General features: G+C 44.7%; 6 protein-coding genes, 2 long non-coding RNA genes, 2 other non-coding genes and 1 pseudogene across 21 annotated transcripts; 5 read left to right on the top strand and 6 right to left on the bottom strand.

Annotated features, from left to right (window-relative positions):
* Positions 1-12677: 12677 nt before the first annotated feature.
* On the bottom strand, positions 12678-27057 carry LOC103012118 (uncharacterized). The gene is made up of 4 exons (XR_452535.3): positions 26891-27057; positions 24166-24235; positions 15001-15323; positions 12678-12951 (listed from the first exon to the last, which is right to left on the bottom strand). It is a non-coding gene; the product is annotated as an uncharacterized LOC103012118 (long non-coding RNA).
* Positions 27058-46986: 19929 nt separating this feature from the next.
* Positions 46987-74914, top strand: NDRG4 (NDRG family member 4). Of its 4 annotated transcripts, XM_057534337.1 has the most exons (18): positions 46987-47081; positions 52537-52581; positions 56825-56872; positions 60439-60544; positions 60802-60922; positions 61010-61072; positions 61240-61300; positions 62777-62863; positions 62943-62999; positions 63414-63517; positions 64384-64440; positions 64531-64582; positions 65573-65620; positions 65799-65834; positions 65949-66000; positions 67341-67379; positions 68188-71369; positions 74733-74914. In XM_057534337.1, exons 1-17 carry the CDS (start codon positions 47010-47012, stop codon positions 68340-68342), a joined length of 1203 nt encoding a protein of 400 aa, XP_057390320.1. In that variant the 5' UTR covers positions 46987-47009; the 3' UTR covers positions 68343-71369; positions 74733-74914. The 4 variants fall into 4 exon arrangements, with proteins under 4 accessions (XP_057390320.1, XP_028018658.1, XP_028018657.1 ...); XM_028162857.2 differs by lacking the exon at positions 56825-56872; XM_028162856.2 differs by lacking the exon at positions 67341-67379.
* Positions 71283-76351, top strand: SETD6 (SET domain containing 6, protein lysine methyltransferase). The gene is made up of 9 exons (XM_007198046.3): positions 71283-71369; positions 71597-71686; positions 71769-71913; positions 71993-72134; positions 72261-72455; positions 72586-72706; positions 74733-74913; positions 75059-75201; positions 75348-76351. The coding sequence occupies exons 1-9, from the start codon at positions 71343-71345 to the stop codon at positions 75651-75653; spliced, it is 1350 nt and encodes a 449-aa protein (XP_007198108.2). The 5' UTR covers positions 71283-71342; the 3' UTR covers positions 75654-76351.
* A 1024-nt stretch (positions 76352-77375) lies between these two features.
* On the bottom strand, positions 77376-182851 carry CNOT1 (CCR4-NOT transcription complex subunit 1). 7 transcript variants are annotated; one of them, XM_057534330.1, is made up of 49 exons: positions 182699-182851; positions 154308-154580; positions 140521-140628; positions 139849-139947; positions 139423-139491; positions 139280-139334; positions 138575-138778; positions 137477-137645; positions 136316-136442; positions 136057-136167; positions 132039-132209; positions 131485-131612; positions 129418-129658; positions 126633-126752; positions 125744-125866; positions 125424-125575; positions 115083-115233; positions 113665-113866; positions 112795-112941; positions 111533-111657; positions 110700-110986; positions 109711-109789; positions 107114-107344; positions 106649-106789; positions 105063-105242; positions 103209-103325; positions 102781-102891; positions 102365-102442; positions 102015-102192; positions 101052-101182; positions 97915-98211; positions 97056-97196; positions 96858-96962; positions 96141-96260; positions 93582-93773; positions 92873-93015; positions 92329-92437; positions 92060-92229; positions 91151-91403; positions 88488-88736; positions 87347-87510; positions 87019-87136; positions 85760-85861; positions 82827-83000; positions 81726-81875; positions 80861-81041; positions 79160-79292; positions 77898-78032; positions 77376-77718 (listed from the first exon to the last, which is right to left on the bottom strand). In XM_057534330.1, exons 2-49 carry the CDS (start codon positions 154407-154409, stop codon positions 77640-77642), a joined length of 7152 nt encoding a protein of 2383 aa, XP_057390313.1. In that variant the 5' UTR covers positions 154410-154580; positions 182699-182851; the 3' UTR covers positions 77376-77639. The 7 variants fall into 7 exon arrangements, with proteins under 7 accessions (XP_057390313.1, XP_007198100.1, XP_057390316.1 ...); XM_007198038.2 differs by having other exon boundaries at positions 91172-91403; XM_057534333.1 differs by having other exon boundaries at positions 112810-112941.
* Positions 104114-104252, bottom strand: LOC114235991 (small nucleolar RNA SNORA46). Its single transcript, XR_003622049.1, has one exon. It is a non-coding gene; the product is annotated as a small nucleolar RNA SNORA46 (small nucleolar RNA).
* LOC114235993 (small nucleolar RNA SNORA50) lies at positions 114659-114794 on the bottom strand. Its single transcript, XR_003622051.1, has one exon. It is a non-coding gene; the product is annotated as a small nucleolar RNA SNORA50 (small nucleolar RNA).
* LOC114235987 (cytochrome c oxidase subunit 6C-like) lies at positions 120733-121020 on the top strand (annotated as a pseudogene).
* A 684-nt stretch (positions 182852-183535) lies between the features above and the next one.
* On the top strand, positions 183536-228306 carry LOC103011636 (uncharacterized). Of its 2 annotated transcripts, XR_009006129.1 has the most exons (7): positions 183536-183670; positions 192902-192939; positions 197501-197585; positions 201642-201754; positions 222619-223043; positions 225193-225497; positions 228184-228306. It is a non-coding gene; the product is annotated as an uncharacterized LOC103011636 (long non-coding RNA). The 2 variants fall into 2 exon arrangements; XR_452534.2 differs by lacking the exons at positions 201642-201754; positions 222619-223043; positions 225193-225497; positions 228184-228306 and adding an exon at positions 199277-199910.
* Positions 186827-187142, top strand: LOC114235961 (ATP synthase membrane subunit K, mitochondrial-like). The gene has a single exon (XM_057534561.1). The coding sequence runs from the start codon at positions 186827-186829 to the stop codon at positions 187034-187036; it is 210 nt and encodes a 69-aa protein (XP_057390544.1). The 3' UTR covers positions 187037-187142.
* Positions 217259-228467, bottom strand: SLC38A7 (solute carrier family 38 member 7). Of its 2 annotated transcripts, none has more exons than XM_007198035.2 (10): positions 228198-228467; positions 227343-227541; positions 226966-227110; positions 225972-226070; positions 225278-225335; positions 224982-225096; positions 223494-223641; positions 222753-222952; positions 221842-221896; positions 217259-219237 (listed from the first exon to the last, which is right to left on the bottom strand). In XM_007198035.2, the coding sequence occupies exons 1-10, from the start codon at positions 228465-228467 to the stop codon at positions 219135-219137; spliced, it is 1392 nt and encodes a 463-aa protein (XP_007198097.1). In that variant the 3' UTR covers positions 217259-219134. The 2 variants fall into 2 exon arrangements, with proteins under 2 accessions (XP_007198097.1, XP_007198098.1); XM_007198036.2 differs by lacking the exon at positions 217259-219237 and adding an exon at positions 220461-221632.
* Positions 228468-234952: 6485 nt separating this feature from the next.
* GOT2 (glutamic-oxaloacetic transaminase 2) lies at positions 234953-257269 on the bottom strand. The gene is made up of 10 exons (XM_007198031.2): positions 257060-257269; positions 247743-247899; positions 245408-245536; positions 243006-243065; positions 242312-242473; positions 241509-241613; positions 240241-240391; positions 239595-239760; positions 236773-236923; positions 234953-236194 (listed from the first exon to the last, which is right to left on the bottom strand). Exons 1-10 carry the CDS (start codon positions 257146-257148, stop codon positions 236072-236074), a joined length of 1293 nt encoding a protein of 430 aa, XP_007198093.1. The 5' UTR covers positions 257149-257269; the 3' UTR covers positions 234953-236071.
* Between the last annotated feature and the right edge of the window lie 19938 nt (positions 257270-277207).

The following is a 277207-nucleotide window of genomic DNA, read 5'->3' as shown; positions in this document are numbered from 1 at the left end:
TTCATTGTCATTTGTGTCTAGATATTTTTTGATTTTCTCTTTGATTTCTTTAGTGATCTCTTGGTTATTTAGTAACGTATTGTTTAGCCTCATGTGTTTGTGTTTTTTACGTTTTTTTTTCCTGTAATTGATTTCTAATCTCATAGCGTTGTGGTCAGAAAAGATGCTTGATATGATTTCAATTTTCTTAAATTTACTGAGGCTTGATTTGTGACCCAAAACGTGATCCATCCTGGAGAATGTTCCGTGCACACTTGAGAAGAAAGTGTAACCTGCTGTTTTTGGATGGAATGTCCTATAAATATCAATTAAATCTATCTGGTCTCTAGTGTCATTTAAAGCTTCTGTTTCCTTATTTATTTTCATTTTGGATGATCTGTCCATTGGTGTAAGTGAGGTGTTAAAGTCCCCCACTATTATTGTGTTACTGTCGATTTCCTCTTTTAGAGCTGGTAGCAGTTGCCTTATGTATTGAGGTGCTTCTATGTTGGGTGCATATATATTTATAATCGTTATATCTTCTTCTTGGATTGATCCCTTGATCATTACGTAGTGTCCTTCCTTGTCTCTTGTAACATTCTTTATTTTAAAGTCTGTTTTATCTGATATGAGTATTGCTACCCCAGCTTTCTTTTGATTTCCATTTGCATGGAATATCTTTTTCCATCCCCTCACTTTCAGTCTGTATATGTCCCTAGGTCTGAAGTGTGTCTCTTGTAGACAGCATATATATGGGTCTTGTTTTTATATCCATTCAGCAAGCCTGTGTCTTTTGATTGGAGCATTTAATCCATTCACGTTTAAGGTAATTATTGATATGTATGTTCCTATGACCATTTTCTTAATTGTTTTGGGTTTGTTTTTGTAGGTCCTTTTCTTCTCTTGTGTTTCCCACTTAGTAGAAGTTCCTTTAGCATTTGTTGTAGAGCTGGTTTGGTGGTGCTGAATTCTCTTAGCTTTTGCTTGTCTGTAAAGCTTTTGTTTTCTCCATCAAATCTGAATGAGATCCTTGTTGGGTAGAGTAATCTTTGTTGTAGGTTCTTCCCTTTCATCACTTTAAGTATATCATGCCACTCCCTTCTGGCTTGTAGAGTTTCTGCTGAGAAATGAACTGTTAACCTTATGGGAGTTCCCTTGTATGTTATTTGTCGTTTTTCCTTTGCTGCTTTCAGTAATTTTTCTTTGTCTTTAATTTTTGCCAATTTGATTACTATGTGTCTCGGCGTGTTTCTCCTTGAGTTTATCCTGTATGGGACTCTCTGCGCTTCCTGGACTTGGGTGAATATTTCCTTTCTGATGTTAGGGAAATTTTTGACTATAATCTCTTCAAATATTTTCTCTGGTCCTTTCTCTCTCTCTTCTCCTTCTGGGACCCCTATAATGCGAATGGTGTTGCATTTAATGTTGTCCCAGAGGTCTCTTAGGCTGTCTTCATTTCTTTTCATTCTTTTTTCTTTGTTCTGTTCCGCAGCAGTGAATTCCACCGTTCTGTCATCCAGGCCACTTATCTGTTCTTCTGCCTCAGTTATTCTGCTATTGATTCCTTCTAGTGTATTTTTCATTTCAGTTCTTGTATTGTTCATCTCTGTTTGTTTGTTCTTTAATTCTTCTAGATCTTTGTTAAACATTTCCTGTATCTTCTCGATCTTTGCCTCCATTCTTTTTCCGAGGTCCTGGATCATCTTCACTATCGTTATTCTGAGTTCTTTTTCTGGAATTTTGCCTGTCTCTATTTCATTTAGTTGTTTTTCTGGGGTTTTATCTTGTTCCTTCATCTGGTACATAGTCCTCTGCCTTTTCATCTTGTCTGTCTTTCTGTGAATCCAGGGACGGAATTTATGTTGGGAATTTATTTTGTCATCAGTGCCAGAGTGGCCAGGTCATCCAAATGTTGGCCCCAGATGCTGCAGGCCTCCTCCAATGCCAGCAGAGAGGAGAAGCCCCCAGGCTTCACACCTGTGTGACAGGCACCTCCCTTTAGCCCCCTGGGGCCCCACCCAGCACTTGGTCAAGCGAACTCTCAAGGATTGATAATTCTTTGGCACTTTATTGTCTGATAGGGCTGGGTGGGTTTTTTTTATTTGTTTTTGTTTTTAAGGAAGGCGTTCTCTTTTTTTTTAATTAATTAATTTATTTATTTATGGCTGTGTTGGGTCTTCGTTTCTGTGCGAGGGCTTTCTCTAGTTGTGGCAAGCGGGGGCCACTCTTCATCGCGGCGCACAGGCCTCTCACTATCGCGGCCTCTCTCGTTGTGGAGCACAGGCTCCAGACGCACAGGCTCAGTAATTATGGCTCACGGGCCCAGTTGCTCCGCGGCATGTGGGCTCTTCCCAGACCAGGGCTCGAACCTGTGTCCCCTGCATTGGCAGGCAGACTCTCAACCACTGCGCCACCAGGGAAGCCCCCGGGCTGGGTGGTTTTACAAATGTAAAGCAAGTTAGAGTTTGGAGAGAGCCAATTCCATCCCGGTTCCTCTTTTTACAGAGAAAGCCAGGGCTAGTTTGTGTAGACTTCAGAGTTCTCTAAGTTATGCTTTGTGGAATAGCCTCATGGGAAGTCTCTGTGGGGGCTTCCCTGGTGGCACAGTGGTTAAGAATCCGCCTGCCAATGCAGGGGACACGGGTTCGAGCCCTGGTCCGGGAAGATCCTACATGCCACGGAGCAACTAAGCCCGTGTGCCACAACTACTGAGCCTGTGCTCTAGAGCCCGCGAGCCACAACTACTGAAACCCATGTGCCTAGAGCCTGTGCTCTGCAACAAGAGAAGCCACCACAATGAGAAGCCCGCACACCGCGATGAAGAGTAGCCCCCGCTCGCTGTAACTAGAGAAAGCCTGGGCGCAGCAACAAAGACACAATGCAGCCAAAAATAAATAACTAAAATAAATAAATTTAAAAAAAGGAAGTCTCTGTGGGCATTTTTCACTCCAGCCAACGGTGGGTGTGCTGGGCCAGGCCAGGAAAAATGCCTCCAGACAGGGCTCACACATACTTGTATCAGAAGCACTAGATTCGTTTCCTAGGGCTGCTGTAACATAGTACCACAAACTGGGTGGCTTAAAACAATGGAAAGTTCTTTTCTCTCAGTTCTGGAGGCAGGTGGTCTGAAATCAAGGTGTCAGCAGGGCCAAGTTCTCTCTGCAAGCTTTAGGGAAGATCCTTCCCTGCCCCTTCCAGCATCCGGTGGCTCCCAGCGACCCCTGGCATTCCCTGGCTTGCAGGTGCATCACTCCATTCTCTGCCTCTGTCATCACACAGCGTTCTTTCTGTGTCTCTGCATCATCTTCCCTCTGCATGTGTCCATCTCTGTGCCCAAACTTCCCCTCTTATAAGAGCACCAGTCCTGTTGCATCAGGGCCCACTCTATTGGGGGCCCTCTTCTTAACTTGATTACCTCTGCAAAGACCCTGTTTCAAAATAAAGTGACATCCACAGGTACCAAGGGTTAGGACTTCAACATCTCTTCTAGGGACACAATTCAACTGTAATAGGAGCCTTCTACCAGGAGACAGAATGAAGCAAGTAACAAAGGCTCAGGGATGCTGGTTCCATTAGCCATGGCCTAACTGAGATATGAGGGCATCTGGACAGGCAGCCCTCAAAACTAGTATTCCTGGCTGACCCTGATGGTGAATCATTGAAGGAAGGGCTGATACAGGGCCCAGTCTCTGCACTGACTCTTTTTTTAACTTCAAAAAAAATTTTTTGGCCGCACTGCAGCGGCATGCAGTACTTCCCTGACCAGCGATTGAACCCAGTGGAAGTGTGGAGTCTTAACCACTGGACCACCAGGGAAGTCCTCCGTACTGTCTTGAGAGCCTTCCTCAGACCCAAACTTGCTTCCTTGACTTGGCAAAGCAAGCTCCAGAGTCCCTCCGTCACCTGCCTCAGGATCCAGTTAGCAGTTGTTATTTACTTATATCAGTATTACTTATTCCACCCTCGCTCCTTCCCAAAGTGCTCCTTCTACCCCCCACACGGCTTCCCCTGAGAAGAGCTCTGGTTAATTACTACGATCTTCCCTCCGCTTGCTGCATTTCCAACGTGTCCTGGTGGCCCGTACACACTGGCATCCCGGGCAGCCCCCCCGCACACCAGCCCCTCAGCCTCACTCTCCTCGCAGCTCTCGGCCGTGGAGGGTGGGGCTACCCCATTCCCGGGCCTCACTGCCGGGGGAGCCTGTGTGCTTGGGTATCTTCTGGCTCCAAAACATTGCCAGTGACCTGCTCGCTCTGATCCTTGATGAGACTTCTCACTTCAGTAAAGATTTGCAGACGCATCCAAATCCATCACCTGGAAAATACCAAGAACCATTGTGTCCTGTTTGAGTGGGGCCACTCAGGCTAATTATTTCCTCAGGGGCAGTGGAGGGCCTGCATTGCTTCATCCCAGGGTCTTACATCCTTGACTGGAAGCATTTTCCAAGCCCACTGCAGCCTAGATAGAAAACTGCAGCGAGACTTTCCATTAGGTGGTTCTAGAAATGCCACCTTAGAGAACCATGAACTTGCCTGCGAGTGACAGGACTGCAGGTATTAAACTGGGTGGGCCCTGCTGTCCCAGGCCTGCAGGTGAGGGCCCTGGCATCACCCACTCCATTTCCCTCCATACCCTCCCCGGAGGGCACTGCCATTGCCCAACAGGTTCTGGGAGATAGAAAGGAGAAGAACCATCCCGAGGGAACTGAGGTCAGTGGCAGCACATCTGCAGCAAGGGGTACAGGGCTGCTGTGCCGACGCGTCCATTCAGTACACTGTGAGCAGTGCCTTCTGGAATTGGGTTCTGGCTGCAGTGCAGAGGCCTGGCAAGGGTGGGGCAGACATCCGTGAGTGAAGGAGAAGTTTTCTGGAAAGGAAAGTGAACATCTCATGGGAGCTGTATGATATTACGGAGAATGGTCACTAGACTAAAAGTGCCTGTGCCGTCTGTACCTGGACCCCCTTTGCACTCAAAAAGATGTGAACACTTTTTGGAACTTCAGTGGGCTGTGTTTCTTTGAGACCCTGCACCAGGATTGGATCACATGGGTGTCAGAGCCTCAGTGGGGTTCCATGTGCTTTGCCCTCTATAATCCTCACAACAACCCCGAGATGATGGTGGTGGTGTTATTATTCCCATTTTACAGATGAGAAAACCTAGGACCAGGCAGATTAAGTGACTGGTTGAAGATCTCCCATGACTGGTTTGTGCAGAGCTGGGATTTAGAACCTTGGCCTGGACACCTCACCTCTTTCCACCTCCTTGGTGCTGTGTTCCCTGAGTCAGAATGGCCCAGCCCAGACTTGGGAATCCGGTGCTCCAGGGCCTGGAATTGGCCAGAGCTCTCAGAGCCGTTAATAGACCCCATTCCCAGTGGGATGTGCTGTGTGGAGACACCAAGTCTCCTTGCAGCCCAGGAAAAGCATCAGCAATGCCCACGGGGAGAGTCTGCAGGGCTGCTCCCCACCCCCGCCCCCATCCCCCCCCCCCGCTGGGGAGAGCGTGGAGCCGGCTGCAGGTCCCACAGGGAAGGAAAGCCAGCCCAGCCTGCTCCTGGCTTTGTGCCTTTCTCCATTTGGCCTAAGAACGGAGGACACCCTTTGGATACCCCAGGACTTCATGGGCCATGAGGGCCACAATGGCCAAGAGGAGATAAATCTGAGTGGGCCCTTCTCAGTGGGCTGTCAGCGTGAGATTACAAATAAGTGACAGTTTCCATAATTACTGTGCTGTCTATTCTGAAGCAAGGGTGGATGCGGGTCAGGACTCTAGAATCAGCGCCGGGTTCAAGTCCTGGTCCTTCTGTGGTGTTGGCCTCATGACCTCAGGCAAGTGAGCCAGCTGGCAAGACTGACCTTAGACTCGGCTCACCCTCACGGCTGCTTTCCCTTCAGACCAGCACCCACCCAACCCCACCCAGCACCCATCCCCACAACCAGCACACGAGTGGTGCCAAGACTCGCAAGTGGTGTGAACCAGACTACCTAGCACCTCCCATGAAGACATGCCCAGAGTTTGGGGCTCAAGCAGCCTACGGGGAGGAAGACATCCTCCAGATCAAGGGAGCCCAGAGTCTTCTCCAGGGTGGCTGGAGAAGGGCCCACACCAACCCACAGGACTCCCGCCTGCCATTCCAGTGGCCTCTTAGCCCCGCGCGGCCACGCCCACCGAGCGTCCGCTCATCCATCACGTGCTGACAGGGCGCCGCCCAGTCCTATGGCATTTTGTTACGTCATCCTGAGCTAAGACGGTGCAGCTCCAGGCACAGAGTGTGCTTCTGAAGCCTCTGGTTCATTTCCATCATTAGGTTCAGGGCTGGGCACCAGTCAGCCAGGGAGCTGCACCCACCACCGTCAGGTTCTCCAGGGCTGATGACTGACACTGCATTACCTGATTGCTTCCTAGGAACTGAGCTTATCGGCCACTTGGTACCACACTCCCCATGCGCAGCCCTGAGCTGGCAAGGGTCTGTGCCAGCTCACTGTTCCTACATACCCTGCTCCAAGGGAAATCTCTGCATGGCTCCCAGCTCCCCAGGATCTGACATATTAAAGCCTCCAGCCCCTCCCCCAACCCAGGTTGAAGGGTTGCGTCAGGAACTCACCGGGTATGTGAATGTGTATGTGTGTGTTCGTAACACAATAGGCTGGATTCTTCCTGATGTTTCACTTCAGACTGAGGTCTGCTGCAAAAGAAGACACTGGGAGGGGCTCACACGTGAGAATAGGATTCAATTGCTGGAGGGTGAGAGGCCAGGCAATGGATGTCTGTCCAGAGAAACAAGGTGTCCCAACAGGCAGGTGTGCAGAACGCAGCAACGAGAAATTCACTCAATGCACAGGAATTAAGTGCCTGTTGTTTGCCAGGCTCTGTGAGGGGCTCTGGGATACAGACAGCACACAGACCACGGAGGCTTAGAAGTCAAGCTCTAGAACCAACCACCCCTGGTCCAACCCTGGCTCCATTTAGCATCTCTGTGAAGCCAAGAACATCTGCTTTTTTTCTGCCAACATCCATTCTCAGCTCCTCTGGTAACTATACCCCTATTGTTCTCTGGGGAACCATCCCTGTGGTTCACGTTGTCCCAGAGAAGCTGACCTCAGGCCCAGTTCCTGGGGAAGAGTGAGGGATCCCCTCACCCCGAGCCAATCACTGGCTCCCGGGAGCAGGCAGGCACATGACCTAGCCGGGGCCCTGGTCACAACCCTAGACGCCCCTGAGCTCCTGCCAGACCTGAAACCAGAGAGGAGGTAGGGACCACTTCCTGTCTCCATCTGGCCACTAGACAGAGCCCCAAACTGAAGCAAACACAACAGAAGCAAGAACAAGAGATGAGGGGAGACTGAGGCCTGACAGCATGCGAGTCTTGGGTTAGCCGTGCCTGAAATAGCTGCATCCCCACACCTCTCAGTTTAGTAAGTAAATTAATTGCCTCTTTTCTTTTAAATTGTCTTGTATAAGCCAGATTAAATTAGGTTTCTGCCATGTACAACTCTTCTAATACACATACATACCCAAAGCAATTGCAGATCTATGAAAATGGAGAATGAACCAAGACAGCAGTGTCTCCAGGTTGTACTTGGTTACACACGGTTGGTGAGGGGTTACTGATGAGGTGCCGATTTGTGGTTAGCGTTGGCGAATGTCAGATGTAGGCAGAAGGGCTTCTCATCTAAGTGGCTTTGTGGATACCAGATAAAGTCTGACCGTTTCCCCTTCTTTTCTGAGAGTGCCTCACAGGCAGACTGGTTTCTCCTTGGGTACCCCAAGGGGTGAGACCCTCACCCATCACTCTAGGGACCCTGAGGTTAGAGGTTTTCAACTCCCCACCCTGTCAGCCTGCAATGGCCATAGCTCCATGCAGATTCACTGACCCCTGAGTGAACACTTTCAACTCATCCAGGAACGGGATTCTTAGATTAAAAGAGGAGCAAGGAAAGGCACATTTCTGGAGAGGAGGTGACCTGAGCAGGAGATGGAATTCTGCGTGCATGTGGGGAGGGGCAGGGGGCTGTTAGATCTCCGTTGACTTACAGGGTCTGGCACCCAGAGGTGCTTAATAAACTGGTTCTTCCATAGATATGAATGATTTAATGAGCAGACCTCATAGAGGGGCAGAGTACAGAGATGGTTATTATATAGGGAATTTCCTAAGATCTCAAAAGACCTTGGGACATCAGTTGGCAAAATGTGCCTCAAATTTATCAGATTTTTGCCATAATTTCATGCCACCTGACTGTTATCTACTTAATATTTTTATTTAAAGTACCCCCCTTTTTTAACTTAAATATACCACTATGGCAAATACATGTACAATGCAGATGCAATGATTCTAAGCCTGAGGCTGGTCTCTTTGTTAAAAAGGATTAACAAGAGCTAGAGAGGCATTAACAACAGCCAGCACCTAACAGAGACTTCCTCTTTGTATACTCAGCACTGAAAGGAAAGACTTAACATGATATTTACTGCTATTTAATTATATGTTAGGGTATTCACTCAAAATCATCATGTGTATCTTCTGTATCCCAGGAAATACTGGCTTAGCTCGAGGATGTTATGAATTCAGTTCCAAACCACTGCAGTGAAGTGAATATCGCAATAAAGCGAGTCACAAGACTTTTTTTGTTTCCTAGTGCATGTAAAAGTTATGTTTATACTATACTGTGGTGTGTTATTTATTGTAATGTTTAATTTAAATGTTTAAATTATTTAATGTTATAATATTGCAAGAATTACTGAAACATGACAGAAGCATGAGGCAAGCAAATGCTGTTAGAAAAATGGCACCTATAGACTTGCTCAATGCAGGGATGCCACAAACCTTCAATCTGTATAAAATGCGATGTCTGCAAAGTGCAGTAAAGCAATGCACAATAAAACCAGGGGTGCCTGTATGTCCTGAGCTGCCAGGACACTCTGTACAAAAATGCAGGACACTGCCAATCAGTGGCCTGTGGTCTCAAGGCTGTGCCCTTGGCTGGTCTAGTGAACCATCCTGCTGCCCCTCTGGGCTACCTCTGGGGCTGCTCACTTTCTTTAGGTTGAGGTCCTGGGTTTCTCTCCTTGATTCACAGGAGGCCAGCTGGTGCTTGGATCCTAGACTGGGTTGCCCAGAACCCTCCTGTTGAGCTCCCCATCCTGCTGCAGGCTTATTAACTATCATAATTTCAAAGTAGTGACGAACGAAAACAGTGTTTCAAGTTATCTGTAACAATTATCATGATATGAAAATATCTGTGAGGGACTTCCTGGTGGCACAGTGGTTAAGAATCCACGTGCCAATGCAGAGGACACAGGTTCGAGCCCTGGTCTGGGAAGACCCCACGTGTCGCGGGGCAACTAAGCCCATGCACCACAACTACTGAGCCTGCACCCCAGAGCCCGCGAGCCACAACTACTGAGCTCGTGTGCCAGAACTACTGAAGCCCGCACACCTAGAGCCCATGCTCCACGACAAGAGAAGCCACCACAACAAGAGAAGCCCGTGCACAGCAATGAAGAGTAGCCCCTCCTCACTGCAACTAGAGAAAGCCCATGCGCAGCCAAAAATTTTAAAAATAAATAAACACAGCCAAAAATTTTAAAAATAAATTTATTAAAACATCTGTGATTTCTCGTGCAGCAAAGACAGTAATACTGCTGAGATGACTATGGTTTGTTGCCTACAACTATATTTAAGGGAAATGCTAAGTTGAGTTAGAGGTTAGTGAAAAGAAAGATAGAATCTTTTTTGCTCATTGTTTTAAAATGTAGATTTTATTATCATTCAGATATGGTAAGGCCAACAGATCAAGAGATGATTGCCATTGAAAAGATAATTTGTGACTCCCAGATCCCAAGAGGAGGGGTCACACTGCGCCATGCCACACAGGGCCACACGGGGAAGCACCAGGGAGGGAGAAGGAGCAGGAGGAAAGCGTGGGTAAGAGCCTTTACTGTGGTTTCTATGGGAAAGAGCCAGTGATGCAAGGTAAGCAGGCTTAGGATTGGCTAGTTTGAATCATTTCAATGGGCTCTGGGGTGTAGAGGCTATTCTGGTTGGTACCTGCCCTAGGGAGATTGATGTAAAATGGTTCAGACCCACTTAGGAAGAGGGAAGTGTGTTATCTGATAAATCTAATTATACACCTACCCAATGACCCAGAAAGTCCTCCTAGCTCTTTAGCTAGGAGAAATTAAAACATAATGCTCACCAAAAAAAAAAAAAATTGCAAAAAAATGTTCATAGCGGCTTTTTTCATAATAACCAAAAACTAGAAATGGCCCCAATGTCCATCAACAGGAGAATGGATAAACAAACTGTGGTTTATAATGGAATACTACTTGCCAATAAAAAAGGAACAACTACGTGGCAATAAAAAAGGAACAAACAATGATACACAAGATAACATGGATGAAAAAAAAGAATGGATATATGTATATGTATAACTGATTCACTTTGCTGTACACCTGAAGCTAACACAACATTGTAAATCAACTATACTCCAATAAAAATTTAAAAAAAAATCATCGTAAGCCTCAAAAAAAAAAAAAAAGATAATATGGATGAATCTCATAAACATGTTAAGCAGGAAAAGCCAAACAAAAAAGAGTATATTCCATTTATATGAAATTCTAGGACAGGCTAAGTAATGCACAGGACAGCCCCCAAGAACAAAGAATTATTTGGACCAAAATGTCAATAATGCTGAAAATGGTGGGAAAAAAATCAGAACAGTGGTTGTCTCTTGGAGGATGGGGCAAGGATTGCCTGAGGATGGCCATGAAGGAATTTTCTAGGGTAATGGTAATATCTCATATTTTGATTGCAGTTTGGGTTACACAGGTGTATTCATTTGTCAAAATTCAGCAAATGTGTACTTAGGATTTTTGCATTTCATTGTATATAAATTTGATTAAAAACTGAAAAAAAATTGAACATTAATGAATGACATGTACGCTGAAGTATTTAGGGGAGTGCACTGATGCCTGTAGTTTGCTTTGAAATACATTAAAAAATAAGGTGAATTGATGGATGGATAGAGGGATGGATAGATGGATAAATATATCTAGGTAATTATTTTTTCTTTTTTAAAATTTTATTCACTAAACTATAATTGACTTACAATATTGTATTAGTTTTCAGGTGTATGGCTTTAGATTCTTTTCCATTATAGGTTATTACAAGATATTGACTATAGTTCCATGTGCTATACAGTTGTCCTTGTTGTTTATCTATTTTATATATAGTGGTGTGTATCTATTACTCCTAATTTATCCCTCCCCTTTCCCCTTTGGTAACCATAAATATGTTTTCTATGTCTGTGACTCTGTTTCTGTTTTGTAAATGAGTTGATTTGTATTTTTTTAGATCCACATATAAATGATATCATATTTGTCTTTCTCTGTCTGACTTACTTCACTTTGTATGATATTCTCTAGGCCCATCCATGTTGCTGCAAATGGCAATATTTCATTCTTTTTAATGGCTGAGTAATATTCCATTGTATGTGTGTGTGTGTGTGTGTGTGTATATATATATATATATATATATATATATACACACACACACACACACACACACACCACATCTTCTTTATCCATTCATCTGTCAATGGACATTTAGGTTGTTTCCATGTCTTGGCGATTGTGAATAGTGCTGCTTTGAACATTGGTGTGCATGAATCTTTTTGAATTAGAGTTTTCGTCTTTTCCAGATACATGCCCAGGAGTGGGATTGCTGGATCATATGGTAACTCTATTTTTAGTTTTTTGAGGAACCTCCAGACTGTTTTCCATAGTGGTGGCACCGATTTGCATTCCTACCCGCAGTGTAGGAGGGTCCCCTTTTCTCCACACCCTCTCCAGCATTTATTATGTGTGGACTTTTTGATGATGGCCATTCTGACCTAGGTAATTATTTACATTAAATTTTCTCCATTCCTATGGTTAACGTGGCTTCTGTTGCCCACGTGGACCTTCCTGGATACATCCATTGAGCAGCCATTCTAAAAGGCAAATGTGATCATGCCACTTCCCTGTTTAAGACCTTTTAATAGCTCCCCATCGCCAACCAGATAAACTGCTTAGCCCATCATTCAAGGCTCTTCAACATACAACAAATACATACACACTATATACTCTAAATTGTAGTCACAGCCAGCAACTTGCTATTTCACGAACACAATTCTAGCCTTTCTACAACCACTACCCCCAGGAGAATTTGTACCTCCTCTTCTCTTTGGCTGGAATGTCTTCCTTCTCCTCCTGGAATGTCACCTGCTCCTCCTGGTAAACTTCTATGTGTCAGTTACCTCCTCTGAGAAGCCTTCCTTGATTTTTCTCAGGGAGAGAAAAGAACTGCCTCTTCTGGGCTTCCCCAGTGTCCTCCCAGAGCACTTATCCAGCTGTGTGAGTGCTGGCACCACTGCCTTCTCCCAGAGCAGTGGCGCTCAAGGCTGGGGATCCATCCCCGCTCCTTACTGAAGCCTGTGAGCCTAGAACACTGCCTGGCACTGGGCAAAACTCAATTCGTATCTGTTAAGTGAAAACCTATAGAAACAGATCTACCCTACAGTCGATTTGCAAATTTAAGTCAAATCATGCCCAAGGGTAAAGAAAAGTGGTATCTAAGATTTAACAAACAGTAAAGTTAACGTTTTAAAAACTCAGGTTCCATCCCATTTTTTAAAATATTTATTTATTTATTTACTATTTTCGGCTGCGTGGGGTCTCCATTGCTGCACGCGGGCTTTCTTTAGTTGCGGCGAGCGGGGGCTTCTCTTCGTTGCGGTGCACAGGCCTCTCATTGTGGTGGCTTCTCTTGTTGTGGAGCATGGGCTCTAGGCGCGTGGGCTTCAGCAGTTGTGGCACGTGGGCTCAGTAGTTGTGGCTCACGGGCTCCAGAGTGCAGGCTCAGTAGTTGTGGCGCACAGGCTCCGTTGCTCAGTGGCATGTGGGATCCTCCCAGACCAGGGGTTGAACCCGTGTCCCCTGCATTGGCAGGCGGAAACACAAAAATTATTTTATGAATGTAATTGTTAGCCTGGGTCTTGTTTTCCCTCTTTGCACAGAGTTCTACTCATTTTCAGAGAGAGGTCTGCTTCTTGGAGTGGCTTTAATAAATTCATAAAAGGCCATTTGACAAGTTTATAAAAGTTCATTTAACAAATTCGTAAAAGCCAGACTTGCCTTGACACTTTGCCGGAAGGGTCAGTTTCCTCTTATTGCATGCACAGTATTTTAAATTATATTTTATTATTAAAATTATACATGCTGGGCTTCCCTGGTGGCGCAGTGGTTGGGAGTCTGCCTGCCAGCGCAGGGGACACGGGTTCGAGCCCTGGTCTGGGAGGATCCCACATGCCACGGAGCATCTAGGCCCGTGAGCCACAACTACTGAGCCTGCGCGTCTGGAGCCTGTGCTCCGCAACAAGAGAGGCCACGATAGTGAGAGGCCCGCGCATCGCGATGAAGAGTGGCCCCCGCTCGCCGCAACTAGAGAAAGCCCTCGCACAGAAACGAAGACCCAACACAGCCAAAAATAAAGAAATAAATAAATAAATTTATTTAAAAAAAAAATTCTACATGCTTTTGTTAATTAAAAGCAATGGAAAGTAAAACAGATAAGAGATGGGTAAAGAAGAAACTAGAAACTCCCTTAAAATCCACTGCCCAGAAATAACCATTTTAGCATTTGGTGAACAGAATGCTCCAGTAAGAACCCAAGCTGCCTCTTTTAAAAATGATCCAGTACTTTAGATTTTTCATGATTTCAGACTGTCTTTCTGCCTGATTGCTGAGCCTGGGCACACAGACAGTCAAGGCCTTACCTGTGGGGAGCAGACACCCCAGTCACAAACAGGTCTTGGTTCTGAGATCCACAGGGCTGGTGTGAGCATGGGTTCAAAGAGAAAAACAACAATGGGAAGATATCTGGAGGGTAATGAAATGACAGTCCAGTGAACATGTTTCAAAAGCACACTCATTTTTTTAAAAAATTTAATTTAATTTATTTATTTATTTTTGGCTGTGTTGGGTCTTCGTTTCTGTGCGAGGGCTTTCTCTAGTTGTGGCAAGCGGGGGCCACTCTTCATCGCGGTGCGCGGGCCTCTCTCTATCGCGGCCTCTCTTGTTGCGGAGCACAGGCTCCAGACGCGCAGGCTCAGTAATTGTGGCTCACGGGCCCAGTTGCTCCGCGGCATGTGGGATCGTCCCAGACCAGGGCTCGAACCCGTGTCCCCTGCATTGGCAAGCAGATTCTCAACCACTGCGCCACCAGGGAAGCCCCACACACTCATTTTTGAAAGACAGAACTATTAAACTAGCAAAAAGGAACACATTAGACCCAACAGAGCTGAGTTTCCAAATGTCTTTTTGAAATAATTAACTCCAGGCATCAGGGATCAAGTATATTCACTGCAAGTGGGAAGTGGCTGCGGGACTTGAAGCTGGAAGGTGGCCCTGGAGAAGGGTGTGTGGAAGAGGGCTTGGAGAGGGGGCTATGTCAGGAAAATAGGCATTTCCACCAACATGAGGAAGCTCTTGGGAAGAGGGGTGAAGAGCACAGGCTTGGAGATCTGGGCTAGCGTCTTTGTCCACCACTTACCAGCGGTAAGATTGCTAGTAAATTTCCCCAAGCTTTGATCTTCTTATCTATAAAATGGGGATAATCTTAGTTACTAGTTCATAGGATTATGGCGACAAATATATAGAACATTTCAGATGGATTAGCAGTCTGTGGTCAGCAGTCAATGCTTGCAGGTGATTACTATGGTTGCTCCTAGGATGAATGAGATGGAAGAGGTTCATAGCCAGTTCTGGAGTAGGAGGGGACGGAGCACCACCAGGGTCACCAAAATGACTTGGAACCTTAGAACCAGACTTGCTGATTCGCTATAGGCAAGGAATCATACAGCAAGATTAAAGCAGGCAAAGTTAGCCTCAAGAGCCTCTGAAAAAAATAGATTGATCCTGGTGAACTAGTCAGCTATGGCTGCAATAATGCTGTGTAACAAACCATCCACAAATTCAGGGGCTTACCACCACAAGTGTTTGCTTTTCTTGCTCAGGGGTCTGCATGCTGGCTGGGGCAGTTCTGCTGCAGTCCACAGGGCATTGTCAGGCCTGCTTCCTGCATCTCATTCTGTGGCCCAAGGTCTGTACGTGGCAGCTACCCAGTGTGTGTCCTTTTCAATTCAATAGGCAGGAGTTCAAGGGCAGGCTCTTCAAGTTGGGCTCCCAAGTCTGGGGAAGACTTTGCTGTGATCCAGCTTTGTTCACTCCCCTGTGCTTCCAGGGAGGGGCATCCACAGAACAAACATCAGTTGTCCTGGGTCCAAGAATAGTTACGGTGATTAATTAACCTACAGAATTAATTAATTAATTAATTAATTAATTAATCAAGCTACAGAAACCAACAATGCTAAACTGGAGGAAGTGGGAGGTGGTGAGGTTTGGGGAAGCCCACTCGTTCCATTCTCAGGGTCCTAGGATGGAGGACAAGGAGCCTAGGAGACAGGACTCTGAAAGGACTCCTTCCAGGGGCATCTGGAAAAATCCCCAGCCAGTGGATTGGTCTCTAATTTCTCACAGTGGGCCACCTGCTTTGGAATCATCGAGGAAGATTATTAAAGATACAGATTCGTTGGTGCCTCTGGTCCCTCCTAACCAGGGTCCTGGAGTCAAGGCTTAGGGGCTGTGTGAGTCACAGGGTCTCCAGATGATTCTGAGAAACTTCAACTATAATCACTCAGGACCTGGGAGTTTTGAGTTTAAAATCGAGTAGGAGAAACAAATGCCTGCTGTCTGGTTTTGTGTGCTAACATGCACCAAAAGCCTTAAATTCTGAGGAAAAGGGAAAACGTCCAAGGAGCAATTTCTATAATTTCCTGGAGTTTTCATTCTCATCTTCCAGAATTCCATGGTGCCAGCCATGATGTTAAGCAACTATTAACTTCAGCTATTGCCCATTTTACAGACATGGAAACTGAGATGAAGGTGACCCAGCTGCTGCCTAGACACCAACCAGTCGGGTCTGCAAGCCTTTAGCTTCTCCTTCCCCGTCCCCAGGTGCCCTTCCTCCCAGGAGTTTGTGATCCAAACTAATCCTTCCTTGCCTAGAGGAAGGCAGGATAGGGTGCCTGGTCAAAAGATGTGTATCAGCGTTCGCTGTCCCTCAGGCCCTGCGCTGGTTGCGTCACAGGAATTCTCATCTAATCCTCCACTCAGGGAAGTAAAGAAGGAGGCAAATAAGGACAGAGAGATTAAGCAATTTGCTCAATGTCTCACAGCTCCAAGGCTGTGGGCTCCAGGGGCCCTGGGGGTCCTGCTCCCAGCCTTAGCTGTTTTTTTTTTTTTTTAATTTATTAAAAATTAAAAAAAAATTTTTTTGGCTGCGTTGGGTCTTCGTTGCTGCACGTGGGCTTTCTCTAGTAGCGGCGAGCAGGGGCTACTCTTCATTGCGCGTGGCTTCTCTTCTTGCAGAGCACAGGCTCTAGGCTCGGGGGCTTCAGTAGTTGTGGCACGCGGGCTCAGTAGTTGTGGCTCGCAGGCTCTACAGTGCAGGCTCAGTAGTTGTGGCACACGGGCTTAGTTGCTCTGCGGCATGTAGGATCTTCCCGGACCAGGGCTCGAACCCGTGTCCCCTGCATTGGCAGGCAGATTCTTAACCACTTCGCCACCAGGGAAGCCCCCCAGCCTTAGCTCTTGACCTAAGCACAGCTTCCCAGTTGCCACGGTGACTTAGCTTTTGGCTACAAGACCCAGAAGAGGCAACTCAAACGTGTTCAACTGTGAGCTCTTAAATCCACGCCCCTCCCCTGCTCCATATATAACATAAACACATGCCCTCCTCTCATGACACACATGCACACACATGCACATACACACACCATCCTCCCGTGCACACACACACTGGTGACTCGAGCCAGGGCTGTGATAAGGGGATGGTGAGTTTGGACTGTGCAGCTGCCACTGCTTTTCTCAGGAAGCCGGGAGCTCACTGGATGTGTTGACTGGCTCGGCAAAGAGGAAAAGTGCTCACAAGTCAGCAGAGGGGACTGGCTGTGCCACACCCCAGGGGCCTGCCAAGACCCAGAGAGGCTTCAAGGGGGAGGGGAGAGAGGAGAGCGAGGATGAGGGGGAAAAAGCTGCCCTTGGTCCTCTCCAGGGGATGCAGCGAGGTCACAGCTCTGGCAGGCAGCATCTGGGTGCCTGCAGGAGGTAAGTAATGGGCCATAAATAATGCATCAGGGTGAGGCAGGAGCTGGTGGAAGAGACAGACTCTGGATTTGGAGCCAGGAGACCCAGGAAGGAATCCCACCCTTGCTTTGAATTGAGGAAGGCTGGGACCTCCCTCTCATGAGCTGTTTCCCAAAATGTAAGCCAGGGGTACTGATCATAATGACTGGCCACTGTGAGGATGACAAGAGAAAGCAGGATGCAAATGAGTGTGAACAGAAAGGTCTTATCCAAATGTGAGGTGGTCTTATTGCTCTTATAATCATTATTCCATCTAGAGGCAGTAGAGCGCAGTGGGTAAGAACAGAGACCCTGGAGCCCCCCTGCCTTTGTTCAGGCCCAATTACTGGCAGTAACTCTAGCTTTCTAGACCCCAGTTTCCTAATCTGTAAAATGGGAATAACGATGGCACCCATCACATGGAATCGTTATGAGGGCTGAACCAGTTAAGGATGCTTGGTACAGTGCCCAGCACAGTGGAGAAAGACACAAGAGCTGGCTATTCTCTCCTCTGGTGGATTGGTATCATCATGGTACTTACACAGTGGGGCTTGTTATGGACAGAATGTTTGTGTCCCCCAAATTCATGTATTGAAATCCTAATGCCCCCCCGCCAATGTGATGGTATTTGGAGTTGGGGGCCTTTGAGAGGTGATATGGTTATGAGGGTGGGGTGTGCATAAGTGGGATTAGTGCCCTTATAAAAGGATCCCAGAGGGCTCGCTCTGCTCCACCTCCTCCCGCCCCATGTGAGGACACAGTGAGAAAACAGCTGTCTGCAACCTGGGAGAGGGTCCTCCCCAGGACCTGACCATGCTGGCACCCTGATCTCAGACTTGCAGCCTCTAGAACTGTTTATAAGCCACCCAGTTATGGTATTTTGTTATAGCAGCCCGAGCCGACTAACAGCTGTTAGGACCTGCCAGCAGAGGTACAGACTCAGTGCATGGTGTCCCTTCTGCTTATGGAAGCAGCAGGCATGCACCCAAAGGTGGCACCCTCAGGCCTGAGGCCATGGACAGTCCAGGATGCTGACTCAACCTGCCCAGCAGCACTGCTCACTCACACCCTGGGGCTCCCTTTCCCTAGAAGGCCCCTCATGTCATTCTCTGTGACCCCACTCAGCCCAGCCTGCCAAACCAATGGCTTGGTCTCAGGATCAAACTCTAACACATCCTGAGACTTGAGACCTCCCAATTAGGCCTCTGATGCAGTAAATCCAGAATATACAAAAATGCTTTTTTCTCGTATGTCTTTCCTGATAGTAAGTGGGGTACATACAGTAATAATCCAATTCAGCTCAACAATCATTTAATAAGTGACCTAAGGGCTTCCCTGGTGGTGCAGTGGTTGAGAATCTGCCTGCCAATGTAGGGGACATGGGTTTGAGCCCTGGTCTGGGAAGATCCCACATGCCGCAGAGCAACTGGGCCCGTGAGCCACAATTACTGAGCCTGCGCGTCTGGAGCCTGTGCTCCACAACAAGAGAGGCCGCGATAGTGAGAGGCCCGCACACCGCGATGAAGAGTGGCCCCCGCTTGCCACAACTAGAGAAAGCCCTCGCACAGAAATGAAGACCCAACACAGCCATAAATAAAATTAAAAAAAAAAAAAATAAGTGACCTAAGTGTGATCCTCAGCATCAGGCATTGGGCACCATACTAGTTTTTATTGCTGATGTGAAAAATTACCACATTACTGGCTTAAAACAATACAAATAAATTTTCTTATAGATCTGGAGGCCCAAAGTCTCCCTGGGCTAAAATCAAGATGTTGGCAGGGCTGCATTCCTTTTGGAGGTTCTAGAGGAGAATCCATTTCCTTGCTTTTTCCAGCTTCTAGAGACCATCTGCTTTCCCTGGCATATGGCCCTTTCCTCCATCTTCAAAGCTAGCAATGCCATCAAGCCAAGTCCTCATGCTGCCGTCTCTCTGGTTCTCTCCTGCCTCCCTCTCCCACTTTTAAGGATCCATGTGATTACATCGGGCCCACCCAGATAATCCAGGATCATCTCTCTACTTTCAAGTCAGCTGATAAGCAACTTCACTTCATCTGCACCCTTCATTCCCCTCTGCCAAGTAAGGTAACATATTCACGGATTCCAGGGATGAGGACACCGACGTATTTGAGGGGAGGCATTATTCTGCTGACCGCAAATCATTCACGGTGAGCCAAGCGCTGCATTGGTACTTTGCAGTATTCACTCACTCACTCATTTATTCAACAGATATTGGTGGAGGGCTCCCACCTACTGAGCTCATCCTAAGTACCAGGCCCAGTGCTGGATGCTGAGGCTTAACAGCCAACAAGACACAATCCCTGCTCTCAGGAAGCTCATAGTCCAGGGCGGAGACGGACCGGCACACAGACAACCACTGTACAGTTGAGCCAGTTACTTCACTTCTCTGAACCTGTTTCTTCATCTGTAAAATCAGAAAAATATAACTATAGCTCTCTCTCCAAATGTTGGGAGATTCAAATGAGATAACGTATGTAGGTAATGCTCTTAGCACTATGCCTGGCATATAGTAAGGGCTTCTTAAATGGTAGACTATTATTATTGGTATTATTATTATTATTGAGAATATGGTATGATGGAAGCACAGAGGAAGGCAGTCAGGGAATCAGGGAGTCAGGTGAAGTCTAAATTGACACCCCCAGGGATGAGCAGGATTAGCCCAGGGAAGTGTAGGAAGTGGAAGGAAGGGGTCCCTGGGGAGAAAGAATGCATGTGCAAAGGCCCTGCGGTGAACAGGCCTCTCGATCCTCATGATACCCCAATAGCCCACCAGGTCTCTTCCTGCTGTGTACATGAGTTGTACTCCCACTCCCAAAGTCCAGAGGCCAGAAGGACCTCCTGGCTTCTAAACACACAGCTCCAAGGCAGTACTGCGCCCACTGTACTCATCACAAGGATCCCACCTGCCCCCACACCTTGTACCAGGAACCACAAAATTCATTGTCCTAACAGCCACTCATCAGTGGACCCTAACTAGGTGCTGGGCCCTGAGCTGAGGGCTCTTCAGTTAGCAACTCACTAACTCCTCACAGCTATATAATTAGACCTGTTGGAGAGAGGAGGAAATTCTGCAAGTGTGTGAAACTTACCCAAGGTCACCCAGGTAGTAGATGGTGAAACCCAAGGCTGTTCTGACTCCCCATCTCAAGGCCTGCTCAGGCCAACAGCCCAGGCATTTGATGGCTCAGCTCCATGCATGGAGGCTGGACCATGAGGAAACGGGATGAAGTGGGACCTTAGAAGAACATCTGGTCTACCCTAGAGTTTGAACTAGGGGTGCCTGGAGCCTGGGGTAAGGGCCAGGGCAGGGGCCAGGGCATTTGTTTAAAAGAACAGGCTTGTCTCTTTCCCAGGATAAGCTGCAACAGCAGCAAGGCCCAAGAAAAGAAAGGACAAACTGGCTTGGACACTTAAGAAGGGTCCCAGACTGAGCCCTCCCACCCTCAGCAAAGCCTGGTCTTACCCAAGAGCGGGGACACCCAACCCAGAGCTAACGCAGGAGCCAGAGGGAGCTTCTCAGCCTATCTGTTCCTTGACTGGGGACAAAGCTGTGTGGACAAACAAGAAAAGCATATATATCAGAGTCCTGGTGTACACTGGTGGCTCCTGGACCCTTCCCTCATCTTCAAAGCTAACAATGTAGGGCCACCTGTTTTCTCCTGGGGAGCACTAACCCCTATCACATCATGATGTCCAGACTACCTTCTTGGAGTTAAACTTCATTTCTTATATGAAATCATGGTGATAATAGATGACAGTTTGCGTGTGCTTGTGGCAAAATAAATGATTGGTATCTGTGCAGCAAGGGGTTAGCTCAGCAGGCTTGGATTGCTCGAATCCTGGACTTTCCAAAGAAAGGACTAGTCCTTGGTACGCCTGCTGCCTGACGGGAGTGTTTGTGTGTGTTTGAGGCCTTGGGCCACACTGTATGGGTCTGACCAGACAGTTAACACTCACAGTGTGACCTCTGGGGAAAGTCTGTGTTTGGAGGCCCGAGGCCCTGGGCCACACTGTGTCAGTTTGACTTCTGGGGGCCTGGAGACTGAGTAGCTTAGGTCAGTTGCGCAGGTGCTGCATGCCTATGTGACCGACTCTCAGTAAAAACCCTGCACTCCAAGGCTCAGGTGAGCGTCCCCGGTTGGTACTCTGCTCGTGTTATCACACATCAGTGCTGGAAGCATTGACTGTGCCCCTGTGCGACTCCACTGGGAGGGGCACTGGAAGCTTGTGCCTGGTGTCTCCTGGACTCCACTCGTGCACCCTTTCTCTCTACTGATTTGATCCGTGTCCTTTCGCTGCAGTAAATGGCAACCGTGAAGGAAATAGTTTTTCTGAGTTTTATGAGTCCTTCTAGTAAATCATCAAGCTTGAGGGTGGTCTTGGGGACCCTCAACACAGCATCGTATGTCAGTTCCTCAGTTTCTATTATCTGGAAACTTGGTTGGAACCTCTGATTCAACCCAATCCTGTCATTGTGGTGCTGAGGACACTGCAGCCCCCCGAGAGGGAGGCGTGCCCGGGGCAGCCTACCATAGGGTCCACCCTAGGTCTGGGGCATGGGACCCCAACTCTGGGCATGGCTTTAGCTCAGGCCTGGGGTGGGGCTGGGACAATCACCCTGTAGGAAGGGGGCCATTCTCTCCAGAACTTCAGGACAAAGGCTTCTCCAGACATGTGTGTCCTCTTTGGAAGGAGAATGGCTTAGCTCTCCTCCAAAGAGCAAATCTTAGCTTTTCGTCTGCTTTCTGCAAATTCATGTCTATGTAAGAGCTCCCTGGGGCCCAGGGAAAGCTGTGCCTCCTCCCTGACCTCTTGGTTCTCCCTTCCTGCTGAAAGTGGGGTTGATCAGGCCGCTCAGGCTCACGCCTGGGGCCAGCAGCAGAGTTAGGATCGAGGAAAGCCTGGAGGGCCACCCAGCACCCGCCGGGAGAGCTGTCTTTCCCTGGAACATTTCCTGTCCTTCAGGGGAAACTGAGACAGGGAACTCTTAGCTCTGGACCTTGTGACAAAGTGTGGACTTAAAAACATTCGTTCCTGAATCTGGGGCCAAATAGTTCCCTCCAGGACTGCCTTGGGTGTGTTTGTTTTTTTAGCTTTTTATTTGAAATAATTATAGATTTACAGGAAGTTGCAAAATAATAGAGAGAGGTCCTGTGTACCCTTAACTAAGTTTCCTCCAGTAGTAACACCTTACACATACAAGATCAAAAAAACTCAGGCTTTAAAGTGAAATTAGCACAATTGGGAAGGTGGGGCTGGCAACCACTCCACTCCTTCCCCAAGATTCCCCCAAGAACCTGCGTAGGTGTGAAGCCAGTCGGGAGACCACACACAGGTCTCCTTTCAAGGATGGATGGGCTGGCCTTGGCGGAGGTCAGAGACCAAGCACCCAGGCAAAGGGAGGCTGCAGAGTGGCCTTAGGAGGTCATCCAAGAGATGGGGGCAAAGCAGCATCTTGGGGTAAATTGCTAGCAACACTGTTTCCAACAATGCAAAATTGGAAACATCCTAAATGCCCAACACTATGGGATCAGCTAAGAAAATAATGAAGCATCCACACAGTACAGTGCAGCTATTATCATTACATTGCGGAAGAATAGTTTTTATCAGGGTAAATGTTCATGGTATACTGGCAAGTGAAAAAAGATTGAGTGGCAAAAATATGTGCAGTATGATTCCTGGGGGGGAAACACACACACACACACACACACACACACACACACACACACACGTGCTGAAGGACATACCCCTCCCCTCTGCCCCAATGTTAACATGTTAACACTGGTTATCTTTAGGCAATGGAATTTTGAGTGATTTTAATTTTTTCCTCTGCATTGAGTTTTCTGCATTGAACATATATGACTATTGGAATTTCAAAAATATATTATCAGACCTACCCCTTGCCTGGACTCAGCACAGACTGGGGCGCCATGTGTCTGGTAAAGCTTCCAGGGGAGGTGGAAGGGCATTCTCAAAGGGAACTGGAGGGGGTTCTGCTCTCCTCTTGGATCAGGGAGGACAGAGTGGGGTGTCTGGAGTTCCCTGGAGAGCAAAGGGCAGGCACTGAAGGGGGAGGGTCTTAACATGTTATGGGAGAAAGGGGGTGGCAACATAGCCACTGAGTGGTCCAGGGTGGCCCAGGAGCAGGAAGCAGATAATCTGGTGGCTGGTGAAATTCCAGAGGCAGCCTGAGACCAGGCACTCACCGCTGCCTACTTGCTTATTCCAGCTTCCTCACCATCTGCTCACGCACACCCAGCCTTCTCCACCTAAATGCAGGAGCTCCTGGCAGAGGGCAGGGCTGCAACATGCTCAGCTCTGTGCCTCCCTGAGCTTAGCATGGGGCCTAGCTGACCCACTGTAGGATGGATGGATGGATGGATGGATGCTCTCTCCCAAACACCCTCTCTTCTATCTCTGCTGACCTTCCACCTCTCTGCAGGCTCAGATGCCTCTGCCTCCATGAAGCCCTTCCTGACCCCTCCAGGCCCCCTCTGTGCTGCACGGTAACCTCAATTGCACGTCTTAGCAGAGTCTGCCCAGTACCCAGATTATGGGACTCTGAGGTGGTTTCCTCCATCGGTGCACAAACCTGAAAGGCAAGGTCAGTGCCTGGTCTGCTCTGGTTCTCCAGTGCACTCAGCACAGGGCTTGGCACCAAAGAGGCACTCAACCAAGCCTATAAAAGAAGAGAAAGGATCCTCTCTTCTCTCCCTGAGGCCATCTTACTCATCATTAGTGAGTGGGGAGTGTTAGTGGGGACGGGGGCACAGTTCCTGCTCAACCTCCCCCTGCTAACAGAGGGAGCTTCGATGGCCCCAGGCTCCCCTGCACCCCTGACCCCACCTGCTGGTTCTTTTCACTTGCTCCCAGTCATGGTCACAAGGGGACTGGAGAGGAACGGTGACTCAGCCCAATTCATCACCACAGTGGAAAAACCCAGTCACCTGTCCTCCTGGCAAAGGGACCGGAGCTGCCTCTGCATACTGTTCTCAAGGTCCTTTTGTCTTTCACCTGCTGAAAAATCAAAGAGTAAAGCATGTAGGAGCGTCATCACTTGACGCTGTAGACTTGCAGTGGGACATGACTCTCAGTGACCCGAGGTGGTGTGTTCCCTCCATGCCAGCCTCCGAGTTAAGTGCCACGTGTGTCACCTCACAGCAGTTTCACAAGTCCATTATTATCTGAAGTGGGCACTGGCCACTCTTTTGGCCACCAGCATCTGACATGCCCTTCCTACGAGGCAGAGTCCACCTCCTACTAGAGGAACTGAAAACACATTTTTCCCAGCCTCCCTTGAAGCTTTGACAGAGTACCTTTTACAGGCATCTGCCATCAGACATCACATTCCTGACTGTGAATTAGAAACTGGTGACACGAACAAGCCAAGACCACACCAAGTCCATGCTGGTGACAGTGCGGCAGTGGCGGCAGCAGCCCCTCTGGCTTCAGAGGCAGCCATGGTCCTGATGCCAGCATCCCATGTCCCTGCCCAGGGGCGGTGCCGGCTGCAGCATCTGTTCCCGGGGATGGCAGCAGTGGTTTTGACACCAGACCAATGCTACAGGGTTGGGCCTGGCTCCTGAGATCCCGAGGGCTGCCCACCATCCTTTTAACAAAGCCCTGTTTTGCTTAAATCAGACAGAGTAGGTTTCTATTTCCTGCAGTCACCCAGACTGATTCGGTAGCCTGAGTTTACGGATGGGGAAATGAAGGCCCAAAGAGATGTTCGGACAGGCTGGGTCTCGTCTCTAGGTGAGGTACAGGCCAGTCTCCTCTCTGGTTTACAAATGGGAAAAGGGCAGTCCAGAGAGGGCAACAACTTTCGCAGTATCTTTCAGGTAATGAGGAGCAAGGCTTGAGGGATATGTCTTGGAGGCCCCCTGTCCCAGCCAACCGCTTGGCCATCTGCCACACTTGGCTTTCCTCTGTTAAAAACCCTGCCACCCAGCCTGCCCCCAAACACCCTGCCTCCCTCAAAGGGGTGAAGAAGAGCCCCGGAGCAGAAGGAACTGAGAGCTTGTGCTTCTGCTGACTCAGCTGGGACTTCTCTGCCCAGCATGACTGACTCCTCCGGAAGGGGTCAGGGCCTCCCTCCCTGCCTATCCCCTGAGCACCTTTTCTTTCTTCTTTTTTATTTTTTTTAATAAATTTATTCATTTTATTTAATTATTTTTGGCTGTGTTGGGTCTTCGTTGCTGCGCGCGGGCTTTCTCTAGTTGCGGTGAGCGGGAGGCTACTCTTCGTTGCGGTGTGCGGGCTTCTCATTGCGGTGGCTTCTCTTGTTGTGGAGCACAGGCTCTAGGCACGCTGGCTCAGTAGTTGTGGCTCGCGGGCTCTAGAGCGCAGGCTCAGTAGTTGTGGCGCACAGGCTTAGTTGCTCCACGGCATGTGGGATCTTCCCGGGCCAGGGATCGAACCCGTGTCCCCTGCATTGGCAGGCGGATTCTTAACCACTGCGCCACCAGGGAAGTCCTAAGCACCTTTTCTTATTTTTAAAAATAAATTTATTTATTTATTTATTTTTGGCCATGTCGGGTCTTGTTGCTGCACGCGGGCTTTCTCTAGTTGCAGAGAGCGGGGGCTACTCTTCATTGCGGTGCGAGGGCTTCTCATTGCGGTGGCTTCTCTTGTTGCGGAGCACGGGCTCTAGGCACAAGGGCTTCAGTAGTTCTGGCACATGGGCTTAGTTGCTCCGCCGCATGTGGGATATTCCCAGACCAGGGCTCGAACCCGTGTCCCCTGCATTGGCAGGCGGATTCTTAACCACTGCGACACCAGGGAAGTCCCCTAAGCACCTTTTCCTGATGCAGTAGCTCCCTGGTAGGGCAGTGTTCTCACAATCACATTGCTTCATCATCTATTAAAGCTTTACTTTTTAGGGGTTTAAATCCTCAACCTAACCCCCCCCCCCCACAAATGCCCACTTGGGGTTCATGAATTATCTAAACCAGATGGATTTGTCTACATTAGTTCAAGTCTGTGGCAGACACCATTCCACACACAGATCTGTCTGTGTGCAGATGTGTCACAGTGTCAAAGCTCTTATTAGGCAGCCTTTTACGTCCTCCTGGGGCCTGTATTCCTCCAAGGAATTCAGAACAGGCTAGGCCTCATGAATTATGTTACTAGAACATCAACAGTTAGTTTTATTCAATAACCAGGCCTGAAATTATTGGAAAGGGTAGAATTCAGAAAAGCCTGAAAGAATCTGTAATGCAATAATAACAGTTTCATCATCAGTAATCACAAGGACTATTTATTGAGCACTTCAACCATGTGTCTGGCACTATGCTAAGCATTTTATGCCATCATTTAATTCTTAGGAGCCCTCTGAGGTCAGCATCATCCCAATTTTACAGAATATAACATGAAGCCTCAGAGAGAATAAGTCACACAGCCAGGAAATTATAGAACCAGCCGGTGCTCTTAAGGACCGGTTCCAGACTTGTATATGTAGAACCAGTTTCCTGGATGTTTAGCACGTAGAGGTTTACTCTGTCACCACCTCCCCTCATCATCCCTTTACAAAGGAGGAAACTGAGAGGCAAGAATTTCCCCAAGGTGAGCCCCAGAGTTGTAAGGAGAACCCAAGCTTGCTGCCTTCTGTGCAGTTTATATACTGCACCCCAAGCAGGAATGTGCACCCCATCTGGGGCCACCAAATCTTACCAGCTTCCTAAACGTTGCCGAGTCGGTTAATTCAAAGTCATAGTAGCTTCCACGGAAGCCTGGAGCTGAGGGAAAGCTGGGACCTCGTTACAAACCAGCCCAATTAAAGGTCCAGTGAAAGAGGAGAGGCACTGAAGGATCCTCTTGACGTCTCAGCCCGCACCATCCCGGACCTCCCAGATGACCTGGTCCAACACAGTCACTCTGCACCGGAAAGGCCGGAATCGGGAGGGGCAGAGCCTCGCCCAAGGTCAGTGGCAGAGCCTGAATAGAACCCCTGTCTCCAGGAGCCCGCCTCTTGAGCTGTCTTGCCCAAGTATATTTTTTCAGGTCATCACATTTCCATTCTCCCTACAGTAGGACTCCATCCAGGGACTTTGGCGTTCCCTCTTTTGGGGTAACAGGTGAGAGCAACGCCACTGGGCCTGACCAGAGTGAGCCTGAGGACCAAAGGGGTCCCCAGTTCCCTTTCCTGATCGCTCAGATAATGGAGGGTGAATGCAGGAGAGCAGGGACCTCGCCACATTGGGGGGAGGGGGGGCGGGGCGAGGGCCCAGAACACCTCTGCCTGGAGTCACTCCCGCATGAGTTCCCCAAGGAAACCCTAGGGCTCTGAAAACGGGGGACGACGACCCAAATCCACCTCAGCGCCTGACTCTTCCCGACCCCCCAGGGCTTTTCCCCAGCGGTTCCCGGCCGGCGACAGGGGCGGGGGAGAGGGTGCTGTCTCCTCGGGGCTCCTGGGGAATCTAAACAAAGACTGAGGCAGAGACCGCTCCCTCCCGCGGGAGCCCGACGCCACGCGGCGACCAGGGGACTGGCGGCGCGGGCGGGGCCTCCCACCGCCCCCGGCGCACTCCGAGCAGCGGGGGACCCTTCCTCCGGGCGCCTGCAGGAGGTGAGGAGCAGGCCGATCGACCCGGGGTCTCCGCTAGGTTCGGGGGTCCGGGGGTCTAGCTCGCCCGCCCACTGGGCGCTCCAGCCGCAGCGGGAGGCGGAAGCCGAGCGCGCAGGACCGCCTCCCGGGTCCAGCCCCCAGGCCGGGCCCAGCACCGGGCCGAGCGCCCACGCTCCCCGCGCCCACGTGGGCACGCCCCCCGTGGCGCACCACCCCCGGCCGGGCCCCCGCCCCCAGCAGCAGCGGCTCTGCAGAGGGGCCGGGCGCTGCCGGCACCTGCACCCGTGCGTTGGCGGCAGCAGCGCAGAGGCCCGGCTCCCCGCCTGCGCGTCTGTCTTGCTCGCCTCACCCTAGGTGAGTCGGTGGCGCCCCGAGACCCATCTCCCCCCATTTGCCGGCCACTGCGGCCGCGGCCGGCCCCCCGCCCCGGCTCAGCCCCCGCGCGCGACCCAGACCCGCGAGCGGGCCGCCTTGTCGCCGGGCCACACTTCGCCTACGAGGGCGGCACCCCCCCTTCGGCCCACTCCGCCCCACCCGGGCTCTTCCTCCTCGCCTTCCCGGCCAGAGGCGCGGACCCCCAGGGCCACGGCCCCGCGGCCGCCCGCGCCTCCCTGATCGCGACACCGGGGGCGGCCGGGCCTCTTTGTTCGGGCGGCGGGCACAGGGGCCCACTCCCGCCGCCTCCCAGAGTGTCACCCGCACCCACCCCGCGCGCTCTCTCAGCCTCCCGGAGTTCACCCGGACCAGGTGGCGGCGGGCGCCTTTGAGGGGTGCTCGGTCGTGCAATTGGTGGATTTTTTTAAACCTGTTTGGAGGGGGGAGCGCGGCGTGGGGGGCGGCGAGAGCTCTCCCGGCTGCCGGCTGCTCTTCCTGCTTCGCTTCTCGCTCTCCTGCTGTTTCCCTCCTCGCCTCCCGCGCTCCTCTCCCCTGCTCGGCTGAGCGCACTCCCCCGACGCCGCAGCCCCGAGCCGGGCAGCGCGGGGCGCAGACATGAAGGTGCTGGGACACAAGGTCGAGCTGCTGACAGGTACCGCCGGCCTTTCCCCGCCGCCGCCCCTCCGCGCGGCCCTCGCTGCCCGCTACTTTCCGAGTTGGAGCGGGGCTTGGTGGCGGTGGCCGCGGGTTTGGGGTGGCTCGGGTTCGTGCAGGAGGAGGGGGTGCAGATACCAGCTAAGTCCTAGCTTGTGCGCTGCGTGTTCCTGTGCGGAGCCCGGCCCGGGAGAGGACTTGGGGCGGTGCCCTTCTCGGCTTTGCTCTCTGAGGGACCCGGTGTCCGGGTGGGTAGAGCGCTTGCCGCAGGGGCGCGCGTTCGAGGACTGGCGCCCTGGAGTCTCCGACTAGTCAAGCTCTAGGCAGGTCCGCAAAAGGGGAAAGAGAGCTTAGAGCCCCTGCCCTTCAATCAGTGTCACTCAGTCCCCCCAAGAAAGGAGCTTCCTGGGCTCCCAACAGGACCTCTGCCGTGGGCCTCTGAATTCCTGCTCCCTGTGACAATCTCAGCACCTCTCCCTGGGAGGAGAAGTTACTTGCTCGGTGTAGAGGCCAAGTGGCCAGGAAAGTGGGGAGCCAGATTGGGCCCTGATGACTGGGGAACTTCAGCCTTGGGGCCCCTGTGAAGAAATGGCCAGACACCCCACTGGAAACCATATCCTGGGTGCTGTGGCTGGAGATAACAGAGGACACTGGGTCTGCCCAGAAGAGCAGGCGGGACAGGGGCCAGGGCTCTGAAGGGTGGAGACACTCTGCCAGGCATGAAGGGCAAACAGTACAGGTGGCTTCTGTGGTCTCCCCAAGGGAGAGGTGTGGAGAGACCCAGACAGGAGGATGGGGGCTAAGAAAGGGAAACAGTTGGGAAATCCAGATCCCACCAGGTCCTGGGCAGTAGAGGTGCTCAATCAATGTGTACTGGATGGACACATGGATTCCAGAAATCGTCCCCTGGCACCTGGGAGGTTTGATGCCTGACTTGGAGGACCTTACCATCTAGTGCAAGGGAACAGAGCACGGGAGCCCTGGTACAAGAAAGGGAAGGGGGCAGCAGTGTGAGGACACACTCAGGAAACAGCTTGGAGTCTGAGGCGGGGGCAGGAGGAGAGCAGATAGATGTGAGCACGTGGCAGCGTTTGAACTGGACCCTAAAAGACAGAATTTCTATTAGCGGAGTGGGAGGTGGCATTACAGGCTGAAGGATGGACGGACCAGCATACGCAGAGGCCCTGGGATGTGAGAGAGGCTTGAACTGGGAGTGATGTGACGTGAAGCGGAGGCTGGAGGGCCTGGAGTGTGTGGGATGGGGTGGGCTGGGGGTTGGGTGAAGTTTCGGGCTGTGAGTACGTGTTCAAGTAACAGTGGCCACTCCTTGGCTCATGCCAAGCTCAGAGGGAAGAGAAGGTGGGCGCTGCTCCTGGAGCGCTGGAAACACTGGCCAGGTGCTCAGAAGCACGAGATCTGAGCCCAGTTAGCCGTGCGGCCGGCACCCTCCCCAATCCCTTGCCAACTTGCCTTGTAGAGCTCACCTGAGGCAGGCCAGTCCTCCTGACTTCAGAGGGAACTACAACAGCGACTGAACTTGTTAATCCCCCCCGAGGGAAAGTTTTCACCACCCCGTGGGTTTTTAGAGCCCTGCATGCAGGACAGAACTCCTAGATCCTTCCCCTTCTCCTCTTCCAGCCCCAGAAGGGCCTGGAGGAGGAGTGTTCGTGGGAGACATGCGTGAGGGCTGCAACGGGGGTCCAGGCTTTGGGGTCCCAATACAGTGTACCCTCGTCTTCTGGGTACATGGGTCAGGGCCCCTCCTCCCTCATCAGACAGACTTGCCCGGTTCTCGCAGGCTCTCTAGACCCCTGGCCAGGCTGGAACAAGACTCCCTGGGTCACTATCATCAGTCTTGGACCCCCATTGCACCTCTCACCAGGCCCTGGGAGGCAGGGCATCCCTCCCAGTCGCGTCACAGTGGTTTTTCCAGCCTTCCCTCTTTCTCCAGCTCCCTCCCATCCTCTTCCTCATCCCACTGATCTGGGTTCAAATCCCAGCCCCAGTACTGGCCAGCCGTGTGATTTCAGATAAGTTGCTTAACCTCCCTGACTTCAGTTTTCTCATCTTAGAGATGGAAATGTTGACCCTTCCCTCTGAGAGCTGGCGTGAGGCTCACTGAGATAGTACAGGTGACACACCCGGATGGGGCCTGGCCCTGGTGGGCACCTCGTGGGCTGCATCTCCCCTCAGGTTCCTTGGTCTTGGCTGTCCCTGTGATGGAGGAGTCCAGCTGCGCTGGCTGGTTGGCCACGAGGAAGTTTGGATCTATCTCCACCCACTTTATCCGTGTCACGTGCATCTGTGAGATTTTGACCCATCTCCTCTGCTGGATGCAGAGCAGGTCACAAGGTGGTGGCCGGTTTATTGTGGTGGCATACAGCAAGTGCTCAGTAGTTGTTGACTGAGTCCAGGCTCAGCAGCGTCTCCAGGATGATTTCTTAGAGGTCTCCAACTCCCTGCCCCACACCAGCATTAGGAAATTATTTCACTGAACCTTTTGTTAAACTCATGTTTATTTAGCTGTTTGTAGTTTTCACATTCTCCCATTTTATCATCATGATCATTTACCAATGAGGTCAGTCTCTGCCTCATGTCCTGCGGCTGAGAAGAGGTGGAGCTGGGTTTCAAAGCTGAGCCCTGAGCCATCCCATGCATTTCTTTTTTATTTATTTTTTTAATCTTTCATGTTCACTTTCCTGCCTTCCTGCCTTCCTTCCTTCTCCACACAGCATGTGGGATTTTAGTTCCCTGACCCACACCCTGGACACTGGAGGCACGGAGTCTTAACCACTGGACCACCAGGGAAGTCCCTCCATGCGTTTCTAATGGCCTGGCTCCGGGCCAGTCTCATAGCTGCTCTACACTTCACTTTCCTCACCTGTGAAATAGGTTCGTTTTGGTACCTCCCATACAGGTGTGAGACTGTATGTAAAACGTTGAGAGCAGCATCTGGCAGGCAGGCAGCAAATGGCAGGTGTAGGGCTGTTGTCCCCGAGCTGCCTTCTCTGTGTCCTGGAGTCTCCTCCCCTTCCCCCTGTGCTCCAGTCGTCGGATTCCCTTCCTCAGGGAAGTTCCAGTTCCTCCTCTGGGTTCTCCACACAATCCAGGCCTCCCTGAGATGTGCCTCTGGGGGACCCTGCTTCGGCCTCAGGTTCCCATCACCTGGGACAAGGTGAGGCACGACATCTGGGGTTGGGCCCTGCTGGCCGGACATCCACAGCTCTGACACCAGGTGGGCAAAGCCAGGTACCCCTCACTTACAGGGCTGGAAGGATGCCCATGAGTTGTCATGTGCAGCCCGAGCATGTCTTTTTGTTCCAGAGAGAAGAAGGGGCCCTTCCTTCACAGGTGAGCGATGCTTAGGTGGCCGGCACTTAGAATTCCAGACGCCTTTACAGAGTTTTCCGGTGTAGGGAGGGCAGGGATTTGGGAATCAGAGGATGTGAATTTCAGGGTTTCCTCTCCGCTTGTCAGCTCCCGAGCAAATTCTTAATTTCTCTGAGCCTCAGTCTCCTCATCAATAAAATGGGAGTAAAGGCCCTTCCTCATTAGCGTGGTAAGAAGGAGCCCAGGACTCTGTCCTGCCCACACACAAGCTCCCTGTAGTCCCCAGAGGGCAGATTCTCGGTGCCTTTTTTCATTTCTTAGTGAGATGGGGAAAAGTGGGACATTCGTCTATTTGCAAGTAGAAAGGTGATGGTTTTTGTGCATTTATACTCCAACGGTCTGTCTCCAAGATGGTTCAGAGTCAGAGCTCTAAAATGGCAGATTGAGGGCTCTGACATAGTCCCTTGGGAGCCTCGGTATTAGACGTTGGAAATTTTTAAAAATATACTTGATGTGTGATTAGAAAGCAAGACTTTTGCCAGTTCAGTCTGGAATTTTGGTATCATTTTAATGCATGGAATGTGTATTTAAATAGTGTTTGATTGTTGGCAGGTGTGTTGACCCATATATTTATATGTAGGGGAAACAGAGGCATTGATTTACCCCAGGAGGCTGAATATAGGACCCTGAATCCTCATTTCCAGTTCATCCATTTTAGTAAGCTTCACTGCTTCGCTGGGGCACTGCGAGAGATAGGTGTGAGGGGACACGTGGCCTGCAGGAAGAAGGGAGAACGGAGCAGTTCATTAAGCAGGGTGTGGGGAGATGGGCAAGCTGTTCCGCTGGTGCAACTTTTATGAAGGGCAAGTTGGCAACGATGTATCAAAAGCTTAAAAATATGTATGATCTGTGACTCAGCAGTTGAATTTTTAGGAAAAAATAAAGATGTGTTCAGAGGTGTTTGTTCAAGGATGTTATCCCATAGTTGTTTATAGAAGAGAAAAAAAAAAAACTGGAAACAACCTAAATGCCCAGCAGTAGGGGAGGTTAAATAAACAGGAGTGCATTCAAACCAGGGAACCCCAGGCAGCTGTGAATTATGCTACCAAAAGTTATTTACCCACCTGAACAGATGTCTCCTTATATACATGTAATAACGTGATGACAGCTCACACTTACATGGCATTTGTCATGTGCCAGGCACAGTCCTAAGCACTTTCTATATGTTAACTCATCATCATAACAACCCTATGAGGTATGTGCCATTAGTTCCTCCTTTTAACAGATGAGGAAACTGAAGCACAGGCTAAGTAACTTGCTTAAGGTCACACAGATGGCAAATAACTGGCTGAAATTTGCACCAGGTTATCTGGCTCCAGAGTCCAAAAGATGTTTCAGTTTAAAAAACAAAAACAAAAACCTTTTTTTCAGTGTATAGATTATTAGCACTGAAAATGAAAGGAGATAAGCAAAAATGTTAACAGTGGTTTCCTCTGGTTACTAGGATTGTATGTGATTTTTAATTTCTTTTTGCTCTTTTGTTTTTCTGACTTTTCTCAGTGAATGTGTATTGCGTGAAATTCAAGTTCTATTTTTAAAAACGAAAAATTAACAAACATACAGGGGAAAGTGCTAAGTGCTGGGGTTCTGATAAAACCAGAATTCCTACAGGAATTCTGAAGGAGAGCTGAATTCCGGGATTGTTGGGAGGGTGTGTTCTTGGAAAACTCGAGAGAGGAAGAGTCATTCACCATGGGTATTGAAGTTGGCTTTCCCTGTTTATAGGGAGGAGAATACAGACAAAGTGAGTAACGCAGATGGGGCCGCAAGGTCGTGGGGTGTGCGTGTGCGTGTGTACAGGCGTGCTAGGCTGAATTATGGCCCCCAAACATACTCAGATTCTAATTCCTAGAACCTGTGAACGTTACTTTATATGACGAAAGAGACTTTGCAGTTGTCATTAAGTTAAGGATCTGGAGATGGGGAGATTATTGTGGATTATCCAGGTGAGCCCTAAATGCAATCACATGTATTCCTATAAAGGGAGCCAGAAGGAGATGCAGCCACAGACCACAGAAGAAGAAGGTGATGTGACGTCTGCAGCAAGACGCTTCACTTGCCCCCACTGCTGGCCTTGTAGCTGGAGGAAGGGGGCACGAGTCAAGGAACGCAAGGAACACAGCTCGAGAAGCTGGAAAAGGTGGGAGAACACATTCTCCCCCAGAACCTCCAGAGGGAGAGTGGTCCTGCCAATACCTTGGTTTCAGCTCAGGGCCACTGATTTTGGACTTCTGACCTCCAGAAGTGTAAGACAATAGATATGTCTTGTTTGAAGCCACCAAGATTGTGGTGATTTGTTATAGCAGCGCCAGGAAACCAATGCTGGGGTGCATGCAGATCCGACCCGGTGCCTCAGCCGCCGTAGAGGCTGGCCCCGTGGCCATAGGCTTGGGGTCTGGAAACCTGCTTCTGATCAGGCCCTGGCTGTTTGACCTTGGGCTGAGCCTGGCTGAGCCCACACAGTAGTCCTGAGGATCAGCCGGGGAGATCATCATGACACTGTTTTGTAAGCAGGAGAGCATCACCCAAGCATCGGTAGGATGTGAGCTTCTGCTCGCCTAACACAAACCTGGTCTCTGTGTCATAACAGAAAAGCTTTCATGGCACGCCCTTCCACTTTCCTTAATCCTCAGGTACTTTAAACTCCAAACCACAGATGAAAGGTATACTCCAACCAGAATGACCATACGTCTTAAGCCCCATAACCAGTACCTTTGAGGACTGAGATGTGTTTTCAGTTCACGTGCTGGGGGCAGTGCCTGGCAGGCACTGTGTGCCTGGAGATGCTCCAGTCCTGGGCGCGTGAGAATCCTGGCCTGTCCCACCTGAGCATATACCCCTGTTCCTCGTCCATCAAGTGAGTGTTCTAAGCCCGCTGCTCCCGAGGCCCCTGCCACCTCCAAAGTGTTTGCTGTGAACCCAGCATACTGAGACAGGGCAGAGAGGGACGGTGGTCAGGGGTGGCCTGGAGGTCCCCTGCAATCTGAAGTGGTCATCCAGGAGGACCATAGGCCCCAGAATGTTCTGGGGCTCCTTTTTACCATTGCATCTTTGGATTCACCTGATGGAAGTGCCTGGGTTGGAATAGCCCTGAACTGCCAGAGTGGACCGTGGTGTTGCCATTCAAGTGTGGTAGGGAAGCCCTGCCTCCAAGCCCATGAGCCCTCTGACCCCACACCCAGGCCTGGCTACCCTGTGTGATTGCCAGACACGTGGGTGGGGTGCTGGGCTTTGCTTGGCCCCTCTGGACCATGCAGGTGAAAAGACCTTAGATGTTGTGTTAGGTCTCTTGGTTGCAAGTGACAGAAACTGAACGTAGACTGACACAAAGAAGGGAAACTAGGGTGTCTATGCAGCACAGTGGACCTACGGCCACTGAAGGCCATCAGGCTCTGTCTCTCTCTCTCCCCCACTCCTATCAGTTCCATTCTTTGGGTTGGTTTGGCCCCAAGTCAGTCCCTTCCTCGTGGTGGCAAAATGGCTGCTGGCTCACAGACCATCCTCCTGATAACCCCAGCAAAGAGCTTCTCAAATATTCCAGCAAAGGCCTTGCCCTGATTGGAACCCACACCCCTCCCTGAACTGTCTCTGAAACCAAATGTAGTGTGTCCACTTGGTTTCCGCACCCCGCTCCTACCTCTCCAGCTGTTCCTGCACACTCTCTGCTCTACTGCTTTCTCCTCATCTCCTTTCTCTAGGGCTCATCCTGGGACCGCTTCTCTGTCCTCACTCACTCCCTAACTGACCTCATCTAGTCTCATGCGTTCAAACATCATCTGTCTGGTGATGGCTCCAGTCCTAGACTCTCCCCTGAAGTGCAGACTCTTATAGCCACCTGCCATTTGCAGCCCCACCTGACTCAGGTCTAAGCCAACCGCCTGGGCTTTCCCCCCATCTCTTTTTACCAAGGTCTTCCGGACTCATAAATGGCAACTGTCCCACCAGTGGCTCAGGGCAAAACCAAATCACCCTGGACTCTTCTCTCTCTCATACCCCAGAGCTGATCCATCTGCAGCTCCCCCTGGAGCTACCCTCAGAACATACCCAGAACCTGAGGACTTCTCACCACCTCCACAACGGCCGTCAGCATCTCTCTCCCGGATTAATACAGTGACTGGTCTCCCTGTTTCCACCCTCACCCCCTAGGTCTGTTCTACACATAGAACATGGAAATCCTGTCACATCATCCCACTACTCAAAACCCTCCAAGGCACCTCACTCAGGAAAAGCTGGAGTTTTTCTAACAACCTTTTAGATGAAACGTGATCTGATGGCTCTGCTCTTCCCTCTTGGTCCTCATTCCTCCTTGTCTCCCCCAGCTCAGTCTGCTCCAGCCACGCTGGCTTCCTCACATCCACCTGAACACGCCAGGCAAACCCCTGCCTTACAGCCTTAGCGCTTGCTGTTCCCTCTGCCCTGAGCGCTCTTCCAGGCATCCACAAGGCCCCCTCCCTCACCTCCTCCACGTCTTTGTTCTGGTCACCTTCTCAGTGAGGCCTGCTCTTACACCCTGTTTCAGATCGTAGCCCCCAGCCCCATGCTCTTTCCCCTTCTGTGACATTGCTTCCTTGTGCACCTGGCATGTCTGACACACTGTATATTTACTTAGATTCGTTGATTGTTTGCCTATTCCCTCCCCTGAAAGTTCCACAAAGGTAGGACTTTTTGTCTGTAATGATCAATCTTTTATCTCTGGTGCCTAGAATAGTGCCTGGCACATAGTAGCTGCTCAATCAGTATCTGGTGAATGAATGAATGAAGGAAGGAAGGAAGGAAGGACTTAGGCCTGGGGCACTTGGCCGCCCCTGGGGGTGTGGTTATCCCTGTACCACATGGACTGAGGATGGGGCAGGGGTGCCATTTCCACAACCAGGTGCTGTTATGAGAAGAAATGGCCTGGGGTTGAGCAGGGCCCCCCCTTCTGCAGACATCATATGTGAGGCAGGAAGACCCTGGAAGTTGCTTGGAGTGGGTGCTTCTCTGCCAGGTGAGTGCTGTTCTTCAAAACACGAATACGAAAAAAAAAAAAAAAAAAAAAAAAAAAAACACGAATACGTGAGGCAATTCAGAGGGAAAGGGAGCTTTCCAGGAGAGAAATACCCAGTAAGAAAGCTGCTCCTTTGGGCTCTCTCTTTCCTGCAGACCACGTTGCAGACCTCCGAGCTGGAGGAGGCTTGTTGCCTTGGCTTACCCCTTTGAATCTTGCACAAAGATCCAGGACAAGCGTATCTTTGTTTCTGGGACATTTGCCAAATTAGGCAAAGATACAGGACTGAACTGAGGCACCTGTGTTAAAGAAACTTGAGAATTTGTGGCCAAAAGTGCCAAACTGAGCTTCTTAACTTTTGAATGTGGGTCACAGTTACTCGTGTTGATGCAGTTACTGTGTGCTGGAAGGGGCTGGCTCACTCCGTGAAGCAAGAATGCTGCTCACTGCAGAGAGGAAGCTGTAGGCTCTGGATCAGCCTAGAATTTCCCTGTGTCCCCTTGGGCAAGCTCCGTCCTGTTCCTTTTCTTTGCGTTCCTTTAGGACGTTAGGCTGGGTCTCCAAGAAAATTGTCCTAAGTTTAGGTTAGCTTCAATGACATGTGACAGAAAACCCACAATAATAATAGATTAAACAACAAAACAGAAACAGACTCACAGACATAGAAAACAAACTTATGGTTACCAAAAGGGAAAGTGGGGGGAGGGATAAAATAGGAGTTTGGGATACACAACGTATAGATACACGCTACTATTTAAAAATAGATAAACAAGGACCTACTGTATAGCACAGGGAATTCTACTCAATACTCCGTAATGACCTATATGGGAAAAGAATCTGAAATATATATATATATATATATAAAACTGAATCACTTTGCTCAACACCTAAAACTAACACAATATTATAAATCAACTATACCTCAATTAACAAATAGATTAAACAAGATAAAAGTGTGTTTCCCTCTTTCATAAGCAGAGTCTAGAGATAGGCCATCCAGAATTATGACTTCATGATTCTCAGGAACCAAGACTTCTTCTATATTGCCACTCTGCCACCTTTAGTATCCAGCCTCAGGGTCCAAAATGGCTGTCAAGCTCCCACCATCACATCTATATTCCAGCCAGCAGGAGGAAGGAAAGGTTGAAGAATGACATGTCTCCTCCCTTTAAGAGCACTACCCCAAAGTCACATGCTTCCACTTACATCTAACTGGCTGATTGTTGTCACATGGTCATAAATAGGCTTTATTCCCATTGTCTACCTGCTCGTCTAAAATTTGGGAATCTATTATTAAAGAAGAAGAGGAGAACAGGTATTGGGGGACAATTAACAGTCTCTGCCCCAGTAGGACTTTTTACTGGCTCCGTACAGAAGCTGCTCGCATGGAATGTGTTGTTGGGATTCCAGTTCTGTCTGCCCTTGCCCTTGGTCTGGGGATTGGAGGCTTATTATGTCTGCATTTAATGCCTGGAACCACGTGTGTACAGAAACAGAGTTCGCACATTGGTGCTGTGCCTCAACAGAAGAAAGTTTTATAAAAGAGCTATGTTACGGCAACTCTAAGATGCACCTTTTTTTCATAACATCTCTAAAATACAGTGTCTGTTGGTGAGGTGGGCACCAGGACTACTGTCCTTGCCATCACATGTACACCAAAATTTGCTGCTTGGAGAGAAATCCTGGAATCAGTAGTGGAGCACTCTTGGGAAATGCTGCATCACAGATGATCTTAATGTCAGAGGAGCTGGGACTTCATGGAAAAGCACAGCCAGCAACAACTTCAAGACGGAGTGATTCGGAGGCATTGGACCCTGAATGTGAAGAAGTTTTAGGAAGACCCGACACAGTTTATTTCACTTATATTTTCCTTTTTAAGAATTTACAAGTGTTGTAAGCAACTATACTTCAATTAAAAAAAAAAAAAAGAATTTACAAGAGTGATAGATGCTTTTAAAAATTTGGGTCTGGGACTTCCCTGGTGGTCCAGTGGCTAAGACTCCGCACTCCCAATGTAGGGGGCCCGGGTCAGGAAATTAGAGCCCACATGCCGCAACTAAAGACCCCACATGCCGCAACTAAAGACCCCGCATGCCGCAGCTAGAAGATCCCACGTGCCGCAACTAAAAGATCCTGCACACAGAGACGAAGATCCCGCGTGCCGCAACTAAGACCCGGCACAGCTAAATAAATAAATATTTTTTAAAAATTTTGGGTCTAAGTCTAAAAGAATAGAATATTAAAAAAATAAAGTAAGTCCTAAAAGTTCTGAATGGTAAGAACTCATTATGTGAGTAGCAGTTCTGAAATTACTTTGTGTGTATACTAGGAGTGAACAAATAAAAATATTGGGGATAATGAGAACCAGGTTTCTCATTGTGGAAGAAAAACAATTACAAATAAAGAAAGGGGGGAAGTTAGAATAAACTGAGAGGTGTTGAATTGGAATTAGAGTTATCAGTATAAATTCCAGACTTTTAATAGATATACAGATACATAGATACAGAATGTGTGTGTGTGTGTGTGTGTGTGTGAGTGATTGAGGCAGAAAAAATGCAAGGTGAGTTTGGAACATCATAGAGGGCTAGAAAATGAGAAACGACTCAAAAAAATGATGGGCGCATGGTCAAAGGACCCAAGAGCCAGCTTGAAGGAACCCCCAATGGCCAAATCTGGCACAATCAGAACAATAAAGTAATAATAGAAATTGATTATAACCCATAGAATAAAATAAGTAATTGAATAAATAAGTAGATGGAGAAGAAAAGACAGCTCTTATTCTTCGAGGAGAATTCCAGTTAATAAATATAGAAGAGATGATGGAAATAGAAAATTATCGTTAAGCAAATACCACAGTAATAACTGTAGGCAAGCATCATCCATGGTTGCTAAAATTAGTGGGCAAAAGTATGATGAGAAACAGGATGTCTGCATAGTCTCAAAGTATCTTCCCACAAGGTACGTATTAATTACAAAGGGAAAAATAGTCACTTTATACTGGAGAAACCTGGCAGACACCACCTGAATCGGGTGATCAAGCTTAACATCCCCAATAATAAAACAGACTGACATCATGTACCCCATGAAATGGAACAACGACAAGGGTACATCTCTTCTGCTGTATTCTTACTAAAAATGCATAACCTTGGTCTAATCTTAAGAAAACAACAGACAAACCCAAACTGAGGGACATTCTACAGATTTAACTAATCAGTATTTTTCAAGTGTCAACATCATAAAAGACAGACTGAGGCACTGTCCCCGATTGGAGGAGACTACATGACAACTCTGTGCAACGTGGCATCCTGGACTGGGAGACTGTTGGGAAAACTGGTGAAATTCATCTCAGGTCTGCAGATTACTTGACCATATTGTGTAAGTATTTTCTTTCCTGGTTTCTCTAATTGTATTAAGGTTCTGTAGCATGGTGACATTAGGGGAAGCTGAGTGAAAGGTATATGGGAAGTCTCTGTGCTTTGTTTTCTCTTTGATTTTTCTAAATTTGTAATTATTTCAAAATAAAAAGTTGAAAGGTAGGGGACAGTATTATGTCTCAATTTAATTGGCAGTGTTTTTTCTCTTCTTTTGGTACATAAAATGTTAGCGTCAGCTATAATTGATGGTATCTTAGATTTGATAATATCTGCTGTGTAGAATAAAGTCTCCTTTTAGACCCTTCCAAACCCATATCCTTCTCCAGAGGTGGGCATTACAGTTACCCTGATTCATTTGAGGACCTATTTTTTTTTTAATTTGCAAATACATGTACCTGTTTGGTGCATGTATTTTTTACATAAATGGGCTTATTTATTTATACTTCTGTGGCATTCCTTTTTCTCTTAACTGCATATTTTAGAATGCTTTCCCTATCTGTTTGAGTGGAGCTGCCTTATTTTTTAAATAGCTGCATGGTGCTCGGGGGTGTAGATATACCATGGTTTACTTAACCATTCTCCTGAAGTTTGTTTGGGTGGTTTTCGGTTTTTTCCTTTTCCAAAGAGTACTGCGGTGAGCATCCCTGTGCACAGCCTCTTAGTGTTTTTCTTTAGGATAAATATCTAGAGATATAATTGCAAAGTTGATAGATATTTGCATTTTTACACACTACCAACTCGCCCTCCAGATGAAGGTGAACCCACTGCAGTCGAGCCAACAGTGTATGAGAGTATGTGCTGTTTCCCCACAAGCTCACCAACGCTGAATGTTATCAGTCGTTTAATACTTTGCAGTCTGGGCGAAGAAGCATTCCTTCACTCCATCTCATTCAACAAAAACATATCAAGTGTCAGAAAATATTAACAATCGTTTTTGTCATTGTTGTTGTTGTAGGGATGTGATAGGGAAAGGTATTTCAGGCAGAAGGACCGGCACGAACAAAGGCACGTGCTTCCTGTGGGTAGAATGGACCTACTGAGTCAGCTGGGGGTCCTTAGCTCTGAGTGTCAGAATCCAAATACGGCTGCCTTAAGCACAGTGGGAGTGTGTGTGTGTGGGGGGGGGGGCAGGGTTGCAGTGGCTGCGGGGAGATAGGAATTCATAGGCCCAAATCAAGAAAAAAGCAGGAGAAGTGGTCTAGTCGGAGAAGTGGTCAGGTTGGGCCTAAATCAAGGGGCTGTAACGAGAGAGGAAATGTAGGCTGGGCCAGAACAAAAGATCATGTTCCCTGCACCCTCCTGTTGGGTTGTGTCCTTGGGGAGACAGAATCTGTGTGGAATAGGGTTTAAGAGCACAGGCTCTGGGGTCCCTTCCTGGATCAGGCGCAAGGGGACCTGCACCTGTTTTTGTCTCACCTGTGAGGCGGGGATGCTGAGGGAAGGTCTAGTCCCCATCGCAGCCCTATACCCCCAGTGCTGTCCCAACTTTCTGCGGTCAGGATCGGGACAGGGAGAGTGATATGAGGGGCCAGCTACCCAGAGGCTCTAAACCCTCTACATAGCGCAGTTGGAAGTTGAGTTTCTGATTTCTGGGGTCCCTGAGTTCTGGGGCTTCTTTTCAAACCACAGGGCTGGCGTGGTGTGGGTGGAAGGGCCTCAGGTGCCCAGGCTTGAACGTGAGTCGCCTGCCTGCCCTTAGCGACATCATTCTTAATCTGTGGCGCAGACCCCTCCCCCAGGGCAGAGCTGGCCAAGCCAGGTTGGCTCTGCTCCCTGTTCCATTTGCTTGCGGCTTTTCTTGTAATAACGGGACCTTATAACCAGGACTTTCAGGAGTGCACCATCCACAGGGCATCTTGGACCAAGACCTTGACCATGACCTGCCAAGAGGCCCCCTCACTCCTGTGGTTAAAAAAAAAAAGCCATTCCACAGCCCTTCCGCTTTTACAGTTTGGTTTCTCCCTGTCCCACAAGGTCTGGTTCGCCTACATGTGCTAACTTTACCCTGTTGATGTCTGGCCTTCCTTCACCTTCAGCTCTTGCATTTCCTGGTGGGACAGGTCTGGGTGTTTTGGGGTGGGGAGTGATGCTTGGCTGGGCAGCACTGTCCGCACACAACCTTCCTCGCCTCTGGCTCCCGGCTACTAAATGCTGTAGGAGCCCCCAGTTGCTGAGACAATCCAAAATCCCCACGTGTATTTCCAAACGCCCCCTACTACTGCTGAGCCGTGCTCCCACTCAACAGTTGCTTTATTCCATAGGTTGTGTAACTGCCACTGATCAATTAAATTGAAGCACTTATTGACAAGGCTCAGGAATGATCATAGTAATTGTTTATATTTTTAACCCTAATAAGTGTGAGGGTTCACATGGCCCAGGATAGAATCATGTTTAAAGAAGCACGAATCAGCAACCAAAAGTAATTGAATCACAGCATAGACTCACATTTAATGACGCACAAATCAGTAACCAAAAGTAATTGAAAAGAAATGCAGTTCCTCTTAAAGAATCCACCCACATTCACGCTGCTTGGGAGCTCCTTTCTGTCACCCAGCCAAAGAGCCCGGGCTTTCTCTGCCTCATCCCTTTCCCGCCCCTTTATTGAAACATCAGCGGAGCCTCCCTGCCAACAGGTATGAACCCTTCCTTAAATAGGAGGCAAGAGAAAAAGAAACTCCAGAGGTGTCTTAAGTAGGCAAAGGAAGGTCAGGAGGACCCCAGTCACTTACGTTATTTTTGTCCCATCCAAATGGGTACAGAAATCTTCCATTTAAAAAGCATGTTTCTATCTGTTGTCTCTGTTGTACCTCAAAGCTCTCTGAGGTGGGCAGAGAAAGGCTACTGCTCCCATTTTGCAGATAAGCAATCCTCTTAGTGATCTGCCCAAAATAAAGCTAGGCAGTGAGTGATACAGAAGAGATGCCAGTGACTCTAGGCCAAACCACTGAGAAGCTGAGGGCTGGAATTCACCCCAGGCCCATTTGGTTCTAACACTCTGTGTTGCCTTTAGAGAATCTGGGATCAAGAGGGGGAAGAAGGCAAAGTGAAAAGGTCCATTGCTGTTGCTTCACAGACCCCTGGGATCTTGCACCCCATTTGCCTTGTGCTCCCTGATTTCCTGACAAACCTGACTCAGGCTTCCTTGTGGGCGGTTGATAGGAATCTCATGCTCTGTTGATAGGAATCTCAACGCTCTCTTTTTTTTTTTTCCTAAACTTTATTTTATAGCAATTGTCATGATTAGAGAAGTAAATAACACATTTAAAAGCCTTCTCAGGGCCAAGGGATGTCAGAATATTTACAAACACATTCACGCTCTTTTTTGAAAAATGCTTTCGGCTTTATTGAGATACAGTTGACATATAACATTGTATACGTTTCAGGCATACAATATACTGATTTGATGGGAATCTCATTTTCTTGTAACATCATCTAGCTGCTTTTTTTAAAATCATAACTTTCTTAGGAAGAAACTCGTCTGCCACCACCCTGTGGGAATGTCCCCTCCGGCCTCTGTTCCCGAGCCCCACATCACCTGCTGGGCCCTGGGCTGTCCCCGTTTTCCACAGGCTGAGACATCCCCAGTTCTCTGGATTATGAGGTTTCTCTCTGCAGCCCCCTTCCCCGCCACCCCCTCATCACAGCCCATCTGTCCCTGCGCTGCCCACTCTCAGCCCTTTTAATAGAACCGTCCTTGGGGAGGATGGTCTCCAGGGTGGTTTCATAACAGGCCTGGGAGAGGGCGGGGACACCCCAGTGCTGCCGAAGCATTTAATTGAATTCAGTAATCAGGGGGGTTGGCGGCTAAAAAGGCCCTAATGGGAGAAGAGTTTTCCAGGGTGGCCCTTCTTTCAGCTCCCCACCCGGATGGATGGGTGAGTGTGCCCACGTCAGAAAGGGTGGAAGAGAAAGTGGGGGAGAGGGGAGAGGACGCCTTTCTAAAAATACAGCCCGTCTGCATTGTGTTAGCTGGTTTCCCCAGAAGCCGCTGGGGACGGAGAGCTCCAGCATGGCACTAAGGTGCAGGGACCTGGGTACCTGGGTGGGCAGGGGCCTCCCTGCCTGGCCTCTTTATGCTGGGGACAAGGCTCTCCCAGGGGGGCTGCACAGCTCTGGATTAACCCTCCAGGAGGCCTGAGTGGCCAGTGGCTCCCAGCCCAGCCCCAGCACGTCTCAACCCAAACTAGACTCAGGTGGGGACCCCCATGCGGTTACAAGGCACTGTCTTTGTTAACATTCTGGAGGGCTGATGCTTCGTGCTTCTGACAGGATGGAAGGAAGCCCAGGCAGGGTCTGGAGCTACAGCCTGGTCTCAGGACCTCCCTGCCACAGAACTGGGTTCCATCCGAGGCCATGTGCCCTTGGGTCCCAGGAAGCCACTGCGCTGACTCCCCAGTCACTAGGGCTTCCACAGGGAGAAGCCAAAGGAGCAGGAATGGGCAGGGCTGGGGGGCATCTTCTGACCAACCAGCTAGTGGGACTGTCAGCCTTTCAGGGCAGAAGGGAAAGTCTGAGGGCTTCACTCTTGAGAAAGACTAAAAATAGAATTGGGAAGGAAGGAAGGAAAGAGGGGTGGGAGGAAGGATAGGAAGCCATCCTTCCATCCTTCCAGGTCAGGCCGCCGTGGTGTTACAGAACGAGCACTGGAACAGACTAAGAATCCAAAGACCGCATTTCCAGGCCTGGCCCCATCTGGGCGTGCCGTGGAACCTCTCTCAGCCTTGGTTTACCTCATCGCACTTCCCATCAGGGTGAAATCTAATAGCACAGGAAAGTACCTTGGGAGATGTGAAGTGCTTTGCGAGAATAAAAAATTGTTAATGATCTACAGTCTTTCTTAAATATTGATTTTTCCTGATTTCAGACTGTAGACCCTAATTTTCAGTCCTTCACCCAGGGATAATGCCTGTTAACTTTGTGAAAAGCCTCCCAGGCTTTTTTATGGAACTATTCATATTTCTCATAATTTGGATAATACTGTATGTTTTATAACTGCTTTTTAAAAAAATCTATTACAACACAAGCATTTTACCATGTTATTAAATAATCTTTTACAAGTTATTTACCCATAGTTTGTCTAGTGCCCTACTTATGGACATTTAGCTTTTTTAGCTTGTTTTGTTTTTGTTTTTTGGATTATAAATGGCACTGTAGTGAACATTGTTACAGATAAATCATTAGGTGCCCTCTCTGGTTTCCTTAGGAAATTTCTCCCAGGGAGAAGATTGCTGAGTCCAAGAGTAAGAACCTTTTAAATGATCTTAATTCATTCTGTAAAACTGCCCTCCAGAAAGATGTACCACTTTATACACTCACAAACAGTATAAGAAAAGTGCCAGTTTTAGTGCATCTTTGCCGGCACTGCAAATGTTGCCAATTCCATTGGCAAAAAAAAGAAAGAATATCTTTGACTTCTAGTGAGCTTTAACATTTTCCCATGTATTTACTGGCCAGTTGTAATTCTTTGATGAATCTCCAGCTCATATCCTTGCCTAGTGTTTCTCTTGGTGCATTATGATTTGTGCCATCCTGAAATCCAAGTGAGGAATGGCAATGCCAGGCTAGATAGACAGATTGTGGGGTCCTGGCACCCTCTGTCTGCCTTCCCCCACAACTGGATCCTCCAAACACACATGTGCACATATGACCTATTCCTCTCCTGAGGTTCAGAGGCCCGGGGTCTCCCACGAACACGCAGCCATTAGGGTCTGGGCCCCTCTGCCTGGAGGCTGTGGGTTGAGTGGTCACTGTGTCATCCCTCCCTGCTGGTGGTACATCATGACCAGCACCTTCAATGTCACTCTGCCTGCCACACTGCCAGGCCCTCCCTTCTCCCCTCTCAGAGCCATCCTCACCCAGGCCTGTCCTTCTAGGCACTCAGGACAGCCCTCAGCTCTGTTCCTCTGTGTCCTCCCAGAGCCCACTGTCCACTTCTGACCACAGGGGACTTCCGACCCTTCCCCACACTTGTCCCTCTGCTTCTTAATAAATGCAGTTTACTTGAAATTATTCAAGGGTCATCCTGTATTGTGTTGCCTTGCTTTTCTTTTCCTCTTTCTTTTTTCTTCCTTCCCTCCTTCCTTTCTTCCTTCCCCGCCCCCTTCTTCCTTCTTTCTTCCTTTTTTTTGGGGGGTGGCAGGGAACATGTTTCAACTTTTAAGACCAAATAATACAATGACCTTCCCTGAGCCAAGCAGGTGAGTCTTGCAGACGGAGCCTTGCTGCCCGGGTGAAGCGCCGTGCTGGGCCTGCGCTTGGGAACCGGGGTTTCGGGGATGGAGGGGTCGGTGTGGTCCCCGGTGCCCCTGCCCCAGCCCGGGCTTGCGCTGTCCCCTCCGCCCGCCGAGAGAGTCCGAGCAGGGCCCAGGCGTGCCCGTCGCAGCAGGGCCCAACCCTCGTCCTCGCCTTCCCTCCCTAGGGCTCCTGCTCCACGACGTAACCATGGCAGGCCTGCAGGAGCTGCGATTCCCCGAGGAGAAGCCACTGCTCCGGGGCCAGGACGCCGCTGAGCTGGTGAGTCGCCCCTTCGCGGTCCTGAGGGCGGAGGGCGCCACCTCGTGACCGAGAAGGAAACCGCGCGCCTTCTCTTTAGTCTTGCTGATGGCTAGGAGATGGCCGTCCATTCTGTGAGCCACGCACCAGGAATCCTCACGCCACCCTGAGAAGCCTTGTCCCCGCCTTGGGAGAGTTCCTGGCCGGGCTGAACGCCCACGCGGCTAAAACCCAGCCAACCTCGCTGTGTGTTTGGCTGTCTTTGGGGCTGGGAGGCTCTGTAGAAGAGTTATTCCCATTTCAGTGATGAGAAAACCGAGGCACAGAAAGGTTAACTCACTTGGCCAGGGTCACACAGCTCTCAGGGAATGAGGCCCGTATTCAACCCCTGGTTGTGGGCAGCCGTTGAGCCCCAAGAGGGTCCCCGCTGGGCAGTGCTGCCTCCAGTGGGGTCACGATGCTTCCCCAACTACCTGGGCCTTTCACATCTGAAGCCTCTCTTTTTTCCTCATAAGCCTCTGAGGTATGAGGGAAAGTTACCGGCAGGCAGTGTTTACAGGAGCAGTGGGATCAAGGCATTTGAGGTTGTTATTTTATCCCAAAGGGCCCTCGTCTGAACACCAGGCGTTAGATTTCAGAATTAGTTCTACCCACGTTTTCTTTTTTTTTTTAATAGCATTTTTTTTTAAACGTTCTTAATTTTATTTATTTATTTATTTGGCTCCGTTGGGTCTTCGTTGATGTGAGCAGGCTTTCTCTAGTTGCGGTGAGCAGGGGCTACTCTCCGTTGCGGTGCTCGGGCTTCTCATTGCAGTGGCTTCTCTTGTTGCCGAGCATGGGCTCTAGGTGCGAGAGCTTCAAGTAGTTGTGGCTCGTGGGCTCTAGAGCGCAGGCTCAGTAGTTGCGGCACACGGGCTTGGTTGCTCTGCAGCATGTGGGATCTTCCCGGACCAGGGCTCGAACCCGTGTCCCCTGCATTGGCAGGCGGATTCTTACGTTTTCTTGTTGTGGTGACACCCAGCACAGCTTCCCTTTCCCTCCTGCAAGGAAAAGCTAAGAGTCCATTGCTCACAGAATCCTGGGGCATCACGGCTGTAGGTCCCTGCTGGTTATGCCGCCCAGCCCCCCTCACTTTACAGATGGGGAAGCCAGGAGCCCAGTCCCTGGATCCTCAGCACACCCTTCTTTGCTCTGCCCCCAGCCTCCCAGATCCTCCCTCCAGAAGGAGGTGAGCCCAAGAGCTGCTGAGCTCCACATGTTGGGACAGAGTGGCTGTCCAGGTGCCAGGGGCCCAACCACATGAGGCCGGCAGTCCTGTCCCCAAGAAGCGTACAGTGTTTTTGTTTTTTTTTTCTTTTGCCCCGCCACTTGCAGGATCCTAGTTCCGCCCCCCGCCCCCGCCCCCCGACCAGGGATTGAACCCGGGCCCTCAGCAGTGTGAGCGCGGGGTCCTAACCACTGGACCACCAGGGAATTCCCAGGGTGCAGTCTTAACTTTTAAAACAGAACTTCAAGTTAACTTATGAGACCTGATTACCTGAGGGCAACCCCCAGGAATGGTCAGGGAACAGCTGGTGAGCTGGACACTTTGTAGACTTTTGATTCTAATTCTACTTCCTCACTGTTCCAGGCCCCCATCATCTCTTGCCCAGGTGCTCCCCGCTGGTACGGGTGTGCATCTGTGGGTGGCACAGAATGCTGAGGGCACCTTGGCCTCACGTGTTCTCTTCCACTCCTCGCCTCGGCACAGCAGGCCCACCCCCCTTCTTTCTGCTTGAAGGAGCCTCCCCACTGGTCTCCTTGCTCTGTACAACCTTCTAAAATACATCATGTCATTCCTGGATTTCTGATGTGTTCCATTACCTTGTTCCAGCCCTTCATGAGTCCTGCCCTTGGCTTGGTAAGGCACCCTTGTATCCTAATTATAAATTTCCCTTTTTTGCTTAGACTGACCAGATTTGATTTCTATTACTGGCCGCCATCCCTCCTGAGGCCTGTTTTTAACTATCGTTCTTGGCTTTGGTAAGGTACCCCTGTAATTTTATCCTTTTTGCATAAACTAAAAATTCCACACATCATGTCACTTTTCTGCTCACAGTTGGCCAGTGGCTGCCATAGCACTCAGAGTTGCAGCCACAGCCCCTCCCGGGGCCCAGGATGTGCTCTGCACCCCCTTCCCCTGCTCGCTCCTATCCTGTCTCCCAGGCTCACTGCTCCTCCTTGAACAAGCTGATCATATTCCCAGCTGTTCCCTCTGCCTGGGACACGCCAGCCGCAGGACTTTTCAGGGCTGGCCCTTCATTTTATTCAGGCTCTGCTCAAATGCCCCCTCCTCAGGCAGGCCTTCTCTGACCACCGGGTCTAACACTGACACCCGCACACCCTCCGGGCCTGGCACTTACTGCTCTCGGGCTCTGCCCCACGGGCTCCTGGAGCAGAGACCCTGTCCGTTTTGTTCCCCGATCTCCCCAGTTCCTAGCACAGTGCCTGGGACACAGTAGGCTCTCAGTAAAGACTTGGGTCGGGTGGAAGCTATAGATTGTGATGCAGCTCAGAAGAAAGAAGTTTTTCAGAACTCTCTGAAAAGTCCCTCCTCCCCACAAACAGCCCGTCTTTCGAGGCATGCGAGCAGAGACCAGCCTTCTTGTGAGGGCGGGGTGGGCCGGATGGTGGCTCTCAGGGACCCCTGCACTCATCACCAGGGCTCAGGGGTAGGGGGCTGCCTGCTGGTACGGGGTGTGCAGCTGTGGGCGGCACAGAGCGCTCAGGGCACCTTGGCCTCACACGTTCTATGCCTGTCTCTTCCACTCCCCACCTTGGCAGGGCACCCCGAGAGATGCCCTCGCACCCCTTCTCTGCCCAGCCTGGCCCAGCACCTTGCTGCCCCTCCCTCCCTGAGTCCCTTTGACCAGCCCCCTGGCTCTGCCTTCTTCCTGCTGCATTTGGTGTCTCTCACCTCATCCCACCTGGACCAGAGTTGGCTGCCCTGCACGAGGGTCTACGTCTCAGTCCTCCACGGAGGCTGCGAATCCCCAGCTCAGGTTCTCTCCTTTCTCGGGTCAGCACAAGCCCCATGGACCTGGTCACTGGTCACATCTGCTTTTCCCAAGGCGTATTAATGGCCCCATCCTCCACCTCCCAAAATCCTCCTAGGGGCTCCCAGTGTGGCCTTTCCAGATTTCAGTGACAACTGGTGCAGTCCTGTCTTGAAGTTCTGCCTCGCTCTCTGCCTCTCTCTCCCAGGCGGTTGGTTACACCCACAGACAGATTCCCCTGTCCAGCTGCACGGGACAGAAGTGCCAGTCCTTTTCACTTTTTAAATCTTCCTCAACCTTCCAGGTGCAAATTCCCTGAGTCCACTGAGGAGCAGATACTTCCACACGGTTACCCACCGTCCCTCCTCCATTTCAGACTCGCTTGCTTCTGAAGTCTTTGCCTGGTGTGTCCAGGGCTCCGTGGAAGAATTGTTGATTCTCCCCGTGCCTGCGTCCCCCACCTGGGTCTCCTTAGGCCGCTCCTGGGCCTCCTTGCCTCCTCTCAGCTGGGCCTTCTCTCCCACCGGTTTTCCTTGGAATGTTCATGTCGTTCCTCCCAGGCCTCCGGTGTCTCTGGATTGGCTTGTATTATTCCTGCTGTTTCTTGGTTTGGGGTCCTGCCCATCTGAAGCTTCCCATCCCCTTGAAAACCTCCTGCATCTCTTTCCCTGGCGCCCCCTCGGGCAAGGTCTTCCAAGGTAAGAGGATTCATTGATAACCAGCCTCGACCCTTTCCCCCAGACCCCTGCCCCCTTCCTTGGAGGGTCCAGGAGTGGCCACCTCCATGCTCTCCTCCCCTCCCCATGCAGAGCCCCCAGGCTCTGGAGGAACCAGGAGGGGAGGATAGCCGTTGTTGATTTCAGCTGAGACCTGGCTTTCCTTTTTCGTGTGAGAGCCTCTAGTGCTGTCTGATTTTTCCCACCACCCCTGCCACTCCAACTGCCAGAATGCAGGTGGGTGAACTTCTTATTTTGAGAGTAAAACATCAGCATCGCTGGTTTTCATTGTTTTCCTCCCTGCTCCTGTGATTTGGGTTCATTTTCCTTCTTGTTGCACCTAGTAGCCCTGCCCTTCACTTGCTGTCCTCCCATAATATCCTGGTTCTAGTCTGTCTCATTTATCCACATATGTATTCAGTAGCATCTGTAGCACACAGAGTCCAGTGCAGGAGTGCCAAGGACAGAATGACTGCTCTCTGTGCCCTTTGTTTAATCCTCACAGACACTGAGGCTTGGAAGCTAAGTGATCTGCCCACAATGAGCAGAGGAGAGCAGAGAGGGTTCTAGACAGACACAGTAGAAGGCAAGGCAGAGGCCCCAGATCTCTGCTCTTCCTGGATATGTGGGATCCCCCCATGAGGTTTCCTTCCCCAGACAGAGACCCAGGGCGGGTGTAGAGTGTCTGAGGGCCGCCGGGCTGCATCGGGGAGAGCCTGGCAACGCAGACACATGGGGTTCAGGCCCCCATTCCTCCACTCTCCATTTCTGCCACCTTATAAACACTGGGTATATCTAAACCGTGCTCCCCTCATTCATGAAGTTAGACTTGTTCATCCAGATCTGTTTGTGTTTGAGGAGCCTGGTCCATGCCAGGCTTTATGGTGAGAGCTGAGCCAGACGTGGTCCACACCCTCTCGGTGCCTGCAGTCCAGTGGGAGGGATGGGCACCAATCAGAGACTCACACCAGTCACCATAAATGAGCCTAAAAGCAGGGGATTTGGGTGCTTTGAGAGCATGAAGCAGGCAGGTCTGGAAAGGTGGGAGCAGCTACTGCAGAGGCCCAGACAGAGCCTTTGTGCAGGTCAGAAAAGCCCCCTTCTCCCTCGAGGCGTGGGTCTCAGCTTCTCCATCCCTAAAGTGGGTGTGATAGTCAGGCCCGCCTCTGTGCTTGTGCCCTGATGGGCGACCTCAAAAGTCATCTGTCGGGGCAGCGGGCAAAGTGCTGAACAGCAAGAATTTGGGGACAGAGATTATTCCATCACTTCCTAGCCACGTGCTTCCGTCTCTCTGAGCCTCACCCTTCTCACCTGCAAAGTGGAAATCTTCACATTTTCAATTACTAGGTAAAAAAAAAAAATTAACAGGTAAAATCGATGTGTGTAGCTGCTCGTAACCTCATCTGTCAAGTACTAAATGGCCTGATGCCCGGCACTTGGAAAGCCCTCTGTCACTTTTGTTAACATTAAGATAGACTGGGGAGGGACTTCCCTGGCGGTCCAATGGTTAAGACTCCATGCTTCCACTGCAGGGGGCCGGGTTTGATCCCTCTTCTGGGAACTAAGATCCCACATGCCACATGGTGCGGCCAAAAAAAAAAAAATATATAGCCTGGGGAACAGCAAGCGAGGCTGCTCAAGGCAGAGCCCCTGTGGCCACCTCCCTTCCCTGCCTGGGCCAGCCTGGGGCCTAACGAGCCACCCCCTCTGTTTGCCTTGCTTTAGGAGAATTCCGACACCTTCCTCTTGGCTGTGGACACAGACTGGAAGGTAGGTCTCTGCTCCGCCTCCCCAGATGGGGACCAGCTGCTGGCTGGCCCCTCCCCGCACCCAGCCTGTTTCAGAGGAGGGTCACAGCCCTTCCGCATGCCCCCAGCCTGAAGCCACAGGGACTGGGCACTTGGAAGCCTCCAGGACCACCCCCACTGCTCACAGCGGCTTTGCCTCCCCTCTGTCCCGTGGAGAAATGCCCCCTCTCTCCTTGAACAGGACAGGGAAAGGAGGGGAGGTCTGGGGGAGTGAGGATGCTGTCATCTGAATCAGCACTTTCCTCATATGAAAGCCAGGTTGATGCTCCGAAATAGCTCCTCTGTTTCCATGGCAACAGTTGCCCAGGACAACCATGTCCTCTTTAGTTTGATGCCAGATTCCCTGTGAAACTGAAATCATTCTTTGTTTTTATTCCTCTGCATGATGATTTCTGATTTTGCTCACTTGGCCAACCATTCCTCCCCTGTGAGTCCCATAGTGGCCGTTTATTTCCGGGTCTCAGAAAACGCGTGACAGCAGACACAATGGGAGCTTCACAGGGCTCCAGGGCCCCGCTGGCCATCATAACATACTGAACAAAGTCAGACCTTTCTGGGACCTTCCTCCTGGCTGGCAGGAGCTAGCCCCCAGGCCACCATCCAATTTGGGTCAGTCTCTCAGCCCCATGACAGCCTCAGCCTTGTGGTCTGGACGCAGGGGTGACGTGGAAGGAGGGGTGGCCTGCCGGCTCCTCCCCCAGGCGCACGGCGCTGCAGCCAGGATCTTAGGATCTGAGGATATGGATCCCAACTGTGCTTTGGACCCTGGGTCACCCGTCCTTCAAGGACGCAAGCAGAGGCATCAGAGTGGCCCTTGTGCACATGCTCTGGTCTCCTGGGAGCACCAGCTCCAAACACAAAGGCCTCTGGAGCTCGAGAAGACAGGATGGGGCCTGGGGGTGTGGGGAACTAGGGGCCGGGGAGGAGAGAAGGGAGAGATGTGTCCACAAGGTGGCCCAGGCCCAGCCAGAGTCTCCTTTGTCCTCCCTGCTCCAAATGAGGGCTGGAATGTGTGAACAGACAGACCCTCCCCCACAGGAGGGGGGATTGCTGAAATAAAATCCAGAGCAATCAGCCCCTGCCCGACATTGAGTGGGACTCACTGGATGCCAACGGTGCTGACTGCCAGCCCCCAAAACACACACACCCTGGGAGGCAGATTGGGGGGGTGAAATAGGTGATGAGAATCCTGGGGTCCTCTTCACCCATCTGCCGGGCCCAGACTAGGGTGGTCACTCCATATGTGTGGGACCTTGGTTCTCAAGATCCTTTGCTTGGTAAAGGGCAGCATGTGTTAAAAGGTACCTTACTGTCTACTCTGGGTACACCACACAGCGGCTGTTTTTTTTTTTTTTTAATTATTTTTTTAGTAAAGCAGCTGCCAGGATGGCCCTTGTCTGGGCCAAGGCCTGGCAGGGATTTTATCCTGTTCAGTCCCTTGCCTCAGTGGGCCCAGCCAGTGGGGGAGGCAGAAGGACAAACTAGAGCTAGGAAGACCTGGGTCCAGGTCCTGGCCCTGCCACGTGACCTCCAGTACAGGTCACTACCTCATTTTGTAGAGTGAGGCAGGCAGCTCAGCCCTCCCCGGGTGTTTGTAGGGTCGGGGTTGGTGCCCTTGGGTTGGGCACTCAGACCCTGGGCTGTGACTAGTGGCCACTAGAGCCAGACTGCCTGCGTGTGGTTCCTGGCTCTGTGCCCACTGGCTGTGTGATGTTGGGCAGGTTACAGAACCTCTCTGTGCTTCATTTTCCTTGTTTGTAAAGTGGGTGTTCAGAGGATAAAATAAAGTAACATGTGCAAAGCATTTGGATGGAGTATGGCACGTGGGAGATATGGTACTAAGCATTTACTACTCTTAATGTGACCTCAGGCCCAGGGTGCTGAGATGCTGGTGAGCTCCACTGCTTACTAGCTGAGTGGGAGAATTTACTTCTTTGTGCTTCAGATTCTTCATCCTTTCTCATAGGTTTGTGAGGATTATGTGTTACCCTTGCTCCTTAAAGCTACCTGTGCAAGCAGCTACACTGCTTTTCTCCCATTTACAGATGTGGAGGCTCAGAGTTGTTGACTGACTTGCCTGAGGTCACACAGCAAAGACTAGCAGGGTTTGGCTAGCAGGACCTGAGCCTGCCTTATTCAGCCACAACTGTACAACCTCCAGGGAGGAGGCCAACAGGTTGGAGAGACACACAGATTAATCCATTTCTCCCCTGGGCAGGCCTGGGGTCAGGTCTATAGTGATGTATGCAGCTTTTATTCATCCTAGCAGCTCTGTGAGGAAGGCACAATTCCTATTTGACAGTTGAGGAGACTAAGGCACAGAGGAGTTAAAAAATCTTGCCCAAGGTCACCAGCTAGTGGGTGGGGAAGCTGGAATTTAAACTCAGGTCTGTGGATTTGAAACCACTGAGCTGAGCAGAATTGGGACGTCATGGCTTGGGTTGGGCAGTGTCTGAGATCTCCCAGGTCCAAGGGTGGGAAAGGCTACTCAGAGGTTCAGGTGGGCATAAGGTTGGATGGGGACCATGAAGGGGCAGGGTTTTAGTGGCAGAAAGGGTGGGAGGCCACCCCACCCTGACCCTCTTCCAGAAGCATATGGGAGGATTTTGTGGGCAGTTCTGCAGACAGGGCTGTGCTTTTGCACACCACCTCAATTGCCAGAGCCTCTTCCTGTGCCGAAGTGGCTGCAGGGAACAGGGAACATGGCCAGAACATGAGGGGCTGGGGGATAGCCCATTCCACACCCCAGCTGCCCTGGGAGACCACAGGCCCCCAGCACTCTGCACTAGGCCCGCAGTGCGAGAGGTCAGAGAGGGGCAGGGAAAGTTATTGATGCCCCCCAGGCAGAGGACATGGCCAGGAATAGCATACAGGGCAGGTGCTGACCAGGTCACTAGGCACCCAGAGATGGGGAGGTGACCGCCTTCCCCGAGGACAGCCAGCCAGCGTGCAGGGCTGTCGGCACAGGCTGGGACGAGTGGCGTGTTCCCTCACCAAAGAGGCAGAATGGGGGCACAGGTGCCCACACCCCTCCCTCCCTCTGTTGCTCTTGCTTCTCTCAGTCCTTGGGCTCCCTCCTCTGCTCCCCTCCCTGGCCTATTTCTTCTCCTCCTCTGCTCTCCTTTGCCTGCCCCTTCTAATCTCTTTACTCTGCCTGCATGTCTCTGGCCAGTTCCTCACTCAAATCTTGAGCCACGTGACCTCCAGCACCTGTCCTGCTGCTCAGGACAGCGGGAGGCGGCTCAAGCATCCTGCTCCCCAGAGACTCGAGAGCCGAGCCCCAGGCTGGGTGGCCCCAGGAAGGAGGGCTGGGTGTGTCTTCGGGAGGTGGGCATGTCCACGTGGACAAGCTGCCTCCTGTCCCTCCTGTCTCTAGTGGCCTCCAGCCCCTTGTGCAGGATGGGGGTGGGGGAGGGCAGAGCTGGTGTGTGCCCACCAATCTACCCAGGCCCCCTGGCCCCAGAACCCCCATTTCCCCAGCGTGGGCAGGCGCTGGGTATACATGTGGGCAAAGTGGGGGCTGCCCAAGGGGAGACCGTGGGAGCGGAGAAGGAGCAGTCCCCTGGAGTAGGGTCATGACCCAGGTTGCCCCAGGCAGCAGTGACTCCCCGTATCTCCTCAAGGTTAAGGGATCCAGGCCTTTCTGATGTGGAGGCTGGGCTTGGGGCGCTCTCGGGCGCTCCCTGCTCCCAGGGTATGGGTCAAGGGCTCTGCTGTCTAGGGCATGCCTCTGTGGTCCACCCTGCCCTGCTTCCGTGTGCTCGTCTTTGAGAGGCTCCTGTGTACCTGTCACAGGGCACACATGTACATGTGGCCTCTTGTCTTCCTAGGACCCGGTGTGCAGCTGCTGCTGTGAGCCTCTGTGCTGGGGGTGGGCCGGATGCAGGGGCTGGGGGCCATCAAGACTGATGTGTTGCTGGGGGCGGGAGGAGCAGGAGATGGGGTGAGTGAGGACCTTGGAAGCCAATCAGAGCCAAGTTTGTCTCCTGAAAGCCAATCTGGGAGCAGGGGCTCCGGGTGAGCGAGTGGCTGCTCAGAAACCCCGCAGGGAGGAGGGGCCAGCCCAGCCGCCCCCCCCAATCGCCGCAGGCTCTGCATATAAATGGCCCGGGAGCTGTGCCCCGTCATAGAGCCGCTGGTCTCCTACTTGCGCTGCTCCCTCCCTCTGGACTCTGGTGACTCAGGCCTTTGTTTGCCCTTCCTAGTCGAGGCCGGTCGCCTCCCTCAGCAAGATGCCGGAGTGCTGGGATGGGGTGAGTGCGGAGTCTGGGGGTGGCTGGGATGGGGTGAGTGCGGAGTCTGGGGGTGGCTGGGATGGGGTGAGTGCGGAGTCTGGGGGTGGCTGGGATGGGGTGAGTGCGGAGTCTGGGGGTGGCTGGGATGGGGTGAGTGCGGAGTCTGGGGGTGGCGAGGCGGGCGGGGAGGGAGGGGCATCCCTCTGCCTCTGTCTGGTGGTGGTTCTGCCTTCAGCCGCCTCACCTTGGGGGTCACTGAGCAAGGCCAGCAGGTTCCAGGCACCCTGGTCTGCTGCAGCGGTTGGGGGTAGCTGCTGGTCAGGGTCCACAGGGGAGGGCGGGGAAGGCTGAAATCTCTGCACAAACTGGAACGGGCTGTGACTTGTTTGTAAGCCTGTGTGGATCGGTGTGTAGGCATGTGTATATCCCACTGACGGTGTGCCCTCCGCCTGGCACGTGCCCAGCTGGCTCTGCCTGGCGCCTGTGACCACCTCAGCCCTGTGGAAGCTGTTCCCTGTGTGTCTGGGGTGTCTGTGCCTGCAGACACCTCCTGACCCTGCGAGGGTTGCCTTGGTTGTTTGGGGACTGCAGGGTGCCAGTCAGGCAGAAGCAGAGAAGTCTTGGGTTGTGGCGTTAACTGGGCCATCAGGCTGGGGTCCCTGCAGGGAGAAGGGGGCCGCTGTGCCTTATTTTCTGGGCGTAGGAAGGCAATGCTGGAGGGATGAACCTGCAGGGCTAGGGGCCCCGGTGGGACCAGGGTGCCTCCTTCTGCCCAGGGGCAGCAGGTGCCCAGGCTCGGTGCTGTTCTAACTCCAGGAGGGAGAGGCAGGGGCAGACATACTCCTCTACCCACTAGCCTGCCCTGCCTGCCCTGCCTGCCCTGCCGGGTCCGGAGGCCATGGGGCCGACCTCTACCCAGGCAACGACGTCAGCGCCTACCCGCCGCTGCAGACCCGGTCCTTGAATTATTGATGCGGTTGATGGGAAGAATCCAACCAGCCCCGATCCCGTGCACGCGACCTGAAGCCCAACTCGGAGGGCCCCCCCCACCCCCGCAGCGCTCAAGGTCACGGATGAGGGGAGCCGGACAGGCAGAGAGAGGACATTAGAGCCCCCTCCCTTGCTGCCGCAGTGCCTCGCGCTGGCGCCCACCTGGAGGCGGCACGGACTCTGACGTCACCAAGAGCCAATGAGAGCCCTCGGCCCTGGGGATTGGGGGACTCAAAGCGTGTCCGGCTGCGGCCCTTGGGGCGCCCCTCTTGGGGACCTTTGGCCTCTATCAGGATTACCTGGATCTGAACTCCTGGGTCGGAGAGGGTGCAGGGAGGTCGGCGGAGGGTTCAGCCAAGGTCAGTGGGCAACCGGGCTGGTGCTCCCGATGGCCTGTCCAGGCCCAGCCCTTCCCATCCCCAGCGGGCTGAGCCTTAGTGGTGCAAGCACTGCGACTTAGTCCCGCTGCCCCGGGTGGGGCATGGGGACCTGGGCGGCCACACCGGGACTGGGAGGGGCAGACACTGCCCTCACACACACACCCATGGGGAGGTGGAGATCTGGGAGGACCACGCCCTGGGCCCTGACTTGTGCTCTGCGGGCTAGAGCTGACCCCGCTCTGAGAACTATGCCGCAGGAAGCGCATTGCAGCTCTTGTGCTGTGGATGCTCTCTCCTGCCCCCACCCCACCCTCCATAGCACCGTGCGCCCCTCTTGCCCCATAACTTGCCCTTCATAGAACTGAGCTCCTTCTGCCCCCAGCCCCCCCTCGCATAGCACCGTGCGCCCCTCCTGCCCCATCCCACCTTCCTTAGCACTGTGCACTCTTCCTGCCCCAGGCCCTGCCCTCCAGAGCCAGCAGAGCATGGGGGGTGGGGATGAGGCAGGGCCCCCAAGCAGGGACAGGCACCCTGTGGAGAGGCTGCCTCTCAGAATTCTCTTGCATGGAGCTTGATCTCTTCCTCAGAAAAAGCAGCCTGAGGCTGGCACCTGGCAAGGCGCCCCCCTCTGCCTTCTCTGAACTTGACCTTGGGCAAGTCAGTTCTTTCCCAGCCTCAGTTTCCTCCTCTGTGAGGATAAATAAGAAGATACATGAAAAGTGTCTGGTCAGTGTTCAGTGAGCAGGAAGTGTTCCTTGTTTTGACAGCCCTGAGGGAGGACAGGCCTGGGCCGTGGGGAGGCTGTGGTGGGCTCGGGCCGGCCTGGAGGACTCCCAGAAGTGTGGCTCCCGGGGTGCAGCCTTGAGCCACAGGGTCGGCACTGCCTTGTCTCTCCCCACTGGAGACAGGCCTCGACAGTGGTCCTCTGAGCCCAGACCCAAGAAGGCCAGTCCCCAAGAAGATGTTTCCTGCCTGAGTCTCCACTTTCCTGTCGGAGGCAAGAACGTAGGTTGTCTCTGAATCTGAGCATCCTAGTGTCCTCCACCTGAAAGATGGGGAAAAGAGTTCCTTCTCTCTTGCATAACACCTGGCACACAGTAGGTGCTCAGTCACATCTGACTGTCCTTGACCCTAGCCCCACCTCCAACTCCCCGGGGCCACCCCCTGTAGTTCCCAGGACTCCCCCTGGTGCCAGCGGGGCTGTTTCTTCAGCTTTGGCCGACCCTCTTGGAGCCTCCCCATGAGTGGCCAAGAGGGAGTAGTTTGCAGAAGGACCAGCCAGCAGGGCGCCTCCCCAGGGCTCAGGGATGCCCACACACGGCAGCCCCCTTTCTGGGGCCCTTTCCAAGTGCTAAACACTCGGCAGATATCAGCTTGTTTAGTTCTCACAGAGTCCTGATGAGGTGGCTCAAGCAGAGGTGGCTGAGGCACAGAGAAGTGCATGCCCCGCGCAGAGTCACACAGTAAGGGCTAGAGCGGGTCTCGAACCTGCAGCATCCAGCTCCTGCTTCCTGAAGAACTGACGACCCTGAGCAGCCAAACCAAAGGCGTGAACACAGGAGGACCCCAGAGTGGCCACTGCAGAAGGCCTTTGGGGGAGGGGGTGGGAGTCTAGCCTGAGGGAGGCCTTGGGGATCACGGAGAGGCAGGAGCGAGAGCGTGGAGGTGGAACCAGGGGCAGGTGTCGGGGTGGGAGGCTGGGCTGGCCAGCAAGGGGTCTTTGCCGTGGATTCTAGGTGAGCTGTTGAGGCCAGTCCCCTTCAGGAGCTGCGGCCCTTTTGAAGGCTTCTGAGTCGAGGGGGAACATGATGAGGGCGGGACTCAGTGGGGATGGCAGAGCTGTCCTGGAGGGGCTGCAGTGAGATGGGGAAAATGGGCCTCACTGGACCCTGAAGGCCTGAGTGCAGCAGGGCCTGAGCCTGGGCCTGGGCAGTGGCAGCTCGTCCCACTGGCTGGTTTGCAGAGGAGACCAGAACTTTCACGTGCAGACCAGTTCACGTTGCCCCTGTGCTGAACAGCCTTGGGAAGGAGTGCTCCCTCTGGTCTGTCCTCTCTGGGGGTGGCTGGGGGTGGTGAGAAGGGGACGTACCACCCTATGGCGGTGAAAGTCCCGCCAGAGGCCCAGCAGCCCCCAGGCTGCCCCACGGCATCATTTCCCAGAAGAGCCGGGAGTGGGGGCTGCCCGGAGTGTCCAGCGCTGTCTCTCCTCTCCAGGAGCACGACATCGAGACGCCTTACGGCCTTCTGCACGTGGTGATCCGGGGCTCCCCCAAGGGGAACCGCCCGGCCATCGTCACCTACCATGATGTGGGTCTCAACCGTAAGTGCGCCTCAGCCTCGTTTGGCCCTCCAATCCACTGCCTCGAATCTCCCGGAACAGTGAGGCCCCCCTCCCTCCCCACAGAGTCCCGTAGCTCCCCACTCACGCTCAGCTCTGTGCCCCTAGCCATTTGGGTCTTGGTTTCCCCGCAGAACCATGAGGCTGATCACCTCTGCCTCGACCTCCCTTTCAGCATCCACGGGCCTCCCTCCCCGCCTCTCCCGGCTCAGCCACAGCTGAGAGCTTTGTCTTTGCAGACAAGCTGTGCTTCAATACCTTCTTCAACTTTGAGGACATGCAGGAGATCACCAAGCACTTCGTGGTGTGTCACGTGGATGCCCCCGGTCAGCAGGTGGGGGCCTCGCAGTTTCCTCAGGGGTAGGTACCCGGAGCGACCCACCCCCCAGCTTTCTCCAGCCCTGTACCCCCGGCTGCACTGGGCCTGACATCCTGCTCTGCCTGCAGGTACCAGTTCCCCTCCATGGAGCAGCTAGCCGCCATGCTTCCCAGTGTGGTGCAGCACTTCGGGTGAGTCCTCGCCCAGCCCTGCCCCGCCCCCGTGCTGGGGGCCAGGGCGCGCCCCCCCTTTCCGCAGAGCCAGCAGGCTCTCGCTGAGCGCTGAGGGCTATGGGTGGGTCTGCTGTGGATGGCAGTCATGGGAAACCCCTAGAGTGACCAGCCATGCTCTCTATCAGGTTCAAGTACGTGATTGGCATTGGAGTGGGAGCCGGAGCCTACGTGCTGGCCAAGTTTGCAGTGAGTCTCTCCACCTGCCCCTGTAACTAATCCCAGGACTGGTCTCTCCCAGGGGCAACCCCACAGGAACTTTCCTTCCTCTCTTCCTTTCCTCCTCCCCCTACTTCCTCTTCACTTAGGAAAGTCCTTTTTTCTTTTTTTCCTCCAAGGAAATTAACTTAAAAAAACAAAAAGGTTACTTTTTCTATACAATTTCTTAAAACGCTATGCGCCATAAGTTGCTTCAACCATTATCCAAAACCAAACTTTCTCTTAGCAACAAACTATACAACTAATTACTCCAGCCACTAAATAAGGATTATCCTAATCACTCATTCACTAATTAGGGTAATACTTAAACATGAATCTTTTTTTTTTTTTAATTTTTTTTTGGCTCTCATCCCTCTTTTTTTTTTTTTTAATTTTATTTCTTTATTTATTTATGGCTGTGTTGAGTCTTCGTTTCTGTGCGAGGGCTTTCTCTAGTTGCGGCAAATGGGGGCTACTCTTCATCGCGGTGCGCGGGCCTCTCACTATCGTGGCCTCTCTTGTTGCGGAGCACAGGCTCCAGACACGCAGGCTCAGTAGTTGTGGCTCATGGGCCTAGTTGCTCCGCGGCATGTGGGATCTTCCCAGACCAGGGCTCGAACCCGGGTCCCCTGCATTGGCAGGCAGATTCTCAACCACTGCGCCACCAGGGAAGCCCCCAACATGAATCATTTTTTAATCTAAAATTATACTTATGTTAAGTTTGCGAGGTTTAAAGTCAGGTTTCAGAAACATCATGTCAGGTAGGAGCTCACAAGCTTTCCATCTCTAAAAGCAAAAACTTAATTTTTAGGATTCAAAGTATTTCTTTCTTCAAAAAAACCCAAAAAAACTAAGAATTTTCAACTCCAATTTCCACTGCGGTACTTAACCACTTTGTTAACTGTCAACTATTCCCGGCCACCCCAGACAACCTTGACATGACCTCAGTATTGTATATATATATCACCATTTTCCCCTAAACACAGGCAGACAGCCGAACAGAAAACTCGAATCTCTTTTACAATGTCTAACACAAAAGAGGCTTTGGAAAGGTCAGTTTCTTAATATCACTAGGGTTTTTTCTATGAAAGCAAAGAATCAAAACATTTCATTGAAGATGTTTAATCCTTAGTGTTGCAATAGTAGCCTCTTCAAAGATATATTAAAGGGGCTGAAAAACAGTGATATAGGCATAGATTCCAAATAAAAGGGTTTTGAAAGGTTCCACGTGGGGAGGAGGATGAGCTGGGGCAGCTGGAAGGGGCCCCCAGGCAAGTTCCCAGCTGAAGGCACTTGGTTATCAGTGGTACCTTGAAGCCCTTACAGAGCGCGGCCTTCCCTTCAGATCCTAGCAACCGCCCGTGAGACGGGCAGGGCCAGAATTGTACAGTCCGTTTTCCAGGTGGGAAGACTGGGGCTCCCTGCACCCTGCCCCGCCCTACAAGCCCTGTCTCCCTGTCCCGGCAGCTCATCTTCCCCGACCTGGTGGAGGGGCTGGTGCTGATAAACATCGACCCCAATGGCAAAGGCTGGATCGACTGGGCGGCCACCAAGGTGAGCGCGGTCCGCCTGGAAGGGGGTGGGGTGGGGTGGGGCGGGGCGTCCCTCACACTGGCTCCGCCCCGGCCCGCAGCTCTCCAGCCTGACCAGCACTTTACCTGACACGGTGCTCTCCCACCTCTTCAGGCAGGTAAGGGGGCGGGGCCGTCCTCATGCAGGAGCAGGAGCGGCCGGGCTGGGACTCTCCGGAGGGCCTGGTTCTGCCCCCTCGCGGGGGGTACCCGGGGTTTCTGCCCCCCCTCCCGGCCGGGCAGGAGGAAGAGGGTGGCGGGGTGATGTGGCGTCAGACATGCCTCACCCCTACCCCGGCATCAGCCGCGAGACTGCAGCACCCGAGACAGACTGGGGAGACGGATGGGGCGGGGTCCCCTCCCCTCCCAAGGCCGTGGGCTCCCCCCACACTCTTCCCCCTCCCCCCTCCCTCCCCACCACTGGGGTGGGGCAGGGGCCGCTCCGGCCAGAGGTGCCCCCTCTGAGCCAGTCCCCGGCTGTGGCGCCACACCGCCCTGCCGCGCGTGCGCTCATCCCCCGTCCCCGGGCCCAGGAGGAGCTGGTGAGCAACACAGAGTTGGTGCAGAGCTACCGGCAGCAGATCGGGAATGTGGTGAACCAGGCCAACCTGCAGCTCTTCTGGAACATGTACAACAGGTGTGGGCGGCTCGGGTCCCAGCTGGCGGCACCAGGACGGGAGCGCTCAAGCAGTTGGGGGCCCCCCTCCCCGGTACAGCTGCTCACGGCTGGCAACACACTCCCCCGGTTCGTAGATGAGTGGACCGTTGAGCCTCCGAGAGGGGTGACCTCTTGCCCAGGGTCACACCCCGCGAGGGGCAGAGGGGGAGCAGGGCTCTTCCACTCCTCCCCCTCCCTTGGGCGTTGCCAGCGGGAGCAGCGGGGGATGTGGGCGCCACCCGCTGCCCCCACTGCCCTGAGCCTCAGTGCTGACATCCGTAAGTTGAGAGGAGGTTGGATTAAGTGCTCCTTGGAGCCCCTTAGGGGTTGCCCTGCAGGGGAGAAGCCAGGGCCCCCCGCTGGCCTGCCCCTCTCCTCTTTCTCCTACAAATATTTATTGAACGCCTGCTGTGTGCATGGTGCTGGAGAAACGCTGGAGAAGGAGGGAAGCCCTGGCCTGCCTGCCTCTAAGGCACGGGACTCCCAGCACAGGTGGTGGTGCACGGCCCGTGATGAGAGCCAAATGTGAGGGCCCACCTGGCATGACTTGGGGGGGGGGTCCCAGAAGAAGTCACATGAGGGGAGCCCTCAGGCCCCTACTTATGCAGAACAGGTCTCTGTCTCCCCATTTTACCAACGGCATCTGTGAGGCTTTGTCTCACCGTTGAGACACTAGAGCGTAAGCCCCAAATCTGGGGCCAGCCCAGCACCTCCAGGGATGTTGGGCCATAGTTGCCATGTGGAGGGATGGGGTTGAAATACGGCAGTGTCAGGCTTGGGGACATTCCCCAATGCCCCGCCCTGGGATCCAGTCCTGGGATGCCCACCTCCGCCTCTCCCTGCAGCCGCAGAGATCTGGACATTAACCGGCCTGGAACAGTGCCCAACGCCAAGACGCTGCGGTGAGTGCCCTGCCCCCTCCAGCCTGCCCGGCCTTTGTAACCCCCTCTCCAGTGCCCAGGCCAGACAGCCCTTCTCCTCTGTGTCTGCAGCTGCCCTGTGATGCTGGTGGTCGGGGATAACGCACCTGCCGAGGAGGGGGTGGTGAGTGAGGGATTGTGCCCTGGTGCCAGTGGGTGGCAGGGGCAAAGGGGTCACTGGCTCCTGGCCAACAGGGCCAATTCCTGACCCACCCCCAGGAAGCCTCGGGGGGACGCCGGATGGTGGGCTTCTCATCCCACTTCCCCACCATCTTGCCAGGCACCAGTGCCTGAGGCAGCCCGCATCCTTCAGGTGAGGGAGGCCTGGAGACAGAAGGGGCCTGGAGCCAGGACCAGGCCACCTGATTGCCCCACCCTACCCCTCCCTGCAGCACGGCAGCCCCTCCGCACTCTCGACCCATTTTAGGCCCAAAGACTAAGATCTCTCTTTTCTTTAAAATTGGATTCATTTGTTATGAAATAAGCAATTCATGAGCACAGCAGTGGTCCCCCTTTGACCATCACATGCATCCATTATGTTTGGGGATCATGTGTCACCTCTCCTGTTGGAACTCTGAGGGCAGGCAGCCTGGGGTGTTTCATGTCCCCCCAGAGGGTCAGGGGTCCAGGAGTGCCCAGGGAAGCCCCCAGTGTGCACCCAAACTACGACACCCTCCGTGTGCCTGAGGGCTCCGGGGAGCAGGGCTGTGGGCTGCACCTGCCGTCTTGACCCAGGCAGGGTCAGGGCTTCGGAGTCTCCTGCTGACGCTCGGCCCTCCCTCACCTCTGACGCCCGACTCCTGGGGTCCCTGGTGCTTTCCCAGCCTCCCCCGCCAAGGTGACCCTGGCTTGCTGTGAGGCCGCTGCCCAGCCCCTGCCCCCAGCCCAGCAGCAGTTGTGAGTGCAGTAGAGGGTCTCAGGCCCCCAGGGGGCTGCTTCCTGATCCCCAGGGCCTTGGCCTTGCCAAGGTGCCTATGTCTGCCCCCTGCATTCTTTCCCTCACCTGTAGAGCCTCGCAGCTCTGGGGATAGACCCTCCCTTAGCATCCGGGGCAGGGGGGACGCCTGATAGCCCTCGGCGCCTCACTCTGCTGAAGCCTGTTCCTTGTCCCCAGGTCGAGTGTAACTCCAAACTGGATCCAACCACCACGACCTTCCTGAAGGTGAGGCCCTCCTCCCCACCCTGGGCCCAGCCACAGGGAGGGGCCTGCCTGGGGTCCCAGCCAAGGGGGGAGCAGGACGGTGTGTCTGGTCAGGGGAGCCTGTCCAGGTGTGCAAGGGACAGGCAAGGTGTGGTGTGAGGTGGCCCCTGCTCAGCTCACCCCCCTCTCTCCCCTGCAGATGGCAGATTCCGGGGGGCTCCCCCAGGTCACACAGGTGAGACTCTTGGCCCTCCCTCCATCCCTTACCTGGCCAGGGGTTGGGGAAGCCTCCCCTCTCCCTGAATCCCAGGCAGCCAAACAAAGCATGTACCTGTCCCTCGTCCTGCAGCCCGGGAAGCTGACTGAAGCCTTCAAATACTTCCTGCAAGGCATGGGCTACAGTAAGTATACCTCCACCCCGCCCTGCCCTAGAGACTGGGGGGCAGGCAGCAAGTTGGGGCTGACGCTGTGCCTGGGGGCCTCTAGGGCATCTCCACCTAGGTTGTAATTTGATTGTCCCAGGCCAGGCCCTGCCCTTGGGGAGGCTTTGGGGCACTGTTCTCCTGACAGGGCTGGGCCTTTTGGGGTGGGGGACTCTTCTCCCAGCCCTGGGGAGCAGGGCCCGGGAAGCCTGCCTAGAGGTGGGTCACCCACCCCACCCAGCGCCTGTTGGGCCTACAGCACCTGAGAAGGGCTGAGAAGATGCCAGATGGTACCAGGGGCATCAGAGGAGTGGACTTGGAGTCTGGGGACTGGGGAAGGCATGTGAGGCCATCTGGGTGTTAGGAGAGCTGAGGCAGCCAAACTGGGGGTGACATATCTGAAGACCCCGAGGAAAGAGGGGTGGAACTGGCTCCCTGCCTGCCCCCGACTTCCCCTCGTGCGGGAGTGAGACACTGCTCGTGAGTGCCACCAGCGCACATGCCCCCTTGGTGACACACGTGTATCTCCTCAGTTCCTTCCATCTCCCCCTTGTGCCTGGCTCTCCTCCTGGAAGCAAACTTCCTCTGCCCGAATTTTTCTTTGCCCCAGACCTCAGCCTCTGGAGCTTGTGCCTTCTGGGGAGGACAGGCCTGTGGGGGAAGGCTGGGGGGCCAGCCAGGAACAGAACTCCACCCCCCGCCCCCAGGGGACCGGGGCCCCCTGCCAGCCTGTCTGGAGAAGTAGGGCAGCAAGAGGCCAAGACCCACAGTGAGACCCAGCAAGGGCTCTGAGGCTGGGCGCTGAGCCCAGGAAGTGCCTGGCGGACACTGCTGGGATGGGTGGGTGAGCAGTACTTGTCACGGGGCTGGGACCCGTTCTCAGGGCCCTGGGACAAATACCACCAGGCAGCCCAAGAGCTGGGAAGGATTTGGGAGGTCATATGGGTCTCCCGCATTCTGTCCACGGGGAGAGTGAGCCCCAGCAGAATGGTGAGGGTGCTGGGACTAGGTTATAGGCCCTAAAGGCTTTGTGGGGGTGAGCCCCCAGTGCCGCAGCCCAGGCTGGAGAGTCGGGGGGTGAGACGAGTACCCCACCCTGCTCTCCCGACTCCTAGGGCCAGACTGACATCAGTCAGTGCTGTGGTTCCTTCTGTGGCCGCTGCTTCGGTGGGTGGGCAGGAGTGGCCTTCCTGAGCCTCTGGCCCTGCCCCCAGCCTGCTCTGTGCCTTCCTCTCCTCTCCCCTCACCTCGCCGGGCCTCCTCTTCACCCGTGTTCTGTCTCCCCAACCCTGCCCCTCTGGCTCTGTCTTCTCTCTTAGTTGCATACTTGAAGGACCGAAGGCTGAGTGGAGGAGCAGGTAGCCCCGCACCCCCTTCCCTAATGCATGGACCGCCGCCGTCCTGCCCCCCCACTCCCCCCCGCCCCGCCAGGAGCCCCTGCTCCTTCCTCTGTGCAGTGCTGCAGCCAGGCCGCATCTTGCCATGGGAACTTCTTGTGCCCTGCTCTTCCGTGGGCTCTGTCCCATTTAGGGCTCCAGATTGGCTGGGTTTTAGATCAGCCTTGCTTCTAGGTTGCCATGGGCCCCGTGGCTTCCAGAACTCTGGCAGTTGGAACCAGAACTTTTCAGAGGTGTCGGCCCTGGGGTCAGGGGCAAGCCATGCCTGAGCTGGACAGGTGGCTAGTTGAGGTCAGGAAGGTAGAATTTGCTCCCTGCAAGTCTCGCTTGTGAAACTCTGAATAAGGGCAGAAACAGGATTTAGGGCAGTCTGGGGCCATCACACCTTGCCCTTCTTTACAGAACTGGTCTCATTCCCCCTGCCCCATCATCCTCTTGAGGGAGGCCGAGCTGGAAATAATGTCCCATCCTTGCCCCAGCTCAAGGACACCCGGTCAGCTGCCACCCCGTTTTGGCCACAGCTCTGGCCAGCTCTTGTGAGGAGGGTCCTGCCGGCCTCTGTGGCCCCCGCGCCCCTTTGGCTCACTTCCTGTTGTTGGCGTTGCATGCCTGGGGCTTGACAGAGCAAATGTAGAGCCCTGGCTTGGGGTGAGCCTTCGTCGGAAGAACGGGTCTCGCTGGCCGCTTTGCTTGCGTAAATCCTTCTCCTGCCTGCCTGCGCCCGGCCCCGCCTGCTGGTCCTCACCCCCGGTGCCCTCTCTGTCTGCAGTGCCCTCGGCCAGCATGACCCGTCTCGCCCGCTCTCGAACCTCGTCCCTCACCAGCGCCAGCTCGGTGGACGGCAGCCGCCCGCAGGCCTGCACCCACTCAGAGAGCAGTGAGGGGCTGGGCCAGGTCAACCACACCATGGAGGTGTCCTGTTGAAGCCCTTGGTCCCACGAAGATGCTCACCTGCCCCCCAACCTGCATCGACGTCCCACTGCCATCCTTGCGCAGCTCATTTCCCCTTTAGTTTATTTTTGCGAGGGCGAAGGGGAGGAAATGGGGTTACTTTTCTTTTGTTTAAAAAGATGAGGGGATCCGTCCTAGATGCTGCAGTGGAACAGTCTCCAGATGGTTTGAGGGGCTCACTCCTCCCCTACCCCACCCCCTCCCTCACCTCGTTAACTTGGCTGACTTAGACCCTCTCTTCCAGTTCCCCAAGGCCCAGGCACAGTCAGGGCAGGGTTCCAGGGAAGAAGGAGATTAGCTAAGGAAAGACTTTGAGTCCATCTCTGGCCAGGATCCAGGATAATATCCTGGATTAAAGAAAGCATGGGTTGACCCCCTCAGGCAGGCAGGTTTGAAGGTGCGATGGGGTTTTGCGGTGGTAGGTGCTGGGACAGCAGGAACACAGGGTCCAGCTCAGGCACTGGCATGAGAACCAGGAGACAGCAGCAGGGAGCACTCAGAGGCAGGAGCCCTGGAGCTCTGCAGGCCCCTTTCCCACCCCTGAGCCCCACCATCAAGCACATCTGTTTCTGACTTTAGCACCCGTGACAATCATCTGAACAGTAGCCACAAGGGGGCGCTTCTACCAGACAGCAGTTTTTCTGGTGCTCTCTGGGTGGGCCTGGTGCTGTAGGGCCAGGCAGGTAGGGGCTGAAAGGGGTTTCTCTGCCCAAGGAAGACAGAACACAGAGGACCTTGAGGGCAGGAACCCCACAGACTGTCCCTTCCAGCCCACAGTCTGCCACCTCCTGGCCCTGTCCCGTTTCTGAGCCAAGGCCCTGAGGCAGAAAGTCACCTGGTCCTCTGCCTCTAGGGAGCTGACTAGGGCTGAGGTTAAAGGCTGGGATAGCCTTTGAGTGTTGGGTACGCTTCTGAGAACTTCGTGGTGACTGCCTTTGGAAGCCAGCAGGCAGTGTTGGCTCAGAGTTCCTATAGAGTTCCCCCGGAGACCCCCTTTTCACCCCTAGGTTCCATGGAGGACAACTTAATCAGCAGCAGCATGGCCAAGGCCACTAGAAACATTTCTAGGGAGACTTCTAGTCAAGCTATGCCAATGTTTCACGTAGGCATCACTGAGAGAGTTCATTTGGAGAAAACTGGTCCAAATTAGCAGGACGTGGCAGTCCCAAATCACCATCCTAGCCAGTTGGAGTCGGCTCAGGCTGGGGCTTGCTGGGTCCTGGGGTGGGAGGTGACGTTTCCTGAAGTGAACAAGGGCCAGGCAGAGGAGGAAGGCTCCCCCACACACCCCAGCCCCTTCCAGCCAGCTGAGGCCCAGGGCTGTGCCATATACTTCCTGCTCACCCACCGTACTGGGTAGGATCTCCTGGCCCAGGAACCAGAAGCCATTTGTCTCTGAGCCTAAATCAGTTGCCACAAGCCCCCGAATGAGTAAAAAAGAGAAGAGGAGAGAGCAATGAAAAATGCAGGGCTGTGGAGGGTAGGTGGGTGGGTGTGGGGCTGAGGGGACACCTGCATCCACATTTCCTCGGCACACATCACCCCTTTCTGTCATCTTAAGCCGGTATATAGAGCCCAGTGGAGTGTTAGTCTGTTAGTTCTATTCACTCACGTGCTTCCTTTGAACATAGAATGTGACTGTTTGAAAAGCTGGTAGAACTAATCCCCCTTACTGTAGATAGCGCTGTGAATCTTGGATTTTTTTTCTGTGTTCTTTCAGATGAGATCTATAAATATCTATACATTATATATATATATATGTATATTGGGTACTCCGGCGTGTGGCTTTCCATCGGAGGTTGTGTCTTCTTTGGTCAAAGTGAACTATGAATGGAATTTGTTATTTTCTTCTCTGTACAAAGTGAAGAGCCTACTTTTGTGTATTCTGGTGCCTGATGTCATGAGACTTTGAGATGACAAAATGTAAAACAAAAACCCTTGTCAACGTAGAAAGAGTTAACTGTGCTGAAAAACTAATAAAGAAACTAAGAAGAATTTGAGTATGGTGATGCCATGCCCATCATGAGAAGCTTTGGTAGAGACAGAATGTTTAAGCTCGTGAGGCTGGTGCTTCTTGGGTTTGTTTAGGTGGGGTTGACCGTTCAGAGTGAAGACAGGCATTTCCATCTATCTCTGTATTTCCATATCTTGTCACATTATCTTACCAGTCCTTACATTAATTCCATAGGGTAGATACTAATTATCTTAGTTTCACAGTTGAGGAAACTGAATTTGCCCTAATAAGAGGCCAAGCTGGGAGGTGGCCTTAACAGTATTTGACTTCAAAACCCAGACCTGTAACCTCTATATTCGCTGCCTCATTTTCTTAAATTTAACGGCATGCTATTTCCCCATGTTTAACCACCATTTCTGATTCATTTACTCAGCCATTTATCCAATAAATAGATATTGAGTTCCTGCTGTGTGTCAGCAACTAAAGAAGCAAGTAAATAAAAATAAGCCCCTCCATGTGCTACGCAGAAGATGAAAAACTGAGCGGGTCTATTCTATCAATAGTTCTGGGAGCCCTGACCACACCACTCCGAAACACGTGCACAAACTGCTCTAATTGCGCTCCCAGCCGGCCTCCCGCGAGGCCTTCCCTTCTTATCCAGAAACGGGATTTTGCACTTCAACCGGACTTCTACCCCGAGGGGTTTCAGCTGTCACAGACCAAGACTGGGAAGGGTTGTGCCTGGCTCAGACCAGGCTCAAGGCGGCAAGGGAACACATCTTCCTGCACCCGGCGGCACGTTTTCTAAACCCAAGTGGGGAGACCCGGCCTCAAGGATGTTCTCAGTAGGGGTCGTAGGACCAGGTGCAAACCCCTACTCGTCTTCTGCGTGGAAGTCGAAACGAACGTCACGTGGTCCCGGGGCGGGAACATAGGCCCCGCCTCTGAGAGTCCTGCTCACGGACGCCGGAAGCGCCTGCGCGGGGCTGCGGTGTCGCGGGGCTGCGCGCCCTTGGACCATGGCGACCCAGGCGAAGCGCCGGCGGGTGAGTTGTGGCGACAGACGCAGGCGCACCCCTCTCCTCCGCGCCTTGCCGCTCCCCCGTCCGCGGCGCCGTCCCGCACGCGGCTGCGCGCCCTGCCGCGGGTCATTTGCCGCGCTCCACATCCCCTCCCCCAACCCCGGCCTTTCCTCCGCGCGCGCGCCGCCGTCTTCTCCGCCCCCAGCGAGCTCTTCCGGGCGGGGCAACGCCACTGCGCTTGCTTATCTCAGGTGGCAGGGCTTGCGGACAGTGAGGACCCGGCCCCGGTGGCCGGCTTCCTGAGCTGGTGCCGGCGGGTGGGACTGGAGCTGAGTCCCAAGGTGAGTGGGGGGGCGGGGTGGAGGCCGGCGCGGCGGGGAAGCGGACGCGGTCTAGCTGTGACCGGCCGCTCTCCCTGCTCAGGTGGCGGTGAGCCGGCAGGGCACGGTGGCCGGCTACGGCATGGTGGCCCGGGAGAGCGTGCAGCCCGGGGAGCTGCTGTTCGCGGTGCCGCGGGCCGCACTCCTGTCGCAGCACACTTGCTCAATCAGCGGCCTGCTGGAGCGAGGTGGGCACGCCGGCGGGGGTGGGACGCCGAGGCCGGCCTGCGGGACCGGCCGGGGCCCTAACCTCTTTGTCTCCCTCAGAGCGAGGCGCGCTGCAGAGCCAGTCGGGATGGGTGCCGCTGCTGCTGGCGCTGCTCCACGAGCTGCAGGCCCCGGCCTCGCCCTGGAGCCCCTACTTTGCGCTGTGGCCCGAGCTGGGCCGCTTGGAGCACCCCATGTTCTGGTGAGAGCCGTAGGAGGGGCAGCACCGTAGGTAGCCTGGCTCGAACCGCCCTGCCCTTGGGACACGGGTCCCAAGCGCTAGTCCCGGTAGGTGGTGTGAAGAACCTGGGTGGGGGTGTCACTGCAGGCCAGAGGAGGAGCGCCGGCGATTGCTGCAGGGCACCGGCGTACCCGAGGCTGTGGAGAAGGATTTGGCCAGCATCCGCAGCGAGTATTATTCCATCGTGCTGCCCTTCATGGAAGCCCACCCCGATCTTTTCAGCCCCAGGGTGCGCTCTCTGGAACTCTACCGCCAGCTCGTGGCTCTTGTGATGGCCTACAGGTCAGTGAGCGGAGCCTTAAAAAGGACCCTTTTTTTAGAACTTTGTTGAGGGACCAGAAGGGAAAGAACAGTGAACCCCCACTCACTTCTCACCCTGCACTGGGCTTTAGCAAAGTTCTCTCTGTGGCAGCTTTCAGGAACCACTGGAGGAAGAGGAGGATGAAAAGGAGCCAAACTCCCCTTTGATGGTGCCTGCTGCAGACGTACTAAACCACTTAGCCAATCACAATGCCAATCTAGAATACTCTCCAGTGAGTGGATCTCTCCCAGTTCTTGTTCTCATGTGCATTGATGACTGGGCATTTGATTCAAACCGGTGTGTCACTTACGCTGGCCTGGCAGTTGAGCTAAACAGGCTCCATTCTCCTCATACTAAAAATGTGTAGGTGGAATTACCTCCTCCTCTGTGTACTTTGCGTATTCCACTGAAATTGTCTGAACATAAAACATCTCAAAACCTTCCAAGAAAGCTGGGGTTAATCCTCTGATAAACCTTGCACCCTCACTGATTTGGTTCTATAGGTTGGTTGGTCTGTGCGGTGCAAGTGAGCCAAGATTGTTTCCGGGTCCTGTGGACAGCAATCTGGAACAGCCATAGTGTCAATACTTTTCAGAAGAGGGGATGTTCTTAAGACCGGTTTAAGATGATACCAAGGCTGTGTTTATATCAATTCTATTTGCTAAGTGGAAAGTTGCAAAAAAAGATAAGTTTATGGAATTAAAAATTAGGAAATGGCTGTTTAAAATAAAATTTATTTTTGGCTGTGTTGGGTCTGTTGCTGCATGCAGGCTTTCTCTAGTTGCAGCATGCGGGGGGCTACTGTTCGTTGTGGTGTGTGGGCGTCTCATTGCGGAGGACGGGCTCTAGGCACACGGGCTCAGTAGTTGTGGTGCACGGGCTTAGTTGCTCCGTGGTATGTAGGATCTTCCTGGACCAGGGATCGAACCCGTGTCCCCTGCATTGGCAGGCAGATTCTTTTTTTTTTTAATTTTTTTTTAAATTAATTAATTAATTTATTTATTTTTGGTTGTGTTGGGTCTTCGTTTCTGTGTGAGGGCTCTCCCCAGTTGCGGCGAGCGGGGGCCACCCCTCATCGCGGTGCGCGGGCCTCTCACTATCGCGGCCTCTCCCGTTGTGGAGCACAGGCTCCAGACGCGCAGGCTCAGTAGCTGTGGCTCACGGGCCCAGTTGCTCCGTGGCATGTGGGATCTTCCCAGACCAGGGCCCGAACCCGTGTCCCCTGCATTGGCAGGCGGATTCTCAACCACTGCACCACCAGGGAAGCCCTAATTTTTTTTTTTTATAAATTATTTTATTTATTTATTTATGTTTGGCTGTGTTCTGTCTTCGTTGCTGCGCATGGGCTTTCTCTAGTTGCGTTGAGCGGGGGCCGCTCTTCACTGTGGTGCGCGGGCTTCTCATTGCGGTGGCTTCTTGTTGCGGAGCACGGGCTCCAGGCGCGGGGTCTTAAGTAGTTGTGGCGCACGGGCTTAGTCGCTCCGCGGCATGTGGGATCTTCCCGGACCGGGGCTCGAACCCGTGTTCCCCTGCATTGGCAGACGGATTCTTAACCACTGCGCCACCAGGGAAGCCCGGCAGGCACATTCTTAACCACTGTACCACCAGGGAAGTCCCTGGCTATTACTTTTAAAAGGTTGTGTCCATTTGCTGTTCCTACTTTGATCTGGGTGTTTTGGTTTTGATTGTTTTTTGCCACACTGTGCAGAGCCTAGTTCCCCACCCAGGGATTGAACCTGGGCCCCAGAAGTCTTAACCACTGGACTGCAGGAAGTCCCTAATTCTTCATTTTTGTAAAGCTAGCAACTTTTTTTTTTTGGCTGTGTCGGGTCTTAGTTGTGTCACGCGGGCCTCTTTGTTGCTGTGCACAGGCTTCTCTCTAGTTGTGGTGTGTAGGCTTAGCTGTCCCGTGGCATGTGGGATCTTAGTTCCCCCACCAGGGATCGAACCTGCGTCCCCTGCATTGGAAGGTGGATTCTTAACCACTGGACCACCAGAGAAGTCCCCAAAGCTAGCAACTTTTTAAGTGTTTGTGAGATGGATGACTGAGTAGAGATTACCTACTAAACCACTGGGATGACCTTTGTAAGCCTCACCACTTTTATTCTACAGTACAGGATCTTAACAAGAACGAAAGGTAGACTGTTGGTAGGTATAGCGTCAGTCCCATCACTGAACTGTACCCTCCTAGGAGGGAAGTAATCTTCATGAGGCTGGCCTGGGAAGGGCCTGGCCCCAGCTTCTCCCTTCCACCCCAGAATTGTCTTCGGATGGTGGCCACTCAGCCCATTCCTAAAGGCCATGAGATTTTCAACACTTACGGGCAAATGGCTAACTGGCAGTTGATTCACATGTATGGTTTTGCTGAACCGTATCCTGACAACACGGATGACACGGCTGACATTCAGATGGTGACGGTTCGTGAAGCAGCGTTACAGGGTGAGTGATTAAACCTTGGACACTGGTGTATGTCTCCATCCCTGCCCCAGGTGCTCTGCCAATAGTAGTTGCTCCCTTTTTGTAGACTAAGGAGAAATGAGCTCTTGGGTATACTGACTTTCACACCAGTACTTTCTGTCTACAGGAACAAAAGTTGAAGCTGAAAGGCTCCTACTGTATGAACGCTGGGATTTCTTATGCAAACTGGAGATGGTAGGGGAAGAGGGAGCCTTTGTGATTGGGTGGGAGGAGGTGCTGACAGAAGAGGAACTGGCCATGACACTCAAGGTAAATTGCTCAAAATAAGTATTTAGATCTAGGTGCAAGGAAAGGTGGCATGGATGGAGAGGACACTTAAATGCTGTCAGGATAGGTTCGCTTCTCTAAATCAATTTTGGAAATATGCAAGTAAAGGGCCCCATGGTTGCTTCTAGGTACTGTGCATGCCTGCTGAGGAGTTCAGAGAATTTAAAGACCAGGATGGATGGGGAGATGATAAAAGGGAAGAGGACAGCCTGACAATCACAAATATCCCCAAACTCAAAGCATCATGGAGACAGCTTCTTCGGGACAGTGTTTTGTTGACCCTGCAAACCTATGCCACAGACTTAAAAGCTGAGCAAGATTTACTCAGTAATAAGGAGGTCTACGCCACACTCAGCTGGAGGGAACAGCAAGCCTTACAGGTTCGTTATGGTCAGAAGATGATCTTACACCAATTGTTGGAACTGACAAATTAGCAGGTTCCCTTTTTCCTGAAGGAATGTCCAGGAGAAGAACTTTCTGCTAAGCTGGTACGCACTGATGCTTGAAAAGAAGGATAATTTGGACCTTTTGTTTTGCATTTCATACTAAATACCAAAAGGAAAAGTAGCAAAACTGTTGTCTAGGATGAATTCCAAGGTAAGAGTGACATGCTGAAGGAAACAGTAGACGTGGGAACTGCTGCTTATTGTTATGAACACTAATAAATTTTATAGCTGTTTGGTTCTCAGTATGATCCAAAGTTAGCAGAAATGTGATAGTGATACATTTTGTTGTAGTTTGGCATTTAACAACATGGACTTACTTTGAAAGTAGACCTGGTTCAAATCCAGGTCTATTTTGAACAAGTCACTTTCCCTTTTTTAACAACTGTTTCCTGTTGGAGGATTTAATAAGCTGTGTCACTGGGACTCTGAGCAATTGTTTGTTTAAATTCCTTAAGCAGCCTAGATGGCACAATTCACCCTTAAGACACCAATGACATTCAAGTCCCCATGTAAGATTTCTACTATTTAATCCTGAACCTCTTTGTCCTCTCTGGCCATAAAACTTGACAGTCATGAAAGGTAAAGGTATATATTAGATAAAAGTTTTAAATATATACCTACTCCTTTTAAAAATTATATCTAACATTGTAAAGCAATTATACTCCAATAAAGATGTTAAAAAAATATTGAAACACCATGAGGGTAAAGGATGTTTTTAAATGGGCATTTTGAAATTGTTTGTTTAATCATAGAAACCTGCTCCAATAATTTTTCACTGTTGGAAAGGAAAAGGAAAACAACACTACACAAGAATCACTTCCTTGTTTGTTTAAAGATGCCAAACTGGTAGTAGGAAAACCTACCATTCAGCAAAAGTTGGTGTGCCCCAATGGGAAGGCTGGGTGGTCCACTTTCCTCCTCACCACCAGCACTGGCCGCTACTGAGAAAGGCACAGTGGACTCGTGTGTGTGTCATGACTTTAATGTTTGACTACAGTATGCATACACATACAAGAAGTAGGGAAGCTTAAAGCCCAGGAACTAGGAAGGCTACAAAATACAACACATGGACCAATACATTTACAAAACATTCAAAATCCTTACAAAAGGGGCTGTATTGGTCCTTTTGACTTTGTTGTTGTTCAGCTTAGTCTGTATGGCCATTCATTGGGATAATGGGGAAGGGCAATTCAGAATATTTGGTTCCTTTCCGCACAGTTTACAAGTTATCAGGAGAGAGATGGGGGAACTTTAGGCCTGGTTTGGCTTCCCTTTATAAAAAGAAGTGTCTCACAGGGCCCAAGGGGATGTGTTCTCCAGCAGAAAAGAGAAAATGATGCTCTGCCAGCAGCCAGCTTTAGATTTGGGGAAGAGACAAAATAAAAATCCACGGGATCTCAACTGTGAACTCTTCCCATGTTTCCTGGCATACCAAATTCTACACATCCACATTTTTTAACAACTTTGTGATTTTCAAGGTCCCCATCCATATTTTAAAAAAATAAGTCGCGTAGTATTTAAACTGGCTTTCCTGCTATTGTTTGGGACACCAGGAATGTCAGACGACATGGAGCTCTGCCCACCCCCCCCCCCCCCAACAAGTGCATGGCATCATCAGCCCCTTCAATTTATAAGCTGGGAAGTAGGTACCACCAGTTTATCTACTTGCCTTGGACACATTTTGCACAAACCCAAGAAGTTCCAGACAAAGGTTTTCTCTTTCATATATTTACACAAGTTCAAAATGATATTCACAGCATCTTCTAAATGTTGGCCAGGAGTCAAAAAAATGCATTTAAATTTGGAACGTGTCCACACAGACAGGAAGCTGACCCAAACAGTAATTGGGTCAGATACCCGAGACCAAAGGGCCGGAGAAGTCAGGAGGAGCTGAAAGGATCTTCAGCCAGTTTATGAACTTGGTACAGTGGGACCCTCCAGGCTGACGAATTTACACCAGAGATGCGGTCCCACCTAACTGGCACCTGTCCCTTCCATTACTTGCTGAGCCTGCTTCTGTCCCATGCAGCACTGTGCGACAGACTGGAATAACCTGAAAAATGGAGACAGTTACAAGTTTGTGAGAAAACTTCAGGCCTGACTAAAACCTTGCATCTCATTAATTTCGGTTACTATGGCCTTCTTAATCACCCACCCAAGCTGGAGCCATCATATGATTCTCATTCTTCTGTCTTAAGAATGGAACAATTTAAAAATTAACTTTTAACTCACTTTTCAATTTCTGGGGCACAGTGTACAAACTCGTGGTTCCAGAACTTAAACGCTGGATTTTTAATCAGCTCAATGAAGGTAATAAGAAGACCCCAAGGATGTGGCCTATTTACAATCAACCGTTCCAAAAGAACCCTGGAGAAGGGAAGAAAAAGTCAGTCAATGCACAGAGAAACATACAAATTCATGACCACTTCTCCATTTGTCTTTTTTCCTAACACTTTTTCCCTGATTATTACACTACATGCAAAAGTTGTTAGCTTTACAAAAGGCAGGTGGATTAAGTCTTTTCTACAGAATGGTTAAATGCAGGTAGATTCTAGAATTACATAACAAACATGGGTTTGAATCCCTCCTCTTCCCATTACTGAGCCTAGAAGACTAAGTTAAGGTAAAGGATAATAGATTACACGACACAGAGAAGATAATCACTTAAAGAATACATACTCAATGAAAGTAAATAGGAAATAAGAATTTTACTACTAGTAGTACATCTGTAAATTGGGTGGGATAATTCTTCACATCCTTTGATCTAACCGATTGTACTTCTAAATTTACCCTAAGGATGTAATTAAAGCACAAGAACAAAGATTTAAGTTAGAGGAAGTTCACCAAAGCTTTATATAGTCCACAAAATAGGACTTTTACCATCTAAACATCTAATAATAAAACACTAGTTAATTTTTAGTATATAAACCTAAGGAATACTAATACTCAGAAACTACTATTAGGTGGAGGGGCAAGTTTAACAAGTCTGGTCCAGTTTTTTAAGTTTGTGTATCTCTCACGAGGATGTACCCATTTCCTGATCTCCAATGCTGTACATAGTCCAAGCAATCTGCAACAGATTCCTAACTATTGTTAGTAAAACACATGTATGATCCTGTTATTTCTCCTGCTTAAAACCTTCCAACCCAGAAGTAATGACAAGTCTAAGTTCTTTAACATGGCCTTTAAAAGGCCTGGGTGTTTCAGGACTGGTTAAATATGCTGACACCACCACCTGACAAAAACTCATCTATCAAAATGCTGCACCTTTCGTTGAAAACTTGTTTCAGCAGTGATTAGTAATTCTCTACTTGTGATTTTTTTTGCATCCATCAGACTATCAGGAGGGCAGAACCATGCCCATTTCGTTCACAACTCTTTAACATGTAAGATGCTCAGTGAACATGGAATGCATAGGGCAAAAACCACTCAGAATTCATAATAAAGGGGAAGAGGCTCCACTTAGAACCCTCTGAAAACCAGACCTCTCTTACCTTGTGATCTGTTCTTGGATAGCTTCAGTGTTGGCCTCTGCAAAAAGGTAGAGCATGGTGCAGCTGAAGTAGTGAGTGTGGCTATTTGGGTACCGCAGCTGATTTGCAATTGCATTCAAGAAGAGATACCGACCTAGATATTAAGAAAACCCAGCTTAGCGAGAATTTGCTCTGAAAGGCCAAAGTGAGAAGACAAATAATTCTGACTGGCTGGATTTGCATTTCTGATACAGGTTCTCAAATTATCCTTTGGTTTCAACCAGTGGTGCTCAGGGCCCCAGAGAGTTCATTTCTGTGGGGTTTATTTCACTATTTTTCACATTAAAAAAATTGTAGTTAATAATATTAGTCTATTTAAAAATAAGAGACCTACTGCATATTAATATAACCTGTTAATAAAAAATTTAAGTATTTCCCCCCGAGAAACTTAGAGAAGAGTGTCACTGTTTCACATTCTGCTGGATTCTCATTTCTGCCCTTAAGTTCAATCTGTTCCAGTATGGTTATTTCATGTGGCCTCTGGAAACCGTCACTGTACACTTGTGACAACATGAGTGTGAAAAAAAAGCAAATGTCTTTTTATTATTAAAATAGTTTTAACCCCACAGCCCTTCTTCTTCTTTTTTTTTAATATTTATTTATTTATTATATATTTATTTTGGCTGCACTGGGTCTTAGTTGCAGCATGCTGGCTCCTTAGTTGCTGCATGCATACGGGATCTAGTTCCCCAACCCGGGATCAAACCAGGGCACCCTGCATTGGAAGCGTGGAGTCTTACCCACTGGACCACCAGGGAAGTCCCTCATGACCCTTCTATAATGGTCTTGGGGATAATCCACTAAGGGTTCCCAGACTATACTTTGAGAAATGCTAGTTTAAACTTTAGTGGAGTAAGTATTAATTGGATTTGGTTGTCTCCCTCTGCTTGATATTACTGAGATTTGTAAGGCCATCACAGTGAGCTTTAACACTTACTTAAAGGCTATCCACTTTTTTTGTTGGGCTCTGGACGTAATGGTATTCATTTGTGTTAAATCTTGATTTTAAGCTGTCTCAAACCCCCTCCTACAAATAGGCAAGTAGTATATACTCAAAATTAGCCTCTCAAAAATCCACAGCGAAGTTAAAGTAGGCATCCTCCTAAAGTGTATGCGTGTTAGGCTGAGCAGGACTATATCGTTGGTCACCACTTACTATACAGAACACAACAATCTGTAGTTCAACCAAGCAAGATGCAACCTACAATAGGAATTATACTGTGAACTTTTTTGCAGAGCAGGTAGGGGAAGTTCTATTCATTAATCTTTACACATTTAATATTTAACATATTGCCTGGCAAAGAGGCATCAATAAATGTTGGGATAAAAGGCAGGCTAACAAAAAAAGTAACATGAGCCTATTTTTAAAGAGAGGCTAGTAAAAAGAACATGTTTATTTTCACACTAAAAAAGAAAAATACTACAATCATACACACTGAAATATTAACTGATGCGGTAAGGATTCTGGATGATTTTATTCCTTTATGCTTTTCTGTGTCTTCTGCATTGAGCAAATACTATCGAATTCAAGATAAAATAACCAGCCAGACCCATAACCATATTGACAGAACATTCTCTATTGTGGCTTAAAGTATTTTTGGGACCAGACTGTGACAAAAAGTGCACAAAACTTGACTCTGAGAACTAGCTGGCTTCACTCACCTTCAGTGTCCAAGTCCACAGCCAGGTTCTGGAAGATGTCCATGTGAGCAGAGTGGGTGATCGTGCTCATTGAAGGTGTGCTGCCCTTGTTGTGGATGTGTGCAATGGCCTGAGTCCCTACATAGAGCACCAGTGCATTAATGAGCTGGAGGTTGTAGCGATTACCAGGCTCATTGGATACCTAAATGAACAAAACAGAAAACTCCTGACTTACTGTCACAGAGGACTTAGGCATCGGATTTAGGCACCGATATTTCTAAGAACCCTTTTTATGCCTTTCATAGAAAAGCTGAACTGTTCCCAATATCCTCTGTAACTTAAATTTTAGAAATCTGCTTGAATTTGTGAGGTTATTTAACAAATACACAGTTGCACAAGGGTAGTTGTGTCAACAACAGAAACATGATTTCCCTTGGGAAACCAAAGCTTTGACAGTTACCAGCACAAAAATAAAGTTTATAAAGTCAAAATATGCACTATCTCACTTATAAAAAAGATTTGGAGAGGGAAAAACATGTGGTTTCCTGGTATGGAAAGACTGGAAAGATAATACGGCCTCAATCAATTTCTATACAGCAAATTGAACCAGAATCCATTTACTTAGAAGAGTCTCGGAGTAGGGGATGATTATCAGCAATCTTTTCGTACAGAAAACCAGTCCATTCCCTGGCTGCCTCTTCCAAGGCTATACAGCTTGTCACTGGTAATATGTATAATCCAGTTAATCTCATCCAACCATTAAAAATGACAATGTGCTTTAAAACCTTTAAAGCAGGTTGAAAAGACTAACTTATAAGAGACCACACATAGAATTGTGCATACAAAGTGAAAGACACAACCAAGAGTTTAAGTCAAACCACTTAACCTGTAGGTTGCTGCGCAGATCAGAAAGAAAAGTGACAGGTGATCGAGTTTTAAGATAGGAATCCAAATCCTTTTTGAACTGGGGTGGCATCACTCCAGTAAAATTGGTGAGAATCCGGGGTGCGATGTTAATTTCACTCAACATATCCACCTGCCACAAACAAATACAAGAATCATAATCAGAAGCATCTGTAGGCCTTAACAGCAAACTGTATCTATGCTAGAAAGTAGTTGGATTGTTTTTCTAAAGTTATACACTTTACATCTTGAAGAGTAATCAATCTTTTTAAGAAATTTTTATTGAAGTACAGCACAATGTTGTGTTAATTTCTGCTGTACAGCAAAGTGTTATTACTCATCTTTAATTAGAAGAAATAGATTCTTATAATTAAAGGTACCCATATACAAAATGATAGTAATCTCTCATTCTATACTATTTTCTCATTCTTAAAATAAGGCATGATAGGTACCTTTTGTAGAGAAGTCTAGTTGATACCACTAATTGTGTTTTTCCTGGAATTGGATTTCAAAACAAGAGTACAGAATGAGATTCCTTGCTCACCAAGAGCCCTAGTCTTTGAAAAGATGCCCCAAGCAGAACAAGACATTGTACTTGCTACTTTAAAAAAAAAAATGCATGTGAAAAGAAGAGTAAAAAAATACATAAAAATTACAATAGCCATGTCAGGGTGGTATGATTTTTAAAACAGTCCCTTCTCTCCTTCTGATAATTTAAACAAAACACAAGTACACAAATCCAAAACACCTGTGAAATATGACATTACAAGTGTCTATTCTGCAATTCTGTGCCACTTGGGCCACCCAGCAAATGACCGGCCCAATACCTAGGTTGAGGTTCTGTAAATATAGCTAAATTTAATATCAAAACTGAAAACAGCAACTAGACGAATACTGTGAATCAATATTCAGCAGCAGTATCATACTTTATCAGGCTTAATAACATGACAGCTTCCCCCAAAGAGCACCCTTAAAATAACCTGTAGGTGTGTGTGCTGGGGACAGCAAATACCCCACTTACTGGAGAAAGGACTAAAATACTAAGATATAACTTGCTTTTTCCTTGAACTGTTTAGAACTTTACCTTCAGATTAGGAGTGAATGGGTCTGGGAGCCTCATGTTTCTTGGGAAGGCACTCAGGATCAGATTTCTTAGCTGGATACAATTAGGTGGGATCACATCACAGAATCCATAATGGTAATCACAAAGGAACTCAGGGAAATCATGCAAAAGAACCAGCAGCACTCTTAAAGTGCCCTATTTTTAAAAAACAAGAAAAACATTGGCTGTTTCTACATTAAGTAAGAAAATGGGAGTAGCATTTTTACTATTATGAATTTAATTGAAGTAAAAAAAAAAGCAAAAGCATCATATGTATGCAGGCTTTAATTAACACTAGCAATAATATCACAAGTGATTTATCAAAATATCTACATCTGGAAATCATGAAAAACTAGGTACCCAGAGTTTATAATCTTGGATGCATGTGCTAGAAGAGGCCAGACAGAAACAAAAAATAAAAGCAATGATATAAGCTTCTATCTTCAAAAATCAGAAAAAGGACAGCTAATGAAAACCAAAGTAAGTAGAAGAAAAAGAGCAGAAATCAATTTAAAATTTTTTAAAGTATGGGGGTGGAGAATGGAAATCAAAGTTAGACCAGAAGTTGGTTCTGTGAAAAGATTAATAAAACTGATAAACCCTACCAAGACTGATGGAGAAAACATAATACCAGTAGCAGGAATGAAGAAGTATCATCACTAATTCCTACAGATGTGAAAGACAGTTTAAGAGAATATTAAGCAATTTTATGCTAATAAACTTGACAATTCAGATAAAGTACACAAATTAAAATCCAACTTACCAAAGCCCAAACAAAAAAAAAATCTGAATAGTACTTTATAATAAAGAAGTTAAACATGCTGCTAAAACCCTTCCTGCAAAGAAACACTAGGCCTAGATGGCTTTACTGGCAAATCCTTACAAATATTTAAGGAAAAATTAACACTATTCACAATCTTAATAAAAAAAGAGACCATTTTCCAACCCTTTCAATGAGACTAGCATAACCTTGATACCAAAATGTGACATAAAAATTTAAAAAAAAACCCTAAATAATATAAATGGAAATCAGTGACATATCACAACCAAATGATCCACAAATGAATATAATGGCAGTTTAAGCATGTGAAAATTAATGGATTTAAAACGTTGACCAAAAAAAAAAAAAATTACATGATCTTGAATTCAAGAAAGCATCCAATAAAATTCAATACCCATTTAAATGATTTAAAAACTATCAGCAAATTATGAATAGAAGGGCATATCCTTAACCAGATAATGGTATCTGCAAAACAGAACTACAGATTTACAAAAACATTATACAATTCCACAAAAACATCAATATCTGGGAATATGTCTAAGGAAAGCATTGCAGAGGAAAATTAAAGACCTAACAACTAAATGGAGATATACATGAATTGAAAGCTTCAATATTATTATTAAGATGTCTATTTTCTCCAAACTGATCTACATATTCAGCGCAATCTCAATCTAAATCCCAGCAAGTTTTTAGAAGAAAAGCTGATTACAAAGTTTTTATGGGACTGCAAGTGATACAGAATAGCCAAAATAATGTTACAAGAGAGCAAAGTTGAAGTCCTTTTTGAATTATTAGAGTAATTAGGGCTTACTCTACCTGATTACACTAGCTTTACAGTAAGTCTTACAACCAAGACAGTTTGATATTGCCCTAAGAACAGATAAACAGATCAACTAGAGAGGTACCCATATATACATAGTCAACTATTTTGACACAGGTGCCAAATCAATTGAACAGGAAATGAAGAACTATAAAAATGGTGCTGAAAAACCTTACCATACTTACTGGGCTGGAGAGTGTAAGGAAGGGGGAGGAAATGAACCTCATTATTCACAAAAATAAAGTTTTCTTTTTAAATGTAAATGTAAAAGCCAGAATTAATGGCTTCTTGGGCAGGGGGCAGGCACGTGCAGAACAGAATGCAATTTGAGATTGGCAAAGATTTCTTACCCAAGACACAAAAAGCAACATATAATAAAAGAAGAAAACTGGTAATTTTGACTACATTAAATTTAAAGCTTCCATCCCTCAAAAGACATATTACTTTTAACAGAGTGAAAAGGCAAGCCACAAGAGTAGATGTTTGAATATACATCAACAAAGGGCTTACCTCCAGAATACATAAAGAATCCCTGTTAAAATAAATAAGAAAAACCCAGATAATCCAATAGAAATATGAGCACAAGGCTGGAAGAAGAACATCACAAAAGGAGGATACCCAAATGGCCACAAAAATCTCATTAAGAAATCAAGGAAATGCAAATTAAATCCACAATGAGATCCTACTGCACAACTGACAAAATGACTAAAACGAAAAACAATTTCAAGTATGGTAAGGATGGGGAGAAATAGTAATTCTAATGTGCTTCTGGAAGAGTTAACTGGTATACACATATATGAACATAAGAATGCCTTATGATCAAGTACTGGTTATGCAAATATGTTTGATTTTTGTACTTTTCTGAATATATGTTATACTTTAAAAGCTTAATGATAGGGACATCCCTGGTAGTGCAGTGGTTAAGAATCTGCCTGTCAATGCAGGGGACACGGGTTTGAACCCTGGTCTGGGAAGATCCCACATGCTGCGGAGCAACTAAGCCCGTGTGCCACAACTACTGAGCCTGCACGCTACAGCCCATGAGCCACAACTACTGAAGCCCATGCACCGCAACGAAGAGTAGCCCCCGCTTGACACAACTAGGGAAAGCCCGTGCAGCAGTGGAGACCCAACACAGCCAAAAATAAATAAATTATATATATATATATATATATATATAGCTTAATGATAAAAACAAACATTAGACCTCATATTCCCAGCTGAAGTGTTTAAGTGTTTTCGTGTTTAAGTGTTTTTAACTGCTTTAAGTGTTAAGTTTTAATTATTTTAATTTTAGAAGTCCAAATTAATTACCTTGTAGAGGATTTGCATAGGTTTGGTGAGTTCCACATTTCTAAGGAAAGGCGCTAAATATTTGAATAAATCAATCAGTAGCTGTGCATACATAGGCCATCCCTGAAAGAAAGAAATGTATGAGTCATAATTATCCTCAGTCAGCTGCCGTCCTGCCACCAAAAAAGTTGCCCAAGCAGCTACACTGTGACTTTATTATCTTCTTCATATAGCTAGAGAATATGGACATTAGTACCTCTCTTAAAGACTGACTGGCTCGAGAAAGGAGTAAGCAAAATTATGGAGATAATGGGAAATGATATTTGAAACAAACTGGCTCCAGAAACTCCAGGATATATAGGTCCTTGTGCCTGTAGCAACATTTTAAATAGGGGGAGGAACTTTCAGACAGAACACAAAACACGTAGCCAACTGAGAAACTTGGGTCTGTTTTCTTAATTTCTTTTAAGTCCTGGATCTCAACCATTTATTTTCCCACTCCCAATTCCTCAACTCCTGGCAAATAACCTCATCCAATTTACAACATGAATCCTCTATTTTCACCCAAACTTAGCCTCCTCACCATATCCCAATTATACAAATTACGTTCATTTTGGAGTAGTTTTTATTCAATATATTTTCCCTCCTCCTGGAATGCACTTATTTGTCAAACAAAACGAAATCCATTTAAGGATTATTTCACTTTCTTTTTTACTAAACACACAGTAGTTACAGTCTCCCGATCTGAAGGGTCAATCAAGGGTACTTCCTGGAGTACTCATTTGCCATTTAATTGCAAGATGGGAGAGAAACTTCCCATGCTGTTTATTCACAGTTAAGACTAAAAAACTCTTTACTCAAATTTGATCTTAATTTTTCTGATACAGTAGAGACCAGTGGTCCTCAACCCTGAATGTGAGAGCCTTTAGTATTTAGAGAACCTGTAAAACTGGCAGGTTTCTGAGTTCCATTACTCAGTTTTACATAGCTGTCTACAGAGGTGCTCTAAGGTTTCAACTTTTTTTGAAAATCCCTTAAGAGATTGACATAAGGTGACTCACAACAACTTGGAGAAGCAGTAACCTAATCACTGAGGAATGGCTTTCAGGCAGAGGCAGTCAAGTACTTGTTAAGCCTTTCTCCTTGACTTGACTCCACATTAAATATAAGAACTCCCAACTAAGCCTGAAAGAAGTACAGTGACTACTGAATGACTAAGAGTGCTGATAAGTCCCAGGTAGTTACAGTCGTCATCTGTAGGAGATAAACTGCAGCCACACCTTCTGCTGTGGCGTATGTGCCAGCATTCTTGCAATAAATATCCGATGGGAGATCAGTTCAAGCCAAGCATACACAAAGCCAGGAGCTTTGGTAGGCCTCAAGATGTGGAATGTGTTGCTGAAAGAAGAAAACCTTAGTCAGAAGCACAAGCTTAAATATGGTTAAAAAAAAAAAATACATGAATATAATTAAGTAGACAACATGTAAGCTGCATTATGAATCAACATGCCTCAAATCCACAAGAGTTCTACTTCTCAAATTTTACTACACTACAACAGCAATCCTTAACAGGAAATCCTTAACAGTATTATATTCAACAGTACTCACCAGAAAGCTGTAAGTGTCTGGAAATTAATGGTTTCCAATACATGCTCAGGTGCATTGAGTTCCAACAGCAGCATGATAAAAATTCGATGGTAGGGAAGCTGCTGAAATTCACTTTGCCGAACATCATGATCCTGTAGGAGAACTCCCACTACTATACCAAGGACCTATAGAGCACACAGATTATAGAGCTTGTAAATCACGAAGATAATTCATTTACCACTGTCTAGCCATGCTTTTTTACCTTGCATCGTTATGCCCCACATGAAATATAAAATTACATACTGGTAGCCAAAGGGACCATGCATTGGGGTTTGATTTGCCCTACAGAATTTTGCATGGTTTCTTTGAATTTCCATACCCCTGTATATGGAAGTATACTAGACATGTATATGTTCCACAAGTTTTTCTAAAGCTCTAGAAATCAGCACGGTACATCATATTTTATCATGTTAACACAATCAAACCACCTAATTTTTCTGGTCTGACATAAAGCTGACAAGAGGCAAATGATTTATACTTCTCTTGGCATTTAGTAGATGGAAGGTCAGGTATGCTATTAGGTTGCAGAAATATTTAAGAACTATCCTGCATTCCACTTGATTTTATCACTGAACAGTGGGGGATGTATGTGAACCCATTTGTAATTATCCAAGACCAAGCTCTAAGTTCATTTTTGCACTATCTTAACATTCAAATTTCCAGCAATTCCACTGCATAAATCAAACAGAAATTCTGCTTTGTTCCTTTTCAGAAAATCAAGACAACTGCAATGTCACTCATGGTATTTGAGTTGCCAATTTTTGTTATCAATGGACATGTCTAGCCATCTCATTCACAGTGATTCTGTACATGGGGGCAAATCTCATACTACCTAAATACTTTCTAGTGTACTCATTACCAAACATTAACATACTGAAAATACGTTATATGTTTTTGTTTTGTTTTAGGGGAGGGGTGTCTTTCAGTTAAGGCACCATACTCTTCCTCTAAAACTCGGTGATTATGTTTACATATTATCTATGAATTTAATATCTGGACAGAAAAGGGGACATTACAAAATGTTTTGAGGGCCCTGTAGGGTCGAGAACCACTGATACAGACTTCAAGTGTGCAAAGACTAAGGCAAGAAAGGATTTCAGACCTTATTCAGCAGATTAATCTTTGTGACAGTGTTGGTGGCCTCCCCTGAGTGCTTTACTAGCAGTGCAATGAGTCGGACAAAGGCATCCAGGTTGTGATAGCACTTGGCTCGGATCATGGTGGGATTAGCAGCAGGATTGTGCTGCTGTTCTGCCTGAGCACGGTAACTGATTTCAACACACATTTCAGTACACAGACGAAAGAACCTTGTTATGAGGTCGTCAGTCTTCAGGATTCCTTGCTGGTGCATCTACCAAGGGAACAAAAACATTACAAGGCACAATGAGATAATACACATGAATAAAATTTTAATTTTCATGTAAGAAGTATTCTTTCATTCAATCCTATTGTCACATTTGTGATTCTTACTTTGTAAAAAAAAAAAAAAAAAAAAAAAGGGTCATGAAAATGACTTTTACATTAAGGATCCATGACAGAATTCCTTCAGTTTTAAGTTTGACGGGAGTTGAGAGATAATAACATGGCAATTTTTAACAGCAGTCCATAGCCAGTAATTTCAAAAGTTAATTATGCAAATTAAACCAACTTTTAGTAACCCATTAAGTCATATTAAGACATTCTGGTCAATGTGTATTTCCCCCAAGTAAGAGATTAAGTTACATATATTTTAGTTTCTCACATAATTTCTTCTAACTGACTTAACCAATAACAACAAAGTTTTTGAAACTCCAACTAGCTGCACTAGGAAAATCAAATAATAATTTATACAGTAATAGGTACCAAAGCAAAATGCTCACAGATTATACCTGGCTATTTTAATGTAAATTAAGATAAAGTGGAAAGGGCAAGTTTATTTAAAAGAAAGGATAAAGTACAAATTTTATGACATATGATTTGGAAGTGAAGCAGAGAAGTTATTTCGCTAGTATGAAAGAAGAAAAAGAAGACAGTGTAACAAGTGTTAAGGCTGCAGAGGGAGGAGGTCAGTGCTGAAACCAAGCCCAGAATGAAAACTTGACCATTATCTTGGAAACTTTAAAACAATTTAAATGTCCCTTGATAAGCAATAACACAGCGGAACTGACAATAATATACCCTAGGAAAAACAGAAGGCCAGCAAAGGGACTTTGTACAATGAAATCTGAAAAACTAAGGGGGGGAGAAGAAATGAGGATAGACTGCTATGATCAAGAGGGAGCAGAAAAAGAAAAAAGGAATTCTCAAAAGGATTCAAAAGAGAATAGAAAAGTATAATACATTATCTTTTCCAAATGGAGAGAACAAGAGCAAATAAGCCAACAAGAGAGCTGAGACAGGTGCCACATCCATACCCATGAAATATCAATGATCACAAAAACCAATTGATTTGAAATTCCTCTATCCAAATCAGAAATCAAACTGTAAATATGCAGTAACAGCTTTTCAATAGGGTACGTTTTTATAATTCCCTCGATTCTTTTAAGGGAGAAACTTACTTAGTATGATTTACTAAGAAATTAGTCATCTTGAAAAGTAAATCCAATTCCTGACAACTTCTAAAATTCAAATCAGCTCTTCCACATTCAATTGTCATTTATTTGATAATAGATCTAATTTGCATCTTTCTTTGGTGGCACACCTAAGCTCTGGTCTCAGTTTGAAGAAATACAATGGTCGAACTGCAGAAATAAGCTATTTTAGGTAGATAAGGTACTTAATTTAGAAAATAAAATAAAAATCTCGGGCTTCCCTGGTGGCGCAGTGGTTGAGAATCTGCCTGCTAATGCAGGGGACACGGGTTCGAGCCCTGGTCTGGGAAGATCCCACATGCCACGGAGCAGCTGGGCCCGTGAGCCACAACTACTGAGCCTGCGCGTCTGGAGCCTGTGCCCCGCAACGGGAGGGGCCGCGATAGTGAAAGGCCCGCGCACCGCGATGAAGAGCGGTCCCCGCACCGCGATGAAGAGTGGCCCCCGCACCGCGATGAAGAGTGGCCCCCACTTGCCGCAACTAGAGAAAGCCCTCGCACGAACCGAAGACCCAACACAGCCAAAAAATAAATAAATAAATAAATAAAGTAGCTATACAATTAAAAATAAATAAATAAATAAAAAATTAAAAAAAGCACATATTTATTAAATAAATTAATTAAAAAAAATAAAAATCTCCACCATTTAAATACTTAAGGTTTTTTTGTTTTGTTGTGTTGTGTTTTATTTTACTTTTAAATTAAAAAAAAATTTTTTTTTTGGCTGCACCTCAGGGCTTGCAGTATTCTTAGTTCCCTCAACCAGGGATTGAACCCAGGCCACTGCAGTGAAAGCACCAAATCCTAACCACTAGACCACCAGGGTACTCCTTATTTTACTTTTTAAACATGGGCTATTATAAGAACTTTACAGATTAGCCCGTAATCCCATCACTGCTGATTATCAAGCTGGTAAAATTACTATATACGTTTGGCAATTTCATTATTCATTACCTGACCCACTGTACTTTGTAGCTGTGACAACTGAAATCGGACAAAAAGAACTAAAGGGGATGGGAAATGTTGACTTTACTGCTTAGTGACCAATGATGGGAAAATAAACAGTATCAATTTAACAGAGTAACGATGGTGACATTTTTGGTTTACATGAGTATGGAGGTAACTGACCACAGGTACATAATACTGAGCTTTAATATTGGAGGCATCACACCCTACTTATGTTGAATAAAAAGCACCTTTCTTTCCAAAAGCTCTACCTGTCCAACAAACGCAGAGAAAGCTTTGGTACTGTCACGACCAGCTGCTGCTGAATGGTAGAGATTCACCCATTCCCTCAGAAGATACTCTGCCTTCTCCCTCAGGCCTGGAGGATCATCATACTCTGAGGCTTGAGAGATCCCAGAATGCATCATAAAGTTAGGGCCTCCATGAGCACGATCAATCATTGCTTCATAGTTGGATCGCACTACTTCCATCAGCTGGGGCAATCTAGTACAATAAATCCAGAATGAAAATCAGTCTATTCTTGGTTGTGATTTCACAGACATACAGTTGGACAATTTGTTTATTTAAGAGAGACCACAAGAGTGATGATAATTTTACCATTCCCATATTTAAACAAAACTATCCTCGGTTTCTTCATATCTGTTTACTCATGAGGACATAATATGCAAATGACTGACTTCAGTTAAGTCACTTCTTGACAAAAAAACGATACCCAATGAAATGGAACTAATGTTCGTGGTCAAAAAATTATTCACTGCATGCCCGCTATGTGCCATGCTTTGTGTTATTCATCTTAATTCTCAACAGTTCTTCAAGATATTATTTCCATTTTAAACAAGAAACAGGCTTAGGGAGGGTAAGTTGACTTGCCTAAAATCAGATTTTAAGCAGCAGAGCCAGGCCTTAAACAAAGGACTCTGACACCAAATCTAGTGCTGTATGTACTGCTCTACAGCAAGAAGGCTTGGCAGTTAGTTAAGCTTTCATATCTCAAGGGACAATATTAGGCCTCACCAAAGCTTACCATATGTTGTACGTAAAGCAGTTATATAACAGGTAACGTTACTAAGTCTATTCAGTCATTTCTAAAGCTCTTAGACTGCTGAATACACAAGAATCCCAAAGCATTTCCTTCTCACCCTTCAGGAGCATTGCCTCTGGAGTGAGCATTAATCCTCATGAGGGTTTCAATGGTGTGGAACAGATCTGCCTCAGTAACATGGGCAACACTCCTTTCATCCACCAGCAGGATTTTTACCAATTGCATAGCAAATGCCACAGCCATGTAGTTTAAACCATTCTCCATTGACTGGCAACACAGAAAGCACAATGTAAGAAAGACAGCACTTACAGCAAACACACTTCCCAACTACCAGAGGTCACTTTTCCTGTTTAATTCCTTCCATACCTGAGCTAGGTGAAGATCATACTGTTGCATATTGACCAAATGATTGCGAATTAGCAACTCCACTGCCTCCACATTGTATTTATATTCATCCCGACACTCAATTAGGCACCTAGAAAAGTCAGTATTTCTTTATTCATAAAGGCTTAACCATACTATATATCAGGTAAAATAAAGAGCCCATTTTATTAAATGGTAACTTGTTCCAAATTAAGGACGTCTTGAGAACCAACTAAAAATCAGTTTTCAAGATTCAAAATAACCAGTAAAGAAGTAGAACACAGACGACCCAGTGTTAAAACACAAGTTTTGTTCTCGAAGTCTAGAAAACAAAGCATTCCATTTATGAACATCACTTCTATGAAATCACTGAAACCTTTTAAAATCCATATCTATCATTTATTCCCCAAAACAAAGTACTGGTTCTCTGTATCCATCCTGGGCACCAGACGGAAAAAGAACAAACATTCAACAATTCTCAGTACTTAGGGTCATGTATGTGAGAAAGCAGTTCAATCAATATTACTCTTCTAAGATGGCTACTGACCTTGTGATCTGTTTGTTACACCATGGAGACCCATATGCCCGGCCATCCTGAAGAGCTTTTAAGACCAAGAGGTGGCACTCCCTGTAGCGAAGCAGGAGGTCGGCATCAGCACCACTGGTGGCATCTAGTAAGCCCTCTACAGCCTATGGAAGAAAAAAAGTGTTCAGATCCATGGAAAATACAGTATTCAGCCCAATTATCAAAGTCAATAACCAAACCTTAATGCAAAATACAACATACTTTCTAAAGCCACAAGTTAACAATCTCTCCATTCACTAAAATCCTTTTCACTTGCCTAACACACACACTCTCTGAGTTCTTTCTAGTCCATGCATAGTGTTCTTCCCTGTCAAGAAAGGTGACACTGTCCCTAAACAGTAATAACCTAATGCTGCCCCATACCCCACCCCCTTACCCAAGTACTTGGATCAACTGTCCCTCAAAATCTAAAGGGCTATCTTTTAAAGTTTCTTAAATAATCGTAATTCCAGAAAATCTTACCTTTATGGAAAAAAGAAAAGATTTCACACTTTACAGTTGTAACTATTTACAACACTCTACTCTGGAGAAAATCATCTGCTTATTACAAAACAAAACTTGCTTTATATTAATTTTTAAAATTTTAAGCATAACTTAAGTAGATAATGGTGCAGGTCACTAGATATTTACAAACCTAGTTTCTTCTAAAATTAACAGTTTAAGAACTAACCTTCTGGAGCAATCCAAGAGCAGCTATGGCATCCCGAGAGTTTCGAGATAATACTACAACCTCCAAAAGACTTCTAAGAGCCTGAGCTTGGGGGTTCATGGCCAAAGTTGGTGGGATGGCGTGAAGGTGCTGCTCCAGTTCTGTAATGCACTTATCATAAATCTGAGCTACGTCATCTGTTGCCCAAGCTTGCTGTTTTGGAGGAGGAAATAACCAAAAAAAGAGAGAGGGGGCGGGGGGGGGGGAAGAGAGAGGGAAAAAATTAAAGATTTTTCACTGGCACAGGTAGCAATTTAAAAGTCTATTGGGGGACTTCCCTGGTGGTGCACAGTGGTTAAGAATCCGCCTGCCAATGCAGGGGACACGGGTTCCAGCCCTGGCCCGGGAAGATCCCACATGCTGCGGAGCAAGTAAGCCCATGCGCCACAACTACTGAGCCCGCATGCCACAACTACTGAAGCCCATGTGCCTAGAGCCCATGCTCTGCAACAAGAGAAGCGACCGCAATGAGAAGCCCGCACACTGCAACGAAGAGCAGCCCCCGCTCGCCGCAACCAGAGAAAAGCCCACGTGCAGCAACGAAGACCCAACGCAGCCAAAAATAAAATAAATTAAATTAAAAAAAAAAAAGTCTACTGGGGGACTTCCCTGGTGGTCCAGTGATAAAGAATCCGCCTTCCAATGCAGGGGGAAAGGGTTCGATCCCTGGTCAGGGAATAAGATCCCACATGCCATGGGGCAACTAAGCCCGCATGCAACAACTACTGAGCCTGCGAGCCTTAACGAGAGAGCCTGCGTGCTGCAACTACAGAGCCCACGTGCCCTGGAGCCTGCGCACCACAACTAGAGAGAGAAAATCCACACGCCACAATGAAGAGCCCGTGCCGCAATTAAAGATCCCGCGTGCCGCAACTAAGACCCGACGCAGCCAAAAAAATAAATGAATATTTTTTTTTAAAAAGTCTATTGGTATATTAACTACCCTTATTATTTTTTTTCTCTCTCTCTTTTTCATCAAAACATGGAGGGGCTCTTCCATTCCCCTTCCTGAACTGTTTGGTCTTGATGCCATTAAGTGGTGCAGTGCAAAGCAAGCACTGGTGGGGGTGTGTTTTGTTTACTTGATAGTGGAAAGCCTTGCAGACACCAATACAATCAAGTGATGAAAGAGCATGATAAATAATGGGAAAGGCTGAGAGCAGCACCACTTGTAGCATCTAATCTGCAGCCTATGAAAGTATATAATCCAAACCATGGAAAATATAGTATTCAGGCCAACTGTCAAAACCTAATAGGACAGAATAAGAACACAGCATCATTTCTGTGGTATTCCTATCAAAGATGTACTACCTGAATCTATTCATGAGAACATACTGTACAAACCCAAATCAGGTCATTCTACAAAATCACTGGCCTGTAATCAAAGTGTGAAGGCCATGGGAAGATGAGAAAAGGAGCTGGAGTAGACTGACCTGCGGGAAAAATTTTAAATATGACGACTAAATGAAATGTGTGGTGTTTTTTTTTTTTTTTTGGGGGGGTGGGGTGGGGTGGTGCGCCGCACAGCTTTCGGGATCTTAGTTACCTGACCAGGGATCGAACCCAGGCCCCCACAGTACAAGCACAGAGTCCTATCCACTGGACCGCCAGGGAATTCCCTGAAATGCGTGATTCTGATTTAGGTCCTTTTACTCCAAAAAGACAATACTGGGACACTTGGTAAAACGTGAATTAGGTCTAAGGATTAGATGATACTAAGGTATCAGTGTTAACGTCCTGATTTCAATGGTTATACAATGGTCACACAGAAGAACGTCTTTGTAGGAAACACAGACCAAAGGATTCAAGAGACTGGGCCATCAAGATCAGCACCTATGTTCAAATGGTTCAAAAGGAAAATGTGGGCTTCCCTGGTGGCGCAGTGGTTGAGAATCTGCCTGCTGATGCAGGGGACACGGGTTCGAGCCCTGGTCTGGGAGGATCCCACATGCCGCGGAGCAACTGGGCCCGTGAGCCACAACTGCTGAGCCTGCGCGTCTGGAGCTTGTGCCCCACAGCGGGAGGGGCCGCGATAGTGAGAGGCCCGCGCACCGCGATGAAGAGCGGCCCCCGCACCGCGATGAAGAGTGGCCCCCACTTGCCGCAACTAGAGAAAGCCCTCACACGAAAACTAAGAGACCCAACACAGTCATAAATAAATAAATAAAATAAATAAGTAAAAAAAAAAAAGGAAAATGTTTCCCCTTACATTTTCAACTTCTGTGTAAATAACATTTCAAATTTTTAGAAAATGTTTTTATAAAGAACAGAGGAAGCCATGAGGTCACCACGTAAATTCCTTTAGTTAGGCCAAACATGAAAGTTAAATCAACCTCATGGATTTAAAAAAATTCCCGAATGTCATGCTTATCTGATACAAAGAATATCTATACAACTCAACAACCGTGGGTAATTTTTTTCCCTATAACTTAAGCTCCCAGGAACCAGTGATAGATTAACTGACAAAAACATCCAAATTAAACTGTAAATTACTCAATTTAATCCAAGACGAGTATTTACCTTCATGGGCTGAGCTAAAAATCCTGTGGGCTGACTTAAATCATTTGTAGGCAAAAAGCCAGGCACATTGCGTGCAAACTCTTCATAAACAGCCAGCTGCTTTGGGTCCACACCACCAACCTTGGAAGAAGAAAACTTACTTTAACAGGATTCTCTTCACAATCAAGGGAAATCTTTTTATCAAAATGGAAATTTTGCACGGGAGTAAGCACAGGGGTTCTGAGAAGGGACACAGGAGTCATTACAACATTTAACAGCATGACTGAATATGCATGCATGTGCAGGCACACAGTTCAGTGTTTCCTATTTCCCTGAGACCTGTTAGAGTCGCCCTTATTTATAAATTAAGAGCTTTTCCACTGGAAAATGACTCAAGTAGGACCATGCTGCCAGTGCAATTCTCCAGTGGAGCTGGTAAAAATGATAAAATTTCTCAACGTCGTCTTCTCACCAACAACCAACTAGCAATAAAAACTCAAGTACCAGAAGGGAAGACCAAGTTGGGAAACAAAAACTAAAAGGCACTTCAACAATAGGGGGAGGGGACACATCTAAGCTATTTCTATGTCTTCTCCACAGGTAACCTTTAAGTGAAATGAAATGTTTTCTCAGAAACAGCATTTAAACCCCCTATCCTAGTCCTGGTGAGGAGTTAAGCAACAAGAACAGAAAGAAAACAAAGATGGGGCAGGGAGAGACAGAGCCCCCAATTCTCACTTTCAGCCTGATTTGCTCTGGCATCCGCTCAGCTTGGTATGTTAACACAACTGGATCACAGTACCTGCGCCCTTCTTGCCTAGCATGTTTTCTCAGCTCAAATTCCTGCAAACAAAAAAAGTCACTGAGGTTCTTGTTATGAGGCACTTTCTTAAATGGAAAAACAAAATACTTAAAAGGCAAATGCTAAACACTTACAGTTGCTAATCTCTTGTCCATCTCAGGGCCTGCTTTTTCTACTGCAGTCTTCTGAATAAAACAGCAAGCTAATTCACAATTGTCCTGAGCTAACTGAGCAGCTGCCTGATCCATCATTTCCCTTTGTTGTGGGGATGCAGTCTATTGGGAGGGGGGGAGAGAGAAAAAAATTTAAAGTTTTCTGTGGGTAGACGAAACAGATAGATGGGATAATAGAAAATGCAGTGCTTAGACAAATTAATTTTAGAACTTCCAACTCTACTTATGACTCATTAGCTGTGACCATGAAATAGTCTAACAATCATCTTCATCTACAAGATGAAAATACTACTCAACTGAAACATCTTACCAGGTTTCTGTGAAGATGGTGAACACTATGAAAGCAGTAAAGCAGTAAACAAAGGCATTATTAACCACGACATCTGAGACCCCAAATTAATAACTGAGTTACCTGAAGAGTGTATGTGTGTGTCTGTGTGGTGTGTGTGTGCTCGCACAGACACAGAGTCACTTTAAGTTGTTTTGTACTGTCCTACTCCAAAGTACTTTAAATTCTTCATGGTAAACAGAATCAAGACTGTTAACTTAGGCAGTTTTTTTAAAAATCCTTCATTTCTTTAAACCAGCAAATATCTGGAGTATCTACTATCTGCCAAACATTATTAAGGATATAATAGTGAGCAAAAACAGACATGATGCTTCACCTCACAGAATTTACAGTCTAAAGGGGAGGACATCAAACACATATGGTAACTATTATAATAAGTGGAAATGCTCACTGTTACTAGCAAAGGAAAAGAAACATTTTCAGGTAAGCAATAATAAGTTTTATACAACAACAAGAAAATAATCGACTTACACGAAGGGCTGAGGCAAAACTGTTTTTCAGGTTGGTGGATATGCTCATGAGTAAAGGTTCCCTGCAAGTAATCATAGCCATTCCAGCTGTCAAGTTTCGCATCATGTGATGAGCTGCTATTCGCATTCGAGATTCCTCAGAATCCAGGGCAAAATCTTTCCTGACTATTTGCTCACAAGTAGTCATGGCAATCTTAATTGATCGATCCACTACAGGATGGACCAGCTCCTGGACGGCCCTTTCAATTGCTTGGCGCACACACTGCTTCAACTGTGGATGGGCCTGAAACAAGGGTATCTAGGGAGGAAAAAACAAGTCAATAGCTTGTTTAAATAAGACAACCCAATTTCTGTCAGTAATCACACCCATGTTTTTGTCATTATTTCAAGGTTAACCATGAACTACCAATTTCTACTTTAAATTAACCAATGAAAAGCTAAGGAAACAACCTGGGCTCCAAAGAAGGCATAGTAGTCAGTATATCTTGTGATACATGATTATAGATAAAATTTAATGGGCAAACTGTTCATTACAAGATGCTTAAAGACACTACCTGCTTAGTCAAAATTTGTGGCTCAAGTACTCCTAAAGAAAGTAACTTCTTGGGACTTCCCTGGTGGTCCAGTGGTTAAAAAATCTGCCTTCCAATGCAGAGGACGCGGGTTCGATCCCCGGTTGGGGGACTAAGATACCACATGCCATGCCAAGGGGCAACTAAGCCCGTGTGATGCCAACTACTGATCCCATGCGCTCTGGAGCCCGCGTGCCACAACTAGAAAGAAGCCTGTGCGTGACAACTAAGACCCGACGCAGCCATAAATAAATATTTAAAAAAAAAAGAAAGAAAGAAAGAAAGAGAAGCTTCTTTAGTAGCATGGGGAAATGCGAAAAGAATCAAGTTTACAGAGAAAAGGCTTTTTTTTTAAAAATCACATATTCTGTTTTAATAGGTTATGCCATATTTTTTTCCCCAAAATGATTATATTATACCCCCCACCAGCAATGCATAACAGTTTCTATTGTACCAACAGCTGGTATGATCATACTTTCAATTTTTGCCTAGTTGGGGGATTTTAAATTTTATATTGTGGTTTTAATTTGCATTTTCCTGACAGCTAATGAGGTTTAGCATTTTCCATATGCTGGATGACTTTTGATATTTCTTCTTCTACAAAATATATCTTCAGTTTTTCTGTCTTGGTTTGCAGGTTTATTTATATGCACTAAATACTAATCCTTTGTGGTTATATCTATTGGGACTATCATTTCTGTTTGTGGCTTGTCTGTTCACTTTCTGCATGGTACTTTTGTTTTTTAAATTAAAAAAATTTTACTGAAGTATAGTTGACTTAAAATATTACATTAGTTTCAGGTGTACAGCGTAGTAATCAGTATTTTTATAGATTACACTCCACTAAGTTATTACAAGATAATGGCTATAAGAGAAAAGGCTTTCTACAAAAACTATTATTTTCAAAGTAGCAAGCGTTTTATAAAAAATTACCATACACTGAAACCTGCTTCATTGAAAGACTGCTTCCAGGCATTCACTGAACTTTTAAGAAACTTAAAAAAATATTCATGATGAACTTATAAAAATATTCAATTATTGGGAGTATTATAAAAGAGAATCATAATTTCTAGACCTAGTTTTTTCCCCCAAAACCAAGTGCCACATCTACAGAAGCAAAAACAAACAAAAACAGGTTAAAAATGATCTCTTTAAAACCCTTTCAAAGTCCTTTAAAATACAAAACTTCAATGTATTTATGTTACGACTGTTTCAATTTCTAAAAAGCAAAGACCATGAAATCTGATTTTGAACTAAACAACTGTGTTAAGCAGAATAAGAGAATGAGGATAAACAAGCAATCATCACCCTCAATATACAGAGTAGAATACTACCTTAAAGTATAGGAAAAAAGACTGACGAGAAGTTACTTAATAGACCAGACAATCTCACAGAATCAGGCCACAGAAACATAACTGAGCGTACTAAGTCCACTTCCAGACCTTGGACTGGAGACTTTACACACACACACGCACACACCAGCTCAGTTCCAGCTATCTTCCAAGAGATATGGCTTAATGCAAGACTAAGGTGACATGATAATAAAGAACAAAAACCTAGGGATTTCCCTGGTGGCACAGTGGTTAAAAATCCGCCTGCCAGGGCTTCCCTGGTGGCGCAGTGGTTGAGAGTCTGCCTGCCAATGCAGGGGACACGGGTTCGAGCCCTGGTCTGGGAGGATCCCACATGCCACGGAGCAACTGAGCCTGTGAGCCACAATTACTGAGCTTGCGCGTCTGGAGCCTGTGCTCTGCAACAAGAGAGGCCGCGATGGTGAGAGGCCCGCACACCGCGATGAAGAGTGGCCCCCGCTCGCTGCAACTAGAGAAAGCCCACGCGCAGAAACGAAGACCCAACACAGCCAAAAATATATAAATAAATAAAAAAAAAAAAAAAAAAAAAAAAAGAATCTGCCTGCCAATGCAGGGGACATGGGTTCAAGTCCTGGTCCGGGAAGATCCCACATGCCGCGGAGCAACTAAGCCCGTGCGCCACAACTACTGAGCCTGCGCTCTAGAGCCTGCAAGCCATAACTCCTGAGCCTGCGTGCCACAACTACTGAAGCTTGTGCGCCTATAGCCTGTGCTCCACAACAAGAGAAGCCACCGCAATGAGAAGCCCGCGCACAGCAGCAAAGAGTAGCCCCCGCTCGCCGCGACTAGAGAAAGCCTGCACACAGCAACAAAGACCCAACATGGCCAAAAATAAATAAATAATAATGATAAAATAAAATAATAATAAAAAGAGAACAAAAACCTATGGTATACACTAAGCATCTTCTAACTATATAAGGAATATACTTAGAGATTGTGATTATATTGGCAGCTTACTTAATTTTCATGGGTTTGGATATGAGGGGCCAATATAAGTGATGTCTAGTCACAACGACTTATTTTTAGAGTAGAAAAAAGATCTCAGCTATACTACACAGCAATTCCTGATCCCTACTCTCTGCCACAAAAGCCTACAACCTAGGAATCCAGAAGGAAGGGGAAGAGGGACGGGAAAGTAACCAGTCTACCTTGTCACAAAGTAGGAATTGAGGAATAGGGTGGTGTTTACTTACTGTTGGGTTTAGAGTAATGTGTGGTGCCAGGCCTGCGAGGGAATAGACATTGATGTCATGGTAGCTGTACTGTGGCTGGGGTGGAACCGTGGCTGTACAGGTGGTACTGGTAGCTGGTGTTGTAGAAGTTGCTAATTGTAGAGAGATAAAATAAGAGCTTATTAATAAAAGGAGCACACTTCTTGACTTTACTATAAAATTAGCAGGGCATCATGTGGTCTTTATCTAATTAAACTAATTGAATGGGGGGAGGGGTGGAACAGGTCACATTCTTCCACCTTGAATTATTATTAAGGGAAATTGTTATTTTAATAGAGATTTGAACAAAGCATGTAAAACTGTATTGGTGCACGGTGGCCACAGAAAGCAATTGAGGGGTTACACCACATTAGCAGGCCCAAGCCTTGTTCGATTATTCTATATTATAGATGTCAGTTTTCAACCTAGGCTGTTCCCTCAATTTACCTGGGGATTCTTAAACTGAGAGCTGAGAAAAAGAAGAAAAGCTGGTTCATTCTAACCACAACTCCCAATCATTCTACACTCCTACAGCCCCCACACTTCCAATCCTCCTGGACCCAGGTCAAATAATCCACTCCCCTAACAGGTCGAGCTGATCTGGCCACCCCCAGATTTGAGGAATAACACAGGTCATCATGCCAATGCAATTCTTTCTCGGAGACCTCAAACAATGTAAAAGATAACCTGGCTTAGTTGGGATATGAGAAACAACGGATTAATAATATTAGTTATGAATACCACATGAACTACCCAGATAGATTCTAATACAGTAAGACAATGCCTAAACATAACTAACTTTTACTTAATAATTTAGAAGGCTCACCAGAAAGTACACAAAGTTTCAGCACCCCATTACACAGAATAATTATAATTTGTTATATGCATGGGAATGTACCATTAAAGAGAACATCTGATAAACAGAGGGCTAATTATCACACTTACTTGTGGTTGTGATTGGAGGGAGCTCTTCTGGCTGCTTGACATCTTTCTTTGGAGCAGAGAGTTGCTCATCTAAGTTCTTTAGGCGATCTTTATCCTTTAGGAGGTTTCCAGGTTTCAGCTCATTGATGTCTAATGCAAGGTTCTTGCAGAGGACCTCAATCTCAAACTTCAAGTTTAACTGCATAATTACAGTATTCAATTAGAATATTAAAAATGAAAATTTAGCTTCATATTATACAGTATTCTCACCCATCTGTCATAGTGCTTCCCCCAAATACCCTCTTTTTCCTGTAAATTTTAATAATGTAAAGCCAGAGAGTGTTCTTAGGGATAAAGAGCAATAAATTTACCTTTAAGTCATGTTCCTGATGTAGCTCAGCTAATACATTCATAATTGCCATTGTCCAGGGGTTGGGTGGCCTAAAAACCTAAAGAAAACCGTTATGTTAAGCTTGCCCCAAAATTACTCTTTAATTTGTATTATCTAAAAGTTAAGCACTTACACCTATGTGGCCATAATAAAACCCCTAGCCTTCCCATCTATAATATTATATTTCAGAAAAACACCAGAACCCAAAACCACCCATTAAAACCAGTCCTATAATACTACTTGGCCTCTCAATTTGGAAATCCCAAGTTTCCCTGAGGAAAACTAACTGAACTAGCTCTATGTCCATAAGAACTAAGGATATAGCCTCTAAACCTTGTGCTAAAACAAACTAACTCTTACAAATTAGCCATCAATAAAATATTAAAATTTACTCACCACACTACGAATGCTAGATTCTAAGACTTTGGCAACAAAGGGGACTACATAGAGCAACTCTTGCTGTCCTTTAACATAAGCCTCTAGCAGCAAAGATTTTACATCCAAGTCCTAGAATAAAAAACATTTTTAAAAGCTGGTAATATACTAGAAAATCCCTCACAAAACACCCCCAATTATACCTTGCCAAACTCGCCCCTGAAATTGGAATCAATAACTTGACCCTTGCCTTATGAAAAGGAAGGGGTAACAATCATACCTTATTGGCTTTTGTTTATCCTGCTAAACAATGTGAGGCCATGAGCATGCAATTAGGGATTCAAAACATGGGCCAAACTTTTACAGCCCCAAATAAAGTCAAGACTTTTAAACAGAATATGCTGTATGAACATTCTCAAGTTTTACATGAGCTTTTAGTTGAAACTCACAGTGTGTAAGATGGGTTTATTTTTAGCTAGTGTGATCATTCCTAGCCAATGTCCCAAATTCTTCAGCAAAGAACGATCAGAGAAATTGGCTGCAGCTTTATCAGAGGTCAGGAGCACCTGAAATAGTGCAGGATTAAGGAAGGTATGACAATGAGCTTATAAAAAAATATTCTCAACTAAATGTTTAAGAATTCCATTACTCTACATTAAAAACAAGCTGTCAATAGAGAACATGCCCCCAAAGTAGATCTTGTCCATGTATCATTGTGATATTTTGTTGTGTTCAGTGACATTTTACCTTCAAATGCCTTTCCATTAAAAACAAACAAACAAAAAAGGTAATACAAATATATTGCATAAAGTAACACAAGGTTAAAAGTATCATGTATGGTCCCACAACTGAAAATTTTAGCTAGGTTTGAAGCAGAGACCCAACTGCAAATCTATCTGGAAGAGCTAAATTCAATTCAAATGAAGACTATAGCTATACTTTTTAAGTCCTTCCCAGACAGCAGGCATACTGAGGAACATAAGATTGCAGTAAATGTTGTGATCTTTAGCATTATCTCTGGAGACAACTAAGATAACTTTCTAGAATACAGTGTAATATTGCTTACACACTTATCACATTTCTAGGAGACCTAACCCATTTCTTCAATTCTTTACTTCTTACTTTCTTAAGGGGGACAGAACCAACACATGAGAGTGCCTTGGGTACACACGAAGAGTGTCTTGGGTACACACATATATCCACTTACTATATGATACCTTTTAATTTATGACTTTAAATTTGTAATTTAAACTTTTGTTTAAAAGAAAGGATCTTGAAATTCTGCTCCAAATTATGTGGAAATTTTCATATATCCCTATCATCCTTACTATCAAATAACAAAGGCTGAATATAGTTATGTTCCTTAACTCCATACAGCAACAGCAGAATGGCACAAAGTCAGCTGTGCAACAGAAAGGAGCCAGGAATTCTTTTGCACTACAGCGTAACCAAGAATAGGGAAAATTCCTATCCACAGGTTTAAATATAGTGCTGGTTCCTAAGCCAATATTCCAAGTTATTCAGCAAAGAATGTTTTCAGCTACATGCTGGTTCACACTGTTTTCTTGAAAAGTTATTCCTCCTAAGAAAAATACTTGGATTTTACAGAACAAGCATTAGCTCATTAGGAAGAGTGTGAACTTAAACTTCTGAGAATGCTAAACAACAGCTATTCCACAATAGGTCTAGAGTCTTGAGATATCTAGCATTTAAGACATAAGGGAAAATACTCACTGCAGCACTGTTTCTGTAATAGTGAAAGATATTAACAACCAATATAATGGATTTCTATAAGACTATTAAAAACAGAGGGATTAAAGCTAAGAGTATATAATCAAATAATATGAGGGAGAAAAAAGAACTGAAACATCTACCATCACTTTAAACTTTAAAATTACAAAATATGTAGTCCCTCAACCCCATCTTACTTACTCTCCACTTGACCAAAAGAGGATAAATTACTAATCTACAACCTGCTATTAACAGACCTGACACCAGAACTATTGTTTTCCTAAAAACATGCACAAAGGGTAAAGATTTCAAAACCATGCATAGAATGATGAAAACAAATTCACAAGAGTGGTTACTTTCAAAGTAAATAGTGCACAGAATGTGTCTGTGAGACTAAATTCTTCAAGAAAATTTAGTTCTATATTTGAAACAAACCCTAGAGCAACTTTCATAAATACTTTAACATATACACATACAGGAGAAAACAGCAATACCCCTCCCCCTCCAATTACACTTGTACAATCAAGTATTTCCAAACTCAAAACATTAATAAAAAGAAATACAACACTTACTTTGATGTTTCTATAGGTCTCATTCAGAACCATCTTATTAAATTCAGGATTCTTCAGTGTGTCAAGGAAGTTTGAATATAGGCTGTGAAAGTTTGGCTCAATACTGACTCTCTTCATAACCAGGTATTGTGAAACCCAAGGCATAAATTCTTCCTTCACAGTTTCCTTTAGTTCTTCAACCTAGCCAACCATTATAACATGGGAAGTATACAATTAAAAGATGATAAAATAACAGTTTTGTGTTTTGTTTCTGTGAACAATATTACAGCATGTGGCTCCTTGCAAAATTAGATGCTAAAGTACATGCTAGGGCTTCCCTGGTGGCGCAGTGGTTAAGAATCCGCCTGCCAATGCAGGGGACACGGGTTCGGAGCCCTGGTCGGGGAAGATCCCACATGCCACGGAGCAACTAAGCCCGTGCGCCACAACTACTGAGGCCATGGGCCGCAACTACTGAAGCCCACACGCCTAGAGCCCATGCTCCGTAACAAGAGAAGCCACTGCACTGAGAAGCTCGCGCACCGCAAGGAAGAGTAGCTCCCGCTCACCACAACTAGAGAAAGCCTGTGTGCAGCAACGAAGACCCAACACAGACAAAAATAAATAAATTAATAAAAATAAATAAAGTACCATGCTACATCTCTCCCCAATTTCAGACAGATGCTATCCAAGTACAGTATGTTCAATTCCATCTAAGTATAGAGTCAATCATCTCTTTAACTGGGTGATTAGAACTGAAACATCTACCGTCACTTTAAACTTTAAAATTACAAAATATGTAGTCCCTCAACCCCATCTTACTTACTCTCCATTTGACCAAAAGAGGATAAATTACTAATCTACAAACCTGCTATTAACAGACCTGACACCAGAACTATTGTTTTCCTAAATTTATATCTCCAGGAATTACCTGTAAAGTTTGAAACTTCTCTTCCAAAAGGGATGCTGAGTGCTTCAAAATTCTCCCCCAATCAATTATGGTGGGATTTTCAAAAACAGTACTTGCATTAAAAATTACATCTCAAAACCCACTTGTTCAGGCTAATCTTGTTGACTAAAACGGACATTGCCAAGTATTGTCTTAGCACATAATCTTGTGCATCATTACTTTTCAGAAGCTCTACCTCACTTATTCGGTGCCTAATGGTTTCTGGGAGGACATGAATTGTGATTAGAAATACAAATGAAATTTCCATCATCATGAAATCATTTTCAAGTTTACTTCAAAAAGGCTGTAACTCACTGCAAAACAATGCTATTTGGGAGGTCCAGTGGTTAAGACACCGCGCTTCCACTGCAGGGGGTGTGGGTTTGATCCCTGGTTGGGGAACTAAGATCCCACATGCCGCAAGGTACGGCCAAAATAGAAAAAAATAAAATAAAATAAAATAAAGCCAGTGCTATTTAATGTCTACAAAATCCACAACCAGTAGTTGTATATCCATGTTCCCTTCATTTTCATTCTATTATCTCTACCTTTAAAAGTATTAAAAGGGTGCAGAATGTCATATATAAATCCCCCAACCCATCAAGGAAAAGAACAGAGAGCACTGGTAGTGATATATAAACTATTATTTCAGACTCACCTTTTGTGTCATATTTGACTGGGAGAGGTTGTTGAAGATAAAAGCAATTTTCTCTTGGATATTTTCTGGGGGCTCTACGATTCTCTCTGTTTGATCTGTGGCCACAAGTAATGTATCTATATTTGTAGTATTAATAGAAGGCTAAAGAAATAAAATACATAAAATAAACAAACTGAAATCCTTCCTAGACAAATCCCAGGGGGGAAAATGTATACAGATTTCTTTAGTATACAAAATATACATGGTGTGTATGATTGTGTACTGGAAGTGCTGGAAAGAATATGTACTGAACTATTAATAGTGGCTGTGTGTGGGAAATCGGGGCGGGAAGGCGGAGAGACAAAGGGAGAAATGCTTTTTTTTTAGTAGGCATGTGTTGTTTATAATAAAATTAAAATACATGTTCACTACTGGATATATTACAACATATCAAATCCAACAAAGAAAAAAGATAGACCTACTTACTGGCACATCTTTCTTAAAGCTGACTCCAGTTGGCCTGGTGACTGTAACTGTTTTAGCAACAGTGGTGGTTGTTGAGGTGGTTACCATAGTGCTAACCTGACCAGCAAGGGGAGCTTTCGCTGGAACCTGGGCCTGGGCCTGGGCTTGAGCCAGTGCAATACTTCCAGGGGTTGTGATAGAGCCCTGCATTTTCACAGGAGGATCTCTAGATTGCTGTCCATACTCGATATACTATGGGGGTAGGGAGAGAGAAACACATTAAAAGAGTTCTTAACAGAAACTGAAATTTTTGAATTACACTTCGCTCACTACTGAGAGAACAGAAATTACTTCAGAGCACTCTTTTGGTTCATCTATCTCCCTTACGTCTCACCCCATTCTGGTCCATATTCCTATATCTATAATATATAGTGGATACCACGAACTCCTTAAGGAGTAAAGGTAAAATATTAGTATGTTTTTAAAGTATTTATAAGAGAACTACTAGTCTAACAAAACAAGTTCCAAAAGAGTAGCCACAAATGCCTGCATATAAATTTCCTTAAATCCCTTAATACATGTAAACTTTAAAGTTTTAAAATTTATATAGTAAACTGATTTCTTTTTTTTAAATTTTATTTATTTTTGGCTGTGTTGGGTCTTTGTTGCTGCGTGCGGGCTTTCTCTAGTTGCCACTAGTGGGGGCTACTCTTCGTTGTGGTGCGTGGGCTTCTCATTGCGGTGGCTTCTCTTGTTGGCGAGCACAGGCTCTAGGCGTGCGGGCTTCAGTAGTTGTGGCACGCGGGCTCAGTAGTTGTGGCGCACGGGCTTAGTTGCTCCACGACATGTGGGATCTTCCCGGACCAGGGCTCGAACCCATGTCCCCTGCACTGGCAGGCGGATTCTTAACCACTGCACCACCAGGGAAGCCCAAACTAATTTCTTTTCTATTGGATGCTGATGAGAGAAAACCATGGCCTAAAAAACACACTGCAATGTGAGTCCTCTCTCAATAAAGCTATTACCACAAAACAGTGTATACCACGCCACCTAGCCAACGGGAAGTAAGCATGATACTGGATGTTCTAGGACAAGTTTTTCTTTCTTTTTTTTTCATTTCACAGACCAATAAAATTCCTTCTCACACACAAATCAGAAGACTGACACACCCTTTGTGATACTATTTCCCACAGCTTGTACCTATAACAAAACAAACTATTATCTATATATACAGTAACTTTATTCAAAAAAGGGGACATTTTCAAGGAAGGACAATCTCTGAAGAAAGTACAGTCCTTTAAATTGACTCTAGAAATATAAACAATGACCTCCCTTCTCTTCTCTGGGTATCTTGTTACAGTGCGAACTAGGATCACTGCTTTGTGTGATCACTTTCATACCACCTCCCTTGTTCTCTCTAGTCTTCCAAGGCCCATATTCCCAGCTCTCAATTCCAAAAACACTTGATTGTAGTAAGCCTCTGACCTCCCATCCTAGCTTTTCAAACTCTGCTTTCCTGTCTAGTTTTCAGTGCTATAGTTTTGGCACAGTCCTCCACCCCCTCAAGAGGCATGAATACACTCCTGCCCCCCATGCTATGGTTTCCTAGGCTAAACCATCATAATGACCCTACCCTCCTACAAACAAACCCAGTGGGATGAGGTAGAAAGCGCTGGACTAAATTATAATAGAATTAAAAGTAGGTTCAAATTCTGATCTTCCTGATTTCTTAAAAATATGATCTTATAAAGCAGTTCATCTTTTATTTTAAAAAAGTAAAATAAAGTTAATAGAGATTAATCAACTTTCTTTGTTCTCTATAAGCTGACTTTGACCAAAGGTAAGGCAAAAGTGTGAATGTTTAGTAATCACCTAAAATCAATCATTAAAGTAATAGTTTACAAATTTCAAGAATAATCACATAACATGGCTTAAAATGTATATTCTCTAGGTCCATTTCCTCAGGGACTGTCTCCTTTTTAACCTCAAAGGAATCTAAGCAGGTACTTTAAGAAGGCTGTATTTTTAAGAAACAGCTGGTCTGGAAGTTTTATATGAAACAGCTCTGGGAATTCCCTGGTGGTCCAGTGGTTAGGACTCGGCGCTTTCACTGCCGTGGCCCTGGTTCAATCCCTGGTTGGGGAACTAAGATTCTACAAGCCGCGTGGAGCAGCACACCCCCCGCCCAAAACCAAACAAACAAAAACCAAACCAAACCACCACCACCACCAAAACAACAAAAAGGAACAGCTCTGATTCATGTTAACATTTAAATCAGAGGGACAACTTTACTTATTTTAATCAAAGAGTCCCACTCCAAATCCTTTTTAGACTCAGGCAAGGGATTCTTGGTAACAGTGAAAGATGTCTACCTCAATAGCATTATTAGGCTAAAAGAACTAGCAAAAGCCTTTTATTAAATCAAGCAAAACCACTGCTTACAAAAGGTAACCCAAAATCCGTATTTCTTCATGATTAAGCTGCAAAACAAGCAACAAATAATACGTATACCTGCATCATGCCAATCATTAAGAAATCTTAATGCCATTGCCAGTAAATCCAAATTCAAATTAAAACAGATTAAACCATCCAACTACTTAGGTACTGAAGACACTTACCTCCTGTAAATGATGTGGAAATTGCATAAAGTGACTAATAGAAGCCAAGTGCTGACAATACTGGGGATAGTCCTTCAATCTGCGAACAAAAACATTCATTCTTTACCATTTCATGTAAGAACAGAGGCAGCACGATTTAAAATTTTTCAAAAGCTAGTCTAGGCCATTTCCCCCCTTTCTACCTTTGAAATACCTTATTTGAAGAGAATGCCAAAAGGAAGAACAAAGAAGTAAGGGGGTGGATATTTATGAACTTCACCCCTTTTACATCAAAAAACAGTATCACTGATTGTTTTTTAAAGGTCTTATTCCACTTAATATTAGATTACAATGAGCCACTACAACTACTGTCTGGAAACGACTCCAAATGTTCATCAACAGGTGAATAGAAAAACAATTTGCTAATGAACCCATACAATGGAATACTACACAGCAATAAAAAGAAACAGACTACTGAAACATGCAGTAACATGGATAAATCTCGAAAGCATCGTGCTTTGTGCAAGTCAGACTCATACACATTGTGTATGAGTCCATTTAAATAATACTCTGGAAAAACTAGACAAATCAGATCAGTGATTGCCAGGGGTTAGATGTGAGGGAAAGTTAACTACAAAGGGGGAATAAGAAAACTTCTTGGGGGTGACGAAAATATTCCGTATCTTGATTGTGGTGTTGGTGGCAGTGGTTATACAACTGTTAGAATTTGTCAAACTTCAAAGACCTGTTCACCTAAAATACTGACTTTTACGTATATAAAGTATACCTCAATAAACAAACCAAAAAAATTGCCATTTCATTTTATACTTTTCCTACCACATATTTGTCAATTGTAACGAATTTGTCTTCACTTCTTCCTCTTTTACTTGTCATTAAGATTAGTTAATATACATATAATGATAAGGCATGGCAAGAATTAGTTGAAAAGTAAGCTACTGTTTCTCCTTATATTAAAAAAGAGAAGCTTCACAGGAAACCTATCCACTCACCTATTTTTAAATCTATCTAGTGCAGCAATCCCAAAATAATACATTTTGGATCCAAAAGGCTTGCGTAAGGCTTCAAGAACATATCGTAGGGCCAAACCTAGTGCCATATAAGTGACCAGTCCTTTTTCAATTATCCCACCGAACAGGCAGGCTGTTATATGTAACTCTTTATCAGGGTACTGGGGGAAGAACCGATATTCTTCGAACAAGTTCCTTAGCATACAGTTAAATACTTCTCGTTCTCTCTTTATGGTAGAATCTTTAAACCTCTGTAGCATTTCTAATACCTGGAGAAAGCAAGACAAAAATAATATACACATAAAGGAAACCATTATTAAGAGCATTCCTCAAATATTCTTTATTGTCAAGCAGAATATTTAACAATAAACTGAGCTTGAGACAAATATTAAGGTTTCCAAAGATGCACAGACATATCAAAACACTTTGTGGGGCTTCCCTGGTGGCGCAGTGGTTGAGAATGTGCCTGCCAATGCAGGGGACACGGGTTCGAGCCCTGGTCTCGGAAGATCCCACATGCCGTGGAGCAACTGGGCCCGTGAGCCATAATTACTGAGCCTGCGCGTCTGGAGCCTGTGCTCCGCAACAAGAGAAGCCGCGATAGTGAGAGGCCCGCGCACTGCGATGAAGAGTGGCCCCCGCTTGCCACAACTAGAGAAAGCCCTCGCACAGAAACGAAGACCCAACACAGCCATTAATTAATTAATTAATTAATTTTTTAAAAAAAACACTTTGTGTTGGGATTTCACTTTGAAAAGGGCATTTATTTAAGATTTACCTAAACCATAAAGAATTAGATCGTCCTAGACACTCACCTCATCAACAGACATGGTTGGATGTGGTGGGTGATTATATATTCTCTGGAAATAGCTGTTTGCTTCATCATCTATCTCTTTACTAAAGTGCTGATTTGCCTCTGGCCACACCTGAGACAAGTCCGCTGTTAGAAACAGAAAAGCAACCAGTGGGCATTTAGGCTCTTCCTTCACTCCCCCACATAAAGCAGAGCCAGAGAGACCAATATAGTTTGAATTTTAAGGAAAAAATAAAGTGAAGTGTTTTAAGTGGTCAAGTTTCAATATTCAAGTGCTCTAGGGACACAAAAGATTCTTACAAAACTGCCTTACAACCATAGTCCTACCCTAGTACTTTCTTCATAAGGATTTATCACACCATGAAAGTTCACTAGGTTCAAATTCATAATGCACTTACCCTCAATACAACCTCACTCGAGGTTAACAAATCTTTACTACTTTATTTTTTAAAAAATCACCTTTTACATGTAAGAATTCTCAATGCATGTGCATGACACTTGATATAAACACAACGCATGCTACAAAACATAACATTCAGACAAGTCTTTCACACTAACATTTTCAAGTCACTTGGTATACTTTCAAACCTTGTATGATGAATATTTAGTCCCAATGACAAGGATATTTATAAGTCAATGATACCTATGCATTTACAAAGAGGACGTCTCTGATTTTGAAATAACATACTAAAGGAGATTAAAACTTAAAAAATTGGTTTCTGTAGCATCATATATATGGCAATAATTATGTGTACTATAAGGCTACATATATCATAAAGCTATTATATTAAAATAAACATTAAAGTAAATAAAATATAGTTATTTACTTTATAAACTGCCAAGCTGAAACAGAAATCTGAAATTCTCCTGGCTGCTCCTGATTTGTTTAAAAACAAACAACAAAAAACACTAAAAAATCTTTAGGATAAGTATAAGACTTACATACATAGACTTAAACTGCTGAAAGTCTTTTTACTTCTTACTTTTAGGATGACACCTCGAAGGATGCTACCTCTTATTAACTGTCACCTTGTTCTGGCAATCCAGGATCAAAGGTGGAATGATACCTCAAATTTTTGTTTTAATCATTTAAATGTACGAATTTACTCCCACTGATCTAGGAGGCACATCAAAGGCCCTACTAACAATATATTAAGATAAGTCAATGTCTTTGTCCATATGACTCTAGGGAGAACAAATTGGACACGCAAGTTTTATATGCATCAGTCACACTTCACAATCACAGACAACACTACCACTTACAAGGTTTCATCTTACTCTGCTGGAATGTAGGCTGGTTCAGTCCAGAGGTGCCCAGTTTCCTCTGCACAAAAGGATCGTTATTCACTGCAGGGAGTCCAAGAGCCCCAGTTCCTATACCAGTCAGGCTGCCTGTGCCAAGACCACCTACTAGAAAGAACGAAGGCAGCCAGAAGTCTTATCTTTACTCATATTCTTGACTTTATTCACATCAAAGATATGTTTTTAATTAAAAACTTACATTAATTAAAAAATTAGGGTCTTTTGTTAACTCAGTGGTAACTAGGTTACAGAGTTATTACAACATTTCACTCCTTAGGTTTTAGTACTCTAAACTTACACTCTGGCAATAAAAGGTTCAGATAGCTTAGGAGAAACATGTGGTTACTAGGGGGGGGAAAATGTAACCTTTACTTCAACATTAAGTTAAAAGCCAAAATATGTGAAAAAGTTTTAGGGATTTACTATCATTTTCAAGGTAGGTGCAAAAAGGCAGAACATATACCTGAATCTGATGTGTGAAATATTCTACCTTTATTATACCAACCTTGAGTAATTCATAAAGCTATGAGTTTTGATCTAAGCCTAAGTTCTTCAGAATGTGGTTAACACACTTTTAATATTTATACTATCATCTGGTAATAGAATCCTTACTGAATAACTCAACTAACTTTACAAGTACAAATATCCTCATTGCAATTTGACTAAATTAATGTAATGTTTTTCTCTTCCCAACTCTGGATATGAAAGCAATTTTTCACGATTTAGTTCAAGCAGCTTTCCTTTATCATAGTGACTCCAAAACACCTTATATACACTAAGGCACGATGAGGCTTACAAATAATCTGCACCCCTACCCACCAACCCCCTTACCTGGAAGCTGTGATGAAAGTCCTCCAATACCACTGAATGCAGTTGTCTGATTTGGGGTTGAAAGGGGTGGAAATGCTTTTGCTGGTGACTGTGGGGTACTGAATGCAGAACCCAAATTTGGAGGAAAGCCCTGCATACTCTGGGTGTGAGGGGCAGCTGAACCACCTATACTAAGAGATGCCATTCCAGCAAGAGGGTCAATCTAAAGAAAAACATTATAAAAACGTATTAAACATACTTCAAGAAAAGGCAGACAAACGACACAGGTAAAGCAATCTTTAGCAACAGCTCTTCAAATGCTTTATATAAAGTAAACTGCAAAACCACACACAATCTTGATGATGCTTAAATCCCCAAATCAAGAGTACCAGTCATTTTCTTATTATATCATAGATGGATTAGGTTTAAAGAGTTAGCCCCTGCCAAAGAACCAGAGCCACAATATGAGGGCTATAAAACTTGAAGAATAACATTTCAGATGAATTTCTCTGAAGCTGTACTACTAAACAGCAGTCCTTAAAATTTCCAGTAAGCCCCTTTAAAACAAACAAATCTCTCAATGCAAGTTATTTAACTTTCAACACAATAAAAGCATTAGAAATTAGAAATCTAGTCAAAACAAATATAGTCAAAATTTGAGAATCTTGGGGTTGGAGGAGATCAGCTCTGATTTAAAAAATTAAAAAAATCAAAACAAAAAAAACCCCAAAACAAAAACAGAAACAAAAAACAAGGTATACTATTCACCAAAAGATTTTATAAAATATCTAATAACTGCACTTCTAAGCTTCTTAGTTTGTGGCATTATTTCAGACCTTTGTGACTACAGAAAATAATACACAAAATGCCTTTTATAAAGTGGTCACTGAAGAATCACTAAATGCTCTTTCTTTTCTTAAAATAAACCCCAATCTGCCATTCAATGCAGCTGAAAATAGAAGCGGAATATGTTGCTCCCAGAGAGAAGGGGGTGGTTGGTGTCAGGGAGTAACTTAAATGTACCTTGTTTTTAAAAGAGCAGTTCAGTTGAGAGCTGAAGAGCCCCAGTTATAACAAGTCCTTATGCTCTAGCACTGTTGCTTGGCCCGTGAAGCTACAAACAAGACACATCAGGTTCAAAGGCAGTGCTTATTTCTCAAGTCTAAGTTATTCTTATTTTAAAAAGAAGCCCTAAATAAGTTGTTTTGTATCTTTCCTCTCATAGTCATGTTCTTTTGACTTAATGATTAAAATCTGTTCTCAACCACAGTGCCTATTTACGGATCTCCTTTAAGTGGATACTAGACATGCAGTTATCTAAAATGTAATAAATTCAGACAAAAATTTCCTTTGAGTAGATTATTAATGATGATGTAGACGTTTATTCTATTCCAAGTCTATGAACAAATGGAGATGTACCAAGTGTAGTGTTCATTTACCTGAACAGGAGAAATGGCATCTAAGCTGCTAGCACTAGGAGGGCGTCCTTTTGGCATAACTCCAGGTGGTGGCTGTCTGGCCTTGTTCATAACATTACTGCAGTTGGCAACCATGGTGAGGATGGTTTCTGATAATTCCTGAGAAACACTCCTTAAGAGAAATGGAAAGTGAAAAACGTCACTTATTATTCCCTAGAACACCTAAATAAACAAATCTGGGTTTCTAATAAAGAAAACTTGCTGGAACCTATGGCCAAATTTCCACCATATCCCATGTTTTTGCACCTGTCATTAATCACCAGGATTTTCTGAGCACTGGCTTTCTCTTGAAAATATTTTTTACACCTCTGAAATTAAGCCTTGTGTATAGTGTTGCCTATGTATTTTGAAATACTACTCTGTAAGAAACATTCCATATCCTCAACTACTTCATCAAAAATTATGCCCAAATCTGGACATATCAAAGTAAACAGGTAAGCAATTTTTAGACTAGGTTCTCATAGTCAAAAATAAGACTTTTATTTAAGTATAGATAAAAATGCCATACACATAGTCAGTAACTATATTTGGCAAGCACATACAGAATTGACTGACTTCTAAAATGTCAAATAGGATGCACGGGTTCGATCCTTGGTCGGAGAACTAAGATCCCGCATGCTGTGCGGTGTGGCCAACAAAAACAGCACTACATCAAAATCTACAATTTTTAAATTTTTGCCAACATGAAAAAAATGAGTGGTTCAAATATGGACTAGAGGGAGGGGGCAATGTAGGGGCAGGGGATCAAGAGGTACAAACTATTATGTATAAAATAAGCTACAAGGTTATATTGTATAATACAAGAAATACTGTCAGTATTTTATAATAACCATAAATGAAGTATAACCTTAAAAAATTGTGAATTAGTACACCTGTGACATATAATATTGTAAATCAAGGATATTCAATAAAAATAAAAAATATGGACTACAAATGACAATGAACAATGAGTTATTTTTTCATCCACTGAAGCAAGGGAGAAAAATATTACAGACCATGGAAAAGAAAAGAGAGATGTCAACTCCTAAAGGTGTGGGTCTACTTATTTAACTTAGTAGTAAGTAGTAAAACCATTAATTTCCAAAAGGTATTTCAAATAGAAGAACATGAGTAGCTGTCTCTAGCCTCTATGCATCTGGGTTAAAAATACCCACCTCCCCTGCAATTAAAACTTCATGTTAAAAAAACTTCATGGAGATAGCATATTTCATCTTTCAGATTAGCTACAAGGCAGTGGGGAAATAGACCAACTGCCTCTGGTTATACTAAAAGGAGAACTTGCTATGGAGAAAAATTTTGCACCTAACAAAATTACACATGCATTTCCCTTTAACCTAACAATTCCACTTCTGGTGGGTCCAAACATACACTGGCAAAGATGATGGATGCAAAATGCTATTCGTTGCAACATTATTTGTGACACAGAGTGGAATAAACAGAATATCTACCAATGGGTACTGATTTTACTAAGGCACAAAACATCTATTCAGTGGAGTACTACAGAGTAATTACTAGGAATAAGGAAACTATAATTTTATGGCATGGACTCTGGGATATACGATCAAATGAAAGAAGCATAGTGCAGTAAGTATATAATATACTACCTTTTCTACCGGAAAGAGGAAAATATATACTTTCCTAACACAGAGATAACCCACAAAATAAACAAAAATGGTTAACTACAAGCGAAGAAAAGAACAAGGTGGGGGTAACAGTTCAAGGAAAATTTCACTGAATATACTGTTTTAGAATTTTTAAGTATGGAACCGTATCTATGAAAACAAACCAAAAAAACCCTTTAAATTAAAAAAGAAACCATTCCAAAGACACCTATGCCATGTTAATGGCTACTAGTAATAGATAGTAATTATCATATTGTATTAAATACAAAATGCCTTCAATTGTAAGCCACACCATTATTTTACACATTACACAAAAAGAAAATAACTGGGTTAATTCTAACTGTAAGAGGTCACCAATGAGATGCATCATCATTTCAGAGATGTTAAAATATTAAAAACTGGGTGTCCTAGGATTGATAAAATATGGTTAATTAAAATATTATTCTTACTATTTCAGAAGAACTTGTCATAACTGACACAATTCCAAAATTAAAAGACGCTACACTACTACAAGGAACTCCCATAAATGCTTCACTCACCAATTAGTTACATTTTGCCCTATTTATTTAACCATTCTTTCTATACTACTCTCTCTCCCAAACATTTTTAGGTTAGATACATCATGTATCTAAATAGTTTACTACCTGTTTTCTAAGAACAAGGACATTTTCTTACATAACCTTGTAAAATAATGATCCGGAAGTTTAACACAAGTTTAACAAGGACAGGCCAAGGTTCAAATTACATCAGTTGTTCCCATAATGTCCTCAATGCTATTTTCCCCTTGGATCAGAATCCGATCCATTGCATTGAGCTGTCACGTCTCTTTAGCTTATTTTTTTTTTAACAGAAACCATTTTATTTTATTTATTTATTTTTGGCTGCGTAGGGTTTTAGTTGCTGCACGCAGGATCTTTCGCTGTGGTGCACAGCCTCCAGAGCACGTGGGCTCTGGAGTTGTGATGCATGGGATCCACAGCACATGGGCTCTGTAGTTGCCCTGCGGCACTGTGGGATCTTAGTTCCCCGACCAGGGATCAAACCCACATCCCCTGCATTGGAAGGGAAGTCCCTCTTTAACTGGAAGAATTCATCAACTTTTACTTCTTTTTCTTAAACTTGATTTGAAAACCAAGTCAGTTTTTTAATACAATGTCCCTTGATTTGTGTTTGTCTGCTACTTTGTACTTCAGATGCACTGATGGCAGGACTACCATGTAACTTACACAACATTCTTCTCAATGCATTTTATCATGAGGCACATCGTGTAGAAATGAGCTGGTGATCTCCTGACCAATAACTTAATGTGGTATATGCCAGATTTCTCTACCGTAAAGTTACTACCTTTCCTCTTTGTGATTATTAAGTGATTTGTGGGGAAATACCATGAAATTATGTAATTATCCTGTTCCTCAAATATTCACTCATTACTTTTAGCATCCACTTAAGTTTTAACTCCACTGCAATTACTTCTATATTTATTACTGGAAGAACTTTCCTTCTTTGGCATTTATTTACTTTTAACGGTATAGACTCTGAATACTTTACATGCATTATTTCATTACTTCAAGATGGGAATTTCTAATAAATCAACAAAAGAAACTGAAACTGGGAGTTAGGTAAACTATCTCCCTATACATAAATCCAATATATTTTTTCCAATTTTAATATGCACTTAAATTTCCAAGAGAATATTCAATTCCAGATGGATTAAAATGTATAAATGCGAGGGGCCAAACTTTAAAACTTAAAATTTTAGAACACTTAGAACTTATATAACAGGGTTTCTCAACTGTTGCACTATTAGCACTCTGGACTGTATAATTCTTCATTGTGGGAGGCTCTCCCATGCCTTGTAAGATATTTAACAGCATCCCTGGGCTTTACTCACTATATACCAGTAGCACACTTTTCTCCAATTATGAATATCAAAAACAATGTCAAGGGGCTTCCCTGGTGGCGCAGTGGTTGAGAATCTGCCTGCTAATGCAGGGGACACGGGTTCGAGCCCTGGTCTGGGAAGATCCCACATGCCGCGGAGCAGCTGGGCCCGTGAGCCACAACTACTGAGCCTGTGCGTCTGGAGCCTGTGCCCCGCAACGGGAGGGGCCGCGATAGTGAAAGGCCCGTGCACCGCGATGAAGAGCGGTCCCCGCACCGCGATGAAGAGTGGCCCCCACTTGCCGCAACTAGAGAAAGCCCTCGCACGAACCAAAGACCCAACACAGCCAAAAATAAATAAATAAATAAATAAAGTAGCTATATAGAATAAAAAAAAAATGTCAAATGACTTCAAGGAAGCAAAATCATCCCTGGTTGAGAACCACTGGTTTAGAGATATACATGGGGAAATATTTTTTAAAGCAAGGATTAGGGCAAAATAAAATTCAAGCTCTATGTGGGAGAGTTAAGGAAACATCATTGGAAGACAAAGGTAACTTCAAAAGTACTGGTCATGTTGTCATTTAAGTTGCAAGAAGAATCACAGGTATTCATTTTATTATGCTTCAGAACTTACAAAAAAAAATACACAGGACAGGACATAAATGAGGATGGTGGAGTAAAAGACCTCCAAATATTCTCTCCTCCATAAAAGCAACTAGCAAAAAAAAAATTGTAGGAATCAACTTTTTCAGAACTCTAGAAATTAACCAAAAGGCTTTACAACACTCAAGGGAGGGAACTGCCTGGCAGTCCAGTGGTTAGGACTTGCAGCTTTCACTGACGGGGCCCAGGTTCAATCCCTGGTCAGGGAAGTAAGATTCCACAAGTCGCACAGATGTGGCCAAAAAGAAAACCAAAAAAAAAAAAAAAAAAGGGAATTTTTACTCCGGAAAGATGATTAGATCTTTGTAACAACAGCAAGCTTTATGGCATCCTAATTTGCCCTCCTCCTATGCTCCCCTCAGGACTGAAAACACACAATCACAGTGAAAACCAGCAGCCTGAGAGCCACCAGATGAGAGGGCTCAGAACTGGGTTGAAACATCTTCAAAGCTTCATTCTCGGAGAAATGTCATTATTTCACCTCTCTGAGGATTCCCTGTGAGACCACAATGGCCAGGTTGTCTTTATTGGACCTAAGAATTGACCCAGGGCAAACAGCCTTTTCCCCATGCAGTATTTGCAGAAAACATTTTAAAGGTAATTGTTTCAACTTCCTGGCTACCTGAGGTAGAAGGTAACAGTTTGAGCAAACAACAGGCTAACCAAAAAGTTTAAAAGGGAAACTTAGGAAGTGAGATTCCCATGGGTGGAGCTTTGAAAACCCCCCACATTTTACCAGGAATCAAGAAGGCCTGAGGTATGTGTAGAGCTGTGCTAACATCTAAGGCTGTGCCATTCCCATGAAATACGTGAGAAGGTGCAAGTTCTCACCTCAAGCCAACCTTCAGGCTCTGCCTAAGAAGCAAGTGAATACTAAAGTGGAGTTATCAAGAGACTGGCTTAGTGCTAAAGATGTGCCTAAACATGCACACAGAATCACAGGGTAAAGGATAGCTTATTGATTCCAGAGTTTAAGAAAACCTCCAATCTTAGCTGAACACAAGGCTTACCCAAACAGAGATTTCAGTGACCAAAGATGACAAAGAATACAGACATTACTGAATTCGTTCAGAAAAGAGCAATAACAAAACAAAAAATGCTTGTGTGGGGGTTAAAATCTGATTTCAAGAATTGCCACATTACTTAAACTTTCCAGTTTTCAACCACAAATTATAAGACATGCAACACACACACACACGCATACGCGCACACACACACACACACACACACACAAAGAAGACATGGCCTGTGCGTAGGGAAAAAATGCCATCAAGAGAAACTGTCCCTCAGGAAGAACAGATGTTGGACTTAACCAGACAAAGACTTTAAATCAGCTATTTTAACTATATTCAAAGAAAAAAAAAAGTCAAAAGAACTACAGAGCCATTTCTCCACCTGTCTGGAAGGACATCGCTGTTGAGCTGTCAAGGAGAAAAACTACCATGGCTTCCAGTTCTTTGACAAAACCTCAGACGCGTGGCCTTCTGGCCACACGTCTGTGATTTCATATTGCTGGAGCATTCATTATCTCCTTGGGAATTGCAGCTTTCTATAAGTTTGCTGTGGCTGAACCGAGAAAGAAGGCCTATGCAGACTTCTACAGAAATTATGGTTCCATAAAAGATTTTGAGGAGATGAGGAAGGCTGGTATCTTTCAGAGTGTGAAGTGATTTTGGAATATAAAGAATTTCTTTGGGTTGAGTTCCATGGAACTTTGTCACTTACCTGTGTTCCTGAACTATGAAACTATGAACTACTAATATCTGGGCTAAGGAATAGCTTCTCTTGATAAATAAACAATTAACAACAACAACAAAAAAAGAACTACAGGAAGTTTGAAAAAGATCTCATAAAACAGAGTGTATCAATACAAATTTAAAAAGAAAAAAGTAAAATAACTGAAATGAGAACTTCACTACGGGTTCCCAACCGCAGATTCAAGCAGGTAAAAAGCATCCAAGAACTTGAAGATAGTCCAATAAAGATTGAAAAACTGAAAGGGAAAAAAAATAAACACAGACTGAGACATGCACAACACTACCAAGGGTACCAACAGAGGAGATAGAAAGGGTTAGAAAGAGTATTTGTTGATAAAATGGCTGAAAACTTTCCGAATTTGATGAAAATTATTAATTTACACATCCAAGAAGCTCAACGAATTCCAAGTAATATAAGCTCAAAGAAATCCATGCCTAGAAACAACATAATCAAGCTGTTGAAAGAAAAAGATCTTAGCAGCAGCAAGAGGGGCAACTTATCATATACAAGGGAGCCTTGAAAAAAATTAATAGCTATGGAAGCCAGAAAGCAGTGGGATGGCATATTCAAAGTGTTGAAGAAAAAGTATTGTCAATCAGAAATCCTTTATTTGACAAAACTATTCTTCAAATATAAAGGAAAAATTAAGATATTCTCAGATAAACAAAAGCTGAGGTAATTCATTGCTAACAGACCTGCCCTAATAGGAAATAACAGAGGGACTTTCCTGGTGGCACAGTGGTAAGACTCTGCCACGCTCCCAATGCAGGGGGCCTGGGTTCGATCCCTGGTCAGGGAACTAGATCCCACATGCGTGCCGCAACTAGGAGTTTGCATGCCGCAACTACGGAGCCCACGAGCCGCAACTAAGACCCAGCACAACCAAATAAATAAATAAGTAAATAAATAAATACTTAAAAAAAAAAAAAGGAAAGAAATAATAGAAACCCTTTGGGCTGAAATGAAGACACTATACAGTAACCTGAATCTGTATGAAAAAACACAGCACCCGTAAAGGGACATAGGTAAATATAAAACACATTATGATTGTATTTTTTGCTTATAATCTTTTTATCTCCTACTTGGCTTAAAGGACAATTATTACATTAAACAATAACATGAAATCTTTTGATGGGCACACAACGTATAAAGATATTATTTGACAATAGCAGCACTTTGAAGGAGGAAAGGAACAGAACTGTTTAGAGGAAATTTTTGCATCTTACTGAAATTCAGTTGGTGTTAACTGGAACTACATTTTTTTGAGTTAAAAATGTTAATTTTAATACCCAAAGGAAAAAAAACCTCAAAAACATGTCAAAGTTAACAGCAAGGAAATTAAGATGATACACTAGAAAGTATCTGTTTAATACTAAAGGAGGGGACTTCCCTGGTGGTCCAGTGGTTAAGAATCCTCCTGCCAATGCAGGGGACATGGGTTCGAGCCCTGGTCCGGGAAGATCACACATGCTGCAGAACAACTAAGCCCATGCGCCACAACTACTGAGCCTGCCCTCTAGAGCCCACGAGCCACAACTACTGAGCCTGCAGGCCACAACTACCGAAGCCCGCGCGCCACAACTACCGAAGCCCGTGCGCCTAGAGCCCATGCTCCACAACAAGAGAAGCCACCGCAATGAGAAGCCCGCGTACCACAACGAAGAGTAGCCCCCGCTCGCCACAACTAGAGAAAGCCCGCACGCAGCAATGAAGATCCAACGCAGCCATAAATAAATAAATAAATAAACAAACAAACAAATAATAAGAGACAAAACAAAACAAAAAAACACTAAAGGAGGCAGTAATGGAGGAATGGAGGTGCAAAACAGACATACGACATATAGAAAAACTCAGCAAAAGAGCATGGATAAATCCTACCTTAGCAGTAATTATGTCAAATGTAAATAAATTAAATACTCTAATTAAAAGGCAGAAATGGGGCTTCCCTGGTGGCGCAGTGGTTGAGAATCCACCTGCTAATGCAGGGGACATGGGTTCGAGCCCTGGTCCGGGAAGATCCCACATAAAAAAAAAAAAAAAAAAAAAGGCAGAAATGGTCAAAATGGATTAAAAAAATAATCCAATTATATGCTGTCTAAAGGAGACACACTTTAGATTTTTAAAAAACACATATAACTTGAAAGTAAAAAATGAAAAAAGGTATGCCTTGCAAACCTTAACCGAAAGAGAACTACAATGACTATACTAATTTCAGACAAGACAGCCTTTAAGAAAAAAATTAATAGACAAAGATACTTTACAATAATAAAAAGGCCAATCCAACAGAAAGACATAACAATTATACACATACACACACTTCAAAACAGAGTCCCAAAACATATGAAGGGAGAATTAAAGGGAGAAATAGATAATTCAAAAATATAGAGGCTTCTGTACCCCACTTTCAGTAATGTGTAGAGTCAACAATACTTTATTATAAACTTCAAAGTTGCTGAGAGCCTAGATCTTAATTGTTCTCACCACAAAACATAAATGATAATTATATAACATGACAGAGATGTTAGCATAAAAAAACCTAACCTTCCAATTAATAAATTTTTTAAAAGTTCAAACTAAACCCAAAATAAGCAGAAGGAAGGAAATAATAAAGTTTAGAGCTGCAATAAACTAAATGGAAGACTTGAATTACTAAAACCAGAAATTGAAAGAGAGGACATTACTACCAACATTACAGAACCAACAAAGATTATGGGGTATGGTATAAAACAATCGTATGCTAACAAATTAGATAAGCTAGATGAAACAGACAAATTCCTAGAAAGACACAAACTACTGAACCTAACTCAAGAAGAAACAGAAAATCTCAACACAGCAATAACAAGTAGAGATACTGAATTAGTAAACAACATCTACCCACAAGAAAAAGCCCAAGACCAGAGGGATTCACTGAATTCTATGGAACATTTAAAGAATTAACACCAAACCTTCTCACAAAAATTAGAAAACTGGACACTTTTCAACTCATTATATGAGGCCAATATTATCCTGATAACCAAAACCAGTCAAAGACAACACAAGAAAACTACAGAACGATATCCCTTAGGAATACAGACACAAAAATGCTCACCAAATACTAGCAAACTGAATTCAGCAGCATATAAAAAGGAAGCGTATACAAAGACCAAGTGAGATTTATCCCAGGAAGGCAAGGTTTTTTAACATCCAAAAAATCAATTAACATAATATACCACACCAATAGAATAAAAAACAAAAACCACATGATCATCTCAATAGACGCAGACAGAAACATTTGACAAAATGCTTTAACGAAAAAACACCAAACGGGGACTCCCCTGGCAGTCCAGTGGTTAAGACTCTGAACCTCCACTGCAGGGGGCATAGGTTCCATCCCTGGGTCAGGGATCTAGGATCCCTTGTGCCTTGAGGTGCAACCAAAGTCAAACCAAACCAAACCAAACCCATCATACACATACACACACACACACCCCCCACAAACTAACTAGGAAACCCCCCTCAATGTGAAATATAACTATAAAAAACCCACAGCTAACATCATAGTTAATTCTGAAACACTGGATACTTTCCTCCTAAATCAGGAACAAGATAAGGCTGTCTGCTCTCACCACTTCTATCCAACTTTAGACTGGAGGTTCGTGACTTGTACAAAATACCTAACAATAAGCATAACAAGAGAAGTGCAAACATCACTGAAAGAAATCAGAGCCCTAAAGAAATGGGTAAATATCTCAGATTCATGAATTGGAAGGCTTAGTATTGTTAAAATGGCACTATCCCCCCAAATGATCTAAAGGTTCTACATAATCCTTATCAAAATCTCACTGGGCTATGTAATTTATTTGCAGAAATTGACAAGATGACCCTAAAATTCTTATGAAAATTCAAGGGGCGCAGAATGACCAAAACAATCTTGAAAAAGTAGAGCAAAGTTGGAGAACTCACACTTCCTAATTTTAAAAGTTACTAAAAAGCGACAGTAATCAAGACAGTGTGGTACTGGCATAAGGATAGACAAGATCAATGGAATAGAACTAAGAGCCCAAAAATAAACTCATATTATTATGTGTAACTGATCTTTTAGATCAATTCCACAGGGACAGACCAGTCTCTTCAACAAGTGGTGTTAGGACAAATGAATATTCACATGCAAAACTATGCATTTGGGACCCTGTCTCACACCACATACAAAAAAATTAACTCAAACAGATCTCATACATATTTTATGTAGTATATATAGTACTTTGGACTTAAAAACCACTGGATTACCTTAGATGCTGTCACTTTTAATCGTTCAACCCCTTTTCCTCAAATCAACAATTATCCATTCAATCCAATTCCAATATTAAACAGTCATTTTCAAGCATGCTCTTCTTACCCTGCACAAGCTTGTAAACAGGCCAACATTGTCGCCAGAGTTTCTGGAGGAAGTTGAGCACTTTTGGGCTGATCTTTCTCTGGTGCAAGTCCACCCAAAATAGAAGGACACCGTCTCTTTAAAAAAGTCATACAAGCCTGGATAAAAGGCTCCTGGAAAAGAGAAAGTCTCTCTGTATTTGAAATTCATCATTAATTGCTTTCAGATAAGACTAAGCACTATGACTAAAATCCAGAATACAATAACATCTTCATTGCCACTTTCTTAAGCTATCTTGACCATCAAAAATTAAAAGCAGTAATAAACAGACAAATCCTTACTCCATGCTCTCGAATTTTATCTGTGAGCCACTTGTCAAGTTTGAGGTATTCACGACGTGAAGCAAGTGCAGCAAGGTCAATAACAAAGGCAAATGGAGTACCATTTAGCAGCATTGACAAGGCCTAAAGAAAAAGGATATTAGAAACTACGAGTCAAGCAACTGAGTGACTTTTCTGTCCTATTTTCTGTTTCCAGTTTTTATTTTCACAAACAAGTCTAAATAAAACATACTAATATTTTCTTAGTCATAATTTTTTAAACAGTTTAGTAGAAATCAATGGTAACACTTGTCCCTACTTAAAATAAGATCACATTTCAAAGACAAACACATGACTTTACCTTCAAAATAAACTTTACCCTGTGTTTTTTCAAATAATTTAACCTAAAGCAAAGCAAAACACAAAAGCGTGAAAAATTATCCTTACCCATTTTTAAAAATCTAAACTCAGGCTTACTAACCTAAGTACAAGTACAACACCATTACCAGTGATCAAAGACATCAAGAATCAGACTATTTGTCAAAAGACCCTAATGAAAAGACCCCTTTTGCTAATGAAATCTGCAAAAGGGTTGAAAGCCAACCAGTTTCTCTAAAATTGTATCTCACAGATTACATCTGAGGTCAATTATCACTTGCTTTAAAACAGCCTTACAAATATCACAGAAGACCAAACAAAATTCAGTGAAATGTAAATGAAAACATTTTTACATTTCTAAAACCACTCTTCTTCCAATCTCTTTCTACATACAAGGAAAAATTCTAAATCTCAACCATTCTAGCTAAGAGTTAGTTACATGTGAATTATTCCTAAAGCACCTATGTTACATAAAAATGTTATTTTTTATCATTAATAAATAAAAACCGTTAATCTGTGCCTCCAAGCTCACCTTCAAGTCCTGGGCCACATCAAGTATTCGAGACAATTTGGCCTGGTCATACTGCTCCCCTCGCATGTACCATTCTGCCATTGCATGCATGATAAGTTGGCGGATTGAGGGAGACTGTCCCTAAGAAAAGAAAAAGGAGGGTTAAATAGCAATACCACTGACCATTTTGATAGGCTGTTGCAAATGCTACTGCAAATGCTGATTTTACTTGTATTTATGTAAAACTGAGGTGTATCAGTGCAGACAACAAAGCTCAAGCCTCAAGCGTTGATTACAGTGACTTTTTTTTTTGTAGGAAAGCAGTTTTTTCCATATTTCCCAAATGAAGCCTACCCCAAAACCCTGGGGTCATATAGTCACAACAACAAACTTATTTGTCCTATAAAAGTCTGCTTATCCATTTTCAAAGCCGAAGTATGATGAGAATAAGAGGATGCATCAAGTTTATATGATCCCTTAAATTAAATCACAAATCACTGGCCTATAAAAACAAAACAGGTAATAACAGGTTTAAGGTAATCATCTCTCATGCTGCACAGGGTAGTATTTTATCAGTATTTCTAGGACTAGAGTTTGTACATTCTAAATCTAGCTATTTTCACAAATGATCATGCTCAATTTTTATAATTATTCAATTTCTTTTTTTAGCAGAAAACAGCCTGTCTTTGAAGACTGATCTAAAGGTGTGCAGTTGAATGGTAATTTAGAAAATGTTTCTCACAGAAGCAACAGCAAGGCAATTACTATCACTGTCTAAATCACTTTCTAGTAACTGTCTTAGACTGACAGAAAGTCCTAGTGAAACACTATCTAACCAGGAGTGGAGATACAAGTCCTTCCACTCTGCCCTTTCCACCTCACAGATGTGGTGAGAAAAGCCTAAGAATGTCTGGGCTACAAACTTTTGGTTAAATGTTTGATAAACATTACTGTCTATCATGTGATTTGAGTCTCTAGAAATGGAGTTGGTCTGACTGAAAGGCATGCAACCAAGGCTAATGTCTTTCATTTATAAAGTCTTATCTGAATTTTTAAAAGCACTTGTTTATAACAAACTACAGCAGGAATATCTTAAAAAGGGAAAGGGCACTTGATATAAAGGGGAAGATGACTGCTTTTTCTTAAAGCTTCTACATATATCTTTATTTAAAATGTAGGCTATCGGGGGGGGGGGAGGAGGAGGAATCAATGGACAAAAGAGTATCAAATACATTCTAAAAAATTGGCAAGGGCGGGGCAGGAGCACAAGGCCTTGAAATCTCAGCAGGAACCAAAATAAAATTTAAATGCTGGATTTGGATAAAACAAAATTATGTCAATTAAACTGTTTTATGATCTTCTTCCATTTACTGTTAAAAAGTGAAATGAGAACCTTCTGGTTCCATGATAAATGATTAAGCTCTTTACTGCTATCGAAAGGATACTGGTACACTAGCAATACAGACCTTTCATAATACTGATTTTTTAATTGTCTTGCCTCCTTGCTCTTTCAAATTTTATACTTTAATACCCACATGATGCTAAAAGATAAAATAAGTTTTATAGAAGTGTGACTTTTTCAGAGTGTCAAAATTCCAAGATTGACAATTTCTCTAGGTGAACATCATCAAAAGAATGTCAATTATGCAGAAATAGAATCACAGATGTAGAAAACAAACTTGCAGTTACCAAGGGGGGAAGGGGAGGGTGGGGTGGGATGAACTGGGAGATTGGGTTTCACATATACACTACTATGTATAAAACAGATAACTAATGAGAACCTACTGTACAAAAACTCTACTCAATGCTCTGTGGTGACCTAAACGGGAAGTAAATCTAAAGAAGAGTCGATAGGGCTTCCCTGGTGGCGCAGTGGTTGAGAATCCGCCTGCCAACGCAGGGGACATGGGTTCGAGCCCTGGTCCAGGAAGATCCCACATGCCGCGGAGCAACTAAGCCCGTGCGCCACAACTACTGAGCCTGTGCTCTGGAGCCCGTGAGCCACAACGACTGAGCCCACGTGCTGCAACTACTGAAGCCCGCAGGCCTAGAGCCCATGCTCCGCAGGAAGAGAAGCCACAGCAATGAGAAGCCCACGCACCGCAACGAAGAGTTGCCACCTCTCACCACAACTAGAGAAAGCCCACGCACAGCAATGAAGACCCGACGCAGCCAAAAATTAAAATAAATTTAAAAAAATAAAAAAGAGTGGCGATATGTATACATAAAACTGATTGACTTTGCTGCACAGCAACACAACATTGTAAAGCAACTATACTCCAATAAAAATTAATAAAAAAAGAAATGTCGGGACTTCCCTGGTGGTCCAGTGGTTAGGACTCCATGCTCCTAATGCAGGGGGCCTGGGTTTGATCCCTGGTCAGGGAACTAGATCCCCCAATGCCACAACTAAGACCCCGCATGTCACAACTAAAGATCCCACATGCCGCAACTAAAACCCAGCACAGCCAAATTAAAAAAAAGAAAGAAAGAAAGAAAGAATGTCCATCATGGGGTGGGGGGAGATAAACTGGAAGATTGGGATTCACATATACACACTACTATATATAAAACAGATAACTAATAAGGACCTACTGTATAGCACAGGGAACTCTACTCAATACTCTGTAATGGCCTATATGGAAAATGAATCTGAAAAAGAGTGAATACATGTATATGTAATAACAGATTCACTTTGCTATACACCTGAAACTAACACAACATTGTAAATCAACTATATCCCAATAAAAATTAAAAAAAAAAAAAGAATGTCAATTATTAAGACAAAGAAATGGTCATATCTTACCTGCCCATGCCATGCATAGTGCAAAATTATAGCTGAGTTAGGGTGGTTTCCAAGGAAAATTGGCATCAGAGTGGAGATGAGTTCATGGCGCAAGGTGTGCCAGGAGGTGTTGATTTGTAGTAAGGCCAATACCAGCATGTCTGGACAGTGTTTGATAGGGAAGCTGAAGAGTTGTTTGACTTGCTCATATTGCCCTACCTCTGCGAGCCTCAGCAGAGATTCAATCAAATCCAAGCTCTTCCTAACAAGAATGGAAGTAAGATACTCTATCAATGAAAATCTAAGTACACAAAATTCATTTTCCAAATAAGTGATACCAGCTATCAAGACAAAACCAAGTTGTTGTCATCTTTTAATATTTGAAAAATATTTAAATTGGTGCTGTTCATCTCAAATATATAATGCTGGTATGCTTTCAAACTAATTTCAAAGGCAGTCCAAATTAAGAGAATACATGATGAAGGACAGCAGACACGACTGATCATGTGCATAACCATGGACCGCCTTACCAAAGAGTTACCATCAGTAACTTTTGTGATTAGAGTGCAAAATAAAAACAAATAATAGCAGTTTAGAAACAGTCAAAAATCCACCACAAATATAGATATAATTATACACAAGAAAAATTCTACATTAAAAAAAAAAAAAGCCCAAACACTTACTTTGGTAACACCAAGTTTTTACTTAGGTGCACAATGCCCCCTATGAATTATTCTTGCCCCAAGAAGCTAAACGTGGTTGACTTCAATCAAGCCTCAAGGTTTTGCTACCCTTAGTCCATGAAAACTATGGGGATAGGGATTAAATTAAACACCATGAGGAAACAGATACCCCACACCACAGGGTAGACTATAGGATAACTGATCCTACTTCTCCATTAAATCGATGGCCAAGAATTATATTTAAGAAAAAAAAAAAAAAGAGGAAGAAGAAAGACTTATAGCATAAAAGAAACTATGTGGACCTTGTTTGTACTCTCAATCATACAAACTGTTAAAAGGCATTCTTGAGACAATTAGGGAAACCTGAATATATAGCTACATTAAGGAATTATTAAATGTGTATGACATTTCAATTTTATAAAATGGAAAGAGGCCTTTATCTGTTAAAATAAAATAAAATGAAGACATACTGCCGTAAACATTAGACTTAACAGGAGAAAAAAAAAAAAACCAATCCCGTACATCCAATGTTGGCTAGCATCTGGGGAAAGGACACACTTCAGAACAAACCACTGCTTCGGTCAATCTTTCAGAACAGGGATCAGCAAACTACATCCACAAGTCAAATCTCACCCACTGCCTATTTTTGTAAATACTGTTTTGTTGGAACAGAGCCACACCCATATTTACATTGTGCTACAATTAAAGAGTTAAGTAGTTGCTACAGAGACCATCTGGCCTGCAAAGCCCTTTACAGGAAGTTTACCATCATCCTTTGTTTTATAAGATGTGTCCCAGGGGAGTATGGTTGGAAAAAATGGAAGAAACATTATAAAGTAGATGTCTTTGGGGACCAATCCAGTCCATGCCCCCTCTGCATAGCTGTGGGTGTATTATAACAGTGATGGAAGTACTTTTACCATCCTTATCTCACATCCCCAGAGAGGAGTTAGTTCCAGAAGAAACCAACTGAGCCAGTCAGATTCTCCAGCAGAAATTTTGAATTGAAACTCAGAGAAAATAGGTAATTCAGCTTAAAGTTTTAGATGTCATGCGTTGGCCATTTTGAGTCACTTACAAAAGAAAGCAAGCAAGCAAATCTACAGAGAGAAGAAAGGGATTTAACATTAAGGGAGAAGTAAAAACCTCCTTCTAACATTTGATTTGTTACAGAAAATATACAATGGCAGACATTACAAGAGGAAAGATGTAGCTAGTGATAAGGAGACTAAATATAGATTTTCATCCACCAACACCCTACTATATAAAAATTTAGGGTAAGTAGGCTTACTAAAAATACTGTTTCGTTTAAACCTTTTAACTACGTAGTTGGCTCACTATTAATCTTATAATTCAAAAAAGTATAAGTGACCCTTTCAAGAAAAGCTAGATGAAGAGTGTTTACCATGTGGCAATTTCTCGATTGTCATCCTCTGGTGGTGCTTTCAGAATATCAGTGGCAACAGTATGACACGGGTAGTCGGCAAAACAGAAGATCTCTGGATTTATAAGGGAATGCTGAATGAAGGAGAGCTGGAACAAGAGAAAAAAGTCCTTACTACCATAAATGACTGTGAATGTTATAAAAATGTGAAACATTTTCACTAGGCTAATCTCAATCTTAATTCTCATTCATCAGAATGAAATTTCCCTTTACAATCTTAATTATTCGATCTTTCAAAACCACAGACAAGTCAGACAAATGAAAGGTGCATGGTGAGGTGACCTTGGAGACAAACATCATTAAACTACTGGGAAAACAGTTTGATTGCTACACTTCAGCTGAGTCTGACTGGTACTAAATTATAATAATGTTCCTTCAAAATTTATCAGAGTCTCTGCTTTTCTGAGCAATGCAAAACAAATTCTACATTAAAAGAATATTTTAATCAATGGATACATGGCACTATCTAAGCCATGATTCTTTGCCTCTTCTATAGCTAAACATCATTCACTTACCTGGCCTTCTGCATGTTTCCAAGGTCTGTATATGAGGTCTACAGGGAACACTTCCATACCCAGACCCCTCTGAATGCCATACACTACATTATGAAGTCCTTTACTGTCACGAATTTGAAATCCAGGATGGTCCAGTTCGTAAGTTACTTCCTTGAAATTCAAACTTGGGTTCTAAAAAATAAAAGCATTTCAAAGTTTAATGAAAAGGGACTTCCCTGGTGGTGCAGTGGTTAAGAACCCGCCTGCCGATGCAGGTGACACAGGTTCGATCTCTGGTCTGGGAAGATCCCACGTGCTGTGGAGCAACTAGGCCCATACACCACAATTACTGAGCCCACGAGCCACAACTACTGAAGCCCGCGCACCGCAAGTACTGAGCCCACGTGCAGCAACTGCTGAAGCCTGTGCGCTCTAGGACCCTCGTGCTGCAACTACTGAAGCCCGCGCGACTACAGCCTGTGCTCCGCAACAAGAGAAGCCACCGCGAATGAGAAGCCCGCGCACCGCAACAAAGAGTAGCCCCCACTCTCTGAAACTAGAGAAAGCCCACGCACAGCAGTGAAGAACCAACACAGCCAAAAAAAAGTTTAATGAACAAAAGTGTACATATTTTGATTGCTTTATCCAAAGAGCCATATTAAATCTGAAGTTCAATCAAGGTGGTCTAATTATAGACTCAAAATCGTCTAAATCTTTCTGGCATTTCCAAAGAGACTTGGAAAGGTAAATTCTTAATATTCGAAATAAACTGGCTCTACTAGCAAGCTACTCCAAGTTACCTTTCAGTTCACAAAATACTTGTGAATACGTGAGTACGTAAAGGGGAATTCTCTTCCCCTACTTTAGTCCAACGAACACTCCCATCTCAATATGGCAAATAGAGAACGCTTTACTTAGTGCCTCGTCTTTACAGTTAAGATTCCACTACCTTGGAACAAAGTTGCAAAGATAAATAAATTATCCCAAATATCAATCTTAATTAACAAGGACTTCCCACGTGGTGCAGTGGTTAAGAATCCTCCGGCCAATGCAGGGGACGTGGGGGTTTGATCCCTGGTCCGGGAGGATCCCACGTGCCACGGAGCAACTAAGCCTGTGCGCCACAACTACTGAGCCTGTGTTCTAGAGCCCACGAGCCACAACTACTGAAGCCCGTGCGCCTAGAGCCTGTGCTCCACAACAAGAGAAGACACCGCAATGAGAAGCCCGTGCACCACAACGAAGAGTAGACTCTGCTCGCTGCAACTAGAGAAAGCCCGTGCGCAGCAATGAAGACCCAATGCAGCCAAAAATAAATAAATAAATTTATTTTTTAAAAAAATCTTAATTAACTGAAGATCTCCCCTAAAAGCACCCCAATTATGCATCAGGAAAAGTGGTCTAGATTCTTTATGTCAAAATGACTAAAAATTCCATTCAAAAATGTTTTATGAAAAGGTATTCATAAAAGCAGTATGAGATTCCTTAAAGAAACACAAAGCAAAGGAAACACATTTAGAGAAGATAATTTACCAAACACTCTGCACCAAGCAATAAGAATATTTTGTGCTTGGGACTTCCCGGGCAGTCCAGTGGTTAAGACCCTGCGCTCCCTATGCCGGGGGCACAAGTTCGATCCCTGGTCGGGGAACTAAAACCCCGCATGCTGCACAGCGCGGCCAAAAAGAAAAGGGGGAAAGAAAAAAAAGAAGAATATTTTGTGCTTGAAAGAAAAAAAGGCTGTGCACACTTCATAATTAAATCTCCAACCAAAGCGTTATGTCCAGTTTAGTTTTGCTCTAAGGTGACGCCTTTCAATCCATGAAGACTTTAATGCTTGCTTTGTATATGGTACAAAAAATAAATGTCAGTTGGGGTATTCACTCCAAGACAACAATAGCATTCAGAGGTAACATTTTTTTCTTTTCTAAAATTTGTTTTAAGGACTGACTGTGACAGAATAAAACCATAAATATACTATTAAACAGCATTATCCTAGAGAGAGTTAAGTTTGGTAAATCCACAGGCGTGCCCCTATGGTTTCCTCCTCCCATCCTTGGAAGTAAATCAGAAAATTAACCCAATGTGTATCTGAAACTGTCCTCTGTTCCCTTTCTACAAAAAATTGTACAGAAACTCAAACATACGAGAAAACGGAAGAAGAAAGAAAAGAGATTACTAATTCAACTATTCAAATCCACAGTGAAGGCGTTCAATTTATGGCCTTCGCACTCTCTGAAATCAAAACATAGGTTCAGATAACATGGAAAACTGTCCTTGTCTGCAATTTTTTTAAAGAGTTTTTCAACAGTGCAATAAAGTACAAAGATGAAACTGAGGGAAAAGCACGTTTTCATATTTGCAAGACAACCACAGGTTAAAAACAAATTAGTAGGGACTTCCCTGGTGGTACAGTGGTTAAGAGTCCTCCTGCCAATGCAGGGGACACGGGTTTGAGCCCTGGTCTGGGAAGATCCCACATGCCACAGAGCAACTAAGCCCGTGCGCCACAACTACTGAAGCCCGCCTGCCTAGAGCCCGTGCTCCGCAACAAGAGAAGCCACCGCAATGAGAAGCCTGTGCACCGCAACAAAGAGCAGCCCCTGCTCGCCGCAACTAGAGAAAGCCCGTGCGAAGCAATGAAGACAAAAATGAACTAATTACTTTTTTAAAAATTAAAAAAGAAAAAACCAAACAAATTAGTAACTGGTTATCCTTAAGTGCTAAACCTGTGGTTTTATTTTGCTTTTCTTCCTTTTCACTTTCTAAGTTTTCTGCCATGATCACGTGTTATTTTTTCCCTTCTTCTATTACTAAAGAGTAGGTCTGAACACCATAAACCCACCTACTATTAAGAAAAAGAAAACCCACTGATGCTGTTAGTAGTAAGGTCACACAGAGAACAGTATGATTCCCTGTTACTCAATTTTACTTATAAGTTACAAATGTAGAAAACTAAAAATGAGAAATAGGATAGACAAATGACCTGACACCTTATCAAGAATGTTATGGAAGTATGTATTAGTAGTCTTTAGTGTTACATTTTGTTCCTTGACATTTTATGAACAAGACTGAAAACATTACATCTTGATCTTGACTCCACTGTTCTCTCACTGACTAAATTTCATCACTTCCTTTTAATAACTAGAAGTTTCACTTTTTTATGTTTTATTTTAACAGTTCAACATTTTAGGAGAGGTACGTTGTTTATTTGGGGACCAATTATTTAGTTTGTGGATATTTCAGAAGTGGAAGTAGTAAGATAAGTATGGATTTTTATTATCCCTATAATAATATCCCATAAACAAGGTTGGCAGGGTTTTTGTTGCACCTTCCAGAAAACATTCAGAAGACTTCCTTTCTCAATAATTCCTCATACAATCATTACTCTGTAACAAATTCATCCTCCCCAAAAAACCACACACTAACAACCTACCAAATCACCTCAGCAGTGCTACTCAGAATTGCATAGCAACAATTAATTATGAACAAAGCTAGAGTCTGATTGCATACTATTTCCAGTACATAATTATCTCATACCCCTCATTACTTTTTTTTGTTTGTTTTTTGTTTTTAAATTGGGTTGTTTTTTTTTAAAACTTTTGGGGTTTATTTATTTATTTATTTATTTATTTATTTATGGCTGTGTTGGGTCTTCGTTTCTGTGTGAGGGCTTTCTCTAGTTGTGGCAAGTGGGGGCCACTCTTCATCGCGGTGCGCGGGCCTCTCATTATCGCGGCCTCTCTTGTTGCGGAGCACAGGCTCCAGACGCGCAGGCTCAGTAGTTGTGGCTCACGGGCCCAGTTGCTCCGCGGCATGTGGGATCTTCCCAGACCAGGGCTCGAACCCGTGTCCCCTGCATTGGTAGGCAGATTCTCAACCACTGCGCCACCAGGGAAGCCCCCTCATTACTTTTGAAGTCAGAAATTATAAAACATTGCAGTTCTCATTCAGCTAGGCACTTTATTCATTAAAATTTTCTTTCTTTGGGCTACATCATACTAACATCATAAATATATAACATTACATGTGTACTCACCAGTTCTTTGAGAACATCAATCAAGACTTCTACATTCCATGTGTGTGCCTGTGCTCCATCACTTTTATCTTTTCCATCACTCCAGATCCCACTGCCAGGAGCAGAGATACTCTGTAGAAGTAAAATCTGAATTAAACAAAGCCAACTACTCAATGTGTTCAGCTCTGGTTGGCAGAACAATCATACTGTAATTTAATAAATAAAACAAAGAGGGCAGGACATTAATTCACTTTGTAAAATAGTTTATTTCCACACCTACCTGTAATGGAATTCCGTCTGTTAATCCTGAATGAGTTCGAGCCATCATTCCCAAAACCCTTGCAACCTGGGCAGCTGTGACCTCCCGAACACCAAACTGCATGATTATATTGCGACATTCTTCAATACTGAAACAGAAATTTAACTTCAGAAAAATGGTACCCTCAATACCAAGGTTAAGAAACACTCATATAAAATGCACTTGAGTGAAGTCACTCGAGTTTTACTAACACAGAGTAATAAGCTTCATTTCTTGTTACTTTCACATAGCTAGGAATGTAAAATCCACCTACTTAAGGAAATAGAAAAAGTTCAAAATACTGATGGAAGAAGGAAGTGTGAGTTAACAGTAATATCTACAAAGAGACATAAAATTATCCTCCTCAATCTTCGGTATAAATCAAGTTATTCTTTAAAATACTGATAACTCAAGGGTTATTCTGATATGTATAAAGCCCTGAAAATGTATTTTAACTTTTTCACTTTGCATCAACAAAAGTTTTATGCCAGGCACATTTATACACACACAAGAAATACACTTTCAAACATAAGTGGAAATGTGGTTTGTATGAGTTTTAAAAACATTAAATGTTACACTTAAAGTCAAAGCAAAGCACATTAATGCCCTTTATAACATATTCTCAGAAAAATATTAACAATCCACTATATCACAGTCCTATGTGCTACCATTAGGGTGAAACAATTTCCTTTTATGCCCCTGGCAGGTGAGGAAAATATGTTGAGAGGCAGGGTATGAAAAGGGCAGAAAAGGAAGACTGTAGAAAATCAAGGTACAGCACGGAAATTGAGGGTGGGGGCAGGGAAGAGCACATTAGACATGTTGGATGGGAAATGATGCAAGTTCCATGAACACTTGCCTCAATGCCCTCCCTCTCAAAACCTAAAACTGCCTACCATGGCGACTAGGCTAGGAACCTCTGATCCTTAAATTTGAGAAACTAGGGGGGATGGAGAGAGAGAAATTTAGCCACGAGAACATTTATAGCTGCCACCAAAACTAATATGTGGAAGATTAAATTTAGAAGCAAAATTCTTGAGAGGCAAAGATAATACATTAAGGAATCTGTAGGAACTTGCTTTAAAGAATTACATTGTGCTTTTCACAAGAGTAATCAGAAGTTTAAAATGTCTGACTACCAACCTTGCACAAAAGCCATAGCCCACTTCTTGCATGAAGTCAGCCAAAGAGCTCTCCATCATGGTTTTAGCTACCCCTCCAGAATCAGGCAGGATTCTGTCCATTAGAATGTCCCGTTTTTCAGGGTATAAAAGTGGTGCAAGCACCACGGGACAGCGTTCCTGGGGAAAATCTGAAGAAGGAAAAAGATAATTATAACTGCTATACTGATTAATAACAAACTATCCTCTTTTACTCTTTAAAAGCCCCTCAAACCTGAGTTTTCACAAGTCCATATTCAAAGCAAAGTTTATTCAGTTTTTCCAATCCAGCTAGCCTAGCCCAAGTTATGACTTCAACCCCAATTCTAAAATTTGAATGTTCTTATGTCACAAAAAATGGTCATAAGTATATTTTTAATTTTTTATATTAGGATCCCATTATCTACTGCACCCTAAATATTACTTTAAAATTTCACAAAAGGGTTATCAATTCCCATGCAAGGAAGACATCAGAAATAATTGGTACATCAGTCTCTCTTTATTTCACTGACAAGTGGAAAACGTTCTATTACTGAGAAAGTTAATGAAGTTTAAATTAAACTATATCAATGTTAACAAGTAAACAATAATAAGAGTGAAAATGGATAGTGGTTAGTCCACTATAAAAGATTTGTTTTAAGCACTATCTCTAAAAAAAGGATCAGAGGAAGGAGGATGGCAACAACAGAACCAGGAGTTATCTTAGCATAACAATGCCAACAGCCAAGAGGTAAAGTGGATATATGATCAACATTTTAAACTAAAGAGAGCATGTCACAAATACCGTAGTCTCTGTCTCCCTAAAAGGGAAAAATTTGACCACGTGGAAATATACCAAGTCTGAAATGAGATTGTACTTAGATAACAAATATTGCTGGTAAGTGCTCTTCATTTTATACCTTTTCTATAATGAGGCTTTTATCATTTTTATATTTTAAATTATAAAATACTCTCTTCCTTGAAAGATTACGAAGTTAACAGAAAAGTAAATCACTGTCTTCATTTGTATTCTACAATCCTTTTGTAATGTGTGTTCATCCAAAGAAATCATCTTTTGTAGGCTACAGACACTCCTTTTTACCTCTGCGCAGTGTTTTAAGAAAAGCGTCTATCTGTTCCTGTCCAACTCCAAAGGCTCCCTTCTGCCCAAAGAGGAGATGGGAGAGGAGGAGGTGTAGGACCTCTATTGCTATATCCTGGAAGCCACCTTCTTGATTTCCACTGACGTCTGCGTCAATGTAAGAACGCAGAAGATCTGGAAGCTTCTGTTTGATAAACTGGGCAGCTAGAAGTGAGATAAATAAAAAACCACAAGTTATTTTTGCACCACAATGGGTAAGAAGTCACATACCATCAAAATACAGATGATCATCATTCTCATTCACCAACGCACCCTTCACCCTCTAATGTTTTTACAGCTCTAGCTGGTAGGCATAAATAAAAGACCAATTGCTAGGGGCTTGGCGGTGGGGGGCAGGGGCAGGAGAAGGAAAAGGAATGGAGAATTTTTGGATAGGTACAGTTTCAGTTTTGCGAGACAAAGAAGTTCCAGACATCCATTATACCACAATGTGAATATAGTTAACACTACTGAATTACACACTTGAAAATGGTTACGAAGGTAAATTTTATGTGTTTTTACCATACGTACGTATACATACATACATAAAAGAGACCAAAAGAAAATAATCTTACTCTCTAAACTATGGAGGCTCAAGACTCAGAAACCCACGGATTTTAAAGACTCTAACTTCACTATAGGATCTTTAGGGAAAGGGAAACTTACCAAAACCTCTGAGATCTGAGCTGGAAGAATTCAAGAGGGCAAGGCCAAAAATTACCTGAAACAAGAAGGGTTAGATTGACCAAAGAGTCAAATAGTTGTTTTATTTCTAATTTTGCCTACATCTCTTTTCTTAAATCACTTACCTCTTGTACTTTGCTTAACTTGAGAACTTTACTCAGCTGGGCAAATAAGTGGGGTGCAGGCTTTAAACTCTGAAACAAACCAAACTTTATTTTAAAATAAGAACATACAATTTTCAAAAAGTTTATAAAAGCATCTGTTTACCCAATTATGGTGCTACATAGGAGTGACAATTCTGTAGTGCTGCTAGCAACAGCTGTGGAACTGTGTTCTGACAAGCTTAAGCCTTCACATCATCGGGTTTTATTAAGATTCTAAGTATTATCAAACCACCTTGACTTTGTTAGAAAGCTACAAAAACTCCAAAGAAAGTATCTGAAATTTTTTATTTAAAATATGATATTATGAGACCAAGGATTAAGGTCTTTTTAGAAAACCTAATAAGAGATCACATTCTTAGGACCACTGAAGATAAAAGGAATACCAACCTTCTGATAGTGCAATGGATTATCAATGGCATAGGACAGCGTCGAGATAAAATTTGGCTTCGTAATCAGTGACGCACACTCCTGAATCAGAAACTGAGTCTTTAAAAATAACAAATGAATTTTCATTAGCACTAACAGTCATCTTCTTGCACAAATAGAAGCAGCATTGCTCAGAACATTAAAGGGTAACCTGATACTGTATACTGTTTCTACATCAGCTCTTTAAAAATCCTATTGAAACTACCAAAGTCTATTAGCAACAAGTGTTAAACCAAAACCTCTACAGAAGAAAGTCCACTGACAAGATAACTGTAAGGAGTAATACCATGACAAACTGTTCCCAGGTTGAGAATCAAACCATAGAAACTCAAACTAGGTGAAGAGATCCTCTCTCTGCCTTACTTACTTGTCAAGCTGGACTTTCCCACAGTCCTGCTTCCTTCAGGCAGGTCTGATTCCCAGCTCTCTAAGCCTGAACTAAGTAGCTGTAATGGTCTGCAGTCAGGCAGGAGAAGAGAAGGACAAGAAAAGGAAAAGTCCCACTGCCTTTTAGCCATTCAGCTAAGATTATTTTTGGATCCTATATGTGTTTGCTACACAGCTATGCCCAAAATGCAATTCATGGAACAATTAGATCTAAGTGAATATATATACTATGTAAGCCCCAAATACCTGATGAAAATCTTTGCCACTGCTTTTACCATCGCCACTGAAATCCACATGCGAAAATAGGCAGCGTAATAAATGCCTGTCTGCCTCAGGACCGTGCCGATTCACAATCTAAAAAGACCAAAAATATGAGTTTGCTAAGAGTGACTTTCTTTTATTTTTTTAAAAAAATTCATCTCTAGGACAACATCCCAAATTACATTAATTGTTCATTTTGGAACAAGAGTTCTAGGAATTATTGAGATGGAGGGACCAATATTTTATAATTAAATATTTTTTAAGTGTTTCCTACAGGCACTAGCAGGAAAGAGAAGAAGAACTACCAGTAATTAGCCCCATGTAACAGTGTGCTCTGATCAACCTCTACACCAAAAACACCAAACAACAGCACAAATGACATGTTTAAGTTGTAAGGCAACAATTTTATAACAAACTGGACTCATGAGAGCATCACTTTTTCTATCCATTGTTGTTTTTACCCCTAAAAAGTGTAATCTGAAATCTAACACAACTGTGACTCTTTGTAATAGCCTATAGGGCAAGGCCCTAAAGGAACTGGTCTGATATCAGTACTGGCCCTGAGCTTCTTGCTGTTCCTCAAATTTACTAATGTTTGTACTTGCTATTCCCTCTAACTAGAAAACTCTAGATATCTACATGCAGTTTGTTCTCTCACTTCCTTTAGGTTTCTGCTCTAAAGCCACCTCATCAGTCAGAGGTTTCCTAACTACCATCCCTAAAATAGCAACATGAACTGCCCCACCATCACCCCTCATCCTGCTTTACTTTTCTCCACAGTACTTACCACCACCCAATAATTTCTGTTTATTGTCTATGTCTCACTTGACTGTAAGTTGCATGAGAAAAGGGAATTTATGTAGTTGTGTTCAGTTCACATTTAGGTCAGGAAAAGAGCTTATTTAGCACAATGTATGTGCAGAGTAATCATTTGTTTATTAAATGCCGCACTAAAATTTTAAAATATTTAACTACCTACTTTGGCCTAAAAATGTGACTGGGCTTCCTTGGTTTAATCTTCAACAACTCTGCCAAAAATTACTCCCATTTTATAGATGAGAAAGTGGACACTTCAAACAGACTCCATGAGCCTAAAATCCAATAGTTTATGAGTTAGGAGTCTGGTATTCATAGTCCAACTCCAAAGTCTATACTCTTTCTACTGTATCATAATTATGTCACAGCCAGCTAAGTTAACTTATTTCAGTTTCAGTTTTCCCCATCCAGAACATGTGAGAGTTAAGTAAGACCAAGCTTTACACTGCCTCAGACATCTTAAAGTTAAAATCTATATAATCATAGGTTATTTTTTCCTATCCCCTGGAACACTGAAGACATTATCTTAAAGAGCCAATTCAAATTAATTAAGAAGAATTACCTATGCTCCAACCAACCAGACCTCTCCCTCAAAAGAACAAGAATAACTGGCTTAACAAACATTTGTTGAGTACATGCTAGATACCATTCAAGGTACAGCAAATATAACAGCAGAGGAGACCAATGGGTTCCACAGCTCTCATGAAGTACATTTTCACGGAAGAAGAAAAGTACAGGCAAACAATTTCTGATAATATTAACTCATGAAGAAAACAGGGTTATATGATATTGACAGGACGGTGGGGGGGGTATACCTCAAAGAGGCCATCCCTAAAGATATAACATGTAAAGTGAGACTTAAAATATTTAGGTGACAACCACAGATACAACTGAAGGAAGAGCATTTGAGATAGAAGGTAAACAATACATAAAGGATTTTAGTAACAGAAAAAAGGCAAGCAGGAGTCAGGGAACCAGATCATGGTTAATTAGCATACTGACTTAACTGGTACTCTTACACCAACCTAAAAAATGGAAAGACATTCCAAGAGACTGTCAATGGCCAAAAAAACCCCAGAAATTTTTGTTTTAACTAGGATCAGCAAATTTTATGAATATCCCTTATCCTTAGCATTTATTTCTGTAACATTTTATAATTTTAAAATTGCTTTTACAACAACTCAATCTTCACAACAACCCTAAGAAGTATATACATATAATACATGTAATATACCATGTTATTACAGACAAGGTTTGTTTTGTTTTCTTTTTTTAATCAAGGTTGCAAAGACTAAAGACAAATGTCATATAATTTGCTGGATAAGTGGTAGAATCAGAAAGTGTGTTTTATGGCTGCTAAGTGAATGAAATATTCCTCCTGTGATACCATGCTACCCTTCCTAGGAGCAACTGTTTTCTTTTAAAACTAAAGTGGTATTTTAAAAACATGATCTTGGGTTGCAAAGATGTTGAAATAAGATTTCATTGATCCCATAAGATTAAGCCTCATACATTTTCCCTTAGATTCAAACCATTACACCCACTGGGCAGGGGAGACTAGCAAAATCAACACCCTTTTAGTGACGTAACTACACCTTACAATTTGATAGCAAAATCTTTGGCTATTAAAAATAAAGTAACTTTATCAAAGGCATTCATTCTATAATACTTTTGTGATAATCTGATTTGTAGCTAGAGTAACATATTCTCATCTAAGAGTCACATATTAAGAGGAACATTAAAAAATAGTGCATCCACAATGGATGATAGAGATTCAGAAAATCATGCAGAATGGTTGAGGAAATGGGGCACTATTTGGCCTAGAGAGCACACATAAGGGAAGAATAAAGACTTAATTATGTGAAGGGTACTTAAATATTAAATCCTCAGAAAAAGAGCCCCAAACAGTTTATTTTAGCTTGTTACAAAGATACTCCTAATAAGGTTGTCCACAAATGGTAATGAGTAAATGAAGTAGTCAACTAATTTCCACAGTCAGAAACATCAAAAATCCCTACCTCTATTAACACTTTAAAAGTCATTCTTTGGGTAGAATACTGATAAAGCAGCAATTATCTGAGGAATTGTGCCATCAACCCCAGCTCCTAAAAACAGCTTAGAAAAAAACCCACATAGGGACTTCCCTGGTGGTGCAGTAGTTAAGACTCGGCTTCCAGCTCAGGGGGCACAGGTTCAACCCCTGGTTGGGGAACTAAGATCCCACATGCTGCCTGGTGCAGCCAAAAAAACCCCAAACAAACAGAAAAAAAAACAAACCACATCTATAGAGATTTTCACATAAAAACAAGATTTATATAAAGAAAAATACTAAATCTAGTCTAATAGATGATCTCAGAGGCCCAAGATTCTATATAATTACAAAGTACCAGATTTTTAAATTTAAAATTGAAGACAGTAACTCACTACATTACAATGATTAGTTATAGTAATTGGAATAATTGGATTGTACGTAAACATATATATAATCCACACAAATAATGTAGGATCTTCGTATTTCTTAAACTTGTACGTATTCTAACCACTAAAAATAGTCATTCCAGGTTTTTACTGTATTACCTGTATGAATGCTTTGGGTTACTTTATAAAAAATAGTGTACCTATTCAAAACAGTTTAACATACTGAAAAGAACATGAAAAATTTTTGCAGTAAACATAAAGGGTTACTTTTAACACAAAAGGCACAGAACTGTCAAACTCCTAAGTAAAAGATGGTTGAACTAAGAGCACTTTTTTCCTATTCTAGCCTCTCATATATTTTTTTTTCTAGCCTCTCATATTAAAAAAAAAAAAAAATCCATTTTCAACAAAACATTCACGTAAGAAGTGGTCCAGAGAGATATGTCAGATAGCTTATTCTCAGTACCTCAAATGACAGGCTAAATGCAGGTTTCTATTTGGGACTGATAAATCCAGAAATAAAAATGTTTAGGACTGATGAATGTCCCAAAACACACATAGTTATCCTTTGTTCAAGTGATGAATCTGGAGCACAGATGAGCCATGAAAGAAGACTGTCCATTTAGAGACCCAGATCAATATATGGAAATTAGAAAATGGCAAAGGAGACAGAGCTGAGGGAACCAAGCTCAAGATGCTACTTTTAATGTCTGTAAGCAAACCATCGAGTTAAAGGAGAATCCTGGAGAAGCAGAGTAACGAAGAAGAGGTAACCATTACCAAACCTAGATACAGAACATGGCAGACTACCCCAACACACTTCCCCACCCTCAAGCATCCCCAAGATGGTTTATATGTGAGTAAATAATGTGTTGATTCAAAGACAAGCAAAAATCCAAAGACTCAGCCTGGAACCTACTTGAAGAAACTGTAAAACAGAGCAAAGAAACAAGACAAGTGAAGAACATACTTTTCAAAAGACTTACCCCCCACCCAGAAAAAAAAATTTTTTTTTAAATTTAAAACAAACAAAAGACCTACACAAATAAACAAACAGAAGAGTTCAGACAAATAGTATTCCATATCCCTGAAGAGATTATAAGAGCTGTTTTTGTTTTTTAAGAGGAAAGTCCTCAAAAAGGTAAAACAAAACACTAGGTTCAAGTACAACATAACAGAAGGAAATGAAAGCAAACTTTTGGCACTTAAGAAACAAAGCAAAAATCTTACAGAAAAGATAACTTAATAAACTTAATAATCAATATATAATACCTCAATCCACAAGAAATGAAAAGAAAAACATTCAAAGAAAACAACAAAAATATCCCTGAAATAAACATTTGAGTTGGAAGAATGAAAGGTATACCATACCATAGCACAAGAAAGGCTGATGCAGAATAATCAATACTACAGCATACACTTGAAGTTAATACACTCTAATGAAAAGGAAATTCAGGGACTTCCCTGGTGGCGCAGTGGTTAAGAATCCGCCTGCCAATGCAGGGGACACAGGTTCGAGCCCTGGTCCGGGAAGATCCCACATGCCACGGAGCAACTAAGCCCATGTGCCACAACTACTGAAGCTCGTGCGCCTAGAGCCCGTGCTCCAAAACAAGAGAAGCCACAGCAATGAAAAGCCTGTGCACCGCAGCGGAAGAGTAGCCCCCGCTCACCACAACTAGAGAAAGCCCATGCGCAGCAACAAAGACCCAACGCAGCCAAATTAATTAATTAATTAATTTTTTAAAAAAAGGAAATTCATAGGGATATTGAGGTTAGGAATAGATGCTGGCAGGAAAAGTTAGTCACCTAAAATGCATGACGGAGGAGAGACAAAGGAAGATAGGCAGCTTTTGGCAACTGATGCTGTTGAAAGAATAATGGGGAACAATATTTGCAAAACTAGGGGGAATATATATATCTAGTGATAACTGGACTTCAAATAAAAACAAGAAAGATATTCTCAAGCATGAAAGAACTCAGGTAACGGCACCTGAGTTCCAAATGAGACAAATCTTCTGACAATGATCTATGGTAAAAAAAAATGTATGAAAATAAAAGATATTTTCAGGAATATAAAAACTGAAGTAAAAGAACAGTCTGCAAGTACTCAATCCATTTCAATATATAATACATTTTTAATAAGACTAAGCAACTCTTTAAAACAATTTTTTAAACTGAAGTATAGTTAATTTACAATGTTGTGTTAGTTTCAAGTGTACAACAAAGTGATTCAGTTACATATATTTATCTTTTTCAGATTCTTTTCTATTATAGGTTATTATAAGATATTGAGTATAGTTCCCTGTGCTATACAGGTCCTTGTTATTTACCTATTTTATATAATAGTAGGGTGTATTTATTAATCCCAAACTCCTAATTTATCTCCCCCTACCCTCCACTATCCCCTTTGGTAACCGTTAGTTTGTTTTCGATGTCTGTGAGTCTCTTTCTGTTTTGTAAATTAGTTCATTTGTATCATTTTTGTAGATTCCACATATAAGTGATATCATATATTTGTCTTTCTCTGACTTACTTCACTTAATATGATATCTCTAAGTCCATCCATGTTCCTGCAAATGTCATTTTTTCATTCTTTTTTATGGCTAATATTCCACTGTGCGTGTACACACACACACACACCCCACATCTTCTTTATCCATTCATCTCTCAATGGACATTTAGGTTGCTTCCATGTCTTGGGTATTGTAAATAGTGCTGCTATGAACACTGGGCGTGCATGTATCTTTTCTAATTAGAGTTTTCTGTCAATATATGTCCTGGAGTGGGATTGCAGGATCATATGGTAACTCTATTTTTAGCTTTTTAAGTAACCTCCATAGTGTTCTCCATAGTGGCTACACCAATTTACATTCCCACCAGCAGTGAAGGAGGGTTCCTTTTTCTCCACACCCTCTCCAGCATTTAGTATTTGTAGACTTATTTTTAATAATGGTCATTCTGACTGGTGTGAGGTGATACCTCATTGCATAAACTACTCTTTTAATCAAAGTCATTTTATAGATTTGACTTTGGAAATAAACATTTTACATGGTATCAAGCAAAATTAGATTACTATTAAAAGTACTTTGCAAATACTGAAAATAATATGAAAACAATGAACCCAAACTCCATATCCAGTTGGTGGTGTGGCATAACTATGCCAAGAAGAACTATTCGAAATGACTTTAAAACAGTAACTTGATTTTACATCTCTAGTGAGATATACACCTTACAAGCTCCCCCACCAACCCCACCAAAAAAAGGTAAACTATTTTCCATAATCACAGTGCTGTTAGTAGAGTCACAGATAATCTGAGACTCTTGACTGTGAAGTGTGGAATAAAACAAATGACTTTTCCTCACTGAAAACGGGAATCTTCTGCACTGGAAGTAAGGAGAGACAGATTTTAGGTAATGAATTGAAATAAAAATCCCTTGGTCCTGAAATTAAACTGGAAGTATTAGTATGAACTCATGGTGTATTTTCTCCTTAGCTTTGTCCACGGAAATGCCTAATAATGGCCAACTGAGTATCAGTAAACAATACAAGTGTTGAAATAACTTTCTAGGCCCAAAATGGAGTGTTCCTGCCCTTGGTGTAACATCAGCAAACCAAAACTTAGATAACTCTGGAGTCCCCGTAAATGTTTCACTTGACCAGAAACACAGTATATTCAGCCAGCCAATTCCCAAACATCAAGCCAATTCTGGGTGTTCTAACCCCTATCTAACCCCTAACAAGGTTGACTATGTGGTCCCAGCCAATCATATATTTTCTATTTGTCTTTTCTTTATTCTTTTTTTTTTGGCCATGCCAGGCAGCATGTGGAATCTTAGTTTCCTGACCAGGGTTCGAACCCATGCCCCTTGCGTTGGGAGCATGGAGTTTTAACTACTGCACCACCAGGGAAGTCCCTGTTCTTTATTCTTTATCCTATAAAAGGTTCATGTCTTCTGCCCATTTTGCAGTTCTCTGAAGTAAGACTGTCCACTTCATGAAATGTTAAATAAAGTTTGTATCACCTAAATGGTCTTAATCATTTATTAACACAAGAGACGGTAATCTCTAAATACCATTTCCCAGTAAAATAAAACCAAGACCTCTTAGAGAAATTGCTAATTTTCCAGGTCTGAAGCAAGAAACATACGAGTCTGGAATATTTCAGTTTCCAAGTTTCTGGAATCACGTCAAAGACGACGAATAAGAATACGGTCAAGGGCTTCCCTGGTGGCGCAGTGGTTGAGAATCTGCCTGCCAATGCAGGGGACACGGGTTCGAGCCCTGGTCTGGGAAGATCCCACATGCCACGGAGCAACTGGGCCCGTGAGCCACAATTACTGAGCCTGCACGTCTGGAGCCTGTGCTCCGCAACAAGAGAGGCCGCGATGGTGAGAGGCCCGCGCACCGCGATGAAGAGTGGTCCCCACTTGCCGCAACTAGAGAAAGCCCTCGCACAGAAACGAAGACTCAACACAGTCATAAATAAATAAATAAATAAATAAAAGAACGTGAATTTCTTTTAAAAAAAAAAAGAATACGGTCAAAAGGACTCAGAAGCCAACATGAATAAGTTTACATTGGCCAAAGAGGATAATGGATGAATATCAATAATACTTTCAATGAATTCAAACACATCAAATATGTTAAAAATACATGAATTCCTAATATTAAAAAACTCATTCATTGGTCATATTTGGAGGATGCTAGGAAACAAATCATTTTGAAAATCAGCAAATAAAGAGAGAGAATCAAGCCCTTCCTATATAAACTGTACTTCGGGCAACCAGATAGTTACAGTTGGTAAGGGCAAGTTTCCCTTTACAGAACTATTTCAACTAATAAAAAACGCCTAACAACTAGAATGTCACCACTTTGCAATCCCTAACAAATCAATGAATCCAGGCAATGAACAAAGCCTGCTAAAAATGACAAAAATAGAGATGACCAGACATCATGAACCTAATTAAAGTACACACCACCACCTGTAAAACTGTCCTAAGGGAGAAAAAACCTTAATCTGATTAAGCTCCCAAATTTAATTACCAATTTACAGGAAATAAAACAGTCAGAAGAACATGTAAAATACCACGCTAGGAATGTAATCAGCAATATTCAGACTGTGGGTAACTACAGGACAACCTGATTTCTTTAACAAAATAACTGCGAGAAAAATAGAGGGAGAGAAAACCTATAGATTTTAAAAGAGATTTAGTAAGGGCCAATGCAACAAACAGACTGAGGAAAGGGGTGGGGGGTGGTCGTAACTCAAGTCAACTTTTAAATTTTTTTTATGAAGCAAACTGAGGAAATGTGAATGTTAACTGGATATTTGATGTTTAAGAATTATCTTGCTGGGGGATGGGGTGTGGGGGAGGATTGGGAGTTTGGGATTAACAGGTGCAAACTATTATACAGAATGGATAAACAGCAACATCCTCCTATATAGCACAGAAAACTATATTCAGTGTCCTGTAATAAACCATAATGGAAAAGAATATGAAAAATAATATACATATGTATAACTGAATCACTTTGCTGTACACCAGAAACACACTGTAAATCAAATATACTTCAATACAATTTTGTTAAGAAGAATTACTGTGCTTTTTTAAAAAAAGATGTGATAACAGTATTGAGGTTAGGTTTATATAAACAGATGAAATTATAACTGGGATCTGCTTTAAAACAACTGAGGAGAATGGGTTAGATGAAACAAGATTGGTCATGACTTCAAATGAAGGTAGATGATAGATTCATGGGGGTTATATTATACTACTCGTGTGTGTGAGTAGTATAAATAAATTTTACTTACTTAATTTTAATATAAATTTTACTTATGTAATAAATTTTAATTTTTAACTTTTATTTTATTATATTTTTATAAATGAAATAAATTTGTAATTTTAATAAAATGTTTTAAAATTATATTTACAGAGACTATCATTTAAAGAACAGTATAAAATGTTTTTATAAACTACTTCTAATGCAAAGACAAAAAATACTCAAAAGTGTTAAAAAGCTGAGTAGAAAAACCAGAGTTGATTTTTCTATATTTTACTTATATAATTTCTTTAATAATGACAACAAATATTTTTAAAGAAAAGAACAACTATAGGAGTTACTCTCTAAAGCAGGGGTCCCCAAGCCCTGGGCCTCGAAGTAGCAGCCGCACAGCGGGAGGTGAGCGGTGGTGAGCAGTGGGCAAGGAGCAAAGCTTCATCTGCGCTCCCCATCGCTCCCATTACCGCCTGAACCATCACCCTCTCCCTCCCGCATCCCCGCCCATTTTTTCCATGAAACCCATCACTGGTGCTAAAAAGGTTGGGGACTGCTCCTCTAAAGAACATCATAAAATCCTGACTGAGGGGGAAAATTAAATTCTAAACTTGTTTTTTCATCTATAAAATGGTAATACTAACTAGCTCGTTGTTCATGTTTAGGGAACTCATACATCTAATACATTCAATAAACATTCCTTCTTTCCACTTGTCAGTAGGAGAAATAACAAAGGGAACACAATCCTAGCCAACCTATTAGTCTAAGCCCCAAAAAGTACGGCACTAAAATATATTAGGCATCTAAGAACTGCAATAAGCCTTTACATATCACCAAAGGAAATCAAGACAGAGTCAAGAACTAGAACCCTGCTCCCATCCCAGTTCTAAATTCCTAATCATTCTAAAAGTAAAAGAGAGGGGACTATCTGCAAAGGTAGCACTGAGGACACACTTGTCTAAAGAATATCTGTAGACACTGAAAACCTCAGCCATAGGCTGAAACCAAGCATTCTAACATTTACCTTCAAAATTAATTACTTATTAATTTATTCCTTCTTTCATTCCAATTGCATTTGAACACTTACTAAATGCTAGGTATAAGAGACATAAACTAAAGGACAGTCCCACACCATGAGGTCTTGGGAGTAGGGAAGATGATCATACCAATTAAAATATAGTATTAAATTGACCAGATCACGCAGAGCCTTGCTGGCGTAAATTCAGACAGTGCCACCATATTTCCCACTTCAAGTTAAAGTTGCAGGTGTCCCAGCAATCAGCTCCTTCAATGTCTAAGATACAATCATACTACCCAAGGGAACATGCCCTCCCTAAGGAGCCCTCACACAATAACAACAGGGATATGAAGGCCTAGCCATTTGGGCCCCCCATGGGACAACTCTGATACCCATCCCAGAATTCCCCATGGAGTTGATGAAGATTTCCACTGTAGTTCTCCTTCTGTCCAATTCTGTTTCCAATCAGTCCTCCTCCTCCTACAGGTGTTGAAACCTTATAAATAACCTGCATTCCAAAATGTCTCATATCTGCTTCCAAAGAACAGCAACAGAGGCCCAGCTTAGGGAGTATGAGCTTTAAATTGAGTTGGACAGAGACACACAAAAGATTTTAAAATGGCAAAGAGACTATTAGCTATACATTTTAGAAAGGCCACTCTGACAAAAAGTGGAAGATGTTTTATAGTAGGGGCTGCCAGGGGGTCAAACTTGGGACTAGATGACCTTCCAATCCAGAGTCTCTAATTTCCTTCTACCTCTTTGTCTTCCGTGAACAATTACAAAGAGATTCAACGTAGGAATGTTGTGGGTTCCGATCTCACATCTGCCACTTTCAGGCAGAGTACCAGTGGGCAAAAATATTTAATGTCTTTGAACCTTAGTGTAAAATGGAACAATACTACCCACTACGCATCCTGCATGAATGTAACAAGAATGTGAGAACTGACATAAAATCACATTAAAAATAATGCCTGGAACACTGTAAATGCTTGAATGGTTGCTATGATGAGAGAACTGACCGTGCACAGAATTACTGAACTGACAGAATGTTTAGCATTTTTCACTCAACACTGTAAGATCAGTCCATGTTGTTCCACAAAATAGTCTCACTGCTTCTTAGTATACCTTGTTGATGGACACTTGGTTGTTTCCAACTTTGGGCTATCACAATATATGGTTTTTTGATCAATGTATATATGCATTTGTTTGGTACACACACAGAAACAGAACTGCTGGGTCATAAGTGATATGTTCAACAACTAAAACAGCTTCTGAGATGCTAGTATCAATTTTCTTAATCTGCATGGTTATTAATAGCTATGTTCGTTTTATGAAAATTCATCTGCACACTTACGATTTATGAATTGTTTGGTATATACATTTTACTTCAGTAAAAAGTTGATTAGGAGTTACTCAGTCTTCCTCAGTCTCTCCCATGTATACATGTTATTAAATCTTTGAAAAAAAAGCTCACACACACACAAGAAGAGTATGTGACACACAGCAGATGTTTAAATAGTAGCTGCATGAAACTGTTAGGTCACGTTCTGACCAACACAGCTTTCAGAATGAGCCTAAGGAATTAATCCAAATAAAGGAAAAGGAGAGTAAGTCTTCACTGGCAAGGTGGTATTGGATTTGGTTCTTGAAAGAACAGAATTCCAAGAAACGCATTTAGAACTGGACTTAAAGGGCCCTGAAACTTTTTACTGAGGAGCTTTGACTTTGTTCCGTAGTAAGAGGACCACTGAAGGTATTAGAACAACGAACTTAAGCACTATAATTTGTTAAAGCAGCATCAAATGTAATAAACTCCATAAGCATACACACCTGCTTTTTCAATGTACCAGAGGAACAGTGCTACATGAAAAGAATCAAATAGAAATATATAATTCTAAGAATTGAGCTTTTCCATTAGAGAGCAGAGCAGAAGAGTTGCCCAAGCTTGAGTTTCTAGGAATCTATCCTACATACATACTGACAGATATATGCATGCAAGAAATGACCTTGTAACAACACCATCAATAGCAAAAAAAAAAAAAAAAATTTTATATAACCTAAATGTCATCAATAGTGAAGTAAATTCTATATGATTCATCCATACCATGGTTTACTATGCACCCTTAAAAGAATGAAGAAGCTTTTTGTGTATGGATAAGGAATCATTTCCAGGATAAACTAGTTAACTAAATAAATTAAATAAATCAAGATGCAGAACAGTTTATACTGTATGCCACCATATGAAAAGGGATGGGAAATATTTCCCTATTTTCTATATGCAAATATCTTTGTAAGAACAGTTAAGAAATAGGTAGTATCAGTTGCCTATGGGTAGGAGAAATGGGTAGCTAGAGTAATCAGGTTAATATATTACCTAGTTTTTAAAATTTATTTATTTATTTTTGGCTGCAGTGGGTCTTCATTGCTGTGCACGGGCTTTCTCTAGTTGTGGTGAGCGGGGGCTACTCTTCATTGTGGTGTGCGGGCTTCTCATTTTGGTGGTTTCTCTTGTTGTGGAACACAGGTTCTAGGCTCGCGGGCTTCAGCAGTTGTGGCACGAGGGCTCAGTAGTTGTGGCTCACGGGCTTAGTTGTTCTGCGGCATGTGGGATCTTCCTGGACCAGGACTCGAACCCGTGTCCCCTGCACTGGCCAGGGAAGTCCCACTATATTATCTATTTTAAAAATAAAATTAGGGCTTCCCTGGTGGTGGGGGGTACTTCCCTGGTGGTCCAGTAGTTAAGAATCCACCTTCCAATGCCGGGAACGTGGGTTCAATCCCTGGTCGGGGAACTAAGATCCCACATGCCGTGGGGCAATTAAGTCCACGAGCCACAACTAGGGAGCCCAAGTGCCGCAACTACTGAGCCCATGTGCTCTGGAGCCACAACTAAGACCTGACGCAGCCAAATAAATAATAAAAAATTAAAAAAAGATTGTGGGGGGACAAACTGAAATTTCTCCAAAGATATACAATTAAGCACATGAAAAGATGCTCAGCATCATTAACTCTAAATCAAAACTACAATGAGATACCAGTTCACACCCACTAGAATGGCTAAAAGCAAAGACACACAATAACAAGTATTAGTGAGGATCAAGAAAAACTAGAGCCTTCATACACTGCTCCTAGAAGTGAAAACTGATACAGTGTTCTGGAAAACAGTCTAGCAGTTCTTTAGAAAGTCAGAGTTACCATATGACCCAGCAATTCCATTTTTTGGTATATATCCTCAAAATTTAAAATAAACATCCACCCAAAACTTGTAAATGAATGTTGACAGCCACAATATTCACAACAGCCAAAAAGTGGAACCAAACCTAAATATCTAAATGCATGTTCCAACATGGATCAACCCTGAAAACTTATGCTAGTGAAAGAAGGCAGAAACAAAAGGCCTCATATGGTATGACTCCATTTATATGAAATGTCCAGAAAGGCAAATCCATGGAAGCACAAAGTAGGTTAGTGGTTACCAGGGGCTGGAGGGAGGGAGAAATGGAAAGCAACTGCTAATGGATTCAGGTGTTTCTTTCTGGGGTGATGAAAACATTCTGGAGTTAGATGGTGACAGCCGAACAACCTTGTGAAAGCTCTCTTTTATATATTAAACTGAAATCACTTGAAATAAGGGGCAAAAGTTACTTTTCATGCAACATACCCACAAAAATTTCCAATTTTCTTTTCACTGCATACTCATTCCTTTAATGGTGCTTGTTTTCTCACTAGTTTACTTACATGCTGTATTTCCTGCTGGCTGGCTCGGTAGTTTTTCTTGGTTAAATTGTCCACCAGGTAGCTGATTTGAGACAAGGCCAGCGAGAGCGAGTCAAGATTCATTGCTGGTTGGGGCGGAAGCAGGCGGCCGAGCCCGGCGCAAAATCACCATTATTCCCCTTTAGTCACCTCAGAGGCAGGTTAATGCTTTCTTTGTAATTAGCCTATATCTGGTGTCTGTACAGTGTCTTCAGTTCTTTACCAGGGGTCTTACTCTGTTCTGAAACATGGCACCTGTTTAAAAAAAAAAAAAAGATATTTTTAATTAGTTAATTTTTTATTAGGGTTAAAAAGGGTTAAATAACCATCTTTCCATCTTAATACCTGAAATACCACTAAGGATCTTTTAAAAAAATTAAGATCGGGCTTCCCTGGTGGTGCAGTGGTTAAGAATCCGCCTGCCAATGCAGGGGACACGGGTTCGAGCCCTGGTCTGGGAAGATCCCACATGCCGCAGAGCAACTGGGCCCGTGAGCCACAACTACTGAGCCTGTGCATCTGGAGCCTGTGCTCCCCAACGAGAGAGGCCGTGACACTGAGAGGCCCGCGAACCACGATGAAGAGTGGCCCCCGCTCGCCGCAACTAGAGAAAGCCCTCGCACAGAAATGAAGACCCAACACAGCCAAAAATAAAAATAAATAAATAAATAAAATTTTTTTAAAAAAGAAAAAAAATTAAGATGTCTCAACCACTATTGATAAAAGATGCCAAGTTTTAAAAATTAGGTAGGGCTGGTACAAAAAAAATATATCACACCCACCCACCCCCACAAAAAAGTTGTTGTTTTAGCAAGACGTCCTATAATATTTGAGGCTTCTACTCTATCAATTTCAATGATAATTTATACTATTCCCTTTAGAAGCCACAGAAAAGTACTTAAGTAAAATTAGGGTCTGTGGAAAGAAACACTCATCTGACAATTTCAATCCCTCTTCTCACACTATCTACAACTTATTTATAAGATCCCATCTATTCACCTTACTACTTATGTACTGCTTCAGAATCATACAATAGTTTGGTCTTAAAGTTGTATCTTAGGATGTATGTTTCAGGTATTTGAACGGCTAGCTTAAAAGTAAGTTAAGGGCCTCAGAACCCAAATTCCTTCCTGCACTAGGAAAATTTAGAAAGGGAAGCTTGAAGCAGCAATATAGCTAAAAATGACAGGATGCTTATCATTTTTTTTTTTTTTTTTAAGGATTTTCTTTTTTTTTTTTTTTTTTTTTTTTTTTTTTTTTTTAAGGATTTTTCTTTTTTTTTTTTAATTAATTAATTTATTTATTTTTGTCTGTATTGGGTCTTCGGTTCGTGTGAGGGCTTTCTCCAGTTGCGGCAAGCGGGGGCCACTCTTCATCGCGGTGCGGGGACCGCTCTTCATCGCGGTGCGCGGGCCTTTCTCCATCGCGGCCCCTCCCGTTGCGGGGCACAGGCTCCAGACGCGCAGGCTCAGCAATTGTGGCTCACGGGCCCAGCTGCTCCGTGGCATGTGGGATCTTCCCAGACCAGGGCTCGAACCCGTGTCCCCTGCATTAGCAGGCAGATTCTCAACCACTGCGCCACCAGGGAAGCCCCTTCTTTTTTTTTAATTTATTTATTTATTTATTTTTGTCTGTATTGGGTCTTCGGTTCGTGCGAGGGCTTTCTCCAGTTGCGGCAAGCGGGGGCCACTCTTCATCGCGGTGCGGGGGCCTTTCTCCATCGCGGCCCCTCCCGTTGCGGGGCACAGGCTCCAGACGCGCAGGCTCAGCAATTGTGGCTCACGGGCCCAGCTGCTCCGTGGCATGTGGGATCTTCCCAGACCAGGGCTCGAACCCGTGTCCCCTGCATTAGCAGGCAGATTCTCAACCACTGCGCCACCAGGGAAGCCTGGATGCTTATCATTTTAATTCCAACAACCTGCTGAGTCAGAGGAACTATTCTGTATCACAACACAAAAAAACAAACAAACAAAAAACACCACAAGTTTTTTTAAGAATTCACCAAGTACCACTGCTGAAACAAAAATCTTTGAATGCGAGGAGCTAAGCTTGTCCACAGCTTCATGATCTGAAATCTGCTCATACTTTCATTAACATCAGAACTTACTATGTAAGGTAAAGAAAATTCATGAAGATTAAAAGCTCCTTGGTAAGGGCATTTAAGCCTTTATCTTTAATAACTTATTAACAATGTAGAAAGACTACACTGTTCCTACATTTTTGTTCTGTTTTGTTCATACAAAGCAAAGATTCTACCTATGCTATCCTTTTCCACATCCTCCTTAAAAAAAAAAAAAAAGTAAGAGAATCTTGGGAATGTGGCAAGGTATTTTTGTTTATTCTAAAGTAATAACATATGAGAAGTTAAAGATAAATTGTGCTTATATCTATCCATTATATGTAACTAAACTTGCTTGCTATAAATTCTTAGAGCAAGTTGTTCCTTCATATTATGATGACAGCATATTTTCTGTATCAGACTAGCAAAAATCCAAGTTTGAGAACACACCATAAAACAGAGGACTTATCAGATTGTTAACAACATTATTAACTGGTACCATCTTTTCTGAAACTGAAAGTGGCAATGTTGTAAAAAGTGTTTCTTACACTACCCCTGAACCTAAATTCCACAATTAAGACTGTATCCCTCCATGTACATTGCCTCAAGAACTCAAAGGAAACAGAGGTTTTGACTGAAATACTGTGTATCATAGCAAAAAGAAAGTGCAGCAAAAAGTAATTGCTTAAATAAATTATGGTATATCCAAACAAGGCAGTTGTTAAAAAGAATGAAGCAAAACTGTGCAGGAAAGATACTCATTAAGACAAAAAAAAGGACACAGATGAGAATTCCCTGGTGGTCCAGTTGTTAGCACTTGGCATTCTCACTACTGTGGCCCCAGGTTCAATCTCTGGCCGGGAAACTAAAGATCCTGCAAGCTGCACAGTGCGGCCAAAAAACTAAACTAAAACTAAAACAATAAAATAAAATGTCCATTCTTAGTGCCAAATATAATTCAAAGTATTCTTAATTTTTACAAGTTGTGTTCAGCCAAAACTGTATTATTCAAAGTATATTATTCACATGAACAGTAGTTACTTTACACTATATTACATACATCTAATAATTATTATTCACAATTACATACAAAAAGGCAATAGATGATAAGAGCTTGCAAGACATAAAGTTTCTCCTTGCTCAGAATTTGTATCACAAATGCTGACACAGAGGGACAACAGAATCACTTTATCATGAAACAGATGTGATCACAGCCTATTTTAATTATTTTTTTACCTATGGTACAGCACAAATCCAGCAAAACAAGTGTTGAACAACCTTCCAAGAAAATGAATTCCTGATACTTTGGCACTTCAACTTTATCTTCTCTTCTGATATGAGTCCCATGACAAGGGTTCCAACTTCTCCATGTTAACATCTAAAGGCTGTGAAGGAGGGAATTCCCTGGCGGTCCAGTGGTTAGGACTCGGCGCTTTCGCTGCCAGGACCCAGGTTCAATCCCTGGTTGGGCAGCTAATATCCCACGAGCCTCGAGGCATGGCCAAAAAAAAAAAAAAAAAAAAAAAAAGGACTGCGAAGGATAAAGATACTAGTGTAACACAAATTTCAACAAGCCAATCTTCATTACATGAGCAAGTTAATGCATTAAACTAATGACCAATATTGAACCATCACCTTACGAGATCTATTAGTAGGATGACAACATAATTTATTAACCAAAGTAGGACGCTTCTGAAAATAAAGAGGGTACCATTAACAATTTACACCAAGACAACAGGTATAAACTAGGACATGTGATCACCTTAATCATCCAGAAGCGTTAGACAAGCTGATCCCTCCCTCCAAGATACACTTTTGTTACTTTGTTTCTAAAATGCCATTTCACTGGTCTCTTGTTCTCAGTCTCCTTTACTGGCCCTTCCTCTTTTGACTTCACAGTATTGGAGTCCTTGGACTTCTCTATATTCACTTTCTTGATATACTTCAGTCTTATGGCTTTCAAAACCACCTACAGCAATAACTCCTATAAGTTCTTTCTCCAACCCAAATTTCTCAGGATGTCTAGAAATATATTATTTAATTTCCTAATGACATCTCAAATATTGTACGACATATTCAAGACTGAGCTCCTGGGACTTCCCTGGTGGTCCAGTGGTTAAGACTCCGCACTTCCAATGCAGGGGGCTCGGGTTCGATCCCTGGTCAGGGAACCAAGATCCCACATGCCGTGTGGCACAGCCAAAAAAAAAAAAAAGAGCTCCTGATCTTCACACCCTGCCCCCCATAATGTTCCACCCCATACGTGTTAACCCCATCTCAGTTGATACCAACTCTGTCCTTAAAGTTACTCAGGCCAAATTCTTAGACTCCCCACTCCCCATAATCAATCTGTCAAAAAATTCTTTTGGCTCTACCTATAAAATATACACAGAATCCAGTCGTTTCTCACCACAGCTATGATAACAAAGCACCATCATTTCTCACTTCGATTACTATGTTAACTTCCTAACTAGTCTCCCTGCTTTCACCCTTGCTCCCTACAAGTCTATTCTCAACACAACAGCCAAAGAAAAAGACTTTTCAAATATAAAAAACTCAGGGCTTCCCTGGTGATGCAGTGGTTGAGAAACCGCCTGTCAGTGCAGGGGACACAGGTTCGATCCCTGGTCCGGGAAGATCCTGCATACCGCGGAGCAACTAAGCCTCTGTGCCACAACTACTGAGCCTGCGCTCTAGAGCCCATGAGCCACAACCACTGAGCCCACATGCCACAACTACTGAAGCCCGCAGGCCTAGAGCCCGTGCTCCGCAACAAGAGAAGCCACCAGAATGAGAAGCCCGCGAACCGCAACAAAGAGTGTGCCCCCCTCGCCACAACCAGAGAAAAACCCGAGCACAGCAATGAAGACGCAATGCAGCCAGAAACAATAAATAAAATAAAATAATAAAATAAATAAATTTATTTAAAAAAAAAAACCTCAAGATAGGTCATCCTGTGCTCAAAACCCTCCACTGACTCAGAATGGAAGCCTGAGCCCTTATAATGGCCTATGAACGAACACAGCTTGATGGAATCTAGCCACCAGTACTCTTCTGGCCTTCCTCTTCTTCACTCCCCCTTGCTCAATTCCCTTTAGCTACAATGGCCTCCTTGCTGCTTCTCCAGCACACTCTCACCTTAGATGCCTCTGCCTGGAATCCTCTTCTTCCAGATACCCAGATGGCTAACTACCTCACTTCTTCAAGTCTACACAAATGTCACCTTCTCAGTGAGGATCACCCTGACCACAAAATTGCAACCCCCCCCTTTTTTCCACATTACATCACCAAACATGGGTAACATATTTATATTTGCCCATCTCCTCATATGTAAATTCCATGAAGGCATTGATCATAATTGTCTATTGTTCACCAACTTACTACAAGCACTACATGGCCCATAGTAGGAGCTCACTACATATTTGAAGAGCTGTAAACTGAAGCTTAGGATTTTGCAACCTATATTTTGACTCTACCAAAAGGCATGGAAACCCACTGAAATTTTCCTAGTCAGAAATAACAATCATACGAGAGGAAATAACAGATGATTTTTAATTTAATTGCCTCAGTAGCATACACTATCAAGTTGTTAAGACCCTTCCAATTAACCTTTAGCATCATAATGTGTATATATATAAATTGGGTCACAATGTTTTATAGGCCATGTTTATTGAAATATGTTAAGTGCAAAGCTACAACACGACTATTCAACAGCTTTCCACTAAAATGTTAAATTCTTTCAAGATCACTAAATTTGAGATTCCAAGATATTCCTTAACTGTAAGGAATTTGTGGCCCAGGAGCATTCTATTTATATATGCAGTGCCAAGTATTGGTCTCCATAATACACCAGGGACTCAGGGACTTTAAATAATTATTAATTTCCTATTAAGGCAAAGTCTTAAAGAACAGTTCAAAAACAGCTACCACTTCAATAGGCCTCCTTATCTTCATTATTAAAAATGTACACAGGCACACAGGGCTTCCAAAACCCCAAAGGACTTGTTATCACAGCGCTGGGATTTCAACAGTGGAAACAATAATAGCAATCATCTTGCAACAAAAACACTAAATCCTTCCAAGCAGTAATTCTACTACTGTTATTCCCCCCAGCATTTCTCAATTTAACACTATGAATGAAAGGGCACTGACATTTGACAGCAATATACTATAAGACAGCTGTTACCTGAACAGTGATAACAAAAAATCTCCCAAAGATACGGTTGTATAAAAAGTAAAACAGCAATTCTGGAAGACTGTTTAAGTGTGTTCTCAATATTTTTCCTAATATTAAAAATTTTAGAAACAATCTATATATCCATCAGTGAAGGATTATCTACCTAAATGCAATGGAATCCCACCCAACATATGAAACAGACATTTAAAACGTAGTTTTGCTGTAAACGTTCACTACACACTGGAAAATGAAAGAAAGCTTATAAAATGGTATGTAGAAGTCCAACTTATGTAAAATTACTTCACATTTTAACTGGAGAACACTACACAGTATTACAAATTGTTTCCTGAACATCCAATCTAAGGAATACCAAAGCAGTTGTGGTTTATAGTTAATCCTCTAAGTGTTAATGTAAAAGAATACCCATGACACTGACTGAAAAGCTGCAGTACTCTGAACAGCATGATCCCATCCCATAAACACATTCATGTTAACATGTGCAGAAAAAATAAGCTCTAGATTAAGAGATTACAGAGAGGCTTTCACTTAAAATTCCATTTTTAAAGAAGTCCAAGAAATCTATACACTTCACACATGTAACATATGCACAATGTTATTCACTGCAGCAATATTTATCAAGCAAAGGAATGGCCATGAGGTGGTGACTGGTGAATAAACATCTCGGACTATGTACAAAGTAGTCTACTCTTTGTTTAAGCTTTAATTTCTATATATATGCTACTTTTTGTTTTGTATATATACATACATATACATAGCTGCTTTTTTGCAAAAAATACACAGGAAAGATCAGACATAAACTAATAAAAAGTTACCTATACTGGAGTGGGTGAGAACTGGGTAGAAGACATAGAAATCAGAACAAAAATTCACAGATTATATCTTTTATATGGTTTTGACTTTTGAACCATATTTATGTTTGAAATTTAATTAAATAAGAAAAAAACTAATATCAAGCACAAAGAATGAACTGGAATATCAAGCTGATAACAAAGAACACAGTGAAAACAAATATTTCAAGAAACTACTGAACACAGTATGTGAACATCCTTGAGGTACAGTGGGATATATTTTTAAGGACAGAGAAAATTCAAAGAAATTTGACTCAATAAGCTTACTGTTAGCAATAATATTTTATTGCAATTTTAAGCTACTTTTATATATTACTGGATACAGCAAATAATTATTAGGAATCCAGATTCAGTGCAGATCAATGTAGTAAAGATGAAACTTTAAAAAACCTGAAATATTTAATTCGAAATAGAAGTATCAACAGGAACTCATTTTTAAAATTTCCTAATTGAGTCTAATAAAACATACTAGATTGTACAATGAAAACTACAAAACTTTGTTTAAAGAAATCAACAGAAAGATGACAGGAAGAGGGGGCTTTCCCTTGTGTTGCAGTGGTTAAGAATCCGCCTGCCAGTGCAAGGGTCACGGGTTCAAGCCATCGTCCAGGAAGATCCCACATGCTGCGGAGCAACTAAGCCCATGTGCCACAACTACTGAGCCCATGTGCCACAACTGAAGCCCGCACACCTAGAGCCTGTGCTCTGCAACAGGAGAAGCCACCGCAATGAGAAGCCTGCGCACCACAACAAAGAGAAGCCCCCGTTCGCCACAACTAGAGAAAGCCTGTGTGCAGCAACGAAGATCCAACACAGACAAAAATAAATAAATAAATAAACTTTAAAAAAAAAAAATGACAGGAACAAATGGAAGGACATTCCGTGTTCATGGATTGAAAGAGTTAATATTGTTAAAATGTCCCTGGTACCCAAAGCCATCTATAGATTCAACAGAATCCCTATCAAAATTCCAACGGCATTTTCCATAGGAAAAACAAAAATCCTAAAATTTTTATGAAATCACAAAAGATGCTGAATAGCCAAAGCAATCATAAAAAAGAAAAAAACCAGGGACTTCCCTGGTGGCACAGTGGTTAAGAATCCACCTGCCAATGCAGGGGACGTGGGTTCAAGCCCTGGTCTGGGAAGATTCCACATGCCGCAGAGCAACTAAGCCCATGCGCCACAACTACTGAGCCTGCGCCCTAGAGCCCACGAGCCACAACTACTGAGCCCACGTGCCACAACTACTGAAGCCCACACACCTAGAGCCCGTGCTCCACAACAAGAGAAGCCACAATGAGAAGCTCACACACCGCAAGGAAGAGTAGCCCCTGCTAGCCACAACTAGAAAAAGCCCATGCACAGCAACGAAAACCCAACGCAGCCAAAAATAAATAAATAAATAAATTTAAAAATAAATAAATAAAATGCACATCCAGTCATGTGGGTCACAATTTTAAAAAACCACCACCAACAAGGCCACAACAAACTTAAAAGCAAAAGAAACAATTAACAAAATTAAAAGAGAACCTACAGGGCTTCCCTGGTGGCACAGTGGTTAAGAATCCACCTGTCAATGCAGGGGACATGGGTTCGAGCCCTGGTCCAGGAAGATACCACATACCTCAGAGCAACTAAGTCCGTGTGCCACAACTACTGAGCCTGTGCTCTAGAGCCCACAAGCCACAACTACTGAGCCCACGTGCCTAGAGCCCGTGCTCTGCAACAAGAGAAGCCACAATGAGAAGCCCGTGCACCACAACGAAGAGTAGCCCCTGCTCGCCGCAATTAGAGAAAGCCCGCACGCAGCAACGAAGACCCAATGCGGCCAAAAATAAATAAATAAAATAAATAAATTTATTTATTAAAAAGAAGAGAACCTACAGAAAGGGAGAGAATATTTGCAAACCATGTATCAGATAAGCGGTTAATATTCAAAGTTCATAAAGAACTCATTCAACTCAGTAACACAAAAAACAAATGTGATTTAAAAATGGGAAGAGGAACTAAGTAGACAAAGATGACATCACAATAGCCAACAGGTACATTAAAACTCTAATCCGCAGGGAAATGCAAATCAAAACCACGATATCACCTCACACCTGTAAGAATGGCTATCAATAGGAAGACAACAGGTTAAGTGTTGGCGAGGATGTGGAGAAAAGGGAACCCCTATGCACTGTTGGTGGGATTATAAACTGTTTCGGTCACTGTGGAGAACAATGTGGAGGTTCCTCAGAAAATTAAAAACTACCATACAATCCAACAATCCCACTTCTGCGTATACATCCAAAGATGAAAATAGGTTATCAAAGAGATATCTGTACTCCCATGTTTACTGCAGTATTATTCACAATAGCCAACATATGGAAACAGCCTAAGTGTCCATCAATGGACGAATGTATAAAGATGCAGTATGTACAGCGGACCCTTGAATGACACAGGTTTGAACTATGTGGGTCCACCTATACGCAGGTTTTGTCACTAAATATGTACTACGGCACTACACAATCTGTGGTTAGATGTGGAACTGCACATAATGACACTAACTGTAAAGTTATATGTGGGAACTGATGCCCCTAATTCCACATTGTTCAAGAGTCAACTCTGTATACAATGGAATTCTATTCAGCCATGAGGGGGAAAAAACATCCTGCCATTTGCTGTAACATGGTTGGGTCCTGAGGACATTATGCTAAGTGAGATGAGTCAAAGACCATGACTTCCCTTCTATTCCACAAAGAAAAACCCCTCACCAAACTTATAGATACAGAGAACTGATAACTGATTGATGGTTTCCAGAGGTACGCACGTATTAAATTTTTATGTGAAGGTGGTCAAAAGGTACAAGCTTCCAGTTATAAAGTAAATAAGTCCTGGGGATGTAATGTACAACATTTAGAATGTACAACTTTTAGAATAAATCTTGAAAGTCAGGAAAAAAGGAAAAAACAGATTTTTTCATAACTATGTGTGGTGATGTTTAGATTTAATGTGATCATTTTGAAACATATGCAAATTTCAAATCATTATGTTGTACACCTGAAACTAATATGTTGAGCGTATCTTAATAAAAAATAAATTAAGGGACTTCCCTGGTGGCGCAGTGGTTAAGAATCTGCCTGCCAGCCAATGCAGGGGACACGGGTTCGAGCCCTGGTCCAGGAAGATCCCACATGCCGCGGAGCAACTAAGCCCACGCGCCAAAACTACTGAGCCTGCGCTCTAGAGCCTGCAAGCCGCAACTACTGAAGCCTGCTCGCCTAGAGCCCATGCTCCACAACAAGAGAAGCCACCGCAATGAAAAGCCTGCGCGCTGCAATGAAGACCCAGAGCAGCCATAAATAAATAAATAAATAAGTTTATTTAAAAATTAATTAATTAAAATGTAAAAAAATTGAACTTGAAAAAACAGAGTGGAATGGTGGTTACCAGGGGGTGGGGGACTGGGTGTTTAAAGGTACACACTTGCAACTAGTAGATAAATAAGTCCTGGAGATCTAATACACAGTACAGTGATTACACACAACAAAACTGTATTATAAACATTAAATCTGCTAAGATCTTAACTGTCCCCACCACTAGAAAAAATGATAATTATACATTGATAGAGGTGTTAGCTAACACTACAATGGCAATCATATTGCAATATAAATGTATCAAATCAATGTGTTATACACCTTAAGTGATACCCCAAAAGCAATGAGCCCATCTAACTTCTGGATCATGGTTTCTAAATACTAGAAAGAACCAAGGTTCCTTGGAGGTATGACTAACAAGGAAGATGTAAGGTGAGTTTGGCTCATCCTATGACAAAAATAGGAAAACACTCAAAAATTTCAAGGGGATAATGTCAGAGAGAAACGAGCCAATTAAAAGGATTCTTCTAATTTTGGGTCTATCTGAGCACCAAAAGGAACTTATAATCAATGTTTCTATAATCTTCCCTAAATGCAGCATCATTTAGAAATGCTTGAGGGAACAAAACATAGAGATAATCTGGTGATTTTACTATTGCCAATCTGTATACTCTAAATTGTTAATTTATCTCAAACATATATTTTTGAATCCACACACACTGGTGATCAAGTTTACTTTTTGCAGCCACAAATTTCTTTCTATGAATTCTAAGTTCTTTATATGTGTGCAGATGAAGAAAATTCCAAACAGTTAAGCATCCTGACATAAACAGAAGATTAAATGAAAATGTGTTATCTAAATCTGAAATTTCAGTAAGCCACTATGGATAAAAGTTCCTTCCAATAAATCATAGGGTAAAAAAATTGACTATGACTATAATACAGTGAATAAGAATCCCTAAATCCATGATTATACTTAAAGAGGCAGGACAAGATGCACCAGAAGGGTGCTGGCTAACAAATTTAGAAAGTATAAAAGAAAAATAAAGTTACCATTGTGTAATACCCCTGACCAGTATAAAAACTGATTCAGGCAAGAATCACCAATGCCTAAAAAACCTCAGGTGAAAGTCTGCTGGGACATTTGTACAGTATTACCCAACAGATTACCTACTAATTACAAAGGGAAAAAAATGTCCCTCTACCATAGAGATATGGCTGTCACTACCTTAAGTAAATGATCAAGTTACTAATGGTGAGACTACCCAACAAATGTGCCTACTGATGTGTTGCAATATGAAGTGTCACTTTGGAGTATTCTTGCCAAAGATGGCTAACATAAACCTAACCACACCTCTACACCTATCAATTCACAGGAAATAAAGGGTTTTAAGGAACAAGTTTAACTATACATGAGAACCTAATCAGACAAATCCAAGTGTTGGATTATTCTACCAGACCACTGGCCTACAATCGCCAGCCAGAGAGAAAGTCAGCAGGAAGAGAGAGGAATAAGTGGGGTCTGTTCTAGATTACAAAACCAAAATGAAAAGGTTTAATGTGAACAGTAATCTGAGCTTGATTCAAAAAAGCTATAAAAGGGTGGTCCAGTGATTAAGACTCCACGCTCCCAATGCAAGGGGCCCAGGTTCGATCCCTGGTCAGGGAACTAGATCCCACATGCCGCAACTAAGAGACCACATGCCTCAACTAAGACCTGCCGCAGCCAAATAAATAAATAAATTTTTTTTTTAAAAGCTATAAAAGATATTCTTGAGGCATCTGGGGAAGTTTTTAAACTGACTGGATATTATAGAAGTATTTAATATTCTGTAAGGGATAAATTGGGAGATTGGGATTGACATATACACACTACTATATACAAAATAGATCACTGATAAGGACTTACTGTATAGCACAGGGAACTCTACTCAACACTCTGTAATGGCCTACATGGGAAAGGAATCAGTGGATATATGTATGTGTATAACTGATTCACTTTGATGTATACCTGAAACTAACACAACATTGTAAATCAACTATACTCTAATAAAAAATTTTTCTAAAAGTATTTAATATTCTTAGATGTAGTATGACTATGCCAGAAGTCTTAATTTGTAGGAGATACAGGCTGAAACATCTGGGATCAAATACTTCAGTAAAAATATAAAAATATAGAGAAAATAAACATGGCAAAACATTAACCGTTTAATCTAGGAAGCAGTTATGGGATTGTTCACTGTATTATTCTTTGCATTTTTCTGTACGTGTGAAATTTTTCTTAACAAAACTGGGGATGGGGGCATATATTACCTTTATAATTTAAAGCAGGAATTACAAGCATGTGATGGGATTTCCAAACTCACTTTGTACTCAAGTGTATTTTAATTTTTACAAGTATATGGTAATTTTTACAAAATGAAATTTTAAGCTAAGTTTAAGCAATTTTTAAAATAATTCAAAATTTAAAGCCATAAGACCAGTAACTACACATTAACACAAGGGTAAATGACCTTGAATAAGTGATGAACCTCTATGCTTCCCCCTCCCCATTTGTAAAATTAGGCCTCAACTATATCATAGCTTTCCCAAAAGGGTTTACCTTTAAGAGGCAGGAGGTATAGCAGGGATAAGGATCTCCTAAGCCCTCAAGGCAACAACAGGAGGTATCCATTACAAGCACAGTGGATGATGCTCTATCACCTCAACATCAGCTTTAACAGCTAGCTAAAAAGTAAGCAACTGTCAAATCTTTTCAGTGGAGCTGCTGGAGAAGTTTACAAACCACATGCTAAAGGAGTATAGCCAGGCAGACCAAATTGTTACTGACTGGTCCAGAGTGATGATATGGTAAAGCTGAGTGGTTGGCTTCTGACAGGAGCAATTAATACCCTTAAATCTCTTGTCTTCTCTCTTTAAGTGGCATCCAAGACAGCTGCAATGCTGCTATGCACACAAACTCTCAAATTAAAGCTTCATCTTTACTTTCACATCATTTTTAATGTTGGGCTCAAAATACATTCACATTTTTCTAAAGGTATTACATTTTGTCAATAAAAAAGGATGAGCCTTTATCTTTAAGCATTTCAATTTTAAATTTTTGAATGGCTCGAAGAAATGTTTTAAATGTATCACATATTTATTTATGCAAATGAGGCTTCTCTTTGATGATGACTGTCAACAATTTGGAGACTGTTAAAATGTATGGAGCCTTTTCAAGCATAAAACCGACATAAACCTGATAACAGAAACAAGCTCAAATTCACTAAACTTTGAAAATATTTTTAATTGAAAAATTTTACTATTATCATCCCTTATTTTATCAGGATTATGCAAAATGTCAAATGCTCCTTTTTCATTTCACTCCAGTGTACCATAAAAATCATCTGCTAGAGGTGGCCCTCCTATTAATTCAAACACTTGAGCCTAACCATATACCATGCACATAACTTTAGATGCTATAGAAAACACAAAAGTAAACACTGATCTCAAGGGGCTTAACAGAATACAGAATTTACTGTAATGCTTGCAACTAAGGCAACTGTATATAAGAATTGGGAGAAGAGAGGTATTTAAAATGCTGATTCCTGGGAATTCCCTGGCTATCCAGTGTTTAGGACTCTGAGCTTTCACTGCCCCCGGGCAGGGGTTCAATCCTTGGTCAGGGAACTAAGATCCTGCAAGCTGCGCAGCATGGCCAAAAAAAATAATTAAAAAATTAAAAATAAATAAAATGCTGATTCCTAAGCATCACCCTACACCAAAAGAGTCAAAATCTTTGGGGAAAGAGAACAGGACACTGCATTTTAAACTTTGGAGGTGATTCTTAACGCATTTTAAAGTTAGAAAACCACTGACTTTACAAATAGCTCTGGGACTAGTTTAAGGAAAGTATAGCTTGAGGCAATCTCTTGCTACTAAGATAAGGAAAGCCCCTCCCACTGATTCCTTTTTTCTCCCCTTAATTTCTTTCAGCTGGACCAAAGACAGGCCTGTAAAGACACTTTGGTTTCCCATAGCAACCTTCATAGTTATCACCTAACTTGCTCTAGGTTTAAGTACCAATAGGTACTTTAAGAAGCCAAATAGACCAGACCCAAGGCTATCAGTTTACTGAACCCCCAACTTCCAGTATTAAAAATACATAGAATTCTGAGGTCTACTAATACCAAAGTCTGACCTTGAAAATTCCCAAGTCTTAAAAGTAGCATCCTGACTAGAAGAAGCTGAGTTGAGCCGCCTTCTCTCATTCATTTTCTACAATTATGGAAATGTTCCACAACTGCACTGTTCAATGTGGCAGCTACTAACCACATGTGGCTACTTGAAATGTGGCTAGGGTGACTGAAAAACTGAATTTTTAATATTTTACTTAATTTTAACTAATCTTAGTATAAAATTAGGGGCTTCCCTGGCGGTCCAGTGGTTAAGACTCCACGCTTCCAATGCAGGGGGCTCAGGTTCGATCGCTGGTTAGGGAATTAAGATACCACATGCCTTGTGGCGCGGCCAAAAAAAAAAAAGGCCACATGTGGGTAGTGTTACCATAATGGACAAAGTTGAAAAGTACTAATGGCCCATATAAATCAGGGAAAAGTATCTACTCTAGCATCCAGAAGCAACCATTACTAATTTTCCCAGATGTCTCACTTCTTCCTTTGGTTTTAAGAGAGCTCACTATTTTCTACAGAACTTCATGACCAACTAAGCACTAACTTAAAACAAAATACATATCCTGATATTTAATATTCCTCCAGGAGGCAGGGACTCTAGATTTACACTGCACAGTCCCAAGCCATTCATCCAAAATGTTGGCTCACTTATTAAAATTTCAGTTATAATTACTGTGTACATAATAGGATAACTTATGGGAGCATAATCACAACAAACACTTAAGTACTAGAATTGTTCTAAGCATTTTACATACAGTTGACCCTTAAACAACAGGGGCTTGAAATGAAAGGGTCCACTTATATGTGGATTTTTTTCAATATAGTACTATATCCAAAGTTGTTTGAATCTATGGATAAAAAGAGCCAACTGTAAAGTTACCTGTGAATTTTTGACTTCAAAGCTGTTGGTGCTCCAACTCTCATGCTGTTCAAGGGTCAACTATATTAGTTTATTTAAACCTGATAACTCATTGAGGAAGATATTATCCCAACTTTAAAAAGAAAGTGTAACTTGCAGCTACTAAGTAATAGAGTTGTGAAGACATGATAATAATAGAGAAATAGATGTATGATTTTAAAAACTTGTATTATAACTTCAAGATCAATATTTTAAAGAGTCTAATTGTTTTGTGGTTTTTTTGTGTTTTTTTGGCTGTGTTAAGTCTTCGTTGCTGCACGCGGGCCTTCTCTAGTTGCTTCGTTGCGGTGCGCAGGCTTCTCATTGCAGTGGCTTCTCTTGTTGCGGAGCATGGGCTCTAGGCACGTGGGCTTAGTAGTTGTGGCACACCGGCTTAGCTGCCGACTTAGCTGCTCCGCAGCATGTGGGATCTTCCCGGACCAGAGATCAAACCCGTGTCCTCCCGCATTGGCAGGCAGATTCTTAACCACTGTGCCACCAGGGAAGTCCCTGTTTTAATGCCATTTCCTGATATAAATATCCCTAACCTTACAGAAAGCGATGAATAGTAAGAGCTTTAGGCCCCTAAACCCCCATCTCTGCACTTTGTCTTTTAACTCATTTCTTTTTCATCCAGGAAATGACCAACTCTTTTTTTTTTTAAGATTTACTTTATTATTTATTTTATTTTATTTATTTTTGGCTGCATAGGTCTTAGTTGCGGCACGCGGGATCTTCCGTTGAGGCATGCAAGATCTTTTGTTGCGGCGTGCGGGCTTCTCTCTTGTTGTGGCGTGTGGGTTTTCTCTCTAGTTGTGCGGGCAGGATCCAAGGTGCATGGGCTCTGTAGTTGTGGTGTGCAGGTTCCATAGCATGTGGTCCCTGTAGTTTGTGGCACACAAGCTCCCTAGTTGAGGCGCGCGAGCTCAGTGGCCCCGCAGCATGTGGGATCTTAGTTCCCTGACCAGGGATCCAACCCACGTCCCCTGCTTTGCAAGGTGGGTTCTTTACCACTGGACCACCAGGTAAGTCCCAGACCAACTGTTTAAAACATATCAACTGAGAACTGCCTAGGTATCCATCAAAAGGGCACTGGTTAAGTAAATCATAAAATGGAATATCATTTAACACTATAAAAAGGAGCTAGAAAGGTTGGAAATATCTATTAGGGTTTTTAAAAGCAAGTGACATGTGTATGTATGTCCTTATATGCAGAGTATCTAGAAGGATACAAACGGTAACCATAAATGCAAATTTAGATGCAAGAAGCTGAAAAGGGAATTGAACTTTTTTTCCCCACTGATAGAAAAGTAATTTTCGGGCTTCCCTGGTGGCGCAGTGGTTAAGAATCTGCCTGCCAATGCAGGGAACATGGGTTCGAGCCCTGGTCCGGGAAGATCCCACATGCCGCGGAGCAACTAAGCTCGTGTGCCACAACTACTGAGCCTGCGCTCTAGAGCCCGCAAGCCACAACTACTGAGCCCACTCACAACTACTGAAGCCCGTGCATCTAAAGCCCGTGCTCCACAACAAGAGAAGCCACCGCAATGAGAAGCCCGCACACCGCAACGAAGAGTAGCCCCCGCTAGCCGCAACTAGAGAAAGCCCGCGCGCAGCAGCCAAGATCCAACGCAGCCAAAAAAAAAAAAAAGAAAACTTAGGTCAATAAAGTTTTGATTTTTTTTTTTTGCATATTCTAAGGTTCTCTATACAAAATCCCAATCTATAGAGGTCTGAACCTCAGTCACTGTGCAGAAGAGTTAATTTAACATAGAAGGCCTGAGGCTGCTATCCTTAGGAAGGCTTGCCAGGTTGGCTCTTGGCCGGTGTCAGAATTTGGATTTTTTTTTTTTTTTAATTTATTTATTTATGGCTGTGTTGGGTCTTCGTTTCTGTGCAAGGGCTTTCTCTAGTTGCGGCAAGTGGGGGCCACTCTTCATCGCGGTGCGCGGGCCTCTCACTATCGCGGCCTCTCTTGTTGCGGAGCACAGGCTCCAGACGCACAGGCTCAGCAATTGTGGCTCACGGCCTTAGTCGCTCCGTGGCATGTGGGATCTTCCCAGACCAGGGCTCGAACCCGTGTCCCCTGCATTGGCAGGCAGATTCTCAACCACTGTGCCACCAGGGAAGCCCCAGAATTTGGATTTTGAGAGAACGAATTCCCACTCCCAGAACTAATAAGAGTGGCTCACTGTGCCTAAACTGTACCCAAAAAATGTGGTTTATGTTGAACACCTGCTTTCCCTCTGGGAACCTGGAATTTTGCTATTTGGTAGGCAGAAGGTGCCTACATGACCAACCTAGGCACTGAGTTTCTAATGAGCTTCCCTGCTGGGAGACATTTCATACACATATGCTGTCACAATTGCTGGAGGAATTAAATAGGTCCTGTGTGACTCCACTGGGAGAAGCACTAGGAGAGGCTCATGCTTGGGAGAATGAGCCTAGTCTTCTTTGGACTCCACCCCATATGCATTTTCCCTTTCCTGATTTTGCTTTGTATCCTTTTGCTGTAATAAATCATAGCCCTGAGTACAACCATATGCCGAGTCCTGTGAGTCCTTCTAGTGAATTACTGAACCTGAACCTGGGGATGGCAGTCCTGGGGGACCGCCTCCCAACACACTCATCCTGTTACTAGCCAAGAGGAAAAGCCTTCTGAAGGTAACTGGGACTCATTTTGTGGGTTTCTTCTCTAGTCTGTGCAGAATCCATTTCAGAATTTTGCATTTTATCATAAAGACAATCCTGGAAGCTATTTGAAATAGGGAAGTGGCAGAGTCTGATTAGATAATCATCAAATCTGTTTCCTCTTCCTGGATAAACAGCTAGACTATATTTCTCAGCCTCTTGCACAGGTGTGGCTAACAAACTAAGTTATACCCAATGAAATGTAGGCCAAATATGATACCAGCCACTGCTCCATAAAACCTCCTACTCACGACCCTCTGGCTCTTTCACCAAGCACCAGCTATGTATAGAACTCCTAACATCTAGAGGAGGGTGGCACCAAAAGATGGAAGGAGCCTGGGTTCTTGAATTACTGCATAGAAGGTAACCTAAATGAACACTCTCAATGAAAGTTATCTGAGGAAAGTTATATGAGTATAAACGTCTACTTTGCTAAGCCACTGGTACCTTGGGGTTGTTTGTTACAACCCTAGCCTGCTTTTGCCTACCAAAAGAGGACATGATTGGGTGAAAACTTTTAGAAGTTACTCTTGACAATGTGAAACATTGAGAAAGAAAAGAGTAGGTCACAGAGAAATTAAGACTATCAGCGGGAAAAAGAAGTGAATGCACTCAAGAGGGAACTGCAAGGATTCTAAAACTGTGAAGAATAAGGAAAGAAGTGAAGAAAGAGGAGGAATCAAACACTCACCTTTCCAGACTAAGCACGTGGGTTCCACTCACTCCTGACATGAAACAACTGAGGAAGACAAAGTGGGAAGGGCAAGAAAGATAATGAGGCATGTCTGGAGTAAAGCATACAGATGAAATCCACTGGGCAGTTAGACTTACAGTCTGAAGCATGGAAAGTATGGGCTGCTAATAACACATCTCAGTGTCATCAACATATAGATGATAGCATGGGAGAACTACAGAAATGAGAATAAGAGAGGGCCTATAGAGTAGCGGTTCCCCAACCTTTTTTGGCACCAGGGACCAGTTTTGTGGAAGACAATTTTTCTACTGGGGGGGCGGGGGGGATGGTTCGGGCAGTAATTTTGAGCAATGGTTCAGGTGGTAATGAGAGCTATGATGGGGAGAAGCAAATGAAGCTTCGCTCGCTTGCCCGCCGCTCACCTCCTGCTTTGTGGTGGGGAGGGGTTGGGGACCCCTGCTACAGAGAGTCCTAAGGAAGCTTAGCACTTAAGGGAAGGTAAAAAAACAAAAACAAAAAAGAGGAACTCAAAAACTAAAAACAGGGACTTCGCTGGTGTGCAGTGGTTAAGACTCGGAGCTCCCAATGCAGGGGGACCCGGTTCGACCCCTGGTCAGGGAACTAGATCCCACACGCATGCCGCAACTAAGGAGCCCACGTGCTTGCCTGCATGCCACAACTAAGGAGCCCAGGAGCTGCAACTAAGACCTGGCGCAACCAAATAAATAAATATTAAAAAAAAAAAACCCTAAATACAGAACTACCATATGATCCAGCAATTCCACTCACAGGTATATGTCAGAAAAAAATTAAAACCCTAGTTCGAAAAGATACATGCACCTCAAAGCACATAGCAGCATTATTTATAACAGCCAAGATATGGAAGCAACGTAAGTGTCCATCAACAGAGGAACAGATAAAGTAGATGTGTCCATTTATATACACACATATATAAAATGGACTATTACTCAGCCATAAAAAAAATGAGGGACTTCCCTGGTGGTCCAGTGGTTAAGACTCCGTGCTCCCACTGCTGGGGGCGTGGGTTCAATCCCTGGTCGGGGAGCTAAGATCCCACATGCCATGTGGCTCAGCCAAAAAAAAAAAAAAAAAAAAGAAATTCTGCGATTTGCAACAACGTGGATGGATCTACAGGGTATTAAGCTTAGTGGAGTCAAAGACAAATACTGTATGCTATCTTATATGTGAAATCTTAAAAAAAACACAAATGAATATAACAAAACAGAAACAGATTCGCAGATAGAACAAACTAGTGGTTAAAGGGTGGAGACGGATGGGACAAGGGGCAAGATAGGGGCAAGGGATTAAGAGGTACAAGCTACTATGTATAAAATAAATAAGCTCTAAGGATATATTGTACAGCACAGGGAATATAGCCAATATTTTATAGTAATTTTAAATAGAATATAACCTATAAAAACATTGAATCACTACGTTGTACACCTGAAACTCATATAACATTGTAAATCAACTATACTTCAATAAGAAAAAAATAAAAGAAGTCAAAAAGGGAAATAAGGAGTGGACAGAGAGATGGAAGAAACAGTGATTAATATCAGAAACCAAGGAGAGTCCTCTTCTTAACGGTAATAAGAAAAACCTAGACACAGATAGCATCCCTAAGAGAGCTCCAAGGAAGAATCTTTGTCCACTGTGGTAGGCAGCCTCTAAAATAACCCCAATGATCCCTGCCTAATATTTACACCTCTAAGTAATCTGCTCCCCTTAAGTGTGGGCTGGACCTTAAACGTGGCTTCAAAATAAGAGAACAGAAAGTCATTTCCAAGATTAAGTTACAAGAAGACTAACTTCTGTTTTACCTCTCTCCGAGCCTGTGCTCTGACAGAAAGAAGCAAGCAGTTATGTTGTGAGTAACCCGGTGGAGAGGACAATGTGGCATGGAACTGATACGTCCCAAACAATAGCCAGCAAGGATCTGAGACCTGCCAACTGCTACATGAGTAAGCTTGTACCCTTCAGACCCTTCTCACTACCCTTCAGACATGAGATGAGTATGGCCTGTGAATACTTGCACTGCAACTTTGTGAGAGACAGTGAGTCAGAAGCATCTAGCCAGGTTGTGCCTGTGAAATAATAAAAAGCAAAGAAGCTTTAAACAGCTAAATTTGGGGGTAATTTGTTGTGCAGCAACTGATAACTAATACATCCATAATAGTCTATGAAAACCATGGGGGGAGAGATCTTATGACATACATTTGGCGGTATAAAAAAAAAAAAAAGAAACTATTATAAATTATCAGAATTACCAACTAGGAGATCCCTAATACCTTCAAGAGAGGGACGTTAGTGGTCACCAGAAGGCAAGCAAAGACTCCCACATAAAGAGGACAAAACCATCAGGTAATAAGACCAGGGCCTAACTCAAGCCCCAGCCCCTCTGAAACCTTCCAAACACATCAGATTGTCTACAGGTTGATGTGCTGATCTACCTTCCCTTCCCTTCAGTATGCATGACACATACTGTTAAAATTTAATCACACTGTTCTCTATTGTTTCATGTGTATTATCCTTTTCATCAGTGCCTGGGGACATACCTTGGGTTTATTCCCTATCTCTTCTTTGCCACCACTCCCAACCAAACAACCAGCTCTGAGGGCATCAAAAATTTTCCATAACCCTGCTAAGTCCAATACCATATTCAATTTCTAGGTCCCTAAACTACAATTTGACTAGACTTAACAGAAAACAAAATGTAGTCAAAGTTTGGTAAATTTCTTCTACCTTCATCACCCATCAAAGGTGGAGATAATTGCCCATAATCTCATTTCAGGTTGGTTTGTCTTTAATTGTGATAGCATCACTATTTTATGTATCACTTACAAACTTTATTTGGCAGTATTTTTTCCGACATGATACATCCCAATTTCAGAGGTGTTAAAATGTTAAAAATTTGTTTTAGAATCAGTGAAACATGGTATTCCTTTTCCATATGTAGTGTTTTCACATATGCTATTGTAAAATTAAAATAATTTTAAGTAAACTTGTGACTTACCCCAACAATAGTTGGATAAAAGTTAAGTAAAATCACCCTGACAACAAATATGAACCCCAAAAGGGTATTTACTGGTATTTATAAACTAGAGGGCAATATCATCTCCAAAAGCATTTTGAAAGTGGGAGTGGGAGAGCCATTGGCATTCCATGAGAATTAGAGATGCAATAAACATCTTGCAAGGAAGGAGGACAGCACCACCAATAAACTATTCTGCCCAAACATCAATAGTGTCCTTGTTGAGAAAATAGCTTTTGCATCCACTTTCTGCAGGGTGGGCCCTACATGCAACACCTCAAGTTTGGCTTTCCACAAAGTTAACACAAAGCCAAGCACAACTTAAATCCACCAAATGGTAGGAAATAGTATACGGCTAATGTGAAGTGGCTACCAAAACTTATCAGAGAACAGTTTACACACTACTATTATGTATATTAACCTAGTCAAATACTTGTTGAGTACTTACTATGTGTCAGGTATTTGAGATACATCAGTGAACAGCCATGTATACATCCCTGCATTCCCAATGGGGGAAGGAAACAGTAATCATAAAAAATTATCAAAAAAAAAAAAAAATTATCAAGCATTTTAAGAAACACTAAGTACTATGGAAAAATAGCAAGGGTAAAGGTGAACCACACTGGGGGTGAGGAGGGCGGGAGGAGATTGCAAAGTAGGGTGGTCAGAGTAAGCCTTATGGAGAAAGTAGTATTTGAGATTTTAAGGAGCTCAGGGGTTTAGCCATGCACATACCTGAGAGAAGAATGTTCCAGACAGAGGGACTGTCAGTTAATGCAAAGGCTTCCTCAGAGAGTACATGGCATATGTGAGAAAAAGCATGGAGGCCAAGTGTAGCTGAAGTAAACTTAGTGAGGGGGAGAGTGAAGAGAGTAAGTTGGGGAGAAGGGGGAACATATGAAGAGGTATAGGGTGGGGCTAAATCCTGTAGGTGATAAAAGGACTTTCTTTGGCTTTTACTAAAGACAAATGGAGAATCAATGGGTGGTTTTGAACAGAAGACACAATATAATTTTTAAAAATGTAAGAATCACTCCAGATGATGAACTGAGAATAAACTACAGGGGAGCAAGGGTAGAAAGCAAGGTAGATAACAGCACATTAAGAGGGAATTAGTGACTAAAACCCAAACACAGACGAACCCTACAAAGCTATACACAAATATCCCAAAACTAGGTTACTATATTAAAGTAAGTTACCATACCAACGTTTTGCGGTTGCCAGAGTCCTTTGAGGGCTTACTGATTGAAGACAAAAATCAAAATGAAATACTTTCAAGTAATTTTTACATTTTACCTTTGGACAGACAACCTCAACTTCTGTAATCTTTGGTATAATTGTCTGTTTGAAAAGGGAACAGGAATATTCCTAAAATATCCATGCCATAACAGTGGATATATATACATGGTACACTTACCTCTTCATTACCTAAAGAACAAAAAGCACTAATATGAGTAATCCAAATCAAGGACATCCCCAAATTATGTATTACTGGGCTTAGAAAGGTCTAGTGTAAAACTTTTTTTTAGAACCCAGCTGGCAAGGGATAAGGAAATATTCAAGGACATTATGGTCGACAGGTAATAAATCGGTTTGAAATGAAAGTTTTGCCAAGGATAAAAACAAATGGATCAAGAGTTGACTGGGACTTCCCTGGTGGTCCAGTGGTTAAGACTCTGCGCTTCCAATGCAGGGGGCACGGGTTCGATCCCTGGGGTCAGGGAACTAAGATCCCACATGCTGCGCAGTGTGGCCAAAAAAAGGGCAACAGAACCTTAATACTAACTTTTAAAGCACATTTAATAGCCTTGTGTGGATAGCTTCACAATTTTATTTCACCTTATTTTACTTATTTACTTATTTTTTGGCCACTCAGCATGTGGGATCCTAGTTCCCCAACAGGGATCGAACCCGCAACCCCTGAAGTGGAAGCGCAGAGTCTTAACCACTGGATCGCCAGGGAAGTCACTTCACAATTTTAGAAGAATTACTACAATCTGTACATCAGCATAGTTTAAACAATTGTATCAGCAAACAACCATTCATTTTTAAAAACTGAAGAAGTGAAAAGAGCCCAAAAAGCATGCTTACTCCAAAATCAGAAAAGAACCAAGTTCTTGATCTGAAATCAACTGAATACTCAGAAGCATCTTCCCAGTAGCATGTGTAAAATTATAAAACTATGCACTATGTATTTAAGATGACTAAAAAATAATAACAGAGTACCTTCTTAAAGGAGCTACTTTATCTTAAAACTGTAACTACACCAGAAGAAAACTTACTCAAATTATCTGTCACAATTCAATTTACAGTGCTGAAGAACACTTTAAAACTTAAGTCGCTCCATCCTTTGAAGGCCTCAATGGAAATGCAAGTTTATTATACTGAGGTTAAGTAACGACCATTCCCAATAATTGCAAAAGACTATCTTTTTGTCAGACTACAGTTTTATATTTTCACACTGAAGAGATGAAAAACTCAAATCTTGTGTCTTGTCCTCCAAAAATAAGTGGCTGATCATAGATTATTCTCACCTTTTTGATGAATGATCAGATTCATAGAACTTTTCCTTGTACTGAACTTCAGCAGTATGGAAAGACAGAATCACCATTAGGCTGGAGTAGGAAAACCTGGTCTAACATTAAACTAAGGAAGTCACCTCACTTTCCTGGGCTTCAATTTCCTACAGATGATACCATAATTCTGTATGACTAGATTTCAGTTTAACCTTCTAAAAGATGTCAACAGAATTATAAGTACATAGCTCCAAGAAAAACAGTCTGTGCCCTCAAAAGAAAACCAGGGTGTACTGTTTTCCAAAAACGCCATGTTCTATAAATCTACCCAAGTGTAACAAATGAAGTATTATTCAATTACAATTCAGGGCAACTGTATGTATATGTTTGGAGGATGGGAGACTTCTTACCTACTATAAAATGAGACAACTTATAAGGCAATACATGGTAAAGGTAAGTGAAACTACCCAAGAGGAATGTAAGAAATCAATTTTGCTTAGGGAAGTCAGGGAAAAGATTATAGACAGTACATCTGAGTATGAACTAGAATGATGGATAATGTTTTGGTAGATACAGATGATGACATTCCAGATAAAGGGGCAAAAATGTATTTGGGAACCACTGTGCAACCGTCTTTTAACTAAAGCCTAAGTTGTAATATGCTGCTATAAGTATGGAGGGATCAATACTTACACAATAAGCTCCAGGCCAAGGTACTTGAAACACTTTGGCATATAGGATGCCTAGTTTCAAACCAATGATTTAGTAGACAATTTGGCATTAATGTAAAGAACTAACTGTATTCCCAGAATCATTTACAATTAGAATATATTCACATATTACTTATGTAACAAAGAAATCCAATAAACAAATGATGGGGAAAAGATACTGGAGATTAGTTAGAAAGCTATTGCAGAAACGACAGGGTCTGAAACAAAGGAGTAACTATTCTTATAATCAGTCTACCAAAAAATTTAAAAGTAACATTGCATTTCAAAACTAAGAACTCTAAATCCAAGGTGACAAACTTTCAAACTAATTATCTGAAAGGGAAAATGCTGAGCTCTTAATATGAAGTTTAAGAGCAATAAAATAGTGTCTTTCACAATATGCTTTCATTCCATGTTACATTTCATAAAATTAGTCCAAAAAACAAAAAAACCCAAAAAGCACAACAATAAAACCAACACCTCTCCTGCAGACAGTTTAACATCTCATTCAACATTTTAATTTAGCCTAGAGGTGTATCCTGAGCCTTCCAGCATTAAAGACAGAAATGCATTTCTTTCCCCCAGAAATGCATTTCTTAAACCTACGCTCCACACTCCCAAAGGCTGCATTTCCTTCCAATCTCAACACAGGATTTCAGATTAAGTCTACACCTCTAATTAGTGACTTCTCAAACAATGCTTTCCAACGAATAATTTGCTTTATTTGCTTTGCTACATTCTTGCAAATGTATGAATGAAAAGTACGTTAAAATTAACTACTGTGTACATATAGGGTGCAAAAGGTTTTGAGCCCATTTTAGTTTTGAAACATGCTTCTTAAAAATTGTGAGCAAACAGAAAAGGAACTGCTGGATCTTTCTTTATATAAGGTCTTAAAATAAGACTCAGTAGGATGCCATTTTGAAACTTCCCAGCAGGAAGTTCAGTTTGATCAGAGGGCTGGTTAAGAAATTCTTCAACTAATAACATGAACTGACTTGAAAGTTAGCTTTGTTCTTTTACAAAAGAATATACCAAGTTCATAGCAGGTACTGTTTTTGTTAATTCAAGAATCATAAACTTCTCATGAAAAGTAAGTGTCTTGAAATATCTGAGCATTCAATTAAAATTGTAATAAATTCTCTTCCAAGGTATTGAGTACCAAAGATCTGTTACGTGGTAGAATGAAATAAAGACTCAAGTTCGTAAATTTAAATTGGCTAAAAAGAAAGCTTTTCATAACTAGATCAGAATCTAACCAAAAACATACTTGAAAAAAGCAAGGATAATTTGCGATTAGTCTTTAAACATGTTGTCAAGAAATAGGAAGCATTTCTTCTTCTGTCCTCACAATTGTTTTTGCTTTTTTAATGACTTAACCCAAAGTTAGGAGGACATCACAGTACTTAGCCTGACAAGATCCATATTAAAGAGATTGGGATGTAAAACCCCAGAAGAAATTTAAGAGACCATAAAGAAAGAAGCTAAGCCAGAGATCCATTCGAGTGAGTTACAAACCAAAAGCATTTCAGTTCTGTTCCACCATAATGCCACAAAAGGCTGCCTTAAAACTTCTAAGATTAGGATCTTAGGCAAGAAAGGGTAATACTTTGTTATTGATGGTCAAATCTTGGTGCCTTGATTCTAGACTTAAGTTTCCACGGAAGGACTTGGGCTCCCACTTGTTGAAAAGGGACCAACTCTCTAAACAAGTTTTATCATCATGGGACCTTTTCAGTCAAAGCACAACCAGATGTCTAAAACTTCATGTATCATCAGCTCATTTTCTCCTCAGACAAGATAACAATCTGCAGTGTCCTACAACAGGATTATTTAAACTGATACCATATATTTTATTAATAGCTAAAATACTACACTGCCAATCTTTGGATGGGTAGGAATGTCAACCTGAGCACATTAAACCCAAATACTTCTACACAAACACGTTTGTTCTTAATCTGTTTGACCTATTTCCTGATTTTGTACGTGTCCAACCATTTTTTCATCCGTGTATCCCTACTCCTATCCAACGGACTATCATGAGGCAAATGTTCAGAATTTTTTTCGCAAATGGTAATCAACTACACTCAATTATTAACTGGTCAAATAAACTCCCCAAGGCAATCGAATTTTAGAGAAATAAAGAGGAAGACTAAGTGCTATTACTCACTTTCAGGAAAAAAGTACTTTTTATTAGAGCCCTAAAAACTAACGTTTGAATGACTTCTAAGGGCAAGGTTTCTGCTCGAAGTTTACTTTAAACACAACATTTCCAAACCCACAGATATTAAGCATTAAAGCTTCATCCTAGTGAGAGTACTCCTCTGTGGGAGCCCGGTGGGGTGAAATCTGCAGAGGGGGTGGTACTGAAAAAGAACACCTGTGCGTTTGGCCTTACGGAACCCTCTAGTAAGACCTGTAGTAAGTCTCTCTCTCACCAGCGCTGAGGCCTACAAGTGCTCGGCTAGGAAGCGGGCACTTCCCACGGATTAGCGGAACCGCCACTACAGCACAGACACGGGGCCCGGTGGGTGGGGGCCGACTTTGGAGACGGAGTGAGCGCCCGGGCGCGCGAGTGGAACAAAACCTGTGGCAAGAAGTAATGAGGAAGTGCTCTCTCCCGCCCGCCCCTCCCACCGGCGGACACCCGAAACACCCGGGGTTTGACAACGTGCTGGGGGCGGGGGAGGGGACTGGCAGTTCCAGGTCCGCCCAGAGGAACTGGGAGCCTGTACTCCAAACACGGGCCCCTCGCCCCCGGAGCTAGGCCTCCGGGGCCGATGCCCGCTGCACCCATCCGGCAGTTGAGGAGCTCGTGGGGTCTGAGAAGGGTGCAGTCCACGCGAACCGAGGCCCAGCCGCCCCCACCGCCGCCCTCAGAGCCTCCAGGCCCGGGCCGGGGGCCATCCCGGGTCTCATCCCGCGCTCTGCCCTCCGTTTTGTGGAGGCTTCTCCTCGGCCTCTTCAGAGCCCGAAGACTCTACAGCCGAGGGGAGAGAGTCCTCCCGCTCTCGCCTCTCCACTTCCCCGTCCCGACTGCCCCTCACACAGCGGAGCGCCGGGAAACGCTCCCAGTGGCCCCAGGACCACCCCCGTTCCTTCCCGCACCGGCACCCGCTTTCCGTAGCTGACACCGCCCGCCGGCCCCAGCACCCGACCCCAGCCCACCTCACCTTAGGCGGCTCCGGCGGCGCTGGACACAGGAAACTCCTGGATCCCCGACTCCGGCTCTCCTCGACCCCTCTTCGGTTAACTCCGCTTGTTTCTCTACAAAATGGCGCCGGAGGTCGCGCGCTCACGTCGCGGCCTTTCCCCTCCCCGTTCCCATTTCATCATTCGCTGCCCGCCCGAGGAAGGAGGGCCCCAGCACCAGCCAATGATCGTACCCCCCCCGTGGCTCCTGCCCAGTCACCGACGGGTGCCCGCGGATTTAAACCAATCACACACTATCACTTGCAGAAGTCAAGGAAGAAACCAGGCTCCTGCTAGCAACTACCAATCCAGACTCCTACTTCGCGGGCTTTGGCCAATTGCCGCTCACCAGTCCCCAGGGACGGGAGTAGGAGCCCTTGCGCCTGCGCTCGAGGCGAGGGCCAATGGGGAGACGCAGATAACTTCGATTTGGGGTTTTACGGACTTCCCACCTGCCCTCGAGGTCGTCGACCAATGGGGGTCTGGCATTGCCTCTGAGAAACAATAAATAAAGGAGAGGGTTCTTAGATCCTCGCCACCTTGTGCGGGCACTACTCTGAGTGAGAGGGAAAAACAGCCTTCCAATACTCTCCTTCCTCTTTCGAATTGTCAAGTCTGGTAGACCACCGGGCTTCCCAATCTTAAACATTTCCCCACCCCCCCCACCCCCGCCCGCCTTGTCTATTTGGCGGGGAACGCCAGCTACGAGAAAGCAAGCCAGCCTGTAACTAGAGTGGTGGCGCTTTGCATCCTGGGATATGTGGTTTCCCCTCCCCGTTCCTGTCGCAAAAGTAGTGCGAGTTCTTCCGTCACTGACTGCGCCCTAGGAGGAGTAATGCGTGCTGGAGAACGTAGTCCCCCAGGTTCCCGTTTGGTCCTATCCCGCCTCACTTTCGTCAAGAGAACTTTCCCATCTATTTCTGCCTGTTGAAGAAGGGACTCCTTACAGAGAGGTAGGAAGCTCAGTCTCTTTTTGGCTTAGTCCCTGGAAGTGGTATCAGAAAGAATACTTATGCCCTTAGCTCTCGGGAGAAAGAATAGAGAAACATATTTTTTTAAAGATTTTGTGGTCGCGTGTTCCTAGCTGAGTGTGGGAGGAGTGGAAGGAAGTGTTGACTGGTGGCTCTTTTAAATTTTGAAAAAACTGTATCCTCATCACCCCGTCCTGAGGCTATGCTGGGTTGCTTGTCTCCTAGCCATCTCTTTCATACTATCTTTTGTGCCTAAAAATACTTAAAAAAAAAAATTATGGTAAAAACACATAGCATAAAAATTACCATCTTAGCTGTTTTTAAGTGTACCGCATAGTAGTGTTAAAACTATATGCATATTATTGTGCAACTGATCTCTAGAACTTTTTTATCTTGCAAAACTGAAACTGTATGCCCATCAAACAACTCCCCATCTCCTCCTTCCAATCCTTGGCAACCACCCTTCTATTTTCTAAGAGTTTGACTACTTTACATACCTCATATAGGTGGAATCATGAAGAATTTGTCTTTTTGTGACTGGCTTATTTCACTAACGTCCTAGAAATACTTTTTGACACCTGCCCATTCCTTGGTTGGAGGCTAACTCTTTCAGCAAACATTTACTGAGTGGTGATTTCAAATAACTGTAGGATACCCAGGGACCCCACATACAGCAAGGGCAAGAGTTGCTTCAGTCCTGTTCATAGCTGTATCCCAGCACCTAGCACAGTGCCTGGCACATGGTAGACATGTGAGCAAATAAATGTTGAAAAATCAGGAAATGGAGAAATGGACTTAAAACATTATAATATTAGTGATAGAAGGCCCCCTAAACAGACCAAGGATGAGGAATAAGTCCCTTCTATACCTTGTTGCTGTATAAAATTGCTAAAACCTCTGTGGATAGCAGAATTTTGGCCAAATTTATCAAAACTGAAAATGCACAGACCCATTGACCCAGTGTCTAGGAATTTATTCCACAGGTGAATATTGCAGATTTGTACAGAGATGAATATATAAAGATATTCACTGATGCATTGTTAATGGAGTCCCAAAAGATTGGACACAATAGGGAAGAGGATAAATAAGTGTATGGTACTGTCATACAATGGAATACTACAGAGTTTTTAAAAACCGTGAGGTAGTCTATAGGTACTGATATGGAATAATTCAAAGATTTATTGTTAAATTTAAAAGTTAAGTGCAGAAAAAGAAAAAACAAAACAAAAAAACTGATGGTATAATCAGTATGTTACCATTTGTGTAGGAGAAAATAACTGTATTTGTATTTACATATAAATAAATGCATAAAAAGATTTGAAAAGATACATCCTTTCCCCAAACTGACACCAGTGGTTATCCCCAGGGAGGGGAGTGGAATGAGGAAGGGTAAAGGGAGCTTTTGCTTTTTGTTTTGTGTATTACTATATTATTTGAACTTTTTGCAAAGAGGACGTAGTCATGTTTTATTTGTATAATTTAAAATAAAAATTTTTTAAAAGGAGACAGATAATGACACCCATAGAGGTCAACTATCTAAGATCAATTCTGTAATTCTACGATTAATTCAGGTCTCAGACATAGATCTCCTAAAGTAAAGTCAGTTGAATGAAATAAAGCTGTGTTGCCTTTCCCCACTTCCGCCTGTCTTTATACTGAGGCTGCTCTGGGAGACCCTTCTGCCCACTGCCAGTGCCACCCTCCCACCCCCCATCCTCAGCCCCAACTACACCAACACCACTGCTAGGATTTGACGTGCCTTGGGGACTTAGCCTAGTACCTGCAGGATTCACACAATAAATAGCCTGGAGATCAGAGTCCTTCAACTGTGTGTTGTCAAGAATTCTAGGTGGCTTCTATCCCTGCTAGAAAAGAGAGAGACTCATAGAATGTTTACAAATTGGAAGGGTTAATGGAGATCACTTAGTGTACTTTTTTCACTTTACTGAAAGACATAGTTGGAAATCATGCCCAGACAAACTAGTTTACTAGAGACCTTCACAAAGGACTCACTGCATCACCTTGTAACTCAGCAATTATGTGTTCTGAGGTTCAAACATATTTAGAAACAGGATATTTTTACCAGCTGTTAATTACTCACCTGGCCTCTTTCCTCAGCCTTCTTCCAATCCTTCACCCCCAATTAATTGTGCTTCCCATGCTCTGGAAGAACTATACAAACTCTTTTAATTGTTTCCCAAAATAGCCTGGAGAGGGAAATGTAAGTGCTAGGAAACAAAAGCCTTATTGAATTGGCTTGGGGTGGAGGCAAAAATACCTAGAAGACAAAGGACTTTGAGACTTTGAGATCTGTGCAAACTGTGTTATAAAATGTTTGGTGCTTGAATGAAGAGATACAAGGCCTTTTTATTCAGTGTTCTTGTTTTTCAGTCCCATTTATCAGAGAGTCAGTAACTTCAATTTACAGTAGTTTTGTTTTGTTGTGTTTTGGCTGCGTTGCATAGCATGCGGGATCTTAGTTCCCCGATCGAACCCATTCCCCCTGCAGTGGAAGCATGGAGTCCTAACCACTGGACCACCAGGGAATTCCCAATTTACAGTAGTTTTGACTGTCTTATCCAAAGCAACTCACTGACAGCCTAAATCTAAATTCTGATCTCCTTCCATACCATCAGCAATGCCTAAGCTCCAAACCTTCTGGCTCCCTGGGCACCCAGGCTTTGGTATGACTTTGGTGGCTCTACCCTGATGGGAGGATGACCAGGGAGGCACATTGCAAAAAGCCCATTGAGGAATTCAGAAACCCAGGCCCAGAACCAGGCTGTGCCCCTAACTTTCTGTGTAACCTCGGGAAAGTCGTTTCCCCTCCCTGCACTTCTTTTTCCCTCTTTACTATTCTGAGGATATTGGATTTGGCTCCCAAAGTGTGTTCTGTGGACTCCTAGGAAGCCAAAGACTTACTGTGTGGTCCTGGAATTCTTATGTGCACATAGGTTTATTAATCAACTAATATACTCTAAAAGTAAAACTTTATATGCTTTATCTTATCCACACCTCAAGACCCTGTTGGGTAGGGACCCCATTTTACAGATCATAAAACTGAAGCTTAGAGAGGAGCAGCTTCGTCAGTTGAAGGACACCTGCAGTGGGGTCTGTGCGTTTTGGAAGACTGAAATCATGGCAGGTCCAGAAACTGATGCCCAGTACCAAAGTACCAAACTGATGCCCAGTGATGCTCCTTTTTTCACTGGTATCAAAAAATATTTCAACTCTTACACTCTCACAGGGAGAATGAACTGTGTACTGGCCACATACGGAGGTACTGCTTTGATAGTTTTATACTTTAAGTTAAGGTCTAAAAAAACTCCAGCTGTGAAAGCAACATAAACGGATTCTCAGCTGTACCTCATCTGTTAAGTTCCCATGCCTGAAGAAGCTAATGTCAACTCATCATGTGATACTCAATTTGTACAATAAATTATGAACCTGGAAAAAAAAACAAAAACTGAAGCTTAGAGAGGTGAATCACTTGCCCAAGGTCACATACCTAGTCAATGGCAAAGCAAGCCTTGCAACCCAAGCTCTCTGACTTCAGGGCTTACATTCCCAGCCACCATCCTCTAAGACTTTGTTTGGAGACCCCCGTGCCTAGGTGATCTCCCAGCTGTCATGTTCAGTGGTCCAGTAGTGATCAGATATTTTCCAAGCCAAAAAATGTGATGCATCGTCTGATAGGGTGTTATAAATGAGTGAGACAGATTCTGAAAATACTGCCGTGAGTTTAGTGTTTTCCAGTTGAGTTTACATTTGAATTTTTAGATTCTCTCTCCTTTTTTTTTTAAATTTTATTTATTTTTGGCTGCGTTGGATCTTCGTTGCTGCGTGCGGGCTCGCTCTAGTTGCGGCGAGGGGGGCTACTCTTCGTTGTGGTGCGCGGGCTTCTCATTGCGGTGGCTTCTCTTGTTGCCAAACACAGGCTCTAGGTGCGTGGGCTTCAGTAATTGTGGCATGTGGGCTCAGTAATTGTGGCTCACGGGCTCTAGAGCACAGGCTTAGTAGTTGTGGTGCATGGGCTTAGTTGCTCCACGGCATGTGGGATCTTTCCGGACCAGGGATCGAACCTGTGTCCCCTGCATTGGCAGGTGGATTCTTACCCACCGTGCCACCAGGGAAGTCCCTAGATTCTCTCTTTAATAGGGGATTTTGTCCCAAGACTGTGTAGGAAACTCCTGACTTTTTTTTTAAGGTTATTTATCCCTCTGTCTCTTTTCATGAGAGAACAGGGAAGAAGCTAAGAGGAAAAAGGAAAAGCCACAAAGCATCTCCTCTGGTTCATGGTTAGTTTAACACTGAGTGGTTGCTTGCAAACAAGTTAGAGCAGGTCTGAGAATCCTACCTGGGCTTTAGAGAGATTCGTGGACCTTAGGATTATTGATGGAATTCTTCTGAGCTGGACAGAGTCTGTATGACTCTGCTGTAACTTTCTGTGTCCTCCCTGATTACAGACCTGATACTTGAGATGATTGCCTGAAACCTGGACCATTAGTCTGAACTCGTCATCCTCCGCCCATCTGGGCCCCTGCCTTGGCAGATAGTTCTCGTTTAGTACTACAGACTTCTCTGGGCACTGTCTCAGCCCCTCAGCCCCCAACTTACACTTAACATCGTTTACCTAGCACCCGTCTCTACTGTCATCTTAGAGAGGTAAACTTACAAGATATCCTGAACTGAAGGTGGGAGGGGGCAATAAGTTGAGCATTGTCTTCCAAATTCCTCTTTTTTTAGGGTGGAGGGCCGCACCTCCCAGCTTGCAGGATCTTAGTTCCTCAACCAGGGATTGAACCAGGGCCTCAGCAGTGAAAACCCAGAATCCTAACCACTAGACCAACCAGAGAACTCCCCTTCCAAATTCCTCTTGACCATTCCATACTTCCTTCTCTAGGTTATTAAGTCCATCAGACATTTAATCTCTTCCAAATACAGTATAGAGTCTTGGAAGTCTGAAAAAAAGAGGTCTCTGTCTTTCAGATGTTTACAGTCACTCTTTGGAGGAGCAAAAGACAGACCAGGTAATCATTAGTGAACAATTCAAGCCTGTATGTTACCTGTGGAATGAATAGGTCAATAATCTAAATGCTGGAAGCTGATCCAGGAGAAATACTTTTGCTGGAATTCTTCCAGGATATGTAGCTTAAAACAGTACCCCCTCCCTGAACCCCAAAAGGTAAGCTTACCAGCCACCCACACTGGCCTGAAAAGGACTTTTCATGACCAAGAATCCCTGAATTCAAATATACTGGGGGCCTCTGAACAGCTTTCAATACTTCAAAAAGCATAAGAAAATCAAATATTTGTCCTTCCCCACACTACCCCCCCCAGAAGCTACAGCAGCTATCGTTAATTAGCTCATCATATTTGGTAGGCAAAAATCTTCCAAAATTCAGAATCCGTAGGGAAAATAATGGGCAAACATCTTTGGAATAAAATATTGGGGAATCTCTATGGAGGCCCATTTCAACCCCCAAAAATCTGAGCCTAATTAGCCTTATTCACTGACCTGAGGATGAGGATAGGCCCATATTTGTCATTGTAGCCCTGTGGTTTTAGAGTAGTCACAGATGGTGAAAGAAAGGACAAACTCCAGGTTCAAGTAAAAAAGAAAGCATTTTGAATAATGTCATTCAAGCTGCTATAACAAAATACTATAGACCCAGTAGCTTATAAAAACAGAAATTTATTCCTCACAGTTCTGGAGGCTGGGAAGCCCAAGATAAAGGCACCAGCAGATTCAGTGTCTGGGGAGAGCCCACTTCCTTGTTCATAGATGTACATCTTGCTGTAACCTCACATGGTAGAAGAGGTAAGGGAGTTCTCTGGCGTCCCTTTTATAAAAGCATTAATCTCATTCATGAGGGTTCCACCCTGATGACCTAATCACCGCCCAAAGGCCTTACCTCCCAATACATCACACACACCCCTCCACCACCAGGGCAGAACCCTCATTTCTTCAACAGATAGTCATTGATTAAACAACAGCTGTGTCCTGGAACATAGCTCAGAGCAGAATAGGCACTTCAGGTGTCTGTGCAGGTTGATGTCGCTCATTATCATCTGCTCAGACTAGCAGAGAAGCCAACTGTCAAAGAATCACAAATGTGATAAATGTTAACAAATGGGGAACATAGGGAGTTTTGGGGAGCCTGCAACCCAGTCCGGGGATTCAAGGACTCTCTAAGAATGTGAAAGGGAGTAGGAGTTCTCTAAACAGAGTGGCAGATAGGGTGTACATTCCAGCAAAGAGCTAAGCCTCACAGAGATGATACTGGCATCTCTGAAGAATTAAAAGACCAGGAAGGTTGGAGCCTACAGAGGCAGCCAGAGGACGATTTAAGCCTCTGTGCTCAGCCCTTTATCCTAAGGGCTCTGGGAGCCTTTGAAGGGTTGGATGGAACAGCTGACATGCTAATATTTGCACTGTTTGAAGGTCACACTGGCTGGGGCATGAAGAAAGGACTGGTGTACAGCCAGAGAAGTTGCTGGGAGACTAGCCAGGAGGCTACCGCAGGAGTCCAAGGGAATGGAGCGAAGTGGGGTCACGAGAGATGAGGGAGGTCAAAGTGTCGGGCTTTGGCAACTGATGGAGTGCGAAAGGTGAGGGAGAAAAAGTGAAGGATTGTCTGCCCTTGGGTACCTCCTTCCCCCCACCTCAACTCCACCGCTTGATGCAGGGAGACTGGAGGAGCAGGTGTGGAGGCAGAGACAGTGAGTTCAATTTGAAGGTGAAAGTGTTTTACACATTCACTCCGTGGGCTAAAGCTCTGGGCCGCTGAGAGCCAGAACTGCTGATGGAGGCACTGACAAGCCGGCTTGGTTGCCCTGGGGGAGCCTTCAGAGAGCAGAGGCCCGGGGTCCCCCCAGAAGAGCTGTGCTCAGGCTCCTGGTTGAGGAGGGAAGAGTCTCCAGCATGCTGGGAAACAGCCCAACCCAGGAGGCCTGAGGACTGCTGGAGGCTGAGTGAAGTCACAGAAGCCAGAGGACTGAGGGACTCAATGTTTTTGAGCAGTCAAGCAGGGAGGAGGGTGACAAGGCCTTGGGCTGGGTGACCTCGGAGAGAGCCTTTTCTGTGGCTGAGAGGGGGCTTAAGCCAGATGGGATCCGGCTGCAGAGGAAAGCTGTAGCTGGAGGGGAAAGGAGGGTTTGTTGTTTTTAAGATAGAGGGATTGGGGCACATTTAAATGCTAATAAAGTTCTTTTGGAAAGAAGTTATCTCTCCTCCCTGTGATCTCTCCTCCCTGGAGTTCAGTTTTAGACAGCTGGAGGGCCAAGGTCTTCTTCTTTGTTTTTGAAATACTTGGGCTTTGATCTTCTTCAGTCCTCCTTCTCCTGAGGGTTCTTCTCCAAGGCAGAAGGTATCCAGCAACAACGCCCACTTAGAGCTGCCTGGGAAGTGACTCTTCCTCTGGCTGTTGACTTCTGGAAGAAGAAAGGGCTGCAGCCATCCCACCCCCACCCAGGCCGCCCCAGAGTCCACCCTTCCCCTGGGACATCACGTCCTCACTGGCTGCTTCAGGGCCTCCACAGACCTCTCCCCACCCACGAAGTTGCAAGCCAGGTCAATGTCCCCTTTATGGACAAGGGCTCAGAGGTCATTCTGCAACAGCTCCCAGGGAAAAGGGACCATGTCCATGTACTGCCTCTGGTACTGAGGGCAAACCTGGGCACTGCAGGCAGAAGCAGCTGAGGATGTCCAGACAGCCCACGTCTACTCCGGGAAACTGGGAACTGGGATTCCTGGAGCCCGTTTTCAACCTTGCCTCTTAATCAGCAAAAGCTTGCCCGTAGATATGGGCCTATCCACTCTCCCAGGATAACGATTCTTTCCCACACCCTGTGCCTGGGCTCTAGGACCCCCACCTCCATCCCATCTTCTTCCAATTGCAACAGGTGCCTCTCCCTCATCCGTTTCTTCTTTCAACAAATATTTCAGTGTTTACTGTGTTCTGTCGTGGTCCGAACGTGGGTTGGAAAAGAATTTCCAGACACAAAGCAGAATGTAAAGAAGTTAGAATTTATTAGAGGGAATGGTCGCTGCCAGAACAGCAGGCCAACTTCCTAGTAGTCTGAGAGAGCCAACCCCGAACATGTGCTATTAGTCAGTTTTTATAGCCCTAAAACAAAGAAATGGTCCGAGGTGAAATTTTTGTTTTCTGATTGGTCGAGGCACATATACCTTCCTTCTTTAGAGTGGGAGTGGGACAGGGCAGATGCCTTTCCTTATTTGGGACGAGAGAGGAACAGGTCTCGTAGCCCAGGTGGGCTCAGGAATTTCGTACCCATCACAACATGGCGATAAGAGTCCGGTAGGGTATGTAACGCTGAAACTTTTTCAGGCAGGGTTGTCCGTTGTCCTTGGAGCACCACACGTTCCAGGCACTATTACAGGTGCTGGGATCCTAGTAGTGAACCAACAGCCTGCCCTACCCTACGTCTTAGTGTCAGCTATCTCTGCCCTACCTCTCCCCAAGAAGGCCCGCCAATCTTGGGAGATCATATCCACGCTCTCGTGCCTCTACCAGTGGCTGCTAGATCTCCTCGGGCTTACCTGCACAGTTGCCAGTCAGGGAGGGAGTTGAGGGTGTGGCTCAGCTACAGGTATGTGGTACAGCCTGGATACATTCAGGCACCCCAGGGATGGGGCCGTCAGGAGGCTGGAGGCAGAGAGTATGGAAGGGGTTATGGGGTTGAAAGCCTCAGATATTCCCTCCCACCATCCCATTTTCCATGCCAGTCCCCCAATACTTGGTGAACCTCATAGAGATGCTATTTGGGGATCCCACAAGCTCGTCCCATGCTCTACAGCCCTGAGCCCCTTCTGTAATTCTGCTCATCCCCTTCCCATGCAGACTAAGTCTTTCTCTCTCTCTAGAATCCTCTTCTGTAAAACAGAAGAGTTGGCCTAGATGATCTCAAAGCCCTTTCTGTCTGGAACTGTTCTGACTTCCGCAGCAGCCCCTGGTCCACCCTGTACTCCAAATGGGAGTCGTCAGGGAGAGTTATCTGGAGAAGGCAGGTTAGAGAGAGGAGGGCAGCCAGGCCACTCTGCACGTCTTCCTCTCTCACCATCACCACATGATAGTCCCAGGAAGTAAGGATTCCAAGGACACACCTGTCCTGGTCAGGGGACCCTGGGGAAGTGCTGCCTGTCCCCCCATTCCCACCATCCTGAGCACCCCACATTCTGATCTCTTTCAGGCTCAGACCATGCTGTCCACAGTCCAAGGCTGCCCTAGGTAAGCTTTTTTTAAAAAATATTTATCTATTTATTTGGTTGCACCAGGTCTTACTTGCAGCAGGCAGGCTCCTTAGTTGTGGCATGCGAACTCTTAGTTACAGCATGCATGTGGGATCTAGTTCCCTAACCAGGGATCGAACCCAGGTCCCCTGCATTGAGAGCGTGGAGTTTTATCCACTGCACCACCAGGGAAGTCCCCAACAAATTGTTTTGTTTTGTTTTTTTAAAGAATCAAATTTATTTATTTATTATTTTTGATTGCGTTGGTCTTCGTTTGTACACACGGGCTTTCTGTAGTTGTGGCGAGCGGGGACTACTCTTTGTTGCAGTGCACAGGCTTCTTATTGTGGTGGCTTCTCTTGTTGCAGAGCACGGGCTCTAGGCGCGCAGGCTTCAGTAGTCGTGGCTCACGGGCTGTAGAGCGCAGGCTCAGTAGTTGTGGCACACGGGCTTAGTTGCAAGGATTGAACTCGTGTCCCCTGAATTGGCAGGTGGATTCTTAACCACTGTGCCACCAGGGAAGTCCCCCGAACAAATAGTTTTTAAGTGCCTGCTATGTGCCAGGTGTTGGGAATATAGCAGCAAAAAAGCAAAGTTCCTGCAGTCATTGATCTTGCATTTAAACAGGGGGTTGTGATAAACAATAATACTAAGGAAATAATGTTAAGCAGTCTAAGTGCTATGAAAAGAAATGGAGCAGAATAAGGTGCTGGAGTGACAGAGGTGGGAAGGCTGGGGAGGTGGGCAGCTCTTTTTGTTTGGGGAGACCTCTCTGATAAAGGATCTGAGCAGAGACCCGAAAGAAGTGAGGGAGGAAACCACACAGACATCTGGTGGCAGAGGGTTCCAGGCAGGAGACCAGAAAGTACAAAGTCCCTGAGGCTGAAGGTTGGTGAGTCTGTAGCTGAGGCTGAGCAGTGGGAGAGGAGGAGTAGCAGAAAAAGAGGTCAGAGAGGAGCCAGAATTGTGGGGCCCTGCCAGCCATGCTAGGTGAGGACTTTGGCTTTCATCCTAGTAAGAAGAGAAGCCATAGAAGATTTTGAGCTGAGGATGTGAGCTGACCTTAGTTTTAAAAGGTTACTGCAAGAAGAAGAGTACAGGAGAGCAAAGGGGTGGGGCGCAGCAGGAATCTTCAAATTAGAAGGATGTAATAGTCCAGGCAAGAGATGATGGTGGGGCTTCCCTGGTGGCGCAGTGGTTGAGAATCTGCCTGCCAATGCAGGGGACACGGGTTCAAGCCCTGGTCTGGGAGGATCCCACGTGCCGCGGAGCAGCTGGGCCCGTGAGCCACAATTACTGAGCCTGCGCGTCTGGAGCCTGTGCTCCGCAGCAAGAGAGGCCGCGATAGTGAGAGGCCCGTGCACCGCGATGAAGAGTGGCCCCCGCTTGCCACAACTAGAGAAAGCCCTCGCACAAAAAAAAAAAAGAGATGATGGTGGATTGGACTAGTTGCAAAGGTGGAGAGAAGCATTACCTCTAATAATTATCTCCAGACTACAGGGCACAGCACTCACCGTCTCCCATCCCACCTCACCAACCAGTTACTGGGGTGGCCACGTTGACCTGGTATCTTCAGAAGAGGTTGCTCATGTCAGCAGCGTAAGGCCCCTGGTAGCCATGTGTCCCTCAGCAGGGTGAGTAGAGGTTGCAGATGTTGAGGGCAATGCCCTGAATCATACCATAAGCTTCCAGGACCTGCAGAGAGGAATCAGTCCAAGGACTTTCCAGGGTTGAGGGTAAAAACACAATTTGCTACTCTTTCAGGCACAGGGTCTGTTGACTGGGACACCTAACATGGTGAAAACGGCCAGCAAAGCATGAGGGACTGAGCCTGTGCCCTCTGGCCTCTTGGGTTGGGAGGCAGTCTTGGAGCTGACCCGGGGGGACACATCCATGCCATAGCACAGGGAGCTGAGGGCACTGCTGCTACCCTCCTCGTGGGAGAGAGCTACCAATTGTAAACCAGTGCCACCAAGTCGGTGGGCTGGATTATGCTCTGGAGGCCAGGATCCACGGTTGTTTTTTTTTTAAGTTAAGTTTTTTTTTTTAAGTTTTGACCCCGTTTAGATAGGGCCAAAGGCTCTGTGGTCCTCTTTTCTCATGCATGCCTACTCCTAGTGGTATTCCACTATCTCCACGTGGGCATGCACAGCAGGAACTTTGCAAGGCTGCATGGCAGGCAAACCCTTGGCAGAAATCTGGAGTTAGATTGCCCAGTAATCTAATTTGAAAATCAAAATTTGGTGAGCCATGATTGCTCGCTGTGTACAATAACCCTTTGTCAAGGGTCAAAGGAAAATGTGAGGCATTTGCCATTTTGGGTTCTGGCAATGGCTAATCAGAACCTTGAGGGCCCAGCACCAGCCCCGGGAGCAGAGGCAGAAACACTGCTCTGGGAAGGTCATCCCCTCAGAGTTGTCATTCCCCGTGAGACCTCCTGCTGTTTATTTGGTTTAAAAAAATCATAGAGTGCTGAAGTTTGCACTCAGATTTGCATCATTTGCATTCAGATATGCACACCCTCTTGGGAGGAAGAGACAGGAGTGGTGTGACAGCAAATACTGGGGGGAGGAACTGTGGACAGTCCTATCTCCTGTGTCAGAGAAAATGTTATCTCTGATGTGGATCAGGGCCTATCTGCTAAGTGTTTTGCCAAGGCCTTTGTAGGTTTCTTCTGGATTAGGGCAGGGTAGGGGGCAGAGTTGGAGGCCCTATGGGGAGACCACACAGCCCAGGGGAGAAACCCTGTCCTTGGACACAAAAAACCTGAATTCTAGTCCACAGTCTGCCCCTTACTGTTTGGAAGGCGTTGGGGTAGTTTGTTGTCCTGTAAAATAAGGAGGAAATATTGCCTGAATTTTTAAATGAGGACAGCATATTGTATTTGCAATTTAAAAGCAATGAGAAACAAGGAAAAAAATGTTTTACATTTTATTTTTTATGTATTTACATTTTTTTCTAGTTTTATTGAGATATAATTGATACAACATTGTATTAGTTTAAGGTATACACCATAATGATTTGACATATGTATATATTGCAAAATGATTACCACAATAAGTTTAGTTAATATCCATTACCTCACATAGTTACAGTTTTTTTTTCTTGTGATGAGAATTTTTGAGATCTACTCTCCTAGCAACTTTCAAATATACAGAACACTATTATTAATTATAGTCACCATGCTGTACATTACATCCCCAGGACTTATTTATCTTTTTTTATATATATAAATTTATTTATTTTATTTATTTTATTTTTGGCTGCCTTGGGTCTTCGTTGCTGCACACAGGCTTTCTCTAGTTACTGCGAGCAGGGGCTACTCTTCCTTGCGGTGTGTGTGCTCCTCATTGCATTAGCTTCTCTTGTTGCAGAGCACAGGCTCTAGGCATGCAGGCTTCAGTAGTTGTGGCACGAGGGCTCAGTAGTTGTGGCTTGCGTGCTCTAGAGTGCAGGCTCAGTAGTTGTGTTGCACAGGCTTAGTTGCTCCGTGGCCTGTGGGATCTTCCCGGACCAGGGCTCGAACCCATGTCCCCTGCAATGGCAGGCGGATTCTTAACCACTGCGCCACCAGGGACGTGCCCTTATTTATCTTATAACTGGAAGTTTGTACCTTTCGACCATCTTCAGAAATTTCCCCAACCTCTAGAAATAAGAATTTTTAAATCCCCATGTGAGTCCCACTAATCTGCCTGCCTCACAGGGTTGCTGTAAACTGATTGGGGGGTATGCTCTGTGTGTGTATGTGTGTGTAAGAACAGCTCTGTGCACTGGGGTTCTGAGCTCTTTTCCTTTGCTCTCCCACCAGCTGAGGAGGAGAGAGGGGCCCTCTTTCCAACCCTCACCGAGGAGAGGGGTGACTCACCCCATTGAAGCAGTTGTCCTCTGTGGTATAAAAGCAGAGCAGTAGTAGGTGTTGAGGGAAGTCCAGAGGCTGTGGACTGACCTGGAATCAGGCAGTGAGGGTGTGGCCACCTGGGCTCACCTCCACTCCCAGGGCAGTTACTCCATTTCCTGCCATATTAATTACCTCTGATCAATCTAAACTGGCCTGCCTGGTGGCATCATCTGCCTCTGGCCTAAGGATGACAGAGAGCCAGCTGCCTCAAAAGTACACATGCCAAGGACTAGAAGGAAACAGGACTTACTCATTGCCAATGAGGCCATGGTAGTAACCATACTCTATCAGAGGAGCATCACCCAGCTGGTAGTTGCTCATTTCCTTTCCCATTCCAAAGCCCTGATACCAGAAGACACAAATAAGTGCTGAAAAGCCCCTCCTGATGGTAACAGTGATAATGGCTAAGCTTGAGTGCTAGGCCCTGCTCTGAGCCCTGTATATTCATTGTCCCCTAATCCTGTGAAGCAGGTACTATTGTGTGCATCCCCTATTTTTTTTTGGGGGGGGGGGTGGTCGCACTGCATGGCTTGCGAGGATTTTAGTTCCCCGACCAGGGATTGAACCCGCGCCCTTGGCAGTGAAAGGGCAGAGTCCTAACCACTGGACCACCAGGGAATTCATTTCCTTTTCTTTTTTTTTGTGCATTCCCATTTTACAGATGAGCAAACTGAGACACAGAGAGGCTAAAGAGCTTGCTCAAGGCCACACAGCCAATCAGTGGCAGAGCCAGGGTTCAAACCCAGGTTAGTACCATTTCCAGGTCTACACTCTTACTGTCTTGGCTATACTGCCTCGTGCAGGATTAACACAGAACCATACTCAGCATCTCAGAGCAGCTGATGTCTCAGATTAGCCTTATGTACAGATGGGGAGACAGGCCAGAGGGGATAGAGATCAAGGTCAGAGGTTGATCTCTGGTTCCAGATATATCCCGAATCTTTCTATTGATCTCCACCTCCAGTGCTCTCATTCTAGTCCCTGTGTCACCGTCATCTCTGCCTGGACCACCGGAACAGGCCCTACTGGTTTCCTTCCTTCTCTCCCCCGACCCCCGCAATCCATCCTCCTGCTAAAACCCCTCCAGTGGCTTCCTAGAGCATCCTTACCATGGCTTACAAGGCCCCAAGATCCCGTTCATCCGTCCAGTGGCGCTCCACCGTGTGCCCCTGCTCACTCGGCTCCAGCCACAGAGGCCTTCTTTCCACCTGGGTGATTCTGCCGCAGCCTTGCACTTATTTTTCTCTCTGCCTGGACCACTTTTCTTGAGGCTCTTCTCGTGCCTTCTTCTTGTCATTCAGCTCACTTGTCTCCTTCTTAGGAAGGTTTCCCAGCTATGATGTCTAAAGCAGTCCTTCACAGCGCTTAGCATTCTCTGAAATGACCTTGTTTATATGTGTGTGTACACTTATTGCCTATTTTTCCCCCACCTAGAAGGCAGAGACTGTCTTGGTCACCACTGTATTCCAGTCTGTGCTAGGCTGGGTGCTCAAAGAATATTTGAAGAGTGAAGGACAGGATAAAGATTACTGGGCAGTGCTGGCTTTTTGCTCCTGTTTAGCAGCCAAGGACCTGAGACTTACCTTGAAGTTGATGGAAAATGGACCCTTGACAATTTGTGCACTTGGGGTGGGGGGACACATATATACTCTCATACCTTTCTCCAAAGACACATACGTCATGGCTGGCAAAAGTGGGGAGCTTTTCAAAGAAATTCAGCAGTGCTTGGCAGTTGTCAGAAGCCACCTGAACGGAGAGGAAGTGGGGCCCAAGGTGGGGGTCAAGGTGGGAAGGAATCACAGACAGGCTCCCCTGCCCCAGCCAAAGGGTGAGAAGAGATCATATACTCATTTGCACATTTTGCTGATCTCCCTGAGCTCCCCTCTTACCCTCTCTGGTCCATTCTCCCTTTCTCTTTAACATGGCAGAGCTGGTGTGATCCAGGCAGTCCAGGGCTTCACACTCTTCAGAGGTTCCTGTCACCCTTAATCCTAATGGGGCTTATGAGACTTTCAGTAGTCAGGCCCTGCACAGCTCACCAGCCCCATTCTCCCTCTTTTTTTTGTTTTGTTTTTTGTTTTTATCTTTTGGCCACACCGCGTGACATGCTTAGTTCCCTGACTAGGGATCGAACCTGCACCCCCTGCACTGGAAGCGTGGAGTCTTAACCACTGGACCGCCAGGGAAGTTCCTGTCACCCTCCCTCTTAAACATAATGCTCCAGCCTCTCAGGCATCAGCTTTCGCTATCTCCAAGCCTTTGGTCCCTGCTCACACTCTGTGAGTAGACTCTTTCCTCCACAATCACTGGGCTTTGTTCCCTGAGGCCAAGGGTGATGTACATCTCCCTGCTCTGTGCTTCCCCATCCCTTCTAGCTCCTCTTTTGCCATATTCCTCACACTTGTAATGACTAGTTTGATGTCTGCTTCTGCCCTAGACTGTAAGCTCCATGAGGAGGGACTGGACCACCTCCTTCACTGCTGTTTCCCCCATGTGTAGCACTGTACCTGGCACACAGTAAATTACTGAGAAGAAGATCGTTGCATTCAATTTCAGATTAGAAAACGAAGGTCCAGGGAATTCGCTGGAGATCCAGTGGTTAGGACTCTGCACTTTCACTGCCAGAGCCCAGGTTCAATCCCTGGTCTGGGAACTAAGATCCCGCAAGCTGTGTGTACGGCCGAAAAAAAAAAAAGAAAGAAAGAAAAAAAAAGAAAATGAAGGTCCAAAAGAAAAAAAAGAAAAAGAAAATGAGGGTCCAGGGACTTCCCTGGTGGCTCACTGCTTAAGAATCCACCTGCCAATGCAGGGGACACGGATTCAAGCCCTGGTACGGGAAGATCCCACATGCCATGGAGCAACTAAGCCCGTGCGCCACAACTACTGAGCCTGCGCTCTAGAGCCCGCGAGCCACAACTACTGAGCCCGCGTGCCACAACTACTGAAGCCTGTACGCTTAGAGCCCATGCTCTGCAACAAGAGAAGCCACCGCAATGAGAAGCCTGCGCACCGCAATGAAGAGTAGCCCCCGCTCGCCACAACCAGAGAAAGCCCACGCACAGCAACAAAGACCCAACACAGCCAAAAATAAATTAAATAAAAAAAGAAAATGAGGGTCCAGAGATCATTTTGTCTGGCTCCTTAAATTCATAGGTGGGGAAACTCAGGTTCAGGAAAGGTGAGTGACTTGCCCACGGTCACACAAAGAGTAGCTTGCAGAGTCAGCTGCCTGGTCACCGCCTGCTTCGAAGCTGGCTCAGGCTTCCTCTGGCCCAACTGATAAATCCCTCATCTTTGTTCAGTTCCCAGAGGCTCACAAAGTATCTCTTCGTGTACAGTCTGATCTCTGCGACAGCCTCAGGGATGATGATCATGATAGCTGACACTGAGCGTTTTCAATATTCTAGTCATTTGTGTGTATTCCCTTCCTTAATCTTTTGCACGACCCTATGGGATAGGTACTGTTATTAGCATCCGATGTCACAGATGAGGAAACTGAGGCACAGGATATTTAAAGGAACTTGCCCAAGGTCAGATAGCCGGGAAATGGCAGAACTGGGATTTGAACCTGGCAGTCTGACTCTTAACCACGATACTGTCCAGCTTGCCCTGTATACAGAAGGGAGGCATTATTATCCTTTCTCTGTCAACCCCCCCAGGGTGAGGTTTGGCATTCTTTGATTCGAAAGCAGGGGCCACAAACCTACTGCCTGCAAGAACTAGGCAGAAAACATGAATGGGTGAAGCAGACGGGTGTCAGGCAACAGGGCCTGGTGGGGACAGTGGTAAACTGGAGAGCACAGGGTCTTCTACAGCCACTCACCCTTGCTGCGCCTCAGCTCCAGAAAGGTAGTTACTAGGAGCAAATGCAGGCTCAGAGTTGACTTTTCAACAGAAGTCACAAGTCTGAATTTTTAAGTGAAATCTCTCAATTATGTAAACAGTGGCAACCAAAATTCAAGTTTTCTTCCCTCTAATAGGCAGGGCAAGGAAAAGATGTCCACGGGCTGAATGGCTGCAGCTCACAGGCCACAGTTTGCAGCCTCTTGTCTGAGACAGAAGGCATTTCCTTTCTTCCTCCAGCTCCCGTCCTCTTGTCCTCCCTCTACCTCCATCTAGCCTTCTTGCCCTTCTTCCTTTCCTTCCCCTTCCTTCCGTCTTCCCTGTCCCCACCTTGAGTGGTGCAGCCACCCACCTGTTGGTCATTGGTCTGGTAGTTCTGGCTGAGAGAGTAGGAGGAACCCGCACCAGCGGGGACTCCAGGTCCAGACCATTGGCCACCAGGTTCCAGCTGTGTGGGTTCGTCTAGAGGGATCCGTCAGCGTTCCCTCTATAGGGAGGAGGGAGATGTGTGCGTGTCCTTTGGGCTGCAGGGGCCAAGGGCACCCACAGGGCTGAACGCAGTGGTCGTGGGGCTTTGCCCATGCCTCCTAACAAGGTGGCAGCCAGAGAGGGGCATAGGTGGATGCTGCAGTCCAGGAGAAGGTGGCTCCAGGACATCCCCTGGGCTGGCATTCCACAGGGGAGGCTAGGGAAGCCCTCTTTCTTCTAGCCTCTCCAAACCTTCCCTAGAGAGAATCCTTCCACCACCTGAGCAACAGAGGGTATTCCCATTTAAGGCCAAACTTTGCCATGGAGCTTCTTCCTGAACCCCAGATCTGCTCCTTGCTGGCCCTGTTCCCTGTTCCCTTTTGTCGAGAGACAACTTGTCTGCCAGCTACTGTGCTAAGTACTCTATGGGAATTGCTCCTATTCCTCACAGCAGCCTTTGAAGTAGGTTCTTTTTTTTTTTTTTTTTTTAGGCCGCACCGCGCAGCTTGCAGGATCCTAGTTCCCTGACCAGGGACTGATCCCAGGCCCTCGGCAGTGAAAGCGTGGAGTCCTAACCACTGGACTGCCAGGGAATTCCCATGAAGTAGGTTCTTTTATTATTCCCATTTCTCAGATGAGAAAACTGAGGCCCAACCAGGTTTATTCACCTAAAGCCATATAGCTAGTATATGGCAGAGCCCACATTTGAACTAGTCAGTCTGTTTCCAAGGCACATATTATGCTACACTTCTCCTGAATGATCTAAATCTTCACAATACTAATATTATTGTCGTCCCTTTCACTGAGACCTGCAGAGAGAGGTTAAGTAACTCGTCCAAGTTCCCGCAGCTGGGAGGTGTTGGGGATGGGGCTTGAACCACCTCTGTCTTATCGCAGCATGTGAACTGACCCTGCACCTTTTAGTCATGCTCAGGATGGTTTGCTTTCCATGGAATTTTACTCACCTGATGCTAAAAAGTCCATAAGGCAATTGATCGGTGAAAATACTGGGACTCAGAGAGGTGGAGTGACCGGCCCAAGGTGACACCAACTACAGTTCATGCCTCCTGAATCTAAGTCCAGCGTTCTTTCCACCACATTGAGCTGCTGGCTGTTCTGTTGCTCTCCCAGAGTTTCTGGCTCTGAAGGCCTGAGTCTAGTTCTCCAACCCTCACCACCTGGCACTAGATCGAGCAGGGCTCCTTAGGGAACTTCACTATAGCTCTGGCTTAGATCATCAAGGAAAAAGTAGACCAGGTGGCCTTCATCCCTCCTGCCCCACCCCAACACTGCTCCCAGGAAGCCCCTGCCTCACCCAGCCGGGCCCACCTCAGCCAGAATTCCCTCAGTGGAACTCCAGCCCTGACTGCCATTCAACTAGCGCATCAGATGGTCCAGTGAGGGATTCCCTTGGGAGTCCACAAACCTGCAGGAGAAAGAGGAAGTGATCTTCTGGCACCGTGTCCCAGGGTTTCCAGGCAGGCCAGCTTCATGGACATGTGGTCTGTGCAGTCACACAGGGCCTTGTGTTTAGAAGTCCCCACTCTTGGTTGACTGGTCTGCTGTCACTGTCTTGAATTCTTAATAACTTTTGCACAAGGGCCCCACAAATGATGTGGCAGATCCTGTGGCCAGGAAATGGCCCAGCTGCTTGGAAGTGGGCCTTCCTTCCTCTTCCCCCCGACAGGAGCCCTGTGTTGGCGTGGAAAGGTTGGCTTCCCTTTGTTTGTTTGTTTTTGTTTGTTTGTTTTTTTAATTTATTTATTTATTTATTTTTGGCTGCGTTGGGTCTTCATTGATGCGCGCGGGCTTTCTCTAGTTGTGGAGAGCAGGGGCTACTCTTTGTTGCAGTGCGCGGGCTTCTCACCACAGTGGCTTCTCTTGTTGCAGAGCACAGGCTCTAGGCACACGGGCTCAGTAGTTGTGGCACGTGGGCTTCAGTAGTTGTGGCTCGTGGGCTCTAGAGCGCAGGCTCAGTAGTTGTGGTGCACGGGCTTAGTTGCTCTGCGGCATGTGGGATCTTCCCAGACCAGGGCTTGAACCCGTGTCCCCTGCATTGGCAGGCGGATTCTCAACCACTGCGCCACCAGGGAAGTCCCTCCCTTTGTTTTCTGGGGTCCTCACTGAGGGCTCACGCTGCTCCATTTCTTACCGCTGATTCCTGGCCTGGCTTCAGCCCTGTCGGCCATATGTGATGGCTTGGGGGTTGGGAGGGGTTTGCAGGACAGTTAGTGGCAAACTCCAGCTGAAACCACAGGGTTCCCGAGTCAGAAGGACCTCAGCAGTCATGTGCTGCAACCCTCCCACTATAGAGGAAGGAAACCTGAGGCCCTGAGAGGGAAAGAAACCTGCGTGGGGATGCACAGCAAGTCGTCGTTTGGACTAACAGTGACTCTTTCCTTACTGCCTGTACCCTGTTGAGGGCAGGCAAGCAGTGAAGAGATGGAGCACTCATTTAGCACTGGAGTGGGCCTTGGAAGATTTCTTTTTTTCTTTTTTTTTTTTTGATTTAATTTAATTTAATTATTATTATTTTTTGGCCACGCCGAGTGGTTTGTGGGATCTTATTTCCCAGACCAGGGATGGAACCTGTGCCCTCTGCAGTGGAAATGTGGAGCCCTAACCCCTGGACCACCAGGGAATTTCCAGTCTTCTATCCTCTTAATTAAACTGTGTGAAGTTAGGTTTTAGCTCCTGGCAGGCAAGATCCTCGTAGGCTGGGAGCAGCTGTGTCTGGGATTCAATGAAAGCAGTGAAGCCCAGCCAAACTGGAGCGTAAAGTCCCTTTAAAATGACAAAAAAAAAAAAAAGAAGAAGAAGAATAAGGGGGATAAGATTTTAATAAAGAAAGAAAGAATCAAAACCAAAACCTGACTACCCAGCAGAGCACCTTGGCAGCATGCATTTGGAGTGGCCTGTCCTGGCTGCCACACCTGCTGTGCACACACCCTGGCCCAGGCCCAGCGCTGAGGACTTTCCAACACCGAGCTCACTTAATCCACCCTAATCCACCCAACAAACCTGTCAGATGCTATTTTTGTTTCCATTTTGCAGATGTAGAAATTCAGGCTCAGGGAGGTAAAGTGCCTCTCCTGTGATTTCTTAGGCAGTGACTTTAGAGTTCGCTTATCAAGTGAGATAATGCATGGGATGTGTTGAACACAGTGCCAAGTGCATAGTAAATGCTCAATAAAGTTTGGGAATATAAGATCCTGCCAACTGAATGTGGTAAAACCAGGACTCAAATTCAGACCTCTCCAATTCCAGCCCTGTGCTCTATTCTGATTATCTGGGGTCTCCCCGTGCCCCAGCCCTGCTCCGTTAAACCTTGATTGATTTGAACTTGGCTACCCAGAGCTCACAATTAGGTTGATTTTTTTTTTTTCCTGAGCTTTCTACTCAGAATAGTAAAAAAAAAAAAAAAATCCACAGGAAACAGACTAGGATTCAGAATTTAGTCGATGAAGGCAATTTCTCAGGAATATTCTTTTTTTTTTTCAATATTTATTTATTTATTTATTTGGTTGCACCGGGTCTTAGTTGTGGCACGCGGGACCTTCTTTGCAGCGTGCAGGATCTTTAGTTGCCGCGTGCGGGATCTAGTTCCCTGATCAGGGATTGAACCCGAGCCCCCTTTATTGGGAGCATGGAGTCTTAACCACTGGGCCACCAGTGGTGGCGTCTCAGGAATATTCTTTAGTTAATACCCACTCCAGCCAGCTATCTGCACCTCTCTGTCCTCAAGCCTAAACAGGGAGTGACACTTTTAAGCATCATAGATGCTTAAAAACAACTTGTGGAGGAAAGGAAGGAAGAAGAGAAGGAAGTAAAGAAGCTCTCTGGCAGACCTTAAGTCCCCAAAGAAAGATTCAGATATGTTGTATTTATGAGATGTTCTTTGCTAAAGAAGAAAGGATTCCTAACGCATTTTGGAATTTTTAATTTTAAACATTAAGGATATACAGGTTAGGGATATACATGTTAATCAGGAATTCAGTTAAGCAGAATGGTTGGTTGCTGGTTCTGGTTACTTGAGGTCCAGCAAAATAGCATAGCACCCAGAAGCCTCCCTTATACTAATATACATGGTGCCCCAGGGCCTTGGCTCAAAAGAAGGCAGAGTCAGCGTCTCCCTGGCCTTCTGTTAACCATAAGCAGCCAGACAAGCAGGGAGGATGTTGGGGTCCGAGAACAGCCAAAGTTTATGGTATAGCTGGGAGGCTACATCTTTCTCACTTCATTCCCTACACAGTCCTGGCTAGTGTTCCTGGCCAGTCCCATTCCCTTTGTCAGCCTGAGCTTCTGGGCAGAGGCTGGTAGGACAGCTGGCTCTGGTGCTGGCACCTGCTCAGCCGCTGGCATTTCAGAACCTCAGGGCAGATGCTGGGTTGCAGGGTAGCATCTGGAATGGGCTGGGATTGGCTGATTTGGTTCAAGGTTAATTGCAGGGCTCCAAAACCCAGATATCCCCAGGTGCCAGGCAGAGAACATATGTGAAAGAAGCTGCCAGGTTGGTACTATACGGAAACCCAGCTCTAGCTGGTGGTTTCCAAACAGGATGGAGGACAGTGTTGCTAGACATGCCAATTTCTCAGAGAAGCTGGACATCCAGATTTCTGTCATTGCTCTTAACTTAAAATTTCTTTTTTTTTTTTCTTTTTTGGCTGTGTTGAGTCTTCGTTGCTGCACGTGGGCTTTCTCTAGTTGTGGCGAGAGGGGGCTACTCTTTGTTGCGGTGCGTGGGCTTTTCATTGCAGTGGCTTCTCTTGTTGCAGAGCACTGGCTCTAGGTGCACGGGCTTCAGTCGTTGTGGCTCGCAGGCTCTAGAGCGCAGGCTCAGTAGTTGTGGCGCATGGGCTTAGTTGCTCTGTGGCGTGTGGGAACTTCCCGGACCAGGGCTCGAACCCGTGTCCCCTGCATTGGCAGGCAGATTCTTAACCACTGCGCCACCAGGGAAGTCCCTCTTTTTTTTTTTTTTTTTTAACTAGATGAATAGTTAATTGTAAAAGGATGTAACACAAGAACAGCCAGATGGAAGAGATGCACAGGGCAAGGTATGGGGAAAGGGCATAGAGCATGCATGCTCTCCAACCACAGCACTCTCCCAGCACCTCCACCTGTTCACCAACCTGGAATCTCTGAACTGCATCCTCCGGGTTTTTATAGAGGCTTTTCTCCATCGGCATGGTTGAGTAAGGCATTGGCCATTAGGCTGCAGATTCAACCTCCAGTCCCTCTCCCCTCCCTGGAGGTCAGGGGGTGGGACTGAACGTTCAAACCCTCTAATAACACAGTTGGTTTCCTGGCAACCAGCCCCCAACCTTAGGCGCAGTCCAAACGTCATCTCATTAACATAACAAAAGACACTTTAAATCACTTAGGAAATTCCACGGGTTTTAGGAGCTCTGTGCCCGAAAGTAATTTAAAAATTCTTCTTCCTTTTTTTCTTTCCTTTTTTCTCCTCTTGCTCTCTCTCTCTCCTTCCTTTCTTTTCTTTCTTCTCCTTCTCCTCCTTCTTCTTTTTAAAAGATAAGCAGGGCTTCCCTGGTGGCGCAGTGGTTGAGAATCTGCCTGCCAATGCAGGGGACACGGGTTCGAGCCCTGGTCTGGGAAGATCCCACATGCCACGGAGCAGCTGGGCCTGTGAGCCACAATTACTGAGCTTGCGCGTCTGGAGCCTGTGCTCCGCAACAAGAGAGGCCGCGATAGTGAGAGGCCCGCGCACCGCGATGAAGAGTGGCCCCCGCTTGCCACAACTAGAGAAAGCCCTCGCACAGAGACGAAGACCCAACACAGCCATAAATAAATAAATAAATAAATAAATAAATAAAAATTAAAAAAAAAAAAAAAAAAAAAGATAAGCACACAGTGGGTTCTATTTACAACCCCTGGATAAGGAATTGAGGAGGAAAAGACAGAGGACAATATAATCTGCCAGAGCTGGGAGGGACCACAGAAGCAATCTCACGGAGAATAAACTAACAAGTGGCCCGGGGACTCACCTCCTCATTCCCCCAACCTCATTTTTGGACATTAAGAGCCAAGCCCAGGGGAGGTCATCTCGTCTTAATTGGCCCCTGCTCCAACCACTGCCCCTCCAGGAGATGGAGCTGGTCACGTTCCAAGCAAGAGCCTCTTTCTCCACGTAGGGCCTTCAAAAGACACCTCAGTGAGTATGAATGGTGCAGTTCTAGCTAGTAGGATGTCAGTGAAATGACACATGACCCAAGTCCTCTTTCCCAGGAAGAGTTTGCTGTTTAGAGAGACTTGAGGTGAACTCTTCTAAGTGAAGAATTCTATCTTAATTAAAGTACCCTCCGGGAGTTCCCTGGTGACCTAGTGGTTAGGATTCCAGGCTTTCACTGCCATTGCCTGGGTTCAATCCCTGGTCAGGGAACTGAGATCCTGCAAGCTATGGGGCCAAAAAGAAAAAAGAAAAAAAAAAAAAAGGCACCCTTTAATGCTAAATATGACCTTTTTAAAAGAATTACGATAATAAAACATTTGTTTATTCCTCAGTATAGGCAAGGCATTTTTTATAAATCCAGTATAATTTTTGTAACAACCCTTTGAGCTAAGTATTTATGTATATTTTCCAGATTATGTGGTAGATAAAGATGGCCACAAATTCTTTGTCACTTCTCTCTTGGAGAGGTGGGTCTAGCTCCCCCCACTTGAATCTGGTGACCAGCTATAAATTGGGGTTCCCACGACTCCCACCTCAGAGGTCAGTAGTTTGCTAGAATGACTTACAGAACTCAGGGGAACATTTACTTACGTTTACTGGTTTATTGTAAAAGATATTATAAAAGATACAGATGAATGGCCAGGATGAAGAGGTACATAGGATGAGGTTCAGAAGGGTCCCACGTGCAGGAGCGTCTGTCCCTGTGGAGTCAGGATGTACCACCCTACTGGCATGTGGATGTGTCCACCAACTCAGAACCTCTTCCAACCATGTAGTGCGAGGATTTCTGTGGGGGCTTCATCACATAGGCATGATTGATCATTAACTCAATCTCCAGTTCCTCTCCCCTTCCCAGAGGTTGGGGGGCTGGGGCTGAAAGTTCTAAGCTTCTGATCATGGTGTGTGGTCTTTCTGGTGACCTGCTCCAATCCTGAAGTTATCCAGGAGCCCCCCAATCATTGCCTCATTAGAACAAAAGACACTCCTATTGCCCAGGAAATTCCAAGGGATTTAGGAGGTCTGTGTCAGGAACCAGGGTCCAAGACCAAATATTAGAACAAAAAAATGCTCCTAAGTACCCTTATCATTTAGGAAATTACAGAAGTTTTAGGAGCTCTATGCCAGAAACGGGGCAGAGACCAATATATTTATTTTTTATTATTTCACAAGTTGTATTGTTTATTGAAGAATGGAGAAGGCTGCCAAGCGTCTTCGCTGCAACAAGTATTGTAATGTATGGATAAGGAAATCAAGGCCCATAAAGTTAAACTAACTGCCTAAGGCCTCGTGAGAAGCAGCAAAGCTAGAATTCGAACATGGCCTATAGCAGACGTTCAATTTTTACTTCTCTTATTTAAAAAAAAATGTTTGAGGACTTCCCTGGTGGCCCTGTGGTTAGGACTCCACGCTCCCACTGCAGGGGGCACAGGTTCGACCCTTGGTTGGGGAACTAGGATCCTGCATGCTGCGCAGTGTGGCAAAAAAAAAAAAATTTTGTTTTATGATCACTTTTTTTTAACTTTTTTTTTTGGACCACACCCTGCGGCATATGTGATCTTAGTTCCCAGACCAGGGATTGAACCCTTGCCCACTGCAGTGGAAGTACAGAGTCTTAACCACTGGACAGGCAGGGAAGTCCCTCTAACAACTTTCATAGATAGACATGCAACAGTGTTAATTATATTTATCATATTATACATTATATCTCTGGTACTGATTTATCTTATAACTAGAAGTTTGTACCTTTTGACTACTTTCATCCAACTCCCTCTCCCCTGATCCCCGCCTCTGGTAATGATCTCTTTTTCTATGATTTAGTTTGTTTTTTGAAGTATAATTGACCTAAAACACTATGTTACTTCCGGATGCACAATATAGTGATTTGATATTTCTACACATTTCAAAATGATCACCACGATAAATCTAGTAACCATCTTTCACCATATAAAGATATTACATAATTATTGACAGTATTCCTCACACTGTACATTTCATACCTATGATTCATTTATTTTGTAACTGAAAGTTTGTACCTTTTAATCTCCCCCACCTATTTTTCTTATCTACCCACCCTACTTCTCTGGCAACCACCTGTTTGTTCTTTGTATCTATGATGCTGTTTCTGTTTTGTTGTGTTTGTTTGTTTGTTTTTAAGATTCCACAAATAATTGAAATCATATATTGTCTTTCTCTGTCTGACTTATTTCACTTAGCATAATACCCTCTAGGTCCATCCATGTTGTCACAAATGGCAAGATTTCATTCTTTTTTATGGCTGAGAAATATTTCATTGTATATAATAAATAAATAAATAAAATATGTACACCACATCTTCTTTATCCATTCATCTATCACTGGGCCCTTAGGTTGCCTCCATATCTTGGCTATTGTAAGTATAAAAATAATTGTAAGTTAAAAAAAAAACCAACTAGTCATGCATTTTGTTTTATAAATCCAGTGGTAATAAAAAGCTCATATCCAGGACTTCCCTGATGGTCCAGTGGTTAAGAATCTGCCTTCCAATGCAGGGGACATGGGTTCGATCCCTGATTGGGGAGCTAAGATCCCACATGCTGCGGAGCAACTAAGCCCACGCACCACAACTAGAGAGAAGCCCGCGTGCCACAACTAAGACCCAACACAGCCAAAAATAAATGAATAAATATTTTTTTTAAAAAAAAGCTCATATCAAATGCCAGCAGTCCTTTGTCCCAGCTTTGCCCACCTCTAGCTCGTTGTGTTGCCTACATGCATCTCTTTTAAGCTGTTTCTTTTGGCATTTATCTCACTATTTTAAGATAATGTGCTTATACTGCTATTTTGTGGTTTAAAAATTAAAAGCAGTAATTATTGATTAAAGATTTAGCTTTCTTACCCCTGCACCCTGAAGTCCCTTCCTCTGCTTTTAAAATGAGGTTCTGTCACAATGCAGCCCTTAGGGTTAAATAATCAGTATGTACATTATTATGAGTATGTAAATATTGTTCACTGCTGTGCTGCATATTGATAGTTTAGGTACTTCCCTGGTGGTCCAGTGAGTAAGACTCTGCTCCCAATGTAGGGGGCCTGGGTTAGATCCCTGGTTGGGGAACCAGATCCCTCATGCATGTGGCAACTAAGAGTTCGCATGCCGCAACTAAAGATCCCTCATGCCACAACTAAGACCCAGCACAGCCTAAATAAATAAATACATAAATAATAAAATAAATTTTAAAAAAAAAGTATTGATAGTTTACTATGATTACCTTTCCTTCTTTGTAAAACTTGTTTGTTTTTCCTGTGGTTAATAATGGCCATATTTTCCCATTTGCTTTGTTATATACATACTTATCCAAATGCTCCAACAGATCTGTCAGTAACTATTCCAAATGCTTAGACAAGTCAGATAACCTCTTAGTTTTATTTTTTCCCTGGAGACCTTCCTTTGATTGCTCTCCGTATTCCTGCTTCAACTGAACTGGCCACATTTTGGTCAGCTGCCCAGCTGCTATTTGGAAGCCATCATTTGGTTCTTCTGAGGTAGATTCTTGGTTTCCTGGATGCTTTGCCTTCCACTTTCTTGCTTTACAACTGTTTTGCTGAAGCATATTCTCCAGTGACTTTCTGAGAAAGGCTACACAGGATGTAAATTTATTTACCCTTTACTTATTTGGAAATATTTTTATTTCAGTCTCACTCTTTTTTTTAAAATTTATTTATTTATTTTATTTATTTATTTTGGCTGTGTTGGGTCTGTGTTGCTGCGCGCGGGCTTTCTCTAATTGCGGCAAGCAGGGGCTACTCTTCATTGCAGTGCGCGGGCTTCTCGTTGTGGTGGGTTCTCTTGCTGCAGAGCACGGGCTCTAGGCGCGTGGGCTTCAGTAGTTGCAGCATGTGGGCTCAGTAGTTGTGGCTCACGGGCTCTAGAGCACAGGCTCAGTAGTTGTGGCGCAGGAGCTTAGTTGCTCCGCGGCATGTGGGATCTTCCCGGACCAGGGATTGAACCCGTGTTCCCTGCACTGGCAGGCGGATTCTCAACCCCTGTGCCACCAGGGAAGCCCCTTCAGTCTCACTCTTGATTGAAGGTTTGGTTGCGCACTGAAATCTAGGTTGAAAAGTTTCACTCAAAAATTATGAAGGCATTGATGTGTTATCTTCTCGCTTGCAGTGATGCCAAGAAGCATGCCCTCCCTGCCCACCACTATCTCAGAAAATCTAAGATTTTCTCTTTATTTCCAGTGTGCAGCTCTTAAAATTCAGTTTACTGGCTCAAATATGGAGACTCATATCTTTCAGTTCTGCAAAATTTTGAGTTATTTCTTTGGTAATATCTGTCTTTCTCTGCTCTCCCACTTCCTGCCCCTGCCCATTTTCTCTCTTCTCTATTTCTGGAACTCCTGCTAGTCAGATGTTGGATCTGAGTTGAAACTCTAATTTTCTTCTCTCTTCTTTCCCATCTCTTTGTCAGTGAAAGCACTGAGTCCTAACCACTGGACAGCCAGGGAATTCCCTCCATCTCTGTCTCTTTGTTCTGCTTTCCAGGGGATTTTCTTAACTAGCTTTAACTCTTCTTTTGATTTATTTTTAAATTTGGCAATCATACTTTTAATTTTTAGGTGCTAGTTTTCATTTTGTTCATTTTTCAAAGCATTCTCTTCTTGCTCTATAATTGTGATATCTGCTTCATTTAATTTCCCTTCTCTCAGGAATTCCCCGGTGGTCCAGTGGTTAGGACTCTGTGCTCCACTGTAGGGGGCCCTGGTTGGGGAACTAAGATCCCGAGAGCAGGGTGGCATGGCCAAAAAAAAAAAAAATTCCCTTCTTTCTAAAGAACTCCTTTTAACACTTCTTTCAAGGCAAGTCTACTGGCAACAAATTCCCTCAGTTTTTGTTTGTCTGAGAGAGTATTTCTCCTTCACTGTTGAAGGATAATTTTACAGGATATAGAATTCTAGGTTTCTCTTAACATTTAAAATATTTCACTTAACTCTCTTCATGCTTGCATAGTTTCTGAGAAGTCAGATGTACAGTTGACCCTGGAACAACATGGGTTTGAACTGCAAGGGTCTATATGTAGTGAACTTTTTTCGATACTACACGATCTGCAGTTGGTTGAATCTTTAGATGCAGAACCGCGGATATGGAGGAACCTTGGATACAGAGGGCTGACTATAAATTATATGGAGATTTTCAAGTATGTAGGGTGGGAGCCCCTAGCCCTCATACTGTTCTAGGGTCAACAGTAATTCTTTTTTTTTTTTTTTTGGCCACACTGTGAGGCTTGTGGGATCTTAGTTCCCTGACCAGGGATTGAACCCAGCCCCTGGCAGTGAAAGTGCTGAGTCCTAACCACTGGACCGCCAAGGAGTTCCCTTGTAATTCTTAATCTTTGCGTCTCTATAGCCATTTTTTTCCCTCTGGCTTCTTTCAGGACTTTCTCTTTATCTTTGATTTTTTGTAGTTTTTGAAAATGATATGACTTGGTGTCATATTTTTCGGCATTTATCCTGCTGGGTGTTCTCTGAGCTTCCTGGTCTGTCATTAATTAATCAGGTGCCTGAAATTAATTTGGGGGAAATTCTGTCATTATTGTTTCAAATATTTTTCTGTTCCTTGCTCTCTTTTCCTTCTGATATTCCCATTCTGTGTACATTATTCCTTTTGTTTTTCCACAGACTTTTTTTTTTTTTTCTATTTGCTTTTCAGTTTTGGAGGTTTCTATTGAGATATCCTGAAGCTCAGAGATTCTTTCCTAAGTTGTATCCAGTCTGTACAGTTTAGGCATTCTTCATCTCTCCTACAGTGTTTTTTATCTCTAGCATTTCTTTTTGGTTCTTTCTTAGAATTTCCATCTCTCTGCTTACATTGCCCATCTATCTGTTCTTGCAGGCTGTCTGCTTCATCCATGAGAGCCCTTAGCATCTTAACCATAGTTGTTAAAATTCCTGGTCTGATAATTCTAACACTCCTGCCATATCTGAGTCTAGCTCTGATGCTTGCTCTGTCTCTTAAAACTATGTTTTTTGCCTTTTTAGTATATCTTGTAATTTTTTCTTGATAGCCAGACATAATGTACTAGGTAAAAGGAACTGCTGTAGATTGGCCTTTAGTAATAAGGTTGCAAGGTGTAAGGGAAGGGGAAGTGTCCTGTAGTCCTGTGACTGGATCACAGTCTCTTAGTGAGCCTGTGATGGACTGGCTCACTAAGAGAAGGACTATGGACTTCACTTACCTTCTCCCTCCAGTCCCCCCAGGGTGGCTAGAGTGGGATGGAGTTGTGTGTTTCCCTTCCCATAGGTCTGTTAGGCTCTGATAAAATCCCAGTAGGTTAGGCTCTGGTTAAATTTTAAGTGTCTCCTGAGGGCATATCTTGTTAACAAGAACAGAATGCTCTAGCACATTTCAAAATGGTTCCTTTTACCCTCCTCTGCTGGAAACATGAGGGATTTTTTTCTGATGTTTACTATGAGAACCTGGTAGAGCTTCAGGTAAAACCCACAAAGTCACAAAGTATGCTCCCTTCCCCCAATAGGACTGGGTTCCTTGGTGTTTTTTTTTGGCTGCACTGGGTCTTCATTGCTGCACGCGGGCTTTCTCTAGTTGCAGCGAGCGGGAGCTACTCTTCATTGTGGTGCGCGGGCTTCTCAACTGTGGTCGCTTCTCATTGCGGAGCCCTGGCTCTAGGCGCACGGGTTTCGGTAGTTGTGGCACGCAGGCTCAGTAGTTGTGGCTCACGGGCTTAGTTGCTCCGTGGCATGTGGGATCTTCCCGGACCAGGGATAGAACCTGTGTCCCCTGCACTGGCAGGTGGATTCTTAACCACTGTGCCACCAGGGAAGCCCTTCCTTGGTGTTTTTATTTCTCAGATTTGTCCACACTGAGCCTCCAGCAATTCATCAATTACATTTCAGGTTTCCTTACCCTGGCACTGACTCCCAGAGGTTTCTGCTTGTGGGTTTCTGCTCTGTATTTGTCTGACTCTCTCTCCAATTCTGGGGGCAGTGGTGTGCCTTATAATCTGACTTATCGTACATATCTAAGAAGAGGTGACTTTTCGGTTTGTTCAACTTTTTACTTGTTGTTAGGATGGAGTGGCCACTTCCAAGCTTCTTACATGTTGGACTGGAAACACATCAATTTCATTTTTTTTTTTTTTTCAATTTCATTTTTAATGGAAGAATATCCAAATAGGCATCTTGTGCCTATTCCTCCCCCCCTCCCCACCCCACTGCCCCCTCAGGAAACACAAAGAATTCGGGGGACAGGGTGTCTGCCTTCTTCCTTCTTCCTGACTACAATGTCTCTGGCCTTCCTCCACACCTACGGAAAAATTTTTCATTGTATCACAGCAATGAATTACCAAATCTGGATTTGTAATATTGAATCTACATCTAGCACATGTACCTACACAGTTAGTTTCTGTGATTCTTTGATTGGTCTGATTCCCCCACCAGATTGGAGGCCATGACCTAGAAGTGGCCCTGCCCCAGTATAGGGACATCATTCAGAAGTGCTAGGCAGCAGATCACCAGGAACCCTAATGACTCAGGACTGGACTGTCCTCTGAGGCCATAGGCTCCCCACTTTCATAAGCCGAAATTATTCAGAGGTGACCTCTATTGACTAAAGGAAGAAACTGCAGTTACCCCCCCACCCCACCCCTTCTTTCCAGTACAGGGAAATGACCAACATAATCCCTGCTATCTGCCAGGCATTTCACGTATATTATGCCATTTGTCCTTGGATTTATAATATTTGCATCTATAAGATGGGCACCATCACTCCTACTTTATAGTCGAGGAGAGGGGTTCAGAGAAGTGAACTAATTTCTGAGTTCCCACTGTAAAGAGGCACTGCTGAGATCCACCCCAGGTCCGTCTGAAGCCAAAGCCTTTGCTCTGTCCACCAGTCCCCTGCTAACTCAAAGTGCAGTCCAAGGACCAAAGCATGGGCGAAGCTGGGAGCGTTAACAACGCAGACTGCAGGCCCCACTCCAGATCTACTGAATCAGAATTTGTATCCTCAGGAGGTAAAAATTTTGTATGCACATTAAAGATTGAGAAGGACCCTGACTCCCAGGAAGTGGTAGGGGAACCCCTGCCTGTGTCCTCCTGAGGAGAAACGTGAGTTTTCGCATTTCTTCTGTAAACGCGGATTTCTGGTTATAAAGCACTTCTGGTCATTTTTTTCACGTACTTTCTTGACATTGGCTCTCCTTTATCCTGGGAGGTAAATAAGGTCAGTGATGATCAGTCCCATGTTAGAGATCTGGAAACAGAAGCGCAGAGAGGGGAAGCGACTTGCCCAGAGCCACCAGCCAGCGGGCATCCCACCACTTGACATGGTTTGGATGGGACAGTAAGTCAGAGGTTTTAGGATATGATGTTGGTGCCAGCCTGAGGGCTGGAGGGTCCTGAGCTCGCCTTCCGGGGTCAGAAATCACCAGACTGACAGAGCCCTCTACACACTTGTTCATTCATGCACGGCAAGAGGGCTCCAGTTTTACTCCCTGGGCAAACTATGTAACATCTCTCAGCTTTCACTTTTGCAGAGAGTTGTCATGAAGACCGAATGTGAATGATGCAAGTTAAGTGCGGGCACAAAGTAAGAAATCAACAAGTGTTAGTTGATATTCATTCATTCATTCGTTCAACAACTATTGAACACTTGCTGACTATATGTGCCAGGCCCTGGCTAAGATCCCTGATGGACAAGGGAGATGTGACCCTGCTCCCATGGAACTTACAGTCTAACGGGGAGACAGACATTGATTAAGTGCTTACAAGTCTTGACTTGAATGGATGAATTTGGCTGTGTGTTTGCCTGTGGCCTAGATGTAACCTTTCCTTCCCTCTGTTCACTCAGAGAAAGTGAAACCAAACCTCAAGCTCTTGGCCCACTAGGCAGGTGCGAACCGTGGCCCAAAGCTGTCCCACCTGTCTAGTCTTGCAACATGTTTCCTCCTTGGAGAGGGTCCCCACCTCCACCAGGAGGGAGGGATCTTTGCAAAATACCCGAACAGGGATGGGGAGTGTGGTAGACGGTGAGCTGGTTCAACTTTATTCTGAGGACCAGGGGGAGCCATTGCAGACCATCCCAGAATGCTCTGCTCTCACCTCTGCTGCTCTCCCACACCCAGGTAATGCTTCACCGACAGTGGCCACTTTCCAGTTCCTCAAATGACCATGTTCCTCCCATCACAGGGCATTTGCACATGCATTTCCCACAGCCTGGAAAGGTCTCCCCACCTCTCTTCACTTAGTTCATTCTACTCATCACTCAGGGGCCAGCTCATATGTCAATTCCTCCAGGAAACCTTCCTTGACTCCCCAGACCCCCAAATATAACATTCTATATTTTCCCTTCTTGGCATTTATCACAACTTGCATGTTTATATTTGTGATGACTTGCTAAGCATCAGCCTTCCCCAGTAGACTGACAGCAGAGCTGGTGTGTTTTGCTGAATATCTTCTCCCCAGCACTGAGCACAGTGACAGGCTCTATAACCAGGACAATAGGGCCTGCTCTCAACACCTGCCTCTGAAAGGACAAAGCGGGGGGGATGCTCAGGGGTTTGAAGCTCACCCCAAAACTTGAGGTCAGGGAGGGACATACAACACAGAAGCTAATCTGAGGCTGCAGTGGTGCAGGGAAGACACAGGAAGGGCCTGAGCCAAGGTAGAGGCAGCAGGACAGACCAAGGCGGAGTCCCGAGTCAGTGGGGAAAGTCTGATGGGATGTGGAAGGAGAGAGAAGTGTTAAGAACCACTTGCAGGTTTCCGGCTTGGGAAAGGGAGCGTGATGGGCCCATTCTCGAGTAAGGGGTCACAGACGGTGAGGCCAAACGGCCTTATCGCACCCCAACCCCTACTCCCACTCCAGCCCGTCTTCCTCCTGTCAGTGGCCTGGACTGTCCCTGGCACCAGACACAGGCCACGCAGCTCAGCATCACAAGTCCCTTTTTATTAACCATCCTCCCTGGTCTGAATGTGCACAAGTAGAAAAGAAACAGTAAAATGCCCTGGCAGAGAGGGCAGGGGAAGGTGCTCCTGAGGTTAGGCCAGATTCCAGCTCATTTTCCCCTTACATCCCCCCACCCCTCACTGAAATCCAACATTAGGAGGCAGTGCAGCCCTGCTGATGATGGGCCGTCCTCCTAACTGTATCCGGGGTGGGCACTGGCAGGGCCTGGTGCTGTGCAGCAGACTGAGAAAATGGCCACGTGGGTCTGGACCCCAGGGAATGTGAGGAAAGGCAGGTCACCCAGTCCGGGGGTCTGAGCAGAAGCCTATTTGGCCCCAACCAGGCTCTGCTTCTTCTGTCTCACGGCCCTGAGGGCAGGGACCCCTCTCACCCCACCACTGCATTCAGAGGTTTTAGGCACGAGGGGCCAGGGAAAATGCTGGGTGTTCCAGGCAGAGGAGGCCTGATACGGTGCCTAGGGTTGGCCTAAGTGAGTGGCCAAGGTGTTCAAAATATGAAAGGGGAAAATATCCTTCCTCACCCCCCCTGGGGCACAACGTAGGCGTGACCTCAGTGTGACCGACAGGCCTCCGAGGCCAGGCCTGGTAGACGTGTGGAGCTGAGGAAGTGGACGAGAGAGGGTTTGGTCCGCCCCCACCCCCATACTTATGTGAACAGGAGAGACTGAGCTACATAGAAAAATGGGGTGGTGGTGAAGAGGTGATGGGGTCAGGAGCAGACAAGATCCAGACCGGAAGGGAAACTTTTAGGCTGGCGTGACTACACTCAGATGTTGCCCTGTCAGTGGCCACTCAGCTGCCTTTCTTGTCTCCAGGGTACCAGGCTGGGTTGGCAGGGAAGGGGGAGACGTGCAGGGCAGGGAGAAGAGAAGCAGCCATTCAAAGTGAAGATGCCAGACAGGTTCACCTTGATCCTCACCAGCCCAGCCTGTGTGGGGTCCCCAGCATGCTCCCTCACCCACCCTTGTGCCTCTGAAAAGAGGGACCCATCAGGAATCTGAGAGAGAAAAGCACACTCCCCGCCTTGGGGAAAGTTAAGGGAGGCCTACTCACAGCACCGTGGCACGGGACGGCCCCTGGCCCCTGGCCCCTGGCTCAGAGCTGGGCTGGCACCGTTTGTAAACATTAGACTTGGTGATGTCTGGGGATGGAGGAGCGGAGGGGCGCCTGGACCATCAGGTCTGGGTAAAAAGACAGGGTGAGGCCCCAAAAGGCTTGGGAAATGTCAACCAGCCACGGGCAAGAGGGCTCTCGGGCTCACCGCAGGCCCAGGAGGCAGTGGACAAGGCATCAGTCTGCCTGCCTCGGCGCACCTGTATGACTTCAGTGCTACCTTTGGAACTTGCCGGAGGAAGCCACTGCTGGCTGGGCTGCCGACAGACTGGAGCAGGCACTGAGTCCCGGGGTAATGAGCACAGCCCCTACCCAGGGCAGGCTTCTCTGTGGAGGATGGCAGCCTTTGGTCCACACTCTTTCTCCAGAGGGAAGTCAGGCTGAGTTGTTCCTTCCAAGACCTACCGACTCTCTTCACCCATGGCTTCCAGGCATGGAGAAGTTGAGAGGTGGAAGAGGGGGGAAGGTTCTTCTGTGACACGAGACCTCCTCTCCTACCATCCATGGCACTGCCAGGATGCGGGGGCAGGAAGGGAGCTGGGTTTGAGCTGTCCAGGGGTGTGGGGCCTGATTTCACCCCAGAACTGTCCCTGGAAAAGGATGTCCAGATGTCATCCCACCAGTAGAGGGGAATGATGCCGGACTCAGGGTGGTCCTGAAGCTCTATGAGATGGGTTCCAGGGCCCAATAGCAAAGGCCAAGAATTCCCTGGGAGGCAGTGGTTATGCCAAGAGATCCACAAAAATGGCGTTGGCTGTGGTCTGGCCGAAGATGAAGGCTCCCAGGGTGATCAAGAGGACTCCGTAACTGACCATCGCCCACCAGCTGTAGAGCAGAGGGTGAGAGAGGGCCTGGTCAGTCGACCCACTTGTGACTTTGCCGACTTCCATATATATATATATATATATATATATATATATGTATATATATATATATATATATATATATATATCAGTTAATTACTGTGATTACTTATACCACTTCTCATGTGGGTAGAGCACTTCCTACTTCTCAACGACTTTCATACAACGGTTTATGAGGCTGGGTGTATGATCCCTAGACCATGGGTAAAGAGGCCAAGACCTAATGGGATTAATTGACTGGTCACAGCACACCAAGGGCAGGACCAGAATTAGAATGCATGTCTCCTGGGACGTCCCTGGTGGTCCAGTGGCTAAGACTCCGAGCTCCCAATGCAGGGGGCCTGGATTCCATCCCTGATCAGGGAACTAGATCCCACATGCCGCAACTAAGAGTTCGCATGCTGCAACTAAAGACCCCCGCGTGCCACAACTAAAGATCCTGCATGCTGCAATTAAAAGATCCCGCATGCCATAACGGAAAATCCCACGTGCTGCAACTAAGACATGGCACAGCCAAATAAATAAATAAATATTTTTAAAAAAAAAGAATGCATATCTCCTGATGGAAAGATGGTCAGGAAAAAGCAGGTCACGTGGAGTGATCCATTTCATTAAATAAATAAATAAATAAATAAATAAAAAAGCAGACATCTGCAAAGATATGTGTCAAAAATAGCTACAGGGGGCTTCCCTGGTGGCGCAGTGGTTGAGAATCTGCCTGCCAATGCAGGGGACACGGGTTCGAGCCCCGGTCTGGGAAGATCCCACATGCCGCAGAGCAACTGGGCCCGTGAGCCACAACTGCTGAGCCTGCGCGTCTGGAGCCTGTGCTCCGCAACAAGAGAGGCCGCGATAGTGAGAGGCCCGCGCACCGCGATGAAGAGTGACCCCCACTTGCCACAACTAGAGAAAGCCCTCGCACAGAAACGAAGACCCAACACAGCCAAAAATAAATAAATAAATAAAATTAAAAAAAAAATAGCTACAGGGTTATAACTGGAATTTTTTCTTTCTTTCTTTTTTTTTTTTTTTTTTTCCTTTTTTTGCCCGCCTGGCTTGTGGGATCTTAATTCCCTGACCAGGGATTGAACCCATGCCCTCAGCAATGAAAGGACAGAGTCCTAACCTCTGGACCGCCAGGAAATTCCCTGGTTATATCTGGATATTAAAGGTGATTATTATTTTCTTCCTTAGACTTGTCTGTATTTTTAAAGTTTTCTATAACCAATGAGTATTACTTGCACAATAATTTTTTTTAAAAGCATGCAACCTGGTCATAACCTCTCTACCATTCAGGGACATGCACGTATTAAAACAATGTAATGTTTTGCAAAATGTGGCCTATACACACAATGGAATATTTTTCAGCCTTAAAAAGGAAGGACGTTCTGACACCTGCTACAATGTAGATGGACCTTGAGGACATTATGCTAAGTGAAAGAAGCCAGGTACAAAAAGATAAATACTGTATAATTCCAGTTACATGAGGTACCTAGAGGAGTCAAATTCACACAGACAGAAAGTAGAATGGTAGGGGCATGGGCGAGGGGAGAGGGAATGGGGAATTATTGTTTAATGGGTACAGAATTTCAGTTTAGGAAGATGAAAAAGCTCTGGAGGTAGATGGTGGTGATGGTTACACAAAAATATGAATGCACTTAATATCACTGAACTGAACACTTTAAAATGGTAAAAATGGTTAATTTTTTTAAAATGTAGTGTTTTGTATCCATTAGACTAACAAATATTGAAAAGGCCGCTATATACAGTGCTGGCAGGGGTGTGGGGAACAGGGCACTTTCATTCACTGCTTCTGGGACTCTGAGTGGTACTGCCTTTTTGGAGGGTAATTTGAACCCATGTGCCAGAGTAAAAATGAGCGTGCCTTACGGTGGAGCAATTTCCTTCTAAGAATCGATGCTACTGAGATCCTCGAACAGCTGTGCCAAGGTGTACATGCAGAACTGTGTTCACATTCAGGGCACATTCAAACAGCAAAATATTCTACGGCCATGGAAAAAGGAAGCAGTAGATCTTCTTGTGTGGACATAGAATGATCTCCAAAATACATGGTTAAGTGAAAAAAGCAAGTGGCAGAAAAATGTGTCTGGCATGAAACCATTTTTGAAAAAACCTAACCAGACACAAAACCCCATGTGTTTGTATATACACATGCATAGCTTTGTGTACACAGACACATATGCACACACAGAAACAGTCTACAAGGGCACACAGGCTGTGCTGATCTCATGGAGCTCTCTCAGGAGAAGGGAGAGGTGGGGAGCAGGCTGTGGGGAAAGAGGGACTTCCACTTTTTTCTCTAAAATCCTCAGTAGTTGATGACTAATAAGAACCTGCTGTATAAAAAAATAAATAAAATTCAAAAATTCAAAAAAAAATAATCCTCAGTAGTGTTTGAACTGTTACAACTAATATGTTACCCATTTTAAAAGAAGTATTTTAAAAAGTTTTTCAAAGTACACAAGTCTCCTGACTCCTGTCCATTTAAAGGCCACCCCCCATCCAGTACCTCCCTGAGAGGACCAGGGGCCGGGCCCTGCTTTACCTGGCTGGCTTGACTTCCTCCATCTCAGAGAGTTTGGCTTGAATGAGGCACAGCCCTAGAAGAGAAGAGGTGGCCCCGAGAGCTTGGGTGGGCCCCCCCCCCCGGCGGTCCAGCCTCCCCCTTTGCCAGGAGGCAGTGGCGGTGGGTGGAGAAAGGCCTGTGTTTACTCCTCCACACATTCTGCCTCTGTCTCCACTCTGCACCCAGCTGGAGGCCTGGCATCTGGTCTCCGAGGAGGGGCCAGCACCTGCCAGGCACCCCTTGGGCTGCATGCAAGCCCCAGAGCTAAAGGGGCAGCACTGGGAGGTGACTCAGAGGTGTCTGCATTGCAGGGCCCTTCCCAGTGCACTTCTGAGCAGATGTGGCCCGCCTGCTCCAAGCAAACTGGCAAGGGATTTCCAGGTGGCCTCCTGGAGAGCAGTAAGCTGGGTACAGGCAGAACTCATGACTGGGCAGATAGGACAGTTCCCCAGGGATCTGGTGGCAGACTGTGTCTGAAACTCAGGTCTCCCGACCCGACCCGTGTCAGGGAGCTACCACCAGACCCTAATTACCCTGTCATGGGCTGACCCAGCCAGATCCCTGATAGTCGGGGAGTAACAGGTACTTGAATGAAGAGTTAAGGGTATAGGCTGTGGACCTAGACAGACTTGGGTTTGAAAAGGTTCTACTATTCTTTAGTTGAGTTTGTTAACCTCTAGGCAAGCTTGTTACTCTCTCTGATCCTCACACCTCCTCACCAGTACAATGGAGATGACAACTACACCTTCTTTGCAGGACATAACGCTTAAACATGCCAGAGCCTGAAGTGGGTGAGCAATAAACACTGGTGATGATCCTCCCCGGGAGGTGACGAGCTCAGGCCAGGAGGCCCTGGGAGAGAGTGCTGCGGGGATGCCAGGGGTCCACACCTGGGAAGACGAAGATGAAGCAGGCGGCCAGGCCTCCAATGACCGAGATGACCTTGCCGATGTCAGGGATGAAGAGTGCCAGCAGCAGGGTGAGCAGGAACCAGACCAGCGTCTGCAGTACTCGCCGCCGCCGCTCCCGCCCCACGTCCTCCTCCACCGGCATCCCCTGGTAGCGCAGCCACAGGCCTTCGACCACCGCCCTGCCCACACGGAGAGCGGCTCAGAGGCGACCCTGCTAACAGCTCCCCACCTACAGCCATGGGGCCAGACCCCTGACTGGGTGTATTGCAGGTAAGACTCTAACCCCTGAGCCTCAGTTTCCTCTTCTTTGAAATGGGCCTAGCAGCCCTCTTCTCAGGGTTGCCGTGGGGACCGGACGGGATGGTGAATGTGAACGGCTTAGTGCCTCACCTGGCCCAGGACTAGCACGACCCATGAGAACATATACTTCTAGTCTCCTGAGAAGGAGGGTCTGGGGCACCCAGAAAGCAGGGTGTTCAGGAAAGGATCTGGACTAGAGGTTCTCAGGGGACTCACAGAATGTTCTGGTGACTCTGGGACAAAGGGGGCCCCCAAAGACCCAGCTGGGGGTACTTGCAGGGCCATGCTAGGCACTGACTCTTTCCTCTGGGCTTCCGGTTCTCTTTCTATAAAATGGATTCTACACAAGGCCCATGTTCAAAGGGCTTTCAGGGGCCCTGGTGAAAGGGAGCACCCCGGCGGGGTGGGGAGGGGACTCACCGCCCACAGAAGTGCAGGATGGGGTAGGAGGTCAGCACGCTCAGGATGATGAAGGCGCGGGCGACGGCCACAGCCATGTCCTCCGACGGGTAGGACAGGAGCACGTCGGGGTCCACAGCAGCTCCAAAGGTCAGGAAGCCACAGATGCCTGAGGGCAAGGACAAGAGGGCTGGGTCCGGGCGACCCTCAGAGGGTTAGGGCGATGGACCGTTCACTGCTCGGTCCAATAGCAGATGGGGAGATGACGGAGCAGCTCTGGAGGCTAAGACTGAGGCTCAGAGGGGTGTCGAGGCTGGGATCAGAAGCCTCCCTCCCTGCCTTCTCATGTCTCCCACCCCCGCACCATCACCTTTCTGATCTTGAACTCACCCAGAGCTTCTGCGTTAACGTTCTGTCTGCCCATCTCCTCATCATTCAGGTCTCAGCTCCATTGTCCCCTCCTCAGAGAATGCTTCCCCGCCCAGCCCATCCACAATAATCCCTGCCCCCAGGCACTCCCTCACACCACCCTGTTGTGTTCTTCAGAGCACTCCTCTCTCTTGGAACTTTTTTTTTTTTTTTTTACTTGTTTATTGTCTGTCTCCCTCAACCAGAACACGAGCCCCAGGAGAACGGGACTCTGCCTATTTGCCACCCTTGTTCCTGTCTGTGTCTTCAGAAACTAGAACAGTGCTGGTCCTGAGAACCCTCTGTGGAAGGAACCACAGGGCCATTGTTTGTAGTCTCCCAGTCCTGCTCCCTCACCCAAACCATTTTCTACACGACACCCAGAGCCGTGTGTCCCCGAGCCACACCCCTGCTGAAACGCTTCCTCTCTGCCTCCCAGCAGTCCTCAAGGATCTGGCTGTGTTCCCTGTCTGGCCGTGCTGCCCGCCACCCGCCCTCAGCTCGCTCCACTCCAGCTATGCAGCCCTTCTTCTGTCCCGGCCTCAGGGACTTGGCGTTTTCTGGTTCCTCTGTCTGGAATGCTTTTCCCCGAGCTCTTCAGATTCTAGCTCCTTCTCATGATTCGGGCTTCCCCAATTGCCACCTCCTCAGAGAGGAGCCATCTGTGACCTACCCACCAAAGCCAACCCCACTCAGTCCCACTCACAGCTTCCCTGTTTCCCTGTTACCATGGCACTCATCACTGTCTGGATTTCCTTACTGATTCCTGACTTACTCCTGGAAGACTCTCTCTCCGACTAGATCGTCAATTCCATGAGGGCAGGACCGGGTCTATCTATCTGCATGGCATCCCCAGTGCTGAGAAAGTTCCTGGGACTTACTAGGCACCCACTGAGAGCTGATGAATGAATGCATGCATACATCTTTCTCATTTGGGCAGGAGGAGGCCCAAGCTGGCCCAAGTTCAAGCCAGTGCCTACAGAAGTGTTCGACGTGTTGGGAGTGCAGGGTTGTCCCCAGGAAATCCTGGGCCAGAGGACTTGGGGACAAAGAGGGAAAGTGGGAGCCTTCTAAGCCCCGCCCTCGGAGGGGAGCACTCACCTGTGCCCATGTAGACAGCGAGGGCTATGACCATGGCGGCTGTCACCACCCCACCCCAGGTCTTCACCTCAGGCTGCCGCATGCTGTTGAAGACGGGTACACTGCTCACGTGGCACTGTCAGGGTGAAGGGCAGGGTCATGGCGGGCAACTGACCTCACCCCCAAGGATAAGGGGCAAGTCCTGGGGCCCCCACTCCGTCCTTCCTTCCAGGACTCCCCCATCCTGCCTGTAACGTGGATTCCATCCCAGGATGGGGAGTGAGCTAAGGGGACAAAAGGGACCTTGCCACTAGCACCTGAAATCCGAAGCAGATGGTGGGCATGGCATTGAACACGGCTATCCAGGAAGCTGGCCTGCGGACAAACACACAAGATGCTGCTGCCTGGGAAGCCCTCAGAGTCACCAAGCGCCGCCATGCTCTTACTCTTCATTCAGCCCCCCCACGGCCTCCACCAGCCAGCATGCACACATTCAACCCACAGAAGTCTGGGAACTGGGAGAGGACACATTTACAGGTCAGTAAACTGGGGCTCTGGAAGGCCCTCTTGGGACCAAAATCCAGAAGTTTTGGCTCTTGCACTTGGGCTTTTGCTTCTCTGATTTGTTCCTTTCACGAAAAAGGAAACTTTTTTCTTTTAATTAAGAAAATTGATTCATCCTCACATGGAAGATACAGATATTACAGATAAGCACATGTTGAAACAAATGTGCAATTCCACCTTGGCAGTTTCCATAACCTGAGGCCTAGTCTCACATTGGCTCATCTGTTGGACATTAGTGGCAAAGTCTCCCTCATCTCCGGCTGTCACTCTTCTCTCCAGTAAATAGAGATCAGGACCTCTTGCCTCCTTCCTAAAATGACCAATGAGTCAAGCCCCGATGAGCTAATGAGCCTTGGGAAGAGCACCTGTGTGGCTTTCTGATGCCTGACCCAGCATCTCCTGAGTGGCAGCTTCTACCCCATGTGTCTCCCAGGGGCCCTCACCCACCTGTTCAGGATGTCTGCTGGGGTCATCTCTTTATCAGGCCAGATGTATTTGATGATAATGATGGCAGTGACATACCAGGTGCCCACGACGCTCAGGAAGCTGCCAGGAAGGATAGATTAAGCTTCCTCCTCCCCAGCCCCAGCTGCCTTTTCTCTCATTCCATCCCCAGGGACATCCACCCTTAACTTTAGTGACCACAAGTGTCTAATGAACCAACTGGGAGACTATCCCAAACAAAGACTCAAGAAATGCATGACAAATAAGTTTCAGAGAAACAAGCCACATTTAGGAAGCCAAGAGGGGACCAGACTGACACTTGTGGCCATTAGGAAATGAGGTGGTTCAGCTCCATGGCTCAGAGACCACAGCAGGGTGCTGGGCTTCAAAGCACATCTGATTGAAGCACATCAATCAGAGCAGCCCAGACTTGGCGAGAGGTGCAAGCAGGGCCTTTGAGAAGTAGGAGATGCTGGAGGGTTGAAGGCACATACTGGGAAGTCAACATTAAAGGAAACCTTGGGGACACTGAGTGTGACCCCTTCGATAAAGGATCACAGGAAACAGCTTAGAATCCCACAGCTTTTCAGACTCTGAGCCAGGAAGCTAGTCCCTTCCCTTCATACCAAGCTGCATGGAAAATGCTGCCAGGCTGACAATCTCAAATGATCAAGAATCCCATCCTCCATGGGAAAGACAAGGCCCAGGCTAGGAGACTGCCTTCACACATGATTATCACCCATCCCTTCTTTGACAAGGACATTTGGAATTGAATCTCTCACTGATGCAAAGAGCCACTGTCTCCCTTGCTGCTGACACAAAAGGAAGGTCTTATGCCGGAACCCCTGCAAGCCCCGGTCTACCCTGCCTTGCCCACTCTTGCTGCCCCAGGAGATGAGGTGGCATGGAGGAGAGGGGTTCCCCTGCAGCCCTTGGGTCTCCAGCTGCCTGTGATCAGAGCTTCTGTCCAGCGCAGGCTGGGGTGGGGCCTCCGAACCTGGCATATTTCTGGAAGCCGATCTCCCTGGGGATGGAAAGGGGCAGGATGAAGAGGAAGGCAGTGAGGCTGATGGTGAACTTGCGGTCTGTGTACCAGGGGCTGCCGCCGGCCCCCTCAGGCTCCTTTGCCATCACAGCTATAACTGCACAGGGAGGAAGGACGGAACGTGATGCCAGGCTACTGCAGGGTGTGGTCCTCCACCTCTGCTGGGACCTCCATCTGTCTAATGGGCCCAGCAGCCAGGAGGGAGGATTCCCAGATGAATGCCGGGCCCAGGCCAGGCCTTGGGCAGGTGTTCCACGCTCTTTCCCACCCACCGCATGACCCCCAGGGCTGGGCGGGGGGATGAGGTAGGTACTGAGGGGGGACCTCACTCTTGTCCTGCTGGTCCCCGATGATGATGAGGAAGGCGATGCAGGTCCCGAAGGTGTAGGTGGCAATGGCCACCTCACACAGCACGCCTGTCAGCTTGCCACACACAGCCCACACCACCTCCTGGTAGGTCCTCTCATTGCTGGCCTGGGAGCAGTAGGCCAGGATGACGAGGCCACTGATGATGAAAACCAGCATGGCCTGCAGGCAGGGGTGGAGCAAGAGGGTGTGGGAAAGGCCTGGCAGCAAAGAGCAGCCTGGTCTTGCTCAGCACTTACTGGCCCAATGCCCAATGCCCATCTGGCAAATTAGCCTTACCTTGCAGGGCAATTTTAATAGATTACTGGAGTTGAGATTTTCTTTAAACACAAAAAGTTTTGAGGAAAATTTCAAACATACGCAAAAGTAGACAGAATGGTATAATGGACCCCTGTGTATCCATCACTCAATCACTCAAATTCAAAAATCATCAATTCACAGCCAATCTTGTTTCATCTATTCCCTCTCCCACTCTGGATTATTTTGAAGAAAATACGAGCTATCATATCATTTCATCAGTAAATATTTCAGCACAGCTCTAAGGTATAGGCCTGCTTTTTAAACATAACCACGAAATTATTAAATATGCAGTTGATGTCCAAACTTCCCTGATAGCTGGGAAGGCTTTTGAAGCCTCATCTGGGCTCAAAGGAAAGAATGCTGGAATAGATTAGTAATGTCTGCCATGTGTGACGGAGGGGAGAGTGGTAGCATGTGTCTCCAACTGACCACTCCTGATCCAGAGCCTCCCTTTTGAGGTGAAGAGCCCAGACCCACCACTCAAACTGCACCTTTGCCCACCAGGCCCGCTCACTCACCATCTGCAGCGTGATGCCAGCTGCCACTCCCCCGGCAGTGCTGAAGGCTGCTGGGAAGTTGAGCAGCCCTGCGCCCAGGCAGGCGTTGACAACGATGAAGATGGCTCCAAGTGTGGAAGTGGTGCCTCTGCCCAGACCCCCAGGAGGGGCCTCCCCCTCACTCTTGGGGGCTATGTCCACAGAGGGACTCTGCAGCAGACGGGCACGCTCCCCGGAGTCTGTGCTTAAGCCCCACTCGCCAAGGTCACTGTTGATGCTGACCTGGGCCATGGCCCTGGGAGTCCTGTTCCTGCAGGGTCTGTGGGTTCACGACCACATGCCCTGGGGAGCTGAGGGAACACGTTCAGCTGGAGGGTGCCACCAGCCTGTTTGGGGCTGTTATCCTAGGAGGCCTGTGGGCTCTGGCTCTCCTCAACCTAGATGGGAAAGGCAGGTACTACTGTTATCCCAAGAGACACAAAGAAAGGTGAAACAACTTTCCCAAGATCAGATGACTGAGATCCAAACCCGGGTGTGCCTCTGTGCAGAACACTGCACTGGGTGCCACAGTGTGATGGCAGAGACAGAAGTGTGTCAGATGTAATTCCTGCCTGCTTCAGGCCTACAGACCTATCAGGTAAATAAGACATAAACACAGAAGAGAGGGGTACTGATATGTCAGCACTAGAGGCCATGCATCGGGCAGGAGTATCATGGACATATCTCATTCATTCCTTATGACAGTGGTCATAAGGTTCAGCGAGATCAGATCACTCATCCAGGGTCATACAGTAGCAAGTTGCAAAGCAGGATTTAGATCCAGATCTGTCTGGCTTCCTAATTTGTTTCTACACCACAGGGTCGCAAGAACAATCCTCACCCAGAACTGTGGGTATTTCAGTTTCTTACAGCCCAGCATACCTCCCTCCAGAGTCTAAATTCCGTGGAGCTTTCAAAGCCCTTCAAAATTTAGGCCAATTCTTACTTTTCTCCCCACATGCCTGACCTAACCACTGCCCATCACAGGGGCATCCCTTCCAATGCCCCCAGCACACTGGGGGGTTTAGAATGGCTAGCAAGGCCTCTTGGGTAGTCAGATGCTTGCCATTGCTCCTCCTGTGATAGCTGAACAAAGTTGGGAGCCTTAAACTCGTTAGAGAGAAAAGGGGGAGTTTGGGTGCTCTCAGACATCTGTCACCAAGCATGCAACCAAGGGACACAGCTCCAGGGGAAATGTCTCCCTGCTGGCTCCAAGTCCAGAAAGATCAGTCAGATGCCACAGGGCTTCTTCCTCTTGTGCAACCTGCCACCCAGCCAGCAACTCAGCAAAAAATCAAAGCAGTGAGCAGTGGAGGCAGTTTAGGTTTCCCAAGTTTCCAGCGTAGCTCCAGAGAGAGCCCTGCAAAGTTAGCGCTACTTGAGCTGTGAGACCCTGTCCTCCATCCTGCTCACATCCCAGAGGTCTCTGCATTGGTCTGAAATCTCTCAGCCTCCCCTCCCCTCAAACTACTCTGCTCCGTGGTCCCGAGCTTACCTGCTCTTTCCACCCCTCTGGCTTTGGTGGAGGGACAGCTGCTCCTTACAGCTCCTTCTCCCCAAAGATCTGGGATCTGATTCTCCTCACTTCCCTCTCTGCCCCCAGTTTCTTCTTTCTCAAACTCTACCTAAAATTTGTCAGCAGAGAAAGAGTCTGAGCTGTTTCTGTGCGGGTCAGCAGAGTGAAGGGAACCGAGGCGCTCTGACTAACTCACGGAGTGGAGCAGCAGCTCAGGGAAACAGGCCCACGGAGGGAAAGAGGCTAGACTGTCACAGCAGCTCGTCAGCAGAGCCAGAACTAGAACCCTGATGCCCACACGCTCAGCCCAGAGCTGTAACCACTGCACTAGGCCCCTCAGATCCCAACCGGAGCAGGTTACCAGGCCAGCCTGGGGCTGGATCCCAGAAATACGAGGTGTGGGCTGCGTTGGAAGGTGGGCCAGGGCGCACCCAGGGCGGGGGGTGGGGGCAATCCTCAGGCTTGAAGCGAGGAGAGTGGGTTGTTGTAGGGTAAACTGGGGATGGGCTCCGGTGCTCCATCCGGGCCTAGGACTGATTAGGTAGAGACTAGGTGGGGACAGGCCGGGCTAAGGCGCGGCAAGGGCGGGCCGGCCGACAGAAGACGGGTGTGGGGCGGAGGACACCGGGTTGCAGAGCCCTGCAGGGAGTGGGCAGGGCTCTGCCACGGTGGCGGCCCTGGGGGCCCAGGGACCTAACGTTTCCACCTCCACCAACCTGTACCTCCTTTCACTTACCTGCGGTGCTTGGAGCCCGGGCCGGCTGCGGAGACACGTGATCAGCGGTCACATGACCGCCGGGGCTGGGGCGGACCGCGGGGACACTGGGAGCTGTAGTTTTCGGCAGGCATTAGTCTTGGACACCAGATCGCCAATCATCAACCCAACCGCATTGCCCCAAACCAGCCTCGGCCCCCAGCCCGCCCGTGTTTATTCTGTTACTTTAGTCCTGGCCTCTTGGCCAAGCCACACCTCCTGCCTCTTAGCAAGAGCGTTAGGCGGTTTGGTGTCTTTGCCAGTACGGATGCTGTGGGCCAGAGCTATTTGGCCTCATTATCCTACTTTGTCTCCCTTCTTACGTTCACACCCACAGCCAATGACCCTGGACTTTTTCACTAGGGACAGCGAAGGGTCATTTGTACCTCCTTGAGCTGTGGCTGGCCTGAGGGTTGTTCATGACTATAACCCCAGGGCCTAGATTCTACAATTGGGGATCTGAGGCATTGCTGTCACTCACATAAATAAATACCTGTTGAATGAAGGAATGGGTGTCCAGAGACCTGGCTTCTGTTTGTGGCTGTGTGCCACTTGCAAGCTGTCACATAATCTTTGGCATTCCAATGTCTTCATCTATGTTATGTCCTCTCCATGCATCAAAGGTCCTTGCTGATGAGGTCCTGTGTACTGTTTACCCAGTTTCCCTCAATGGTGACATTTTGCAAAACTATCGTACTGTATCACAACCAGGATACTGACATTGACACAATCCACTGATCATGTTCAGATTTCCTCAGTTATATTTATAGTCATTTTTTGGTGTGTATTTAGTTCTATACAACTTAATCATGTGTAGGGTTTACACCACATTCAAGATTCTGAACATTTCCATCACCACAAGGATCCCTCCTGTTACCCTTTTATAACCACACTCACCTCCCTCCAGCGAGGCCCCCCTTCTGTAACTCCTCGCAATCACTAATCTGTTCTCCATTTCTAAAAGTTTGTCATTTCAAAGAATGTTATATAAATGGAATCATACAGTCTGCAACTTTTTAGAATTGGCTATTTTTACTCAGCATAATTTTCCAGAGACTCATGCAGTGTGTCTATGTTTTATTTATTACTGAGTAACAATATTCCATGGTATCTGCAGTTTGTGCAACTAATTACTTTTGAAGGATATCTGAGCTGTTGTAGGTTTTTTAAAACATAAATAACAGCTTTATTGAGATTTATGAATTTTACCAAAAAATTTATACTTTCAGTGCCCAATACAGTGGTTTTTAGTATATTCAGAGTTTTGCAATCATTGCCACTATCTAATATCAGAACATTGTTATCACTCCCCCCAAAACCCTGTAACCATTAGCAGTCACTCTCCATTCGTCCCTCCCCCAGGCCCCTGGCAACCACTCATCTACTTTGTGCTCTGGATGAGCTGTTTTCAAGGTTCATCCATGTTGAAGCATATATTAGTACTTTATTCCTTTTTATTGCCGAGCAATATTACATGTATGTATGTGTACGGCTATATCACATCTTGTTTATTCATTCATCAGTTGTTTGGACATTTGTGGTTTCCATTTTTTGGCTATTATGAATAATGCCACAATGAATGTTGAGGTACACTTTTTTTGTGCACACGTTTTCATTTATTTTAGGTATATATGTAGAAGTAGAATTGCTGGGTTAAATGGTAACTCTATGTTTAACCTTTTGAGAAATTGCCAGACTGTTTTTTTTAAAAAAATATATTTATTTATTTTATTTATTTTTGGCTGCGTTGGGTCTTGTTGCTGTGTGCGGGCTTTCTCTAGTTGCGGTGAGTGGGGGCTACTCTTCGTTGCAGTGCATGGACTTCTCATTGTGGTGGCTTCTCTTGCTGCGGAGCACAGGCTCTAGGCGCGCAGGCTTCAGTAGTTGTGGCATGCGGGCTCAGTAGTTGTGGTTCGCGGGCTCTAGAGCACGGGCTTAGTAGTTGTGGTGCATGGGCTTAGTTGCTCCGCGGCATGTGGGATCTTCCCGGACCAAGGCTGGAACCCGTGTCTCCTGCACTGGCAGGCAGATTCTTAACCACTGCGCCACCAGAGAAGCCCTGCCAGACTGTTTTCTAAAGCAACTGCACCATTTTACATTCTGACCAACAGTGTATAAGGGTTCTAGTTTCCACATATCCCTGATAACCCTTGTTATTGTCTGATTATAGCCATCCTAGTGGGTACGAAGTGATTCTCATTGTGGTTTTGAGTTGCATTTCCCTGATGACTCATGTTAGCATCTTTTCATGTGCTTATTGGCCATTAGTATGTCTTCTATGAAGAAGTGTCTATTCAGACCCCCTTTTTATTATCAAGTTGTAAGAGTTCTTTATATACAAATACAAATCCCTTATCAGTTATGTGATTTGCAATATTATTCTCAACCTTTCTATAAGACTGTCATTTAAAAAAAGAAAAAGTTGGTCTTTCAGTTATTAGATATAAATAAACCAATAATTTATATTAAAATTTTTTTCCAATCAACTATACACCAATAAAAATTAATTTAAAAAATTTCCACAGCCTATAAGTAAGGAAAAAAGTTTCAAACAAAATTCTCAAGTTGGTTGAGTGAGCTGGACTTTGGCTGTTTAGATGTAAGCCTAAGGCAGTTGTTCTAATAGCACCCAATGGCTGGCCCATGCGTCAGCTGTATCTGCATCACCTAGAAAGTTTTCTTTTTCTCATTTAAAAAAATAGATTCGCAAGGCTTAACTGAGACATATCGAGTCAGAGTGCCTAGAGGTACGGCCAGGGAACTAATATTAAAAAAAAAAAAAAAATCCAGATTTGGGAACTATCCTACCTCAAATGATGGTGAAACAAGGTGTGACTACTCTTTCTGGGCAGGCTAGCTACCTCCTCCATCAAGTGGAAGAACATCTTAGACCCTAGTAGGAAATGAGGAAAAGGCTGATGGCCAACAGACTGAACTGTGAGAAAAACATCAGGTTCACACCCTACACGACTTTTCAGTGAGGAATAGGACTTGGTCCAGGGTAAGCTGGAAATACATGCGTTTAAAAATAACAAGGTCAGTCGGGTGGTCAAGTTCCTTTTCCAGCTGAGGTCTTGGCAGCCAACTTTCAATCATTTTGGCTCCAGACAGGGAGACTTAAAGCAGTTTCTTCTAAGCTAGGCAGTCATCTCCTTTACAGAGCAGCTGACTAATATGTTTACTGTTTCCCCATTTAAGATAGTTTCCCAAAGACATCCGGTGAATCAGTCCATTCACTTGACCTTTTACCACCTTGGTGTATCCATTAGCAATAGGAACACAGAGAGCCAACGAGCAGGAGTGAGCCCATCATGTACTGTGTCTCTCAGAGAGCGAGGAGAAGCAAGGGGGAAGGAACAAGTTGAGCCTGCTTTCCCCTCCCAGCAATAATCAAAACACTGTGGTTGGGCTCTGGGCCTGACTCCTGCTCCACTGCCTGTCTGCCCAGTAGCTGTCCTATCTTGAATGGCTCCTGGCATTAAGCAGAAGGTGACAGAATAACCTTGGGATGTCTGCTGACAGAGCATATGACTTTATAGTAGAGGCTGCACACTGGCGATCTACTGTTTGTATCTTGCTTGCAAATCATTAAAAAAAAAAAAAAATTAGTTGCCAGCTTTTGTTTTGTTTTGTTTTTTAATTTATTTATTTATTCATTTATTTTTGGCTGTGTTGGGTCTTCGTTTCTGTGCGAGGGCTTTCTCTAGTTGTGGCAAGCGGGGGCCACTCTTCATCGCGGTGCGCGGGCCTCTCACTATCGCGGCCTCTCTTGTTGCGGAGCACAGGCTCCAGACGTGCAGGCTCAGTAGTTGTGGCTCACGGGCCTAGCTGCTCCGTGGCATGTGGGATCTTCCCAGACCAGGGCTGGAACCCGTGTCCTCTGCATTGGCAGGCAGATTCTCAACCACTGCGCCACCAGGGAAGCCCCTAGTTGCCAGCTTTTAAGCATCAATAGACCTCCCATAAAAATCAGGATTTCCATTTTATTTGAAAAATTTAAGACCTGCAACCCTGGGCTTTCATTTTCACAGTGCCTGTCACTTACTTCCCTACTATGCCTCTTCTCTGAGGATGCGGGATGGTCACTGACAATCATCTCACACCCAGTTCACATCGCTTTTTTACTTTACATGCACTGTTCGTTTATATTACCTACCTGACTCCTCTAGACACCGAAGTTGCCACCTCCCCTCCCCATCTCCTCATCACTGCCTCTAGCCACAGGATCCTTTGAGGCACTCCATTTACTTGTCCACCAAGGTCCAAAGGATTGTACCCACATTTTCAGCGTTGTTGGACTGGACGTGAGGAATGACATGACAAAGATGTGGCTTTGGTTTACATTCGAAACAGCTAAAACATCTCTTGGCTTATGGTCATCTGGACACAATTCCAGATTCCAGGGATATATACCCACTCCTACCCTTTCATCCCATTAAAGAAAAAAGATAACATGGTAGATGGCAGTTGGGTCTACAGTAACTTTATTGTAACAGAGAGACCAGGCTGCAATAAGTCTACATGATTAGAGCAAATGGTGGTTATCCTTCCAAAGGGTGAAGCCTGAGCCCAGCTGGCAGCACACAAAAGTTAAAATCAAAGCCCAGAATATCCTGTTTCCCGATTCTACCCTGCATTGCCTGACTCATGATATGAAATGAGTGACTGCACAACCATACTGAAGAAAGCTATGAGGTCCAACTGGGCAGAGGCAACATCCCTACAGGAGATAACAATCATTGAAGGGGATGCTGAAATAAAGTGCAGTTACCTACTCTCTGCTATTCTTTGCCAAGAAAAGCGAGGGTATGGGATGAGCAGTAAATAATGTTCTTCATTCTTCAAATAAGTAAATCCTATGGGATGGGACTGATGGTCAATCAAGGAGTAGAACAGGATGAAAATCTAGGCTAGTTATAGATCTTTGTGCCTAAGGAAAAGAACAGCAGTGAGTAAGGAGAAAAGAGGAACATTAAAATGCCTGCAAGTACTAAAAAGGAGAGCCTTCTTTTTTTCTTAAATAAGACAGGAAATCGCATCTTTTATTTTCTTTGCTGCAGTGGTAGCAGAGTCGCTGTAAAACATGATTTCTGTCGTACGGTTTGTTGATAAGGTTGCTCAATCATGGGAGGACAAACATGAGGCTGACTGTTAATGTTAGAACTAGGTCTTTTCACAAAGCCTCTAATAGGTGCTATTTTCACGCTGGTTTTACAGAGGAACCCGCAACACCAAAAGGTGCTTCTGTTAAAGCTTCTGAAATATTGCAATGGTGTGACTGACAGGTATTTTTTGGGCTTATATCTTTCTTGTACATGTAAACTGTTGGAAAAACTGGAGAGAAAAGGATGAGTGAGAGTTTGGTTTACAGCCACAGAGTTCCCAACACCAGCCACAGGTGCCTCCGCCCTCTTTCACTGCACATTCTTTTCTGAGAAACACATTCAATTGCTGACTTTTAAAGTACTGTGGTTGAAAAAAATGATCCGCTCACCACCATCCACTCTCCCTCTTCCTCCATGTGAATCTCACAATAGCAGAGGCTGAAGACAGGAAGGTTGTCTCTGTTCCCTCTGACCAGGGGAATTACTTGGTGACCTGGTGAATGGCATGAGCAAGGTAGCCCACGTTGCCCGAGGTGACCCCTGCCACAGAGATACGGCCATCCTTTGTCATGTAGATGGAGAACTCCTTGGTCAGCCGCTCCACCTGCAGAGAGAAGAGTGTGTGGGCACTTCCTGGTCAGGGGGGTCTCCCCAGCCCTGGCATGGCACAATTAGCCAACAGTTAGAACAGGAAAATAACAGAAGGTCTGTTTTCTCACTTAAACCCTATTCCCAGAATTTGATGTGCTAGCTTAGAATGAAAGAAGAACAAAAAGCTATTTTAAAGTAGGATGTTGAATTCTGAAGTGTGACCAGGTGGAAAAAATCTTATATTCAGCCTTTGTAGAAAAATTGATCCAGAATCCAGCTATGGAACAGCTACTCTTCCTATCAATATTCAGGTTCCTGCTTGTTCTGGAATCTCTGAGAAACAGCAGTGTTTATAAAAACGATCAAAACAAGCTCTGTTCTTCAGAAGTGTGCAACCTCATAGAGGATACAGACAGGTAAACGACCAGCAAAGAATAAAAAGAAATGAAAGCTTCATATTTCTTTTACCTATGAATGAAGCTTCAAAATGACTGTTTTTAGAGTAATCCTAAATGGGTAGGTGACCTGAGGAATTTTGGTTTGCAAGGACTGATCAATTGGTCTGCTGCGGAGAAATCGGAATCCACTCACCTGTTCAGGCTTTAGGCCTGTGAAACAAAACATGCCAATCTGGTCAACGATGTGCTGCCAGTTGTGGGAGGAGCCCTCCTTCTTGAGGTTGGAGACCAGCTGAGTCCGCATGCTAATGATGCGGTCGGCCATGCCCTTTACTTCTTGTAACCTGGAAAAAACCCCCAAGATGGAGCTCAATTCTGGCCAAGCGCCGACAGATAAGCCAGTTCCCGGCATTTTTACCTCCCTTGAGTACTGCTCTAGCGTGCCTCAATTCTCCGTTTTTGACCGAGTCCTGTGTTGTCACTGGTCTCGGAAGAAAGCTATTTTACAGCATCCTGCTTTATATCAGAACACCACTTTGATCAGGCAACTAAAATAGTTGACATAATTGAGTTATTAAGAAAAATGAATGCGGAGTGCCTTTCTATTTACCAGATGGATACTGCCCAATTCATGAATTATTTAATAAAGCCAATTAGATTTTCAATTTTAAAAAAAGAAAAATGAATGACTAAATCACTCTAAAACATAGGAGGACTAAGGCTCTCCATCCTTTATTCAAGGGGCAAAAGCTGCAAATTAAACAGTAAAATATGACCTTATTCTTTAACATGGATGGAAGAAACATTCCTGCCTTCACAATTAAAGACAGTGTGCTGTGAACCTAACCTACCATGTGCCCAGCCATGTGCTAGGTGCTGAGGAGAAAGGGAGGACTGAGACCCGGCCCCTCCCTTTAAAAGCTTACCATTGTGGCTGGGAGCAAACCTGTGAACAACTGACTATGGAACAAGGCGGGGTAAGTTAAGAATCGATAGAATTGTGCTGTGTTAAGAGAGCCCTGAGAAGAGAGGGTTAATTGTATCTGGGGGAGCACAGACGGCAGTCCTCTGACTGTGCATGCTCGCTGGATTCAGGACACAGTCTTCCCCTTCCTCAGAATCTACCCTTTCATTCTGTTCCTATGGAGCTATGGGAAATTCTTCTGGGCTCTCACTAACTAGATGACTGTAAATAATTTATCTCATTGTTCTTATGTGTTCACTTTTCAAACCATCTCTCCACCATGATGTCATGCAGAGGTAGAACAGAGGTTACACACTGCCAATGAAAGGCCAAATAAGAGTCTTTGTCATGTCTTATTTGACCCAGTTAAACATTCTTAGATTTGGTACATGCACATAAAGACGTGGATTTGTAGCCTCTCTTGAAAAACAAGAAGCTGGCAACACTGCACCAGCCTTGTGATTACCGGCTGGAGCCCCTAGCCCCACTAAGGATGGCACTTGATTTTAAATTTCCTGTAGTCCTATCCATCCAGCTTCATTCACTTTGAGGCCTGGTCCCTAAAGGCACTGAGTACGTGACCATGGCTAGATCCAGGGCCACCTTAGCAACCACTGCCCCCCCACCGCCCCCATGCTCCTTGTTGTCCACAGAATGAAGTTCTGACTTCTCACAATATCAAGGTGCTTCATGATCTGCTCCCACCTTCCCAGCTTTGCTGCCTTCTCCACCCTCCTCACACTCAGTGTTTCTGCTACGAAACCCACTTGGTTTGAAGCACACCCTGCATGATGCACATCACGTGCCCGTGCTGATCCTCACGCACATCTTTCCCCTTCCTTTCCTTTGGAAAAAAGTGCCTTCTCTCTTCAAGGCAGAGCTCAAATGCTGCTGTCTGCATCACTTCCTCCCTCATTCCCCACTAATCAATAGTTCTTCCTTTACTCAGCATTTATTCCATCTGTCCTGTAGCAAAGCTATACGTGTATCTCTCTCACTAGATTATAAACTCCCCAAGGGAAGAGATATCTTAGTCACCTAGCACAGTATCTCTGTCATCTCTGTACACTACAGACTTCAAATGAGTATTGAAATGCACACATTAAAAAAATAAACATCTTGATAACCATTAAGGACCATGGAAATATTTTTAAAAACCACTTAAAAATATTAAGAAAAAAAGCTTAGAATAATTCTTAGTGACAAACAAAACCAACCCTACACACACATATATAACATATTTACACATACATACGATACATGGACATACTATTCATGTTACAACTATGAATAATAACAGGCAAAGAAAAAAAATCTGGGTTATAGTGACTTGCCCAAACTTTCTGAAATGTACTCACACATTAATTTTATAACAGATCTAATTTAAAAAGTAGTTGATTTTTTGGTAAGCCTTGCATAGATCTGTTGTACTGAAAAGAAATATCCTGAACCAGACTCTATTTACTTCAATGTTCAGAGGATTAATCCAAGGTAGAAAACACAGTTGTTCCATGATGACCAGGTGAGCTACGGATGAAGTTTCTCACAGGCTTAGCTTTTCTATCCAATTAGCTGCTTAGGGATCTATGCCCTTGGTTAATCAGCTACACAGGATAAACTCTTATATAACAAATCACACCTTCCATGACTCCAAATTATATATAGCAGGGGTTGGCAAGCTTTCTCTAAAGGGCTAAATCATAAATATGTTAGGTTTTGTGAGCTGCACACTCTCTGTCACAACTACTGAACTCTGCTGTTGTGACATGAAAGCATCCATACACAATTCAACAAGAAATGGGGGCAGCCTAGATTTGACCTGCAGAACATAGAGTGCCAACCCCTAATCTAGACCAATGTTTTCTCTTACAGGGAACAACCAACTTATTTGTTTGAAAGTGCTGACAAAATGCACACTCCTCTCTCCTTCCTCCCCTTCCACATATGGAAGCTGAGTGACACTGCATGTCCCTATAAGCCAAGTATAAAGGAGCTCTGAAGGATCAGTGGTGGGAAGGGCAGATAGCTGGGGAATGGCAAAGCGCCTTTACCATTGTTTCCGCAAATCCGGGCTGGTCAGAATGGTGGAGGCAATCCGGGCCCCATTGAGAGGAGGGTTGGAATACATGGGACGGATCAGGATCTTCAACTGTGATTCTACCCTCTTGGCTTCATCAGCATCTTTGCAGACCACAGTGAAGGCTCCCACGCGCTCACCTGAAAAGACAAAATGGATCTTGTCTTCTGGTTCTCCTATCTAAAATACTAAAGGCAGTCATGATTCCATTTGCTATGTGTTATCTGTTTCCATCAGAAGCACAAAATAACGCTTTGTTATAAATAAGAAGTTTTCAACAACCAGCATGGTGAATCTACAACAGAAAGTTGGAGTACTAGAGAGTGGTCACAGGTCTCTCTTCATTGTATCTATCTTCTTGGCTCACAGAGCAGTCACTTTTTGTTTAGAGAAGCCGTGATAGGTTTCTTTGCTGGAGGAATTCAGGGACACTGAATAAGATATGGCTTAGAGCAGTAAAATCCACTTTACCCGTCTTTCCTCTCTGGGTAAGAGGGACACGGACAACACACGCACACGCACAACCCGCCCCTTCCAAGACTCTACACCTTTGTGGCACCCTCTCCCACCACTTCTTCAGTCTCAACAGAACACATATCACCCTAGGTCCTTTAGCTTACCGTATAAGCCCATGTTCTTGGCATAGGACTGGCAGAGACAAACATTAATGCCCTGTTCGATGAAATGGCGCACAGCCCAAGCATCCTTGTTACCATCGCCACTGGCAAACCCTTGGTAGGCCATGTCAAAGAATGCAAAAAGATTGTTTTTCTGGAAAGGAAAGAAAAGACGACCAAAGCTTTAGGCAGTTCTTCTCAAGATGCCCCAGATGGTTACCTGTGCTTATTGGGGCCATGCCTGCTTCACTCAGACAAAGTCATCAGTTTTCTCCCCAGGTGGCAGTTTGGAGATGTTTAATTTTCCTAGAGTTAAGATATCAATATATATATTTTTTTATTCAATACTTTGGTGGATATGGGCCTTCAAGAAGACATTAAGAAAAGATAATCTTAATCCAACCTGGACAGAATGCTGTCTGGTCAAACAGGAAGCATGGCATGTGTGATCTTAGTTCCCTGACCAGGGATCGAACCCACACCCCCTGCATAGGAAGCATGGAGTCTTAGCCACTGGACCACCAGGGAAGTCCAAACAGGAAGCTCTTCTAAGGCCCACAGTGGTCTGGGTAATTATTTTGGTCCAGCCAACACAGGACGAGCCTCAGCCTTTCCTGGGGCTAATAAGACTCTGGCAGGCCATCTTATTCCCAGGGCTCAGGGGACAGCCTCATTATAACCATCTCATTTTGAAAGTGCTCTCTGAATGCTGTTTCTCTGTCCCACTCTGTTCACAGCTTAGGTTTGACAGAATGTAAAGAAAGGGAAACCGAAAGGAATGAGAATGGCGACACAGGCCAACAGGAATATCTTCCTCCTTGGGCATTTTGACTAGTGCCTTCTCTCACAGAAGAATAAGAATCACTGTGAATAATTAACAGCAATGCCAAGGAGAGTGGAAAAGACAGGAGGGGATGTGAAAAAGAGGATAAAAGCATGAACAAGTAGCCACTGACCAGGGCAAGTGTAGGCACCAACAGCAGATATCCTGGGGCCAGGGATACCGACTGTGCAGACTAGCCAGCGACAAGTTTTATCAGAATTCTGTACATCTTGGCTGAGGAGCAAAAATTATTTTCAAACTGCTCATGTATCATCAATTATAGAACTGCTAATTATGCAAACAAGGAGTTCTTTCCTGGCAACTACGCAATGCGTGGAAATTTCATGCAGCCTCGAGGTGAAACCTCACTGTTAAGACTTTGCCAAGTGAAGCATCCAAGGCTAGTTACTAAACACAGCGCAGTCACCGGTCAGTTCACCTGCCTCACCTTCACCACTGCAGCCATCTCCTTCCACTGTTCAGGACGAGGGTCCACTCCCGTGGGATTGTGGGCACAGGCGTGCAGGAGAATGACACTCTGTGCTGGTATTTTCTAAAGAGAACAACAACCAAGAGATTACTTTGCAGCTTTAAAGGAGATCATTTACCTGAAATGCCATAGGGTCATCATTATTTGATAATTAACGAAAATAACGTGAGGTCTTGGAATTAGCTCATCCTGGTTTTTTTTTTTTTTTTTTTTTTTTTTTGGCCGCTCCGTGCGGCATGCAGGATCTTAGTTCCCCGACCAGGGATTGAACCCGTGTCCCCTGCAGTGGAAGCACAGAGTCTCAACCACTGGACCACCAGGGAAGTCCCTCATCCCAGTGTTTTTTTTTTTTTTTTTTTTTAGCTACTTTATTTATTTATTTATTTATTTTTGGCTGTGTTGGGTCTTCGGTTCGTGCGAGGGCTTTCTCTGGTTACGGCAAGTGGGGGCCACTCTTCATCGCGGTGCGCGGGCCTTTCACTATCGCGGCCCCTCCCGTTGCGGGGCACAGGCTCCAGACGCGCAGGCTCAGTAGTTGTGGCTCACGGGCCCAGCTGCTCCGTGGCATGTGGGATCTTCCCAGACCAGGGCTCGAACCCGTGTCCCCTGCATTAGCAGGCAGATTCTCAACCACTGCGCCACCAGGGAAGCCCCCCCAGTGTTTTAAGTTGGATATTGAGACCTAAGTGGGAGACATCAAATCTCCACAGGGAGGTTTATTCCTTGTTCCTTCCCCCTCCTGCCCTGAAAGCCACACTTACTGAAATGTCCTCAATAGCGCCTGTGAAGTCAAAGCCACACGTCTTGGGGTCATAGTATCGATAACTATGTAGCTGCATGCCAGCGTCCCTGAAGATGGGCGTATGATTTCCCCAGGATGGTTTGGGCAGAAAGACATCTCGGCTGAACTTAAAAAATCTTTGCTAAAAGATAGAATGAAAGGGAATGGAAAAATGAAGAAAGGAGAGGCAAAAACAACAACAAAAAAGTTGATATATTTAACTGAGAAGACATTTTTCTCTACTGAAAGTCAGCTTCTCTCTACAATTGAGAGACAGTGATGACTCAGCAGCGAGACTGCCTGGGTTGGAATCAGGCTGCAACAATTATACTAGCTATGTAGCCAAGGACCTGTCTGGGCCTCACTTTCTTCCTCTGTAAAATGGCATTAACTAAATCTCCCTCAGAAAGATTAAACAAGTTAAGATATAAAAGCTCCTAGTTACAGTAGGTGCTCAATAAATTGTACTTATAATTATCTCTTCCTTATAATTTCTCCTAAGTATTTCCATTCCCCCCTCTCCTCCCAACTCCATTTATTAGAGAACCGGAAATCTTCCAGCTTTGTGGAAAGAGGAAATCTACTTCTGGGTCAGAAGTCAAACACATATGCAATAGGGAACCCCATCATCCCCAGCTTACAGACCGTCTTACTGAAGGAGTTTCCAGACTCACCAGAAAATTGGCTCCAATCCTTAAGGCCCCGGTTCCAGAAATGGTCTGCACGGTGATATACTGAAGGAGAGACAGCCCTGGTCAGTGAGGTGCAGCACTCTCTCTACGGGCCCACGACTTAACAACCTCCAGCTCAAGCCCACAGGGAGGCACCATATGGTCAGTACCCTTCTTTCTTCAGAAGATGAAGACACCCTTCCAAATGAATATTTAGAAACGAGAGAACAGTACTACTGTTTCATTCCATTTTCTAAGAGAGAGCAACTCTCCTTACAGGTTCTCAAAAGACCTGGCTCTTCAGTTTCTAACACCTGTGCTGATGTGGAAGCTAATTCCTATGGCCTGCCCTGAAAGTTGTTAGTATCATACTGTGTTATATGAGAAACTTTCAGGACACAGGCCCCCACCAGATATGAAAAAGGACTGATTTATATAGAGAAAAAAAGACACGATGAACAGTCACTACATTAAAATATTATTCTAGACTTATATGAAATTGAATGACTCTCTGAACATCAAAAAGCAAGTCATCTTAAAAAGTCAACAAGTATATTAGAATAACATTATTACATGAGTAATATTCTATGAGTTTTCATAATCTGAAAATACTTTTTGGGTAACAGGGAGATGGCCTGAGGTAAATCTTCAAATTGGTCAACTTTAGGGGATGAGTAAGAAACTACAGTAGGGTTTTTTGTTGTTGTTTTTTTTAGGCACCATAGAAGTACAAGGCTCTACAAAACATAAATCTACTTTCTGGACTGGGAGGCAGTGGATTAAATGGGGGGAACCCTACTAACAAACTCTTTAGTAAACAAAGTTTGCCTGTGCAAACTTTGGCATGTTAGAAATAAAAACCTAACTGTAAATCTGGTAATAAGAATCAGAAAGGCATAGCAATTTATAAAAGAGAAGCTGATGTGATTTTAAGATAGGCCAGTCTTACACTTAGGTTACAATTCGCTAGATAATACACAGACTAAGCAAAAATTACAGAAAAATATAGATGTTTTGAGAGGTTAACAGGTGGTTGATTATATGGATAGCAATCAAACCATATTTTGTCCATGACTTAGGATCATTACTACATTACCCTGGGGTCGAGGTTGTATGCTTTTTTCCCACTTAATGAACTAATGTTCTTAGACTAGTATTGTGAATAAACTATTCATTCTGGCCTTGGGAATGGGAAGGGGAGATGTGTTAGCTTAGCTTTGCTTTGTGTGTTTTCCCCCAGACTTACCCAGAAAAATAAATATTTAAACACACAAATGTATCTATTAAAAAAAACACATTTGTGGGACTTCCCTGGTGGTGCAGTGGTTAAGAACCCGCCTGCCAATGCAGGGGGCACGGGTCTGAGCCCTGGTCCCGAAGGATCCCACATGCCGCAGAGCAACTCAGCCCGTGTGCCACAACTACTGAGACTGCGCTCTGAGAAGCCCACGCACCGCAATGAAGAGTAGCACCTGTTCTCCACAACTACAGAAAGCCCACATGCAGCAATGAAGACCCAACACAGCCAATAAATAAATCAATAAATAATTTTAAAAAAATAAAAAAATAAAAACACTTGGAGTTAAAAAAAAAAACACATTTGTTTCAAAAGCAAGGAAACTATAATGCACATGAGACCACATGTCAGGCTGGCTGGCTGCATCCCACCTGCATGATGTGAGTCTTCTACTACAAGTGCTGGGCCTGTGTTTACTCTGTGGGTGCATATGAGAATCTCTTTGTAAAAACCTTATGTTCAGTGACTTTTAGGGGCCTCTTTCTTCCACAGTAAGAGGGCCCCCAGGGAGCTGGAGGGAGGAGACACCTAGGAACCACTTGTGCTTCACCTCTTGGCTGCAGTGATGCTCTCTGCCCTCTGAGAGGAGGGGGACAGCACGGAGGGAGCACGATCTGCTCTTTCAACATCCAAGCTGGCTGTGAAGGGGCGGCAGAGGAGTGCCAGACTTGTCCTGGCCCCGACAGTCACCCTGTGGCTTGTTTTCTGCCTGTTTCCTCTACCTAAGCTGGCAGCTTGGGACATGAGGGTGGGGGCTAATTATAGGCCTTAAAACTTGGCATAGTTTGGCATTCCTCAAAGCCATTCAGTGTAAAATGAACATAAGCACACACAGAGACTAACAGCAAAAACTGTCAAATCTTAAGTCAAATCACTACAACATTTTTAGGATTACACTACATTTTTGGAATTGGTATTATATGAAATCTTTTATTGAATTAGTGGCAATTTACTACCGAAAGAAGAGATATTAGTCATCGTGTGGCCACCTCAAAACAATCATCACACACAAAGTGGTGTATCTTTTCTTATTTAAATTATTTCATATTTGTTTAAACTGTTAAATTTAAAAAGAGACCCGTATGATGCCAGAGTCTGTTCTCCTTACCCGGCCACTTTTCAACACTTCGTTGTTCTCACCCAGGGCTAGTTCTGCAGATGCCTTACAAAATTCAGCCAGTCCCCCAATGGGCAGGTATTCTTTGTCCAAACTTCTTGCAGCAATCTGGGCCTCTGCCTAGACAAGAGAAAATGCATCCATTTAGTTTCTTCTCCTTACCTGGAATTACCATGAATAATATCTAATGTTTTATAAGTTAAATTTTGGAAGTAAAGCCTTTTAAAATAATTTGGAGATATTGTTCAAGAAGAAGGGTAAGTACAATATATTTTATATTACAGAACAGAAATATTAAATTTTTATCATATTTTACTTTTATAAGTTAGGTTTTTTGGTTTTTTTTAATTTATTTATTTTATTTATTTATTTTTGGCTGCATTGGGTCTTTGTTGCTGTGCGCGGGCTTTCTCTAGTTGCAGAGAGCAGGGAGTGCAGGCTCAGTAGTTGTGGCACACGGGCTCAGTAGTTGTGGCTCACGGGCTCTAGAGCACAGGCTCAGTAGTTGTGGCACACGGGCTTAGTCGTTCCACGGCATGTGGGATCTTCCCGGACCAGGGCTCGAACCCGTGTCCCCTGCACTGGCAGGCGGATTCTTAACCACTGCACCACCAGGGAAGCCCATTAAGTTAGGTTTTATGTGAATGGGTAGGTATATGGTGTCTCTTGGTTTAATAAAAAAATGGCATTCTTGGGATGCACAAGAACAAGGTTTAAGAGCAACACTTAAAATAGATATAAGATGATAAAATCAAAACAAATACATAAAGAAGAAGTATTTCAAGGTATATATCAGTCTAAGAACTTCAAAAGGTTCATAGTAATAGTCACATATCTTCATGCTTTGGAGTCAGAGGCCTGGCTGTCCCTTACTAGCTGTGTGACCCTGGGTGATTTGTTAACCTCCCTGAACCTCTGTTTGCTCACCTGTTGAATGAAGGAACAGCTGTTTCTACACCTCATATGACTGAGGTGAAGAGTTAAGAGGTAATGTACAAAAGTGTGTGGTGGTGTTTCAGCTTGCATCAATAGCTAACACATGCTGAATACTTTAAACTGATTTACTGAGAACAGAAGCAATCCCTGCATGACGTGAGACCCAGCAGCCAGCAGTTTTTTGTGAGTCTTCTCATCACAACCATTTCTTGAGTCCTTTTTTTCTACTCAGGGAATTAGAGAGAGGACACCTAATCCACACTCCCATACACTCAGAAATTTCTTCTTTCAGTGGTTCATTCAGCCCATGCTCTGTTACTGCAGTGGCTCACGAAGGCCTGAGCCAGCCTACTGCAGCTCAGATGATCACAGGGTTCTTTACTCCCACCCCAAAGTATGCTTCTGTAACTTCCACTAAGGATGCCTAGTTCTGCTGTATGTAGGAACAACACGTCACTACCCCATGTTTGGAAGTGACAAAGCAGCACATATTTCATCAGAGGAGGTGCAGATGGAAAGGAAACACATACTTTCTTTTAAAAAATTGTTCTGGGACTTCCCTGGTGGCGCAGTGGTTAAGAATCCGCCTGCCAGTGCAGGGGACATGGATTCGAGCCCTGGTCCAGGAAGATCCCACATGCTGCGGGATATGCAACTAAGCCCTTGCGCCACAACTACTGAGCCTGTGCTCTAGAGCCCACGAGCCACAACTGCTGAGCCCATGCACCCTAGAGCCCGAGCTCCGCAACAAGAGAAGCCACCGCAATGAGAAGCTCATGCACTTCAACGAAGAGTAGCCCCCGCTCGCTGCAACTAGAGAAAAGCCCACGCGCAAAGAAATGAAGACCCAACGCAGCCAAAACACAACAAAACAAAACAAAAAACTGTTCTAAGGAAATTAGTTACATTATTTAGAGTTGTGATAACCAATAGAAAGACTACTAATAAAAATACGACAAAATAAAGAAAATTATTCTATAGCTCAATAGGAAGAAAGGACAGAACACGCCTGGGTAGGAGGGTTTTATTAAGGCAATCAAAATGAGAGAAATGGAAAATAACAATGGTAACCCTCATCCACAAAGGGCTATTCCTATCACCAAGAGACAATGTTTAAATGCTTGGTCCTTTTGTGCATCCTCAGGATTAAACATGACACTCTGCCTGTTTTACAGATAATCATATAAGTTCAATCTTGGAAAAGACCATATAGTTCCAACCTCTCACTTCTATAGCCAAGGAGACTACAGCCCAGACACCTTATGTGATTCAAGCAGTATCAGAACTAGAACCCAGGTCTCCTGACTCCCTGTCCAGGAGTCTTTCTGTCTCTCTTCAAGAGTGCCCTTCAGTTATTCATCCCCATCAAACAGATGTCTGGCAAGCTTACCTTCCGGACACTGGGGAGCACGTAAGGCTTTCCGTTATCATCCCGGTAGGCACCAACTCCCAGATTCATCTTTTTGCTGTTGGTGTCTCTCTTATAGGCTTCTGTGACTCCCAGGATGGGATCTGGGGGCCCCATCTCCACATGAGCCCACCAGGAGCTGAAATGGGAAATATAAGACATCAGTCACAGTAACTAGATTTCCCTGGCCAAAGACGTCTGGGATCTGCCAAAAATCCATTTCAACAAATGTTTGCATGTCTACCATGCACATGATATAGCAATAGACACCAATAATCCAACACTGCATAAGACTTCAAAGCACCTTGCAGAAGAGTGGAGGCCAATAATATTAATACAAATGCTGTGAGAAGCAAAAGGTGGGGGCACCTGAATCATCCTGGGAGGACAGGGTGCGTGTATACACTTTCAAAGCAGTCCAAACCTGACCTGGATTCCCAGGCAAAGGCTATTTCAAGTAATTTGGCAGTGAGAAGCTGTGAGTGGTAAAAGATGAGACTAGAGAAGTAAGCAAGGACCAATGTAAGGGTGCTCTGTGACACCCAACCAAAGGGATTGCGTTTTATCCTGTTCCCCAACTTGTTAAGGGCATCATTTGGAAAGCTTATTAAAATACAGGTTCCTGGGCTCTACTTTGGATGTAGTGAAAATATACAGAATCATTTAAGGTTTTTTTTGAAGGGGGGATGGTGACCAGGTAAGAACAAGTGACATGAGGAGACTTGCATTTTTAGAGCTCATCTGGTCACAAGGTGGGGTACTGAATGCAGAGAGGGAAGGATCACTGAAAAATCTGGTCCAGCACCCAGCGAGAGAAAGATGAGGGCTTGAACAAGGATGGGGGCAGTAGAGGTGGAGAGGATGACAGAGAATTGCCAGGTATTTAGAACTGGTTGTAACATCTTAACTGATTTCCTCATTACTTATTGAGTTAAAATGCTTAACAATATTCATTATTTTATATTTGTATGAGTCATGATTTTACATTAAAAAAATATCCTTTAAACGAAATCTTGCCATTTGCAGCAATATGGATAGACTTGGAGGGCGTTATGCTAAGTGAAATTAAGTCAGAGAGAGAAAGACAAATATTGTATAATGTTACTTATATGTGGAATCTAAAAAATACAACAAGCTAGTGAATAAAGAAGCAGACCCACAGGTACGGGAAACAAACCAGTGGTTACCAGTGGTGATGGGGGAGGGGTGATATAGGGGTGGGGAGCGGCGGGTACAAACTATTGGGTGTGAGATAGGCTCAAGCATGTATCGCACAACACAGGGAATACAGCCAATATTTTGTAATAACTGTAAATGGAAAGTAACCTTTAAAAAAATGTATAAAAAATAGGGACTTCCCCAGTGGTCCAGTGGCTACGACTCCGCACCCCCAACGCAGGGGGCCTGAGTTTGATCCCTGGTTAGGGAACTAGATCCCACATGCTGCAACTAAAGAGTTCGCATGCCACAACTAAAGATCCTGTGTGCAGCAATGAGCATGCAGCAACAAAGATCCCGTGTGCCACAACTAAGACCCGGCACAGACAAATTAAAAAAATAAATATTTAAAAAATGTATAAAAAATGAGAATTAAAAAATAACTTATCCTTTAACAGTGTTAGGGGTCATCCACCAATGCCCAGTAGATTTACCTGGCAGAGCCAGGTGAACTGTGTTGCAGGGGGTGTGCACTCCCTGAGTGAATCCCAAGAGGAAATATCACTGTAAATAACTGTTTCTCTAGCTTGTTCCCACTCCCTACTAATTTGGGGGTTCTGGTTCCTCTATGGCCAGTAAGCTAGTCCCTGTCGGCAACACTGACTGTGAATTTGGTTTTGTGCTGTGACCAGTGATCTCTGTAAACGGATAGCAGAGATCTATTCTCCATTGGGAGAGATGACAGACAATCTGGTTGGTTGTTGTTTTTTGCATGTTTTTTTATCAGACCTGAGATTGTGTGTCTTTACTCTTTACCAGTGGCTGAAGTTGTAGGTCTTAAGAGCTATAAGCTCTCCATGTGTAATTCAGACAGGTTTTTTTGGGGGGGTTTTATCTCTGAGTGTCTGAATGAGAAATGTTTTCCATCTCAGGAGAGTACTGATAAATTAGATTATAAAAAAACTCAAGTCAAGGTGCTCTGTTCTGATTGTGTTATAGAAACTGAATTTCTAGTGCTTAAAATGTGCTAGTATTAAATTTTTTTTTCTCTTAAAGCAGCTAACTCAGAAACGTTTTAAAAATTCAAGTTCAGGGACTTCCCTGGTGGTCCAGTGGTTAGGACTCTGCACTTCCACCGCAGGGGGCCTGGGTTCGATCCCTGGTCGGGGAACTATCCCACATGCATTGCAGTGAAGCCAAAAACACACAAACAAAATTCAAGTTCATATAAGGTAAATCTCTGATAAATGAGACTAGTTTAATTTTGATTTTAAAAACAGCTATGTCTTTTATTTATTCATGTTAAGTATAATACAAGCATACATTTTACTCTATGTGGGTTTGTTTTCCCTAAACTTATACTGGTTCACTGATAAAATAAGCTAACATCACTCCTACATAACATTTAAAACTATGGAAAATATAAATTTGTGTTCAACTAATTTTTATTTTGACAAATTAATAATTTTAACAGTAGTAATATATTTTTACTTTTTACTAATAGACTTGAGTTTTTATGTCTATATTTAGAGAAAATTGAACAGATAGTACAGAGCTCCCATACACCCACCCCACAACAGTTTCCTCTTAACGTTGTATATTAGTAGGGTACATTTGTTACAATTAATGAAACAGTGTTGATATGTTATGTCTACAATTTATTCAGACTTCTTTAGTTTTTACCTAATGTTCTATATCTGTTCCAGGACACCACATTACATTTAGCTGTCATGTCTCCTTAGGCTCCTCTTGGCTGTGACCGTATCAGACATACCTTGTTTTGATGACCTTGACTGTTTGGGGGAGTACTGGTTAGGGATACTGTAGGATGCCCCTCTATTGGAATTTGTCTGATGTTTTTCTCATGATTAGACTAGGGTTATGGGAGAACAGTAATTAAATTTTGTAGCTTGAAGACAATTCCCAAGATCTTTAAATAACTTCAAATCTTTGACTTATATTACAGTGACTTTATGGATTAACCATTGGATACCGAGATAATTTCTAAGTATGATAAAATATTGACATACTGATTACTAAGCCAAATTTAAAGTTTATATACTTTTGCTTCTTATTTTTATATGCTTTAGAGAGGCTATAGCTTTGGATCATTTTAGTGAACATGTTCGTTGTTGACATTTTAAGAAGGTATAAAAGGGACCTGTGTGTGTGTGTGTGTGTGTGTGTGTGTGTGTGTGTGTGTGGCTGCAGAAGTTGTACTGTGTGTGTTTATGAGCTTTACTAATCTGCCAAAATGCTTGTGTAGGACTGACATCAACTTCCTCCCCTGTTTTATCTGTGAAATTTAAGTTACTTCAGTTAAAGTTATAATTAATGAATGGTTGAGACTATACAACAGAGACAGAGAAATACAACTGTATGTAAGTTTCTGTTTTTCAAGGAAAAAAAAGTGTTAGCTAAAGCAGTGGTTCTCAAACGTTTCAGCCTTTGTATCACTTTACGCTCTTAAAACTTACTGAGGGCCCAGAAAAGCCTTTATTTATGTGGAGCGTAACTACCAATATTTACCGTGTCAGAAATTAAACTGAGAAATCTGTTATACTATCTTAAAGTGTCAGTTTGTTGTAAATATGAAAGAGCATTTAAAGACAAACCTTGGAAAGTGAATTTTGTTTTGATTTATAATAACTGAGTCTGAAAAGAAGCTACGAAATGTGTTAACATTTTAACAAAGTTTTGCTCAATCTTCCTTGGTTTAGTGATTAATGACTTCACCTACAATATGAAAGGTTATTTTTTACCTTCTGTATAATCTGTCTAGATGGTAGAGATTCCGTGTTTTAGCAGAATACTTCTCTATGCTCTATGCTGACTCTCTTACGTCCTTGATTATTTAAGGATAGAATAAAACAAAAAATCAAAAATGGTTCTGCACATTTGTGAGATTATTACTGAACAAATTTAGTAGATTAATCTTAGTTTTGGCTAGAAATTCACAGAACAGAAGTATTTAAGGTACTATGATTGTTGTTTTTTTTCTCCCATTTTCCAACTCAAAGTTCTTTTTTTTCCTAATTGATGTTCTGCACATTTGAAAGAGCTAAGGTTCTTTACAATCATGTTATATGTTTAATATTTTTGTTGTTGTTGTTTTGATTAAATAGGTAAGCAATAATTATTTCTCAGGCACTCAAAATCCGATCGTAATCAAGGGACCAAACAACATCTAAAAACACTTTCATTTGGCCTTCCCCAAAGTGAATCCTAGATACAGAAAACACAAAAATTTCAGGCTGTCTTTCACCAAAAACTGTCTTTGTGATTGGCCCTGGAAAAGCACCATCTTTTTTTCCAATCCTCCTGGCAGCATGGAGGCATTAATACATTAAACTGAGGTTTTACCTCATGCTAAATTACTGTTCTGAGAAAAAGATTATTCTACCCTTCTTCTTCAGGGGAAATGGGCAAGAAGTTTTTTACACAGTTTCATATTTCATAAAGAAAACAAAGTCTTTATGATCTCTAAATCAATCACTGAGAAACTGCAGTGTGCTAAGAGCTGGGGATACAAAGAAGAGTGAAACACAATCCCTCACCACCAGATTAGCCCAGTGGAGTGACCAGTAGGGAGTTATAAACAATGTAGGGTGGGGGGGAGGGGGTGGAGGGATAACATACAGTGATGAAGACAGGCTCAGGGCACAGATAATTATTTATGGGGGCCCTGAGGAGAGGACCTGATAGCCTGGGAAGGGGAGGTAAGTACAGGCTTAGGAAGGCTTCCAGGAGGAGGTGATCTATGCTACAGATGAAAGGAGGAAAAAGACTTTCTAAGCAGAGGCATAAGAATAAAGGCTAAGGGTAAGAAACAGCCAGGGGATGTTGCAGTAGAAAGTAGAAGCTAGGGAAGCAAGGTTCCCAATAACTTAGGTGAAATAGCCCACATTCTTTTAGTAATAATTTATTCAGTCCCAACCAATCAAATGTTTCAGCACAGCACAGTACACTACCCATGCTGAAAGCTTGGCGAATTATTCCATTAGAATTTCTTTCCCAATGATCGTTCTCTTGTTGAACTTGTGGCCAATCAGCACTAATATACCTCTCTCCTCCACCAGGCACGCTGGATGGCTGGTTGGACATGGCAGTAGAGTTAAATTTAAGCTCTCCTGACAAGTTGAAAATTGTCTCAGTCTCAGTAGCTGTAATTGGTATGTACAGCTAATTCTCTCTTAACAAAGGGTGAATTATTCCATTTTCAGATGTCCCAGGCTTTTACTTCTTTTAATAGCTTGCCCCGTGCAATGTCAGTAGGGCAAACTGCATGGATTCAAATGCTCAACCACCTACCAGCTGTGTGAGCACAGGCGAATCAATTAACTTTTCTAAGTCTCAATTTTTCTCACCTGTAAAATGGGGGCACAACAGTACCTATCTTGCAGGGTTGTTACAAGGATGAAAGGAGCTATTAAATGTAAAACACTCAAAAACAGAGCCTGATACACAGTGCTTGATGTTAGCTGGTATCACTGTTACTAAATAATTACTAATACACTTTTATTTATAACCACCTTGCCACTAGTATGGAGACTGGTGAGGCAAGTATGTAGAAAATTCAAGGAGCATAAGTCATAACTTTATGACCAAATATGCAGGTCTTTCCTGCTTCTCAATTAGTACTATTTAGTTTTTTCCGGAGTCTTGGAGATGTTATCATTCTTCCTCCTCACTAGCGCTACTGCCAGCTCAAAATCCTTCTCATTCTTTTTCAGTGTTCTAGGCTGCCTGGTTGTCCCAGTATCTAAGCAATAGTGAGAAACAGATACTACCTCGAAGCAACTTCTGAACTGGGCCTGACGAAAGCTTTCGTTATGTCCTACCCATGATTCAGACCCTGAAAACATGTAGCCACCTGCCCACCTATATCACTGTCACTAACTGATGAGTGCAAGGAACACCTTGAATGCCCAGTGACATACAGAGAACTTTTAATAAGCAATTTTCATTTTAAAAAAGATGGTTCTGTTTCCAGGGCCTTCCATCAACAATGACAGAGCCGCTGCTCCTAAACCACAAGGAGAAGGCACCATTCTTATTAAGGGGTGTGAAAAGCACTTATTTGTCAAGTTCTTTAAAAAGTTTATCTAGTAGAGAAATTCTCTCAGAAATCATAGCCTTGAGTCTTCTGGCAGAGAACTGATTGAGAGTGGTATCTTTTAAGAAGAATTCTAAAAAAATTTCAAAACACTAAATCTTAAACCATCTAAATAGAGGAGCAGGAATACTTAATTTGATTAGTCAGTCCTATATCAGTAATGATGTTCAGTCCTCTATGCCCTTTTTTATTCCATTCCTTCTAAGGGTAAAGATCACACCCACACTGTAAGAACTCTAATGGTTTTAAGGGATAGTATTAGAGGAAACCAAGAGTGTTCCAGGGACAAAATTGATACTGATAACTTGTGGCCTACAAAGCATTCCTATCTATGTACTTTGGACAAAAGCACAAAGCTTCAGCCATTGAGCAATATTGACCAGCCAACCGAAAGATGTTAGGTACAAAGTATTCAGATAAGCATTTCCAACTCAAATACCTTGCAATTTTTCTGGGAGTCTACCCAGTGCTTTATAGTTTTTAAAATGTTTTCCCTCACCTTCTTATTTTAAAATAAGAAGAGAAGTTAATTAACTTGCTCATGATCATAGAGCTAAAAAACGGCGAAGACAATACTACAATTATAATCTTCTTACTGGTTATTGTGCCACTACTGCACACTGCCTTTCTAAAGGGTCTCATGATACTCCTTCAGTTATTTAACTATAAATTAAATAATCAGAATTAAATAATTAAGAATAGGTATCTATAATAAAAATACATTAGCATATTTTCGTTTCTTCACTGACCTGTGACTATGTCTGATTTCATGTCACTATGCTTTTACAGCACAGGTCAGGAAGAAAAGGTTAAAGGTTAGTTCCTTCTGTATAAAAAATGCAGCTATAGGAACACTTGAAGTTAGAGAGTTCCATTTAAATGACCTAAGTATGAAAATTAAGTATGTCATAGGATAAATCCTCAGTCCTTCAGAATACCAACTGCCAAGGTTTCATTGTATTAGAATGAGCTGTTTTAAAAAAAATAAAAACAATAAAAAACTTCAATTAGTTGTTTAAATGTTTTACAATTTTACCATTTGGCTTCAGGTAAAGATCACATCTACCTTGGCAGGAGTGGAGATTCTTAACTTCCTTGTTGTCTGAACAGTTAACAGTCATAGTTAGATACGGCATCTGGTTCTACCACCGAATCATGCATCATTGTTAAACCTGAACAGTACCTCCTCAACGGTAGGTGCTCAAATATTTTAAGACTTTTTTGGTACACATTTTGAGCCACTCTGGTTCCCCTACGTTTAGACTTTGAACTAAGATACAATGCTAAAATGTCATTTTTGTTTCCATTGCATTAATTTAAAAATCAAGGTTTAAAATTAAAATATTCAATTTGAAAGACATGCCAGCCAATGTTCTAAGTCCTGAAATACTATAACAGTGAACAAGTAGATACAGTCTCTGCTCTCATGGAATTCACATTCTAATGTGGAAAAGACACAAAAGAAAAACAAGTTAGGCTGTCAACGTGAAAGAGAGACTAAAAGGTAACACCCATAGGGATTTCACCAAGCACCTTGTAAGCAGAGCTGTAGGCCACTCAACCAAATCCATAAAATAAGAGATTATTTTAAGATTACTACAATGGTGAAGCAGACTTTCACTTGCCCATAATTTTAGGCACTATTTTCTGTTCTCCAAATCTGCTGCATAAATGATAACCCCTCCCTAATTCTGGTCCAGGCAGGCTGCCTTAAAGAGCACACCTTGACAGTGGGCCAAGAAGGAACCAAATTAGTTAAAGAAGAAAGAGTGAAAGCCTGGACAAAACTGTACTGCCAAGAGTGTGGGGGCTTTGGTAAGGACAAACGTTCTGCCGGCTTAAAGACACCGTGTGTACATTCAAACGAAAGGCCAAGGCAGGTATGAGAGGTCAAGGCTTTGCTCTTTGGAGTTAAGATCTGATTGGGGTGGTTTGGAGACTCGGTTCCTGATTAGGTAGTCATTAAGGGCACTCTCCCAAATCGGCTTCTTGAGTGAATTAAATAGCCTGGCTTGGTTCTCTCCACTAGGAAGGGATTACTAACTCGTTTAATGCTCTTTAACCTTTTCTCTGCAACACATCACACAGTTTGAAATTACACATTTGGAATTTTTTGAGTGACACCGGTCCCTCCCTCAGGCTTGTCCACCGCTGCATCTAGCATGAGCATCTGGTCCAGTGCCTGGCTCTGTGTAACTGCGATGAGGAAATATTCACTAAACCAAGAGCAGAGCAAGAGGGAGGGGAAGAAAGGCTACTTCCCTACAGCCAGACCTAAGGGATAAAACGGGGGGAAAAAGTCACTACACCCCAACTCTTACATCCAAGGGCCAAAGGGCCAGGGGGAGGGGATCACCGGTGACTCAGTGGGCGACACAGGCGGGAGAATGCCGCGCGCCAAGGTCACAGAATGCAGGGAAGAACGCCGAGCCCGAAAGCCAGGGCCCTGAGAACCTTCCTCCCTTGAGCTTTCTTCCCCTGGCACACAAACGGGAGCCAGCCGCCGCCCCTCCAGCCCTGCCGCGGCCCAGGGAGACCCCAACAGGTGAGCCCTGCCACCCCACAGAGCAGCGGGTCAAGGGCTCACGCCCCCCCCGCCCCGCCCGGCGCAGCCAACCGGGCCGAGGCATTCCCGGCGCCGCAGCCAATCCGCGCGAGGCCGGCTCGGCGCCACAGCCCGGGGGCTCTCCCCTTGCCCCCACCCGCACTGCGTCGAATCTGCTTGTCGTGACCTCTCCACCTTGAATGGGAGTCCGGGTGCCGTACAGGGCCACACTTCCTAACCCAGGGGAACGCGTTGGCAGGCTCTCCGACAGTCCTAGGGGCGTGGGAGGGGTGGGAGGTAGGACCCGAAGGGTTATTGTGAGGCGCGGACGCTCAATCCTCAGCCCCCTGTGAAGCCGAGGGGGTAGCAGAGAAAGTTAGTGTGTGAGGGTGCACGCGTGTGCTTTGAAGGCGGGTTAGATGTTCTGAGGCGCCGGCAGCTCGCAGGCCCGTCGCCCTGGCTCCTTTTTCTCCTGCTTACCTGGCTCTGGCAGAAGCCGCGGCAGCGAGGCCTGGGTGGAAGGCGGCGGCGACTCCGGACAGGACGCGGCCGGAGTGTAGCAGGGCCATGGTGGGCGGCAAGAGGGCAGTGGGTAGCTGGAGGACGGAGCGGAGATGCCAGCGGGCACGGACACGGAGGCGCGAGGTCCTGCTGAAGGTAAGGACAGCGACTTCCCCGGGCGAGGCTAGAGCGGCCTCCCGCCAGGCCCCGAGCCGCGTCACAGCGCACCCTGGTGGCCGGAGCGGAGCGGCTTGGCTTCCGTGAGACCTTGGGTCCCGCCGCAGGGGGTGTCTGCACCTCCGGCGCCACGTGGTCCCGGAAAACAGAGACAACACAGTTTATTGCCGTTCACAGCGCTCGACACGCTTCATTCATTTAATGACGACGGACCTGACCGAAGAGGTAGCTGTTACTACTGACATGAATGAGCTCAGTTTATAGGTATCAGCATGTATAGACCTCAAAAACGTAAAAAAGCAAGTCGCAGAACTATAGGTATAATATGGCGCCGTTTAGATAAAATTTTAAAATACACAAAATCATACCATACATTCATTCATAAATGTATGTAAAAGTTTGAAAGAATACACCAAGGAGACAGTTCAACTCAGGATCAGGAGGGCACAAGAGGATGTTTGCCCTTATGGAGGGAATAAGACAACTTTGTCATATTTGCTTCATAAAAAATTACAGATAATATTAACGATTATCACCATTCTGGGTGTGGGTCTCTGTAACATATACATTTAACTTTCTCGTTAGAAAGCTAATTTGAGTCGCTGGTGTGAAAGGTGGATTGGAAAGGACTCTCCTAAGAGGTAGGGAGACAAGGTCAAAAGAAGGCTGACACAATAATCCAGGCAAGAAATTCTTGATTGTCTGAATTCAGGTAGAAGTAGCAATGATGGAGAAAAGGTTACAGATCTGGGACATATCATGGAGTAAGAATCAAAAATGTTTGGTGATTAAATGCAGGGAGAAGTAGAAAAGGAGTCTGAAATAATTCCCAGTGTATCAGTTAAAATTGGGGTTGTCTGCAGGTAACAGAGACCCAAAATAATCAGCTTAATCAAGATAAAATGTATTTCTCTAACATAAAAATATGGAGATGGGCAGTCAAGGGCTGGCGTGGTATTTCTGCCCGACAAAGTCCTCAGGGACCCAGCTTGTGCCTCCGTCCTCACTAAGGTGTACCCCTCACCCAGTGGTCCAAGATGGGAGCTGCAACTTGAGCCGTCATGTCTCCATTCCAGGCAGGAGTCTAAAGGAAGGGGCAAAAAAATCAAGTGCAAAAGGTACACACTAGCTACCTTTTAAGGGAGCCATAATAGGAGGAGGCAGAATGTGGCAAAGATCAGATGGAGGGGAGAGAACCGTGGGAGGGCACAGGAGGGAGGACTCGGTGCCAGCTGTGGAAATCGGGGAGGCCTTCGTGGAGGAGATGGCCTTTGATCTGAACTTTGCAGGACGTACGATATTTCACATGTGGGAGATGGAGGAGGGAGAAAGCACGGCCTGTGCCCCTCTTCACTGTCCCTTCTGCCCCCACCGTTTCCTGTCTTTCTTCTCATCACAGTCAGGGCTCAGGGTGGCTCTCCATCTTCTGACTCTCACTCCAGGGGAAGGCAGTGGCTGGTCAGCTTCCCCTTTCTGACTGATCACCCCTTCTGGCCATTTCCCGGGGTTTTTTCACCCTCCCACCGCCTACCCCTAATCCTACTATTGATGACTTGCATTCTCGAATCCTGCATTTCAGGTTTCGGTCCTAATCTGCCAATTAGTAGCTGCTGATCCTTTAAGCCGTCCACTTGCCACTGCAGTCAGAGAGCCTCTGGCAGCCACCCCTGCCCTAAAGTCAAACATGATGTCTATACTTCTCTGTATTTTACATATGAACTTCCAAGTAAGCACTCATATGTATATGTGTAAGGTCCATCAGTTTTTTTTTTTTTTTTTTAAGAAAACAGTTTTAACAAACTACGTGCAAGCCCCTGGACTAGGCAATCTGGGCAATGTTTGGGTTCAGACATTCACAGGCTCTGGGTTCCAGCAGTTGGAAATGACTAGATAGCATGCTCTGTTCCATGGTGTCTGGAGCTTCTCCAGGCCTTTTTCCCATTTCCTGGTCACCCTCAGTCAGACCCAGAGGAAGTGTTTCCGGGATGAGCTTGGAAAAGTCAGCCCCCAGGGCTCCAGGTAGATCCAGATGTTCATTGGATTCTCCTGGGTGAAAGGGGGGAGGAATGTCTAATAGCGAGGAGGTCCTGAGTCACAGAGAAGTCCGTACTTCACCGTACTCAACCCTCATCATCGTTTGTATTATTATTTTTAAAATTACTCTTGCCACAGCTGGGAATTCTGCTGGAGTCATGAAAGCTGACTGGAATTGAGCTGTCTGGTCACCAGGGATCAATAAAGACAAAACTTCGCTGGCAAATCCATAACCCCTCTCAACTCAAAGACCCACACCCTCCATCCCAATCCTGGTGAAGTAGTGTATCATAGAACTCTAGAAACAGAAAGGGCTTTCAGAGCTTACTCAGGACAGTGCTTCTCACACTGTAATGTGCATCGGAACCACCCAGGGGTCTTGTGAAAATGCAGATTATGATTCAGCAGATCTTGAGTCGGGCTTGCGATTCTGCTTTTCTAATAAGTTTCCAGATGAGGCCAGTGCTGCTGACCAGTGGACCACATTGGAGCAGCGTAGATCTAAACCATGCCTTGCAGCCCTTTATAGATGTCACAGGAAGCCTGTGTCCCAAACTCCAGACTTCCCACTATATATATGGAGAATCTGAGGCCAAAGGAGGGAAGTATTCCCTAAGGTCACATAGCCAACTATGGTTTGAGACTCGGAACAAAAGCACAGATAGAGGCTAAATTCCTTTTACCAATTTCAGTACCAAATGCAGATAACTAGGAGGATCCCCTGATCTGTTCCCAGCCTGGAGTCAGCTCTTTGGTGGCCTGTCCAGGAATCATCTTGGGACTTTTGCTCCAGGCCCAGGCTGTGGATTTGGTGCTGCGGGTCAACCTCAGGTAGCAGGTAGAAAAGATGTAGTCTCTTCCAGGCCAGGGGACTGAAGACCCTTAAGGAAAGAGAGATCAGCACAGACTTATACTTTTCAGGGGAGCACTCTGGCCATCACCACCTGGGGGAATGACTGAAGCAGGACTGGATAGAGGGAGGAGCTGTGTTGCAGCAAGAACAAAGGCTCTGAAGCGATAACGGCCCTGAAGAGTGGTCCTGAACCAGGACGAGGGGGCTTGGCTTTTGTACCTGTGCATTGACTGTCTGTCCTGCTGCGTGACCTTGCCTGGCAAGTGAATGGGTTCAGTGGAAAGGGGGCAGGGGATCTGAGCAGCAGCCCCCAGCAGCTACTATGTAGATATTGATATAAATTATATAAGGAGACAGTACTTATCAGGGGCCCGCATGTACATAGTGTGTGTGTGTGTGTGTGTGTGTGTGTGTGTGTGCGCACATGTGTGTATGAGTAGCTGTATGCCTATCTTTGGAGTCTATGGAGAATGTTCATGTGCACTTGGGGTGACTGTTTGAGTGTGACCTTGTCGTGTCTTGCATTTGTGTGCACATGTGGAAGTCAGTGAGTGGGGTGTGACTGTGCAGGTGTCTAGGTGTGCCCTGTTTGCATGCTTCCTGAAGAGGACAGAAGAGGCCACCTGAGCCCAGGGTAGGGGATGCTGGGCTGCCTTAGTGGCCTTGGGTGGGGAGGGGATGGTGCTGGCTGAGGGCCACCTCATCTGAAGAAGCAGCCCTTTCTTTGGACTGACTGGGGCCTTTTATATCCCCTCAACCCTAGTCCTCCATGCCCAGCCTGCCCTAGGGAAATGCACAGCCTTGGAAAAAGAGCTTGGGGGAGGCCTGAGTGCAGGCACTCCTGCTAGCAGGAGACGGGGTGTGTGTGGGGTAGTTTCTGGTGTCTCTGCCCCTCCTCATGGTCAGAGGGCATCTTCAGAGCCGCCACAGAATGTACTGGTCTTTGGCTGGTGGACCCTCTGGAAACCTCTCCCACTGGCTCACAGAATGTCTCCAAACACTTATCTGTGTGTGTAAAATTACTCTGGAAAAGCCACCCACCTCCACCCGATAACTAAGGATTTTAATAACTGACTTTTAAAAATCCTGTGTTAATGTTGTCCATCTGTGGCTCCCCGTGTGCAACCCCTGGGTGTGCCTTGATGCCCCTGTGTTCCCTGTGGTGCGCTTCACGCTCAGACGCTTCACCTGAAGGACCCTAATTCCCCTGTCCGCTAGGAGCATGACTAGCCCTGGGTTCTGGACCAGCCCTGGGCTTACGCTGACCACGTGCAGGGAGGAGGAGCAGACGTGGCAGTGCGTGGCCTGTGTTTGCCATTTTGTGCGGGAGCTGTGAGGTGGGTGTAAGGAAGTGCGTGCCCATAGTGTGGAGGTTCTAGGAGCCCAGAGTGGAGAGGGGTTGCTTCTGGCTGGGGAACCGGGAGAGGTGACAAGGAGGAGGTGACACGTGAGTGGATCTTGAAGGAAGAGGAGGTGTTTCAACCTCACTGTCGTCTGGACTTCACGGCTCGGTGTCTGGGAGGCCAGGGCTGGGCCCAGTTGCCTCCCTCATTCACATATGTGTGAGCTCAGGCCCCAGCCAGTAAGGTGACTTACCCAGGGCCACACAGAGCACCTTTGATAGGGTCTAGCCTTTCAGATAGTTGGCCTGTTGTTTTTTCTAATCAGTTCTGTCCCTCTGGCTGCCTATGCTGGATCCACCCTGCCCTGCCCATGGGGGTGAGGACCAGGATTCAGCGCGAGCCAGGGCTGAGATGTGAAGGCCTGAACTTATTCCACCCACAGATCCCAAATATGCCCTCCCATCATGACCTGACATGCTCAGTGTTGAGTCATGTCTGACTTACCTACCCATTTCCAGAAATCCAAGAGTCATCCTTGATCCAGCTCTCCACCACCTCCCATACTCCCCAGTTACCTCCAGAATATGTCTGGAATACTGCTAATACTACTACTACTAAACATTTGTTCCCTCATTTATTCCTCACAATGATGCCAGGAAGTTGGTGCCCAAAGTCTCTAGCCAGGGAGGGGCTGAGCTGAGATTCAGGCCCAGCTCTCGTTACCACAGGAAGTAGAAGCCACCTGCCTCTCATCCACGTGGTCACATCATCATAGTCCTCTCTTGGGTCACACCAGAAACCCCTCCTCTCACTGGACTGTTGGACTCCGTCTTGCCCCTCAAGAAATTCCCCTTACAGGGGCTTCCCTGGTGGCGCAGTGGTTGAGAATCTGCCTGCCAATGCAGAGGACACGGGTTCCAGCCCTGGTCTGGGAGGATCCCACATGCCGCGGAGCAACTATGCCCGTGAGCCACAGCTACTGAGCCTGCGCGTCTGGATCCTGTGCTCCGCAACAAGAGAGGCCGCGACAGTGAGAGGCCCGCGCACCGCGATGAAGAGTGGCCCCCACTTGCCACAACTAGAGAAAGCCCTCGCACAGAAACGAAGACCCAACACAGCCATAAATAAATAAAATTAAAAAAAAATGCTGACAACTGCCACAAACACCACACAATCCAGAAAAATAAAATATTAAAAAAAAAAAAAAAAAAAAAAGAAAAGAAATTCCCCTTACAGCAGCTAGCAGGATCCTTCTAAAACATATCACCACCGTAGGAGGACATTGCAAAAAAGGGCAATTATAAAAGAATATGCAGCATCTGCCATAAGACTGTGAGCATCTTGAAGGGCAGAACTGTGAACTGGGGTTCTCTAAGTATAAATGTAAATGCAGATGCCACTGCCAGAGGAGTGCAGAACAGAGACACCCAACCTGGGATGTCAAGAAAAACCGCCTGGGTTTTCCAAAGAAGATATGCAGATGGCCAATGGGCACATGAGAAAATGCTCAACATCACTAATCATTAGATAAATGGAAACCAAAACCACAATGAGATATCATCTCATACCTGTTAGAATGGCTATCATCAAAAAATCTACAAATAACAAATGGTGAGGATGTGGAGAAAAGGGAACCCTAGTACACTGTTGGTGGGATTGTAAATTGGTGCAGCCATTATGGAAAACAGTATGGAGGTTCCTTAAAAAACTAGAAACAGAACTACCATATGATCCAGCAATTCTACTGCTGGAATTGAAAGAAAACGAAGAAACGGAAACAAATTCGAAAAGATACATGCACCTCAATGTTCATAGAAACGTTATTTACAATAGCCAAAATATGGAAGCAACCTAAGTGTCTATCAACCAATGAATGGATAAACAAGATGCGGTATTTATATACTAGAATATTATTCAGCCATAAAAAGAATGAAATTCTGCCATTTGCAACAACGTGGATGGACCTAGAGGGTATTATGGTTAGTGAAATAAGTCAGAGAATGACAAATACTCTATATTATCACTTATATGTGGACTCTAAGAAAATAAAACAAATGAATGTATATAACAAAACAGAAACAGACTCACAGATATAGAGAACAAAATAATGGTTACAAGTGGGAAGAGTGAAGGGAGAGGGGAAAGATAGCGGTGGGGATTAAGAGGTATAAACTATTATGTATAAAATAAATAAGCAATAAGGATATGTTGTACAGCACAGGGAAATATATCAATTGTTTTGTAATTTAAATGGAGTATTAAAATATTGTATCACAATGTTGTACACCTGAATCTAATATTAATATTGTAAATCAACTATACTTAAATTAAAAAAATGTATGTAAAAAAAACACCTGGAGGAGGAAACACTTGACTTGATCCTAGAAGAATGAGTACAAGTTTATTAAGCAAAAAAGGAAGGATGTTACCAGGATGAAAGAGCAGCACTTGTCAAGACTGGAAGACATCAGAGAACGAGGTGCAGATAGTCAGACAAAGTCAAGGTGGTCTCAGATATTACAGCACAAATTGGGAAGGGGCAAGAGATGTCCCACCAGCAGCCTGATGTTTTCATGGCAGGGTTATCAGACCTTTTGTACAGAAGAAGAAAGTATCTGAGACCCATAGAGTCACATGCCTGGCTCAAGGTCACAGATTGGTAAAGTCAGAGCCAACGAAGTCTTCAGTGTTCCTCTTCCTGCAGCTGTGTGGTTCTGACCAGGTGAGGAGATTCAGAGAAGCCCCAGACCTCACTCAGCTGACAACAGGAAGGGCAGGGAGAGGGGTGCAGTCAGCAACCTCAAAGCCAAGGCTAGCGGCTGCACTGGGGAGATGTTCCCTTTGCTCAATAGTTAACAGGATTTGAGCTTCTCCTAAGCACAGTTTGGAAAAATAGAAGACAGTGTGCACATCCACAGCACTTAGTTCTCCCAGGTAAGTTATGCTTGAATCATGTTGAATCATGACAGACAGGCACGAACACACACACACACACACACCAAACTTTAACTTCACACTTGAAGATATTCTCCTGCCTTAATCTAAGCTATTGTGTCTGGCTCCACTTCCAGGCCCAGGTATAGCTCTCATAGATTTTGTGGGTTGAAGTAAACCCCTTAGCATAACTTAAATGAGGGTTCTTGTTGATTTTTTAATTATTAAAAAAGAAAAAATATGAGGATCGCAATAGTCCAAGCCATTGATTCAGTGGACACAGATTGTCCCCAAAGCTGGAGAGAGCGTGTCCCAAAGAGTGAGGGTAATCTCAATGTGGGCACTGACCATGAGGGGTGTGGTGTCGCCTCCTTGAAAAGACCCAGATGGGCTTGAGATGTTCCCATCTCCAGCTATTGCTTGTTGGAGGGTAGAGAGGTTGCTACACACTCCATTGCGCCAGATGGACACTACCGAAGGCTATACGGCCAAACCAGGAGTTGCTGGATCAAAACTGCCTTTAGATGCCATTTACTCAGAATGAGACAACATTCTCAAACTGGGTGAGAACACAGGGACCACCTCACTTAACTCCCTCACTTTCCAGATGGAAAATGCAGGATTTGATATGGAAGATGACTTGCTTCAAATCAAAAGTGAGTTCATGGGTTGGCAGGATTAGAATCCAAATCTTCCAGGTTCTAGACCATTACTCTTACTGGGTTTAGCTGTTTAGAAGGCAGAAAAAAAAAAAAAGCCTTCTGGTTCCAAGCTTTTCTTTCCATCTGATTATTAAAGAAAAGGCTTCCCAGGAACAGTGGAAAACAGGGTGTTGGTGGCAATAAGTATGTTGGGAAGCTCGTTTACAAACTTCTAATATCATTGTTTTTGTGCACTTGCTGATGGGTGTATATTTTACTGGTGTGGCTCTGTGTAAATACTGAGCTGTCAGTTGCTTATGCCCTGTGACTCAGAAGCGACAGATGTGGCCCCTGTCAACAAGAAGACCATCCCCACTCACACCTGAGTCTGAAATTACAGAAAGAAACATTAGATGTAGGTAATGATGGCAGAGAGACAGAAGATCGTTAACATTGGAGAAACTTTGATCACCTAGTTCAGTATTTCCTACGATATGATCCATGGGATGCTAATTTGCTGTCATGAGGAAAAAGGGTCCTGTGGTCAAATGACTTTTGGAAACTGTGGCTTCATTCAAATCAAACAGGTTTCCTTTCTGGGGGCTTCTCAGAGTTTTTACTATATGCATTATAGATTTCTAGGGGAGATATATAAGATGCAAAGTTTCCCTGACTTTTGTGTCCATGGAACACTTTTTTCCCCCAAGAATAATCTCATGAGTCTAATGTTCCTTGGAATAAATCTTTTACCTGTTGCCCTCTTCCAATATTCTAATTTTACAAATGAGAATACAAAGGCTCTGGTGACTGTCCTAGGTCACAAAACTGGTTAATGCATAACCAGGACTTGAACTCAGGTTTTCAGACAGAAATCTAAGAAGCAAATCCCTTTATTGCTTCCTACTGTGTCCTTAGTACTTAATTTTGTGTCTCCAGTAGAATAATTAATAAATATAGTAAGGCACAGTGACTGACTAATAATAGCTAAGTGTTTACATGCATTATTTCATATGGTCTTGATGAAAACTCTAAAATGTTGGTTCTGGTATTATCCATTTTACAAAATTTTAAGTCAGAAATTGAGAAGAGTCTGGGATTTTACCTTACTTGTAAGCTTATGAGTTAGCCTGTTACAGTTTTTATATATTTACAGCAGACATGAGACCCCTGGGTCAGAGACACAGATGATTTAGTACTCAAAGCCAAAACAGCTGCCAGGGCAGCGTTTCTCCTTGCCCCACGCTCCATGGGGAAAGGTGATGAAGGCTGGAGGTTACCTGCTCATGCAGAGGGGTGCCCCATAGGAGAGGAACCCTGAAATTAGGAAACTGGTGATCTGTCCATCTTCCCCTGTGGAGAGAGAGATTACTTATGGAATGTAAGCAAGTTTCCACTGGGGGAGAGGGAAGGAAAAGTCTTATATTTATTACCTTGTGATATCTCCAGAGAGATAATCTCCAAATATCTCATGAGATACATGCCTCTAGCTTCCAAAGCTGTTTGCCATTCAAACATATCTTGCTTAGAAGGCCCAGACCTTGCAGAAAGTGAGAAATCTGGGGAGACTTATCTCCTAACAAGGATAAGGAAATTGAAGCTTAATATGCAAATTATTTGACCTTGGGCTATTGAAAGCACTAGGAAAATAAATAAATGAATGGATGAATGAATGACCTAGGTGAAGGTTAAGATATAAATGACCACCTTTATATACTTTCCTGAAAATAGATAATGATAGGGAAAAAGGGAGGGATCAAGGTATATGAGTGCCTTGTGATCATGGCAGAAAACCCTCTATCAAAACTGAGTTGAAAATGATTCCTGCCATATACAACCAGCTGCAATAGCTCTGTGACTCAGTCACATGACCAACACAGTTTTTGCACAACTATCCTGCACAAAATAGACTGCATTGGTCTTGTAACATAGCTCCATTGTAAACCTGGTCAAAGCCTGAGAGCTCTCATTCTAGCCATAGGGAAGCCCTCCCATGCTGGCCTTATGTTTTCTTTTAAGAGTTTTATGATCTTGGCTCTTACATTTAGGCCCTTGATCCATTTTGAGTTAATTTTTGTATATGGTATGTGGTAGGGATCCAACTTCATTCTTCAGCATGTGGCTATCCAGATGTTCCAGCATCATTTGCTGAAAAGACTATTCTTTCCCCACTGAATGGTCTTGGCATCCTTGTTGAAAGAACAATTGAACATAGATGTATGGATTTATTTCTGGACTCTTAATTCTATTCCGTTGATCTGTATGTCTATCTTTATGTCAGTACCTCACTGAAACCATGCAACTCAGATTGGAACTTGAACCCACAGTCTTTTTTTTTAAATTTTATTTATTTTTGGCTGCTTTGGGTCTTTGTTGCTACACGCAGCCTTTCTCTAGTTTCAGCGAGCTGGGGCTACTCTTCATTGCAGTGCACGGGCTTCTCATTGCGGTGGCTTCTCTTGTTGCAGAGCACAGGCTTCAGTAGTTGCAGCACGTGGGCTCAGTAGTTGTGGCTCATGGGCTCTAGAGCGCAGGCTCAGTAGTTGTGGCACACAGGCTTAGTTGCTCTGTGACATGTGGATCTTCCTGGACCAGGGCTCGAACCCATGCCCCCTGCATTGGCAGGCAGATTCTTTTTTTTTTAATTTAATTTTTTTTTCTACAGCAGGTTCTTTTTTTTTTTATTTTTATTTATTTATTTATTTATTTATTTATTTATTTTTGGCTGTGTTGGGTCTTCGGTTCGTGCGAGGGCTTTCTCCAGTTGCGGCAAGCGGGGGCCACTCTTCATCGCGGTGCGGGGACCGCTCTTCATCGCGGTGCGCGGGCCTTTCTCTATCGCGGCCCCTCCCGTCGCGGGGCACAGGCTCCAGACGCGCAGGCTCAGCAATTGTGGCTCACGGGCCCAGCTGCTCCGTGGCATGTGGGATCTTCCCAGACCAGGGCTCGAACCCGTGTCCCCTGCATTAGCAGGCAGATTCTCAACCACTGCGCCACCAGGGAAGCCCCGCAGGTTCTTATTAGTCATAAATTTTATACACATCAGTGTACACATGTCAATCCCAATCTCCCAATTCATCACACCACCACCACCACCCCCCCGCCGCCACTTTCCCCCCTTGGTGTCCATACGTTTGTTCTCTACATCCGTGTCTCAATTTCTGCCCTGCAAACCGGTTCATCTGTACCATTTTTCTAGGTTCCACATATATGCGTTAATATGTGATATTTGTTTTTTTCTTTCTGACTTACTTCACTCTGTATGACAGTCTCTAGATTCATCCACGTCTCTACAAATGACCCAATTTCGTTCCCTTTTATGGCTGAGTAATATTCCATTGTATATATGTACCACATCTTCTTTATTCATTCATCTGTCAATGGGCATTTAGGTTGCTTCCATGACCTGGCTATTGTAAATAGTGCTGCAATGAACGTTGGGGTGCATGTGTCTTTTTGAATTATGGTTTTCTCTGGGTATATGCCCAGTAGTGGGATTGCTGGATCATATGGTACTTCTATTTTTAGTTTTTTAAGGAACCTCCATACTGTTCTCCATAGTGGCTGGCAGGCAGATTCTTAACCACTGAGCCACCAGGGAAGTCCCTGAACCCAAAGTCTTTTCACTGAGATCACACACCTGGTCTCAGGACTTAATGAAGCTCAGGTTCTTGATGTCTCATCACAGAAAGAATTCAGTGAGAGACAAAGTGATAGGTAAGAAGTGGATTTATTTAGAGAGAAACACGCTCCACAGACAGAGTGTGGGCCATCACAGAAGGCCAGTGCAGCCCCAGGGTATGGGGTCGTCAGTTTTTATAGGGGTGGGTAATTTCATAGGTTAATGAGTGGGAGGAGTATTCCAGCTATTTTGGGGAAGGGGTGGGAATTTCCAGAAATTGGGCCACTTTTTGACCTTTTTGGTAGGTCTTGGAATTGTCATGGCACCTGTGGATGTGTCATTTAGCTTGCTGGTGTGTTACAATGAGCTATCCTGAGACTCAAGGTCTAGTGGAAGTCGACTCGTCCACCATTTTGGACCTGTTTGGTCTAATCGGTTTATGTCGTGTCCTTGGGCTATGTCATTCTTTTAAGGGTTGTGCCCTGCCCCCTTCCCTCCCTTTTCATTACTGTCTCTATTACTGTGGTTTAGAAGTAAGTTTTGAAATTAAGTGTGAGTCCTTAAAAAGTCCAACTTTGTTCTTTTTCGAGATTGTTTTGGGGATTCTGGGTGCCTTAAATTTCCATATGAATTTTAGGATCAGCTTGTCAATTGCTGCAAAGAAGCCAGCTGAAATTTTGGTAGGGCTTGTGTTGAACAGGTAGATCAGTTTGGGGAATATTGCTCTCTGAACAATATTGAGTCTCTTAATCCAGGAACATGCGATTTCTTTCTGTTTATTTAGATCTTAAATTTCAACAATGTTTTGTAGTTTTCAGTGTATAGGTGTTGCACTTATTCGGTTAAATTTATTTCTAAGTATTTTATTCTTTTGGATGCTATTACAAGTAGAATTTTTTTCTTAATTTTATTCTTGGATTGTTTACTGCTAGTGTATAGAAATACAACTACTTTTTATATCTTGATCTTGTTTCCTTCAACTTGCTGAACTTGTTTATTAGCTCATAGTTTTTAAGCAGATTCTTTGGGGTTTTCTATATATAAGATCATGTCATCTGCAAACAGAGATAATTTTACTTCTTCCTTTCTGATCTGGATGTCTTTATTTCTTTCCCTTGCCTAATTGCCCTGGTACGATGTTGTACCTCCAGTACAATGTTGAATATAAGTGGACATTCTTGTCTTGTTCTTGATCTTAGGGGGAAAGCATTCAGTCTTTCAACATTAAGTCTGATATTGGCTATGGATTTTTCACAGATGTCCTTTATCAGGTTGAAGAAGTAAGGTCCCTTCTATTCCTGGTTTGTTGAATGTTCTTATCATGAAAGGGTGTTGGATTTTTCAAATGCTTTTTATGTATCTATTGAGATGGTCATGTGGTTTTTGTTTTTATTCTATATATGGTATATAATTTTGACTGGTTTTTGTATCCTAAACTGATCTTATATTCCCGGGATAAATCTCACTTGGTTATAGTATATACAATTATTTTTATATGCTGTTGGATTCACTTTGCTAGTATTTTGTTGAGGATTTTGTGTCCATATTCATAAAAGAGATTGGTCTGTAGTTTTCTTTTTCTGTCATGTCTTTATCTAGCTTTGGAATCACTGCAACAGTATTGGTCTTTTTTTTAAATTTTTTTTTTTTATTCGAGGATTTCTTTTTTTTTATAAAGTTTTTTTTTTTTTAATTATTTATTTTATTTATTTATTTATTTTATTTTTGGCTGTGCTGGGTCTTCGGTTCGTGCGAGGGCTTTCTCTAGTTGCGGCAAGTGGGGGCCACTCTTCATCGCGGTGCGGGGACCGCTCTTCATCGCGGTGCGCGGGCCTTTCACTATCGCGGCCCCTCCCGTTGCGGGGCACAGGCTCCAGACGCGCAGGCTCAGCAGCTGTGGCTCACGGGCCCAGCTGCTCCGTGGCATGTGGGATCTTCCCAGACCAGGGCTCGAACCCGTGTCTCCTGCATTAGCAGGCAGATTCTCAACCACTGCGCCACCAGGGAAGCCCTTATAAAGTTTTTTTAAAATTTATTTTAATTTATTTATTTTTGGCTGTGTTGGGTCTTCGTTTCTGTGCGAGGGCCTTCTCTAGTTGCGGCAAGTGGGGGCCACTCTTCATCGTGGTACGCAGGCCTCTCACTATTGAGGCCTGTCTTGTTGCAGAGCACTGGCTCCAGACACGCAGGCTCAGTAGTTGTGGCTCACGGGCCTAGTCGCTCCGCGGCATGTGGGATCCTCCCAGACCAGGGCTCGAACCCGTGTCGCCTGCATTAGCAGGCAGATTCTCAACCACTGCACCACCAGGGAAGCCCAACAATATTGGTCTTATCCAATGAGTTAGGAAGTGTTCCCTTCTATTCTGTTTTTTAAGAAGAGTTTATTGTTTCTTGAATGTTGCTGACGTCCTTTCTGCCACTGAAGACCCTTTGGGATCTGAAAATATTTCACACCCTTTCTCTTGACTTTGTGGTCTTCTCTAGTAATGGAAAAATATCAGTATTTAAAGTCAGAAGACCTAGAATTGGAGCCCACTTTCACCTTACCTGTTATGTGACCCTGAACAAATTGTTTCAGAGTTAAGGTAATCATTACTTTTAATCATTATCCTCTTTGTGTCCATCATTTATTGACTATTTATTATGGACTTTATATGCTTTTATCATCTTAAAATTTTACAACAAACTTGTGGGTCAGCTGCTATTATTGTCCCCATTTTATAGATAAGAAAATGTGGCACAGAGAAGCCAAGCTTCTTGCATTTGTTAGCTTTGGCAAATAGCAGGCCTGGCATTTTAACCCAAGGGGTTAGATCCAGAGGCCACAGTTTAATAACCACTTGCTAAACTCTTTAGAGGTGCCAGGCATTCTGTGTGTATGTATGTGTGTGCATGTGCATGTATGTGTATATGTGCATATGTGTGTATGTGCTTGTGTGAATAAATTCTCCTCTAGTTCTTACAAGCCTATAAGAGAGGCATTATCATCATCACTATAAAGAGGAGGCGACTGAAACTCAGGTGTAAAAACTTGCCAAAAGTCATTGGGCTAATACGTTGTATTTAAGGCATTTGAATGAAGAGCTCTATGTCTACAAAAGCTAAGCCCTGTCCACTATATAATTCTGATGTTTCTGAACATCAGTTTCCTCATATACAGATAAATGTAGTTAAAATCATTCCCGGCAATGACTGAGAAGAGTATCACATAAGACCATGGTGTGTGAAAGCCCTCCCAAGGGGTACATGTGATCACGGTTGTCGATGCTCACCTTTGTCTGTGTAGACCACCCAAGAGGCTCCTCTGGCAGGTGCCGTCCTGCTGACTCTCAGCTCAAGTCTTGGCTGCACATTAGATTCATTCATCCAATGTCTTCGGGGTCTTGTACAACATAGGAGGTAATTTGCCTTTGTTAGAAAGACAATTTAGTGATGAATCCACCCTGCAGCACAAGTAGCCCCAGACCTGTGTGTCCCTGAGGGATTCCTTCCTATTTTAGCAAAATATAGTCAACCTTAGGCCCAGGAACGTGTCATCACTGTCTGGCAAACCTAACACAAAACGCATTGAATCAACAGGTCTTAATTCTTCCCACCTCCAAGAGATTTTACTTCTCCCCACAAAACAAAACAAGACACTAGTTTTTGCCAGCATTGAGATTAATTGGATGATGTAAATTCCAGCTGATAGGTATCAAGTTCTTGGATTCTTGACCTGCATTTATATAGATGCTCCCTTTGGGCTAAACAAACAAAGGGCACCATTAGGAAGCAGAAGATATTTATTATACTCGTTTTTGCCTTGAGAATATATCTCCTCTTGTTTTTTGCTTTTTCGGGGTTTTTTTGGCTACACCATGCAGCATGTGGGATCCTAGTTCCCCGACCAGGGATCGAACCTGTGCCCCCTGCAGTGGAAGTGCAGAGTCTTAACCACTTTACCACCAGGGAAGTCCCATATCTCCCCCCCCTTGATTTTGAAAAGACTTTCTGAGCATAAAGGTTAGATTAGAGGATGGTTGCCAGCCAGCCTCCAAATGACAGGATTTGCGTGAAAAGAGAGTTTATTCTTTAATTTAACTTAGTTTTTTGGAACAGCTTTATTGATATATCATTCACATACCATATATTCACCCACTTAAAGTGTACAATTCAATGATTTTTAATGTATTCACAGAGTTTTATAACCATCACCACAATTGTTACCAAACCAAACTTGGGTCTGCTCAGCTGCACACAGTAAAGCCCATCTACTGACACCAAGTTGTGGTGAAGGAAAGTGCAGCGTTTATTGAAGGGCCTACAAAACAAGGGGTCCAGGCACCTGATGCTCAGAAGGCCCGAACTCCCCAAAAGGCTTTCAGGGAAAGATTTTTAAAGATAGCGTGTGGGAGAGGGTTGCAGGGTATGTGATCAGTTCATGGACATTCTTCTGATTGGTTGATGGTGAGGTAACGGGGAGTCAACATCATCAACCTTTTGGTTCCAGCTGGTCTGGGGTCTACGTGCTTGTGGGCAGCACGCAGTTAACTTCTCCCACCTGGTGGGGGTTTCAGTATCTGCAAAACAGCTCAAAGGATTTGGCTCAGAAGATTATCTGTAGCCCTTGAAGAGGAACCGAAGGTCCCTGAGTTTGTTTAATGGCTAAACTATTATTATTTTGTCTTGCTTGACTGCTTTCCTTTGTTCCTGCATTTTCTCACTTCTCTGATTAAATTTATTCTTTGGAACTTGGGGAAGCCCTAGGAGGCTAAAGTTTTTCTACAAACAAGAGGCAGGCAGGGGACTTCCCTGGTGGTCCAGTGGCTAAGACTCCACGGTCCCAATGCAGGGGGCCTGGGTTCCATCCCTGGTCAGGGAACTAGATCCCACATGCCGCAACTAAAGATCAACTAAAGATCCCACGTGCCGCAACTAAGACCCTGCTGCAACTAAGATGGAGTGCAGCCAAATAAATACATATTAAAAAAAAAAAAAAAGAGGCAGGCAGAGCACATGGTGGGGAATGGGGGAGTGGGCGGGAGGGTCTGTCCCAGGAAGGCCCCATAGGGTCCTGCTCCGTTACACAATCAAATTTTGAACATTTTATCATCCCCCAAAGAAACCCTGTGTCCTTTAGCAGCTACCCTCCATTTCTCCTCACTCCTCCTCACAGTAATAGGCAACCATTAATCTACTTCCTGTTTTTATAGATTTGCCTCCTCTGGGCCTTTCATGTAAAAGGAATCATACAATAATAATATGTGGTCTTTTATGACTACACTTTCATCGTGAGTCATGTAAGTTCCTGTTCACAGAGCAACCACAGATATGAGCAAATGTTTATTCTGTGTTCTTAGTGGCTTAAATCATTTGATCTATGTGACCCTGGGCAATCTACCACTGTAGTCGCAAGTTACCACTATTATGGCTTTGCCAAAGTTGATTAGTTCCAGAATTTCAATCTCACTTCTTTCTCTCTCCAGCCTTTTAGCAATAAAGTATCTCCTTTCTACTGAATCGAGGCAAATAAAAAAAAAATCTTGTGTGAATCCAACTGGAGGGAGATAATGTGGTTGGATTAGATGTTAGCCATATGCCTTCATACCTGCTGTCATCATGGTCCTCTTGTTTCAGTGTCCATTTTCATGTCAGATGGGGTCTCTGCAGCTTGCTGAGGATATTACATGTCTCCTCTACTCTGAGTGAATTGATATGATCAAAACGAAGATCCAGAATTCACACAGATGCTATGTCCCCCTTATTAAATCATTTCTTCCTCAGTTCATGGCAGGAGAAACAGCTGAGGACCCCGGGGATGTCTGGCCTGGAGCCCCTGACCTTCCTGCTCTCTCTTCTCTTATTAACAAAATCCATCCTAAAATGTCATAATAACTTTTGGCATCAAAACCCATTCTTTAGGTTGACAAAACCTATCATAAAATGTCATAACAAGAACTTGGCACCATTGGGAGAGGTCTGACCAAGGCAGAGGAGAGTGTGATAATTACTGTATTCTTTTATTAATGTGACTTAAGCCCATATCGATTTGCTGATTATAATGGCCCTGTGGCCAGCAGTAGCATAGAAAGAAGTCTTCTGGGTCAGAGTTACTTAACAGCTAACCTCAAACTAAGAATGCACAGTTTATTTTATGAACATTTTGAGAACAAGTGTGGCAGTCTTCATAGAACTTAAATTTTATGTGGTGATAAGGCATTTCAGGTGCTATCGTGGTCACAGAAAACTTTTTCTGCAATACCTGTGAGAATTCTTGTTGACTAGAATTCCACATTCCATTCCATTTAACTACAATTTAACTTCCATTCAGCATTTGGCAAAATTCTTTGTTTAATTCTATTGGATTCTATTTGTAAAAAGAAAAAAAACCCAAGTGACACTAAATCTTTTCAGAGAGCCGGATATTCTTGTTTTCTTTTCCCCCCACCCAGTATTGTAGGAAAAGCGCCAATAAAGTAGATAAACACTACAATAAAGTGATAGTAGAAAAAAGGGGGTTTGAAATCAGACAAATTTGGGTTTGAATCTCTCTTCTACCACTAGGTGGTACAGGAACATAGAGATGTGACTAAACCACACTGAAAATCAGTTACCTGAAGTGAAAAAAGGGAATGAAGTTACTCCACGGTACCAGGGAGTGCTCATCAGACGTCAGAGGTTCCTTAGTTTGTGGTTTCCTGCGGGTCCTGGCTGTGCAGGGTGCAACCCACACCGAGGGTGACCTGGTTGACATTGGGGGCTGGTGCATCCTGACACTGAAATTGTTATTTAATGTGCTGCATCTCCAGTGATGTCTATGTTTAAAATAGAAAGGAAGGAACAGATGCAAGAGCCCTCTGAACCTTGAGATTTGGTGGGTCAGGGACCTTTTCTGGGCTTGGACATCTTGAGTGGTATGTGTGTGTGTGTGTGTGTGTGTGTGTGTGTGTGTGTGTTTAAAATGGCCACAACTGTATAGAATTGTGACAGGACCTTCTGAGTGAATGAGGGCAGGAGTGTGTGTGTACCCGTGGAGGCGTGGAGAGGACTGCCTCCTACCAGATGTTTTCCGAGCCAGCATCCCTGCCTTCCCCTAAACAGATGGTGAGGCCTCAGGCCCTCTAGGGTTCCTCAAACACGTGTAGCTCCTTGTTGCAGAGACGGTCTAGACTGGTTGTAACATCCGTGGGCGGATGCTGCCATCTCGTGGTAGCTTCCTAGAATACTCCATGCAGGACGCTGCAAAGTCTGAGCAGTCCCCATTTTACTTTTGGAAGAGAATTAAGCGATTTTACCAGGAAATAATTTTAAAAAATTATAAATTGGAATAAAAATGGCTGTATTCTGGCGTAAAATATATGTCATATTTATTTATTTAACACTATTTTAGAGTAGTTTTAGGTTCACAGCAACATTGAGTAGAAGGTACATTTTCCCATATCACCCCTGCACCCCACACACATAGCCTCCCCCATTATCAACATCTCCCACCAGAGTGGTACATTTGTTATAATTGATGAACCTACATTGACACGTCAGAATCATCCAGGGTCCATAGTTTACATCAGGGCTCACTCTTAGAGTCGTACATTTTACAGGTTTGGACAAAGGTATAATGACATGTATCCATCATTATGGTATCATACAGAATACCTTCACTGCCCTAAAAATCCTCTGTGCTCTGCCCATTCACCCCAAAACTTTACAAAATGCCAAGCCACTTAAGGACATCTACACAAACCCCTATTAACCCTTTTGCTTGGCTTCAAACTGTGTTTACTTAAGGAAAAAATAGATTTTAATAATACAGGCATACCTCAGAGAGATTGCAGATCAGGTTCCAGACCATTGCAGTAAAGCGAATATCGGGAGGACCAGAGTGCTGATGTCTGAGAGTAGCAGAAGATGAAGCTGAAGCAAAAAGCAAATTTGCCCTTCCTTTACATTTTTGTTCAATTCAGGCCCTTAATGGATTGGATGATGCCCACCCATATTGGGGAGGGCAATCTTCTTTACTCAGTCTACTGATCCAAATGCTGATCTCTCCTGGAAACAGCGTCACAGACACACCCAGAAATAATGTTGTACCAGCTATTTTGTCATCCATTAGGCCAGTCAGATTGACACATAAAATTACCCATTACATAGCCCTAACGTGTCCATACCTCTGAACCCTATTCTTCCTGAGGCTTAAAATTTAGATAAAAATAGCAAGAGGATTTGCAACATCTGTCTAATTTCAACTTAGCTTTGTTTTTCTCCTGAGGAAATGGTAACATGACCAATTATTTGCTTGTCTTCTGGGAAGTGAAATTGGGAAAACGTACAATAGAGATTAAATATTTCAAAATGTTATTCTGCTATGTTTCTCCTGGTAACTCTTTGTGACAATGATGGTGAGCTGAATGTATCTCTACATTGACTTCTGACCAAAATTTCAAAATAATTGCCATTACTTTTTCAGAGTGGAGTAGCTGATGGGTCAGAAAAGCAGATGAACGCTGGAAGATGTGTGTGTGTGTGTGTGTGTGTGTGTGTGTGTGTGTG

The sequence above is a fragment of the Balaenoptera acutorostrata genome, chromosome 19, assembly GCF_949987535.1.
Source record: "Balaenoptera acutorostrata chromosome 19, mBalAcu1.1, whole genome shotgun sequence".
In the NCBI taxonomy this organism is placed as follows: Eukaryota; Metazoa; Chordata; class Mammalia; order Artiodactyla; family Balaenopteridae; genus Balaenoptera; species Balaenoptera acutorostrata.
The sequence above is the reverse complement of the archived record's forward strand: the minus strand, read 5'-3'. Positions and strand labels throughout refer to the sequence as shown.

Coding starts and splice junctions, on each gene's coding strand:
- SLC38A7 (XM_007198035.2), bottom strand. CDS start 228,467: ATGGCCCAGGTCAGCATCAACAGTGACCTTGGCGAGTGGGGCTTAAGC. Junction 221,897..222,752: donor CTTCATCTTCGTCTTCCCAG/GTGTGGACCCCT, acceptor CTTCTCTTCTAG/GGCTGTGCCTCATTCAAGCC. Junction 219,238..221,841: donor GAGGAAGTCAAGCCAGCCAG/GTAAAGCAGGGC, acceptor TCTGCTCTACAG/CTGGTGGGCGATGGTCAGTT.
- CNOT1 (XM_057534330.1), bottom strand. CDS start 154,409: ATGAATCTTGACTCGCTCTCGCTGGCCTTGTCTCAAATCAGCTACCTG. Junction 131,613..132,038: donor GGAAACATGCAGAAGGCCAG/GTAAGTGAATGA, acceptor CTCTTGTTCCAG/CTCTCCTTCATTCAGCATTC. Junction 125,867..126,632: donor ATGTGGCCCAGGACTTGAAG/GTGAGCTTGGAG, acceptor CTTTTTCTTTAG/GCCTTGTCAATGCTGCTAAA.
- GOT2 (XM_007198031.2), bottom strand. CDS start 257,148: ATGGCCCTGCTACACTCCGGCCGCGTCCTGTCCGGAGTCGCCGCCGCC. Junction 243,066..245,407: donor AAGTGTTGAAAAGTGGCCGG/GTAAGGAGAACA, acceptor TCTCTCCTTCAG/TATATCACCGTGCAGACCAT. Junction 236,195..236,772: donor CAGGCCTAAAGCCTGAACAG/GTGAGTGGATTC, acceptor TTCTCTCTGCAG/GTGGAGCGGCTGACCAAGGA.
- NDRG4 (XM_057534337.1), top strand. CDS start 47,010: ATGGCAGGCCTGCAGGAGCTGCGATTCCCCGAGGAGAAGCCACTGCTC. Junction 65,621..65,798: donor CCACCACGACCTTCCTGAAG/GTGAGGCCCTCC, acceptor TCTCCCCTGCAG/ATGGCAGATTCCGGGGGGCT. Junction 65,835..65,948: donor GGCTCCCCCAGGTCACACAG/GTGAGACTCTTG, acceptor CTCGTCCTGCAG/CCCGGGAAGCTGACTGAAGC.
- SETD6 (XM_007198046.3), top strand. CDS start 71,343: ATGGCGACCCAGGCGAAGCGCCGGCGG. Junction 71,687..71,768: donor GACTGGAGCTGAGTCCCAAG/GTGAGTGGGGGG, acceptor CTCCCTGCTCAG/GTGGCGGTGAGCCGGCAGGG. Junction 72,707..74,732: donor CCAATCTAGAATACTCTCCA/GTGAGTGGATCT, acceptor CTTCCACCCCAG/AATTGTCTTCGGATGGTGGC.
- LOC114235961 (XM_057534561.1), top strand. CDS start 186,827: ATGGCAGGTCCAGAAACTGATGCCCAGTACCAAAGTACCAAACTGATG.